This window comes from Pieris rapae, chromosome 12, assembly GCF_905147795.1.
Source record: "Pieris rapae chromosome 12, ilPieRapa1.1, whole genome shotgun sequence".
NCBI classification, from domain to species: Eukaryota; Metazoa; Arthropoda; class Insecta; order Lepidoptera; family Pieridae; genus Pieris; species Pieris rapae.
The window spans coordinates 9,310,016-9,525,402 of NC_059520.1; the positions used below are offsets into that span (position 1 = coordinate 9,310,016).

General features: G+C 33.8%; 2 protein-coding genes across 25 annotated transcripts; one reads left to right on the top strand and one right to left on the bottom strand.

The window, feature by feature from the left end:
• Positions 1 to 19,940: 19,940 nt before the first annotated feature.
• Positions 19,941 to 74,572, top strand: LOC110997842. 2 transcript variants are annotated; one of them, XM_022266189.2, is made up of 5 exons: positions 19,941 to 20,087; positions 41,152 to 41,294; positions 69,793 to 70,049; positions 73,004 to 73,181; positions 73,552 to 74,572. In XM_022266189.2, the coding sequence occupies exons 2-5, from the start codon at positions 41,160 to 41,162 to the stop codon at positions 73,843 to 73,845; spliced, it is 864 nt and encodes a 287-aa protein (XP_022121881.2). In that variant the 5' UTR covers positions 19,941 to 20,087; positions 41,152 to 41,159; the 3' UTR covers positions 73,846 to 74,572. The 2 variants fall into 2 exon arrangements, with proteins under 2 accessions (XP_022121881.2, XP_022121882.2); XM_022266190.2 differs by lacking the exons at positions 19,941 to 20,087; positions 41,152 to 41,294 and adding an exon at positions 67,561 to 67,657.
• A 788-nt stretch (positions 74,573 to 75,360) lies between these two features.
• LOC110997819 (voltage-dependent L-type calcium channel subunit beta-2) lies at positions 75,361 to 197,227 on the bottom strand. 23 transcript variants are annotated; one of them, XM_045630358.1, is made up of 15 exons: positions 197,117 to 197,227; positions 192,258 to 192,360; positions 171,810 to 171,932; positions 88,549 to 88,665; positions 86,443 to 86,562; positions 85,605 to 85,800; positions 84,542 to 84,559; positions 83,471 to 83,696; positions 82,424 to 82,547; positions 81,851 to 81,991; positions 81,186 to 81,353; positions 80,457 to 80,550; positions 78,295 to 78,360; positions 77,707 to 77,781; positions 77,061 to 77,193 (listed from the first exon to the last, which is right to left on the bottom strand). In XM_045630358.1, the coding sequence occupies exons 2-14, from the start codon at positions 192,324 to 192,326 to the stop codon at positions 77,756 to 77,758; spliced, it is 1,488 nt and encodes a 495-aa protein (XP_045486314.1). In that variant the 5' UTR covers positions 192,327 to 192,360; positions 197,117 to 197,227; the 3' UTR covers positions 77,061 to 77,193; positions 77,707 to 77,755. The 23 variants fall into 23 exon arrangements, with proteins under 23 accessions (XP_045486307.1, XP_045486308.1, XP_045486310.1 ...); XM_045630362.1 differs by lacking the exon at positions 78,295 to 78,360 and adding an exon at positions 79,679 to 79,720; XM_045630359.1 differs by lacking the exon at positions 77,061 to 77,193 and adding an exon at positions 77,365 to 77,463.
• Positions 197,228 to 215,387: the final 18,160 nt, after the last annotated feature.

The window sequence follows — 215,387 nt, forward strand, 5'->3', positions numbered from 1 at the left end:
ATTTTGATTGTAATTACTGTATCATTTGATATTGGCGGATCAACTTAATAATATCGGAATATCCTATTATGTCTCGCTGTACTGGATCAGACAGCTCATTTAATGTTTATATGTTCAATGTTAACGACCTATTAAATATGTCTGTACGTATTTATTGCCAAGCGCCATCCGTGAATATTTTAGCTACTCGTTTCGTGAGAAAATATTTTCAAATGTCGCTCTGAGCTGTGCTATTCCTTTTTAGGCGTAAAAACTGTGTACTTTTAAATTTCTAGTCTTTGAAACACACAATGGGGACAACGACATGGGACGTTTCTACATTAATTCAACTTTTAGATTCGATGTCATTTAATTTCTGTCAAGACAAAGTGAAATCATTCATTTTATTTAGGTTTATTAAAAAGGCACTTTTCAAAGTCAAAACTACCAGTAAAAAATAAAATAAATATAAAATAAAGTATTGTCTTTTATTTACATAACTTTTACACATTTAAAGAAAAACACTTTTTTAACGGATTATAGATATGTATTATTATATTTAAACTTATAAATATAATAATACATATCTATAATCCGTTAAAAAAGTGTTTTTCTTTAAATATAAAATAAATACTTTTCGTATGGAGAAAAAAAATTCATATGAAGAAGACGGGATAAGAAACTTCTAAGTGTTTTAAAATAGTATTTGCAATATTTTGTATACATTTATTAACCTAGCTTTTTTGACCTACCTAGAATAAATCTACGATACTAAAACAAACATAACAAACAAAATAGGCGCCTGTAACATTATATATAATACGAAATTATATATGTATTATCGAATATTAGACCATGAGCGTTAACCACTATGCGAATGAAAGCTTTAATACATATATACTAAAGAAAGATTAAAATATTAATCAAAATGCCATAATGAAATAATATTAAAAACATTTTTAAATGTGGCAATAATATTTTTGATATTGGTATAACCAACGACACTGCCAGGAAATGTAATATTTGTTATTGATAACCGTTACACACATATGTGTAAGTATTTCCACGTTGCGTAACACGAGTTATCACGATGCTAAAATGGCAGAAGGAACCGGTTCAGTTGGAATTGATTACATAGGAGTGTAATCACACCGACATTGATAAACGCTTAGTAAATTAGTAATATTATTGAAATTGTATCTTAAGTATGAAATAGCAATAAAATTTGTTCCAAAGTATTTTTCCTTATTAAAACTTCATTGCAGTAACAAAAATTTAGTACAATACAGATAATTAAACAGGCGGACAACTGGCGGCCTTATCGCTTTCAAGAGATATCTTCCAGGGAACTGAAAAGAATATTAAATTAGATAAGGTGAGTGCAAGAAGTGTGAAATATAAAATTACTTAGACAAACTAACAGAACAAAGCAATTAAAACGTAATTTGTAAAAAAGAATAATAAAAAAGGATATATGAAAATAAATAACTCATTATTTCTGAAAATTTTTTACTAGAAAAAACTAGTTAATTTCTTCAGTGTGTTAGCTGGTACAGTACGGTGTAAATGATTCCCTTTCCGACCTCACAAGGCCGTATCCGTCGACCGAAGAAGGCTGCAATTACAATGTCATTGCATTTTTAACCACTTTTTATAAATAACATTCCATAGGGCTTGCGGGACCTTTAATACGGTCAGATTAATAAAGGCTTTTATAGACGCGAGATCAGTGTGAAATTGCTTTTCAAGTAGCAATGAATTGTAGAGTGAATTGAAGGAACTAGTGGGAACATTTATTTCAACGTTTATTTTATTATAACTTCATAGATATTTACTTTTGAATTCTAATTGTATACTAAGTTCATTATCATTGTTCATTGTTTTAAGGTTTTTCTTACTGTTTTCACTCATTCCATTTATTTGTGTATTATTATTAACTGTACATTAGCTCAGGATTCAATCATTCTCTTCGTTCACTGCTGTATTTAATATAACTGCTGTCTAACAATATGATTTATTTTTATTTTTATATAGGTAAACACAAGCTTTAAGCTGGGCGTGAGTTTGTGGATTTAGAGGATTTGTTTTTAAAATGTGGCGCACTCCACATTTCGGAAGTTACCAGACATTACCAGACATTACCAGTGCCTTTACTCGACCGGTGACTTAATATTGCTAAAACCCATTTCTGTATTTACATTGTTAATTTATCATCTAACCTTGTCTCATTACCTCGTCTATCTTGTCTCTAATCACTTGCATTGTGCGTCTGTCCGTTGGGAAGTGCAATGCCACAACGGGAATTCATCTGTATTGAATTTAACCTTCTTGTATATAAATCAAAGTCGTAGCATTGTCGTCGTGTGCATTTGAGATATATTCTTTTATCTCTGCCTTTGAATAAATTTAAGAAATGTATAAAAGAAAAGCTGTGTAAAAAGGCTTTCTATAAAGTTTATCTAGTTGATAAAAGGGCCTGGGACTAGTACTGGGCAGGCTACTTCTAATTAATTTGCTATATTTGTTTAAAATATTTTAGTATTGTTTGATGATTTGCTTTTTTCAAAACAGTACCGCGAGTTTTTTACGCCGGCTTTTTCTCTCGGCCTACACCCTCTTTCTTCTTTGCCGATGAGTAGGGATGCATACAGGCTTGAATTTAATGACGTGGAATAAGTAATACCATGATGATCTTATGTTCCAAAATAAACGTATTTTATTTTTATTTATTCACAGGTTTTATTTTTTAATCATATTATTGTGTCAAGATCTATTGATAACTACGAATTACCAGAGTAAGCGCTGGATTGACTTTACCGACGGCTTCATCAGAATCTTTTAAGACAGTGTTTATTTTTATCAAATAATGTAAATTGTCTCAACCCGTGTTCAAATAAATACCTTCAATAATAATCTTCTTACTTTAGTTTTAACTATTCCTCGAGCAAAGGACAAATGTCAGGACAGACGTTGTGTATCTGGACTTTTGTGAAGCCTTTGACAGAGTTGACAATAACGTTCTTTGTCTAAAATTAGCTAACCTTGTGGTCCTGTTGAAACATACAATATAATATAAATCATTAGTAGTGATATAACATGGTTATCATTAAAAATAAACAGGTTCGCAACAAACGCGGTAGCAGTGTCTTTAACCCACAAATAATAATACTGCCGATTAAGTTTCACATAAAGCAGTCTAGTAGGCGGATAGCAAATGTAGGCGGATACAGACAGCGCGGCGCGCCTAGATCTTAGTTGGTAATATCGTAATAGTATTTATTACATTATGTAATACTATGGCCTAATAATTTTACAACACTCCAACTGGTTCAGCTGTCAACATCCGATGTAAGATAACATTGATTTTACAATAATAAAAATATTGTGAATAATATATGGTTATAATGAAATGAATTAAATGTTTTATTTGACATTCCATACACATTTTATTTCTAAATTACAAAAATTGTGCATGATTTAAATTAAGTCTCTGGACCAAAGAATTTCTTGCAAAACGCACTCGTAAACTTGTCGCACGTTAAAATCACTAGGCCATCACTGTCTAAAAACCAATGTTTGATGTGCTACTTTATGCTGCAGCTGATATCCAAGAAGTTGAAAAAGAAGGAAGAAGCCATGGGTCGCCTTTGCAGGCCATAAATCCATGATTCTTCGATCCTTTTATAAAGTTTTGGTATCATTCCAATAAAATACATAAAATAAGAGCGTACCAATTCTTAAAAGGTCGGCAACGCACTCGCGAGCCCTCTGGCATTGAGAGTGTCCATGGGCGGCGGTATCACTTAACATCAGGTGAGCCTCCTGCCCGTTTGCCCCCGGTTCTATAAAAAAAAAATCATATTTCGTAAAAAAATAATTTGTACCAAATATTTTCCCACATAGCTTTGTGGTGCAAAGGGTTAGTATGTTCGTGGGAGTCGGGAACCGCAGTAACGCTTCAGAGGACCCGTTTTCCAAATACTTCCACTTAGATCAATGTTCCAATACCTATTACAAGTTATTACAATACTGGTTCTTTGATAAGAAAATCTTTCAGCAATTCAGATTTGACTTTTGAAATACCTTTTGCTTCTGTTATTATTACGTAGTACTCGTTTATAAATACAATTTGAAGAGATAAAGTTTGTCAAGTCAAAAGATTTACGTGTACAATCGTGATTAACATAGCAGCATACACATACACAATGGTACTTCGATATACGATTGTCGGAATATACGAGTATATTGATATACGGCCAGCCCATAGCTTGCTTTGATATGAGAGATAAGTTTGAGATACGAGGAGTCGTACAATACAGTAACAGTTTTTTCCACCTCAGACCTGTCTATTTACTTGTTTTCCTCGTTTCGAAGCATTTTTGATAAGTTGGGTTTGCGTTTTTAAGCTATTGTATAGATTTAATCGCGGGCTTTGAGCGCAGCGACTGAATCAAGAAATTCCGTAACGAAAATAATAAACCTAACACACGATGACGTAATATAGCTGAGGCCACATATGCGTTAGAGCGGGACAGAACGCATATTCCGTCTCACATCGGTCTGGCGTTATCGGTGAGGTAGCGCAGGTGCATTAGCGTGGGATAGAACGCAAACTGCGTATTTGCATCTGTCTGACGAAGTCGGTGAAGTAGTGTAAGCGTGGCCGGTACAGCCGGTATGCTTTAGAGTGAGACCAGAATATATAGGCGTTAGTCTGAGTCTGGTAAAACGGTAGATTGAATTAATATCAAAGAAAAAAACAAATGCTTAGATAAAAATAAATAAATAATTATAATTGCATAAGATGATAAAAATCCCACTTTCGGTTTTTACTTGTACAAAACATTATCAAATTTATTTTTATAACCATTTCTCCCAACATGAAGTGTATTAAGCTAAAGCGTGGAATAATTTTTTTATACAAAATCATTTAACAAAAATAACTAAGGTGGTGTTATGGGTTTTGGTATTTTTATTAACGGATTTAAGGCATTTCAATGGGGAAAATAACTTAGACATACGAGAAATTGGACATACCACCTGTAACTTCTGAAAACTTCCAAACAATTCCAAAGAGTCGTAATACTTTGGCCAAAGGGGAAGTCACCGTTAGTGACAGACACCTGTGGGAGGCTATCGGCGCCTGCGCATCGATATCGCGTTAATGGGAGTGTGACGATTGCCGGATATACTCGGAAGTATCGAGTATCGTATCCCTGTTTCACATCGGAAAACTGTTTGATACCTACTCTTTGTGTGTATTGTCTACAGTTTTATTGGTTCCAATTTCAAATCTTGTGTACATTTAACAAGGAACAGGTAGTAATCTACTGAACGTGTGTATGTCACTGAACTCCTCTTAAACGGCCAGACCAATTATTTATTAATTAAATTAAATTATTTTTTTGTATGCGTTTGGTTGGCACCCTGGATAGATTCACAAATCAGCCCAGCATATGGCACTGCAGTCGGTACTTTCACACGTCTGTCAGTAATAATAATAATAATTTAGCCCATTTATTTCCAACAACCTTAAATAGCATTTTTATCATATAACTATTCACCTAAAACTATGTTTTTTTTTTTTTATAGAACAGGGGGCAAACGGGCAGGAGGCTCACCTGATGTTAAGTGATACCGCCGCCCATGGACACTCTCAATGCCAGAGGGCTCGCGAGTGCGTTGCCGGCCTTTTAATGTTTTATGTTATTGGAAGTCCATATAGCGTAAAGGCCTCCTCTAGTTAACCCCATGTTTTTCTATTTTTTGCTTTTCTGCTCCAGTCTTTACCAGCTACTTGAATATCTCGTCGATTCATCTGTTCCTTGGGTGGCCTTTTTTTCTTTTTCTCGCAGGTCCTTCCCATGTTGTGGTTTCTAATGTCCTTATGTTGTCCTTGCATCTCGCTAGGTGTCCTGCCCATCACTTTTTTGTGTACGAGGATGATAAAGTTCGTCTATTAAGTAGGTAGTACTTACATATAAATAACAATCACAATCGTTAGTAGAAGGGCCAAGATGTCCCTGGTTCCTAAAAATCAAACGCGCTAAAAGTTGTGAGATTCAAGTAATACCAAATCGGTTAATTCAGTCCTTACTTAATGTACCTTCTGTCATAGGTTACATAATAAGCTAACCTAACAACATCTTATACTGACCATATCAATATTACAAATAAATGTTTCTAATAAAAACATTGACCAAAATTAAACTTTAAATGGCTTTTAACCACAACGAAAGGGCTCGAAAATGGTTGAACTGTTTCGAGAAAGGGATGGACGTGCCGCTTTTTTGCTCAGCTTGACTTGCGCAATATGAGCAGTGTTGGCCAAGTGGTTTCAGCGTGCGACTCTCATACCCGAAGTCGTAGGTTCGATCCCCAGCTGTGCACCAATGCACTTTCTTTCTATGTGCGCATTTAACACCCAAAAAGTCGACGACGTGTGTCACTGGAGGATGATCACCTACTTGCCTATTAGATTTAAAAATGATCATGAAAATGATTCAGAAATCTGAGGCCAAGACATAAAGCGGTTGTAGCGCCACTCATTTATTTATATGGCTGGCGTTATGCCGTGCCCGCAGTTATTGAATTTTTATTGAAACTTTCAGGGTTTTTCTATGCAAAACTCTTGCGAAGAAGTTAAAGTTACAGTCTATATTTTGCTACATGGCATATAAGCGGTCCGGAGTTTGATTCCTGACGCAATCAATACTGAGTGGATATATATATATACGTTAAAATCTACGTGTATGCCAATGTCCTATTGGATAAATGTTTATTTTAATATAACTGTGGGCGAGCGGGAAGGGGGCTCATCTCAGGACATTGACACTGCCAGAGCGGTCACAAGTGCGTTGCCGGCCTCTTAAGAAGTGGTATGATCTTTTCATGAAAGACCCTCAGTCGAATTTGTTCGGAAATAGTAGGCAGCTGGTTCCATATAAAGGTTGTCAAATAGTCTATTATATAGTAATATTCATTATCTCCACCCCATTCCAGGTGGCTAGGTTTATGAGCGCACGCGCATCTATTTTCAGAGCAATTAATACAGTGGCTCAAGTTTCGTCTGCCGTCTCTCATACGTGTAGAATAACTGACATTTTTATTTACTGAAAAATTACGTTACTAATGAAGGAATGTATCATATATGATATTCAGAAGTAGTCACAAAACCCCGACTAAGGAATGCCGTGATTAACAGGCTTTAATAAATAAATAATCGACAAGCGATACGGATTTTACGACCCTCACATTTTTCCACCTTTTCCTTCCTTCATTGAATACGGTCAAGAGGAAGGAGCTGGTACAAGGGAATCAAAGAATCCAGAGTTCAGAAAGGGAACAGTACTCCATGTGGGCCTGAAGTGAAGCTAGCACATCTAGCTTTATATCAGCGTTTTGTGCTGGAAATCTCTTTATCGACGCGCTCCAAACACAACCTTGTGGTTGACAGGCCCTCGATAACTAGGTTAACACAGCGCGTGTAAAACACTAAATATACTATACTAAGGGCCTGTTTCACAATGTCCGGATAAGTTCCAAATAAGCTATTTATTACTTATTTGTAGGATAAACACTATTTTTGCTTTTCACGACTGTCAGATAGCGCTATTTGTCATGAAATGTTATTCGGAACTTTTATCTTTCGAATAATTTATGTGTTGCATAGCTATTTGGCACTTTATTCACATTGTGAAACAGGCCCTAAATTGCTTACTACTTTAACAAAAAACTGTCTACGGTCATTCTGAATTTTACGTGATTCAAGGTTCCCATTGTTTGCAAAGATGACAATCGCTTCAAACACAAAAGCGATCAGCACACCGAAAGAATTGGTAAGAACCAATTCTTTCAGTGTGCAAAACAATGGAATTGACAAAACATAAAACAAAACAAAACTATAACTTCAGGTCTGAGTAAATGCTTCTGTAATCAATAATATAAAAATGAATAGCGAAATATTAGTAAGCGCAACTTAGCTACGCCTGGACCAATTTTATCTATTATATGTTTTAATGTTCGTTGACAAATAATTTCCAGAGAAACCCTATAAAAACAGACCTTTTCTTTTTCCCATAGAAACGATTTTTAATTAATTCTAATTTTATTATTTTTAAAAATATGTCTCAAAGAATGCGTAACAATAACCTTTATTCAATATAATCAGGATTACTTTAATTCCATCCAGGATCTCCGACGGAGTGAGGGCCTCTTAATTCTTCCACTTGTCTCTCCAAGCCATTTCCAATCCGCTTCTAAGATAACTATACAAATAATTGCTATATTATATAGAAAATTAACCAACTCCAGTCATGAAGCAAGAGCCAAAAACATTAAGGGCTTCCTACGCTACAACATTGATCGCTTTAATGAGTTCTTGTTTACAAAAGCGATTTAGCGGTTTAGGGTCAAACCTAGCAGCAACGGTATCGAATCGGTACTAAGCCTTGGGCTGTTTTGAGACAATACAATTGAATTATTAACAGTGGCTTCAGCTTGCGATTCTCAACCCTGAGGTAGGTTCGATTCCCATGCACCAATGAAAGAAGGAACGGCTTGTCTTACAGGTATTTCTAAACCAATACGAGCCCTCAAGAAAAAAGCGTACCATAGCCTGAAATGTTGGCAACACAGCCGCTAGCCCCCAGGGTTGCAAAAAGAGAAAAAAAAATGTTACTTGATCAATTCAATTGTGATTTCCATTTACCTTCTTATATATATTCATACAAAATATCTATCAAACAAATAAAATTAAAATTTTCTTTTGAAAAATGCAACCATTCCATCAGTATTTTCTTATGACGTTCTCACGTTCAACTATCGTCAGTAAACCGACTTTACAGATAACCGTTTTACAGAAAACATTTTTTTAATTAAACTTTTCAATAGTAATTTTCAATAGTAGTACAGTGTCTCTTATGATCATACATAACGATCGTGTCCGATATTTATTTATTTAATTATATGTAATCTAACAGCTACTTAATACATATTATTATACAAAATACAAATACAATACACAAAGCCAAAACAGATTACACAGATTAAATAAAAAACCGAAAACAAGCATTAAAAGACAAAGTTACATTTAAAAGAAAAACAAAAGAATAAAATTAAAAACAGCAAAATTAAAAAAAAGCAACAAATCATACTAAGAATTTATTAATATTTAGTACTTAAAAAAAACTACTACTTTAAAAAAATCAGAGTCTTCCCGCTTCTCCAAGTACTTCTAGACATCTCTCTTTTTGTGGTAGAAAAGATCAATGTCTTGACAATGGTTGTCATAGTTCGACAAAACCCTAAACATTGGAGAATTACGCAGGTAATTCGACATCTGTCTTGTCAACAAAAGCCTTGTCTCACACAGACTCGCCAGAACTATCATTAATAGGCTGGTTTTAAAAACATTTATTTAGCACCAATTTAAATACATTTCACAATAGGAAGTCATTGATCCGAGATCAAAGTTCTATAACGAAAACAGGAAAATGTTACTAAAACAATGAAACAACGAAATATTGCGAAGTGGAACGCTTAGAGCAAAACTTCCTTATTCCATTTCCTTTGTATTATGCAGGTGTTATTTAAAGCTCTTTCGACAATGATCACGGTATTGCAATGGTTTTATCCTATAGAGATTGACTGTCATGCGTCATCTCTCTCTTATAGGATACAAGATCTTCATCCCCATCTTGTGCATGAATTTATATTTCAAATAAATACGGGAAGGGTTACATTCAAAACAAAACATTTCTTGTGATCAGAAATCGCCGATTTTAAAAGAAATATTAATTATTTTATTTATTTATTAACGATTCCTTGCAGAAACATTATACCTACAATCGACATAATTATATAAAAACTGGCGGCCTTATCGCTTTCGAGCCATCTCTTTCAGCAACCAATCTATACGCTAAATACCACACAAAAAACAGAAATAGTGCATATTTGTTTTTGTTTATAGTGGATTCAACTCAGTGGAGCGCACATTTGATTGGGTGTAAAATCTGCCGGATTTCTTAAGTGTGTGAGTCATCGCAGCCCTGGACACCCATTATATTAGGCGCGTTACCGGATTTTGAGACAGGATTATGCTATTTATTAAATAGTTGGAGGGCGTATCTCCCAGGGAAGTCACCGGAAGTCGATTCTATAGTTCACTAGTTAACAAATAAAATATTACTGAAGCGGACCGAAGAATGAAATCGGATGCTTCGCAATCGCTGATATAAATTTGAGAATTTGAAATACGAGGCCCAAGACCGAACGCGATGGAGACTCACTGTGGACGCCCTCTGCCCCACCTAGGGGCTATAGGACATTAACTAATGCTGATGAAAAGAGGCAGCGGGCATCCCAACCCAAATCAACTCTTAAAAACATTCTCCAATGTACAATTTCTAGTAAACGCAGTCTTTGCGAAGAAGAAGAGAAAGAGAGAAGTCGATCAGTGATACATTGCAGATTGACAATTCGACGAGCTCTTGCTATATTTGGTCAAAAGGAAGAAGCTGGTATATGACAGCACCAGCCTAGAAATCTGAGCAGTATTCCATCAATATTCGAGCCTTGTAGTGTGAAATACTGCTTAGCCCTACGCAAAACAGTTCACGTTGTCCAGGTGAATCCACGTGGAACAATGCCATACTTCTCACCATTAAATCGAGAATAATAAATCTAATTAGGCAATAAAAATTACATAAATAAACACGTTTCTAACCTTCACAATGCAGAATTTAAACAATACATTATAAATAATGCAGTTATTTATAGATATATAAAAGAATGCGATAACCAAACAATTCGATTTAGGGTCCTTCAAGAAGAGAGCGTACCATATTTCTCGAGCGTTTATGGGTGACGGAGCACTTAACCATCAATTAAGCCTCTGGCCCATGGAAGCCCTAATCTATAAAAAAGTGTTTTTTTTTTGTTCAAGCTTAATAACTCGTAAAGATAGTCTAACGAAATTTAAAAAACAGATACCGGCAAACATCTTAATCAAATGTCCTTGCATAAATAATAAGTATTATATGTATAATCGGCCATTGTAGTTTATAATTTAGCGAGTAAGTACACACAAAACATACTGACATTTATACAATATATTTATATATGTTAGATATATGATCGCTATGTTCCATATGGTACTTCTGTTCTAAAGAAGCATATTTATTTATTACTAATCTTACAGCTAAAATATATTACATAGATAAATCATATACTATATAAAAAATAAATAAGTTCATTAATAGACAAAAAGAAAGATATCATTGTAAAAACTTATACAATAGTATACATAAATGCTTCAATAACACAATGTCAGAGAAATGAGAGAAATAGGTGAACGATTTATCGTATACCGTTCATCAAAGAGGTGTTTACAAGAAGACAATGGAACATCAGCTCACGGGCGCAGGGCGTTGTTATGGTATGTGGGTTTATGGTGACTTGCGATAATCAATCTTAATCCAAAGGCATAAGTTTCACAATAGAATGAAGAAGTAATTATATTACGATGGCTTCTGTGAAATATATTACGATTTTAAGTATACAACCTATTGTCAGGATTACGTTTGTCATTAAAAAATATTACATTCTCAATAGCAGCGGTCCACTGTATTCATTACCCAGGAGTTAATAAATACTAATTAACATATCTACACTAATATTATAAAGAGGAAAACTTTGTTTGTTTGATTGTAATGAATAGGCTCATAAACTACTGGACCGATTTTAAAAATTCTTTCACCATTTGAAAGCTATATTATCCACGAGTAATATAGGCACGAATAATATATTTAATTTTGACCAAAAATAGTGTTCCGTAATAATTAGGGTTTTTCGGACACAAGGTGTAAAAAATCAACCAAAAAAGTTACTTATTTTGCGTACCCTGCCTAAACTATTAAAGATAGAACTATAAAATGTTCTAAGTAATTGTAGATCTTATAAATATCTACAAAAAAGTCCCCGACACACTATACCTATCTATGTCGAGTGAGGCACAATAACCATAAATGATATACATGGCAAATCGACGTTAGCTAGTTCAGCTAGTACTATATATTAATCATTACTACTCTCTCAAAAGCTGCCCGAGTGCAGAGCAGGCAAAAGGTAATATACATCTCAGTGTTTCTTTAATATTGTTCCCTGTGGAGTCTCATGGGCCGCGGGGTTCAAAGATTTAAGATGCGGTTAATAGAAGCGGTGAGCCCGAAGCTGGCGATTTCCTCGGTCAACGAATAAGTATCGCAATACAGCGAGTAAATGCTGCGATAAAGCTACACTGCCACTGGGACCAAACTTAGGATAAAAACTAAGGATAGTTGTAAGTACTGTATATTTGTGTGTTATTATATAAGTTTTGTTATTCCACACTTAGTCTACGTTTGTTATTTTTATTGTTACTTGTCTTTATCTGAATTGTCGTTGGAGAGTGGTCCCTGGGCTACCGTTATAAATGATTATTTTTTTGACCTCAGAATTAATGTAAGAACGTTTAACCACTGAGGCATGGAGAGCAAAATATGATACAGATAGTGTAATAAATGTTATAAAATATAACTTACTGTACAAGAAATGAAATTTTGCAGAGTACTTGATTACATGTAATTGTTTATTCCCTAATCCTAGTGAATGTGTATTATTAGAATTTCTATAATATACCACTAAAAATGATGTAGCCAGTTTTTTTGTTTTCAATTTAATTTCGAAGGCCGGCAACTCACCTGCGAGCCTTCAGACCCAGTCGGTATCATTCAACACCAAATAAGCTTCCTGCCCATGGTATCTTTTGCAAACTGTTTTTTTATTTATTTTTGTTATGTGTATGTGTTTGTATAAGGTAATAAAGGATAAATAAATAAATAATAAATATAATATTAAAAAAACTTTATAATACCAGTTGAGATAAAAGAAAATACAAGCTCATTATTCAAAACACATCAACACCGCGTCCTTCAATACAAATAGATAATTTGACCATAAACGGCTCGGCATCCTGTGATGAGGCTCTGCCGAAAGGAAATGGCTCCTTTTGCCACGTGCTTGGATAACAAAACACAAATATGCGGATGTTATGGAAGAAATACTATTTATTTTATAATAGATGGGGGAACGACCTTTCAAGTGACACTTGAAAAGGCCACTTTGAAGCTTACTGTTTCATAGTTACGAAGTAGTTTTTCATTATGTAGAAAAGACAACAATTCGACTTAGCGTCCTTCAAGAAAAGAGCGTACCAATACTTAAAGGCCGGCAACGCACTCGCGAGCCCTCTAGCATTGAGAGTGTCCATGGGCGGCTGTATCACTTAACATCAGGTGAGCCTCCTGTCCGTTTGCCCCCTGTTCTATAAAAAAAAAACAAATATTTAGGGTCAGTTTTTTTTAAGTACTATATCATAATTTATTAACTCGTTGGATAAATTAAGTTAGAATTGAGATTGTGTGAAATTTTACATTCGTATAGTAAAACACATACGCACGCGTCCGGTATTTCATTGAAACTTGAACTTGTGAAACCGAGTGAATTATGTAACGTTACATGATACAAAATTCGATTTCTTTGAAGTTCGATCTTCGAAAATAATTACTTTTTATTTATGCTTCCGGTTCCGGAAAAGTTTTTCATTGCTCGAAACTTTTCCTTTTTGCAAGTCTACACGGGTTAATCAAACTGTTCATAATAAGGTGAAATAAAAATGTATTTAGAAGTGGTGACCATTTGATATTATAGTTTTTAATTTTATTTTACAGGAAGCAAAAGGCTCACCTGATGTTAAGTTAATTCCATGACAATTTTTTGTTTATAACAACTTCTCACAATTATTTTAAGAAAAAGCATCACGCAATGACACGCGTGACTGCGTTAGTGAGTGTGTGGGTGCATGTGAGTGTGTGAGCTAACTAGTGAGTGTGTTAGGCAGTTCTTTTCCATGTTTCAAAGTCATTAAATCACAGAAAACAGGGAAAGACAGGTGAAGATGACGTATCTAATGTACTTATAATTGGAGCACAGAAATTATTTTAGACGGTCTGACGGTCCTGGCAATATATACCTCATCAATAGACTACATCAACTATAATGAAGTAAGCTGAAGCTTACTTCATTATAATTGCTAAGAAAGGAAAAACAGATGATATAAGAGATAGATCTTTGTGGAAAACACTTGGGGAGGCCTATGCTGAAAAGCAAGAAGATCAAGAAACCGATGTCTAATAGGATAAAATAATATTTGCATTCATTTAACTGAATTTCGTTAATTACTAGTTAGAGTTAAAATAAAATGTAACTAATTAATAATAATAATAAAAGCCGCTTCGCTTACCATTTTAACTGACATGCTATTCTTATTAAACAGTAGTATTCTTAATCTAATTTACTTGAAAATAACAATTTATAATCAACCGCTTTGGTCAGGTTGTCTGTCGACATAGGCCTCCCCCAATTGTTTCCACGTCTCTCTATCCTTGGCAGACCTTCTCCATCTGAAAATGTAACTTACGAGATTGTCAATCTTATATATAAAATTCTTGTGTCACGGGAACCGTAAGTAAAAGTAACCGAACTCCTCCGAAACGGCTCGACCGATTCTCATGAAATTTTGTCTGCGTATTGGGTAGATCTGAGAATCAAATAACATCTATTTTTCATCCCCCTAAATGTTAAGAGTGGTCCACCCCTAAATTTTTTTATTTATTTTTTAGACAAAATTTTTCGTTTTTTTTTTTACGATACACCATACAAAAATACATGCAACCCTAAATTTTCACCCCTCTACAATCATCCCTTATGTATTTTTTTGCTAATTATAAACTTTAATTTTTTTGGGACAAAAACATGGCAAAACAACGTTTGCCGGGTCAGCTAGTAAATATATATATATCCCTTTGGACATTCCACTCGTGAGATCGCAGAAATAGAAACGTGGTGATTATGATTTAACAACCTTTCCGATAAAATACAATATTTCACGTGTAGAACAAAGAGTAGTACATGTTCACGGTCAACGTGAGCCTTAGTCACCGGTCACGCTTCGTATCGCACAAGAATTTATACCCGTGACTTACCTCATTAACTTCTGTTTTATATTGTGGAGTTTTGTAACTACTATTGATATGAGAGCGTTTTTTAGACTTATTTTGAAGTGAAACTTCTTTAGGCGCTTGAGGGTGAAAAATTTTACGGAAGGTCACGAAGATGTGCAACGTTTTGTCGAAGAAAAGGGAGAGAGCGAGAAAGTGAGAAAGAGAGATCGAGAGTAAATACACGCTATTGATTTATGTATTTAGTAGTTACGTATAAAATTTAGATAGCGATTCTGTCGCATAACGTCTCGTGCTGTAAACGCAGATATTTTATTTATTTATATTCTGTTGCAGCTATATATTTTGTTTCTATACATCTCTCATACTCATATAAAATTTGATTTCCAAATAATGTTACTATTGATCCAAATTTCCATATAAAATTGTTTTGGAATGCTTCTTGACTTGCAAGTTTTGCCATGCACCAGTAAAAAAAGCGATGTGAATTCGGGAATAAATTTCTAACACTATTTCTTCTTGCCTATAGAATAACCCGTGGATTCATTACCAGTTCCATTGTTGTATAGTTTCGTAAATTCTGTTCCATAAACTAAGACATAACTCATCAGTAAAAGTTACTTAATAATGATCTAATATTAACAGGATATAGTATTGGAAAGTAATTATGTAAAAGGAAGGAATCTAGTTGCATTTCCTCGTCACCGTGGGAGTCACGATATATATGGAACAAATTTATCGGGTATTATTTGTTTTACGCTCTCTTACTATGGCGTACTTATGTAGAACACCTACCTCAGCCAACGAAAAATAACGCACTTTCTTCGCCCAACGCTTTTTCTTCTTCAACCACTTTCGTAAAATAAAATAAGTGAGAAGGTGCTGCATAAGCAAACCATCTACTGGGTTTTATTCTTAGATCCACAAAAGGTTTTAAAAATCCTCGTAGCACCTTGTACTTATACTTCAGCCTCGTAAGAAGTATATTAGAATACGGTAGTCCTATATGGTCGCCGAATTATAAGGTGCACATTGACGATATTGAACGAATTCAGAGGAAATTTCTCAGAATTTTATGTTATCGTATAAAACCTGGCCGGTCTAACTTAAATTATTGCGATAGACTCCTGAAATTTAAAGTTCAACCATTAGAATCCAGACGCATAGTCTTCGACTTAGTTTACCTTTACAAAATCACCCACTCCATTATAGACTCTCCCGAACTACTAGCTCACATTAGCCTTAACATTAGATTTAGTGCCCGTAGAGCTAACGAAGTCAATTTATTTTCCCTTCAAACTTATAAGAATAACATCTCTTTTTACAACCCTTTGACCAGGATGGCTCGTCAATATAACGAGATGGCAAAGAGCAACCACTTACTTGTGGACATATTCTGTCGCAACATCAATAAATTCATTAGTGTCGTTAAAGACATCCTCCATCGTAGGTTAAGTGCTGACCCTTGTGGTCCTGGTTAACGTTACGTTAAATTGGTGTCGAGGAACTTATTATTATTATTGTTTTTTTTTTACTATGTTACCTTTGTTAGTTATGAGCCTTTTATTGATGTAACATTAATTTTGCAGTGTGCACATGGTTTTACATTAGAATCCTGTTCATAACTATTAGTTTTAAGTTTATTTTTGTAAAGATTATAATGTGTTTTGTGCACCAAATAAATAAAAATAAAAATAAAAAAAAAAATAAAATAAAAAAATAAGTAGTGCATGCTTGATCTGTGCTGCAGTTAAAAAGCAAAAAAAATATATGTAAAATGGAAGAACCTAGCTTGCCCACGACACAGGGAATCCTGGGGAGGCTTTCTCTTTTTTATGCAATATATGCAAACGGACAGGAGATGTTAAGTGATACCGCCGCTCATGGACACTCACAATGCCAGAAGGCTCACAAGTACGTTGATTTTTAGAATATAGGCTCTTTTCTTTAAGAACCCTAAGAAGAATTGGTTAGGAAATACTTCAATTACATTACATTAGATTACAATTGCATTTAATTTACATTTCTTAAATCTATTTCTAAGAAAACGACCAAACAAACAGACCATATAACTGTTGTGCAGTTACGGCAATAGGTTAGTGAGGCGTTAAGCCTGGAAAAAATTTGCATTTGGCAACTCACCGTGTTGGAGGGGTTTGGAAAACAGCAAGTTTGTTAATACAATTAAAAAGGGGCTAAATGCGTAATTTAGAACGAATCTTCAAACGCTTTGTATTTCAATGTTCGTTTTATTAAATACTAGCGGCCCGTTTCGGCTTAGAACGGGTGGACATTTTTTTTAGATGTCTTTTATTATTGTGGTTTTTTTTTGTTCTATAATCAATAGTTTTCGCAGTGCATGCGATGAAATCAATTTTATAGGCTTTTTTTACACCTTGGATAACATTATTGTAGTTTTACTAGGGATGCTAATTTTTTTTGGCAATTAAAATATTATTCAGTGGTGATGTATCATGTACCTAGCATTCAAATGGTGAAAGAATTTTTGAAATTTCGATGAATTTCTTAAGAGAAGAATTATTAATTACCCCATTAACTAACTCAGCACAGAGCGTAAACGTTTAAACGACTAATAAATCGGAAAGAATTACATATATTGTTTGGGTTGATCTATTTAAACAAAAGGATTACGTGCTTAATACCTCTTTCGATATTTTACTAGTAATTTTAGTTTATGCTTACATTATAACCATAATTGTAATATATTTTAGAAAAGATAGCTTGTATAAACTGTAGATATGGCATTACTCTAATGTGGTATAATCGAATAAAAAAATAATGTACACGATTTTTGGCTTTTCAATGAATCGTTAAGAAGAATTTTGGGTGCTGTATCGTCTGTATGGGCTGAAATAGGCGATGCTGAATCTGCCTGCAGTATACCCATCCAATTATGTGTTTTTACAATTGTATTGTTACAGTACTTCAGCCACTCCTATCGCGCACGTGATCGCCTGAGTAATGAGCGTAACAAAGCAGTTATTATATTTACATACATATTGTGACTACTTCCTCCATAGTAGTAGACAAAAGAGTTGCTTCAATTTGTGTTATGTATAGACACATATTGTGTCAAATATTGTCACAGGTACTTAGGCCTTTTTTGTATTGAATGTTGATGTTCTGGTATTTGAAGAGCAGTGTTGGCCTAGTGGCTTGTAGCCACTGATTTAATATATTATATTCATTTAATTTTACCCTATTAATAATATTACCCTTTTACTATTATATTGGTTATATTATATTATGTATATATGCCGTCGACTTTTTGTGTCTAAGGTAAACCGATTTCATCATGTTTTCCTTCATCGTTCGAGTGAATGTTAGACGTGCACATAGACAGAAAGTATAGCACAGCCGGGGATCGAAGTTGACGTTTCTGTCCCGCGCTGCGATACGATGCGCAAACTTTCCCCCACTCCCTTGTTTAATGTTCAAGAAGTTTGCCGGTATCTGTAATGGAGATATTATCAACACAAAAACTGAATGTTGATTCATTAAAAAATTGAATGTTGAATAGTTGCTCTACAGTTTTAAAGTGCAGTAAAATAACAGTCAGAGGCTCTATAAGTGATATAACTAATCGAATATAATATAACACCATACTTGCGGTCTGCGTACAGGTTTCACCTGTGAGAACAAGACAAAACCGCATCAAGGAATGCGTATAAAAACAACGAATAAATTAAATCTGATTTCGTATGAGAATTAATTAGTGGTGGATTAATTAAACAGTTGTATTTTAATTTAGTTTTCAGCTACCTTGATAACACTTATAAATACTAATCAGTTGTTTTGTATGCATTTAATTCGTTCCCGGGAGATATGAATTATGTAATTATAAATTATATTTTAATTGTTTGCTTACCAATTTCTTACTTCAAGTGACTTCGCTGACCATGCGAACCTATGATGACTTGGTCTCTTTCTTTTTTATCTTGTTTTACATTATTAATCAACACGCTAGCTTTCGATCAGACAGATAGTTAAATGTTTCGCCGCTGCTTTATTTAAATCAGAATGCTAGCGACTTAATTGAATTTCGATCATTAATTAACTGTCTAGAGATTCAATTAACTCTCTGATTCAACTACTTTACTGCGACATAAGATATAATATTAGTATATAGTGGTTTTATGGGCTTAGAAATAAAAAGTACTAATGAACCGACGAAAATATGTATTGTTATTAGATATTGACTGACGTATGTAAAATCGCTGATGCATTACGTCGATTTGGATTGTAACAATATTTCTTTGATCTCAAGTGGCCCACACACCATAAATACTTAAAATAAAGAGGCTTCCGTTCATAAGTAATCTGATTAGAATTTACGCGCCATTAGTATTGAATTGAAAACAAACTTCATGGAACGCATCAACGCATGCGCGCGGGGTGAGGCGCAAGCGATCTATGTAAATGCATTAAGCGCCGCAGCGCTTCAAGTAAGAGTGTGGTAAAGCTAAAGCTGTATTTGAGAGATTAAACGACATTTCGATTTTATTAAGTTTTACCTTAAATTGTAATAATCATAATTTAAATGTAAATATATCAATACAACCCCATGCTTAATTTGTAATTTGATTTTAAAAACTCTAATATTTAGTTCACACCAATATTTTAGCTTACGTAAATCGTGCGGTTTATTGTTTGATTAATTTAAACTTTATAATTCATATTAATTATACTCACGGCAAATCCCAGATTACCTATGCGTTGATAATATATTAGTAAGTTACGATACATTTTTTTTTCTTTATAAAGCCCTAGATTTTATATTATTTAGTTCAAAATAAAACGTTTGCTTAGCGCATAACGTAAAGCGCCAATGGTTTTTCGAGAGATGTAGAGATTAAGCGAAGCTCAGTCCGCAATCCGCGCCGAACCGTCGTGCGCGATAGTTGTGTCGCGCCGTTTGTCGTATCGTGCGCTTGATTATGTGCGTGTTTCTGTGACATGTGCTCTGTTGATTGAGTGACGCCCTGGAGGGCTGATTTGTGCTTATTGTATTCGGAATTCTTTTATTTGGTAAGTCTGGGCTTTAGCATTGTCGGTTAGCCACATAAAGGGCTTCGCTACTAATTTTAATTGCTGTTTAATTGATAGTTCCTTTACTGACCTTGTAGTGACTACTTAAAGTAAATTAAGGACTTTCTTAAAACCCTTATGCGGAAGACGGGTGTTATAAGTTTGAAGTTAAATATATATAATTATGTTTGTCTGTTTGCTTAATGACTTGAAATAGCGTATTGATTATTTGACTTTGTTGACAAAGTTATATATATTCTAATTATTTTTCATAAGATTACTTTTGGGTCATTTAAAAATGAAATTGTACATTGCAATTTATTAATTGAAACATTTTGGTTTTTTTAAACTTTGTATTGTTCTGGATAGCGACTTTGGGCATAGTTATGATAATATGTATTGCATACTATGACGACACCTAAGAAACTGCAAGCATGAATCACAAAAATCCGCTTCAACATAAGGTATTTTATAAAGGTCTTCTGAGTCATTGAACTACTTTCTTGATCCAATCACTTAGGTTTTTGGACTACTTAATATTAGCTTTATAAAGCGTCTGTAAAGCTCATGAATATGAATACTGAGTATTAAGCGCTGTATTTTTGTTTTAAATTGAGGTATGCGGGGAAGGTTTTTCTTTTTTTCACATAGGTTCGCACATTGAAACTTTAGATTTATATGCCTAAATATTATGATATATGAACTGTACTGTCGTAGTTGGTAACAGCAGAACGCATAGCGTTGTGGACTCGAAGTCCAGCCAAATATTGTGTCTAGTTGTTAGAGGGATAACTTTTCTACACTAATATTATAAAGAGGAAAATTTTGTTTGTTTGTTTTTAATGAATAGGCTCATAAACTACTGGACCGATTTTAAAAATTCTTTCACCATTCAAAAGCTACATTATCCACGAGTAATATAGGCTATATTTAATTTTGAACAAAAATAGGGTTCCGTAAGATATAAGGGTTTTTCGAACACAAGGTGTAAAAAATCAACCAAAAAAGTTACTTATTTTGCGTACCCTGCCTAAACTATTAAAGATAGAACTATAAAATGTTCTAAGTAATTGTAGATCTTATAAATATCTACAAAAAAGTCCGCGACACACTATACCTATATATGTCAAGTGAGGCACAATAACCATAAATGATATACATGGCAAAAGGACGTTTGCCAGGTCAGCTAAGTAGTATGTTATAAAGTAATACATAATAGCAAACTGTTTTATTGTTACATCTGCGATACTCTATGTAGTACGAAATACCTTTCTGTACTTTGAAATAGAAGTTTTGTTGTCTGACGTGTGCTTGGGGTACCCCTTATGTACGCACTACATCCCAAAGAGGCAAGAGCCCCTTCGAGAAGCGTGTGTGGGCTAAAGATCTTTTTATTTTGATCGTAATGATACTAAAGAACAAGTTCCGTTATGTTTATATAATGTGGTATAACAACAATGTTTTGTCCTTGCGTTATTTGCTAGTATTCAACTAGCATGTAAAACAATCATCGCGGTGATTCATGCAATTTGTGTGCTTCGAAACGTGTAATTCTAAAAAGAGTTGCTATACTAAAAATAGTACTTATCTATGGTAGCTTATACACGAATCTGATTTCAATGTTTTACATATTATATGTTTAACATGTAAGACAGTTGATAAAATAGATTTACAAAATAAAACACAGTATGTGATCTCTTATAACTTAATGCTATTCGATGGCTTTAATAATATGTTTAATATTAATGTCTTCTACTTCCATTTACTCACTCCACTGGTTCTCCTACCTATTTTAGCCTATGAAATGAGAAACTATCAGCGCTCCCTGTTCTCCACCACCTCCCGCAAATTGCTGGTTTTCAGCTGAATTACTGTTTCCATTTAAATTCACTAAATGCTAAAATATGAAGGCCTGGACCTAACAATGTATAGCTTCATATTACCATGTTGAAAACAAGGCCAAAGGAGTTTTTAATTCAAGTATTTATAGATCCACGTGACATTGGGGTTTAAAAAGGCCGTGAATAATATTTAACTGTTAGTTACTAGATAACTGAAAGTGTAATAAAATCGAAATGTATCAATCAATAATATTTAGTATTTATTTTGCACGATTTATGACTCTCATGTATCTCAAAAACGCGATATATTTGTTAACACTTCCTAGCATACGGTAATATAATACAATTGATATAATTAAATGGGCCACTGGCGGCCTTATCGCTTTCGAGCGATCTCTTCCAGGCAACCACAGTGAGAAAAAAATTAAATTAGATGGGGTAAGCAAGATGTGCAAAAATACATAAGACATATAGTTGAGAAAAAACTAATGGAACAAAACAAAGCCATTACAAATATGTAAATATTGATCAGGACAATATTAAAAAAGGCCACGATAAATTTCTTTTATTAATATAACTTTTTCAAATTTAAAGAAAACACTTTTTTAACATACTTAATTATAAGTTTATAATAATACATAGCTTCAATCCCGTAAACTCAAAGATTATAAGACTATTAGGCCCTACCGTACCTCCTTGGGCAACCACATTGGTAGTTGAGACGACTCTGAATCTCACTCAAAGTTAATTCATACAATTACTTGAACTTTTGTTTTATCGTAAAATTGGAATTCACTTGTTTCAATTCGACGAAGAATCATTGTTCTTCAACGTCATGCCGCCTTGGTAATTGAAATTATTTTATAGCTACAGTTTAACGTGTTTTTCAATTAGAATTTCATTATGGAACAAGCAGTTGTTAAAAGCCTAGTTTCAACCGACAAAAACGATTTTTTTTTGTAAATGACATATATGGTAGCACATATAGACGCTGGCCTATACTAGGGTCATCTCTGTGTCTCCAGATTCCGCTTTAAATATTTGTCAATGATGATCGAGTCTCTCGAGTAGCACATGGGTTCATAAACGTCTAGAAATTTATCGGAAACTAAATCATATCGAAATATTCCACTAGTCATAGTCCAAAAAATCTGTTGGGTTTTTGAGATATCTAACACGCATTTTTGCACGAAACATGCATAATAATGAGGTGACAAAAATATTAATACAATATGCATTCAACATTATTTTGGAACAACATTATGGTGACGTGAACAGCGTTTCGTGATCGTAATTCGAAATAAACAGATAATCGCATTAAATGCGTGATGAATCATTTTAATTTTAAATTCAGAATAATTAATTATTCTGAAACGATCTGCTATTAATCTCGTGTGTTGGATACTTTGTTACGCGTCATTAAGTCGAAGGAACTCGGAAAACTGCCCGATTTCTAATAAATTTCGAACCAACAATCCGAGGCTTTATACGATGACGTCACACTAAAACGCGCTTATCATCACTAGTACCTCTTCCCGACAAAAAAGGCCCTTAGGAACCCCCGACTCCGACGACACCTTTGACTTGCCAACAGGTAGCAAATGTAAATTAAAAATCAATTTATCATTTATCTGTTGAGTGTTGACGTTTATATGTGTGGATATGGTGTAATGATTGCAGTTCCTTACAAACGTTGTGTAAACTGGCGAAGAGTTTATTGCCAGTACTTCTCTTCCGTTATACGCCCTTGATTTGTGAACTCAAATGATAACGGGTCAAGGAAAAATTAGAAGCATTTTATATATATATATATCTCTTTGACATTCATAAGTGTACATTGTGTTACCTATATGAATAATGGTTTTTTTGAGTTTTGGTCAACATGGAGGTATATACTCAGTACCAATAAACATTAGTGTAAACGCGGCTGCCAGTGTCGGTTTTGCGTCAGATAACATTGTTAATAACTGATTAATACCATAAAAGCAATGAATTAAATACAGGCAGTTATAGCTCTTGTGTAGAATGTCACATGATTGTTGGCGTACATTGCTCTATTTTCTCTTATGGGAAAACAATTGTTTTTCAATACAGTTATTCAGAAAATTGCAGGCTTTGTTCTTACATTTGAAGTCATTACTTACAAGTGAAAATTAATTTACAAATTATCGAATAAAAAGTTCAAGGTTCAACTTACGAAACATCTGTCGTTTGACTGTGATTGGACAGCATCTCTAGTCCAATCACAGACAAGCGATCCGTCTTTCGACCAATCATAAATCGCCACCATTAGATCTTTACATGTTTTTATTATTATCATAATTATATTTTCGTTTGCATTTTAAATTAAAAATATGTTTTTATTACAATATATTGAAAACTTTATGGTTATGATAACGATATGTTTATTTAGGATTAGAACCGACATTCCAGAGTTATCAAACAACCGCCCCTTATTACGTTGATTGGCATTTTGACACCCACTACATTGATAAAAATGCCAGCAGCAGCTTCAACGTGCAACTCTCATTACTGAGGTTGGAACACCAGCTGTGCACCAATGTACTTTCTACTGTCTAAGTGCGCATTTCACATGAACTCTTAGGGTAAAGGAAAATCGTTTGGAGATACAACAATATCTTCAAAGGAGGATTTTAAATATTCAACATATTTTGTATGCATTTTTACTCAGATAGCAGTCTAGCAGTGAGAATTTCATATGAAATTCCTTTGTTATGTATGACTTAGGGTCCTTCAAGAAAAGAGCGTACCAATTCTTAAGAGGCCGGCAACGCACTCGCGAGCCCTCTGGCATTGAGTGTCCATGGGCGGGCGGTATCACTTAACATCAGGTGAGCCTCCTGCCCGTTTGCCCCCTGTTCTATTAAAAAAATACATATTTTTGGTTCGGTTCAATATCGCGTTTTACCGCTCAATATTGTATCGAGAGTTGAAACTTCTAAGTTTGACACAAGGTGTCGAAAGAGCCACACAGGGCGTGTGACTCGGGTGCATTGTGTCAAATTTCTCACAAAAATGCAATGTGTAGCAGAAATGGCGAGTGCTTTTGCACAAGAGGTTCGTTCACATTAATTATAATGAACAATAAAAGTCTGTTTAATTCTCAATTATTACAAAAGTATATTTTTCTCCAAATTCTAATGTTGCTTCCGTCAGTTCATGGGTTTTCTGGACTGTGTTCGTCTCTTGCCTGTACATACACATTATCGCCACAGCTGAGTGCCCGATGGAGTCGAACGTCAAGGTCAAGTAGAAACCTGAACTGACTGGTTGTTGCTAACCAGATTCCCTGTCTTCCCTGAACAACCTCCAATTATACAAATGCGATCCTAAACATGGTTGTCTATGGGCTGCGATGACTGCCCATTCTGGGCGTCCTGCAGTCTCATTTGCCCCCCTATTATATAAAAAAAGTAAATAATTACTGTTGACGTAATGACCAATAAGAAAATCCCCCTCCCCCTGTAATGCTTACGTAAAACTTGAACGGCCGCTTTCAGAAGACATATTTGTGTAACTTGCATAAATAATTCATTACGAAGTCTTAAGTAACGGTGATGATGTTCATTGGCGTCAAAATTCCCGGAAAATCTCTAGTCGTCATTCATGATTCATGCGGTCAAGATCAATATTGGCAGTACTTAATCACACTATTAATTTTCCATTGAACTTAATAATATACGGTTTCATTCATTACAATATAATAGGTAATAGGGGTATTTATAATATTCTTATCCGTCATAGATTAAAAAAGGTAGGCATTGCACCTTTAATGCTGGCAGCATTTGGCAGCACCTTTCCACCATTGGATTGCGATACTTATCCGTTGAGCGATGACAGAACGCCATCACCACTAGTTCTGGGGTCACCGGTACCATCTACCAGTCGCCATCTTCATTCTGTAATTATCACCTGTGCACATGAACCCTACCATTGTTTGTACTTTACCATAGTATTGATATAATTATAGTGTAAATTAGATATTTTTTTATTAGCTTTGCGTATAACTAAAAATGAATCGCAATATATGTTACCGCACAACTCGACAACTGGACCAATTCGAACCTAACTCTTTTTAGGTCTGAGGCTCAGATTTTTGTATTTGTTTCGTGATCATTTGTCAATCTAATAGAATAGATCAGCCTCCTGCTGTTGACAGAAGCCGTCGACTTCCGAGCGAATGTTAAATGCGCACATAGAAAGAAAGTCCATTGGTGCACAGCCGGGAATCGAACCTATGACTTAAGGGATTAGGGTAGCACGATGAAGATAACACGGCTCACGGCATTTATAGGACAAGAAATTTCAATCAACAAAAAGTGTTGCAAACAAAACCAAGGCTTGTCCTATAACGGCCCATTGACCTTCCGAAACCGTTGATTAGCGGGTAATTAAAGGAAATTAACAAAAACAACGTGAAAGTACGATTTAGAAATCGGTTTCACGCCTCACGCGATGTCGCGTGCGCATCTTTTCTTTATTTGGGGTTTACTATTATTTTTTCTCATTACAGTATCCTACAGGGAAAGAAGGATCACTGTCAAGAAAAAAATATTTGAGATAACAAAAAACATATTTTCTCCTTAAATCAATGTATTAAATTACTTATAAAAGAGATAAATGTCACTCGATTCTTTCAACTACCTAATAGTTTTTATCTGTTGTAGACTCTTTTAGGATTTTTTTGATTAGGATTAGGATTCTGACATCGTGAACAATCAGCGGGAAAACACGGTTTTGGCGGTAAAAATCTACAATGTAGCATATAAAGATACACAGATCAGACTACTGTCACCTGTCACACAAATGTCAAAAAATCAGTGATCCATAGTATTGTCATTGTATTTGTCTGTTATTTTTACATATGTATAAAGGTTGTTTAAGTTATATTAATAACTTTGAAAACGTTTCAATAGCAGTTTGATCCAAAACCCGTATTTAACTAAGATAACTAACCAAACATAACTGGGTTAAATTTAACCCGTTCGTATTTGAACTGATATGCTTGATAAGGGCTATTTGCATGGCATTAATATTTAAATCTAAATTCATAACTACAGCTAGGAAATGCTGCCAAAGTTAAAGGTACTCTGCCTCATAGACCAAACTTTTGAAATGTAAAGTCGTGCAACTCGCTCATTCCTGAGGTCGTACGTTCGATCCCCGGCTGTGACTAAAAGACTTTTTTATGTGCAAATTTAAAACCGGCTTGCCTTAGACCCAAAAAGTCGAAATCTGAAGCCAAGATCTAAAGAGGTCGTGTTTGATTAAACTATTTTTTTACATAAAAATTCTGAGCTGTGTTATTGTGTAAGATTTTTGTGTTTCCACAGCCTATTATTATGTCGTAATAACCCATCATATTTTGAAGTCGTTGTCAATTTAAATAATCAAGGCGAAAAACGTGTTTGCAATTTGCACATTTGCAGTCTGTGTTGAAATTTACGCTAACAATCCATAAATTGTAGAAATTCCCGCCAGTATTACCGGTATTTCGACCAAGGCTTTACTTATAAAGAAACTTCAACGACCGTTAAAAAGAAGAATGACCGAAAACCAATCCCTCCTAGTGGCTTCTGTTATGGGGTTACTCTGCACCTTCTACTGAGATGCATCTTGATCATCATGCATCTTCTTCTATCACGGAGAGTGTTCAGCTGAGTTTCATCATCGTCGTTCTACTACTGAGTGTTTGTATGCAGTTTGTGCCGCGCCATCACGTGGAACCAGCTGCCCACTGAAGTATTTCCGAACCAATTTAGTTCCTTAAGGAAAAGTTCATTTGCGGCGGCATAACTTACATCTGATGATCTTATCTGAACTGTTCTGAACACGAGACCCTATAACTTTATTAAGTAACGTTATCAAGACAGCTTGAACACTTTTTTTTAAGTGAGTTGCCGGCTGTGTAGAAGCCTTGAGTATTTTCACTTAAAAATTGATAAATACATAGAAATTTCGTTTGTATTTTTTTAGATGGTAAACTCTGGAGTCACCGGCAATATCTACTTAAATATTTAATTAGCGACTGTCCACTTGAACTACACTGAGTCTCTACTCCAAAGAGAAAAAAATGGGTCTTGAATGAAAGACTTGAATATTTAGGTAGTCTTTTATTTTTCGCCAGCGGTTGATTAAGAAAATTGTAAATACTGTATATGTTTGAAATATAAAATATCTAGGCACATGTCGAGATGTTGAATACAGGCGTGATTGTTGATAGTTTAATTCGTAAGATTGCTTGAAGCCGGTAGCATGGCGCCGACGACTGTTTCAATTGCCAACAGCTGCCGGCATTACTCATCCTTAAGTAATCATCTTTATAGATGTATAAATCTATATAAGACTAGTACATATACTATTAACAATTGTCTTATTTATGCAAGTGTCTAAATCCTTTAAAGTATTCTTCCGCGTTAAATTGTAATCTTCTATCTTTTCAATCACAACACCTGGCGTTCTAAAACTCACCGGTTTTTAAGGCCCCCGCCCCGCTGCTCTTTGTGGAACTATCTGCTGCTGCTCTGAAGGCCTCTTCAAAGAGCAGGCCTTAAAGGTCATTTTGACTCCCCCAAGTCCCGGCGTTGTAGGTGTCCATGGGTTACATGGTGTCCATTACTTTATTCAAAGAGCTGGACTCAGCTACAGAACGGAGGAGGCTCCAAAAGAAATATTTTTTTAGTTTAATAGTACTAATGTCTATTGGATATAATTGTATCATGAAATACATTGATCAAAGTTTAAATATTAAAAAAGAAATCTAAAATGGTTCCAAAATATTTAACGTCCGATATTAAAATTGGGAATGTTTACGAACGTAGTAAATAATCTATGTTTTATCTATTCTCTATGGTTTATCAGCGAACCCACAGGCTATAAATCTTTATCAGCTCGTGGTTTTGTAATTTATGGTTTATCTATGACTTTAAATAGAACTTTAGGCGCGATCATTGACATTTATGAGTTAAATTTTAACTGATGTTAACTTTTATATGAGTTGCTATTTCGATAGGGGGCCGTTCAAATGTTACGTAAACAATATAGGCATAGGGGTCTAGATTTTCTTATTTTTGATGAGATGGGGGTAGAGGGATCTAGATGTCAGGGCAATGCATACTTTTACTGACATGTTGGGATAATTTACTATCGTAAATTCTGCTTTCTATTCAAAAATATATTAGAATCTCTTATTTCGAAAATATCGATTTCCTCAAAAAGATGTAGGTACTTGATAAAAACATTATTTTATTGTTATCCAACACACACATATACAATATTTAGAATATCTTAACCTTCATAGCATAGAATATTAAAAATAATTAAATAGGTACTACACTTTGTATACCACTGGCTCTATAGGTATACTACTGGTACACCTTGTTTATAGAGTTTGGTCTCTGTTGTAGTACTACGCCATTGCCTCGCTGTATTACGATACTTATTAGTAGTTGAGCGATGGAAGTACCAGCTCTGGGGTCACCGGTTCAATGTACCACCAACTTAAATATTTTAATCAGCGCCTATGCACTTGCCCAAGATCTACTCCAAAGAGAACAAAATTAAAGTAGAAATACTCTTATATTTGAGCCGTTTATTATTATTATTATTATATACCTATAACAATTGCAATAATCTTGAGCTAAAAGAATCAGGGTCCAGGCTACGGTTAACTTTATTAATATTAATACATATATAATCTTATTGGATTAGTAAGTAGATTGATAGAGTCGGTAAATCTTACCGTAATAAAGGATTTCTTCAGATTTTATTTCTATCTGCAAACGCAATAACGGATGCAAATCGCTGAACGAAAAACGAGCAGTCATTGTTCATTTATCAAAGATCAAATGTTCCGCTCTGAATAATCATCTTAAACTTGCTCTTAATTCTACAGTTATTATATTAGATTTATTTGTAAATCTTTTAACGTATAATGGAACGTACTTGCAAGCTTTCTGCTATAGTGAGTGTCCATGGGCGTTATCACTTAACAGGTGAGCCTTATGCTTTCTATAAAATTAAAGTATATATGTTCATTGGATTAATTTAGTAGGTAACATAATCTTCGAACTAAAAATATGGAACATTTTGCTACCAAACCTAGAAAGGTGTTTAATAAAACTATTTTTTTTTTCTATTTTTCTCTCCAAAAACTAGTCTCTCTCCTTACTCAGAGTTTAAGGAATATAAAAAAAATACTGGCATTGGCCCACATATTTCGCCATTCATTTATATTTATATAGATATTATTCATTACTATTAAATTTATTTTTTTATGTAACAAGAGCACCTACACTCACACATTGCCTGAAGCTCGCAAGTGCGTAGCCAGCCTTTCAAGAATCGGTACGCTCTTACCTTGAAGGACCCTAAGTCGAATTAGTTACGCTAATTGTTTTTTTAACAAATAGGTAATTTAATAAATTAAAAACCAGTAATCTATTTTTACAGTTACATTTAGGACTAATTAAATAAATAAATAATAAATAAAAATTACTTTATTTATTACTTTATATTGAAGTTTAACTGTGCACACAAGACGAAGCAATGATATAGCATCTATCAAAGACAATAAGACAGAAATAGTGAGGCACTCTATAAAACTCATATAGCAATTAAATAAAAAAGACAGAAACCGTGGGAAGCGTACAAGGACTTGGTTAATTGGCTAATTGAAGCTCGACTAACTCGATCGCCTCGCTGATATGTGCAGTATTTCCACAACAATTTTTATTCTATGAGAAATCTTACGATTCCCATTGATTGTAATGACACTGAAATAGATTTTTGAAAAGAATCAGTAGGTAAAAACTCTGTAGGTCTGAGCCTCATATTTCTGATTCATGATCATAATCTAATAGGCAAGGTCATTAGACTCCAGTGCCTGACTTTTCGACTTTTTCATCAAGATATGTCGGATTCTTGACGATAATTTTCTTCACCATTCGAGCGAATGTTAAATGCGCTCATAGAGAGAAAATCCATTGGTGCCCAGCCGGTCTCAATACCAGAGAGGTCGCGAGTGCGTTTCCCGCCTTTTAGGAACTATTAATATTGTTAAATAATTGTGTTTATGGAATAAAAACTTGGTACGTCACCGGAAAGATGATTGAAGCAATCACAGGCAAAATAAAGTAATTTACTTGGTAATTGACTATTATTATTTGCAACCTGCGTGACATTAACGATAATTTGTCGTGAAACATGTTATAGTACATAATGACCTTATATAATACATAGGTACATAGACTTGACATATCTATCACGCAATATCTCATGGATTACGTAACGAGTGACAATATTAAATATGAAAAGTTCGCTCTAGATTCTAGAACGAAGACGAGTTAGAAGACGCGGAGTAAATAGGAGAATATGTCTATCTTCTCCTTCTTAGAATGCGAGGATGACTTCGGACCCCTCTAACAAGGTCTTGTAACAGGAGTTAATTTTAATGGGCTTTGCTAACCCAGTCTCTGAATAGCAGAGATTCTGGTCGTCTTATCCCTGCAACGCAATATTTAAAAAAAAAGTGCGTGCGTACAAAGAACACAATATGTCAGTGGTGACACTTCTTTGTAAATGAATTATTACTAAGGTAAAAGCCCCAACAGATGATCATGTACCAGTATATATTCACTTAATGTATTTGTATATCTCTTCCCACTGTTTACACCCTATGTACGTACTAATGATAATATAAATTTAACAAATTGCGATTACTGCACAAGCCGTTATGCGACAGAATTGCCATCTAAAGTTTTAACATATATGTAACTACTAAACGAATACATGAACCAATAGCATATATTTTTTCTTGATCTCCCTTTCTCACTCTCTCTCGAATCGCTCCATCCCTTTTCTTCGACAAAAGCGCTGCATATACATATATTCCTGACTTTCCGTAAAATTTTACCCTAATGCGCCTTAAGAAGTTTCACTTCAAAAAGAACTAAATAGTACAAAAATATATTATAGCATATATAAGATTATGGCTAAAATATTACTTACTTAGTTTTGTTACTTAATTATTAGTTTTGGTAAACGGTATTTTTTTAGAAATTCAATTTTTTTAGTCTTAAAGCTGTCAGTGCAATGTCGCGTAATGACAAAAATGAAAGTTGAACAATGACAAGAATTATCTATACATATTTCATATGTGAAAGTAACATTATATTGTATCACGATACTAATAACACATATAAAGAATAACCTTTATATGTTTTTAGAAAAATGTATAACTGTCATCAATAATTATGCCCAACACCTTAAGTAACGAAAAAAAAAATTTGCTTCCAGAGATTACTTAATTGTAAAAACTAGTAAGACGAGAAGGAATAAACCACTCCATTGATTTACTTCTTCAATATAAAACCAGGCCCATACGTTTTTAAAGAATCTCGCTATTGGGGATTGACAGATTAGCTCGGACTGTTTTGATGAGTGTAGCTCGGCTGTAATGGGTCCCCGTGCGCATGTATGTACATTGTCTTCACATATAATTTAACTAAGTAATGTATACAAATATTGAATTCTACATTCCACCAACATCACCTTAATGGTTGGAAATCTATAGTCCGTTTCACAAGACACTTTTGCGAACTGTGAAATCGACTCCCGGTGGGGGTCTTCCATGAGAGATGAGACCTCCAACTGTTCAAAATTCGAGCGTACTCTTACCTCGAAGTCCGGCAACGCACCCACTAAAAATGGGTGTCTATGGGCTGCGATGACTGCCCTTTTTGGGCGTCTATAGTCTCGTTTCCCTATTATATAAAATAAATCCTATTTCAAAAGAGTAAGTGTGCCATTTTAGGTGGTCTAATTTTTTTATATGGCCCTTCAACATCCCACTTCGGATATTCGACGTCAATTCATAAACAACAGAATAGATTAGCAACAAGATTTAAAAATCTGTTTATTTCATTCAATTAGGAAAAAAAAACTATAGGATTTAATTTAAGAATTACATATTGCAATAACAAATAAAATTCTATAAATCGAAAGTGTTCTTATATCTAGCATTGTTACTTTCATTACCTTTTGTGAAATACTAGTTCAATACAATACAGGCTAAACGGGATTCCTAATAAAAACGTCGTGAGAAAAGGACTCGTACAATCAGTGCACGTAAAAACACAACCAAGCAATGTGTTGATTTCTCACCGTAATGAATTCGTATTATTCCTTTTTTGTGTATCTAAGATTTAGAGATAGACAGACCTACAATCCTTTTATGGATGTCAGATTAAGTCTGTTTTATTTATCATTTTTCTTCTTGGGTTGTTGATATGCTTACATTTTCTCTTCAATGCAAGTGTTAATTGTTGTAGCTCCTTACAAACATTGTGTCAAACAAAAAACTTATCTATTAAAGAGTGGTGGAGAGTTTTCCAATTCTCTTCCGTTCTACATGATTTGGGAACTGGCAGTATATGTAAAATTATAAGCATTTAATATGCGTCTTTATTAACGTTTATAAGTGAACGTTGTGTTAACTAAATTAATAAATGATTTTGATTTGATTTGAATTGTAATGAATTTCGGCATTTATACGTCCGAGTGCACTAACTACTCAATTACTATGTTGGATCAGAATATTGTAAATAAACTTAAACTATAATATTATTAAGACAGATTATTATAATTTCCGAAATGAGAAATTTATCACCTCGACGTCCGCCGTTCCGCAACTGCGCGTTTTCCAAGGCATTTTTAGCCGCGCACCACCACATTGTGCAACCAGCTGCCCACGTATTTCCGAACCAATTCGACTTAGGGTCCTTCAAGAAAAGAGCGTACCAATTCTTAAAAGGCCGGCAACGCACTCCCGAGCCCATTAGCATTGAGAGTGTCCATGGGCGGCGGTATCACTTAACATCAGGTGAGCCCTGCCCGTTTGCCCCCTGTTCTATAAAAAAAAACCTTTACCGGAACGTTAAGTTAAATAAATTGTTTAAACATTAAATAAAACTGACACAACCCTTCAAGGCCTTCGAGTTCATTCTCTTCTTGGTATTGCTAATTCATAAATATTTTATCCCTGTACGCGAGGACAATAGCATTTTAAGCAGCAATGACCTTCTGTATATAACCATAAAGCTGATATTCCCCTGGCAAACATTGTTTTACCAATGCGAGATCGTTTAACACGAGATACGAATAATAATCTTTCATAATCTGTGAAACAATGGGCTTATTATCTGTGTTAAATGAAGATGATCGATGTCTACAGAGATCTTACTTCTCTGTACTCTATGGTTTTAATGAGGTAAGGTATTGTGCAGTTTATTTACAAAGAAATATGGCCAAATCTTTGTTGAATTCGTACTCTCTACAGTGAATTTGTATAATGTCTGGAATAATGATCTACTGCACCAAGAATAAAATACATATTTTAAATTTGAATAATGATGTGTTCTACGATATATTTAGACCTCGGTAAACGCTGTTGAGACCATTACATAAAATATATGTACACGTATACGTTAATACTTTAATTTTCTACAAATATGATAATAATATCCTTTTCTTCAGGTAATATTACACTTTAAAAACATTTATATTGCTATCTCATTCCTTTTGTGTGCCCTTATTCGGAAAAAGCGGTCTCCAAATCCCGCCATTCCTGTCTGTACTGTGCCACTCTTTGCTATGTACCTTCTTGCTGTTGGTCTATTCACCTTCTAAATTGTCTTCTTTTTTATTGCACTTTCGGCACCAGTTATGTGCTTTCTAGCTCTTCTTTTCTATTTCTGATTTTCTTATTGATGTAATATTTATTTTATCATAATATATATCTTTAACGCCGCGTTCTCCATTCTCTAGATAATCATTCGAATTTCACTTTTATATGTCAGTGTTTCGAATGATGATTTATAAGTAGAAAATGGAGTATTGGTCGTGCATGACGGTGTTAATATTCAGATAAATACCGCGCAACCAACAGAGCGTGCACCTCTCATTACGTTCAGGAATTTTGTTTTTATTTTTTTTAGAGAATTTTTAATCTATAATCTCTTTTCAAATAGTATCTAATACATCATCCTACAGCCACAGAAAATATACATCAGTTCATCGCTCCCATTGTACCAACTTAGTAATCTGTGTTACTTTGACATCTGTCATTCCATTTTACACATGCAATAATTAGTGATTGTTAAATAACGTTAATAATAGGTTACAAGAAGTATTTCCTATTTTATTCGTAGTTTTATATATATATATATATATTTATATACGATTATATCTAAACAAATATTGTATTCATTTATTAAATACATCAGTATTTAATTTAAACAAAATTGCCCTTAGCTGACAAATAGATTTTGCCATAGATAATGATAGTAGGATGACAACAGTACACGCACGTCCACAGTCTCACAGCACGTGATCAGAATTCAAAAGATAATTTATCTGTGACTGGTCTATGTCCTTTCGATAGTACTTTCTATCCTTTTATGAATGTAACTTTCAGATTAACTTACAGATTTCTGAATGGGTTTCATGATCATTTGTCAATCTGATAGGATTAGCTTCTCGTGCTTGACACTCGTAGTCAACTTTTTGGGTCTAAGGCATGTCGGTTACTTCACGATATTTTCCTTCACAGATCAAACAGATGTTAATAGCGCATATAAAAAGTCCATTGGTGCTGAGCCGGATCGAACCTACGACCTCGAGAGTCGCACTATAAAGCCACTAGACCAACACTACTTCTGTTAAAGAAATACGATTTGACTATTTTATTTTCAAATTATTGGATGTGGGTGGACGATGCTAAAAATATTTTGATTCGAGATAGTTCTACTACAACCACGAAGAGTGTTAAGAGGTGTACCGATAATACCAGTTTCATCATCGGACGTCGAAGCAGAATACGAAATTCCACCCGCATCACATGAACATCCGACGTTCCACAAATAAGCGTTTGTAAGGCACTTTCTGCCGTCCACCATTACTATGTGGAACCAGCTGCCCACTAAAGTATTTCAGAACCAATGCGACATAAGGTTCTTCTAGAAAAGAGTGTACCAATTTTTAAAACCCTCTGGCATTGAGTGCGTCCATTTCTTTATTCCACAATATTTACATATTATTCGTGGATTAAAATTATTATTCAAGTCTCGTTTTGTTAGTAGCAGTTTTTTGCGTACTTTAGACACTTCCGTTGTACCGAGATATACCATTAGTTAAATTTGACCTCATTACTTTCATGTCATTTAGAAAAAGTGACCCGTTAGGCCATCGCATTGAGCTGGTAAAAAACTTAAGATTTTGCCATTATGGCCTAATTTGCCGGAACCTATACATTATCGGTAATGTTTATTTTTCTTGAATAAAGTTGTTTTTTAATTTGCTTAGTTGTTTTTGTGTTTTTACAGCATTTCACAAGATATATTATAAAAAATATTACAATTACTGTGAACATAAATTTTACATCAAAAAAACAATAAGAATTAAGCACTCGCAATTTTAGTTTTTACTATAAAAAACTATATATATATTTAAAACTATATTTAGCCGGTAAGACCGGTAAAGCTGGTATGCGCGCTCTCGCTTGCACTTCAAGCCTTAAATAGAACGCCTCAGAGCCAGGTAACGCCGCATGCGTCAAGAGCGAAATAACGCCACATGCGTCATGTTTTTTTCGTGCTGCACCGTCAAATTATAAGCCGTTGACGTCAAAAAAATCATAAATAGCATAGCATCCTATATTAAGCTGAAATTTAATCACTAGTGAAAGTCTTTTGATTGATACTGACGCTTTCAGTAATATGATATTAAAGATGTATGCGTTATGTGTGACCTAATAAAGGCGATACTTTATAAAGAGATATTTGTATATTACTCAATTACTACAGGCTCGTATTTATGTAAATGATTGCTTGTCAATTTTTTTATGTCTAGGCCGATATCTGAAACTGTTTCATTTGTCAATCAAATAGGCAAGTAGGTGACTCTGTGCTTCACACACCCCGTTTTGGGTCTTTAGGTTTTCCTTCACTGTTCGATGGAATGGTAAATGTGCACAGCCGGGGATCGAACATACGACCTCAGGGATTAGAGTCGCACGCCAACACAACTCTCAAGCAAAATTTTTGTATACTTACATGTTATGAAAGCATCCGTTTGTAAATCCTTGTCTTCCTTCCTAGTAGACTTTATTTAAGCATTGATCACTAATGATTTTCTACCTAAAACCCATAGACTAACTATTTTTAATAATTTAATAATAATAATTAAGCCACATTTGTTGCTTGATCTTTACAAAATATAGGTTTCCAAGAAACTTGAGCATTATCTTACAAACTTCACCAACTTCTTTAAGATCGTCTGCCCACGATGCTCCAAGAGGGCGACCTCTCTTTCTTTTCCCTGGTGGCTCTTCACCCTCTTTGTCCATCTGCAATTGTTCATGCTGGCGGTGTGCCCCATTATTTTTGACTATAAATCATATCCATCTGGTATTGGGAAGTTGATCGTAAGAAAATACCAGGATATTAACATCCTTTCGGATACTAGGAAATCACTATTATACAACAAGCTATGCAGTCGATTAAACAATTTGGGTCGCTTCTTACAATTGATTAATGTCTGCAATTGTGCACTGAATCATGTACCGCTAGTACTTATTGTCCTAGGGCCTGTTATTTCTACGAGTCGTTATTGTTAAATAATGGAAAAAACTGAAAAAATATTTTGACTCTCTAGTGAGAGTCAAAATATTTCTCTCTCATGATATTTATCTACCCTCTCTAATAGTATACCGAAGTTAATATCTATAGCAGAAATAAATATATAAAATTTAAATTTGTATTACAACTTAGTAAAATGCATATATCAAAACAAATATAAAATTTATTCATATAGGTAACATTATGTACACTTATGAACGTCAAAAAAAAAGAAATATACAATAAATGCTTCTAATTTTACATTTACTGCCAGTTCTCAAATCAATGGCGTAGAACGGATGAGAAGAACAGGCAAATGGCAATAAACTCTCTGCCACTCTTTTTAATCGCCAAGTTTTTTCTTGTTTGTTAAAAAGACTAAATCATTGGTACAGCCGATGCTGCAGAAACACACTTTACTAATTACTCTGGTTTAAGATTATTGAGTTGGTAACTACAACATTTCATATTACTTTCCATTAATTTAACATTTTACTGTTTCGTAAACATGTTCGGTCATTTACGATTTCCCGTCCGCAATCTTGATTGAATTAAGCGATTTTTAAATTCTTTAACGTATACAGGGTGTCTGGTGTTGGCCTAGTGGATTCGGCGTGTGACTCTCTTCCCTGAGGTCGTAGGTTCAGTCCCTGGCTGTGCATCTATGGATTTTTTATGAACGAAAACTCAAACTCAAAATTTTTTCATTGATATAGGTAAACAAGTACACTTATGAACGACAACAAAATTAAAGCATTTATCATTCGCTTGCGGTGAAGGAAACTAAAAAAACGACTGTGTCAGACACAGGAGGCTGTTCACCTACTTGTCTATCAAATTGACAAATGATCAAACAGATTCAATTATTGAATATTATAATTATTTATTATATTTTTATACAGAACGTAGAATAGTTAAGTTATATGCTACATTTATTTCAAGATAACTTACTTTGAAAATAGTTTCCTTCGGAAATCGAACCTATCTAAATCAAAGTAATAACTGTTACTATATCAACCGAAATTAAAGATAAATACTAACGGTTTTAAATAAAAACAATGAAATATATGTTTATTTATTTAATAACATTTCAAAGTGCCAAATACTAGCAACACTAAAATTCACTCTGTACGCAAGTTTTAATAATCTGTGGTTAGAATTATCCCACCCATTTCCTGTAAATACAATTGATATACGGTTTATGGTTTATTTGCAATCAATTTGCATTCCATTTCTGTGTTTGGAAACGCGTTGAGATTAATTTGACGTGTTCTGGCTTATGCTTTATATAGCTAAACGTGCAATCGAGGGAATGTTATTATCTATAGATAGAACTATATTTAATTCTATAATATTTCGTTAAAGGTACACCGTCACAGGAACTTTTAAATTGTTTTTTTATCTAGTATTTTCTTTCATTAACATAACTTTTACACATTTAAAGAAAATACTTTTTAACAAGCTGCGCATCTGCCTTTAACACCTTTTGTCTTTAGTCACCGTGACCACGCACGCTGTAAAGAACGTCGGAAAAATTTAGAATTATGTAAAATAATTATAAGTTTATATAGCTTCAATCCGTTAAAAAAGTGTTTCTTTAGTTCATTATAAGATATTATTCTAAATGAACAGTCTACAACATTTGTAGCTTGCAATAAATGTTAACATTTAAGCCAATCCAAATTAGGTCATACAAACAAACTCTTGGTTGTTTATATTACGGCATTTGTCCAAATAAATGTAGTCAAATATGGCACACAGCTGGCATATATGGAAACTAGGTATCTGCCTATTTTCAATGAATTTTTATAAATAATTTGTATCTTAGACTATCGCGTCATCGTTTGATACTCAAGTAAATTATTATTATTATTATTATTATTAAGAATTTCTTAATAAATTTATGCAATTTTAATTACTAATGAAATTACAGTAAAAAATTAATTAAACCAAAGCTCCTTATTCTATTTTTAAGGTCTTATTATTACAATGTACTTTTGGCAACTTCAATAAATCTTTACAGGTAATATGTTTAAAAGCCATAACAAATAAACGGTAAAAAATATATGAATCCGTCGATGTGAATCTTCTAACCTAAGACTATCTTCACAGCATCTTTGCACATGTTAATGACGTAGAACAAAGATACAACCAATTGTTCAGCAGATGCGACCGGATACGCCTTTGTTATTACCAACATTATATTTGTTTCAATTCAATTAACGTGAAATTGAAGGACGTGTGAGATCAGTTTCTAAAAAAATCCTTTATGACTCGCTAGTCGGTTATGAATTTGATTCATAAACAATAATTGTTTTGCTTTACTTAACGCAAAAAATTGCATCAAGCCATGAAGGTTTACGGGTCTTGTACAAACGAAGAAAAAGAATTAATTGATGTATAGTAATATTTAAGTTTTTTTCTTCTTATTATATGTAATATGTATTTTTATACTTCTTGTCTACCTTATGAAATTTAATACATTTTTGTCCCTTTATTCATAGTGGTTGCCTGGAAGAGATCGCTCGATAGCGATTAGGCCGCCAGTTGCCCTCCTTTTCATTTAACTATGTTCAATTTTATATTGTAATGTAACGAAGTGCTGATAAATTAAATAAAATAAATAATGAAAAAAATATTTTTCTTATTTAGCGACATCTATGTTTAAATAAATAATATTTAAACTTCGCGTTGCTATGCAGCGAGATACAATCAAGCCCTTCCTGGAATGGTCAGACCCTAATCAAACAATGGCGGGCGCACGTGCGCTAATATTGACTTTGAATATGAACTTAAAAGATACAAAAAATGCCAGCTACTAAATAAAAGTTCTTCGTACCTACGTAAAATATCCACACAACAATCAACATACAGATATATTTGTCGCCTAAATCATACTTATAAACCTCTTATTTGAAAGAAATATTTAGGGCCTGTTTCACAATGTCCGGATAGGTTCTAACTTATTTAGAACCTATCCGGACTATTTATTACTTATTGGTAGGATAAACAGTATTTTTGCGTTTCACGACTGTCAGATAGCGCTATTTGTCATGAAATGCGAAATATCTTACTAGGAACTTTTATCTTTCGAATAATTTATGTGTTGCATTGCTATTTGGTACTTTATCCATACATTGTGAAACAGGCCCTTAGACTGATTAACTTGTCTATATACATATGTCATCATCATATAAGACGAGTCATATGCGCCCGGCCCATGAAAAATGGAGCAAAATTTTGACGTAATAATTAGGTAACGTACCTTTGACACGTAAAACAAAGAAGAGGCCGAAAACGCCAAAGATGTATTTATTTATTACAGAAATACATACATTATCCTTACAGACTATGCCAATACGATAATATAATATTTAACACATAATATACACATTATCGCTACTGTGAATTCACTCTGCGAACATATAAATATGTTTTTTGTTAGAATATTTATGTTATTTGAAGGATTACGAAATAAATAAATGACGGGTTTTTGTATGCTTATAACGAAAATAATGTCGCCCACAGGTGACGGCATGCTGAAGCACGTAGCGGTGTCACCGCATCGCGCGCGCGCAGACTCCGTCAGCCTCTCGTCTTCCGCGTCCTGCTGCAGCCTCGGCAGCCTTGATCATCGCCACGACTCCGTTGGGGACTTGTCTAATCGCACCGTAAGTACCACCACTAACTGAAAACAGCATCACTTTGTGTTCATTTCCATGTTACATCTAGTATACTCCCGAATGCCGTATTTGATATTACATAACATTTATAAAGAATGACTGACTGTACTCACCGTCGACGATTAAACTTTATAAATGGTTAATTATTAATTAGCATTATTAAGAACGATTTACCAATACAAAGTAAGTAAGTCTAATACTACTCGCGCTACTAAGTATTATTATATGCACGAACACATACAAAACAGTTAAACTGGAAATGGGCCGGTCACATTGCTCGAATTTGTGATGACAGATGTGTCAAAAAGACCCTTTCTTCGAATGGCCCAGTGGGAAGAAGATAGAGAATAAATAGCGGGGTGGGATTGGAAAATTATCGCAAGTAATAGAGACTTGTGAAAGAGTTTTTATATTGGCACAGCGATTAAATCCTTACTAAATAATAAATATTTAGTTATATGGTCACGAGAGTGAAAAGGACAAAACATTCATAGGAACTTTAGTTTGACCTTGGTGAAAGGTTGACCCGCTAATAACAAAGAGAAATAGCACTTATCTATTGCCAAGAACGCATTCAACCAACAAATTACCACCGTAATGGAAATAATCATATATAACGAGAAATACATATTAATTTTCTGTACTTATGGAAATAAGAAACTCGACTGGACCCAGTTAGGAGATTTGGTTGGACATTCTCCAAGTTTTCTTGTCATTTATATCACATACAATACATACACAAAAAAACAACTTAACATTAATCAGTAATTTATAAAAATATTTACAAAAATGTATAAAATTCTATTTTAATAGAGTAAGTATGGAGTTTCTTTCCCATTCTTCTCCACACGAAACTACCTTTGGAATGTCATGTGTGCACTTTTCGAGAAGTAATTTTCGCCTCCTAACGATGTAACAATTTTATAAGATACATGGTTAGCGCAAATTCTCGGCCAACTCTTAGTTTATTAAAAAATATAATCTTGGAACTGATAATTAGTCGTTTAGTAAATAAATAATAATAATATAGCCTTTTATTCAGACCAACTTTTTAGATACACATATAAACATAGATTACATTAAACATAGTATGTATTAGAAAGATAAGAAAAAAAAATAAAAATAGAAAATATACAAATAAAAAAAACTGAAACTAAAAGTATTCTTTTGCTGATCGTATTCGTATTTCTTATTCTTTTGTATTCAAGACAAACAAATATCAATACAAATGTTCTAGTGTCTATGGTCTATGGTTCAGTAAATATTATCTATGGTTGAACTGCGTGTGGTTCTGCAAATACGCTTTCCGCTCTTGCAAAATACTGAGCTATTATGGTTTCCTTGCTTTTAGTACTAATGTTTTTTTAATATACTAGAAATCGTTTCCGTTCAGTAAATTGAAAAGATAATGCTTACGTTTTCAATATCTCGATATTGAAAGGTCTTACTTCTGCTTCCGTTATGAATCCAGGCGAAATTTTGTTTTGGGTCACAAAACTTGATAACAACTGTAATCAATCAAACAGGCAGAAATTTGTCTTTCATGCGGCAACATTGCACAATGTATACACAGATATATATATATATATATAGAAAAGTACTATATATATATATATATATATAGTACTTTTCTATTATATATATATAGAATAAGGATAATCTATTAATTTACAAAACATGGGTGCTATTTATAACTTTAATCATGTATACGACATAAAACCATTTATAACATAAATTTAATTCTCTTTTTCTTGGCAGCATTTTGTTGGCGCACTTAGCCTTAAATTAAAGTTATTTTTTATTGCCCAATTGATCGTCAATTTTTTTAATGAATGCTCGAGTAATATTAGTTATATTTAACAAAATTTCGAATTATTATTGTAACATTAACCTTGCGAACCATTTTAATTACTCACCTTTCTCTGCTCACTTTCGCAGTAATCGCGGGAACTTAATCTTAATGCTTGGGAAATATCTTTGTGAACTTCCTTTTAAAGCTTAAATGTGATATTAATTACATATAACACTCAGTAATAATTATAAATAAATGGGCCAAATGGATAGCCAAAACGGTTTTATTGGTTTAAAATAAATACATAGTAAAAAACAGCGTAATACGAATATAAAATTCCAGACGTGGTAACACGATCGAAAAGATTGAAGTGGAATCGGTCATCCTACACGCATTTGTGATGGCAGATGTGCCAAAAAGGTATTTGGCATATTCCATGGTAAGAAAAAAGGGAAGACGAAGGAAATATAAGACATCGGGGAAAGTTTGGAAAATATTAGCGAAATCAGTGGCGCTTCGACCTCTTTAGGTCTTGGCCTCAGATTTCTGAATCTGTTTCGTGATCATTTTTCATCTAATATGCAAGTAGGTTATCAGGCTCCTGTGTCTGACACAGGTTGTCGACTTTTTGGATCTAAGACATTACGGTTTCCTCACGATATTTTTCCTTCACCGTTCGAGCAAATCTTAAATGCAGACATAACAGAAAGAAATTCCATTAGTGCACAGCCGGGGATCGAACCTACGACCTGAGGTATGAAAGTCGCACGCTGAAGCCACTAGGCTAGAAGCCACTACACTGCTCTGGTTAATTATTAACAGTTAATAATTATTGTTTATTTAATAAACATATAAATACAAAATCTTAAATATATTTACGTTAAATCACTCCATTTTTGTCCCAAAGGTAATGACTACAGGAAGCTGTTGCTATCATTGACAAATATTTGTTCCCGCTATCAGTTATTGAGCGTTAAGCATTTTATGATAAATATTAATCTGGTTATATTCCCACGACTTAGTTATACATTTGTAAAAAAAGCTTGGTCGTTCGTTTTGCGTGCTGCGTTTTTTAGACAAGTTTCAATATCGCTTATTTAAATTCTATACATGTTTTTCAAACTCTTGATACAAGAGTTTACTCACAGCCATCTTCTTTTACATTTACCACGAAGAGTGCTCCGAGAAGTTGTTTGGCTAAATATTATTAGTATAATCTAATCTAATGTATAGATAATAATCAGTAACATCTTAAAATAATTAAGATACCATTTAAAATCTAGAAGTTTAATGTATTAAGTAATAACATTTATTGTTTATTTATAATCATTACAATCAATACAGTATTTATAATTTTCCTGACCTACATAGTAATAATAAAAATTACTAGAAATTAATGATAAGAAATTTTAACAAGTTTAAAAAGTTTGGTATCTGTGACAGTGTACCATTAATGCTGGCAGAATCTCCTCGCTGTATTGTGATAACTATTCATTGCGAAAAGCACCAGCTCTGGGGTCATCGGTACCATGTACCAGTCAACTAAATCTAAAATACATTTTATGGACTTATTTCTCAATATCATCATCATCCCACGCTCTTTCAGAGTCCTTACCGTTCTCTAAAACAATGCTATCTGAACAATTTATCGAAATTAGTAATTCTCATAAATCCATGGATAACTCCAAATTACACGTAATTAATATTTTTTACAATGTGTTACGTCAAACAGTGTTGGCCTAGGTTTCAGCGTGCGACTGTGCTGTGGGACCCCTTTTGTGGTTTGGATTTTTAAACACTTATGTGAAGGAATACATGATAAAACAGGTCTGGCACAGAAGGCTGATAGCCTTTACAATTATTATCTATAAATTTAAATTATCAACTTTTCCAGCTACCCTTTAGATACCCTGCTCCATCGCTCTATTGGTCTGCCCTTGTTTCCAACTGTTCTTTTTAACCATTCGGTTACTATTTTACATTATCTGTACAACGAACTACGTGCCCATACAAAGAAAACTATACTTTATATATTACGGCATGGTAGGAAATTATCTACATTAATTAATAAGGTCATACTGCACATGTGTTGATGAGTATTATGAATTATATCCTCCATAAAGTTTTACTCGTAAAATGTGTAGGCAATTTACATATTAATTGAATTTTTCATGAGTGAGTCTTGGCTTCAACGTATGATTCTCATCCCTGGGGTTGTTTACCAATGGACTCTGCGAATATGACAGTCGCTTGTACGATGAAAGAGTTCCCTGTCCATTGATTTTGTCCAAAAGAAAAAAAATATTTTGGACCTCTCCTCAACCACTGCTATGTTCGAGAATGCACTTGTAAAGATATAGTGTAGTTAATTAAAATTGTATCATGTAGTATATTTACAATATTCTATATAGTAATAATAATCAAAATAAATAATTAAATAGCAATAAATAGAAAATTAAAATAAATTTAAAAAGTTTGGTGCCTATGTATTTTTAACGCTGGCACATGGTTTTCAATTAAGTGTTTTTAAAAGTTCCCTCACGTAAAATATTAACTGTTATTCATTGTTCACATAAACCATAACATTTCCATTCGTAGTAACATTACTAGGCGTTGGCCTAACATGATAACACTGAGGCCGAGCGTTCAAATCACTTGCACTCAGATTTATGTATCTGTAGGTGATTAGCATCCTATGCTTGAGACACGCCGTCGACTTTTTGGTGTAAGACATGTTTTTCTTTATGGTTTGAGCGAATGTGAAATGCGCACATAGAAATACAGTCTATTGGTGCACAGCCGGGGATCGAACCTACGACTTCAAGGATTAGAGTCCCGTTGAAGACCTAGGCCAACACGGCTAGCTGCTACATTATTGGTAATTTGTTTGAATATCTGTGTTATTATTATTAATTTTATCTGAAAATCGATTTATATCATTTTAGTTTATTATGTTATAAGTAGTCTTAATAATAATTTCAAAATTAGAATCAATGAGTTTCAAATGCACAGTAGTTCTCACGATATAATCATTGTTCTAAGATATTTATAATGCTAGGTGAGAGTTTGATTCCCATAACGTGTACGCTTTGACCTTTGCATTTCTCTTATAATATCTAACTACGGCAAAAATTCAGAAGAAAGACTTTGAAAGGAATTTTATTGACTGCATTCGAAGCCCTTGTAAAATCTATTTATTAAATTATAAGTAAGCTTATACTTATACATATTATAAGACAAAACACTAAGACAATACAGAAAGCCAAAACATATTACATAATCAAAAATTCATTACAATAGGCTTTTATTTCAGATACTTTTACATTTAAATACATTTATATTTCTGTCATCTTTTTATGTATCTTGTTCTTTTGGCAAAGGTATTCCATCTTGCAGTACCTGTGCTTCATAATCTTCTTCTTTTGGCACCACTCCAAAGCTGGAGATTGGCCATCAGTCTCTTTAAGTGTATCTTGTCTGTGCCAGATATAGCAACACTTCAGCAGTCTCATTACCCGTCCACTCCCGAAACGAAACCATGACTTATCATACTAACACGCCGTTTCTAGTACCAATTCTAGGCCTAGGTTTTTATGGCACGCCTAACATTTGCAGTAAATTTTCTGTCTGTATTATATTTTTTCTCTTTAAAACGCGCTTTAAGAGATTTGACAAATGTTTTGTATAATAAATATTGTTTACAATTTTGTTATCTTTAACCTAACGTTAAATATTATAGTAATGCCCAAAAATAATAGAGGCAGGTGTGCGTATACAATGACGGAAGTGCTTCCCGCTTTGCGCGTGATTTGAGTGTACAGATGTACTCTACTCGAAAACAGCTGAATCTATGAATACTTCAATTTTTTTAAAGCTAATGGTTCACAAGCTCGAGCAATATAAAACCAAATAGATAAAAATAAATAAATATGTTTATTTTAGAATATAATTCCACGTCATTCAATTTCAATGGGCATCCCTATATACCTATGTACACATCGTACTTATATAGGGATGGCCGAGAGATAAAGCGGGCGTAAAAACTTAGATTAGCTTAAATTATTTTATTTATTCCACTACATTTTTCTATCTTAACAGTTACTACTAATTCGATAGAACTCCAAATTATAAAGAGCGGCTGGTACAAGCACCGATCTCACTTTTAACGGGAAAGATGTCTTAATAAATAAAAATGTATATAAAACATAATTTTAAGCATTACCTGCATAAGATACTAAAATAAAAAAATTCCCATTACAAGACTTGGGCACGCGCAATTGTAATATGTAAAGCACGTATACCTTTGACTCAATGCAAAGGATGAATATTGATTTGAATATCGCGTCATAAATTACAAATTATTAAAACAAAAAATGTTCTTGGTACACAGTTCTATAGGTGATGTGTTTAATTCAAAGGAATCTATTCGTCTATATTACCACCCCTTTAGGAGAGACCACGGATCTTTATTTATTTATTTACCTTTCCTGACATACCTCAAGCTTCATCATGACATTCACCATGTACGCTTCGGTTGTTCAAGTATAACTAAGCAGATTTACTGCAATTTATCCCCCCCCCTTCTTCGTGTCAGTAAATATATAGTATATAATTTTTTTTTTATTGGAATCCTCGAAAATTCGTTTTAACCATAGATAAAAAAGTAAATAATTACTGTTGACGTAATCACCAAAAAATCAAAGACCCCTTCCCCCTCGCCCCTATAGTGCTGGGACTTGACTTGTCCTTTCTTTGAATATGGTCCAGGTATGCACAAAGCCTAATCAATCCAACTTCACCATATTTGAAATTTTATTTATTTATATCATCACGCCCTTTTGGTAGAGACCACGGATATCCACTTGCTATGGTCTTGACATACCTCTCTCGCTTCATCTATTCTTCAAGAGAATTATTGTAGGAAGGAAGAGAATTATTTAGGATTTAGTTTCCGCTCTGAGTTGCTCAGATCCTGCTAATTAAGCCAGCCTAGATCCTTCCAGACGTTCTCTGGGCACTTAGCAAAGCCAACTCACGTGTCAGGTCATTTAAACACGGCCATGGTTGTGTCAGGCAAATATAAGGAAACGCAGTAATATGTATGCCCCATGCCCCATCGGTTACTGTATGTGTGATATATTTATGAAACCGCCACCGTCTAGTATACAAACCTGATTTATGAACTATCTGACAATGATGCGCCGGCGCAACATGACATCACGCAGTGCGTGACGCAATACGTCAACAACAGTTATGTCGATGGACTTATTATGAATGCGACTAGTAGACATAATATGCTACTAGTTAATGCTATGTTATCAATCATGATATACATATGTATAATATATGTAAATGAATACGTAATTTATCTATTTCCAACACATATATTTACAATATTCTTAACTTAAGGGATGAGTATACTCTAACTTTGGATATTGTGAATTCACAGTTAGGTAGTTCGCAAAACAAAGGGAGAAATTGTGAAAGGGAGTGTGAAATAGTTCCAGCCATCAAGATGATATTGGTGAAGTCTTGTATTAATCCGTACTCTCCGAAACGATACAAGCCAAATATTTCATCAGAACACAAACCATAGTACACTTTGTATAAATGTAGAGAGAGAGAATCTTCGAGAAAGCTTTAAGTATATAATTGTATTATTTACAGCAAAACCGTATTATATTAATAAATAAGTGCTATTTACTATGTGTTCTATGTAGGAAGTATTTGTGAAAAAATTAACAAAATTATTAGTATTACTTCTTACATACACTTTAAAATATAATTTGAAAATGGAAACTTCAGACATCCTCTATACGTTTCAAAACAATTGAAACAATAATCAATGGTCTAATTACAGTTCAAGAAACATTTCGTAAGCACAGATAACTTATCTATTAGTATTGTTTTTCTAACGATGCACGATGCAGTGCCACGGGTATAGTGTTTTAAAATTATAATGGAATTGATTCATCGCGTTCAGCGCTGCAAGTTTAAGGTTCGCTGATTAAAGCGCTGAGCAACCAGTGTAATACTCGACAAAGATCTAAGCGTACGGCCAACCAGGCTCCAGAAGATAAACCACTCCTTATATGGAAATTGTATTCGTTTTTACAACAAACTCCCAAGCAAAGGTTCGGATACTTCATGGCGCAGCTGGTTCCACATAGCGGTGCTCAGTTGTGGAACTACGGACGTCCAAATAATAAGGATGGTATTTTGTATTCTGCCTTGACGTCCGATGATGAAACCCAGCTGCATTAGACCGAACGAACGAACGTACGAAATCATATACTTATTATATCCCTGATTGAACTTCAAATAGGGTAGTTCGTGCCAGCCAAACTGATATAATAATTTCTATTGAATTTAATTAAATAAAAAACTAGCAGACTCGGCCAAGCGTTGCTGTGACTAAGGTTTTTGTTGTATTCCATACAGGAGTAAACTATTCAAGGGAAATAAAGGGAATAAACAAATATTTGCAATAAAATAATATTTCAGGTATAAATTGAGATGTTAGCTATCCTATCTTTTAAGTTAGATCAAACTGCACACGGTGTGCAATTTTGATTGACATCGGTTCTGTAGTTTATTATTATTTAGGAGTCCATAGCGGACAAACAACTTGACACGTGATTTATATATATTAAGATATGTATATTTTTTGCCAATCTAATGTTCCTCTATCATTGCTGCAAGTAAACAATATCAGATAACAATATTATGTTACAATTTCTTCTTCAAACAGCTAATAAGTTATTATTACAAAGCCAAAGTTAAATGTAATGTACTGTGACCAAATAGGCCATCAAATGAGCCAATTTTTTAATAAGGAAAAAAATCTTTTAAACAGCTGTTACCCAAATGCTACTTTTGGATATATTGTGAAGAATATTGTAAAAGAGTCTATAAGTAAAACTAATAATCTAATTATATTTATAGGCAATAGAGGGAATTTAAACAAAAAAGAGCTAATTAACTGCTATGAAAAATTATGCTCACTTCATACAAAAAATCTGATTATGTTTACATTCCCTTATAGTAAAAACTTCACTCAACAAGAAAATAATGTAAGACATATTTTAAATCAGACAATGCATACATTTGCTATGTATAATAAAAACTTTACACTAATTGATACCAATAGGTACATAAGTTGTAATAATTACTTTTTGACAAAGGATAGATATAATCTACCTATGTATTTGAAAAGACAGATAGCTGATTCGCTATCATATTTATTGTTTATAACAGCCAAGAATTTGGCTCGACAACCAGCTTCTATTGAGCAGGTTTTAGTTAGTAAGACCTTGGAAGATATTCCAAGACATAGTATTTATAATTTAAATTAGTTACTAAGACAACAGAGAGTCTCTCTGGCAAAGAATTAGTCAGTAAGATAAGTAAATTTAAGAATAATAATAATAAAACTATCAATCTGGTTCACCAAAATATACAAGGCATGAAAAGTAAATTACTAGAAATTGAGTTGTTTTTGAGCAGTGAAAATATTGACATATTGTGTATTTCAGAACACTGGTTAAAGACATGTGAACTTATGTTCAATTTTTGTAATCATCAGATTGGTAGTTCGTTCTGCAGAGGAAATGCAATACGCGGTGGCTCATTAATATTGCTTCATAAAAAATTAAAATTTAAAGAAAGGAAGGACATAGTGAGCCTCTCTGTGGAACGCCTTATTGAAGTATCCTGTGTGGAGCTGGAGCAATTTATCATTGTTAGTTTGTATAGCCCTCCTTCAGCTCAATATGATAGTTTAGAAAAAATATTAGAGCAAGTTCTGTACAAATTGCAAAAATCCAAGAAAAAGTTGGTCGTTAGTGGAGACTTTAATGTAAATTTGCTTGACAACTGTAATTCAAGAAAACGTATGCTTAATCTGTTTAAATCATATAATTTAATTAATAATTTTATTGTACCTACTAGGGTAACAGCCACCACGGCAACATGTATTGACAATATCTATAGTAATATAGTTCCTCTCAACACCTGTATTATCAACAAACTTACATCTGACCACTCTGGTCAATTGTTTGAATTTCAAAATATACTTAAATGTAAAGATCCAAAAAAGACCATATGCACAACACCTGTAACATATGATCGGTTAGACAGATTTAGAAAAAAAATTATATTTAATACGCCATTTTTGCGTAGTAACCAATGCCCTAATAACTTATATAACACATTCTTTGAATCATTTATTGATGAATTCAAAAATGTGTTCACTCCAAAGACTTTTTTGGTCTCGGAGAAACCTACCTTTTGTGACTGGGCACCTCCGGAACTACACAAAAAAAGGCTAAAATTGTATGAATTGTATGATGAAAAACAGTATAATGACAGTGAAGAATTTAAAACTCATGTTAGGACATTTTCAAAAAAATTTAGGCAAGAGTGCAAAATCGCTAAGGCAAAACACTTAAGTAATAAAATAAACAACAGCTCTGATAAGATAAAGGCTACTTGGAAAATTATAAACGAGGAGACTGGAAGAACCTCCAGAAAGGATTCTGAATATAAGATGAACATAAACGGTAAAGTAATTAGTTCTGACCTCGAAGTAGCCTCTGCATTTGAAGAGTTTTTTACTAATATTCCACTAGATACAACCAGCGTTCTGAATTCTTCGCCTTCAGCCGCCCTTTTATTATTGCAACAGAATGTTCCTGTATGCAATCGTGAGTTTATATTTAGCCGCATTAGCTGCAATGATATTATAAAAACATTTAAACAGCTAAAAATTAAAAAAACTAAAGATCTTTGGGGTGTATCTGTTTTCATTGTACAATCAGTAATCGATGCTATCAGTTCAGAGTTGGCTATAATATTTAATGAATGTATAGATTGTGGAGTCTTTCCAGACCAGATGAAGTTTAGTAAAATCACACCGTTATTCAAAACGGGCAGCACTTCTGACCCCACAAATTTTAGACCCATATCTGTGCTGCCTGCATTGAGTAAAATTTTTGAAAAAATTATTCTAGATCAATTACTGATACATTTTAATAATAATAAACTTATGCATAGCCAGCAGTATGGTTTTACAAGAGGTCGCTCTACAGCCGATGCTGGCCTTAAATTAATTTCCGAGATTTTAAATGCTTGGGAAAATTCTCATGATGCCATTGGAGTTTTTTGCGATTTATCAAAGGCTTTTGACTGTGTCCATCACGAAATCCTTATCAAAAAACTTCAACACTATGGCATTGGCAAAAAAGCGCTAAATCTTATGGAATCATACCTGAGCGATAGAATTCAGAAGGTAAATGTAAATGGAGCTATATCACAGGGATCGTCTGTTACGATGGGCGTACCGCAGGGCTCCATACTTGGTCCCTTCTTATTCCTCGTCTATATAAATGACCTACCATTTCTTGTAAAGGAGCTTCACGAGATAGTACTGTTTGCTGATGACACTTCGCTTTTATTTAAAGTGAAACGACGAAATCCATCACTTGAGAATGTAAATAGTGCCATCTCCAGTGTGGTTCACTGGTTTAGTACAAATAATCTTAAGTTAAACGAGAAGAAGACAAAATGTATTAAATTTGAAACTACAAATGTAAAAAGTAGTCCTTCTCAAATAATAATTAAAGACGAGGAAATAGACTTTGTTGATAGTGCGGTGTTCTTGGGAATTACCTTAGATAGTAAACTCCAGTGGGGCCAACACATAGAAGGTCTTTCGAATAGGCTAAGTTCTGCAGCGTTCGCAGTGAAAAAGATACGCGATCTTACGGATGAGAATACAGCAAAGCTCGTTTATTTCAGCTATTTTCATAGTATCATGTCATATGGTGTTATTTTGTGGGGTAATGCCGCTGACATTAGTTCGATATTTGTAGTGCAAAAACGGGCTATAAGAGCGATCTGTGGGTTGTCCCCACGGGAGTCAGTCCGAAATAAGTTTAAGGAATTAAATATTTTAACTTTGGCAAGTCAATACATTTATGAGAATATTTTGTATGTGCGGAAAAATATAGATATCTTTAAAAAGAATAGTAGCTTCCATAATTATAGTACTCGTAATAAAGACAAAATTAGCGCACCAACCACAAGGCTGCATAAAACGAGTAATTCTTTCCAATGCAATTGCATACGTTTTTTCAACAAAATCCCTAGTGAGATACAAATATTGTCAATAAAAAAATTTAAATCGTACACTAAAGTAAAACTGCTTGCTAAGGCCTATTATAATATAAATGAATACTTAAACGATCATAGTGCTTGGATATGAATTGCTTCAGTATAAATAGGTAACGCGACAGAATCTCTCGGCTGCATTTTCAGACTATGGGGCGATCGTCGACATCTACGACTTTTTTTAAATGTAAAGTGGGAACAAACCGTGATTCATGTGGTATCAAATTATTTCAGTATAATTAGTATTATTACTATTTTCTTGTGTAGCCAAGTGCACATTTCAAGGATCGTCATGCTCACTCAAATGTCATTGCTTGTGGCGGCGTCCATGCGTCGGGTTGTCTCTCTCCCTAAAATATGGCGAGGGGGCCAATGGCTGGCCATGCGTCATACTCGTGAACGGGTGCTACTTGTGGTGACTGGTCGTACTTGAATTCGTGTTTGCGGTGATATTAGTTGTTTATACTACGTCTTTGCGTGTTGTTCTCACGAGTACGTAAGTGCGTGCTCCTATTTCACCATGCCTCCTGCTGATAGAGGACAAATCTTTGTTTTTAATCTTTTTTTATTTTTTATTCTTTATTACTCAATATGTCATATGGAACATGGTGTAGTGGTTGCAGCTCCTTACAAGCATTGTGTAAAAAAAACTTGGCGATTAAAAAGAGTGGCGGAGAGTTTATTGCCAGTTCTTCTCTTCCGTTCTACGCCCTTGATTTGAGAACTGGCAGTAAATGTAAAATTAAATTCATTTAATATTTCTTTTTTTGACGTTCATAAGTGTACATTGTTACCTACACGAATAAATAAATTTTGAATTTGAATTTGAATTTGAAGTGTTTGTATTATCATGTAGGCGATAGTTAACCCAGATGAACTTAGGTTCTAAATGCATATATGTACAAGATGACGTGCACTTAATACAATTGACATCAAAATATAAATAACACAGAGTATCTTGGGCCGTGAGGTATTATAATTACACTTGAGTTATTTATTTACTATATACTATCCTTAAAGGATTAAAGTAAAATAAATATTTCATTATGAAATTAAGTATAGGTACCTTACAGTGGCGAAGGGTGAAATTTTGGCAGAGGGAAGCCGGTCCAAAAAAATATATAAATAATAAAAATATAAAATACAACAAACGAAATTATCACGCACCAGTGGTATAGGAACACATGTCACATACTAAAAATAATCTATTTTCAACCAAACGAAATGGAACGCGAAAATATGCCAAAATAAAAAGAATATGACTTGCGAAGGATTTCATTATAACGCTAATTCTTTTTAATTTTGTCGTGTTTTCTTTCTCCCGTGCCGTGGTTCAATAACAATAATTTCTTTGTCTCTTTCTAATAGAGGAGAGGAGAGAACTGCAAGCCGGTCGCGATCAGCCTTATCTTTCTTTAAATTTTACGTACAGTTAGCGAGCATTAGAAAGAGATGGTTTGACACGCTCTGTCTCTTTTCGCCTCATAGTAAAACGTTGGCCGAGATAAGCTGTAATTCGTCGAGTTACCTTTAATGTAATTTAGGTACGAAAAATTGACGCGCTGATTAATTTACGACTATAAAATGAAATGTGATACTTAGGGTATTGCTAAGAATTACTATTGCTATTGTAAATCGCGCAGGCATTTAATTAATAATACTTTGTTAATGAAATAGAATGTAAATACTTTTGTATGAATATGGAACTGATTTTTGAAAGGTAACCCGGTGGGAATCGGCTTGTATGGACTCTTCGCCACTGGTACCTTATAATCTGATTAGACTTAGGTCATATTATTAAAATCATTCTCTCAGTAAATCTTAATGAACGACTCTGAGTACGTCATAGGTTTGCAAATTTAGTTGTTATGCTTCTGCGAATAATTCTATAAATACAATATATCCTTAATTACGACATTTGTGTCACTCATGGTCGCATCTACGCAATATTGATAATCTTCGACCCTCGGCTTCGTTTGAAAGTAAAACTAGGGATGGGTGAGGTCGATAACTTTTACGATAAATATTTTTTTTTAATTTAATTTATTAACACTTCGTTGCATTACATAAAAATAAAAGAATTTTTCATAAAAGAAAAAAATATTAAACATAATTTAATGAAAAGCAACTGGCGACCTTATCGCTTTCGAGCGATTTCTTGCAGGCAACCACTGTGAGTAAGGGAAAAAAAAAACAAGCAAGAAGTGTAAAAATACATATTACAAATACAATAAGAAGTTATTTGATATTTATTAAGTATTTATCTAGATCTCTTTAAAAAGCGTATCTAGGTATACGGATATCGCTGGAACAGCTCCAAGTCTTCGATTGGCAAGTGGTGAACGGCAGCGTTCTCTATTCTGTGGTCTCTTGGTCTGTGCATTCTCTTACTACAATAAAAAATGAACTAAAAGCATTGGTTTTTACTAATGAATGGTATTTGATATCTGTAATATATAATTTGAACATATTGTGATAAATCCAGTTTGATAATCAAATGACTTTAATTTCAAGTGTGTGAAATTATCAATTTAATCATGACATCCGGCGTAAAGAGACAAAAATTAAAAGCTGATTTTGCTGCTTATAATTCTGTTCTCAATATCCTGATCCAGTTAATTTTTCTCATGATGAATACCTTCCTGTATAACTTTCACTGCGATTGAGTCACTTTAATTACACTATATATGATTGTTTGTCCAAGCTATTTTACGTCAATACTGTTTAATTTTACACAATTCAAATTTAGAACGATCGATATTATTAATAAAAATGTTTATCGATAACGCATACACATCCCGCTGGTCACAGTATGCGCCCAACCAAAGGGCTTGGGCCCTATATTCTGTGGTCAATTTAGATCAATGAGTGTTTCCATCTGAACAGGAAGTCACAATGTGGCGCCCGGATATCCACATGTCATTGTTTTCAGTCTCACTATTTATTTTTAAATTTTTTTGTTCCGATTTTGACTATAGCTGTTGTAATTTCTGAGATTATTTAAAACACATATGCCCGTTTTTTAGTAAAACTTAAATCTAGTTTTAAGAGCTGTTTTAATATTAAGTATTATTCGCCTATTTGAATTATGACGTGGAGATTTATTTATTCACAAAAATATAAACAATACTCTTTACCAATACGATTATGAATAATGAAATAAAAATATATATGTATGTATTAAAATACAGAATATTATAAAATACACAATATCGCTGCTGTGAACTCACTGTGTGGACATATAAAGATGTCAATAGTTGTTAAGGGGGATTTTTTTAGTTGTTGTTGTTGTTAGTGGGGGTAATATGTGTATCGCAAAGAAATTTGAAATCGCCTTTGTAAAAAGAAACCGAGGTCTTCAAGAACGCTTGGATTATTGGGTTGCTCACCAGCCCTGCAAGACTTTTAAGGTCCAATTTGCTCCAGGAATGAGATGTTTTTTCCACACTAACCATTGTCTCGTCAATACAATGCTGTTGAATAGGTATTTGCAATAATGTCAGCTATGTAGGAAATATAAAACATAAAGGTTAATAATGTTATTACACATACTTTACGATATATGACGCGAAACAGATCTGTTTAATGACCGTATCCATGTCTTCAGGCGTAAGATGCTGCAGCCATTGTTGTTCTGTCACCAATCATAACATTTGCAAAGTCGAAATTTAATAAAATCGAAATTTCATATTTGTATTCCTTAATCTAGTTTATTGTCTTTTGTTTTTATTATACAGTCTATTTTCTCATTGCATTTTTTTATATGTTGTGCACACTTGTCATTGATGCACATTTTTTGTATGTCGTGTTCTCTGTAGGTGTTTGGTGTGTTTCGTTAGTGTTTCTTTTTAAAATATAATATATTTCTTATAAAAACATTTATGTAGCATCTTGGTACCAGTACGTTATAAATAGGGGTAAGGTTACAAAAATTCCCACTTCACATTTCCTTTATAATAGTGTATTGAGCAATCCTACCAATATTCAGCCAAGTGGGAATTTTCATAACCTTGGATGTCTAAATTGACCGGACTACTGAGAAGGTTCCAATAAACTCATTTGCAGGGTGGTTGCAGCGTTCCATTTTTAAAAGTTACGTTTAATCTATGGCTGACTTTTTACTTCCTGTTCCGGCTTTCTACACGTGAACTCTTTTTTTAAATTAAAAATATTTTCTGTACTCGTAATGTGAATGTTCTTGTGAATGAATTGAAATCGATTATTTTATTAGTTCATACATAATTTTTCAAGTCTATCAATAGAGATTTATGTATATGTATATTTCTGTGTTTTCCACATGCAGGCACAAAAGATAGATAGAAATTAAGACATTACGGATTTCCTTGTGTATTTACCAGAAAATTCACGTCACATGCGACCTTGCCCCACAGCTTTCAAATCCGCCTTCTGCAATGGCGCTAGCATATGAATTCCTTACAAATTGTTTTGATTTTTCAAATAAAACAACTAGAAATTATTTATTTTCTAATGATCAATTTATAATTATGTATTTTAAGAATATTGTAAATACTGTTGTGTGCAGGAAATAAAATTAATAGAAATTAACATTATTATTCAAATTCAAAAATCATTTATACACATAAGGTAACATAATATACACTTATGAACGTCAAAAAAGAAGTATACATTAAATGCTTATAATGTTACATTTACTGCCAGTTCAAAAATCAAGGGCGTAGAACGGAAGAGAAAGGTAACGAAAGAGAACGTAAGAGAAGATTATGAAAAGTCTGTGCATCAGATTTCTGTATTAGTTCCAGATAATTTTTAATAGGCAAGTAGTTGATCTACCTAATGTTTTTTTGGATCTAAGATTTCCTTTTGCCAGTGTTAATGCACATATAAAAAGAAAGTCTATTTGTACACAACTAGGGATCGAACCCCAGTAATTAGAGTCGCACGCTGCCACTGGGAAGCCACTGGGCCAATTATTTATATATTGAAGAAATAAAATTATTGCATTTAAATTGAATATTTATTTTCCTTTAAACAATTTTCCAAGCTTTTTAAAAACGTACTTAGTGAACGTTTTAGTCTTCGTCGCCAATTGTTTGATTTTTGAGGCAAGATCCGAAAAAACATTTTTGCGTCGCTTCGTACGCCGTGTCCAATGTTGACAGTGATATCCATCAGCTATGTAATAAAATTGCGCTGAAAAAAAAAATTAATACCAATTCAACTCAAGTCATTTATTTATTTACAACAGTCTACCAACATTCCGTAACTATGTTTTGCAGGTTCTTAAATCTAAAGTGGTTTAAGTTTTAATTTTGTTTGTTTATTACTGTTCATTTTATCTTGTTTAGTTATTATTTATATTATTAGTTATTATTAATAATTTGTATTTGCTTTATTTTTATTTTTGTTTATTTTGTGGTCGTTTCTTCAGTTTTGTAATTAAATTTGTGAACTCATATTTTCTTGTATTTTTTAGGCATACACGTTGTTTTAGAATATATATATATACTAGCGGATCCGACAGACGTTGTCCTGTCTACACGTCTTTAATTTCAAAATTTCAATTTTTAATAAGCCATTTTGATGAAAATTATTATTCAAATGTTATGACAATATCTAACGATCCAGCACATGGTCACACACGATATAACACAATGATAACAAAACTTTTTTTAAATTTCGGGACAGACTAAAATTAAAATTCGAATATTATTTAAAATTTGACACTGCGATGGTCGGATCCATTGTAAAACATTCCAAAATCAACAACAACTAATAAATTGAAAATTAATTGAAAAAACATTGTCCAGCGGACAAAATTGTGAATCTAAACCATTCCCAGATCCCCTTGAACACACACAAAAAATTTCGTCTAAATCGGTCCAGTCGTTTAGGAGGAGTTCAGTCACATACACACGCACACAAGAAATATATATATTAAGATAAATTTATTTAGGTACAATTTCTACAATTATGCATATCAAAGTTACGCCATGTGTTCATTATTCTACCAGGACGCCTTGTTCTGAGAAGAAAGGACATCCCTACTCATCGGCAAAGAAGACAGAGGGTGTAGGCGGAGAGAAAAGGCTGGGAAAAAAAGTCATTACTCTTTTAAAATAGCAAATCATCAAACAACACTTATTTTAAAACAAATATCACAAATCACTTAGACTATGTCTGTCTGACACCTGTCTAGCACTAGTCTCCTTTTATCAACTAGGTAATTGTTGTTGAAGCTAGTATATATTTATATAATAAAGGGTAAGCAAAGATACAGAAATGTTATATAGAACACGGGGCAAACTAAGCAAGGGCAGAAAGAAAGAAACGTGATAAGCCTTAAGACACTCACACTACCCAGAAGGCACAAGCAGAAGCCGGACAAAGGACCCTTAGTCGAACTGGATTGGAAATACTTGGGAGGTTCCACATTTAATAACTTACTGTGTTCTTTATCCTTCCGCTGGCAGTTATTATACATCATCTCACAAATGCTGTGAAATGCTTCAAAGTAATAATACTCAAGATTGTACGCGCATACTTGATGATGCTGGCTCCTGTGATTATATAAAACTTTAGGCGTACCTATATGTATTAACTTAACTAATGAATTAGACAATTTAACAACAAAAAAAAATTAAATACATAATTATGTAGGAATAAAGAAAATAATAGAGTTGCTAAAAATGTCCAACGAGTTATCGTGACAGTAATATTGTAAATTCGACACAATCTGTTATCAGAACCATTAATCAATGTGCACAGGCTTAACATATCTGTTATATGTTAGTACACACTAAACTTGTGTCGATTAGATTTCCATGACTTAGCACTTACATAGATCTTGAGCATCGTATATAATCAGCATAGCAGTCAGTGTGAATGCTTTTCAAGTGTGGAGGCAGCTCATCATAGTTGACACCCTCGAATATGAACACAGGCTTGTCCACCTCATGAGAACTGTTTGTGAGACGCGGGAAGTTTGCTGACTTTTTGGTTGTTGTCTCTGTCTTTTTACCTTGACCGTGTATGAAGGATACTGGAACATTTAATTATTTATCACCTTCTAGCCAATAAGAGACGCTCGGGAGCTTCTGTGAACAGTGTTAGTTATAAGATTTAGGAATTTAAGTTTAATTTTTTAATGTTTGTATGTAGGTTAGTTGGTGTGGGTAATATAATGGAATTCTATCGCATTAGTTGTAACTGTTAAGATAGGAAAATTTACTGGAAATAAATAAATAACAATAAATAAATAACAAACGTTCAGAGGAAACTATAAAAGAAAAAAATACATAAAATAGTGGCGCTCAATACTTCTGGGCCCCACATTTCTGTGTGTTTCATGATCTTTTGTCACTCTAAGAGGCAAGTAGGTGAGTTTCCCGTGCCTGACACACGCCGTCGACTTTTTGGATTGGCAAGCCGGTTTCCTCAAGTTTTCCTTTACCGTTCGAGCGAATGTTAAATGCGCACGTAGGGTCCATTGTTGCACAGCCGGGCGGGGATTGAACCCACGACCTCAACGATGAGAGTCGCACGCTAAACCCACTATTCCAACACTGCTTTTACTGACTGACTCTATTCATTAGAATAATAAAAATGACTTACAGAAAAAAAGGATCTGTATTGTAATTATCAATACGTTTTCAGCCATCTTAGAGGCGATATTGAATGCGAAGATTTAATGGAAACAAGACAAATGCAATTAACTGATAAGCGTTATCATTAAACGGACAAGTGCTTTAGTATCGTGAAAAGGAAATTTCAAACACAAGTGTCCCCAGTTTTTTGTGTAAAGGTTAAACTAGTAGTAATAGTGTTTGTGGGGGGGAATGTATGAAAGACGAAACGACTACTGACCCATCCTGGCAAAGGTGCTTTCAAGTATTAGTAAAACGGTACGTTACCACCCAGTGCCTCATTAAACCTACAAGTTGCCATTTATGTTGACAAAAGTATGGGAAAGTGGAAAATAATATTAACAATAACGCATAATTCAACCCCCACCCCGCATCTTAACATTTTACCCAAACCCCCTCCCCCAAACTTGGTTACGTAATATTGAACGCTCTCTAAGTATTATTATTAATTAATAAAACGGTGAATATCTTGAGGAACATTACCCACTCCATGGCCTTCGAAACGAGATGCTTCCAGGCTATCCTCCAATTCATTCCACCGGCCCTAGTACCGCTAAAAACGATAACAGTGTTCTGTATTTTTAATTTAACGCATTAATTAAAAACAACTCTAAAATTGTAAAGTCAAGTTCATAGAAAAGATATGTCATAACCGGACTCTTTGATCCCACAATCGATATTCCGGGAATTATCTCCGAGGCGCCTTTAACGTTGTTAATTTTAATAAAGATTCTTTGTCGACCAATTATCAGTAGGAATTCAAAAATGTTGGGATGAAAGGGCTTTGTTTCTATTCATCGTTATGCTTTTAAGAAAATGTTTTGACAACTAAATAACTGAATTGTAATTATTATGACATATCATAATATGAAATCGACATGCCTATTTTTATATCACTGATTGTGCTGATTTGATTTTGAAAATTATGACGTCTATTAAAGGTTCTTCAAACTTCAGAGAATGTTGAACAAATAAGACAATGTCTAAATTTTGTTTGTAAATATAATACTCTGAAATCCAATTAATTAAATTTATAACCACTAAAGCAATTTATTAAAAAAAAGACAGTCAAAAGGGTACAGAAGTCACCGTGTTTCTCTTTAGTTTTCACTCCATTTAACGAACTCAAAGACGCAAAGTTAACAACTACACGTGCGAAATGCAGTTTGCATATGTTTCGCCTTTCAGGTCAAGACAAACCACATGGGATGTTCTGTTAATTGGCGGCCAGTTTTAAATGCAAAAGGAATTTGTACGGTTAATTATAAACACACGTGGAGTTAAGTAAAGGCCGGCAACGCACTTGCAAGATATAAAAAATATAAATATAAATATAAAAAATAAATCGTCTTCAATTATATCCAATTGTTACTCTAGAGTTTTTAAAAGCAAGCGGATTCTATCAGCGTCTCAGTCTGCGCAGATAAAAGCATTCTGTATTAGATAACCGGTATTCCACTACAAACCCGAAGACATCTTTAAAATAACGCTTAAATTTTTGATCCCATCATGATTTCGAGACAAATCTAATCAGTTATTTCATTCACGATCTGTATTCATAAATGTATCTCATTAATTAAGACGCATAACCGACGTTTTTGTATGGGTGATACAGTTATTTGTAGCGTTAACGTCCCAACGCTACAGTGGACAAGTTCAAAAAGTGCTGTATACACAAAAAATAGGCTACATTCAAAGTTTAACGAGAGTCCCGACAATACGATGCCGTGTCAGGTATTTATAGAAATCAAGCGATTTATATCAAATACTTGTTACGACAGTTCATAAATCCAGTTAAAAGGTAATAAATAACCTGACACCGCCTTAGTTAGAGCAGTGGCGTAACCATAATTATATTTATTACTCTTACATAATGTGTTCACAATATAAAAATTGACATGACATGAGTGTGTTTATCACTGAACTTCTATTAAACGGCTGGACCGATTTGAATGATTTTGAATGCGTTTCTGTGTCGCCCTGGATGGTCTGAACGGTCCCGTCTTCAAATGGAATCGAGAATGATTTTTGTATGTAAGACGTGTGTATGTATTTAAGACATTGTAAGAGAGGTAATGTTAAGAAATAATGCAATTCGTTTGATTGTGGTTGGTCAGTCACAGAAAAATTACCCGTCTTTTGACCAAATAAACAGAACGCGCCATAATTTCGTCTTGTTTGTTCTCTCACCCTTTAGGTTTGAATAAAGAACCCGGGCGGTAGTTTTCTAAGAACAAAACGTGACGTAGACCCAAAACCCGTTGTTTATTATTACTAGCAACCCATAACTTTTTACTACTGGCATAAAAGATAATCATAGACAATCTCTTGAAACGTCCCTGTATCCTGTCCACCTGGCAACTTGAGCACGTGCGCGTCTGTTTGAGTTTTTTGCCGCGTTTTTCTGGTTCTATTTTTAAATACTTGTGGATAATCTGTAGTAAATTAAATTGTAAGGTTTAATAAATGTCCTACTAATAATGGATGTCTTTATTTTATATACTTATTTTGATTTGCGTTACCTTGATAACGTAATTACTCTTCTTACACATAAAACTAAGTTCTATAACGCCTCCTTTATGTATGTATATCCTGCTTTGGAACTCCTTACCACTTTATATCAGACGAACTCAGTCTATAAATGTATACTAAAAATCTTCTTTTTGATCATACATCTTCTGCCTTGGATTAGCTTTTACATTTTTGTTTTACTTTACTTTAGTGTGTTTAGTTTAGGTGTAGTAGTTGCAGCTCCTTACAAATTGTGTAAAAAAAACTTGGCAAATAAAAGGGGTGGTGGAGATTTTATTGCCAGTTCTTCTCTTCCGTTCTACGCCCTTGATTTAAGAACTGGCAGTAAATGTAAAATTAGATTCATTTAATATTTCTTTTTTTGACGTTCATACATATGTTCAGTCATTATGTTACCTATATGAATAAATGAATTTTGACTTTGAATGCAATAATAGAAAACTAATTTTATTTTGCGTTTTTATGTTCTCATTATATGCCTAGATGAATCAAGTTACTGCATTTATCATTAAAGATTTTTAAGATCATTAATTTACTGATTTAAAAGCTGTAGTTAGGACGTTTTAGAATTAATAACGTTTACTTTTTTATAGTTTTGAAACATCTGTCATAACAAGTGGGTATGCGTTTGATGTTAAGTGTTAAGCATTTGTTTTTCAAGGACGGGTGGTAATAAAACAAAAATAATTTAAAGATAATTACCAATTGTACTATAACACAGAAATAAAAACCAAACTAGTATAGCAAGATACACATATAAAAGGTGGACTTTAAAGACTTAGTATGGAAAGGATCAAGAGGAAGAAAAAGAGGGCGCCCCAAGAAAAGGTGGATTGAAGAAATAGAAGTGGTTACAGGAAGGAATGGAGAAAGAAAGCCATGGACAGAGTCAGTTGGAAAAAGCTGGAGGAGGCCATACCCGCGAAGGGATTCCGATCGACGGTACCAAATTTAGCTAAGATACAGGATATATAACAGGATAAATAAATTAATATATATATAATATACAAAATATAAGCTGTATATTATCTTTTTTGTCACAATTGGAAATAAAACGGGCTTAATTATTACTACCAATTGTAGTTTATATTAAATCCAGTTATTTTACTGATATAACATTTTTACGCCACTCTTAATTTCAATTTGATTTATTTATTTCATCTTTGCTCTCCAACATCACACATATTACACGGAAGACAATTAGATACATATTTCATCACAGTTTCATTTTAAATTAATAATTCTTCCAGACTAGACAGTGTTTTAAAAGAATATTTGAACTGAACCTTTAAACCTTAACCTTATCTTGTATTTATTTACTTGTCTCTCACTCCCAAGATGGGGCATAGGGCATCCTTTCCGGCTCTCTTTCCCTCATCTGCCGTACGACGCCATTGCTTAGCGCGCTTCCACTTTCCAAATTTCGTAATTAACATAAACTATCAAATAATCCATAATTCATTTCCGATTAAGATGAAAAGATAGGAAATGTATCAAATGATTGGGTACAGATCGCTCTCCCGGATGCACAAATTAACTCTTTTCTATAAAAAGATTACTAAAGGTCGACATAATTTCCCGTTTCCTAACTTCCTCGTCACACCTCATTCGTCCAATTTAGGGCGTCCTGTTATTTAGAAAAATATACGACAACGTATATTTTTATACAGTCGCATTTGGACCTTTGTGCGCAATCAAACTCGAAATATATATATCTGAATCAGTTTCCCTTTTGTGACATGTCCCCTTAGACTACCTAAAATTATATACCCCCCTGCCCACGTAACATATATTATATATGTATAAATTAATTGAACAGATTGAAGAAATTAAAGGATAGGTTTTAGGAAGAAATCATTGAATATTGTCCAAATTGCCACGTTGTGTTAAATCCAGCTGGTTTCAATTTCCGCTCTAAATAATCAAAGGGGGGGCCCTTTGGGACATGGGCTGCCATAACACTATACAATTATAATCTTTATATTAAGAACAATTATAATACTTTCAATACAAAATATTATGCAAATCGGTTTACCTAAAATAATGCTTAACTAATGAATCTGATCTCTGTCCGATTTTCTTAATTATCATTGACCCATAAAAATCGTTATTCGTGCGTCAATTTTATCTTAACTAACAGATTATTTAAGCTGTGATTGTATAATCTATATTCTATAACAATTCTATGATTTATAATAGAAATTAGTTTATAACAGAGTAAAGCGCCATCTATCTGCATTTACGGTAAACTATGATAATCTGTTTTGTTAAACGTAACCCACCTATCTTTTTTAATTATTGAAAATAATTAATTTTTATTAACATATGCAATGAGTTTTTTAAATCAGAAATATTACCTGCAATATTTTTTTAACTGGCGCGTAAAGGAATATCGTACAGTTTCGCTTAGTTAGTTACGTAATAGATCACTAGATGACGCTGTACAGAGAAAAATATTTTTTAGAAATGAAGCTAAGTTAAAACCTTTTTTATAATAATTTTAATATGAATATAAAATGTAATCACATATACATAAACATAACAAACAGAAACTTTACGCAAAAAATGTTTCGCATGGCTTCCACCAAGCATTATTAAGTCGGCTTAGTTATCATAAAACTGTTTGTAAGTCAGTATATTTTCATTAAAATATATTATTATTCAATGTTTATTGTTAGTAGATTAAGAAAAAGATTAAATACCTAGTTATTGTATGGAAATCTCTAAAGACCTTGAAGGGCCGTGTTTTTATCGGCATTCCACCTCCGTCCGGTGTTTTTCAATTTCCTATCGAGTTCACCAATGATGACCACTTTTACCGGCGCTTTCTTCATTACCATACTAAGTTTGATTATGGGAAGCTTTCATTTTTTGCTAGGAAGTTTGGAATTACCCGTCAATGACGCCCTTTCAAATCAAATAAATTCTCTAATGTAATTATTCCTAACTTCTAATAGTTAGTTTTTGGTCATAAAGTTATTTCACAATAACTACTTAAATCTAACTTACCAGTCAAACTTCAAGAGACAGCTTTATTCTCCGTACTTGAGCAAACGTCTATGGTTAGAATACGTTTAAGTATTTATTTAGGTCTACCGGAATGTAATAATACAAAAAACGCTAGGCAACATAAAAAAACAAAATTAATTTGTCGCGCATTTAGGCTGCTATCGTTACATGTTACAAACCAGTGGGTTTATAATACATATATGTAATATGAAATGAAAATGTTGATAAATTAATACATACAAACAAACTATCTTTTGTTAAAAATTCACACTTGGAAATCAATTTTTATTGTTTTTATAATTTATGAATCGTTTTTTTTCTTTATTTTTTTGCTTAAAGACACACTAAATATTTTATTTGTTATTTATTTGTACCAATGTATCAGAGTACGTTGGCAAGCTTTTCTATATAAATAATCGTTTTTATGCTAAATGCAGAAAAACATTATGTTCGATGATCGTAATAATTCATTTGGTGCGAATTTCCCAATAACGCAAAAATAATAAACAAAATCCTTGTATCTTAATCGACCATGACAAATCGAAGCTCCATTTCATGTCGGATATTGGGTAATAACCATCCTTCGAACCTATAAAATATTATTAGATTTGGAACTGTGAGAAATTCTAGTTTATACGCAATTTCCGAAATAGGTATTTTTTTATATTGGCTGATTCATTTGTCAAGTCTAAAATCGTTGTCAAATGAAATAGACTAGGGGGCAAGTGCTCTATTATCTATACATCCTTTTATATTGTATTTTTACAATTTAATATATTTGATTGTCCTGTACAAAATATGGAAAACTGTTTCTTGTGATACTCGTTTATTGGTACATTTTAACATCAGTAAACTCTTTATTACGACTTTAAAAGAAGACCTTCGTTGATTAATTTTGTCATTGAGTTTTCAGATCGTAAATTAAGTCTTAAACTCGATTATCACATCCGCTGAACTTAAAATTACTTTCGCATCTTAAATTTAATCACAAATTTTATTACGCATAATATAATCGTGCGATTATCAAGTGCGTAGGGTTTCCTGTAATAGGAAACGGCAGGTGTTGCCCCTATACCCCAGCCCTTACCATTTCCGTATAGGCCCTTACCAGTTACCGTAAATCCTGCAGTTTCGAAATAGACACCGCGTAGCGCGCACGTACCATGGCCGCGCCCGTGCCAGCGCCTAGAACGCGATTGGCGTTTCATCCCGGCAATATACATGTAAGTTCATATACGACCTCTTCAGTGCATTAAAAATAGTTCAAGCTTTGTTTGTGGTGGTCCTGAATGTCAAATTTTGAATTTGGAATTTAATGTTCTTGCGCCATGAAATCTGTGAAGTTTAAAAAAACTTTTTAACCTGTGGCCTTGGTGTGAATCTTTGCAATTCGGAATGGTTTTGACATATCGAGGACGTAGTATTTACATAAATGCGTAATTTTTAATGTTTTGCGTTACGTGCACTAGCGCAGACCTTCGCGCGTGGGAACCTGATTTTCTGCAATCTTTGCATTCTGTTGCGTTGAGTAATAATTATGTTGTTTCCACTGTTTTTCTTGTCTTATATAAACAATTCTTTATTATTTTTACCGTTTCGCCTAATCAACAATTATCTATTAAAAACAACTACTACTGTTACTGGTAAAACACTTGTTACTTAAATGTATTGAAATATTACATTGTAATGATAATAATTATTTAATTATATAAAATTGTGTCTGTTTACATATTTCCGCGTTTTTTTTAATTTGTTTTTTGTTTTCGTGTTAAAATTTGGATATTTTAATTTTAAAGTAAATGCAGATGATTAAAACGAATTTATACATTATATAAGATTATGTATATAATAGCGATTGCTACACGGATTAAATATTTGCAATTCCAACTTGGAAACAAATCTTAGTTTAGAGACTTATCTGATTTGTTTTGACATGAATCAGTCATGACAAACTAACATTATAAAAATAAACTTAAAGCAAACATAGGCCAACGACCAGAGCTTTTGTTTTCAATAAATTTTAGTGTAGGTGTGCTTAAAGCTGTATTGATATCTTATGGTTAGCGGTTTCTCCGTCCCGTCTATTCAGCCCCCCTAGACAAGTGGCATTCGTTATCAAACGTTTCGCAATCGAATAATACGCACGATCTGTCGTGAACGCAAATCGATGCCTAGCCAAACGGACCTAAGTTCGATTAACGTTGCATCGTTTTCCATTTGCGTTAGATATGCGATAGATATGTGAAAAAACCACAATATTGTATGTGGCATAGCGCGCGCTGTCAGTTCATTTTGATAGCTGTTGACAAGCACAATCTTGGTGTTGCTATTATTACGACAATTGCTACATATATGATAATTTTTAACTAATGACTAATGTGTAGTTTCTGTTGTTATTACCCGACTACGGCAAAGCCAAAAGGAAGAGTAATGATTTTAGCCGTCTATGTTTCTATGTATATTTATATTTGTTATTTAAATTGTATTTGTTGTATTTATTTTTACAAACGAAATAATTTTTTTTAATCGGGTGATTTTACAGTAATTGTTATGGCAACCCATCAGACTTTGGCGCTAAATAGGTTAAAATACATATGAATGATTTGATTTTGAAAAAGAAACGATTTTAGTTATTATTTAGTCTTATGTATTATGTACAAATTCTTTAAAATAATAAAGAGATGATTTGATTTTGGAAAAACATTTTTTTTATTTATTATTTACTCTTGAATTTACCTACCACGAAGGTACCTATAAATTCTTAAAAATAAATATATAGAGATAGTTTGGTTTACCAATAATATATATACAGCTGACTAAATAACCGCCATTTTTGTGGTTATCTACAGGGTCCTAGCGTACGATTTGTCATCGCTTAAACGATACGATTGATGCTTACATTACCTGTCAAATTGTGCCATTTGGCTACGAATTGTATGGCGTAGCGAACGACGCGTTTCGTTTATCGAATGCGATAATCGAATCATGACAGAACTATGCCACTTGGCTGCGAAATAAAACGATCACTGTATTTGCGATAAGGTAGATGACGTGACAAATGTCATTCCCATACATTTTAATTCTATTCTACTTTCGTTTACGATATTAGATGTCCATTTGTCTAGGCCTGCAGGAAGTTAGTTGAGTTGACACAACTGTCGCAAAGCACATAACTAAGCAAAGTTCGGCTTAGTATTTTAGATTATAGAAACATTAATATTAAATATACAAAATAATACTTTTTATTGTAATTAGAATCAATCTTTTTTATTTATAACTTTATAAACAAAATCAATAACCAAAGCTCAAACCCTACCCTATGAAAATTGAATTATTTTTACGATTTTCTCTATTTCAGACCACAATCAAAGTCTACGCGCGGTGTCTTCGCCCAGACATCGAATACAAAACCCTCTCCGTCACCTGGGGTACCACAGCCAAGGAAGTGGTCTCCACGCTACTGGGGAAGTTCCGCATGAGGCACAGAGACCCTCGGCTGTTTTACCTCAGTATGGAAGTCAGAGTACGAGCTGCTGGTCTTCGAACCACCCTGGTGCTGGATGATGATGCAAGACCGGCAGCGCTACAGGCCTGTCATCCTAAAGGATACTCCAAGTAAGTGTAACTTGTTGTTATTACATATTAATAAAACATTCATGACAGAAATATGGTTGTGACAAAATTGATCTAACGCTAGTCCTACACACACACACACACCCTGTTTTGTGGGTAACTAGATTGCAAATATAATTAATATATATATAAATGTACATAGTGCATGTTTAAAACAATTAAGAAAAAATTGTCTTAGGGCCTGTTTTGCAATGTATGGATAAAGTGCCAAATAACTATGCAACACATAAATTATTCGCAAGATAAAAGTTCCAAATAAGATACTTCGAATTTCATGACGTATAGCGCTATCTGACAGTCGTGAAACGCAAAAATACTATTTATCATACCAATAAGTAACAAATAGCTTATTTGGAACTTATCCGGACATTGTGAAACAGGCCCTTAGTGTTACATCTAATCAAACACATCTAAAATGTGACATACGTGTAGTTTAGTTTATTAGTGTGTAGGTTCGATCCCCGACTGTGCACCAATGAATTTTATATGTGCGCATTTAACATTCGCTTGTAGATACAGTATAGGAAGCATCGTAAGAAAAATGGCTTGATTTAGACCCAAAAAGTCGCATCCGTCAAGCTCAAGGCAGATCACATACTTGCCTAATAGACAAATGATCATAAAACCGATACAGAAATCAAGTCCAGACCGAAAAAGGTTGTAGCACGGATTTGCTTGTTTGGAATGATAATTTTGATGAGTATATCTATATCAAATAAATAAATATATGTACAAAATCCCGAATACTATGACTATTTAACATTACATTATTTAACTACATTAACTATCGTAACGATCGATTAAAGAGCGTACCAATTCTTAAAAGGCCGGCAACGCACTTACGAGCCCGTTGGCTTTGAGATTGTCCATGGGCGGTGGTATCACCTTACATCAGTAACCTCCTGCCCGTTTGCCCCTTGTTCTTTTAAAAATACACAAGCATACATATTGGAAAAATTAATGATTTATTAACGAGATATTGTTTGTCTCGTAATATCTAGGTTACAATTAAATCCAATATTGGGACAAATTTAATAATTAGATCGCAACCTTTGTGCTTTATCAGACTATGCACTATTAATTGCAGATATCGGACAATAATTAATCATGCAATAATAATATGATAATAACATTAAGTCTCCGATGATGTATAAGTAAGTATTTTAAACTGATTATTAGGAATAAATTCCCGTAAGCCTATATTTTTCAACGTCTTGTTTATATGTATATAGTATATAAAAATAAATATATAATTTTATCATGTCTCATCTTATCATTTTATCATTTTTCTTTGTCTTTTTGACCCAGGCCATAAAATTTACAAACTATAAAGCTATCTCCAAAACTAATGTTTTGTCGTTATTAAATTTTTTGAACTAAGTACTTAATTACAAGATAACGTAGTTTAGAAACATCGCAAATTAAGAAATAATCTCTATTAACACTGAAATCATTGGGAGGTAAAGAACAAAAATTGACGTCAGAAATAGCTGACATTTGCCGAAATATAAACTATGAATTTAATATCTTTGTCCTATGCCCTATTATAAATATTTCGTTAGCACTGTCCACGTACTAAATTTTATCTATATATATTATTAAAGATTACCCCATATCTAGTGTCTATTTTATTTTTTGTATTCCTTATAATCGAGTATTATTACTTGTTAATTAAGTACAGGAAGCTTCGTGTGACCAGCAGGTATCTCTTTATTATGAACTGAAAGCAAAACGTAACGATAAAACGAATCGACGTTTGTTTTTTCTGTAAAATGTCAAAACACATAAGTCTCGCTTCGAAATAGTAACATAGACCATCGCCCAAAAAAGAAAACTCTTTGTCCCGCTTTCCGGTGCTATTCTTGGCTTAAACACGAGTTTTTAATTCTTCGAGAGCCCTTTGACCATATGGATTGTGTTATGTTGACGTGTTTGATTTCGATTTAATTGCTTAGTCTGAAACGTATTAACGATCAATTTAAGGGTGGGATTTTTCTAGAAATTTTGGATTAGATGAAAGTTTTTTAAGTATGAATTATTGAAAGTTATTTGGACAGAAATAATTCTCTGGCATTTAACAGTTTTAAGGCAATTATAACTCTTATTTTATTTTTGAATAAAATGCAAGCAACAGGCGCCAACTGAAATATTTATTATCATCTTCATTTTTATCAACCTAGATGTACAATGCTGGATAGTTTTTGGGAATAAATAGATAATAAATTGTAAGTCAATGCTTTGTATTGAAAAAATCGTAATTTCATTTAAGATTAAATGCGGGTACTTAGACCGCAGGGTAGTCAGTTTTAAAATAATCTTAACTTTATATATATAGAGTGATAATATACTACAACTATTTATAAATCTTGGTCTAATAAAAAATAATGATGTTAAAAAATCTCATATATCACGGGCACTTTGCTTGTTCTAAATTGGTTTAAGTGGAGCAAGCAATTAGTTCACTATTTATGATTTAACTCAATCTTTGAAACAACGTAGAGAGGTGTATGTTAACGATAAGTCAAACATATAACAGTTAGTTCTATATACGCGGTATTAAATATAATAATATTAACATTTGTGTAGCACAGCTACATACAACATAAGGTATACATTTGTTTCAAATAAGTATTAAGTAAGATTTCTGTCTCCATCGCGTTGAATGCGATGGGACTGAGACTCACTGTGAACGCCTTTTGCCCCACCTAGGGGTTATAGAACATTAACTAAGATTTCTGTCACATAAAAATTGCGGTAACCTTCAAACACCACATTCTAACAAAACTAATAACACCCATTTTTTGCTTTTGTTATTAAAAATACAAATCAAGTTTCAGACTTTTGTGATTTAATGAAAATCTTTTATTTGTATTTAAATCATAATGTAGACATTATAATTCTAAAACTACATACAATTTACTAATTACTGTTTTCAGATTTTCTCTTCAAATGCGTCCTGGGGGTTTGGTGAAGATTTATGACTCCGCTCTCATGTCCTCATCCCAGTATAAGTGCCTGCTTACAAGTGAGAGGACCACTGCTGATGAGCTCCTGGCTATCCTCTTGCATTGCTATGACTCAACGGAGGGCGTTGAGAGATTCTCGTTGTATGAGGTGAGCCTCTTGAATTTTCATAAATATAGATAGATAAAGTTTACTAGTACTCGAATATAAAAAAGATATTTATAATGATGCTGTTACCGCCTTTTCTTTTGTAAGGGTTGCAGCTCCTTACAAACGTAGTGTGAAACAAACAAAAAACTTGGCGATTAAAAAAATTGGCGGAGAGTTTATTTCTCTTCCGTTCTACGACCTTGATATGAGAACTGGCAGTAAATGTTAAATTAGAAGCATTTTATTTATATTTCTTTTTTTGACGTTTATTACATTGTTTTACCTATATGAATAAATGATTTTTGACGACATGTAAAAAACATTTTTACTCAACTACTAAGTTCCTAAAATAATAAACCATAAATTCCAGGTTTGCCCAGCACAAGAATACGAGAGGAAACTACACCCAGACGACCTTCCACTTCTGGTCCAACGCGCGTGGCCCTCAGACAGTGACTGCCACTTCAGGGTTCGAAGGAATCCCCGAGCCCCCCCCTTGCCCCCACGGACGATCCCCCTCCCAGAACCACAAGAAGAACCTTCCAGGGCATTATCAGCTCTATCCCTTGAGTCGGATAGCGATAACCGAAGGTATAGCCCAGTATATAAGTTCCCAAGTATAAGTTATTGCAGGGAAACAAAAAATGATTATTTGTATATATGACCACGCGACGTATATATGTACATATGGAAAGAACCAAAGATGGATGTTGTTTGATATTCATAGTGTTATTTGTAAAAAATAAATCAGTTATTTTAGTTAAAGTACTCTTACTCACAGTAAACAGTTGACAGGAGATGTAAGAGTACTTAATAGCACAATTCAACTGGTTTACTTTTTAAGAGAGTAATGGTTAGGATTGTAACGAAAGATCTGTCTTTTTGAAAGCGAAGGAAGTGCGCAATGGTTTTAATATGTTTCATACGCAAAACAAACCGAAATCAGTTTTTATTTAATTAATATTTTCTTTCAATTGTTATCGTATGGTAATCATTAATATAAATAAAATATTGTAATGTATTTGAAATTATCTGTTATATCCAGTTATTATTAATTAATTTTAATACAAAGTTATTAGGTTGTCTCTAAATTAAATTCATGTTAAGGACCACGTACTATTGCGCATACGCATATGAATAATAGTAATTATGATTATTTCGTATACTTTATAACCTTAAATTAACTTCTGTAAAAACATTTCGTTAGACGGAAATAAATAAAATAGTTTTGTACTGACATTTTAGAATTGGTGTAAATTGTAAATAAAATTAATATAATGTAGCTAGTAGACACCAAAGAGGCGAGAAGTATATTGTTATGTGATGTTTTATTTATTTTTGGACAATGTCCACTGAATTAAACGATGTAATAAATATGAATATGTTTTAAATTGTTTTTTATTATTTTCATCAAACTACGGTCACCAAAGCGAACCCAGATTAAGAACCAAAATTGTATTTTTGGGACACATTTCCTAATACTCTGAAACTAGTGCTTCTTAGTCCTTGCAGCGCCGCATCTTTATTATTTTAGAAATAGCCCATCCTATTACAAAAAGAATAAAATTCTTGACAGAATATTTCAGTCCAATATCATAGCATAGGTTAAATCCTGTGTTCCTGTATACTCCGAATTCAATTATTTGAATATCGAACTCACTGTTAACAGCTCATTGATTGGTCGTACGTCTTCAGGGTATCGTATAGACGTGTGATAAACCGCTAACTTCGTTTCTCTTTAGTAGGATTTTACTTAGCCAACCTGTTTGATACATACCAACATGGAACATTTTGCTGTGCTACCCTACCGACTGCTTGGTTGAAAATTTCACAATGAAAACTTTTAGGTTTTTCTATGAATTATGCTCTATTTAATCCACAGAGTTCTTATCATAAGTTTTGAATTACCAATAAAAAAAGGGTAAATTGTAGGAGAGAGAAAATTAATGTTGTACTTTTGTATGCTGTATCAAAAAAAAATTGTCTAAAAATATTAATTTAGGGGTAGAGCACCCTTATCCCGTAGGGGTTTGGAAAATAGATAGTACCCCTAGTATTCTCACTAACTGAATATGCACAAAAAATCATAGAAATCGATGGATCTATTTCTGAGGATTATGGGAAAATACGTTGTGACACGAAAATTTTATGTATTAGATTTTCGAAAAAAAAAGCCAAATCGATATAAAGTATTTTATTTACAAATGATTGCAACAATGAAGTACAGACGATGCATTATAATTACAAGAGTATGTCCAAAAAATGGGTATTAGATAATATCTAACGGCACTAGAGATAATTCAGTATTTATACAGACGTGATTCGTGCCGTACGGTGCCACCATAGAGTCTATAACATTCGATAATTCCGTATGTGCAAACATACATACAATCGTACTAGCAGAGACGTGTAAGAAAATAATTTATCTGACACTTTGCGTGAGACAAACACACAAATTTTCTTGAACTGCATTCGGATTTTCACAACTATATATTTTTGAGAGTGTTGTAATAAAAAATAAAAATGTACTTTATTTGTCACAAAACAAACATTACATTTCCAAATACAATAGTCACTGTGGTTAACCGTTTACATATTCTTTTATGAGAGATGTAATGAATGACAGTAATCTTAGTACTAAAAATAATAATTTTTTTAAGTTGTTTAAGTTATAAATTATTTTAATTTTGTTCTTGTTTATTCAGAAAACCATTTACATTTAATTATTTAATGTTAAGTACCAAAATCGTAAAGGCATTGTACGTTATACATCAAAAACTTTCATAGAATGTACAGAGTTGGTATTATACCATCATTATTACGTAGTTTTTATGCGCGCCCTCTAGTGTTTTAAGACGAAAACTTTCCTAGACGGCACCTTCCTACACCTCTTCACGACACACAATCATTTACACCAAAAAACTGAAGCCCAGAAAGCCGTCTGTTGGCCTCCTAGCAAAGTCAATTAATTATTTTACAATATTATGAAAACTGAACAAATTATGGAACAGGGAATTGGTCCATATTTTTACAAGGACTTTAACTTGCAATATTTCGAATAAATTACTATTAAACGCAACATATTTTTTTTTACAAATATACTCCAATTCTACTATTCAGAATTATTAATAAATATAAATACTTAAAAATCAACATCTACTTCGCCGAACGAAAATTACCAGCTAGCAATAGCATAAATAATCACAACATATAGATCCAAGAAGCCGGGAATTAAAATCTGCCGAAACCCACGCGTTCCGTTCTCGAATCCACCATCGAAACAGCGTCCTTGCGCGACAACGGATACTCAAAATCTCTGAAAATTACACAAAATGGCAAAACAACCGGTCCTTAAGCACCGCGTGCGTCCTCCGCACCGTATCCCACCGACGCCCCGGGGATTCCCCGAACGTCTATCGCCTCGACAGAAAGCTCGAACGCCCCTCGACCGGCGGGCCTATCTATATTTACAATTAATTAATAATATCATCGATGAAAGTGCATTAGTGTATCGACGTAAAATTTCGTAGCTCGATGAGTTGCAAGGATATCGGTGCTATTAAGGCGGGTACTAAGAGATGAGAGGGGCCAAGCGGTCCAAAACAATAATCCATCGAACGACCGGCGCGACACAAACTCTCGCGAGCCGCAGCTCCACGACGCGGACGACACCTTCCACCGAGAGCTTCTTCGCCGACGTACGGATACGGGGCAGAGACACGAGGCAGGGGCTAGAGGGCGTTGAGCGCGCGTCTCGACGGCCCATAGTCCTCCGGCGGATCGCGTTCGCGCGGCCTGGCGCTTCGCTCTTCGCGGGGATAATCTCTGGCGTAGTCGCGGCCGTACTCCCTCGTGTAATCGTGACCGTAGGCCTCGTCCGCTCGGTAGTCGTGGGAATATCCATCGTGATAGTCGCGATCCCGGGGATATTCCCGCGGATACCGATGGTATTGCTCGCGGGGGTAGTACTCCTCTTCGAGTCGCTCCGGTCGGGCCGCCCGCGATCTGGCACCTGGATTTGAATTCAATATTAGCGATGGAACAGCAGTCATTAGGGGTTAGTGAGAAACACAAGTAAACTGCAATGTTATGAAGCATTCTCGCGCTCGGATATATATTTAGTGAGTCACACGGCACACCAGGGCTGGAAGGGTTCGTGGCAGTCACACTGGCACGCACTTACGAGGCCCTGTTTAAGTCACAGGCGGCTTCACCTCCCCGACATTTCGCACTTTGCCCGGACAAGGAACCACGCCAGCGGCCGGCGTCGACAGTGGCGTCGCTGCAAAATGCAAATCGATACCCAATGTAAACCTTTGACAACACCGACTGCTGTATCTTTACTGGACCGAATCCACTGCGTGCATGTTCCGTGGCTTGGCTGAATAATTTGAAAGTGCAAAGATTTGCTTCAAAAATAGCGTCGAAAATAAAAGACATCGATTTCATGTGCACATCCAAGGTGATTAGTAGAAGCAACACCGCGGTTAGTGAAAGCAATACTTGGGTTCCGAAGTGACTCAACCTGGTTCGCCGGTCTGCTAAATGACAGGACAAAATGGTCTTCCGCGATGCTAATGCGCTTGCCCAGATGCTTGTACTGAAATGAACAGGAACTAGTGAAATGAAACTATAATAATGTATGAGAACTAGTCTAAAAGCGTAACTTCCTAAGCGAAACAACATCTAGCTTGTGATGTGGGAGATGATCAGTGCAGAGTGAAATCAAAAGCTTACGATAGAAATTTATATTCAGCATTCTGAATGGTCTATAAGCAACTGAATTACCTTTTGCAGATACTTTTATGAGAGCCAATCATTGTCTGAATATAAATAATACAATTTTGGGAAGACGTTTTCACAACACCGAGATGAGAAATTTGTTAAAGTCGTCTGCCGTGGTTAATTGACTAATGAATTTACGAATTACATTACATACATACATACATACAGATTGACGAATAATCATTTCTCTGATGTTATCCCTTAAAATTTTAATGAAACAAAATAACTCTAAAGCGAATGAGACAGACATATTTCTTCGTATTCTGCTTTTAAGGTTAAAGAAAGGATTTACATGTTCTACAGTTATTAACATACAATTGTTAGTTACCTCTCTCCCTCTCGTAATTATAGGAGTCGGACCTCTCCCGGTGCCCTCCAGAGTGAGCAGGGGGTTCAATATTAACAAATATTGTTAGTATGAGTTATTGAATGTAGGTGAAAGACGAAACGACGCACTTCGTTTGTTTCTGATTGGTCTAAAATGAATTAGTCTATGGACATTGTCTATGTGGCTTTTGAATAACGAACTATCGTTTTATCTTTCGTTCGGCATTTTTGAATTGAGAATCGTGTCAATGTCAAATGTGTTTTAATCGTATAGGTTGAGGTTTCATTAATTTTAGTACTTTAAAGAAACATAAGGATGTATTTTTTGTTTAAAGCAGTGTTTCCCAAAGTTAGGCCCATCCTTACAGGGGGCAATTTCATAACAAGAGGGGTAATTGAAATCTACTGGATATAACCCAACGTAGAGACTTGAGACTGAAGGTAACCAAATTAGAACCCAACATTTAATCTCTGTGCAACAAGCATAAATCGCAAGGATCTATTTAATTAATTAAGAAAACATTCATTTAAATTATTTGGAATTTGAATTTCAGAGTTTCAATATGTTTTGAAAATTGATTTAGTGTTTTTTTAATAAATCCTAGTGATTTGTTCCTAAAACCGATTATATAATTTCTTATATAAAGAAATAATTATATTAAAAATTCTGTTACATTCGGGGGCATAAGAATTTTAAAAAGGCTAATGTGTGACAAAAAAGATTGGGAAATACTGGTTTATGGTATAAAACAACTTGCAATAAATTAGGTTGCGCAAGATGCATGGAGAATTACACTAATTTAATTACCATTAAATTCTTGACATTTATTAATTTAAACTGAAATATAAATAACTATGTAGAAATTAAATCTATATAACCAGGCTTATAATTAAAATTTAAAATGTATTTTTCATATAATCATCAAGCATACTAATAATAATAATAATATATAACATTTACATTAAATATGTGATAGATATTTTGTTAGTAATTCTTGATAATTTCCATTTATAAATCACCCCCTTTTAAAGCGATTTTATTTTTATAACTATTAGTACGGAATAGATTAACAAGCTTGGAATGCCGATTATATATAGTCTGTGCTGTCGCGGGGGGCCTTAATGCCACTGATAGAAGGAATGTGCACGCAGTGCAAATTCTTTAAAAAAACAAAAAAAAACTTGATATCAATACATAGCTATGCACGAATAATTGAAAAGAGCGGAATCAACAACACATATTACTACTTATTATGTATGCTTTTAAACGAATCATTGGGGGGGAAAGGGGAATGATGGTACAAATTTGGCCTCTTCCAAACTTATTTAAGTATTCCGTGAGTACGACGACTACGAGACGACATCTACAACACTAATCTTAGTACCTGAGTACACTTGATTGTGCCTTTGACCACGGCCGGTGTAACCTGGCCAAATCAGTACGTATATTATCTATTATCACTGAGCTATGTTCTATGGCCTACTTGGCGCATCTTTCGGTATTAAGGTCCAACGTCAATCGTATTTAAACCTAGTGTCAAGACGAGATTCTGGCTTCAGATATTTGGACCGAATGAACATGGCAGCCGAATCAAAGTTTCGCTAGCAAATTCTTATTATGTACGTCGGAGCTATGACGTTACTGTCAGCTGTCAACGTCAAAGCCAAAACAGATTAAAACTGTTAATTTGATTTGACGTTATAATTTATAAGCCACACAGAGTCATACAATGACAATGGCAGTTGACAGTAACGCCAAAGCTCTGATTTATAAGTTATTATTAATTTATTCTTAAAAACTGAATAAGTCTATTTTACACTAAATAAAAATTGTACCGTCACCATTTAATAAAGTGATATTGTCAAAACGACCTAAAAAGTATTAGGCAGTTTTGACATTTGACATTGTGTTCTCACATAATTAAATTTTTATGAACAATCTCATTTATACTAATTAAGAGTAGTCAGAATTTTTTAAAAGATTTATTCAATTTTATTCTTATTACTTCAAACAAAAAACTAAAGCATTCATTTTTTCTTTCAGTACAGCGCAATCGCAATTCGTTACAATGAGACGAACTTATTTGAAATACCGATTTACTTTTTATAATTGAACTGGTATCACAGTTTCAAAGGGCAATCTTTGTTTTGCCTCGTACTCACCAGGCTGGGCGTGTGGGGTTGCGGCGTGCGAGGGGTGAGGTGCGGGGCGAGGGGCGGCGGCCGCTACGGGCGGATGCGTTGCGTTCCAATAATTCTGCAATCAATTTACACATTAATTAAGTTCGTGCCAAATTTAAAAAACAACAATGTGGTGTACACTTGAACTCAAGGATATAAAAATGTATAAAGAAGACGGAAAAAACTCGTGTTTTATACATTTTTGTATTAATTCAAGTTTTTTCTTTGATAATAATTTATTTCGCCTCTATACCAGACTAACATGCTAATATAGTCTGTCTCACTCTTACGCGTACCGGCTGCACTGGCCGTGCTTACACCTCTGTCGCCGATCTCGTCAGAGAGATGTGAAAACGCAGTATTCGTTTTGTCCCGCTCTAACGCATATAGGTCGCACTTATATTACGTCATCGTGCGTTAGGTTTATTTTTGTTACCAAATTTCTTGATCCGGTCGCTGCGCTCAAAGACCGCGATAAAAGCTTTGCAATAGTTTAAAAATACATATACAAAAACTTGTTGACACGCGAAATTACAACGTTCATTTGTCGTATTATAATGTAAGGAACGATTTCGTTTTAAACTCTCCAAGAGAATGTACGTCTTGTCTGATAGCCCAAGAGTAATTAAAAACAAATTATAAAAAAAAAATATTTCTATATACAGTAAATATTGAACAAATCTTTCTAACGAACTTTGCACGTATACGTACTTCCAAATGATCAGCGATGCGTTGGCACGCATCCTCAAGCTGGTTATCGTCCAAGATGAGATCAAACATCTCATTGGGACACTGAGCCAGTTTCTCGGCAGCAACCATTTGCACCGACAGGTTCTTACTTTGCCCCTTCCCGCGGGATTTTATTAATCGTTGTAAAACCTGGAATATTTTAGTATACATTTCAGATGATTAATTAGATTAAATTTCTGCTTAATTTAGGTCAAGAGTATAATAAAAGGAATGTATAATACTAAGTTCCCTAGATAGTCTCCCTGTCTCTTATCTTTCTCACTATCGCTTTCTCCCACCTCTCGCTCCATGGCACTGACTGTGATGCGACGTTCTAGAGCGATCACTCTCTCTCTCTCGCTCTTTCTCACTTGCTTGCCTACTTTCACTCTATAGCTATTTGCTTCATGCTACGATCATCCTCTCTCACTCTCTCAATTCTCTCTCTCTCTTTTCTTCAACAAAAACACTGCACATATTCGTGACGGTATTATTATTATTGCATTTTTTCCGTATTTTTTTTTACCCTCACGAGCCTTTTACTTCCAAAATAATTTATAATTATATTTACTTTTTAAATCGTGCCTGAAACTCAAGTAACAATTTCAGAAAGAATATTTTCTTCCATTTGAATCAAATCCTATTACCTTAGGACTAGATATCTTCAGGTACACAATGGTTGGGGCTAGCGAGGTCTTAGCGAGCTGCGAGGGATGGTTTATCGTATCGCAGTCCAAAACTACCAACTGCAACGTCCGAGCCAGGTCGAATATCCGCTCTATCTCCGTCTGAAAACAGAAGATTACTGAGAATCTGACGGAAGATTTAATATCTCTCCATTAACAAATAAACATTGGTATACCACACCACCAGACACATTTCGGAGATTCTATGGGTCGTGTTACACAAACAAAACACCGCTTACATTTTTGAAAAAGTAACCTATTTTTAAAAAGCCGGCAACGCACTGGCGAGCCCTCTAATTTTGAGTGTCCATGGGCGGCGGATTAATATCAGATGAGGCTCCTACCCGATTGCCCCGTTTTATAAAAAGAAACATAATATAAACATAGCATGCAATATAAATTATACATAATTTCTTTTTCGTCCATAGTATTAGTATAAAATTAGGTTTTATTAGGGGTAGTTATTTATAGGAGGGTAATTAGTGCATCTACACCACGTAATTGGTTAGTGTCAGACAGCGATCATGCCAGAACCTGAACTTCAGCCAAGCAATTCGTTCTCGAATTGGCTCGGTCCATCAGCGGTTTCTTTGGCGGGTTGTTTAGCAACGACCTCTTCGCCAGAGATATGTCAGCTGTCACTCTGGTGATGATAATTCTGTGAAACGTCAAACGATTAATACCTGCACTTCGGCGAGACAAGTGGAGCGTGAGTTCGAGCGCTCCATGATCGCTCGCTTCGACGGGTTGTTCAGTAACGATCGTTTTGCGAGCGAAATGTCCGCCATCACGCGCGTTATTATTATCCTGAAATTGTTAGTGATTCTGTTAGATGAGTTACGGGTTATGTGGTGTAGAGGTTGGATGGATTAGTTTTTGAAGTGAAACATCTTTAGGCGCATGAGGATGAAATTTTTAACGGATGATACGTCACGAAATTGTGCAGCGTTTTTGGCGAAGAAACGGGATAGAGCGATTGGAACCAATCGAGAGAGTGAGAAAGGGAGATCGAGAAGAACTATAAGAAGTTTAGATGGAAATTCTGTCGCATAACGTCTGGTGCAGTTAACGCAGACTTTTTATTTTTATATATTATCATTAGCACGTATACACTGTGAATATAGATATACATCTTCTAATCGGGCTTTTACCTTAGTAATAATTAATTTACAAAGAAGTTTTATTTCTGACTAGTGTACTTTGTATGCACGCACTTTTTTATTTTTTATTAACTATTAATTACTTAAGATGTCATCTGGAACATGGTGTAATGGTTGCAGCTACTTACAAACATTGTGTAAAACAAAAATCATGGCGTAAAAAAAACAATTTAGGGATTAAAAAGAGCGGTGAAGAGTTTATTGCCAGTTCTTCTCGCCCGTTCTACGAACTTGATTTGAGAACTGGCATCCAATGTAAAATTAGTACCTACCTAAATTAATAAATGATTTTGACATTGACTTTGATGTGTTGGTTAACGTTAGGGAAACCATGCAAAAGACAAGTGTCTGTTAGAATTTTAAATTTTAATAATAATAATAATAAACATTGAAAAATATCGAATCCTATTCAATTTTTTACCTTCCCTCAAACCTCCGCTTGAGAAAGTCAAATAGAGCCTTTTGCATCATGTCTGTGACCTCGTAACCCTTCAGCGAAGGACCCACGAGAACTACGGGTCTCATTGAAGGCACTACGTCGTATGGCGTGCAAGCCTCCTGCTTCTTGAAGAAAGGCTTTCGTTTTTCTTTACCCGCAGGTAACGCCCCAGCGCCACGCCCTCGCCCTGCTGTATCAGAGTCCTCTCCTGTGAACAAATTATTAATTTCTCGCTGTTGGCCAAATTATGTATTAAATAAAAAACTGGCTGTTAAATTAGTAGTTCATTAATATCCTTTTTTGAATCTCTCTATTATAAAATACAGTTAAACATATATATGGTTATAGGTAGACAGCTAACAACATACAACATTTATTAATAAGAAAATTTCGGCGCCATCTTTCGTATCTAACTTATGCCGTCACAGACTACATACAGTTATAGTATTGGCACAGACTAAATAGTCCAAACAAAACATTTGGTAACTGCTAGTTTAAACACAAACAGGCAAGTAGGCTTTACGGGATTTGGTATTTAAGTTCTTTTGACATTTATATAAACAAAAATTAATCATGCTTTGAGATATACTGCGGGTCCTATCTACATAATCATATACCTACACATATATCCATTTAAACAGTATAATAACAAATAAGGTTTCTTTTGGATAAGTTTTGTTGCAATAATCTTATTTTAAGAGTATTCGTAAAAAACTCCGAAAATTTTCTTCATTTTTAAACAGCATCAGAAAAACTGTACTAAAACTCATGGTTCATACTCAGTGGCGTAGCTGCCATGGGCATCACCTGGTGCGGAAGTTGGTGGTGTTGGTCAAGTTCAGAGACCGGGTGGGGTGGGTTACCTCAAAAAAAGGTGACACCCTTTGCTACGCCACTGTTCATACCGATATCAAGTACCCAAAAGAAACCAGACATCAATCAGCAAATAAAATCGTAGATAACCTGTGGAAACTTAAACTACAGGAGCAATGGAAGGTGGGATGAAGAAAGTGAAAAGAAGCCTTTTATTTCCTGGTTAACAAATGGTCTTACCTCGGTCGTGTGGCGTATCTGAAAATATGAAACTTCTCAGTGAACCAGGAAAGATTATTGCTGAAATGAGTGACAATGGTGGTACAAAGCAGCTTAATATACTTTGACAAGTGACGTCTTGCCATATCATTAAAAATAAATTAGTTCATTTTTTTATTAATAATAGTTTGAACTTTATGCCAGTTTCATGATAAAAAGTTCAATTCTTTCATTACAGCGTAAACGTAATTTGACAGATTTTTTAGGGAAATAAAGGTCTTTATGCCTCGTATCGTAAAATTTAATATCATTTTTATAAGTATTATCACTTTTTTTTATTTTTTTTGTCGGTTAAACAGATCACAGATCTTTTATTCATTCACTCTTAAAGAACTGTGACGTAAAACTTGAATAACGGGTCATTCACAGCCGACTTCACGTTAGAGTTTGGGTCTGTACGTCAATATCTTTTATTACGTCATCTCGAAAAACGTGCTCGACTAGATAATATATAACAATACACGTCACTTGTTTTAAAAACGTTACCACATTTTGATCATTCAATTTACATAAAAAGCCATTTTCAAAACATCAACTGCGTTGTACAGAAACGTACGAAATGAAACCTTTTTTAGAAGAAAAGTTTCAAGTCGTGAAAAAAGCCTTATTTTAGCCTCCTTGTTCCTATGGACAAGGGCATTTCAAATGTTCAAAGGTTGATTTTATATTATTTATATCCTTACGCAATTGAATTAACATTGTCTATAGGATTTGATTAATCTACAAAATATACTCCTCACGACTCCAGTAAGAAATAATAAATACTAATTTAAAAAAAAACTCTTTATGTACTAGTTAATTAATTGGATAATTAACTTATAATAGAAATAAAAATAATATTGAAATTGATAAATTATTCAAAAAATATATCTTTATATTTCAATTTAAAAAAAAAAAGTTTTTAATCAAAATAATTAAAGATTAATAGTTAAATGAATAAACTGAAATTCCTCAAAGTACCAGGATAGCAGAAGTCGTGAAGAGCAACTACACGATTGCGTGTAATGGTCTGCGCGTGACGTACCGGGCGTGGGGGGAGTGCTACCTCGGCTGGGGAGCGTCTGCGAGGGGTTTGGGGCCAAGCCGGAAGTTGGTCGCGGGTACCGGCCCCTGCCGAGCCCCGAACGGACCGCTTCCAACTTCACCGGGGACGGAATGAAGCCCACGTCTGCGTCCACTTCCACCTTACGACCGATCCACCAGTTGTTGTCGTATTTCTCCTGAAAATGTTTTAAGCTTGTTAAAAGAAGAACGAACGACTGCTTACTGCAAGTTCAGTTTGCATAAAACATCTTCATATTCATATTGAATCTTCTTTTTGAAGAAGCATCAAGCAAGCATCCGCGAATATACATGGTAAATACATAAATATGTATGGAACAAACATAGACATTTCTGTCCAATTAAAATCAATCGCAACTTCTTATATATAAAATTCTTGTGTCATGGGGTTAGTAACCGAACTCCTCCGAAACGGCTCGACCGATTCTCATGAAATTTTGTGTGCGTATTGGGTAGGTCTGAAAATCGAACAACATCTATTTTTCATCCCCCTAAATGTTAAGGGTCGTCCACCCCTAATTTTTTTTATTAATTTTATAGACAAAATTTTTCGTTTTTATTTTTTTACGATACACCATACAAAAATACATGCAACCCTAAATTTTCACCCCTCTACAATCATCCCTTATGTATTTTTTGTTAATTATAAACTTTAATTTTTTGGCACAAAAACATGGCAAAACAACGTTTGCCGGGTCAGCTAGTTTCTCTATATATTGATTACACTGTATACATTGTATCACTTAACATAAATATCTGCTGTCCGTTTACCACCAGTTATATGATAAAGCAAATAGAACCTTAATGTGCAGGAAGTCCCTCTCCTTGAAGGATATGGCGCTGCCGTGCACTGGTGAGTCATCGTCAATGGTTCCATCGTAGGCTACGTTGGTGCGCACTGCGAATGCTACCGGCTTCGACTGAAAGGAATAGAGAATCATAAGTTTGGAGTTTAAATTTTTGGAGTGCTTGGTATTTACTTCTATATATATTATTTACTTCTTTTTTTATAGATAAAGGTATATCCGAAGATGGAATACAGAATATTACAGGATAAATTATTCAACAAATTTAGCTATGTAATACTAAACTGTAGTAAGACTAGTAGAAGTAGACTGACAGGTTAATAGGAGGAAGAGGGAAATAGACTTTCTGCACTTTCGTTCTTTTTACTTATGCAAAGTGTGAAATGAAGGCGCAGAGGTCGATTACTGGTTATTTGTAAATTAATCAATCCATCCACACAAATAGTTAATTCACACTGTATACGTGCAACTGATAATATTGATTAATAAAAAAATTCACTGCACAAGACGTTATGCGACTGAATTTCCATCTAAAGTTCTAATATGTAAATACGCAACGAATACATCAACCAATAGCGTGTTTTTCTCAATCTCCCTTTCTCACTCTCTCTCAATCGGTCTCAATCGCTCTCTTCCATTGCTTCGACAAAAAGCTGCACGTGTTCGTGACGTTCTTTAAAAAATTACCCTCATGACTCATGAGCCTAAAGAAGTTTCACATCAAAATCATCGGTTCCCAAATTTGACCTAGACTCCAGCCTACAAAGCCTCCTGGTAAATCTGCCACTGCATGATTCGAAACACCTAGTTAAAAGACGCGTAGACAATTACCAACGAGATGGATTCAAAATTATACTCCCTTGTAAAAATTGGTGCAGGCCAGATCTATACACCTGACCACGAGATTGCCGACCAGGGAGAAAATGATCGGTAATCCTGCAAGATGATTGAGGCTTACGCATCCTAGAAATAGTGTAATTTGGTCTTGACATTTAATTACGTAGGGGGAGATAAAGAAGGCTTCGCAGCAATGAAACCTTAAAACATAAAGGTCACATCGATACAAAAATAGAATAAAGATTTAATACAATGTTTATTGTATCTTACTGTTAACCTACTAACTAATATAATATAATCGGTTTACTCACGATAGTTGAACGTGACAACATCATTAGACAGTACTGTTGGAATGGTTGCATTTTTCAAAAGAAAATTTTATTTTTGTTTGTTTGATAGATATTTTGTATGGATATAGAGAAGGAGGTAAATGGAAATCACAATTGAATTGATTAAGTTACATTTATTTGTACGCATAAATACCTTGATATCAATTTTTTTACGAACGAACTCTTCTAATTCTTTCACTTCTCTTATTTAGAACTTCGTAATAATAACTTTAAAAAAATCTCTTTCGTTTTATTAAGTTTCACTACAGAGTTGGTATAAAGAGTTTTTTAGACGTACATTATTACCTCTTCCATCAACAATCAAGTCAACGGTGTCCCTAGTGTATGAGAACGAAATTTAGGCATTGTTTTATAATTTTGGTTAGCATTACCGCGTACCCATTCAAACATGGTAACTCAGCATGCGATCAAAAATCAACTGCGTTTTTCCAATAAGGGATTATTGTTTCTCTTTCTCTCCTTCTTCCATATAAGATTATCAAGTTTGATTTAAAAGAGTTCGTAAGTAGTTAAATTTCTTCTCGTATGTTCTACACTTTGAGAAATGACAGTCAAAACAGTATATACATGTATTTAATGTTAATATATTAAAAAAAAATTAGAGCTGTCACGGGACGCCTGGCAGATGTGAAACATCGACATTATTTTGTAAAAGTAATATGCAGAAAATAATAGATTGTGATAGGAACTAAATATGTCATAATGATAAAATAAAATATTACGATTTTTTTCCAGATAACGATGACTGAATAAACATTATTTTCATTAAATATTTTTAATGTGAAATTAAATTAGCGTGGCGATGCGTCGCCACGGCATGCGTCGCCACGCCAGAAATCGGTTTTACGTGCGGCTATAGATGTTTCACATCAAAAATGTATTTATTGAAGTGTCGATTTTTTTAGGAACTTACCCTCGCCTTATCCAGCTGCAGCAGGGCCTGGGCTTCCTTCTCCCGTCTCTGGGCCTCCCGATCCTCGTCCAGCGACAGCTCTGAAGATGGTTGTGAATAGTTTGAATCCGCTGAGCCCTGTAATGATATATTTTATGACCAGGCCAGATTGTCTGAAGGCTAGCAAGTGCGTTGCCGGCTTTTTTAAAATAATTATAAGTTTACAATAATACATAGCTTCAATCCGGTAAAAAAGTGTTGTCTTTAAATGTGTAAAAGCTATGTTAATACTATTTAACAATTATTTCAACATCACTGATAAGTAAAAAACTATTTTCATTGCAAGAAAAAAAAATCTCAGTCAATATTTTAAAAGATTAACCATTTATTCTGTTATCATTTTGTTTATTCAACCCGTACAGAAAAGGAGATTTTGGTAACTACATTATTGTTTAGGTAGTCCACATTTACTATACGTTTATGTCAAAATGTTTAAAAATATCCATGCGAAGCCGGGACGGGCCGCTAGTTCATAATAAAGTTAATGTTAATTTTCTGAATTACTAATATTTTGTTTTCCCCAACGTGGGACCTAAAATCTTTAACGCATGGCAGCTTTTATTACAGCGACATCTAGCAGTCAAAAACCAACTCTCTCAAGACTCATATTTCTGAAGTCAGAGTAAACACTTGAATCGAAGTTATACTCACGGTCGTAACGCGGAAAGTTATTTATATATTTTTTTATGTAGGTAATTTCGAGATATTTAATCGTAAAGAAAACCATACCCATGCCCCACAAGGGACAATTTGATTGTTAAGGGTGTTATTCGAAGATTTATTAAATATACTTGGAATTTGATTTTCAGATTTTCATTGTTTTGAAAATTTGTGTTTCGTTAACCTAGTCTTTCTCAAAATCTATAATTTAAGTAATGTTAACAATTTTTTTATATCAAAAATATGTTAGATAAGAATTTTAGAAAACCTAGGCATGGGAAAAGTATGTTGCAAAACACAGATCTACACAATTCCTCTTACCGCTGTCTGCTTGTTTTTCTCGTTTTCGAAGCATTTTTGATAAGTTGCATTCGCAATTTTGATCACGACCGCTCTGTCAAGAGTACCGGATAAGAAGATGAAGCGGTGGCCCGGTGTGATGGGCCTTGCGTTGGTGAGCACACCAAGCTTTTTGGACACTAATTTAGTATTTCTCTTCAAATGACCGCGACACTGTCGTTCGATGATCGCCAAGTATGCTGATGCTGGCTGTGGCTTTCAAAAGAGTGTCTTCGAAAAGAGGAGTAGCGGCAAAGTTTTCTATTTAGAGGTAAACGTGCCAACTTGTGTCTTCTTGGGGTTAAGTTAGGCAAGATTTAGTCTACCCCAGTCCGAAACTCCACGTAGCAGACTTTCGACTTCAGACACAAGTTTGTTCCGGTACTCATCAACAACTGCCCAAGAAATACCTGCCCAGTGTAAAGAGAATTATGCTGTCGTCTGCATAACAATGTCGCTAGTTGTATAGCCTTGTGGGACCCCAGCATTCACGGGTTTAAGGTCGGAACATGCTCCGTCGATGACGACCTTGAAGCTCCGATCAGCGAGAAGGTCTCTCTGTTCGCGGTGAACTCAAAAAATTTATTACAGTTTTCACATTGGTGATAGCTAGATCATAAATCTAGAATGATTAATGAAGAAGATTTAGGTATATCTTTTGTAGGGTTTACGGGTCCAGGTTGCTCGAGCGAAACCGGATGGTTATCTAGTATTAATAAAATTTTTGAGCCCCGAACACTGTTATTGTTTTGACCATCCAATCGTATATTTTACAAAGACATTCTTAAAGACAACAACTTAACAATTTTAAATACATGAATAATAATTTAATAAAAAATATACAAATAGGAAGTGTGATAAAATTCTGCATTTTTCGTTACGCGCTCTCATACATTATATGAAAGTTTTATTTTGAAAAACTGGACCGATGATACGCAAAACGAAAAACGCATTTACACAAAAAGCAAAGGAAATTCTTACCAGCGGCTTGTAGTTTTTCATTTGACGTGCGCGAGCGCCCACTGCATGCAACGCACAAGAAAAATCAGACACACATGCCCACCATATTTATAATGCACAAATTAATCTGCAAATAGATTCGCATAAAACAATTACATACATGCAAATATTAAAAGGCAATTTAAAGATAATTTTTCGTTGAACAAAGAAATATTCAGGTGAGGATGTCGCGAATCCAAGGCCATGTCTTTGCGCTTGATCTTTTTTAAATTCTGCTCATACACCATACTTTCGGAATATCATACAGTCGACTCTCGATAATTTACAATTCAAGGGGAGTTCAAAATGACATGCATTTAAATTACGAGTGAAAAACACAAGGGGGACTCAAGTAAATAAGAGTTTGATCAAAATTCGTGATTTATTATTTATATGATATATATTAGTAATTAAATACAATTAATTTTTTTTTATTTCGAAAGTCTTTCTTTCTTTTTCTTTGAAACTTCAGTCAAACGAACAACAAATCTGTGCGTAATAAATACATACTTCAACATGATTTTGAATCATGTAATTGGTCATCAGATCAAATTAGGGGACCAATTACACTATTCAATTTATCTAGTATTTTTCAAGGGAAAAAATTATCGAGAGATTCAAATTATAGAGATTCCTCTGTATTTTTACTGGAACAAGTCGCAATTGGTTAATCTTTGAGTAGCAGTAACAATAACCTCTAGAGCTGGGTCCGCGATTGTGACAATGACAATGACATACAAAAACATGCAATAAAACATATAGAGAACCTTCACAGAGCATGGAAATTATGAATTAATGATGTGTCAAAAATGAAGCGACAATAAATAAAATCAACAAAGATATATATACTAGCTTTAATTAGTGTAAGCGTGTGAGAAAAACATATAATACTTGCTATAATACTAAATGACTAAGACTAGAACACTAAGGACGTGTGAATAATGAAGCTCTATATCTAGAAATTAAAAGCATTCTAACATATTTAGCAATATGCTTCGTGTTTTAATATAAAGTAGTAATTAGATTGAGTTCACAAAAAGCTATTCGGCCAGTATTATCGATTATCTCAGAGGTTTGTTGGTCAGGGTTTGGTTGGCGGCAGACAGGCGGCGATATCAATGACGTCATTTAAATGTTCTACCCCCACATTTTCATACACGCATTTTTGTACGCAGCCAAGGAACTTAATTTCCGCGGCATCTTTTATGATCACTACAGATTAAAAATTTGAAACTTATCACACACAAATTGTTGTATTATTAAAACATTACACTATTTATAATATAGATAAAATAAAAAATATAGATAACTATAAATCTTAACAAATAGACGAGTCGTCGAGTCAAAGTAGAGACATTGACAATTGACCAATGCTAATTTTTTAAAAACAATAATAATCTTCCAAAGATAGAACATAGAAGATATACTTATGAAGTGAATCAGTGTTTATACTCTAGAAATAGAATATCTGGATTTGACGTAGTTTGGATTAACAATGTTTTAGCTAAATATTATTGTTGGTGTGTTATTGAAACCCTTACTTTGTAGCACCAGCGGTTAACTTTTATAAATAGAACTGTTCGTGATTAATAAAGTTCTTTATTTTTAAGATGTCAGTTAAATGTTTAGTTTGACGTTCTTGGTTAAACTTCCATCTGGTGGTATTCTAAATGCCCAACAAGAGAAAACAACTTTGAGAAGGAAACTAGTTTAAAGAGTTTATTTTTAAATTAAACCACTGATAGTAAAATTTTGAGGCGAAAGTGATTGAAAAATTGATTTAGATCCTATATTAACATTAATAACGGTTGAACCAAATTGTTTTCTTGGCTTTTTTATTAGAGCACTTGACTGAAGCAACGTCAATCACCAGTGTCATTACAATCTCGTTACTGACACGATAATAGACTGATAAAAACCAGGCTGAATAGCGTCATCGCTTCAATCCACATCGACTGGACAATGAGTTGCTAAATTTATGGGGAATTACTAATTCAAAATTAATCCTATTATGATGATATATATGATATGAATCACACTACATTATGATGTAGTGTTAACAACTAAAAATAAGAAGACTACCGAGGAGTTGATAGACCAAATATGACGAACGATAGATAAACACAAACAAGTCTTATTCAAACAAACTATTCGCCATTTAGCTGGTAAGTATACTCGAAACCACGTCCTGGATCCTAGCATAATCCGACATTACCGAGATTTAACAAGAAACTCCATACACGGCTGAAGCCCATCTTCCAGTCGCTTATAAAACGCACTGCGCACGCACCTGAGCGAACAATTTGTTGTAACCGTGGCCTTGACTGTTGTAACCCATCATGTTACGGCATGGTGGCTGGAGATGGTGGCCACCTTGGACCACCAAAGGGATTCCGTCGTGGTCGGCCGTTGTGGCCACGCATCGGCCGCGCGGTCACCCCGACGGCCGCGCGAACACACGGAAACTAACGGTAACCGCACCCCTCCCCCGCGATTGCTATGTCCCGCACCCCGCGTCCCGGGCGGGTGAATGAGGTGCGCGCGCATCGCTTGCTTTCGCAACAGGGTAAATATTAGGGTTCAATAAACATGTGTTTTTAAATGTAAATAGTTAATGAAAGTCGAACGTGCGTTTGCATAATAAGGTACATAACAATTATAGGGCGGAAAATTCTTGCTTTGTATGTGAAAACTGTAACTTTATCGAGATGGTTTACTTATCACAGTTTAGCCAACAGTATCCAGCCTAAATAGCTTAAGGGTTAATCAGGCCCTGACTGCGGTAAACCCCTACGACATATAGGTGACGACGTAAATGAAAAAATGAGCTTTATAATTTTCAATGGGAAGGAATTCCTAAGTTTCCAGGAATCTACTAGCCGTTTTGAACCCTATATTATTCCCGATAGTAGCCGGACTTTTCCAGCCAGCTATTAATAATAATTTAATCCGTGTTAGTGTTACAAGATATAAGCCAACAGATGAGGGCTACCACTTTTCGTATTATATTAATGTGTTACTGGGGCTCACAACGTGCAGGAGCCTCACCCGATGTTAAATGTTAGACAGAGGACTATAGATACTCAATGCCAGAGCAAATCTCGAGAATGCGTTGCCGGCCGTTTATGTACGCTCTTTTCTTGAAGCTCCCTATGTCGTATTGGGCAACCTTAACGGGAGCTGGTTTCACATAGTGGACTGGAACAACTCCTTTGAACACTCTCCATGCTAAATGTGATAAAAATGCAGAGAGACACAATACCTTCAACGCCACAGTATTCCTATACCAGGTGTGATTTTACGGATAGTGTCGTCAGAGAGAAGAGCGGCAAAGGGTGTTTTTAGCGGAAAATCTTGAAGGCTTAAATTGGACTAGATTTAGACAAACGAGCCACTCCAAGACTCCACGTAGCAGAGCTTCGACTACACACACCAGTTTGTTCCGGTACTGCTGGAAGAGAGGAGTAGCGAGAAAGAGTGTTTTTTTATCGGAAAACATACTTGTGTCTTCTTGAGGTTAAATTGGGCTAGATTTAGTCAACCCGTCCGGATTTCGACAACAGACGCCAGTTTGTTCCGACATGACTGCCCAAGCAAGCATGTAGATTATTTTACTTTTGATGTATAAAGGCTTGTAGGTGCTGCATTTTCAAAACTCTTGGCAAATTTTCGTAGTAGATAGTATTAGGTAAATGTTTATTTTAATGAAGTGAAATTAGTATTTAATAAGAGCACTTTGATGAAATCATAACAAGTATCCACTATGTGGGACCAGCTGCCTACTGGAGTATTTACGAACCAATTAGACTTAAGGTCCTTCAAAAAAGAGCACACCAATTTAATAAGCTCTGCCTTCACTTGCGAGCCTTCTGGCAATGTGAGTGTCCATGGGCGGCGGTATCACTTAACATCAGATGAATCCCCTGCCCGTTTGCCTGCTGTTACATTTTATCCAAAGAAAAATCTACTTGTTCTACATAATAAAAGTAATTCTATCTATCTTTGAAATAAACCTTTATCAGATCATGATTTATTTCTTCGTTATTTTTTTTATTTGTTGTCGTAGAAATAGTTTATTTTCACCGACTTCAAAGTAGAAAAGTGCATGTCAAATTGATTTAATTTTTTATGTGTGTCAAGTATAGCTTATCCATCCACCGTGCCGAGGTATCTGAATGATCAGAATTTGCGAACGGGTCCCATTGAAAGAATTTTGTTATCAGAGTTATAGGTTTTTGAACATCATTTAAAGTAACTTGTTTAGGTTTATCGACATCACTCTTTGGGTCTGTAAGGGTCTTTAATAGATTCTATTTATCATCACTGAGAATGTCATTTAAATGGTATCTAAGGAAGTAAGGACTGATGATATAAATAAATAAGTCCTTTTTACCATTTCAAATCTAGGGTCTGAGATAAAGGTCGTTATATCACGGGAACCGAAACTAGTACCTCTGGGTTTTACGAAAAGCTTTAGATTGTTACTAAATAAATATGATTTAACAGTAAAAATAAACCTAAAATTATTAACTTTCCTTCTGAAGTCCCAAAGTAACCAAAACTGCAGTGGCTTGAGGATAACGCAAATTTGATTCTTATTGTTTAAGAAATAAAATAAATATTCGCTTGAGTTGGGGACGCATGCGCACACCACCGATCGATGGAACGTTGACCTAACACCGGTGCCAACGTAGCGCTTTGACCGCTACAGCGGGAAAACTAGCCGGATCTTGGATCTGTCAGCGCTGAAAAAAATTTGCTCGGAAGCTAGCACTTTTCTTACCACAAATAAAGGTCTCGTTCTGGTTATGTTATCCGCAAAATTATGGAAAAGCGACGAAATGCAGCGCTTTCCTAAAACTTCAGCGCACTTCTGCTGTCGGGAGTTGTCAACTGTGACCTAATTGTGACGACACACTTAGTGTCATGTGTACGCCGTGTCTAGACAGACTATAGGGCATATTGTTCTAGGCGATAAAGCAGATAATGAAATTCATTAATCCCGGAATCCTCAAAACGACCTTGAAACTTGTGAGATTTTATTATGAATGGAGGAATATGAATAATATGAGCGTCTTCACGTCTTCAAATGCTTTTAACCTTATCACAAACTCTATTCTCTATATTATTATTATTATTAATTCTAGCCCCAAGTCGACGGCGTGTCAGAACAGGAGTCTGATCATCTATTAGATTGACAAATGATCATGCAACAAATACAGAAACCTTAGATTAAAAAAAGTTGCAGAGCCACTGATTTAATTTATTTTATAAATATTTCTCACTTTCAACCCCAATCGTTGCAGTCTCATTTCGTCCAGAATAAACTTATTACTGATGAAACATGTATGAGTCACCCATTCATAATCAGAACGATATAAATCCCCGGGAGCTTAGCAATAACAAATGTTTTGTGTTGAAATCTAACTAAAGAGGAATAATCAGGCCCTGTATGTCAATATATGAGGTGGTGCAATGACCTTCATTATTGTTGTAGACAGATTATACTTGACAATTGACACATTGACATTGTTAGTTTCTTAATAATGTCTTGTATTGTATCGTTTGCTATTTAAAACATCCTCCAGAACATTTTGGTCCTTCGAGCCGGATCAAGAAATTAGAAGATTGGAGTGCCAAAAACTGATACGGTTAAAGTTAGCTCAATTGGATTGCCCAATGTGTCATTCTCATATTAGTCTCTTCTTTTAGACTAATTCGATGCCTAGTAGACTTCTAGGAGAAACCTTGATCTTGACATCTAAGTATTTGTATTCAATGGCGAACATCCAAATGCAATATGAATTGCAGAATTTAAATGACAGCAATTTACAACATTGGTTTTAATTCACGCTATTGACAGTTCAGAATACATTTTGACGTAAAGTTTATATTCTTATAGATTCTGGTTTGATTATTCAATCACCTTCGAGGGATTCTCTTGAGGTCTGAGAACAGGAAAACGCAGCTGAGGACCAAATCTGTAGGTTACGGTGGGTGCGGTAGTATTTCGAAGACGAATTAATAGAATTTTGCCATCGTTTTCATTGATTAGTGCCACGGCCTTTATGAAGTGAAGTGCTGTTTCTCTTTCTTCTGCTTCAAATGAAACCGTTTTTCCGCAATCTTGTCCTTCAAACTATTTATGAAAGCCAAATGTGGCCATTTCGAATACAATTTACTTTTGATTTTTTTGCTGAGACTTTAATAAATTTTTATAATATTATATTACTTCATTGAATGCAACTTCATTTGTAACAGAACTTATGAATGCACTAGGTACATACATGTATATGTACAAATATATACATATCTATATATCTACCATTGCATATAATTGAAATACTCTGACAGGTGTAACATATAACTCTTATTTTATCCTCGGGTGTGTCGGAGTTTTTGAGGAGTGTCTCAGAGTTGATTCACACCTAAACACTTATTACTTATAGCATATGACACACTTATGTACTCATATTTTCTTAAGAACTGTCAAAAATGCCCAGCTGATTTTGCTTGACAGATTTGAAACTAGATTAGAGTTTGAATATGAATAATTAATTCGACCTACCCGTCTCTTGCGCAGGCCGTACCGCTGCCGTTTAAAGTGATCCATCCTTAAAGCCTTCGTCATGATGTTAACATATCACTAACACTACACTATCAGAAATCTGTTACACGACCAGCGCGCGCGCAGGTTGGCGGCCACTCGCTAAATCCCGAAATAGATCGGGCGCATCGCTTTCGCGTGAATTTGATAATGTAAGATTACATTGCTCGCTATTTTGACATTTATTTTCATTTTTTGTCCACAATACCCTATATTACGTGATATTTGGCTTATTGTAGGATGCCTGTTCAATTCCCCTTGAATGAACTCATATTAAACTGTCTAGAGAAGATCTGACTGATTCAATCAAGTCAGGCACTGAAGATTGGTCTCCCACCTCACATAGTTCTTTTACGAGACAGATACAGAAATCGGAGGCCTTTAAAGGTTGCAGCGCCATTCGTTATGATAAATCTTTTTCAGACCTAAAAATCAAACACAATTGTATAAAATCCTAAGCTAATTTAATTTAGGTCCTCGCAGAGAGACTTCTTTCTATTTGCTTTTGCTTGAAATTTTGTGGAAGGAATTACTAAAAATGCTTCAATGTATATCCAACATATCTATTGCATCTTTTATAGTCCCAATAACACTCGTTAATATGTTTAAAAATTGTGCTATTTTCACCCATAACGCATACACAATACGGCCTGCTTTTAAACCATACTTGGTTACCCACACTTGCCAAATCACTGGTTTCCGGCTTACATTGATTTTTCTGATCAGTACATTAATTGATCTATTTTTATTTTTATTAAATAGTTTTATAGTAGTAAAATCATGTTCATCACTCTGAATGTTCCGCGCGACTTGATTTCTTGGCGTTACGTAGAGAGGTAAGAGTTCTCTGCATCTTCTACCGCATTTACTGTGGACAGGGGCGTGCGATGCGCGTCTATTGAATTTTCCCTTCATAGCCCAAAGACCAATAAATTCTAGATCCGCCCATGACCATGGATAATTTTCAGATTACGTGCAGCTGAGTTTCATCATCGGAAGTGGAGACAGAGACTCTGCCGCAACGTCGAAATATGACCCCGAGGTCCGTTCGTAAACTGAGCGTTTTTTATAGCAGTTTGTGCATTGCCACCAGCTACCGACTGAAGTATTTCCGAACCCATTAGATTTTGGATCCTTCAAGGAAAGTACAAATTTCTAAAAGGCCGGTAATGCACTTGTGAGCCCTCTGCCACTGTGTCAATGGGCACTTAACATTCTTCTAGTATCAATTTTATTTGATTTTTTTCCTATGTTCGTCGTATGTATGATATATTTCATGGGATTTTCACCCAGACACTTAGCAATTAGCAGGTTTATAAGATATTTTAATAACTTCAAATAAAGACTTTTCTGGATACCGAGTTTCTTTTTAATAAATATTTAATTTTAAGCCACATCTACAATCTACGTCACACCGTAAAACTTTACGAAAATCCTCATTTTTATTAATAATTATTTACTTATTTGCAAGCATACATATAATCACCTGATTAGTACCTACTGAACCTAGTTCCTGGGATTAAGCAAGTGTATTATTTGATTAAGAATATTGTAAATACTGTATATTTGTGTTGGCATAAACTAAATATGGACGGGCCGAATTGCAAGACATCCAGGAAAAAGAAACGTGGAATCACAAAAGATGCTAGAGAGAAATAGATAGAGGAAGCAAAGAACAAATCCAGGTGGAAAATTCAGGAGGAGGCCTTTGTCCAAAAGCGGTCCATACTACAGAACATAAAGTAATGGAAATAACTAACCATAAGAAGTGTATAATAACAAAATTAACACCCATTTCATTATTTGGTAATTTCTTTAACATTTGGCGAAAAAACTACTTCTGAAAATAAATTAAATAAGTGAGACAAACGCTAAGGCTATATTTAATATTGTAGAAGAATAGTCATTTTTGTTTTGGAATTTGACATTTCCAAGACTGACTCACGCCATCTACAAGAGCCGAAGACTATTAACATGTTCTTCAAACATGAATGGTTGAAGCTTTGGTTATTCTAGCTTAATACACACTTACTCCGCTAGATGGCGCCTTAAAACATGTTAGTTACAAAAAAATTATCCTAGATGTCAGTACTAACACATAAAGAAACTAATGTGGACTAAATTACGTATTATTTTTTCGTTGATGTTTTTATTATAAAATTAAGCGCTTTGTGTGAATATGAAGATCATGGATTACAATTATCGTAACTTGTAATTACGTTAAACATAACATAAAATTAAGATTTTAGTAATCAGTTTTATCAAGCGTGTCGTCAATGGGAATTATTGTACCTTCATAAAAATAATATATTGTTTGCATTAAAGGTAAATTAATTGCGGAGGCGTTTAACCTTGTAATGTTTTGATACATTATAATAATAAATTACTTCTTAGACATCTTCTAAAGTAGTTTTTTATACAAATAAGTATTTGTTCACGGAAGTTTGCTTATCTGTTGGATATATTGTGGTTAAACTGTAGATTATGGAAAATATTTTTATTATTAAGAGAAAAGTTTTGTATTTCTATATATTGTAAGGAATAAACTTGGTAGTAAAAAAATTAAAATCATGGAAATTGGTACATATAATTTAATTAGTTAGTTCGTTTAATTCCGGTGGAAAAACAGTTCTTCTTGCCCTACGCCCTTGACTTGCGAACTAGTAGTAAATGTAATTTACAATTAATTTTTTTTGTCGTTCTTAAGTGTACTTGTTTACCATGAATAAAGATATTTTGATTTTGAATTGAACTAATAAACTTCGGATACATTTCAGCCCTCTTAAAGTAATAAAAAATAAAAAAAATCAGTGGTACTACAACTTTTTTAGGTCTGGACCTCAGATTTCTGTATCTGTTTCATGATCATTTTCTATCATAAACACGATGTGCCTCGGGTTATTTATATAAAAAAGCTTGCCAACGCTCGGTACAGATACATTGGTACAAGAAAATTAAAATACAGTTTTTAATGTAACAAACACTTATAGGCAAACAACAAACGCGAAGAGATAAAAAAAAAATTGCATAAATTATTGTCGATTCTGTTCCCTTTGGAGTAGAGACTCTTAATTGGAGGTCGTGGGGTAAAAGTGCACAGGTGCTAATTAAAGATTTAAGTTGGCACCTGGTAGATGGCACCGGTGACCCCAGAGCTGGTGCTTTCCTGGCGCAACTGCCAGCCAGAGTAAAAGGTAGACTGCCACAGGGACCAAACGTTTTAAATTTGTTTTTAATTTTATCTTATTATATCTTTAAACGAGCAATTCTTGGATATATAATTGGAATCTCGGAATCGGCTCCAACGATTTTCACGAAATTTAGTATACAGAGGGTTTCGGGGGCGATAAATCGATTTAGCTAGGAATCATTTCTAGAAAATGTCATTTTATTTGTGTTTTATCAACTTAAACATATAATTGCTCGTTTAAAGATGTCAGTCAAATAAAAACTTAAATATGAATATAATTATCTTTATTTGATAGTTATATTTCATAATTTTATTAGTATGTAATTTGTACTTAAATAAAATTTCCAAAAAACACGATTTATAAAAAAAAAATACCAAGCTAAGCTCGGTCATCCAGGTCCTATTTATTAATTTATGGATACTGTATATATGATTGTGGGTTACGGTTTTATTAAACGATTTCCTCTATAAATATATAATAAGAAATAATAAAAATTGACACAAATAATACAGTGTAAAAATAATGATTTCTACAAATCCGCGCGACAGTAATGAATGAAATATCATTGGTATAACAAGGTATCCGCCTGGCTTGTATCCAATTCCACTATTTACTAATCGGAATTCTTGTTATATACTTTATTGGGGGGATTGAGGTATAACGCCGATATATAGCACATCTATTGTTACAATTTTCGTTTAGTTTCTATAATTTATATTTTTGTATTTATTTCTATAACATAAGTACGGTATTTACAATAATTATATGATTTTATTTTTTGTTTACTCTTATCAATTATTGCCTTAGTAATGTCTCTTGTCTGATGGAAGTGGCTAATAATCTCTTTAACTACTGGTTGAAACTGACAAATTGTTTGTAGTCTATGTATAGGTCACTTAACTGGTATATAATATATCGCTTGCCACAGGGAACAAAGTCGTTAAATATTTTCTCATTTCTGACTTCCTTGATGATGAGATATAGATAGAGAGCAAAAGAGCCGAAGAAATTACCAAAGTAGAAGAACTTATAAATAAAATAAGGCAATTGAAATGGCGCTGGACCGGGCATATGACGAGAGGTAGGAGGTTGAAATTGACAAAAATTATGATATTATTACTATTAAGATATGAGACGGAAATAGGAAAAGAGGAAGACAGACGATATAAAGAGAATAGGCGGCATAACTTGAGCAAGAAGAGCAAACATTAGCAAAGAATGAATGCAGCAGTTCTTTTATCTTCTAAAATAAAAGATATTGCTTATACGACTTGGTAATAATATTTGAAGATAGCTGATAATTTTGTTGCATAGATATATATTATATGATTCTATTTGAACAATTGGTATGGAGGCCGAGAACAAGACCGCGAAACGTTGGAAGGTCTGCCACTAGGTGGGCAGATGGTTTAGGAGACCAGAGTGTTGCGCTTCCACGTTGCAATTATGCAATGCTGAACACGCAGATACTTCAGGAACAAGGGTTCATGCGTTCAAAAGAAGCTTGTACCCGACTTCCCTCAGGGATGAAAATCGCACGCGCAAGCTACTTGCATTATTGAATCTGCGAAAGTTAACTCACACTCTTAGCATGATCAAAACGTAGAAATTCTCAATAAATGTGTTTATTGTACTAACATTAGTTGTCACTGCCTCATGTAAGTGCTTTTACAAAGTTAGACGGGTGAACGACACCGTATCTATTTCAGTAATATGCAATCCGCGACGGAGAGAGAACGACAAAATTGTACATTAAATTTATAAAGCGTACTTATGTCCGGTTTTTCCCATAGTTAACTTCTCTTAGCATGAACATTCTTTCTGGAATCTGAGCGTCCTTAAAAGCTTAAAGAGCTAAGCGAATAGGGACGGGAACAGCAATTTTTCAATTTCAACCAGTGGTTACTGAGATTAGCCGGTTCCCCGCGTTTTGCATCCAGGTCATCTGTCCACCTAGTGGGAGGCCATCCAGCACAGCGCCAACTGATCCTTGGCCTCCACGCTAATTTCTCAAGTCGAATCAGCTGTATGCAACAAAATATTGATTATCCAATCACTTGTCTTAAATAAATTTACTTTAAACTCTTCCCTAACACGGAAGAGACTTTATTTTATGTACTTTATTTGCTGGGACTATTTTCCATGAATTAAAACTCACAAGGTGGTGGCATGTGAGAACCCGGTAGGCCGAGGTTGCGTTGGAGGAATATACCTGTCAAACACCTCGAAACAATAGGGGGTCAGAAGTTGCAAGAAGCACTTAATAGATTGTGATGACGAAATATAATAATAATATTACGAGGGGGCTCGTAAGCCATTACTAATGGTTGTATTCCCTGAGATGCCGGAACCAAATAGTTCATTTATATTTCTTACATAAACTTGCTGAACTATCAGTTCCAATGGGGCAATTAATTTTTTGTTTTCTGCTCTAGTATTTATGCCCATACGAAATAATTTCATTTGTAACGTCTATATTAAACAAGAATTAATAAGTACCCAAAGTACACGCAGAGCGAGCGAAGAGGCAGGACAGCCGTCGCTATTTCCGTTGCAATAACAGTACGACGGTATTTTTATTACTAGCGACCGCTTTATTTCAGTTACAATTTGACAAAATAAAAATAAGGGCCGCGCGTGCCCGTAATGTGACACTATTCTAGTGTTGTGCTGTGGTTTTGTCGAGTTGGAGCGGGTTCTTAAATCGTTGTTTTGTCTGTTCTCGGTTGTGTTTACATTATTGTAATTATTTTTATTACAGTTGTATAAAAACATCTTATCTGTAATTTTTTTTATGATATATTATATGTTGTATGTGTGTGTTATGTTTCGTCATTATAAATCTACGCCCTTGACTTGCGCACTGGTACTGAAAGTCAATTTAGAATCAATTTAACATATTCAGTTGACGTTTATAAATAGACTTGGTTACCTATGTAAGACTAAAGTTATTTTAAGGTTTTTGTTAATTATATATATATATATATATATATAGTTTTATAACACCAGCTCACGATTGTTGTAGAAATATGTTATTATTATTGGGATTATTTGTAGAGCTATTATAGCCCTTGGTTGTAGACTAGAGACCTGTCCTCAAATTTCTGTTTCTGTTGCCATCATTTGCTTTATCATATGCAAGGCAAGGCAAGTAAGTGATTGGCCTTCTGTGCCTGACACGCCGACCTTTTTACATGACATTACGATTTTTTCCTTTCAAGAATCTATTGATGCAGGTACTACTGAGGTTCAAACCCTTCAGCGACGAGCACTCTTGAGCCACTTCATCATAGCCATAAAATACTAAGATTAAACTTTAAGATTGTACGAGATTAGATGTATAAAAAAATTATAATTAATTTTGGTACACTTAGACCAACTTTGTACGGTCCATATTCTAAACGACATAAACAGTTTTTGTTCAAAGAAATGTCAATTTTTCACAGTTTTAGCATTCTTGTTTAATTGTTTATCGATAATTTGTTGGCACATCCCTTCCTCCATAGGCACTTGTAACCTGTCACAACTATCGCTCCTTTAGCGCGCGAGAACTGAATATCTCTCTCACACGAGCATCGATGTACATCAAAAGAAATAGAAGTTAGTTTTGTTTTTAATGAGAGTGCATTCACCTCAGGGAATATTTAAATAAGTACGTTTCGGGAAATAGGGACATGGGACGTTTCCGTGTTCTGAGACACTTCGTAAAAGGGTATTGGGTATTTTGAGATTCGGAAGCTAATTAGTTTACTTTCGAGTGTCACTCAAGGATTATACTAGAGTAGGATTTGAAACCGACTTAGCGCTAACTTTGACTGCCATTAGTCTAAATTATTTGACAAAAAGCATGTTTGGCGTACTGTAAATATTGTCATATCGTACCAGGGCTTCGTGTTGCGCCATGACCGCTACTACCTTCTTCAACTAATGGGTAAAATCAAGGTTAAACGGCGTGTTGGTCGAAGGAAGAAGTCATGGCTTCGCAACGTTAGGGAGGGGTATTGCAAATGCGGAAGAGTTGCAACATCTGGCGCAGGACGAGACGCGTTTCAGGAAACTGACGGCCAGCCTCCAGTAATGGAGAGGTACTTGTAGAAGAAGAAGAATATTGTCTTACCGTTTATACTAAGCTCGTAATACTGTAATTACATGATGTTATTAATTGTAAAATAAATTATTTAAAATTAAATTAATTTTAGATCAAAACAAAATATAACAATTAAATATACAGTATTTATAGTTCTTAACCTATATAGTAATGATAAAAATAATTAAACTTAATTAAAAGAAATTTATGACAAATTTTAAAAGCTTATAGTGGCAGTGGACGCTGGCAGTATTACTTCGATACTCATTCATAGAGCCAGGAAAACACGAGCTCTGGGAACTATTAGTCTTTAATTAGTGCTCGTTCACTTGAACACACGGCCCAAGAGTTCCTACTCCAAAGAGTACTAAATCGAAGTTGGAGCAAAGACCGTTTGAACCATTTATCATTTTCGACGTAAGCGACCGTGTGGTCCGTGACGCGTAAGTACCAAAGACAATGATGACGAAGTTAATTTCTACCAAAGACAATCAAATTTGTCTTTAATAGTAAAAATATGAATGCAATATGAGATTTTGAATGTGTTCTACATTTAAAAAGGCATAAATAGGCTGTTCACGCAATACCCGTAAATATAACACCTGCTGTCAAAACTTTCCCACCCTTTGAAAGGAAGCTCGACTTTGATATATACATTGAACGCGGTAAAATTTGTGAATAACACTTTTCGTACATGATTCAGTGGTCAGAGCTTTTATCCGTATCCTGAATTCTGGAAAAATGTTCTTTTGTGCATGAAAGGGGAGATTTAAATTATATATGCTAGGGGAAACGTTGGAATTTAGTAGCGAATATGAGAAACAAGTGCAAGAGCTTCGAGGAGGCCTTCTCTCCGATATGAACTAGTATTTAATAAAATAATTAGATAATCTTAATTAACCTTGGCTATTAACGGCTTTTTTATCTTTTTTTTAAGTATATACTAGACATTTTAAACTTTTATTTTTATACTAAAGAGCGTTATATATAAGTAATATAATTAATTCTAAGGGCGCTAAATTCAAAACGTAGTACAATTTTATCCCCTTATCAAACTTATCTAATTTACCTCTTTTCTACAGTCTTTTGTCTCTTTCTGACAAATTGTATTTATGCTATGATGATGTAGAGATGTGAATAAGGAGGTTAGTCGTTACTTGAGAAGCTGTTAAAAATACAGATAAAAAACAACGCACAGAACATAGCAGTTCAAAGATAATAGAATGTTTTGCTACTACCAAATGAACTGTATAACATGCAACATTAATGACTTGTTATTTATATTTGAAGAACAATGAATAAATGAGGGGTGTTAAAGCAGTAAAACCGTCGTAGGTGAGACCAGATATCTGTTCCACGCACTTCATGAAGTTGTATAATTCCGACACGCGTGCGGTGTCTTTAGACGTGATAGTAACTGGTGCCAGTAGTTCATTATTTATTATTATTATTAGTAGTTTATTATTATTATTATAGTGTTCTTGCATGTATGTTGCGCATGTTTGGTATGTTCAAATATATATGTTTACATGAGGTCTCCTATAGAAATGATGCATTTAACAAGAAAAAAAATAAATTTTTTTTTCGGAAAATAACAATCAGCTGTAGTCTTTCCTCAACTTTGTTTTTTCCCTTTGGAGTAGAATACGTTAGGGTTGAAGTGCACAGGCGCGAATTAAAATTAAATTAGTACTGGTGAAACGAGATCGTACTTTCCTTGCCAATCCCAATACGTGAGGAAACGCTGCCATCATTAACGGTACACGGGACAAAACTATTTAAATTTGTTTTAATTTTTAATTTATCAATTTATTAATTTGTGTGTTTAAAGCACTATTTGAAAGCTCATGTCGTAAGGGGCTGCCATTTACCACGCGAGGGTCGAAAGGGGGGGGGGGGGGGGGGGGGAGGGGGAACAGTGTATCATTTCATTCGTTTTTTCGTCAAATGCGTGTAGTGTTGGTTGGAGGACGATGTACATTAAATATTTTAAATATACATACTTATTACATATATGTTTTTTGCATGAATACACCATTCCTTTAATATTATTTTATACCAGACAAAAACAACCTGCATCTTTTCTAGACAGATTTTTATCATAGTCCTTAATTTTCTTTAATAGGGTTAGATTATATTTTATACCGGTACTTGAAAATAATATTATAAAATATTTGACATTCTTTGTTGGTACTAAAAATACACGTGATTTTTGGTGGAGGGTAATGGAGGGAGGGCTAATCTTAAACCTCACCAGGTATCACGATAGGGTAGGGAGGGGTAAAAAATTTAAAAAAAAATCACGTGATTATTGGACATTTCCTAATTGATTTTAGTGATTTTTTGAGCCTAGACATTATTATTAGATTAAGTAAGCTAGTTTAAACGAAGCACGGCGAAAAGCGGAAAAGTTGAGCAATTAAAGTGTAACACGCGAGGTGCCGACATCGCGACCCTTGTCTCACGCACTAGTGCCAACTGTTAAGCTATTGATTAGGAGAAATATTATTTGTATTTCCTTATTTTGCGATCGCTTTAAGAACGAGATTCAGGAAACACAGCGCGAATGCCCCTGTATGTGAAAATAGTTTTCTTCGAGACTTAAGTAATCTTATTCTGAAAGAATATATAATCTTGTATATGTTTTAATTGTATTTTTTAATTTTTTTTGTAACACTTATGTTACTTCTGTCATACATTTTAGACGGAAGATTTTGTAAAATATGCCGTAGATTTAGCACTATATATGCTGTGGTAAACTTAACAACATAAATTAAAAAATAAAGCTTAAAACTCGGCTTCAGTGAGGCAAGTGTTTGTCTTGAAGCTACACAAATTGCGTAGCTACTCTTACTTCAAATTAATCGATAACAATGTGTTTGTATGAAGTATCAGTTAACTTTATTTAATGAAACTTTGAAAGCACTTTTAGATTGTTAATTGTTCGTTTAGTAAACTAAACTAATAATAATTCTTCATAAAACAAATAAAGTAATAAACAAAAAACAGAAAATCAGTGGCGCTCCAAACCTTACAGTCTGGGCCTCTATCATCTGTTTCATGATAATTTGTCAAGTAGGTGATGAGCTTCCTTTGCCGCTTTTTTGGGTAGACCAAACCCTTGTCTTAGAAAACAAGGCATCACCAGGGAATTTAAGATGCGCACATAGACAGAAATTCCATTGGTACACACCCTGGGATCGAACCTACAATCTCAAAGACGAGTCACGCTCACTGAGGCAATATAACAGAAATTTCAAATACAGTCGTAATTTTAATAACAGTATTTATTATATGTATTAGTAATTTTGAATTGTTTTTTACATTGTTATATAATTATTTGGAATTTGATAGTTAAAAGTATATACGTACAGTATACAGTAATAGGCTTCAATCCGTTTATTGATCATATTTTCCTTTTTTTATAAAAGAAGGATATTGAACTTAGTAAGTAAGTGACCTAGAATAATATTAATTTATGTTAAAGTCCTTATTAAAGGGAAGACACTAGATTCTCGTGTACGATTTTCGCAACTGTTTAGCACTTACAGTAATTCATTAATTCGAATTGTTTTGTCTTTTACTTCTCTTCTTATTCTCTTATTGGCCCGTTGTTCTGATGACGTCTACATTAAGGTCACAGGTTACAGCGTCCTTGATTTCCTTTCCTTCACAGAAATCTTCTCCAAAACATACTATTAAAATAAATATTACAAGCATACGAAAACGTGATTCATCGTCTGTAAAACAGATTACTGTGATTTATAAAACTGTTCTTCAACGAAATACATTTTACTATTTTTTACCTGATGTTATTTGATACCGCCGACCCTGGATGCCAGAGGGCTCGCGATTGCATTGCCGGCCTTTTAATAATTGGTACATTCCTTAAATGACCCTAAGTCAAATTGGTATATTGTATATAGAATCTTTTCCTAAATCGTATTATTCAGTTTTATTACATTATTTTGATAATCATTTTGTTTATTGTAGTTTAAACGCTAGTGCTCATAGATGTATATTATATATAAGGTTGACCACAACGAATGTTGTAATATGTGTAATTTGGTATTTGTTTTGGGTTAAATAAAGAAACTTTTTATTATTATTATTTTTTATTTTATTTTAACATATTAGAATTTATTTTAAACGTTTTGAAACATCCGTGTGTTGGATATCCATATCATACATATTTAAAACATCACAATTTATTTTTTTACCTTTACTCTACGAAGTTCTTGATGGGGATTATAGAGTAATTCTAGATCTGTATAGAATCAATCAATCATTCAAAATATCCTTATTCATGTAGGTAAACAAGTACACTTATGAGCGTCAAAAAACTAAATTAATTGTAAATATACTTCCAGTTCTCATATCAAGGGCGTAGAACGGAAGAGAAGAACTGGCAATAAACTGGGAATTAGCTTTGAATAAATTTAGGTTAAGCATGCATGGAACAACATGGAAAGCGCAGATGTTCTGTGAGAGACGCAGTAATATATAATAGAGAGAGAGAATGGGACTGTACGTTCTGGACAATTATCACTGCTGCGAGAAACATGACCCTTTTGCTTTCAACTCGCACATACCAGCGTCAACAAGCTCCCACTCCCGCTTCCTCTTGCAGCTTATTAGTTCTTCTCTTCGCCGGAGAGCCTATTTGTTAAGCGTCAGAGGCTTAGTGTTATAAATAATATAATAAGCCATACCTGTAAATGAATAAATGAATACTCACAGCTTAGTATTATAATCTATGATTTCGCTTCACAATTAGATCAATAAAAAAATTTCATACTCGCATGAAATTACGTCTTGCGACATTCCATGGCGCCACGAACGTTACACTAAAAATATATTAAATACGCAATACGTGTTATTCCAGAATAGAGAAATAGAGTAAAAAGTGTTTAAATATATCGTTCAACGGACTCGTGAATAATCTTAGAGATAAACTTCACTGAGACATAAAACTAATCTCGGCGAGTAGGAAGACGTAGGGCGACATTTTATTGGACGAGGTATCTGTTGTGGACCATATTTAAAGAAAAGGAGAAATATATTAACAGCATTCAAACAAACAAACAAAAATCATTTATTCATATCGGTAACATAATGTTCACTTATGAACGTCAAAAAAAAGAAATATTCATTAAATGATTCCAATATTACATTTACTGCCAGTTCTCAAATCAAGGGCGTAGAACGGAGGAGAAGAACTGGCAATAAACTCTCCGCTAATCTTTTTTATCGCCAAGTTTTTTTTTTACACAATGTTTGTAAGGAGCTGCAACCATTGCACCATGTTCCATATGACTTCTTGAGTAATAAAGTATAATAAAATAAATTAAAAACAATGATTTGTCCTCTATCAGCAGGAGGCATGGTGAAGTAGGAGCACGCACTTACATACTCGTGAGAACAACACGCAAATACGTGGTATAAACAACTAATATCACTGCAAACACGAATTTAATTTTTTTTTAAATTTTTCATTATTTCATTATGATATAAGGAATTTAATTGTATAACATTTACTGATAGAGAAGCTAACGTTGACGATGAAGTAACGTCGATGTAAAATAGAACTATAAGAAATAGATAAATAAATATTTTTGGGAATAAATAAATATTTTTTATTACTTTATAACTGCGACGAAAATTTTTGTTGGCAGAGAAAGTAGGGTACCATGGTATGCAGAAGTACAACCAAGTCTTTGGTCAATTAAGGATTACCAGAAGACTGTCTCTTACAAATGAGTGCTGAGTTCGGCCAAATTGCGTGGAGAAAACCAAATAGACTCAACAAACTGTTTATGGTAATGCTAAGGACGGCAGGAGACGGCGGGTTCCGCCTGTCCGAACAAATAAAGACAAAAATGGATGTCAACATCCCTAAAGGCAACCCGAAGTGCAGTGTAGATATTACAGTCGACGTATCGGCTACGTCATTTCAAGACATGCAAGACCTTCAGAAATTAATACTGCAAATAATTCTGGCGGTAGGCAGGCAGGATGCTGCTAAGAATCGCCCACCCATGGATATACTCCAAACCAAATCAAATGATTTTAACCAAATAATCAATGCAAAGTCATAATTAATTAATGGTATTCTATGTTTCTACATATAAAAGAACATTATTTTTTTTTGACATTTACGAGTCATACTTCATACACATGTACAGACCATTCAAAAGCAAAATTAATTATCTAACAAAATAAATTTTTCACCTGCATATTCATATAAATCAAATCATCAATACTTCATATGTTGTTCATCACCGGAATAATCCCAAAACAGGTAGTCGAATCTATCAAATAGACCTACCGAAATACATTTATATCACCCTTAAATAAATTAATACATATTTTTAAGTCGAAGTAAGGAGTAGACATGGGGAGAAATTGGCTGTGCCAAAAATCAATCAGGAACTGTTTAGGAAAAACACCTTTTGTATGACAATAGGATTTACTATAATTTACTGAAAGTCTAAAAGATCTTCCGATTAGATTCTTTAACAATCGGTTTTAGAAGAAAAATATTGAGACGCTATAGTTGATATAAATTTAATAATGTAATGATAAAAACAATTGACAAATTCATAATAAAATAATAGTGTAAAATGCAAAATTCCTTTAGGGACAACTCTGTGGGAGAATATGAGTTAATATAAATAGAGACTAAAAATTGTACACATTTTTGGACCATATACTTGCAATAAATTATTATTATTAAGAAAACAGTTAAATACGGTAATAATAAACCAAAACCCAAATGTTCATTTAGACCCGTATACCAGGATTTATTCATTCAAACCTGAGCCAAGACTAGGAATCAAACATAAAAATATATGAATAGAAAATAAAAACAGCTTTTAAAAGTAGTGTACCTTTTATGCTGGCATTATCTATCTGTTTTACGATACTTATTCATTACAAAATATTTATTTATCTATTTCCCATTTTTACAGTAACTCAATACTAATACAATAGAAAACTTATTAATATAAAAATTTAACTAAATCTTAAAGCTTTTTACAATTGCAATTGTATTACAATTCTTGTGAATTCAAATGTGCAACAAAACTAAATATATCCGTCTCATGCAATTTCAGAGTGCGTATCAAATATATCTGTAGTAATATTATTAGCACACATATTGACCAACGTAAAGTAAGAATTGTAATCTTGTCCGAAGGCGTGATGCCACCTCCATTAATTAAGAATCGTGTCTACAAGTGCATCCCACCCACACTCATTTAGTATTATTTTCGTTGGCGACACGATTGCCACACGGTGAAATATGCCCCGCTATCCACTTACTCGGATATCCACTATTTATTAAGATTACAAACTTGCTTATATTATTTCTTATAGTCATTTAGGATTTATATTCACGATACACGAACGAGTATATTAAACGTCTCCTTAGTTTATGTAAGTTAAAGCAGTGATGGCGTGAAGGGATGATGCCAGTGAATGATGATGAAGGGGTCAAGCATCCTCACAAACCACCAATGGGCGTGAAGAAGCGAACGCAACCGCCGCATCGCGTGTCGGGAAGCGGATTAAGCTCTGCTGTTACCGCATCCCGCATAAGGCGATTGTTGGTGGCACCTTGGGGTTTTAGTGCACAATAGCGAGTCCCACATAACCCTTCTGAACCAAGCACTCGCGCCGCGGAAGGGTATGCGCAATGCATTTCCCCCAAAAAAAAAAAAAGTGATGGCGTAGCGTTTTACGCCCAAACCCAATAATGATTTCACAAATCTGATAAATGGTACACTTTTATCAATATTTTGATTAAGATGTTTGATGATGGTCAAAAATGGATTGAGATAGGTTATTGGGTTTGGACTGAAATCCTCAAATAAGTTAAACTAAAGTAACAACGATACTATTAGACTGTAAGGCGGAACGAAGTTAGCCGGGTTAGCAAGTCTTAGGGCCTGTTTCACAATGTCCGGATAAGTTCCAAATAAGCTATTTGTTACTTATTTGTAGGATAAACAGTATTTTTGCATTTCACGACTGTGAGATAGCGCTATTTGTCATGAAATGCCAAGTATCTTAATCGGAACTTTTATCTTTCGAATAATTTATGTGTTGCATAGCTAATTGGCACTTTATCCATACATTGTGAAACAGGCCCTTATAATACTGAAAATATTGCTTAAATTAAACTATAGAATTTATGTGTATATTGGAGTTTATCAATTGCCAGAGTGCATCCACGTGCCGCGACGGAAGCGTGCAATGCCCTTCCCTCCTCACCCCTCGTCTTAGTGCTTCGGCTATTTCTATATCGGAGACACTACTTTCAATGTGACTTGCTTCAACTAAATATAGACATAAATGGTAATAGACAAGAATATTTAATTATAAAAATATTTTAATGGTAGTGATTATTGTAATACGTGATTCATTTCGCGTTTGCTAAGCAAAATGTTAAAGATAAAATATGCCTGGAAAAGTGAATATTAGAATTTACTTAACCTGCATAGAAATTAATAAAAAACAAAGTATACGTATCAGAAGTGAAACTTCTTTGGAAATTATTACCAAGGTAAAAGCCTCAATATATGATCATGTATAAGTATATGATCACTCCATGTATTTGTATGTCTATAATTACACCATTTACACATTTATATAAGTGTAGGTAACTGCTACTGATAATTTAAATATATAAAAAATATTAAAGTTAATAAAATAAAAATAATAAAACTAATAAAAATTAAAAAAACTTAATTATTTCCCTGTGGCAGTGTACCTTAAACGTTGGCAGAATTTCCTCGCCGTATTGCGATACTTATTCGTTGAGAGAGGCGCTCCATTTACCCGTACTACCAATAATAAAAAAAAACCTACTGTATATATGATTGTTATGCTTGTTTATTTAAATAAATATTATATTATTTAAGTAGACTATTAAGATTCACTACAGAAACGTACAGTCTGAAAGTCTGTTTTGTAATAATAATTGTGTCAAATAAAAAAATATATTCAAGTCTATATCTTCTTAGATCTATAGCATGGCATGCGCGAGAGTCACCGCGCATCCGGCGTAAAGCCGCTTCAGACATCTGAGTCATTATAATTACTCTTTCACAATAATTATATCTAGTACATTCAATGAATAATCCGGAATTCATGTAAGTATGAATCATATAGGTTGTATAATATGATAAAATACAAAAAATGTAATTTTAGAATTAAATTAAACTGGCGACAATTACGACACGACAAAAATTTTGTATATCTTTCTTACACATTAAAGTGTATTTAGAAAATAAAGCACTATTAAACGAGACAAAAAAAGCTTCAAAGCTAGCTTCGAGACGTGGTGTGACCGCAAGCTTCGCATCAACTGAATCAAAATCGCGAATGAAACCGTCCTTTAACGAATGCTGTCGACACGTAAATTTACATATATCGTATTATAGATAATAAAATATATTTTGGTATTAAAGATACAGGTATCACTTATTCCACGTGATTAATTTGAATGGGCATCCTTACTCATCGGCAAATAATACAGATAGGCTGAGAGAAAAATCCGGCGTAAATTACTCTTTTAAAAAAGCAAATCATCAAACAACACTTATTTTAAAACAAATATCGCAAATTAATTAGAATTAGCCTAGCACTAGTCCCAAGCCCATTTATCAACTAGATAATCATTAACGTAAGCCTTTTTACACAGCTTTTCTTTAATACATTTCTTAAATTAATTATAAAAGAACCTCTGGGATTTTATTAATAAAGAGTATCCCTTTTCCCAAAAAAGAATGACTTACTTAACAAGTCTTAAAATTGTGCGTGTGTTCTATTTTAGTAAACTTATCAATATATTTTTGTATACATACATAATATTCTCATAAATATGTTGCTTGGGAAAGTATATCAATTTCCTGGAATTTATCCCTCAGAGATTACTACATACATGTGCCGCATCATCGATACGACATTTTGCAGCTTATAATACAAAATTCAATGCAAGCGTGGTGGCGGAACGTACCTACTGTATTGGAACGGAATCACGTCTGAAGAAGGACTTTTAACAACTCAAGTGTGTTAATTTTATAAATTGGCACTAGAAAAGGAAATCAAACGATGGTTTAACACATTAAGTCACTTTTCTAGGATCCGAGTGCCGTTCATTTTTTAAACCTCGGATCCGAGTTTTCGGCACCCGACGTGTTGTAGGCCGACCACCACTCGGTCCACGTGTCTCTTTGGGACATAAACCCTGAAATACCTGTCTCGTAAAACATGAATTTTAATATTAAGTTTTTTATTATTATTAATTTCAGTTTTCTAGAAATAGAATGTATTCACTCTATTAATACTCACTTACTCTATTAATGTTAAGGACATTTATTTATTTATTTCACTACATTTTATATAGACATATATCTTCTGTTTCATATCAATGTAATCTGTTTTGACTTTGTTTATTGTATAAGTGTTTTCTTGTGGCTGTACTTACAAATCAATAAATTAACGAAAGTTATAAAAAATATTTTCCAATTTGAAATTTATTTTCCACGCTCTAAGCCTTGCAATAAAATATTTTAAGTATACATAATTTAGTTGACATGTGGAATTGTGTAAAAACGCACATAAAACGATAGTAAAGGTTACCCACAGACAATAAATAACAGAATAACGGGACACAGACGACACAGAGAAAATAATACTTCTAATCTCATTGCGGTGGCATCTCATATAACGGCAGAACTATCGGAATTTATACATGTAGACTGTATTAAACAGTTTGGAATTAAAAAAACGCTAAGAAACAAACGCTCGTTTTAAATTGTGGACTGATTGTAATCATTCCTATAAATAAATTAGTCAAATTCATAAAAACCTTTATCATTTGAAACCCTTGGGAGTTTTTAAATATAATTAATAATCTAAGTAGAAGTTATCTCTCTTCCTATTTTATTTATTAACATTTAGTTGCACGTGCAGAAATATACAATTGACATTTTTGAATCTGTTTTATTATAGTTTGAAATAGGCAGTATGTGATCGGCCTTCTGTGGCGTCAAAGCTGTCGACTTTTTTGGGTCTAAGTCACACCGCTTTCCTCGTAAACTTTTCATTCACCGTTCGAGCGAATGTTAAATGCGCACATTTAAATAGAGCCCATTGGTGCACAGCCGAACCTACGACCTCAGTGATAAGACTCGCACATTGAAGCAACTGCTGCAGTTTTAATTTTATTTTTACTAATACTACCAAATACATACGTGTTTACCCATTACATTCCAACTGTTTAAATTAATCTGTCAAAATCTGGGTAAGGTCAAACCGGCGAAGACATTACTCGTCTGCTCATTACCGGTTGTGCGAGTGTCGCAACATACTTTGTTTTTAATTTTATACATTTGACTGATAATGACGCGATCAATAAAACGATAAAATTTTATAAATTAGCTTTTCGGGTTTTTGTTTGCGCAATAAACTATGAAAAAAATACATGATTTTAATAACACATTATAAGGTTAGATATTATACTGCGCATTTACTTCTGTACAACTTTTTTTTTCAATTGCCATGCTAACTGTTCGTAGTTGCACCACAAAAATTGGTGTTCCTAAGTCAAGAGGACTTAGGAACACCAATTTTTTCGTGTGTCAGGCATCGTTCTACCCCAAGCCAACTAATATTCAGATTTCTCATAAAACCGCCTTGCCATGTATTAGGCGAAGAAAAATATAATAAAAGTATCTCCTCCTTTGGAGTAGAGACATTTGGGCTTAAAGTGGACCTGGTGCTCTTCTCGCTCAACGAATAAGTATCGCAATACAGCGAGGAAATTAAAATTCAAAAGCAGACAGCGCGCTTGCGAGCCTTCTGACCTAACATAAAAAAATGCAGCCAGCATTGAACCACGCAGGGACCAAAATTTTTAAATTTGTTTTAATTATATATTTGTAATTTTTTTTATTAGTAGGCTGGCATTTATTGTAAATAATGTATATTGTATTAATCAAAGTATTTGAATGTTTAAAAGATAGTTTTACTTCATTGTCTGTTGTGTCTACAACAAGTCGTCATAACACTCATGTTTTTTAAAACAATTGCAACACGATAATATTTAATTTAAACAGTTAAATCTTCTTTTTATTAAATATAATTATTATTGTTTGTAATATTGAAATCATTATGTAATATATTCAATGGCAGTTGATACATATCTTATGATAAGAGTCATTCGGTAACATTGTGTATGAGTCACATCAAATGTACTGGAAATTTGGGTTTTTAATTTTTTAAACCGAGATCATTTATAGGGATATTTAAACAACATATGTACTTTGTTACACCATAAACCGACTTCAAACTTGTACCACGCAATCCCAGTTGCTGCTGCTGTTGGATGACTAGAGAACTTCATTTTTTTTTAATTGAAAATATGGTTACGGAGTACTTGTACTGGACAGAAGGTTTTTTAATTTTTTTTATAGAACAGGGGGCAAACGGGCAGGAGGCTCACCTGATGTTAAGTAATACCGATTATATTATATTCAAACAGTGCATTACGTATATGTATTTTTAATATGTTGCTAATATTTATTATATTGCTAATATAAATGAATGTAACAAAAACATTCACTAACCTTAAAATATAATAACTATTTAACTTTCGTTAACAGGAAGCAAACCGGGAGGAGGCTGATCTGATGTTATGTGATACCGCCGCACATTACCAGGAGGCTCGCAAGTGCGTAACTGGCCTTACAAGAATTGGTACGCTGTTATCTTGAATGACCCTATGTCGAATTGGTTCGGAAATTCAGTGGGCAGCCGGTTCCACATAGACGTGATGTGTGGCCTTAAAAGTATTAGATGTAGTTTAAGACGCTGTCGAATTTTGGGTAAAAGGCAATGATTTTTAATTCTAATAGCGCACATAGCAGGAAAGTCCATTGGTACACAGCTAGGGATCGAATCTACGACCCCCGGTATGAGAGTCACACGAATCCACTAGGCCAACCCTGCCTACGTGTTCGTAACAGTATTCTAATCGTAAGTGTATACAACCTTTACTAAATGTATTATTGATCACATTAGTAGACATTAAGAAATATATCGGAACTTACGGATTGTCATTAACGCTAATCAACTAGTCGACCCGTTAGAAATAATAAAACAATTATTCTATCTAATTAAATCTCGGTGCAATATATCAGTGTTGCCATAAGACACCACCCACGCGCAGCGGCAGAGCCTTACCGACCTGTTTAATTAAAATTAATTATTCGAACTCGAATTGTCCGTTTGAAATTTGTCGTTACGTCGTTTAGTTTGTCGTAAACCGAATACGACTGTGATATATTCGTAAAGACTACAAACTTTATTTCTTATATAGATCGATAGTTCTATGAAGTACGAAAATGTGGTGTTATATAAGATTCTCATTATAATATATAACATTATATGAATAAAATAGAAATAAATTTGTTATGGAATTTACTATTAAGTTTCTTATGCAACCTGTACTAGGTATTTTTTACTTATTATTTACAATGAAAGAAGTTATATTTAAACTCCTGTTTTGTGTAATAAATCCATTCATATAAAAAAAAATCAAATTCGTTTTATTGATACCAGTGCATTTATTCAGTCTTTGTCTTTCTAAAATGTAAAAAAAATCACTAAGATCGCCTGATAGGTGTCGCGATTATTTATAACAATTAAACAAAAAAAAAATCAATCGAAATCAGCTCAGATTTAAGAAGTTTGTTATTAGGAATTAAAAATATTTGAACACCTTATTACAAGGGTTGTCGTATACAAAATCGTTACGATAAAATATAATCTGTCGTATAAACTAAGCTAAGTTATTAAAGTCTTAGGTCACAAACACATACATAAACAATAATTACGCATACATATGCAAAATCAACTTCTCAAATGCCTCTCCCTAAAATATTTAGAGCCTAATTATTTAAATGAAGTCTTAGAAAGTGGTCACTTTGATATAGTGTTGCCATCAGTTTAATTTGATAAAATTCGCGTCATATCGTCATTCTTGGAATTTGTTTATTTAAATAATTATAAATAAACTACTTTTACGCCCAAACCCAATCTCAAACTATTTTTGACCATCTGAGATAGAAATCTTAATCCAAATAAAAGTAGATAAAAGTGTGCCAATAACCAATCGACGGATTGTAATAGCCATCTATTGATACATATTCTAGCTATCCATGGTAGGTCGTATCGGTGCATGTGGATACCCCTTTGTATGAAAATGACAGTTCAACTGTGCCAATATCTTAAGATTTTAACTTACACCAGTTTTTAAAATAATTAAAAAGCTATTTGATATGTTTTAATCACAGACATGTATATTTTAATATAATTTGTACGGTTTAAAACAATCTGAGATTGTGGATTAATTATTGGGTTCGGGCGTAAATGCTTCTGCCAGAGATAGATGATTACGTACGCATCAAGATTTTTTAGGTTTGGGTCATAGATCAAGTGCCTCGCGGCTAATTAAAAATCTAAGTTGGTACCTAGACGGTATATGTAGTTGCTCTGTGCACAATACAGCTATCTTTATTTTTAGTTGAGTTTAGTCATTATTTTATGTTTTTGGTTTAAATTGTCATGTATAAAATAAATTTCGTGTATCTAGAAAACTAATTCTAATTTCTTAAATACGTCTAACTAAAACGTATCAAATAATTTGTAATTTTAAACACAAAAAGCAGCCTTTGTATCACAGGAGAAGCAATGAATACATGCTTATGAGGGCTTGATGTTTCGTATTACATTGCCAGTTTGAACTAAATGAAATTTATTAAACATTCGACACTATTTGACGTAAATTACTATTATTCATTGGTATCTATCAAAGTCTTTATGTGACAGCTTTAGGCCCTCTACTCTCTCTCTTTCTCTTTTAAATTAAGTAAATGGATGAGTAAGGATTTTTAAACATATAATTTGCTTTAAAGTACAAAATGATATTATTTTCCTCTTTCGTTCTTTTTCTGTCTTGTTTTGGCTAATTGGTGATGGAATAGATCAAATTGGCAATTTTATATAATTTTGAATCGCGACATTTTTTCTTACTTACCTTGGAAGATAAAAGCGTCAATGTGGGCGAGGAGTCCTGTGAAACAAAGACAGAAACACCTGCTTAATTTTTTATATTAGTAATTGCTAGTATTTTGAAATGCCAATTTTAGGTACTTAATAAACAAGACTGTATATTGACGTGCTGTATTTATTGCTCTGGTATCTTTTATTAGATATATATAATGGCTTTGTTATTCCAATTTTATGTAATTCCATACATCTTACAATCATTGAAAATTAAATATAATATTTTATTATTGTATGTATATTATATTATACAGTATTTACAATTTTATTTATTATATTTTTTGTATTTATTTATATTTGAATTGTAGTTCTTAAGTAAGGTTTTACGGTTTTTTTAGTTGGTTAAATAGAGACGAAAGCCTAAAACCCAGTGGATCAAAACGGAGGTGACTAATTAACGCCTCATAAGCATGTATTAATTTCTTCTCCTGTGATACAAAGGCTGCTTTTTGTGTTTAAAATTAGAAATTAAACATGTTAAAGATTATTATAGATATCTTGTCTGAATATAGTCTATTATTATTAGATAACATAAAACACAATATATGTTTATAATTACGATAGTACAAAAACCAAGGATGTGACAAAACAAATTGTGTAAATGAATTATTTTATAAACTGGACTTTTAATTATATAATTTAATGAAACAAGATCATTAAGTTCGTAGTTATATTATTAATGATATAATCTTTATATTAGTAAAAATAAATCATCGGCATAACAACCTTTGTAGGTCTGGGATTTAGATTTCTGTATCTGTGTCATGATCAATTGTCAATCTAGTAGGCAAATAGGTGATCAGCCTCCTGTGACACACACCGTCTGTGTCTAAGGCAAGCCGGATTCATTATTGTTCCCTTATTGATCTAGCGAATATTTAATGATCAGATAGAAAGAAAATCCATTGGTGCACAGGTTGGAATCGAACCTGCGATATCAGGGCCAGTCGCACACTGCATGCAACACTCTTCGATAATTAGTAAGTTAAGTTTATTTTACGCACATACTACAACGTACACGGAATGTTCTTGTATAATGTATGTATGCCATTCCAGATTGTTAATTGAAGGACTGGTTAGGCACCGGAGACCGTGTACATGCTTTCAGTCACATTGCTGGGTGAGTCATGGTCATGTGGAAATTCCAGGTATCTCGCGAAGTAACAGGAAAATACTTGCGTAAAATCTTTATTCCGATATATTTTACAAATAATTTTTACTGTCATACTTTAATTTAGATTAAATAGTAATGTTTGTTTGGCGCACAACTGTATACTTATCTAAAATATAAAAATATTACTCCTTTCAATTCATACAAATCGAAGCTAAGTGAATATGTTAGACAAACTTACTTTTGATATAGTTTCTAAAAATTTCTTTTAATTCATATTTCTTTGGTTACTTTTAAGTTTATTGCATCACGGCTATCGTTTTATTGTGATTATTTTGTATATTATTATATATTATTAAGTATTATTCTCATATAAGAGACATTGCTGTCTTTTTTGAGAAATAAAGTCTTAAACCTAAACCTAGGTTTTAAATGTCTAAAAGAGAACCTTTGGGGTGACATAATATATAAAAACGTTATTATATTATGTACATTTTAGCAGTTAAACTTATATATTTAAACTTATATCCTTTAATGGGAAAATTAATTAAATAAATAAAAAAATAATTTAGATTTTTCTATAACATATCTAAGCTCTTGAAACGTTGAGTAATAAATACGCGTTTAATTCATAGGAGGTATGTCGGAACCGTAGCAAGTAGAGATCTGTGGTCTCTGCTCTCTAAGGGACAAGTTAAAACTGCCCACGACCGAAGATCGTTTGGTAATTGTCACGGTGATGCGAGAGAACGGTACTGACGCCACCACAAGAGAAATTTAATGGTTAGCAATGTGGACAACCTAACCCAAACCTTACCTAAACCTTTTCAGCTGCTAAGCGTTTTGATTTTATAAAAAGTGATTGGTTTTCTTTTTAATTATCACAAATTTAGATTTAGGTTGTCCACGCTATTTCATGACCGTAGCAAGTGGTGACTCGTGGTCTATGCTGTAACAAAGTACCGTACTGTAAAGACATGATGATAATAGGACGATTCAAAGACCAACAACAAAGACAAGCAACCGACGAGGATGCATGATGAAGCGAGACATATCAGACTGAAGCAATTGGAGATAGTGGTATCTCCAATTGCCCATAACTTTGATTACAAATAAATTATTAATTTAATGAAAATATTTTAATGTACACAAACAAAACATGTTCTATCGCGTTACAAACGATGATTACAAAAAAGCGCTCGACAAAAAACGATAAATCGCATGCGCCAAATCTGCCTTTCTTAAATTATGCTGTCATGGTGAACTATAATGCAATTGGATCTTGAAAAATATACTAAAATCAATTTTAATTCCAGTGATTAGGGTTTGGAATTGTATGTAGCCCGTTTGGACTAGACGCATGTACCTGCGCAAGGTGACCGGGAAAGGGCACGAGGCTGCCCTTGCGCACCCTATCCCTATCTGTCTCACTTGCTCGGATTCGCGTGCATTGTTCACTAAAATGACCAGCTTTGGCGCTAGGGTTGTGGCTATGTCGATAAAATATATGTTAAACCGAAATTGTCACTTTCTGATTTAGTTATTATTTGATACGAAATATTGGCGCGTTTGACGCAATGAATAGTAGACTGGGACGGCTAATGGCAACTTGTATCTCGCTGGTATATACGTTTTAAGTTTCTCATGTAAATAAAATACATCTTTAAACATTATGCAAAAAACATCCAAGTGTCAAATTTGAAGAGTCCAGTCCTATTAATAAAATCTTCTGATTTTTACAATCACCTTTGTCGCAAAGTGTTCTTTAAACAAAAAATTTTATTCTACAAAGATTTCTATGTTTACTAAAATTTCAACTAACTCCTCCTTTTGAAGTTAAGTAAACGAATTATCGATATCGAAAAAACTAGCAATCACTATTAGCCTTAAGCCAAAAATCACCTCAGACAACAATGTGTACAAGGACAGGTGCTACATTAGGTAATATTCACACTGAACGATCTCTGTATGATTTCATGTTTAAAATATGAGACAATGCGCTAATCCCCGTTTGTGATAATAGACCTTGTATCGAAATTGCTCAAAACCCAATTATGCTGTACGTTTGATACGATAATGACCGTATGTAAATGAGTAATCGTACAATTACGGCAAAAAAACCGTCTGAATCATACCGCGATTTGCGAAATATTTATTTAAATTCGTTCTCAATGTTCGTCTGCAAGAAATAAGGTTCTTATTCAAACTGTTAAATGTTAACAGATGGAGCAATTGTTTTGATAACTTTAGGTATATTATTCTTTATAAATATTTTATAATTAGATAAAAACATGCAAACGTTGGTTTGCCAGATAAATATCATAACAGTTATATCGCTATTAAAATGGATTACAATTAAAGGGTTCTCATATATATTGTTGCCATAATAAATATAAGTTTTTTTTTATATTCTAAGTTTCTTTGTTTTGGATAAGCTTATAAACTTAACAATTATGTTACACGGATAAAAATACAAGTAAGAAGTCCGTAGCTTCGTCGTTCTTTGGATCTTTGTATCTTGTAACATGGGCGAAAGTACTTAACTTTTAATTACAATACAAGTTTTTTTAATTTGTTATAAATTACACCTGGCTAGTCATATTAATTTAAAAATGTTTGACTTCCAATATAACCTGGAGATTTAAAAAATAGTTAACGACCAGAGAAAAACAATTGCATAACAATCGGCCAAGCCGGGTATATAATATGCAATGCATAGGCAATATACAGATATATAATAATTAATTCATAAAAAAAACATACACTTTCAGATTCTTCATTCAGGGCGATTAAATAATAAGGTTATATATTGAATTTGACATTTTGCTATGCCATCTCATAGAGACTACGCTTTTCCGGAACCTTCGTACTAAATATAAAAAAATCAGTTTCAGGAGTACAATGAATACTAAAAAAATACTCATATTGAATCAGCTATCTTCGAGTTTTGCGCATGGCAACATATTTTGCGATTCAATTTTATTTACATAGATTTATTTTCTACTATTCTTCAACGGACACCAGCTACTTACTGAATACTAATACATAATACCTTCAGGACGTACTAAAGAAGGGACAAGTTAAAAAGTACCCACACGAGAGTATTTCTGGGCTGTAGCATGTGGAAATCCTTCGGAAAATGGCGTGAAATTCAAAATTAAAAATATTTTTTACATAACACAATGTACACTTATGCACGTAAGTTACATTCTTCTAATTTTACGTTTACTGCCAGTTCTCAAATCAAGGGCGTTAAACGATCGAAAAAGCAATAAAAAATAGTGATGATATAAATCAATAGAATGATTTGTATTTTTCTGACTGACATATTAAATATTAATGAATTAAAATAATAGGATAGATTTCAGAAATTCTTGATTAAAGATTGCTTTTATACCTCAGTAACAAAGGCTATATTTATTTCATATAAAATAGTATGTTCATAGTAAATGTTCTGCAAAAATAACTTTAAATAAATGATGAGAAGGCCGCAAGTAGGTCACCTCGTGGTGTCACCAAGTTTAATTAGATCAGGCTTCATTTAGCCCCGATTCACTTCACAATTACAAAACTATTTACGGATTTTTAATTGGAATTCTTTCCAACTGGCAACCCTTTTCAAACTTGCACCAATTAAGAGTTTTATAGTGTTTATATCACACTTTATCTGGCTTAATTCTAAAGGTTAAACCGCTTCTAAAAATTAAATGAAACTGATTACACTGTTTTAACTCTATTTCCCTATAAACAGTGGAATTTTATTACATTTAATTTTAAAAACTAAGCAAACTATCACTTCTTTGACTTGGTATGTAATGATTACATTAGGGTTGCCTGGAAGAAATCGCTTGTAAGCGATAAGGCCGCCCTTTGCCTTATATCTTTTGTAACTGTTATTTTTATTTTTGTTATGTGTGTTTTTGTATAGGCGATAAAGGATAAATAAATAAATAAATATGTATAAGGTCTTTGGATGATTCCCTGGTGAAAAGGATATGAACGCACCCACTTGGGTGTCCTTGTGCTGTGATGACTGCCCTATTGGCCCTTTTATCCATTAAAAAAAGAACATCGTTATCATATTTGGTATATAGGAGGCAGACGTATTTCAGTGCCTGCCAGACTGAAACAAATGACCGGGAATCCAGGTTTTCAAGTGTTTAGCCGCGAAAACGCCAGATGAAAATATAAATTAACGCAATAAAAGCGAATCAAGTTGAATTGCGAATAAAAAAGATGTTTTTTGGCGCAAGCGCATCCACCTGTCGCTCGACATGTGCAGATTTAGCACAATTTTTATATTATTTTTACTTAATTTTCTGAAAGGATCAATTTTGATGAAGTATTGTATTTTTGCCTACTTGATCAACGATATAAGAACGGTTCATTCAGAAACAAATGAAAGATTTAATAGCACATAATATATTCGTTCTTAGTTCCGTCTAATTTAAAGAACAGTTATGTTATGATCTTTACCACTTTTGAGAAAAAAGCTTTTAAATACAGTATTTATTTATTTTTTTATTTTGTACTCCTACAGCTAACATAAATTATATATAATAGCAAACAAATACACTGAGAATATAGCCACAGATGGAATACATGATACATTATATAACAAAAAGATTTATGAAAGGGAACAAACAAACAAAGTATTTAATACCATTAACTAACTGTGATTAAAATTAATTAATTAAGCCTAAATTGGTTGTGTTGTGTAATGGTGTAAAAGTGTTGGTGTGTACGTGATGGTGTGTATGTGGGGCGTGCTTATGATGTAGATGATTTTGCGCTATGTATATTCTTAATACATTTTTAACAATATTCTTAACCTAAATAAAATAAATCAGTGGCACTACAACCTTTTCAGGTCCGAAGCTCAGATTTCTGTCTATTTCATGATCATTTGTTAACCTAAAAGACGAGTAGGTGATGAGCCTGACAAAGGCCAAGTTTTTGAGTCTAAAGCCTTTCGATAGGTTTCCTTACGATGTTTTCCTCCACTGTTCGAGGGAAAGTTAAATGCGGACATGGAAAGAAAGTCCATTGGTGTATAGCCGGGGGATCGAACCTAATAATGAGGATACCTGAAGCCACTAGGCCAACCCTGATTAACTTACATAGTGATCAGTAATTGCAAGAGAGAAAAAAGAAATATCTGCAGATATTTCTACGAATAAGCAGATCTTAAAAATGAAATTATAACGTGTGTACTTTATGTGTACTTTACAAAGTAATTGTTCCTATAATTTGTCCACAAGCAGAATAATCCCAAAAGTTACACCATAATTTGTAATAGACTTCCCGAAAATATTGTAATTTGTTTTATTTTAATTATTAATAACCATTTATTCATTTCAATACATTAAAGCAATAAAAAAATATAATTATTGTAGTTAATTCTAATATACCTAAATAACTAAGTAACCTTAAAATGTAATAATTAAAATATATTATTATTTTATTTATTATATGTGTATGTTTAGATAGCCGGTAACAAGTGATTACATAATTATTATTATTGTATAAGTGCACGACCTTCGACGAAGGGCAGACCTCGAAATTCTTCCATTTGTCTCTCTTCGCCACTATTTTCAAATATTTCCCAGCTATCTCTTTTATTTCATCTGCCCAGGTTACTGGTGGCGACACCTTTTTTATGACTTTATATGCAAAGCCATTTCTAGCATTAATATGACAGAATCAATGTAATTCCTATTTTCCCGTCACTTGAAGTACGAGTGTAAAATTGCTTTGTACACTGAACGAGTAATCGTGGTTAGGCGTGTATGACCGCACCTAATATATTGCGAAAAACTTAAGGTCAGATGTAATTATAAGTTGCTTTTTGTCTAAGGTCAATTGTCTGGTTTAACCTCATCGAAAATATTGAGTTACATGTACCTCCCATAGATGTAAGCAAAAAGTAGTCTGTGTTTATTCCTTCCATATTTGTCTATTATTTTTTTAGTAAAACGTTGTGATGCGCGCAGGGATTGTATTATGCGTTTGTTAATATTATTTTCGACTTTCCGATACTTTACACCATAAATGGCAACTTTAAGGTTTTACGAGTCACTGGGGTAAATAGAAAATTCAAGCAAATATTAAGAGTTTGGTTCGTATGGCATGGCGTTATGCATGCATTACATTGCTGTATTGAGACAGTTATTCGGTGAGCGAGGGAAGTTCTCTGGGGTCACCGGTACTATCTACCAGGTGCCAACTCAAAACCGCTTATGTCTGAATATATTATTATGTATGCAATGTTATAAATTTATTAAAAAATATTGTTATACTTCTTTCCATAATGGTCAAATCACGGTCCAAAAACCTTCACTGGCAAAACTGTTCCTTCATTTTTTGTTTTCATTAGCCGTACATAATAGTGTAGGAGCTCGGCCCTAACATTTTAACTTTAGAGACATTATTTATCTAATTCGAATAAGTATTTCCTATATATTTCAAATTTTACATAAGCTGTGATAAAAAAACAACAGAAGTTTTGTTAAAACTTTTTCTAATTTTTTCTACATATAGGTAATGTGTATTTTTAAATTAAGAATAATTAATTCGTTAAATAAGGTAGAATAATTTAATAATATATTACAATAAATCAACAATTTATATTTCCATGCATTGTGTAAGATAAATAAACAATACAAATTATATAACATTCATAAATAAATCCCAGCACAAAAATTTAGTAACAAAACTCTTGGACTATCTCTGGCTACGTCTGCGCTCAAGGACGCCCGCTTTGAAAGTGACCCAATGCACTACATCCCTGCTCTGGTCTGGATTAGCGCGCCAAATTGCAATTGTTATTCCCAGAAGTGCCGTTAACTTTGTGTTCTTTTTTTAAATTTTCGATATATTGTGGTCAGAGGTAAAAAAGTTTTTATTATTGCGTCTGCATTTCGTTAATAATAGTCTTATACGAATTCCACAGACTAATTTAATGATTTTAAGTAGATAATTTTATTCAGATACTACATGTAACAGACTTGTATATAGAATCATTGTTTGTATTTTTTTCATCAATAATTTTATAATGTCTTAGAAGACCAGGCATACCAGTTTAAAATACCGAATGCTTAAAATCTAGTTAGAAACACTCTTATATGAAAATTAATATTATTAATTATATTTATTGTTATTTGTAAAAAGTTAAATCTAATAGAAGATAGTTCTTTTAAGACATTAAACCAACGATGTTTTTTCTCTTATTAATTAAGTCTATGAATAAAAGCGAAACATCACTAAATGTGATTTCTATCAAAATCCAAATGGTTCTAGAATCTGAATGTTACTATTCTAATATGAATTTCCGCCTATATCAATAATAGGTAGGCAGGACTAAAAAAGATAAGTGATACCGCCAATGGATACTGTCAAAACCAGAGGGCTCGCGAGTGCGTTGCCGGCCTTTTTTCTAAGCCAAAATTTCCTGTATTACATTCCGATATTATCTTCCTGAGCACTGATGAATTACGCACAGAAGGAAAATGTACAGGTTCACGGGAAATTGATTATTAATGCATTTAAACATGACAAATTATACTACAAAAAGTGTGCTTTACATTCTTTAATTTTGTACAAAGATTTATCAAAATTCTACCTACATTCAAAGGATAAGTATCAAATACTTTTTTATTAAAGGGACTGGCACTTCGACCAGTAACAATAAGTTGGGTCGAACTTTTTAGACGCGATTTTGACAGATGACTCTGATCTGTGGTCTTCGGCGCGAATTTTAAATTACGAACGACGATTTAATGGAAAAAGATATACTACACTAAGTTCATTATTTTTTACAGTTGTTTTATTTTGTGTAAAAAAGGCGCCAATTCTGTTGTCAACTGTCAAAATTAACATCTGGAAAATAGTTTTGCGAGGACAGTGATATTTCTCATAAATATCTGCTAGGTCTAGCTGGTTTCTATTTCCAAACAGTGAACCCTAAACTTTAGAAACTTATGTGCGGGCGCATCATATAATTTATCTCGCCGTTCACCTAATGACCACATATTAGCATAAAACGATAATATTGCAATTGCGTCGCTTCAAATCTCCGAACTAGATTGAATTTTCTCATATTTAATCTGTTTAAATGTATTTATTAATACCACAGACGCAATATTCAAGATCAAACCGCGATTTGCTGTCAAGTTATAAGCAATTAATGTACCAAAACAGATCACTAGAATTAATTTGAATTAATTGTTTATTTTAAATTTGTTATTAAAGCTTTTTGTCAAACCACTCCAACGCTAAATACAGTTTATAAGTAAAATATTTTGTTTTACGATTAAGGCCTGTTAAAGGTCAGTTTGAATAATTATGCGTGCAAATTTGATTTAAAAAGCAAACATCTAAATGTGACATTAAAGTACCTGAATGTTCAATAAGGCTGCATCCGCCATCGTGGGAATGAATACATATACTTGTAAATTATATTTTTTATTTCGTTACGTAAATAAATAGAATTGTAGTAGGCCCGATATAGGCGAGCGACTTAAAATTTGATTTAATAAATCTAACGACTTTGTTTTATAAATTTGTTTTATTTATAAATAAATTTATTTCTTCGTTAAACAAAACTAATTTAAATTCCATAGTCTGTGGTAGGTAAAGCCTTTCATCATATTATCATGATTAAGTAAATTTGTTTTTATTGTTATCATTTAGTGTTTTCTTATTGCCGTTTGGTCTCTCTCTTCATTTGGCAGAACATTTCTGACCGTCGTGGTCAGCAAGGAACGCGGCAGACTATTTGCTTTCAAGGGTTTCTGTTCAGAGCCTCTTATGACAGTGTATAGTTTTGAGGACGATGAGGCTTTCCCTTGATCGCTCCATCTGATTTGTGAACAGCCACGTGGTGTTTTGCTTTCTGTGTTACAAATCACGATCAGTTTCTCCAAGTTCTCATCGCCCTAGCAAGACAGGCGAGTCCAAATGTGGAGTTTGATCAGGATCGAAGAATTCGTGCCCGTAGGTGCGCGTGCGCGGTGGTAAATACTAATTATAAAGAGTTTGGTTTAGTAACTTGCGAGTACTGCGGTAAAGGCTGATCACTGCTGATGCTGTCAAGTAAAGCGTCGTAATTGCAGTTCCTTGCAATTTCCTTCTAAAACAAAAACATGACGAGTAAAAAGAGTGGTGGATAGAATATTATCAGTGTTCCTCTTCACGGTCTTGATTTGGGAACTGTTAGTTTATATTAATTTCGATTTTCCTAATTTCATATTGACGTTTATAAGTACCCAATATAAATACATAAATTGATTTTTTTATCAGATCCACCTGACGTAGACACTGACCTATCGATAAATATAACCAGTGTCCAACTTATAAAAATTTTTGTTCACCAAAAGTCGTTAATCGTTCGTGTATATCTGCCTAAATCTAAGAGCATCTTACACATTCTACTTATTTTGAATATTTGGAACAATAATCTTTATGTGTCTGCTTTTAATGTCGTTGTGGCGACATAGCTAATTAGATTTTTTAAATAACATATTTAGCAGGATAAAAATCTCGCGAGGTCTCGACTATGATGTCATGTACACATCTGTAGAAACTGTTAGATTATATGGCTTTATCAACATTTACGCAGAAGACATGGTAACAAAGAGCATCGTTTATAAAATATAGGCACTTATATACTTCAATAGGCATTAACATCAAACATGATCGTGGTCAAACATCTATTTATTTATTTTTTTAAAGTATCTAAGGTATTTTCAACAAAAAATTACAGTATTTACAATATTTTAAATAGTAGTAATAATAATAATTAAAAATTAATATACAAAAAATTAAAACAAAAGTAAATTTGGGTCCCCGTAGCAGCCCACCTAAATAATGCTGGCAGCATATCCTCCCTATATTTTGGAGTTTATTTGTTCAGCGAGGAAAGCGCCAGCCCTGAGGTCAGCAGTACTACCTACCAAACGCTATCTTTAATTAATTAGCTACTGTGCACTTGAACCCCAGTGGCTTTATGTTTTGTTGTGTAAAGTTGATTATAATTGAGCACCTACGTATACATACGCTTCTTCAATAGACATAAAATAATCGTGGTCATTTGCCTCGTTAGTAATTATCACTTACGATAGCCACATCAATAAATAGGTCACATAAAAATTAACAATAAATATTTCCTTGAAACAGTTCAAACAGAGGTCAAATATTAAAGAGATCATTGCAATAAATAATAATTTGATAGCCTCTCAAATATTCCGCAATAAATATGGAGATTCATTAATCTCACGCTTCCGGTGCGATATTACCTATACTACATTGGAGTACATTTACTTGATTTATTTATATTTATTTCACACGAGCAGTGTTAGCGTATGTAATATAATATAGAGGATGGTATATGTTCCTTCAAATTAAAGAGATCCTTTGGCAAGATCCCGCTGTTAGTGAGTCTTAGTGGGACAGTGGGGCTTTTGTACAAATAACCCACTGCCTTAATACATTTTCCTTCTTTAAAATATACAATGGAAAGTTGGTCCTCCTCCAAACTAAAGGAAGTACCTACTGGCCAAAGTACGTAGATAGTATCAATAGCCACTTCTTGTTCGTATCTATAACTCTCTCCTTTGTAACATTTATTATGGTATTTGCTTATCCTTCACACATATGCCTTTTAGTATCAATTTAATAATGGAAAACAAACCGTGAACTGGAAGACACTAGTGGTTAAGGTCGAGAAACTTCTCTGTATACAATTGTTTAGCGGTTGGAATAACTTTTCGGCCATTTTCATACCTTAGGTAATATGTATGATATTTAAAGATATTTTGAAAAACGTATATAAAATCACATGTTGTTTCTCTAATTATTTCAGGTAATTGATTAATAGTTCATGGCTTTGTTTTTTTTATATATTTTGTTGTTGGAGGTATAATTAGTATGATTTTTTTTTGTATAATATTTACAGAAAATTTTAGAAATATGTCTTCAGCTTTCAACATGCGACCCTTATCACTGAGGCCGTAGGTTTGATTTCCGTCTGTGCATAAAGTCCATTTATTCAATATACTATATACTTTCTATATGCGCATTTAACATTTAACCCAAAAAGTCGACTGCGCAGGCACAGGAGGCTGATCACCTACTTGCTTATTAGATTGACAAATCATCATGATATAGATCAACATTATTTGTTTTAAGTTCGTCTCTGATACCATCATTTTCGACACAATCTCGTAGCCATATATTTGACAGTCTGTCAGGATATGTAATACCGTCTCTTGAGATACCGTCTCTGCAATACTCAAGTCTCAGCCATCTCAACATTTTGTCTAACTCTGATTTCACGTAAATTTAGTTATTAATTAGTTTTAAGATTTTTTGTTTAAAAACTTTGGTTGGAATAAATCTATGATTATTTCAGCAACATATTGTAGCTTCATTGATTATTATTAAGATTCGATTCATATTATTAGTATTAACGTCATAGGGCAAACCCGATACTTTTACTTTTCTAAAAAAAACCGTAACATTTAATTATTTTTTTAGTTCCGACGTAATTGGTTAGTTCAAATTGCTTATTCAGGTAACAGGTGCAAACAAAATGGCTTCACAGAACATCTTGTGTACAAGCCAATATTATTATATGATTTATATTAATAAGTAATCCTAGTATAAAAAATATTGTATGTCAGAATTAACATTATCACTAGACATCAAGCGAAAATTTTACCTTTTTCTATTAGGTATTGTTTATTATATTATTAATAAAGACAACACCAAGAAACAACTTAATGTAAAAAAGAATTAATTGTATTATTAGCTCTTTAATTTTGTATAAATCAATTGGATTAGTTTCGTTCAATGGTAGACAACTAAACAGTTTTTGTGTGGCAATACGAGAGGACAATTTCTGAAACAAAACACGATCAAATCTCCATTGTAAGGCAATAATTATTTGTACTATGGCAACATTTTTTTACAGATGCTACCACATGCCGCATAGACAATGACATCCATTATCCCTGACAGTGCGCTCATTACCGCGTTTTTGCGTCTGGTATTGTTCGGGCGCGTCTACCTGTGCCATATCGAGATCGAGTCTGGAATCTCACTTATTGTTATTCCATCCCTTACCGGCTTTGTAAACGAGCGTTTAGTTACCGAACACGCGTTTGGGGTTATAATTGTTTAGAAATATTAAGTATTAATTGTCGTTTGTTCAATGTTAAATGTCACTTTTCTTTTTATTTTTGTCTATTAATGTACTTACTTATGTTTTCTGTTTCATATATGTTGTTTATCTATGTTATTTGTTTGTGTTTGTTTATTGCCTAAAATTTATATTTTACAATATGTACGTTAGCTGTAATATTACTAATAAACAAACAATTTTTCATGTTATTTACATAATTTGACATCTCTATTGCCTATAGGACTTTAGAAGTCCTGTAACAGGTCACCAGCCTTCCATCGCTATCAGAAAATATACAAAATGATTAGATACTATGACAAAACAAAAGTAATATGTTAAATACACTAAGGTGTAACTTGCTATAGTGATAGCAATTATTAATACTACGTTATTTATACGAGTACTGAGACATCGGAATTCAATTTAGTTTTGTCGTACGAAGACGCTATTTGTAATGGTAATAGATGATTGACATTTATCTGACATTACTATGTGTTACAATTTTGAAATAGCCAGTAGATTGTTTTATACTATAGATATAAAAATAGTATCTATAAAGATAGCATCTTACATTACCAGAGCTAACGGTTTTGATAGTGAAAGAAAACATCGAGAGGGAACGGGCTTGCCTTAGACATAAAAAGTCAACAATGTGTGTCAGGCACATGAGGCTGACTTTCTTGCCTATTAGATAGCCAAATCATGAAACAGATACAGAAATCTAAGACCTTAAAAGGTTGATTTATTTTTCACCACAACAAAAACTCCTCGTTTACAAGCACACCCATTTTTACTTACAATTTTGCCGACAATTTCTAATGGATAAAAAATTGTGCAAGTCATTTGACATTTTGAAGTAACTTAAAAGTATGAATAGAAATCGTTTTTAAAGTAATTTTAGGTTTGTTTATATATAGTTTAGTTTATATAGGTGATAGGCAAACTTTATTTCATGTCTGTTTCGATGGTTCACAGAACAATGTCAAAGTGGCTTCATAAATCAACTGCAAACCAAAATTCGCTTCTAAATATATATTTTTTCAACTTGGGGCTGGGCAAACCAAGTAAAAATGGTATGTCGAATTATTTGGCACTTTCCTTTAGTGAGACTCAAAATCTCTTTGGGTGTGGCAACTATAAGTGTGCAAATGAAATTAAAACTATGTATCTTTAAAACAGTTTGAACGTTACTGCTGGGTTAGGACAGGTGTGTGTGTTTTAATGTATTTAAAAAAAATGGTGCTACCTTTTTAGGTCCGTGCCTCAGATTTCTGTATCTCTTTCATGATTTGTCAAAGTCAATTAATGATAAAATGCAATTTTTGGATCATTCAGCATTCTTTACGATGTTTTCCTTCACCGTTCGAGCGAATGCTAAATACGCACATAGACAGAAATTATATTGGTGCACAGCTGGGAATCGAACCTACGACCTAAGGGATGAGAAACACACTGTCGCCACTAGGCCAACATCTACGTGATCACAACATATTTGAAGAATACTTTAACATTCATTTTACATTTTCGTTAAATTATCACTAACATGATTCATGGGAAGATTCCTTTAGCACAAAGTCTCATCTTCCTACATTAAAAGAGGAGGTAATAATTGTGGGAAGAAGTAGAGAATATTACAAATAAATACACTAAAACTATACCCATACAACACTCCTAATAAAATTCCGTATATTCAGTTCGGGTTGTTTTTTTGTCAATTAAAATTTACCGAGGGACCTCAGGTACCCGTAAGTCAAATACGATTAACTCTTTTTTGTCTCATATCTGAGATAACGGATGGAATTTAAATTGTAACATACCGGAATTTGGATTTATACTTGTTACATTATTTGTAAAGAGCTTTGCAGAAAGGTTTGCATTATTCACCGACTTGGGTATGGACGGTAAATTTTTAAAGATATATGCGTAACCCATAAGCATATATCTCATACTCCACACATATATTATGTGCCTACCTATTCCATCGAAATCGAATCGAAATTAGAGAACCTTGCTATTTTTGTCACACGCCATATTTTTAACCCAAGGAATCAACCATGGGCACAAAATCTGTTATTCATTCAAAAAGAACTACTACAGAATGTTACCCATAGAGCCATCTTCAAATACCCCTAAACCCTTAGCTATTATTACGAACTTTCTACGCCCTAAAATACCTCTAAATATATGTATCTCCTAAAAAATATCTTGAAGTGAAGGAAAGCTCAAAGTTGGCTTTTTCGCTAGGGTGTTACATTTACATGTTTCATACAGTATTAACATTTAAATGAGGTCTAAAGTCTAATCGTTATTCTATTGTCTCTGTTAAAATGTGCACATAGAAAGAATGTCAAATGGTGCAAAGCCTGTGACCCTGGGGATTGAACCTGTGACCTCAGGTATGAGAGTCGCACGCTTAAGCCACTGTTCATGGTTTCAGTTAGTATTCCGGTATTTCACAAATATTAGATTTCACAGTATAGTGATTCGCAACTAGAATGTGTTTAAAATATATTAGGTTTTAAATTGACGCAATCATTATCTACCTACTTAGGATCCTTCAAAAGATCGTAACAATTCTTAAGAAGCTGGCTACGCAACAGCGAGCCTTCAGGCAAGTAAGTGTTGGGATGTAATGTGGACTCTGTTTCCACACTTAGACGCTAAATAGGTCCGTTGTACGTAAAAAGTAAGTGTTATAAGAATTGTAAATTTACGTAATCAATATAAACTTAGGGTTCTTTAAAAGAGCGTACCAATTCTTAAAAGACTAGCAAAGCAATGGCGAGCCTTCAAAAAAAAGTTTTTACGTATTATGATCTATGTATATATATTATATATTATATTATATATATATTATATATATATATATAATATAATATATAATATATATATATATCTTAATAATCATATAGAATATATAGAACATAACATAAATTAAAGCCAAAATCATTTTTGAACAATTGCTCTCCCAATTACCGCATCAATATCTTTTATTACAAATAAAAAAAAAATAACCTGTCCACACTTAAGTTCACAGGTAGAAACTTCATAAACATTGAACATACGAGAGCAATTAACTTTTGGTACCTGCGTACGCACACATGCATACGATCATATCACAATACATCACACTGCTATACGATATGTTTTGTGTCCATTGCTGGTTATATTTTTTCATGTTACAGGAGGCAGATAGGCAGGAGGCTCAGTAGATGTTAAGTGATACAGCCGCTGATGGACACTGCCAGAAGGTTCGCAAGCGCGCTGCCGGCCTTTTCAGAATTGGTACTTCTTTCTTCTTGACGGACTCTAAGTCGAATTGGTTGCACGTTTCCAGAAATTGTCTTAAGAATCTTTAATGGTTTTAATAGTGAACTGCCGGGGATCGAACCTACGACCGCGATAAAAGCGCACGCTAAAGCCACTAATCCAACACTGGTTATTATTAAGCTAAAATAAAATTTAAAACATAAAGAACTATCCGCATTTGCTTTTTAGTTATGCGAAATTAGTGAACATTCATAAATGAAGCGCAAACCTTAGGTTAATTTGTTAACCTCCTTTTAAAGTCGGCTAAAATCTCGTTAATGAAACCATCAATGGATATCAAACATCATATTTCTATGGCTTAAATGAACACTTGCGCAAACGCAGGGGTAGTATGGGTCGCGGTGATAAATCGTTTTCTTTTAATGGACTTTAAGAATTTATGCCCAGGATCTAATACATTTTTTACGTGCTAATAACATAATGCCATTTCTTTGATTTTTTACATGTTTAATGCATTTAGAGATTAACGCATGCGTATTAGAATACGTTACGTGGAACCACAACGTGCACAAAGTTGTAGAAATAAAGAAAAACCTTATTATACATAATAAGGTTTTTTTTTTAATTTTTAGTTACAAGATAGTGCACTAGCCTCTACTAGGATTCCCTGTGGCGTGGGCAGCTTGTCTCTTCTCTTCTATTTAGGTAGGTACTTGACGTAATAACTTCTGCATAATCACAGTTTTACAATAAGAATACTTTCCGTTTCAGCATTAGACAGGTTCAGATGTTGTTTAAGATTGTTAGTAAATGTAAACGTATTGAATCGTTAGTGAGTTTCTTTTAGTAAAGTGGTTACAGAAAGGCCGCTGAAGGAGAAAAGCTTGCATGGGTGTGAACGCGACACGTAAATTGCATCGTCATGCACTGATATATGTATTACAATACTTTTAAGTTAATTGTAAAATTATAGTTATTAATTCATTTACAACACCTTGTCATATTTTTTATATCGAATCAAATTTAAATATCATTTATTCGAGATTACCACTTATGTATTTAAATTAAGTGTCACTTTTCTAATCAAGGGGCGTGGATGACGAGAAGAACTGGAAATTGCCAGTTCTCTCAATCTTTTGTATATAACACGGTATATACGAAAAAACTTGGCGATTAAAGAGAGTGGTGGACAGTTTATTGCCAGTTCTTCTCTCCCGTTCTACGCCCTTGATTTCAGAACCGGCAGTCAATGTAAAAATTAGAATCATTTAAATACATTAAATTTCTTTTTTTGACGTTAATAAATGTACATTATTTTACCACCATGAATTTAAAATTGAATTAAGAAAATAACAAAAGTAATTCAAACCATGCATTAGCAATAAATGTATGTAAGTCATATAAAAACATTGTCCTTGATAACATATAATTAATTCAATCTTTTAAGGGCATCACAAAACGTCAGTTAAGATTATGCACCTAGCTCAATTTGAACGTGGGTGACCTACAAGTTAATTTTTATGTAAAAAATATATACACAAGATTTGTAAATAGAAATATCAAATTACGTTGAATTTGGATGGTAAATAATTCGAGTTAAACTTTATATAATTTACAGATATTTTACTTTATACAATTTACATTACAAATATAATTTATAAATATAGATAACACGATGTCCTTATGAACGTCGACGAGAAAATTACTTAGATAATGTAATTACATTTACAAGTCTGAAATTAATAGCGTAAAACGGAAGTAAAAAACTTGCAACAAACTCTCCGACACTCAACAATCGCCAATTTTTAGTTTTACAAAATGTTCGTAGATTTAATTCTCATTACATTGCAAGCAATTATTCATTAAAAAAGTACAATATAATAAAGATATAATTTGAAAGCTTGGTGTAGTTCTATTGGGTAAAATCTAGGGTAAACGGCGTGTTGGTAGAATGAAGAAGTCATGGTTTCGCGTAAAAGGGTAAGACAGGTATTGCGACTGTTGCAATTTTTTCTGCATCTGGCAGTGATGGAGAGGCACTAAAAGAAGCATTATGGGTTCATAACCAGGTATGGTGCGGTGTTAAAATCAACATATCTTAAAGTATGACTTCCGTATGTCAAAAATGTATTGGATTTTCAAAAAATATGTCATAACTCTTGTTTCTGAATTTTATTCATATCCCTTAACTTCTCCAAAGCATATGCTTTGGAGAAGTTATGAGATGCTAAATTTTGTGATTGAAGATTAAATAAATGATTAGAAGAGAGAGTGATGTGTCTGCCGCTTTCCAATCATTTTTTCTCTGCGAAAGTGCAGACAAATATAATCATACATTCAAAACGCATCACAACTACCGTAGCCAAAACCATAGAGTAATTTTAATAGTGTTACCACTTACCACCCGCGGCGATGCTCCAAAATTGCAATTACCAACCCAAAATTTATGCGAACCCGACAATAATAGGCGCCATTGCTGATTTACGATTTCTACGAACAAAACTTAGTTGTTTTAACTTTGCCTTTGAAACGCCGCTTGACTCATGTAATTGAGTAGTGTAGTATCGTTTTTTTACAAATAATCATCAATTCAGCCTTCGTTTTAGTTATATATCAATAAATTGCGATAACACGTCTAAAACAATTTGGCGCAAATACGTAGAAAAATAGTTGAATCGAAATATTCTGCAAATTGTTTTTAAAATGAATGTCGTTTAATACTTAATCGTTTTACTAATCAGGGGCTGGGTCCTAGGATTGCAATCAAAAATTTCACTGTTCTCTCTTTCATTGTATTTTAATTGTAACCATAGCTTTAAAAGTCATCTAGAAATTAAAGAAAAGAGGCCGGTTTGCTTTATCTATAATTCGGCATTATAAACACGCAAAATAAAAATGTACACGCATCTAATATCTCATTACTTGCAACACAGACTAGACGCGAAAAAAATTAAAAGTTTAAATTTCGAAGGCCGCTCGCGGCAATTAAAAATAATTAGGGAACAAGATGGCGTCTTCTCAGAAGGACCATGCATTTACATATGGCGTTGCTTGTCTAAGTATAAACTAAATCGAGCGATTAAGAGCAATAGTGTTTGAAGAGGGTACCGACGGTCATTTTAAAACTAAATAAACCGGGTTTTAACATGATTGTGAACGATCGGTTTTTGTTTTATGTTGTAATTACGTTTTGAGATTTCCGTTAGAGATTCAGGTTCATCGCCAAAGGGTGTGTTTAATGTTCATGCAATTAATATGGATAGTAACGCAGATTTATTTATTACTAATACATGTATATGAAAATTGTGACTTATCCATACCTAAATTCCCTTTCAACTGAAATTTAAAGGGATTTAAAAGAATTTAGAATAGTGATGACAACTTTTTCCCCCAAATATAGGGGGAATTTATATGTTCTTAGGAGGTATATTTATTAAGGGGGTATTATAATCATATATTCGTGATTTCCTCATTCTGTTATATAGAGGCAAAAATCTACACTTATATATGCATATATACCTTTCCAAACATACTATGATACAGTAGAATTATGTAAGATACCAGATTAAGTGGCCTTTACATATTTACGCTTGTAAATGACTCCATTCATTATAGTTACACAATTAAATTTGTTAATATGAAAATATATTGTATTTTCTACCACATATGGTTGGAATTCGTTCAGCCTACACTTCAGTACTTTAAGTAAGGAAAGTTACGTTTCGGTAAAAAAATCGGTGATTCATACATTAGCAATTTTATAAGAAACATTACTCACGGTATAATTGTAGCTTAATCATTTACAAGATTTATCCTTAAAGCTCACGAAATATAAATGACGTGTACGTTCCTCACTTTAGAGATTTAGTTTCTTGCATTTTGTAACGAACAATAGAGAGAAGTTTACTAAATGTAAACCCTTTAGAAATATTTATATTAGAAACACGACAGGGATAGAGGACATTATAGTATTCGAAGGACAAAAGGAGACGGACACACCTTGCTAGGAGATAAGAAGTGGAGTAACCCACCCAGAAAAAGATAAAAAGGAGGAAGTAATCTAAAGATGAAATAACATTGGTCGCAGGCAAGGTTTGATCAAGAGTGGGGCGAGTAAGAGAAAATTGGAAGGGCTGGTTTCCCAGTTTTACCAGTTGTTTGCCATTTTAATTGATTGTGTCAAGGGAAGGGATTGAGACAAGTCAAGGGATTGTGTTGTGAAAAGGGAACTTGTCTATATTTATTTTATATAATTTTATGTTTGTAACGAAAAATTCTGAACAGGCAACGAGATGCTTTTTTCATCAAACATTTCTTAACCTATTCAGAAATAATAATAATAATTAAAACAAACAAATTTAAAAAGTTTGATCCCTTTGTCGGTGTACATAAAACTCTGGCCTCATGGTATTGCGACACTTATTCGTTGAGGAAGGAAAACACCAGCTCTGGGGTCATCGGTACAAGACTTCAAAGGGAAACCGAAGTTGGAGGCAAGACTCTTATAATGGCTATTTACACCTGCTTTTTGCTTGTCAGAGGGAGGTAAGCAAGATGTATTTAAAAGTACTAAAAAAGACTGGCAATGATCAAGTCGATTATATCATCGTTCAACAGTCTTTTAGTGGTATTTTATTTAGTTAATTTTCTTAGACAGTGCATAACCCTGTAGATAATTCTATAAAAACAGCAAACACAGACAGGCGAACCCACTGAACTGTGAAGCAGAGATCGCTGAGCGATTCCACTTCACTGATTATTTGCATTGAGATTGCTCTGGGGTGCAACAGACACTACTTTGATCGTGAAGATTAAACAGGATTGCGGTACAAAGTGACCAAGGATTTTGAGTATAAGTATGTACATCTTTATATATATTCGTTCACAAATGAGCGTGTCTTGAAGCAGTTTTTGCCGCACACCACCGCTATGTGGACCCAGCTGCTCACTGAAGTATTAGCGAACCAATTCGACCTAGGGTCCTTTAAGAGCGAACCAATTCTTAAAAAGCACTAGGGAACCATATCAGATGAGATTCCGTCCCGTTTGCATAAGGGAGCGTTTAAACTTTAAGTACGTCAAGAAATTTTTGGAGATTCTTGACCCCCCCGTGTAATTCAATACAGGCCGCGCCTCGTAATGTTTTATAAGTGGAAACCCCCCCCCCCCCAAAAATAAAAAAATCAAAACATTTGTTACATAATAATTGAACAGTACCTAAGAAACAGAAAAGAGTGTAAACCGGTATTATACTTTTGTATTCTACCAATCACTACGTAAACTATGCCCTAAGCTGAATAGATATGTAACAAAGCGGTTAGACCATAAGGACGACGAGGTGAGGCCCTATGGGAAACAATACGGAAGAAGACCACTCAGATATTATTTAAGTATTCATAGGATTAAGTATACATTGAATTTGCAAGAAAGAAAAGGCTTTTTGTTTATTTAGGGGGCCGTTCAAGCTAGGCCCCCCTTCCTTTTGTCAGCAAAAGCAAAGCTCTTAAAACAAATAGTACATGATACCCTGAAACACTTCTATATGTTGCTTGGACAAACGTGCTATCTTAATACGTTTGGTGTAACTGTGTGCACAGGCTAAAGAGATTTGTAAGAAAAGATCCTCAAACTTACGGTCACACAAACAACCTGAGGCTGAGAAAAAAACAATTTTCAATAGCGGTGCGTAATACTTTGGTACCGTGAAGGCGAAATGTTTAAACCAAAATTGGACGATGCATGCGATAGAAATTTGTCTTTAAATCAATGACGCATACGCAGAAATGTGTGTTACAGAATATAATCATTATACGTACAGGTAAACCTCACCTACAAGTTGGACTGATGAGATTTAGTCAGCCGTAGGAGAATCACCGAATCAGTGCAGAGGGATGACCTCCAATAGGCAGCGGTGGCGGAACGTCGTGAAGCGAATCACATCTGCGCCTTCTATTACTACGTAGCGATCAGGACCGCTCTGTCAAGAGCATACCGAATAAGAAGTACAGGTAAAGGCCTGATATTTAAAAGTAGTGTAAATATTAATATTTGCAAATGAAGTGATTTGATTATGTACGGACGTTTACCTCAGACGATATTTGTGTTTCAAAACAGTCAATTTAAATACTTCTAGAAATTGTTACCAGGTGAAAATATTCAAATTGTTGCCTTCATTATTGTTACTAAATATCGCGTAGAACGTTTGCGTACATAAAATTATCAAAAGCTGGGTTTCAAAACGTGTTTTTTGAGTACTAGAAAGTATATTATCAGACAGAGTGACTATATATAATCTTAAATAAAAAATAAATAAATCAGTGGCGCTACAACCTCTTTAGGTCTTGGCCTCAGATTTCTGAATCTGTTTCATGATCATTTTAAAATTTTATAGGCAAGTAGGTGATCACATAGTATAGTATAGTGTGCATGACACACGGCGTCGACTTTATTGGGTCTAAGACATGTCGGCTTCCTCACGATGTTTTCCTTCACCGTTCGAGCAAATGTTAAATGAGCACATAGAAAGTAACTATATTGGTGCACAGCCAGGAATCGAACCTACGACCTCAGGATTAGAGTCGCACGCTGAAGCCACTAGGCCAACACTGCTCATATATAATCTTACCTGTGGCATTAATTGATAATAAGTATTAAAGTACATAACATATTATATTTAGCATTATGACAATGTCAAGAACAGTGGTGGTCTGATTCAGAATGCCACTCTTACCTGAGGTCATAGGTTCATGTAGGTGGATTTTCTTTAGGTAAAACTAGCTGAAAAATGCTAGACTCAAAAGTCAAAGGAACAAACAAAGGTGAACTCTCAAAACATTGACGTGTCTTAAAATTGTAATACGACTTCAAGAAACTCATAGGCTCTATATAAATAGAAATAAATGAGAACCTAAAAAGCTTGACAAGTAGTGCGACACACAAAGACATGTTCATTTCCATTTGAGCATTGTACAGTGCTCTTCGGAACTAGGTCACTCCACTAGAGGCGTACTGATTCTTTCATATGCCACTTCTATTTACCTTAGGCGTATTTAGTCTCGTGAGAAATCTGGGGATTAGGTACTTTTATGCTTAGCTCTTGGCAAAATAATACTGTCATATTTTACTGTTATATATCAGTGGGCAAACTGGAGGCTCACCAGTTGTTAAGTGATAGCCCATGGACATTCTTAATACCAGAGGGCTCGCGAGTGTGTTGTCGGTCTTTTAAGAATTGGTACGGTCATTTCTTGAAGGATCCTAAGTCGAATTTTAGTCGAAGTTCAGTGGGCAGATAGTTCCACATTGTGGTGGTGCAAATATACACAATAAATAATTAAACAAAGAGAAAACTTTAGTTTAGAATTTCAGACAAAAACACCTGTTGGCCTGAGATTTCTGTATCTTTTAAGTTATTCTTATAAGTAGGTGATCCGCCCTCTGTGCCTAAGACACTGGGATAGTCGGACGATACCCTATAGGCGCTCAGCCGCGTTTCGAAAACATGACCTCACTATTTAGTTTCGTACGCCCAACCACTGCTTCTTATGTCGTCGAAACTAATATGAAAACTTAAAGTTTGTTTGGTTAAGACGAATAGCATCAGCGAATGGGTAAGAAGCCGTGGATATTAAAGTTTTTAATTAACTTGGAGTTTAAATTGCGATTTATTGTTCTTACACTTATTGTAAAAACGCAATGATTCGAGCGTTTGTAATATGCATGCTGTATATGAAGAAATACCATCCGTATCACCAGGGCGTCCGTCGTTCCACAACTGCACGTTTCTTTTGGGTTTTTGTCACGCACCACCACTATGCGGAACCAGCGGCTCACTGAAGAATTTCCGAACCAATTCGAGGGGCTATATCACTTCACATGAGATGAACCTACCCCATATAAAAAAAGCATAAGCGTTTTAGAATTACTTTATTCATAATTTCATTTCTCATTTTTTTTCAGGCTTTCGATCATACCACTGCATATTATTTATTTAGGCTGCATTTATCATTTAGCAGTGTACAATGAACAAAAAGATCGCTGCATGTTTATTTAGGATGGTGCCAATCTCGTATTTACCCTAATTATGTGAACTGCAATATTGGGGTTGGTTTAGGGGTCCTTAGTACGGTGACCCACTAAAACAGACCCTTAACGGGGGCACAGATTAAGAGAAACTGTCAAACTAGTGGGAGTGCCATGCTGTTGCCTTCGGGCTTCAGCCAAATGGGCAGGCACAACCGGGGCAGTACCACCGTCTCTCAGAAAACCGGCGTGAAGTGATGCATGATGAGTGAGTACAGTAAGGTGAAGATGTATTCACCTTAATGTACTCACGCTCCCCCCTTTACAAGTAATATGAAGGTTCAGAAGAAACAGAAACTACCCCAGGGAGCCTCTTGTCCGTTTGCCTTACTTAAAAAAATATTATTGGTTTTCCGAAGGTCAAATATCCTGACTTCCCTAATATATTAAGGAATATAGATTATACTTCTTTATTTACTAGAACGTGATGAGCCTGTGATATTAATTATCATCTCGGGAATCAAAACTAGGAACTTGAATTATACACACAACCTTGATATGCAAAATACATAATGGACACAAATTGCCAGAAGGCTCGCAAGTGCGTTACCGGCATTTCCTAAGTGGCTTTTTCTAAAAGATGTTTTTCCCGGAAATTTTAAATAGAAGAAACTTTAAATAGAAAACACATGCAAAAATGTGATTACTAAAGACAATATATACAGAACGACCACGCTTAATACACTATCTTGGCTATAGTCTAAGTAAAATCGACGCAAGCGCATAGCGAGTGGATGTTACATTTATTACGATCATGGCAGGTAGATGTCGCACTTGTTTTTATTAAACCCAAATAAATATTTCATGTGATATTCGGGCAGATCAGGTATTCAGCGGAAGGTGTTTTATAGTGATAATTGTATGGTTATAAAAAATGTTTAGAATCTATATATATAAAAGAAAGTCGTGTTAGTTACACCACTTATAACTCAAGAACGAAAGAACAGATTTGAGTGAAAATTGGTATGGAGGTAGCTTAGAGCCAGGAGACGGACATAGGATACTTTTTATCCCGTTCGACAGCGTTCCCGTGGGACTTGACATGAAACGTCAGTCACTATAAAAAGTGGTATAACAAATAAGAATCAGACTTGGAATAATAAAACGCAAATGATAGCTATGTAATTGACGTATAATGACAGCTGTGTAATGACGTATATATGACAATTTGATATTTGTAAGAAATCAATATTCAAAATATTTCTATTAAATAAATACGTTTAATTATTTTTACAATTTACAATTTAATTATAATGATAGTGCTATTGCCCATTCGTATAAACAGTGAAGAGAACTATAAAACTCGGTATTGTCGTATGTATACAGTTCATCCAAAGAATGATGAATGTTTCTATTTGTTGTTGTTGTCGAATGACGCATTTAATCGAGTATTGGAACGGGAACGTGAATATGATCACCAGGAATTAGATTTAGTAGTTCAAACGAATGTACCCCTGTTGAAATACCAACAAAAGGAAGTTTATGATACTTTAATGAAGGCAAACGATGATGAAAATGGTGGTTTAAATTTCCTAGATGCCCTTGGTGGAACTGGCAAGACATTCCTCATGTCATTAGTTTTAGCAACTGTTCGGGCGAGATCCAACATAGCGGTTGCAGTTGCTTCTTCTGAAATAGCAGCCACATTGTTAGAAGGATGCCGTACGGCTCATTCAGAATTAAAATTACCGTTAAATCTTCAAACTATTGGAGAACCAACGTGTAATATTGCAAAACACTCAGCAATGGCCAAAGTTTTAGCGGCATCGAAAATCATCATCTGGGACGAATGCACAATGGCGCATAAACGTGCATTGGAAGCACTTAACCGAACATTAAAAGATTTACGCAATGAATCGAGATGTTTTGGAGGAGCAATGATTTTACTGTCTGGCGATTTCCGCCAAATACTGCCAGTAATTCCAAGATCTACGGCTGTCGACGAAATAAACGCTTGCCTCAAATCGTCAAATCTATGGCGCTATGTGACGAAACTGCAGCTGACAACAAACATGAGAGTTACATTGCTTACTGATAAAAAAGAAGAAAAAGAATAAAGATGTAGATGACCTGAACTACATAATGGTATGCGTTTGGTGGTTAGAAAATTGAAGAACAATGTAATTTACGCTACGATAATGATAGGAAAATTCAAAGGTGAGGAAGTTCTTATTCCGAGGATCCCGATGATCCCAACCGATATGCCGTTTGAATTTAAAAGACTTCAATTTCCGATACGTCTTGCATTTGCCATGACCATCAACAAATCACAAGGCCAATCCTTAAAAGTTTGTGGTTTAAATCTAGAACATTCATGTTTTTCCCATGGTCAATTATACGTGGCATGTTCACGGGTCGGAAGACCATCAGCGTTGTTTGTTTTTGCGCCTGATAATAAAACAAAAAATGAAAAAATGTGTATCACAAGGTACTTAAGTGAAGAGCAACATATGTACTAAAATACAGAAATAATAATGAATGATTAATGTAGGTATTTAATTTTTTTGTATTTTTCCCAATAAAAAAACCCAAACTGCTTATTTATTGCCATTAAGGCGGAACAAAGTTCGCCGGGTCAGCTAGTTAATAATAATACGTTCAGTAGTGGGTAGTGATCAGTAGGTTCAAATTTGATTGATGATATAAGCGATAAAAATAATATATATAATAATTTTATGAAACATAATATTAATAGGCTTTAATTTTAGATACTTTTACACATATTCTATCATATTCTTTTTAGGTATCTGGGTGCCATTTTTTGACAAAGGCCTCCTACAAATCCTGCCATTCCTGTCTGCAATTTGGTTCATCAAACTTCGAAATAGTCTTTCTTTTTCTTTTTTGTGCTTTGGGTAACAGTTCAGTGTTCTGTTGTCCAAGAGGAACAGAAAAGTGGACAACACTGGAATTTATAGAATGTGTATATAATGCAGTGTGTCTACATTTTTCCCTTGAGAACTTTTAGAAAGAAAAGTAAAGTAAATTTTTAAAATATAATGACAAACTGAAATTCCAATCCCAAGTTATTTTAGTTAATTTTTGCATAGCCCTGATATTACCATTTAAATTGTCCCCTGTGAGCGTCAATGCATGAATACAGAAATTCTGAAGAAGCAAGATTATGATATATTAGAATTAAAACAAATACAGTTGTTTTATTATGAATATTATTTCCTACTTGCAAACTTCAATGCATATACAGCGTGTGCAAAAAAAGTTAACACGTGTGCACACGACACGTCAAAAGAAAAACGTGATTTATCGCCGCGAGCCGTTTCGATCTAGAGTCATTGCGGACTGCGCATTCGCCTCTAGTGCACTACCGATCTAGTTCAAGGAAAAGTGCAAAGTATTTGTGTCAATTGATGATTAATTATGTACAGTATACAATCTTAAAAATGCATCATCTTCGCCCAGCGATTTTTACAGTCCCTTTAATCACTTTTATGTATGTATAAAAGCTTGCCAACGCTCGGTACACTGATACAATGGGAGCAAGAAATATAAAACACACACACAAATTAAAGGTAACGTGAAGTTATAGGAAAAAATTACACACGAAATTATTAAAAAAAAATATAAATCAAAACAAAAATTCATTTTAAACTATGGGAAGCTATGTGTATCTAGACCTAGTTTATCAGAATGCTCAATTTGACATTGATGAGTTTTGGCCAAAGCGCGTTCTTCTGAAAGGGGCAAATGAAATGATAGGATGCCTGGGGTTATATATCTACTTTCATAAAAACAGAATTATCAATAACGATTAAAAACTTAAGAATCTTCTCAACCTGTTTGAAGCTGCATCGGACAGAACTTTTGTTTGCAACTATAGTTTAAGTGTAGAATTGTTAATGTTAAACTGAATTTATTACGTCAACACAACTATTATTGCTAGGTATAATTATTCTGAAAATTATCTGTACGAAGCAACTTCACTTGAGTGTCTAGAATTCGGATAGTCATGATACATCATCAAACATATTTAGGAGTTAATGAAACTAATATAACTTCGTACAAGTAAAACCAACTTTTATCAAAAAATACCTTATGTATTCAAAACTAATATCAAATGTCAAATCCTTACAACGAATACGTCCTCCACCCGCACGTACGCAATTTTTCTTCTAAAGCAATACAATTGTAATCCATTTTACACGATTGACTTCACGGTTTCCACTTCACGGAACTTTAGACTTTATTACAAAGCGCATAAATCCCCGATTCCCTCAAATAAACGTTGGGTAAAGATTTACGTAGCTTAAGAATATTTAGCGGAACATTTGCACTTTTTTTCTACAATTGTAAAATATATAAAAACATGGAGGTCAGTTCTTCACACGGGAAGTCGTGTGACAGCTGAATTTATTTTAATGTTATTTCAATGTTTGCAAGCTACCTACAAATCAAAATAATATTCATGGTTACAGTATAGTTCATATACAGTAATAATAACGAATTATAGGATCTCCCATTGTAATACATATATAAAAAACTAGGAACACGAATTAACTAAAAGTATATAATTTTATGACAACACAATTGAAATAGGTACGCAAAATATTTATATGGACTTGACAAATCCTTCTAATTTTGACAAAAAACCTATTTGACATAAAAATGTCAAACAACACCTGCTTGTACAGTGAAAACGATTTGTTTTTGTTTGTTTATTAAATTTTTTGTTTTGTTTTCTTTCTTTTTATTATCTCTTCGTGTACGTTTTATTCGTCTGTGAGTGCTTGACATTTAACATTGTATTGTATTTTATTGTACCAATGTATCAGTGAGCCGAGTTTTTTTATAAATAAATCTAATACGGATATTAATTGATATAAAAATAACAATGACCAAATATATATAATTGTGGAGTTCCGTGTGTTTTTGTTGAATTCGTGACTACAAATACATTGCACGTTAAAATTATACAAAATGCATTTAAATCGATTCTTTGAACTCACTTGTGAATTGTAATTTCAAACATTGACGTATGGAGCGTTAAAATGTTAATACTCCAACTTTATGATAACATGATTTTTTCGTTCAAACAATTTTACATATTGTTTGTCGTGACCATTGTTCTCTCAGCAGAATATAACTTGATAAATTATGGATGGATATCGAAACTATAATTTCACCGAGAATCGAACACGTTCAAACAAGGCGGAAACTGCAGAACTGTTAGTTTGGTGGTTAGGCGTGAAAGGCTGTGCTGAGCAAAGATAAAATCGTGAAGAACATAACTTAGACCAAAAATCCGATGATTTTTATATAATAGGAGGCTTATCTGATGGACATACATTGCCAGAATACTCGCAATAGCGTTGCCGGCTTTTTAAGAATTGCCTCACTCTTTTCTTGAAGGTCCCTAACCGCTGAAAGCTCTTGTTATTTTATTATTATTTACCTTTAACGTATTTTAAAATAAGTGTATCGACTTTTTTACGTAAAAAGGATTTATTTGTCTTATTTTATTTAATGTATTTGTTCATAAGTTATAACAGTATTATTATTTTTATTAATCAATTATTTTATGACATTTTAAACCATTAAATACAGTATTGACAACAATTACAAAAAGTTTAAACTTCTTATTTTGACATTATTAAAGTTCGTATTAAGATAATTAATATAACAATTGACGCAATCTCACCTGATGTTAAATTAGATGCGGCCTATTGGAGGGCACGCCTGTCAAGGAGATGCCTATTTACCAACCGAGATGAACCTATATTAGACTGTCTAGAGAATAGATGGATTTTTACTCCTGTTTTTAGAAGAAACAATAATCTAATGCGTGCATTGCAGAGCAGCATGCTTCTATGTTAGCGTTATTTGAAAGTGGCTGATGGAATCAGGATATAATCAACCATATCCATCGCCATAATAATCAACACAGACCAATCAACAAAACATTTACTGTCAAACGAACCTTTAACATAGAAAACATTGGCACAAAATTCAATATCAAAATGCATCCCTTCATTTCTCATAAAAACCCCAAACGATACAGGTATTCGTAATGTGATATTGTACGCACGTCACCATAAAAAACTGTTAGATAATACCTGCCTGTTTTTATAATAACGGTTAAAAGTATTAAAAGGATCTGTTTCAATGTTATATTTAGAATCAAGAATTTATATGTGGAGATGTGATGTAGGTATCGGTTTTATTGTACCGGGCACAAATGGGCAAAAGTTTTAGCAGCTCTGACTACCAGAATCCCTAAGAAAGACAGGGAAGAAAGATAGGGAATGACCCTTAGTCACAATGGTTCAGAAATACTTCAGTGTGTGAAGCTGGTTCCATACTTCCTCGCTGTATTGCGATACAAGTTGAACGAGGAAAGCACCAGATCTGGAGTCAGCAGTACTCTCTACCAGGTGCCAACTTAAATCTTTAATCAGCACCTGTGCTCTGCAATCTGCCCAACAGTATCTACTCCGAGTCCTTTGCTGGCTTTTTAAGAATTGGTACCTTCTTTTCTTGCAAGACCGTAGCTGATTTAATTCGGAATTTATTGTGTTAATTAGTATTAAGATTTCATTGGTATTTTATTTTTTATACAGAAATTATAATTTGTTTTATTAAAATTTATTGCACTTCAACACTCTTTTTAAATAGAAAACATTTACTGCAAGCCACTCGCTGCACCATTTATATTTACTGTAAATATTATAAAAACAAAATAATTTAATGAATTATCAAACCCTAACTTGTAATAACTCATATTTATCTTAAAATTACATTATTTATTTATTTATTTTGTACTCCTACAGCTAACACAAATTACATATAATAGCAAACAAATAAATATAAGCATTTAAAATAAATAAATACCCATTACCTAACATTTAAAATTAAAGTTGTCTATTATCTAGGTAATATTACGCATAGCTTATTACATGTTAGTAAAAAGTTAAAAATTTATTTTTAAACACTCCATCATACAATACTTTAAAACATTACAATAACTCATTACAACGAAGAAATTCCACCTAAAGTCCTGGCTTATTAAGCGAGCGTAGCTGTTTCTAGAAGCTCTAAAGTTTCTTAAGCTCTTCGAAGGCCTTATTTTAGGAAGGTTAGGAAGCCAGAGCTACGCCTTACAGGACTACGTGAGTGATTCTCTGTGCTGAAACAGCGTTTGCACAAGGGACTGTCTGTGGGGCCAAGGGCCAAGTTATATTAAGGAGACAGTGGCCCGTTATTGTTTATATTGTTTTTTATTATTCATAAATTATATATCATTCAATTATTAATAATATCTGATATCTGAAAATACGGCTTTCTATTGCATTATTTATCAGAATCAATAGATTAATCATGAATTCCGATTCGCAGTCCTATTAGTCAAAATGTTAAACTATTCTGAAGTCCATTAAAAAAATGATACAGCCTGTATTTAAGGTGAAAATTAAATTCGACATTGTTCACTTTACCTATGTTTTTTCGACCCATTTGGCCAAGTTAAAAACATTGCTAGTACCTGATCGACAAAAAATATGATTAATGGAGGTTCAAATCAAACCTCGCCCAGGTACTTGGCAAAGTGGCGATTTTTTAAAAACATTTTATTTTGTTACAACGACATCTTTGTTGTCGTGGGAATCTATCCGATAAAAATATTATTCAATTATTTTGATTTCTCGCGGCTCGACCACGGCTATTCTCACATTTTTTTATGTTATAATACCAGGTATTCACAGATATAACTACCCACACAGATCTATAAAACACTTATGCATTACAAGTTACCTGAAAATCTCCTTTAAATTTTGTAATTTTTTATAATTTGAAGAATATAATAAAAGAGTTTGTCATGTCATGTCAGGAGGGTCACCTGATTTTTAGTGTTACCGCCCATGGACACTCTCAATGCTAGAGGGCTCGCGAGTTCGTTGCCGGCCTTTTAAGAAGTAGTACGACCCGCAACGCACTTGTGAGCCTGCTGGCAATGTGATGTCCATGGGCGGCACTCAATTAATTTGTTACGCAATGCTAAAAAATAACAATACGCTGAGCGCAATTAGACACGAATACAATAACAGATATCGACAATTGTCGATACATCTTTAGGCTGGTGATACATGTGCGATTCTTTAAAACATAACGGACATCAATAATATTGTTATTTGTATTTTCCATTAATTGCTAAATAAGCAAAAAAAATAACTTAATCTGTTAACTCTGGTGTCATTTAATAATAGTCTGTAACTGTGGACAGTTTCTTATGTTAAATATCCTTTTTAGTAAATTACACTTAAATTACTAATTAGTGTTAAGTAAGGCTAGTTTTTATTATTCATGTCAGTATTACAAAATCTAAAAAAAATGGCAATGGCGAAGCGTCGTGAAGCGCATCACATCTGCCCCTTCTATTACCAAGCGATCACGGCCGCTCTGTCAAGAGTGTAAAGGATAAGAAGAAGATTACAAAATCTATTTGCCAACACGGTAACTGTTCCCAGTCGCTCACGTAAAACCATCCTAATTACAAAAAAGGTAATAAAACGCGATGTTAAAAAAAGCACTATTAAATATCGAAGTACGTTTATAACGAACACATGTTAATTATAATACTTGACTTTAAATTTTACAATCGAATAGACGAATTGTAAATTTTTACGACACCAGTTGGTAGTATAATTTGTAATAATAATTGATGATGCTTAATTGAAGGATTTTCCTTAAAGGTTTATAACGAGTATCGCCTTTGCCGGCAACGCATCTGCGAGTCTTCTAGCGTCTCCATAGTCATATCACTGAACATTTGGTGAGCCTCCATTGCCTATTTCCGTTCTATAAAAAAGCACCTGGGTCGTCAGAACTTTGGTTTGTAGGGATCAGAGCCTGGTCAAAAAGAATCAAGTCCATTCCCAGTAAACTAAAGATTACAACAAGTCTTTCAAATAGCATCCATCCCGTCATGTTCGACTCTGAGGTTATACATTTGTGAGATTTGGGAGTCAAGCTTAGCGCTAAGTTTCATATTTCATACTTAGCCGTAATCTCAGCTCTGTTGATATGTTAACGTTATTCATATTCTTGATTGATTAAACTTGACTTTATTTCCAAAGAATTTATTAGCGTGCTCTATGACTGATTTAAATTATAGATTTGTGTGTTATTTGTGATTTATATATTTTTATTGTTCTTTTTTTAATTCTTTTGTGTTTTATTTATGTTGTATAACTGTCAATAGTCTGTGTAAAAATCTTTTAAATTAAAAAACTATAACCTACTATCTTAACCTGGAAATTAAATATAGGCCGGTTTTATCGTCAACTGAGGGACAGTGGTATGAAGTGAGAAGTAACCCGATACGCCCAGATGGCACTATCCTACTTCCGAAAAGTGACGCAAAAAATAATGCTCATTATGTTCTTAATTCCTTAACGTATACCACTGCTTAGAGGCATGTTGGTTCCGCATCATATTAACGCTAAATAGCGTAATAATACAAATATATTTCTAATTTAATCAAAATTTAATCAATCCTAAATAGTTTATCGTACATGGAAATATCGCAATATTTGGGTAAAAAATAAATCAGTAGCGCTACAACCTCTTTAGGTCTTGGCCTCAGATTTCTGAATCTGCATATCGGTTTCCTCACGATGTTTTCCTTCACCGTTCGAGCAAATGTTAAAAACGGACATAGAATGAAACTCCATTGGTACAGCCGGGGATCGAACCTACGACCTCAGGTATGAGTGTCCCACGCTGAAGCCACTCGGCCAACACTGCTCTACAATAACTGCACTGCAATATATCGGTAAAGCCTAAAAAATATTGGTCGAAAGACTATTGCTTCCCATTCTCTTATACGGCGTTAAAACTTGGACTGTATGAACATCCGAATTAAGGAGAAGATGCCATTGAATTCTGGCAGATGGCAGATACTCAGGATTCCCTGGATGCCAATCCTATCCAACAATGTATAGTGTTTACCATACCAATGTGGTATTGCGGCCTTTGAGAGAGGAGGGAGGAACCTGTTTTCACTGTTGTACTCTTTCTTCTTCTTCGTTCTTATTTAATGAATATTTCTTTTTTTTGACGTTCATAAGTGTACATTATGTTACCTATATAAATAAATGATTTTTGATTTGATTGATTAATTGATTTCATATATCTTCGATAGTCGATTGGCTGCCAAATTCTCGAATATGACAGAACCCTAAATACTTTATAAATAATAGCAAAGTGCACTTGTGCGCACGTGTTTGACATTTGGCATTGCATCCGGCGCGTACATCTGTTACGGCAAAAAGTTTACTCAAAGTTAAATCAATATAGATCATTTATATCTAACATTATTTGATCTTTAATAACTGGACATATAATGGGGACCAACAAAGAAAAATAGACTAAGGGTATACAGCGAGGAACGGGAAAAGGAGACTCAAATCAAAAGGAGGTCAAATCAAAAGATGAGAGGACGATCTACCAAAAGGATGGTCAAGGTCTGCCAAGGATAGAGAGTAGTGGAAGAAATTGAGGAAAGCCCATGTCGACAGACAACCTAACAACTGGTTGATAGTAAAATTATTTTTGCTATGTAAATTAGATTTAAGAATACTACTGATTTATAAGAACACCATGTAAAAAGGTCAGCAAATAAAGGGTTTTTATTATTATTATTGAATGTGCATTTTATTCAATGAAAATATATGTAAGTTTTTGTTTGGTGAAAAAGTTCGGTAACGTTCGATATGTAGTCACCATAAAAATATTACACAGAAACAGAATAATCGAATGCCATGCTGTTAAAAAAAATATTCTTTAATAGTTACTTAGTTATTGTTATATCTATTACATTACATATAGGCGAGTTGGGCAATATGGGTTTTTATGGAGTGTCCATAGGCGGCGGTAATACCGCGATTATTTTACATCAGGTGAGCCTCTTGCCCGTTTGCCCCTTGTTCTATAAAAAAAAGGGTCCTTCGTTTTGGCGTCGGGAATACAAAAATCTGTTCTTAGATGTGTGTGAATTCATTAGTCCATGGAGTTTGTGACATACCTGAATAGGTTTATGTTTATAAGTAGAGTTTATACGTTTCTGTATATACCTTACATAATCCGAAGAAAAAAGACAGTAAATAGAAAATATATTCTATTTCATCCCCCCATTTCATCATTTTTCTGTTACATTATATTGATGAATATGTAAATGTCGAATTGATTAACGCCAATACATATGCTATCTACTTTTAGCGTGATTGTATTCGTTGCTAATAAAGATACTAGAACACAGTATAAAACAAAATTAAAAACAGTCCCGTTACAAGAGGTCACATGTGATGTTAAATAAGAGTTGCTTAATTAAAATCATTTGATCTGCAATCTGAATACATTATCGAAGCCAATAAACCACGCTCGACAAAACATACGGACTTTAATTTCGTATTTCAACGTAGCTTGTTTTCATTCAACGTTTTTAACATGACTCATGTTTTAGAGATATAATAGCCATTTTAATAAGTTAATTTTGTGTTTGTGCACGTTCGCCACAAGTGCTAATCCGTGGTAAGTGTTCCTGTGTACTTAACACTTACCACGGATTGATTTGATTGATAGAGTGTCTTCTCCAAAAAGAGACTGTAAGTGGTGTTATTGGACACTTTCTTGTGTTAAATATCTTTTTTATAAATTAAGCTTAAGTTCCCTGACGGCTCAGTAAAGACATATGTATTTAAAAAAAAACTTCTTACCGGCTTCATCTCAATATGTAACTTTAAAATGCGTGCGTACACGCATATATATATATATATATATATATATATATATATATCCCTTGTACTATCTATCTATTGTACTATCCCAATTATTTAACACGTGACCTGAGGAAATTTGCGCGTCACAATCTTGTTCTACCTCTTTAAGTTGATTTAGACTTTGTGCAATAAATTCTATAAACGGTTCAGCATTACGCTGTTTATATGTTTTTATAAATGGAGTTACTCGTTGCATACACACATATTTTAATAAAAAATAATTATTTGTCGTTAAAACAGTTTTATTTGGAAATCCGTGTCAAAATTCAACGTTTTCATACCGTTTCAAGGCCCAATAAACAGCCATATATTGTCGAAATTGGACAAATTCTTTACCAATAACAGGGTCATAATCACCAAGTGTTTCCGCTAAGAGAAATGATATCGCCCGAATCAGAATTTTAAAATTAAATGTATACTATTCAACATTATTCCTATTTCGACTTATGTATGCTATTTTCGATCTTATTACGTTTATATAAAGGTTATAATAGTTCAATCAATAGTTATGAATATGTAAGTTTAGGATTAGTAATAAAATTGGAAAGTACAGTATGGCGTCGGTACTACCGAAATACGCGGTACATCAATCGTTTAAGATTCTAAATTAATAAAATTCGTTTTATGGAATGTGAGAACTTCGATTTTAATACCTTTGTAAGCATCTGCGTTCACGTGAAACTATGTACCTACTAATCTGTGCGTAAAGAGAACCGTCTTTCCACAAAACATGTCCACACGTTATGCTATTAATTCTCACTTATGTCTTTACAAGTGGCATATGTAATAATATTTTAAGAGAATTTATTCTCTTTTTTATTGACAACACTGTTTGGGTTCGATATGATACTGAATGTGACAAAATAAAGTATATCTGTGAATAAACGAATAAATTTATTTATTGTATTTTGCATAAGAGCATTTTTAAATAGTCGGAAAGGGAATCTTTCCGACTATTTAAAAATTTGCTTGAAAATGTCAGACATTTCGTATAACGAGACAAGGATAATATAAACACTTTCATCCACTATGTGACACAGAGTGAAAGGTAAGACAGAAAGTGACTACTGACAAATACTTTACGTAGAAGTAATTAACAATGAACTAAAAAGTACGCCTGTACGCCTTTAGATCCTGGCCTCAGATTTCCGAATCTGTTTCATGATCATTTTTAAATCTAATAGGCAAGTAGGCGATCAGCCTCCAGTGCCTGACACACATCGTCGACTTTTTGGGTCTTAGACATGTCGGACTTTTGAGACTACGTAGTAATTTAACATATCATGCGGTTCTTTGCAATTAATCGTTAAGAAATATAATTAAAATTTCGCAATAATATTCACAATGCAATAAACACTTATAACTCGAATTAGGCAAATTCGTGTAATAACTGTTTAATTGGTAGAATATTAAGAACTATTACTTATAATAGACAAATGGAGGATTTGAGAATTGTAATATCGATTCGGATATTTTATTGGCAATTTGCTAATTGGTAAACCATATTGTAATACGTTTAGACACGTCTAATACATGTTACAGTTTTAATATTTAGATAACTTATATTTTAACGATGGCGGCATTTCCTCTCTGTACGATGCTTATTCATTGACCGCGGAAAACACCAGCTCTGGGTCACCTGTACCATCTACCAGATGCCCACTTAAATGTTTGATGAGAGCTTGTGTTCTTGAAGTCAACAGCACAACAATTACTGCTATAGAGAGCATACTTACATTAAAAGTAGCAGGATTTTTTTACCGTTTATTAAACTGTCAGTGTCAAAGAGCAGTGTTGGCCTAGTGGCTTCAGCGTGTGACTTTCATACCTGAGGTCGTAGGTTCGATCCCGGGCTGTGCACCAATGGACTTTCTAGGTGCGCATTTAACATTTGCTCGAACGGTGAAGGAAACCATCGAGAGGAAACCGACATGTCTCAGACCCAAAATTAGTTTAAATTATTAGATTTAAAAATGATCATGAAACAGATTCAGAAATCTGAGGCCAAGACCTAAAGAGGTTGTAGCGCCACTGATTTATTTATATAATTAACTGGAGCACACCTTCACACAACACACACAACCACTTCACTTAACGGTCGAATCAAGGCAGTTCCTGATATTCCATACATAATGTCATGTTTATATATCCACAACGTATGTCAAAAGAAGGCAATCTAATTTGATACATAATAAAAATGTTTCGCAATTAGGTATGACAAAACCTTCACATTAGAATTGTAATATCATCCCACGCTTATTGTGTGTGTATGTGTACTGAATATTTATACTATTTTTAACAAAACAGTGCAGAATACAAAATAGTTTACACTTAATAGAGCTGGTATTGTGTAGTGTGGACTTTCCGCATTTGGACGCCCCTTGGGTCCGTACTTTAACGCCCGAATCCAATAATTATACCACAATCTCAGATTGAAAAGAATTTGACCGTGACAGTAAATAGATCTCCTATCTACATTCCAATAACCAAACTCTACGAAGACAATACCTTTTTGCGACGGATAGAATGCAATCTCTTCGCTCTTTACAAAACTGATGATTAAATGATAAAAAAAGTAAATAAAACCGTAAAAATAATATTAATATACACAATATGTCTATGTTTAAAACATCTAATTAATGTAAGTTTAAATCTTAAGATAGGATATTGGCAGTTGAATTGTCATTTTCATACAAAGGTCTATATCACATACACCAAACCGACTTACTATAGATAGCTTGTATGGACAGATGGCTCTTTCAATCCGTCGATAAGTTATTGGCACATTTTTATCAATATTTGGATTAAGTTGTCTATCTCAGAAGGTCAAAAATGGATTGAGATAGGTTATTAAGGTTGGGTGTAAGCCAGTTTAGCTCACACGCTCAAAAGTTTCTTAGGTACTTCGCGGGTACTATGCGCGGAGATATATCATTGGGAACATTGGGAACCGACAGCCACGCATGTCAGTGCTACGTGAGTGACTGATTCCTCTGCGCTGAAACCTCTGCACATGGGACTCTTTGTAACGCCAAGAACAAAGAGATGTTTATTGAGGAGACTGGCCCGTAACTATCCCTACAATTAATTATTTTGAGATTAATTCGGTTGGGGCTTAGAAGAGTGTCCATGGGCGGCGGTATCACATAACATCAGGTGAGCCTCCTCTGCTCCGTATGCCCCCTGTTCTATAAAAAAGTCGCTTTGTCACTAGCTGTGACTTAAAGCTAGGTATATCGTCTCCTTCGATATGAAAGTCTGGGACCATCAATGTTAATTATTAATTATATATTTTCTTAAATGTGTGCTGCCTTACCTACGAAGCGGTATAACTAGGAAATACGTTAAGCTGATTGATTACAGTAATAAAATACTCTAAAACTTTATCAAACTCGCACCAATAAGTCACGTTAATGTATGTAAACTATATACATCACTTAGCGTTTACGAGCTGTTTCATAATTAAAATAACTTCTAATTAAGAATTTTATAAAGGTATAAATTTGATTCTCCCAAATCATTTAACATATGTAGAACATCCTTCGTTCTATCAGTGGATAAAATAAAAAAAAGCCTGTATTCGAGTGCCAGTAACATGGGCCGGGTGCTGGTGGGATGCCACCTGTTCAGACACACTGGCCCCTTCCCATCTACATGGAAACAACAACAGAGATGTTGCTTGTGATATGGCTGAAAAAGTAAAGCCTGCAATTACAGTGGTCTAGGCTTCGAATATGATTTTGTTCCATTCGGTGTCGAGACCCTTGGTCCGTGGGGTTATAGTGCCATAAGGCTTTCATAGGGATATTTTTATTTATAAGGAGGTTGGCCGGAAGTTTCAGGTAACTTTTTGTTTACAGTTATTGCCTGGAATTGACTGCTTAAAAATGCTGCCATTGCCCTCCTATTATTGAACAAATTAATTTCAAGGTTTTGCAAAGCAATACATAGACTAATAGATAGCTTTAGTTTCAAACGACGTTCGGTCACGTGATCCATTGCTTACAACAGAAATGCATTTGCTAATTGTTTATATTATTCAAAATAGTATATAAATACTCCACCGCCACGCATATGTACTTCAGCCAAACGTCTCGAAGTCGTGCAGTAAAAGACTAGGAGTAAGAGTAACGTATGAGTTCCCTTGAATCTTCTCCAGGATAAAAATACACTTTCAGAGCAGATTTAATTTCTAAAATATCACTTAACATTAAGGGTTGCAGTGCAGTAACTAAAATGTTTTCAGAAAACAATTCAACGATATTAAATTCGCGGAATTGCAAATTATTTTTTTGATGCACCAAAACTATTAATCATAGATGCGGAACAGAATTCAAGGAGATGTACTTATTCACGCAAAACTCAGGGTTAATCGACTTCAAAGTTCAATTTGTTTAAGTGATGTAATCTATAGTGCAACTCTCATTCCTCAGGTCGTAGGTTCGATGCCTGGCTATGCACCAATAGTCTTTCTATTTGTCGCATTTAATATTCGCTGGTACGGTTGAAATCGTGAGGAAACCGGGTTGCCTTAGACCCAAATAGCCGACAGCGTGTGTCAGCCAGAGGTGGCTGATCACCTACTTGCCTATTAGATTGACAAAGATCATGAAACAAATAATTTATTAATATTTATTATTATTTTTATTTTTAATCTAAATAATCCTGTCCTGATAATTTCTTGCTATGTTTTTATTCCCGTATTTTTGTATCTATATATATGTGAATAGAGTATTTGGCGATAATGACAACTGGGCAAGGTGTTTAATTAACTTCTGCGTGTACATAGGGTAGTACTTGTGTGGGTGGCAGAGGAGATAATCTGCCAAAAGGCTTGCAGATGAGTCTTGAAATTCGGTACGCTTTGTACAATAATATAATCCTAGCAATAGATTGGTGGTTGGTGGACTCACTTTCCGCGCTAAGAGTCTTATTAGGTCCGTTGTGTGTTAAGTCCTGGCTAAATAAGCCAGCCTAGCTCCTTCTAGAAGCACAGAAGTCTCCTTTCACTCTGCAGACATCACGAAGCAACCTCACTGCTCCACGAATTTTATACTATTAAATGTTTTAAAAATGGCAACATTTGACAGAATCGTTACAATTCAGACACGAATAAGTATGTTTTTGTCCATCCATGTTGAAGGAAGTAGATGTGTTTAATTTCGCACGATCTAAACCTCGTAATAAATAATTGCTCTCAAGTTGTTTTTGTAACGTGCGGTAACATATTGTAATTAGATTAGTTACAACATTTATTTTTATTTGTATTGCAGTTATAACTGATATAAACTCAATACAATTCCTAGCTAATAACAAGAATATCGTACTAATCAAAAATATATATCAGTGTCGCTAACTGTTCAAGATTTTTAAAATTCAGTATTGTCTTTTATTAACATAGCTTTTACACATTTAAAGAAAACACGCTTTACCGGATTGAAGCTATGTATTATTGTAAACTTATAATTATTTAACATAATTAACAGTCAGTCACCGTGACCTGTACGCTGTAAAGCACGCGAAACGACGGATAAATTTAAAATTATGTAATAATACATAGCTTCAATCGGGAAAAAAGTGTTTTCTTTAAATTTATTTTAAGTAAAATTAAATTTTAAAATTTATTTATTTCACCGAATAATATGATAAAATCATATGATACATTTGAAACACGCTGTCGTTTGTATGAAAGTAACCATAGCAGTATTGTTTCTGCATCAGATTTCTGAATCTGATCATTTGTCAGTTTAATAGGCAAGAAGGTGATCAGACTCCTGTGCCTGACACACGCCGTCGACTTTTTGCGTCTAAGGCAAGCCGGTCCTCAGGATGCTTTCCTTCACAATTCGAGCGAATGTTAAATGCGCATATAGAAAGTCCATTGGTGCACAGAAAATCAATTGTACTCATACTTAAAACTTAGATATAATTACATTAACATTGTAATCAATAGTGTATGCCTGACACGTCTTTCATATAAGAACTTAAAATCGCTTCACGATTCCTTCACGAACAAGTGTTAATTCGAAATTCAATTTTTAAAAATAGAAAATTGGGCCCATACAAATTGATACAACTTCTAATTTCTCAACGTAAGCTGTTAACAACTAATTAACGTGAGAATTATAAACATTAATACCTAGCATATAGTAAACATAATCGTATGTGTAAGCCAACATAATTACAACCGGTCGGCCAAGATATTTGAATAATATAGATATGAACTAATCAAGAAGCATATGCCACCTACTTATCGAATTTAACTCTAATGGCGTCAGAGATTATGTTCACACAGATACGGCTGTGTTTGTTACTTAACCTATTTTTTATTACTTGTGATGTATTATGTATAGAACTATACAATTTGCAAGCATGAAACATTAATTTTTTTGTAAAAGTGGTAAATTTTCTAAAATGCACACGCTATTTAATAAAACGTTACCTATGCACACTTGACAGCTGACCTCAGTTCTAGTGTTGTTAGCAAGCTTAATAACTTATGAAAGTATAATGAAAATATTTTGAAGCTCCGAAGCAACTATGCATTATTAAAATTTCACACCTTATTTAAAGGCTTGAAACGATATTAACGATAAAGACAAGATGACAATATTTTTTGACGTAGGAAACTGTTTAACATTTTCTCACTGTAAAATTCTTTTTGAATTTAATTCGGGTTCCGGGGTAATTCGTAAAATAAATAATTAGTAAAATGTGTTATTAATGCACTCAAACGTGTGTTGTAAGTGCACCAATTAATTTATTTATTTACTCCTTGAGGAAATTGGTATCATTTAACATCAGGTCAGCTTCCTGGCCGTTTGCCCCATTCTTTATGGAGACTTATTTTTAGAAATGCAAGGAAACACTGAAAAACTCCATAAAAGCGAACAGTCTCTATGAGAAAGTATAGAAAAATATTCAATACTAGCTGATCCGGCAAACATCGTTTTGCCATGTATATCATTTATTATTATGCCTCACTCGACATAGATACACACAAAATAAGTAACTTTTTTGGTTGATTTTTTACACCTTGTGTCCGAAAAATCCTAATATCTTACGGAACCCTATTTTTGTTCAAAATTAAATATAGCCTATATTACTCGTGGATAATGTAGCTTTCGAAGGGTGAAAGAATTTTTAAAATCGGTCCAGTAGTTTATGAGCCTATTTATTACAATCAAACAAACAAACAAAGTTTTCCTCTTTATAATATTAGTGTAGATGTTGGAATGTAGCTACTAAAGAAAACATATTAGGATGAGACGAAGTACAAGAGAGCAGCTAGTAAGTTATAAATATAGCTTTAAACACTACAGTTTCGCTAGTTTTTACTACAATCTACAATCATTGCGATGAAGAGATACTAGGCTATCTCTTCTTACGGGATGACAAACATATCCCAAAATCCCACATAAGTGCCTTCGAGTTGGGCACTTAATAGTTAAAATTTACCTTGTCTAGGTATGAGAAGGACCATCAACTTCCTTGTTCATTTCTTAAATACCGCTGGTAAGTCAAATTCAACTAGCACTCTCTATCCCGGAACCAAAATCGTGTAACGCATCTGATTTTTAATCTTTGACAATTTACCGTACAGAGCGTTCGGCAATTGGCTATGTCGCAACATGCCATCTCGGCCATTACATTATGTATTCATACAATAAAACAGAAATAACGAGATTGAGACTAAAACGAGAATCTTCGTATAAGGCACATAGAACACGTTCTAACGAAACTTCACAAAACATTGTCGGGTCATTGATATTGTCGCTTCGTTCTTTTAATAGATTTTTTAGATTATTGTCGCTACTTTGTTGATGTTCACGGAATTCTATAGCGTCTGAGGATATTTCGTTAGTATTTTATTAATGTTGAATAATGATTGGATATTTTGTTAGGAAATTATATTACTCTTAGTATCTCTCTCTTAAATTGGACATGCAATGAAATTTATGAAAAAAAAACAAGTAATTTGTTTAATATTTATTAATTTAAAATAATTATTACTATATAGGTTAAGAATGTTATGAATACTGTATATTTGTGTATTAGAACTAAAAAATTAAAAATATTCGATTTTCATTTACATAATACAACAATAAAAAGGAATAATAGTTACTTTGTTAAAGTTTAAAACTTAAAAAAAACTATGTGTTTTTATTCGGAAAAAGTACTTTAACATTAACATTATAATAGCAAATGATTATTGCAAACAAAATTACATCATTGCACTCACCTATAAACAGGCCAACAATAAAAATAACATTACAGACAATTCAGTTCATAGCGATATAAAAACTATTCCCGATCAAAAGATAAACAGAACACTTAAGGCGAACCTAGACGAAATCACAGCAACTGAAAATCTCAATAGAATCAATAAAGTAGTAAATAAATTATATCGTTTATTAGTAATCACAATAGTAAAATATACAGTATTTTACAAATTTTTTAACCTACATAGTAATTATAAAAATAATAAAACATTAACTGAAACAAATTAAAAAAAAATTTAAAGTACCTACCTACCTTTAACGCTGCCAGCATTTTCTCGCTGTATTGCGATACTTATTATTAATTTCCAACACACAGACATACAATATTCATATATCAATTAATAATAATAAAATAGAAAATTGAAAGAAAGAAGCAAAGTGAAAAACCTTAGATTTTTCATACCTTTTTTTTATGAAACAGGGGGCAAACGGGCAGGAGGCTCACCTCATGTTATGTGATACCGCCGCCCATGGACGCTCACATAGCCAGAAAGCTCGCGCTATATGTCATAGTATATATTATCAAGACTATTTCAACCTCAAAACTAATACAGAATAAGCCACGGAAGCGATTAAATGAAACCTGTATTCAATAAAATACAATTTGCTTAATTAAATGCATTCTAGGATAAAATGTTATTAGTGAATTTTTCTATCGTAAAATTAATTTGTATTTTTTTTATCTGTAAGACCATTAAAAGCTTACAAATTTGTTGGTTTAATAGCTCGTCTGAGGAGGCAAATAACGCACTTCATGTTATTATATAGCAATAAACATCGGCATCTGTTTACGAGATCCCACAAGACAATCAGATAATAGTAACTCTCAAATAAAATTTGTTTACCGAATGCTTCTAATAATGTCAGGGCTGGTCAATCTCTTTCTGAAATAGTTACGCATATACTTTATTTTTCCTAAATTCGTAAATTTAATCTTAGCCTGTAAATAGCGCGATATATACCAATCAAGATTTGGTACGTATTTAATATTTGTTAGATAACTGTCATCTTATATGTGCATAAAATTATTTTTAAATGATGTTAACTTGTTTTGTTCAATATGACTAGCTTGTTTGAATTATGATTAATATTAATACCTTTGTAGATAAGCATTATTTCAAAACAAAAATCATTATAAAAATATATTATACAACACACTAACATGAGTATTTCCGAACCTATTCGACTTAGGGTCCTTCAAGAAAAGATCGTACAATATCTTATAAGGACGGCAACGCACTCGCGAGCCCTCTAGCATCGAGAGTGTCCATGGGCGGCGGTATGACTTAACATGAGGTGAGCCTCCTGCCCGTTTGCCCCCTGTTTCATAAAAAAAAAGGTATGAAAAATCTAAGGTTTTTCACTTTGCTCCTTACAACGCTTGCAAGTATTTTACATACTTTTAAATGAATCAGTGAAGCTACAAATCTTATCATAATCATTATATTTATGAAATTAACATTTAAATTGTATAAAAAAATTATAAGATTTTTTAAATGTTTGGATTAACATTACATTAAAACAAAAACAATTTTTTGTTCGATTTGAAGTTTAATTTTTATAATAATATTTAACACCATTCAGCCCTCGATTACCCAATATCTAAGATTAGTAGATATAGTAGTCTATATTTTAGTGTATGTATTGTTTAATGTACTATTAGGAATTATATAGTTACTACCCTAACTATAAATCTCATTCAAGATATCAAGCCGATAGAAAAGCATTTAATCTACCGACTAATTAACCTACGATATAAACCTTTGATAGTAAAATTCATCGTTAACTGTTCTATAAAACTGGTAAGGAGCAGTAAAATAAATCGGGTACTAAATATTAACGAATCGTTACAAGTCGAGTAAAAACTTTTCTAGTTATGTTTATTTTATTTGGAAAAGTTTTTATGTTACCTGTGTTCGTTATACTTTATGGTACGAAGTATGAAGGCTTTTGTTTTTTTTATTTAAGAACGACCGCGTTCTATTTGACTTATTCATAGACATCGGCACCAGTCCTAAATCGCAAACTTACAGCTGACATATTATATAATAAGTCGTAATAGATGCCTGATTATATAAAACTGTACATACAATTACAAATAAACAAACAAAAATCATTTATTCATATAGGTAAAATAATGTACACTTATAAATGTCAAAAAAAAGAAATATTCATTAAATGATTCTAATTTTACATTTACTGCCAGTTCTCAAATCAAGGGCATAGAACGGAAGAGAAGAACTGGCAATAAACTCGCCGCCACTCTTTTTAATCGCCAAGTTTTTTTTACATAATGTTTGTAAGGAGCTGCAACCATTATGTTCCATATGTAATTTTGTTTTAAAAACACTTAAATTTCTGTTGAATTTCACCCGTCATGGCCGCATGAGGCGTGAATAATTCTTGAAAAAACATATTTATCTTCTAGTCTTATCAATACCAGCAATTGGATTAATATCAAACGCACCATTACGTCTTTCAACTTTGTCTTAAAGGTCGGAAAAGCACTATGTTGTCTCAAAATTACATTACAACTTTTTAAGTCCTATTTTAATGATGAATTGATTTTAAGTAATAATGCCTATAAACACTTTGCCATTGGGTTCGCGAGTGCGTTGCCGGCCTTATACTAGCCCTACTCTAGCCTTTAGCTTATTCGCATCCCAGCAATTGGTCATAATGTTCCAAATACAGAGACAAAGTTAATAATTTTTATTTCCTAATCAATTTTATCAATAAACTGCAAATAACATAGACACCGTTGTGAAAATACTTTGAGAGAAAGTTAAATTAATGAGTTTAATCTGTGTATTGGTAAATTTAAGAAGCAACGCGTGTGGTCTCGCTTAATTTATATGGGTAGTGTTCAGTTTTAATTGATATCTTAGATTTAGAGTTATGTACGGTTAATATAACCTTATAGTTATTATTAGAGTTTAATTGTTAATGAGTTCAATGACACAAGTCATACATGTTTGTTAAAAGTGGGACTTATTTTTGATTTAAGGTATGATGACGAGTACCTATGATTTCAAATTTAAAAAAAAAGGATAATTGGAATAACAATGAGAAAAAGAAGATTTTAGCTTCTGTCAGTAGAATCTTAAATCGTGTTTGTTGCCATGGCAACGTTTTTTGCACTAGCGATTGTCAGTTAATTTTGAAATAATAAATCATCTTTGGAATATCAAATTATGAAAAACCTTATCGAACTTAGGAACTTAAAAAAAAAATTAAACAATCTTCTCGAAGGTTCTACGGAAGTAAAACCCCTTTTCTTTGTAATTCTCCTTCCACTCCTATCTTATCCAAAAACGCCCAGAGGGAGATTCTTTGTGGTACCCCCCTGGGATAGTTTCTGTTTATTCTGCTTCCTCATAATTCTTAGGGAGCGATGAAGATGTCTCGAAATGACTTGGCGCTGCAAGGTTTTCAGGTCTGGGCCTCATATTTCTGTATCTTTATTATCATTTGTCAATCTAAAAGGCAAGTATGGATAAGACTCCTGACACACGCGGTCGCTTTTTTCGTCTAAGGCGGTTTCTTTACGACATTTTCCTTGACCGTTCGTGTGAATGTTAAATGCGCACATATAGGGAAAGTCTTTTGGTGCGCAGCCAGAGATCGAACCTGCGACCTCAGGGATGCAAGTCGCACGCTTAACCCACTAGGCCAACGCCGCTTGTTCAAGCGCTTTCATTATATATTTATTTCCTCAGTTCTCTAAAGGCACTGAACTCAAAATTAACTGGCCGAAATAAATTATTAACAAAGCCCAAATACAGTTTAGTATGTGGACAGCGCCATACAAAAACCAATTTCGGCGAATGGTCGTGTAACAGTATACTTTTCCTAGGAGTAATATAAAATTTAAATAAAGACATATTCGTTTTATTTCCGCAGTTTAGACACGCCTTTGTAACTTAAGGAAAACATGAGGTCATACATTGAAATAATAACTTTTTAAGTGCGAGGATTCGGTTTTAAAAGCTTGATTAAGTATCAAGCTTTTACTTTGAAGGAATCGGAATACGGTTACGCAAGCTTTAAGCTTTGACATTGTCAAGTACGAGATACAATCAGATCTTGCTCTAAGACACACAGGAGAAAAAATTGTAGAGCAGTATTGGCCGTCCATTAGGCCATCCATTTCGTTCTAAGTGCTCATTTAAAATTCAAACGGTGAAGAAAAGCATCATCAGGAAACCGGCCTTGCCAAACTTAAAAAGGCGTGTGTCAGGCACATTATGACGATCACGTAATTGCCTATTAGATTGACAAATGAACATGAAACAGATCCATAAATATGAGGCCAAAAATGGTTGTATCGACAATGGTTTTTCTATAAATCATTTAGATTTTAGATTAATTCAACATCTATATATACACACATAGCAATCAATCAATAATAGGTATTATTATATAATTATTAATCTTAATACTTTTTATCTTACATAATCCAAAATCATAATAATGTATGGCTCACCTAACCATACCACGAAACAACATAAAAACAACTTGGTTATTAGATCCGTTTGTAACAAACGACATTTTATATTTTACGAGAATCTGCGCCCGCGCATCACACACCGAGGCGGCGCACACACACGAGCGCAGGTATAAACAAATGTGCTAAGTAAAAAATATTATAATAGCATAATACGCCATAAAACACGGGTCTTGGAGTGACGCCAGCGCTTCTCAAAGTTAATGTTGTTAATCGTAGCATGGCTAATGAATGGCGTAGCACGCCTACGCGCTTTCGTAGATAGGCCGAATGGTTGCTGTTTTTGATCTTAATTAAATAATGACACGATAGGTAAATAAAGTTAAATATACTTTAAACTGTGAATTTTCATAGAACCAGTCACTTTGACTACGACTGTTATTTGTATAAACTAAATTCAAAATAACTTTATTATATGTTATAAACGTCAACAGAAACTTAGGTAAATTGTTTTTAAATCGTATTAGTTCAGAAAAACTTCAAAGAATAGCTTTACATAGTGGTATGCATGGCAAAGACTGCCTTAAGAAACCCTCAGTCAAGAATATTATAAATACTGTGTATTTGTCTGTTGTTATCTAAAAAAACTTTGAGAATCATCACGAAGACGGTACACTAACATAAACAATGTCAGTGATTTCTATTAAAACCATTCGGCATTTCGATATACGAATATTAGAATATCGTCTGGGAACGTTTTCTACGCAATGTGCAATAAATTACGTCGGGCGGACGGTAATGAGCATTTCGTTCTTATTTTTATAGACGTTAAGGTCATTTTAGCTTAGCATAACTATTTGGTAAGTATCCGTAATAAAAATATTAATTTCGGTAAGCCTTTGTTTAAAGTTTAAGGACGTTTACTAGTTACATGACATTGGCAAGTTATCAACGCATTAAATCTTTGGTAATACACACCTAACTATTGCGATTCTCTACGTAGATAGAGACATTGCGTCTCGTTCTGAGGATTTTTTTTAAGTAAGCTGTATAAATTTAAAGCTTCATCAGCATGATGAGAAGCCTTCCTCAACTCCTTCCACAAGACTTGAACTAGCGAACTGTGGATAGATAGAACTGTGTGCCTAGATAGGACTTCCAATTGTTTATAGAAATTCGACCAATGAAATTTAAAACTGGAAGTGAATAATATTTTTATATTTTTTATAACATTTCTGTTTACCATACCATTGTCATATATAGCTATTGTAAGATAGCTTACTGATACTGCAGATATAGCATGAGCTGAATTAATAAATTAATCGATAAGCTCAACCTTTGAACGTATGAGCGTTCCTCAAATAGCAGAAAAATGCGATGAAAGAGAAAGTCGTCGTCCTAGGCTGCTAACATAACTTTAAGCATGAATGTTAAGTGATAAACATATTTTGCACTAATGTACATTTGTCTCTATTAGACTGATTTTATAATTTTTTTGACCATAAGTAAGCTTACTTTTATTAAGTTTATTTTGCATCTTTCCTTTTCCAATGTTACAGCAAGTTCTTGGGATAGTTCGGCGAAATGATAATTACTTCTAGTAAGCAGTGAAGACGTAAGAATCCAAAATTATTCAGAACGTTCAAAGTAACTTTCCTGTATCATCTACCAAGGGACCCAACACGCCTGTCCTAAAAAACTTGTTAACTTGTATTACTTACGCCATGGCTATCAAATTATTCAATCACCTATCTAGAAGTTATAGTTCACTTGTAAGGGGAAGGTGATTTGATTTTTAAACGCTAAGATAGCTAAGCCTATACACTAGGAGAGTATTTACTATTCTTATTATTATGACATCATTAATATTACATGCATGCCTATTTTAAAACGGGTGATTGTGCGAATCTATAATTAATAAATCTGAATGTACCACTTTTTGCAAATAAACGATTTATTATGAATACCTACTTGCCTTAAAACAGATGCAGACCTGATTATCATCATGGCAATCCTCAAACATAGGTATATTTTAATAATAAAGACTGACAAGCGATGCAAAAAATCTAGTGTTAATTACATATCAAACGGGTCAAGTGAATATATGTTCAATGTTGCTTAAATTGGATGTTATAATTTATATTTATGTTCCAATTTAACATTTGAAGGTTTTCGCGTTTTAATGCAATGATATTTAGAATCATCCTTTTAATTTAAATCCTTGACTTGCTTTTATAAATTTATTGCTCTAGTTAGGTTCCGTATATTATATAGGTGGTCGAAAAAGTTTATATGTATTTTTATCTATAAACTGAAATTGATTTATATTTATTGTATTTTTCTTATAGAACAGGAGGCAAACGGGCAGGAGGCTCACCTGATGTTAAGTGATACCGCCGCCCATGGACACTCTCAATGCCAGAGGGCTCGCGAGTGCGTTGCCGGCCTTTTAAGAATTGGTACGCTCTTTTCTTGAAGGACCCTAAGTCGAATTGGTTCGACTATGTATAGTTTTGTAAGTTTGTGAGTTTATAGTATATTAATATAGTCTAACTACATAAATACTCTAAAAGCCGACAAATCATGACAATGAATATATGTATGCATAAATGCATTCTTAGATATCTGAAAAGTTCAGTTCTATTTATTTGCAATTATGTTTCATCCTAACGCATCAGCAATTGATGTTCTAGACTCTTGACTTGAATGATTAATGTTCTTATAATCAATTAAAGATTTTTTCAACACTTTGAGACAAATCGTTTGATTGTTATTCGTCAAGCGAATTCGTCCCGCCTCTGTGATTGGTTTACATATTGACCAATGACAAACAAACGAATGGTTTCAGTAACTGATTGTGTTCTATATGCATTGCTGATACTTCAGGCTTCAGGTTTTAAAGAAAACCTTATTCAAAGTTGTCGTGATTTTAGGTGATTACTAAAAACCTCACATTTATTTTTGTCTTTGTTGTTGAATTCAAATACACAAATTGAGGCTTTTGGTAAGTCCCTGGTTTAAGGGTATAAGAGTGCTACGAACCCAGAAAGCGGTGAGGTTAGGCTGCAATCTGCTCTGCAAGTCAGGGTCCGAGAGAGCACCACGCCCGAGGGATGACGCCGAGCTACCAGAAGGCCGCTTGCCGCGCCCGCGCCTCTCGCCACCCTGTATATACACTACTGCTAGGGTGAAGAAGTTAGTGGTGTGATAGCAGCCACTTTAGTTACAAACTTGGCTTTACTATGTGCAGTGAAAATTGTGCTTTAAAATTAAATTTATAAAATCAATGTATTAATATCTAATGTTACTTTTTTGGTCTTCAGGTAGGGGAACACTTTTCCAGTCAGGCCAAATTAAGTTGCATATATAAATGTCAAAATTAAGTATCGTAAGTGCTGCATCAACCGCTAACTTCATGCCTAAAGCTTAAGTGTGTAGCACGCCTAATTAGTGTTACACACATTCTAGCTTGCATACAGGCTTGAGCATAGTTCACTACTGTATATTAAAAGCAAGTCAATGTTTAGTATGATTTTATTGAAACTTGCAAAGAACATCCTTATTTAAATTTAGATATGACATATAAATCAAAATAATTAAAATGTTGTATCACTTAGAAATAAATATAATTAAGCGATTTTTAATTCCAAAACTCTTCTCTGGGACATACGACCTCTAAAGTAAGAGTATATTCCCGCAAAAGCCGGTAAAGTCCATAGACCCATAGGCTGCAATGACTGCCTTTAGGCGTCCCGTTGGCTCTCTCCCCTTTTCTATAAAATCTTAAATTCATTTCATAATAAACATATATTTACGTAGGTCGCACCCACATAAAAACTAGACCATTTTTTCAACACGAAAATTGCCAATAAAGATCACAACTGTTTCCGGTTTTAGGTGTGGCAATCAAAGATATAACTGGATTATTACAGTTAGTGATATATTGTATTACCTATAATTAGAATTTTCGAATAAATTATGTTTAAGTACTGCCACGACCTCTACAGTGATTATTAATTAGTATTAAAGCCTCAACGGAGAAGTGAGGTCGATCGAAGCTTGCAAAGTGCCGAAAATCTTCTGAGCTTCTGGAAGGAGGTAGGCTGGTTGACGTAACAAGGTGATCAACCTCCTGTGCCTGACACGATGATCGAGCTTTTCGATCTAAGACAAGCCGGTTTCTTCACGATATTTTCCCTTACCGTTCGGGGGAATGTTAAAAGGGTTCATAGAAAGAAAGTCTATTGGTACACAGCCGGGGATTGAACCTACGACCTCATGAGATTCGCACGCAAAAGACTCTAGGCCACTGATCAGTTTTACTTATATTGTAACGGCACGTCACACTGTGCGCTAAACGCGTCAGTTATCGAGATAATGTTAGCCAATCAGGAATAAACGTCTGCCGCGATAGTTTCTTCGTTTTACATTCACACAGCCCCTTTCATAAGAACCCGTTGTGAAAAATATACCTACAGTATTAAAAAACATTTTCAATAGACAAAAGTGTCAAAATTCTATTGTCATGGGAATGTAACACTCTTCCCGGATATTCAGGATCGAGTGATGTGGTGTAAGCTTTTCCGTCTACAGGCGCTATTATTAATATTATTAATATGTAAGAATTAATAAATTTAAAATATTTACTGTTCTAATAATCAAGCGAAATTTAAATAATGACGACGCATTAAAACAAACGTTTCTCATTAAAATAAATTACCGAATAATTTTGTTTTGGTCATTAATTAACATAATATTCACTTAAGGCAAAAATCTAGACGTGTACTTAATGATGATTACAAAAAGGCTGTTTATAGCTGGATTTAAAAATAAATCAAAATTCCGATTTATCGAACGGTTTAATAGAAATAAAATAATCACATCAAAGGGGTATATATGTAGATTTTAATTCAATTTTTTTTGCTGTTAATATTATTTCATTACATTATCGTTTTTTACCAAAAAAAAAACATTTTTAGGTTTGGGCCTAATATCAGTAATAAACAAACAAAATGAAAACTTAAATCACATTAAGAGCCTGCTTATTTATGTATTAGTTTCATGATCATTTGTCAATCAAATAGGCGAGTAAGTGATATCTGTGCCTGACACACGCCGTCGACTTTTGGGTCTAGTGCACAGCCGGTTTTTACAACTGCATGATTGAGTCTCAGACCTGAATAAAACAATCAAGATTAAATTTATTTTGAAGTTTCTTTCTAGTATTTAAAGGTTTGATTCCCATACACTGCGTAAAATGTTAGACGCGGAAAAAAAAATGTTGACGACGCATTCACGATAGATAAATCTTTAATTAAAATATGCTACTAGGACTTAAATATAAACGATATTGTACAAATTTCCATAAACAAGTATAGATTAGTTGTAACAATCGTATAAGAGTGCGGTGACACGAAACAAAACCGGTAATATAAAATAAAAAGCGGACCATACCCACACTTAGGCAAATTGGTTATCTCATTCCATAGGTACTCACGAGATTCATTACACATTATTGGCTAGATATCCAATAAAACCATATTTGTTTGCCACTAGTGATGTATGCGTGTCGATAAATGCTATGTTAAATTTTTACTTGTAACTTAAGGGCAAGGTTCGAAGGCTTAGTAAGGCGTATGTTAAAGTGATATATATACACTCCCAGTACCAGTACGCAATTAGCTGGCCTTATAAGAATTATTACGCTTTTTTTCTTAGGAATCTAAGTTGAATCCAGTCAAAAGTACTTCTAGCAGCTAGCTAGTAAGCTGGCGAATACTGACTTAAACATCGCTCAGTTGTAGAACGATAGACGTCACTGTGATACGTGATTGTTTTATAGTTATACCTAAAATCCTGGTTTATAAAAATGATTTTGTATTAAAAACTTATAATATAATTTTGGTCTCTACAGCCTAATATTATATTAATATAAAGTTGTTATATCTAACGACTTAATATAATATCTAATTGAAAAGTTATAAAATACGTTGCATTGAATTAGTTATTTTAATTATTAAATGACAACAATTGTAAAAACCATAATTGTAAACAAAGCTTTATCAACATCTCTTTTTGAACTTCTTAAAAGCGTCTCAATAGAAACATTAAAATCTAGTTATCGCAATTATACCTTAAAATTTATCGATATTACATTGGTCATCACTATTCCCAAACCAGTCGTCGTTAATTGCGGTACGGATAGGTATCGAAACGATTTGAATATCTGTAATTTATGGTGCGACATACTGGTATCATCTTTGTACTGTATCTGTGTTAATGTTTGCATACATTAACGTCTGCGTGTGTATTTGAACATTATGAGTTAGATTTTTATAGCTTTAAATTTATTTCGTAAGTTTTTCCGGATTCTTATATCTTATTTGTATCGACTATGTAGCCTGGGAAGTGCCTGCATCACAATGGCGTGTATCATACCACGTATCGTGTGTCATATCTCATTTCCCATTTTGTTAAATGGAATTGTCAGTATAGCTAGTCAGTGTCTTTCCTAAAGGACACGTGACATTTGACTCAATGTTATTTTTTAAGGAATAAAGTGCCTTAAAAATTTTTGACTTTGTCTTTGGTTGTTAATTTTTTTTTTATGTAATAGGAGGCAAACGGCTAGGAGGAGACCCTGATGTTAAATGATATCGCCGCCCATGGCCACTCTCAATGCCAGAGGGTTCGCGAGTGCGTTGCCGGCCTTTAAATAATTAGTACATACGCACTTTTCTTGAAGGACATCGATTTGGTATAAAAATATATGGATATAAGTCGAATTCGAATTCTAATAATATTGGTATATTTATTATTTATATAATTTACTTGTATTGTGTCTAATATTTAATTATTTATAACGAACAAGATCATCACGTCATTTAAAAAGAAAGTGCCTCAACTCAGTTTCACTAATAAACCTTAATAATCTTTTTGGAATTTATTATGCGTAATTTTGCATTTTAATAGGCCTATTTGTCTATTAGTTCTCAATTTGATCTGTTATAGAAATTTTAAAAGGTTAATTAGGATTTTATAGTTGTTGATTTATTACTGCGACGATACCATAGACTAATCATTTCAGATTCCTCAGAGAAAAGAAGGTGGACGTGTTGGGCTTCGATTCCTACCACTTCAACTAAATGTTAAATATTGATGGTCTAACACATACATGATCATGTAAAGAATATTTTATTAAAGTAACAAGTGAACGAAATGTTTTCCCAAAAATCAATTCAAAATAATTTCACTAAAAACTTGGTAGATATACATTCTCCTACTTATATATACTTAAAAAATTGGTTTTTAGAAAATAACCGATGAGCGAATACTGCAGCCGGATCTCGTACAATGATTGTTACGAATCTTATCATTACCTCGGCTATGGAAGCATTTAATTATCTCTTGATTTTTTTATGATCTTAAGTTTTTCCCATGGACTCACATGGCCCAAACGCGCCGGCCTTATAAATATTAGTACGCGTTTCTTGGAGGACCCTAGATCAGAAATGTTCTAAAAAAAATGTTCAAAATTGTTCGGAAATACTTCAGTGGGCAGCTGGTTCCACATAGTTCTCAGTTGTAGAACGATTGATGTCTTAGTAATATGTGTGTTAAATGTGCACATAGTTTTTTCCTACACTCCACTAGACCACTGCTTACCATTAGCATTGTCTTGACACGAAATTCGTCAAAACTGTAAACAGAATTAATATTACATGTACATGAAACATATTTACAATCATAAAATCGTCGTAAAAGGTATCCCAGACGATGCACAATAAAATGATGCATTTGCACCTATCCCTTTTCTGTTTTTGTGCACAATGCCAACATTGACCGCCGGATAAATTGGATAAAAAAGGATCGCTTGGCCGATCTGTGACTCGGGCATAAAACCGAAAGTGCATTGAGGCTATCATGTATGTTTGAAGGTTTGGATGAGGTATATTTGTATGAACTAATATTATTAGATGTGCCGGAAGATTGGAGAAAACTCGTGAAAGGGTCGAGTGGAAACAACATGCATAGGTCGGAGACAAGTTAGTGTCAGTTAGTGAATCAAGGATTTTATTATTAATATGGTTAGTTTAAAAAGTTGGCCAAAATGGGACCTTCTTGAAGCCTTCAAAAAAACTCGCAAAAACAAAAGAGTACGATGTCTTATCGACTTTAATTCAACTTATTTCTAATGTGTGATTGATAGGTGACTTTAATGGATACATTTCAATCACAAATCTGCATTTAAACATTTTATGATCAATAAAACTTATCGGTAAATTTGTCGAATCACGGCTCCATTTTAAAACAGCTCCAAATCTTTTTCTACATATTGTTATCACTCGGAAATATTATACCAATGGGTAAAACAAATGGCAAAAAATATGTAAAATTGTAAAATAATAGAAAAAAGAGTGCGTGCGTACAAAGTTCACGTGTCAGAAGTGAAACTCCTTTGTAAATTAAATACTAAGATAAAAAAATAGATGATGTACCAGTATATGATCACTCAATATATTTGTATATCTATATTCACACTGTATACATGCTAATGATAATATAAATAAATAAAAATTAGCGTTTACTGCACAAGAAGTTATGCGGCACAATTGCCATCTATAGTCCTAATATGTATTAAAAGAATACATCAATAGCGTGTATTTTATATCTCCATTTCTTTTACCCTCATGCGCCTAAAGACGGTTCACCTCAAAAACCTAACCCAACCTAAAGTAATTCACTGGGAACTGAGAGAATATAATTTAGATCATGCATGTAATATTCACTTTTTTTTCATTTTTAAAGCGCTTTCATTGCGCTTCATAATGCAATAGTCCTAAATAACGATAGAAAATAATTTCTAGCTAAATTAAGGAGGAGCTGTGTATCAACAAATTTACCAACTAATCTGTCTTCAAATAAAAATACCTTATCCTACTTTCTGTACACGGGAACCATAACAAAAGATTCACTTGCGAGATATGATATTATTTTTTGTTGCATATAATGCGGGGTCTAGTCAGGTGCACAGGAAATTGTCCTTTAATTCAATTTGACAAATTTCATAATCCCATAAAATGAATACAATTTATCATGTGAACGTGAGAAATTCGCGCATAAAGTCGTTAATATAATATAAATGTTATGTAAAATAATTCCGCAAAAATCCAGTTTGAAGATACTGTTCATAATTGTTAATTAGTTGTGCAAGTGTCATGTTACGTAGACGCGGAACCAGCAAAAAATATGTTCTGGTTTGAAGGTCTATTTGAGGCGTAGTATTACTAGGGGGCCGTTCAAGTATTACGTAGGCAGATTTACTGCAATTTTTCCTCTTACCCCCCACTTCCTCTTGCCAGCAAAAGTAACCAAATCTCTGAAAAAAACAGCACATAAAAATTTCTTTGTATAAAAATACATTCTTATTTGGTGGTTGACATCTCTACTTGTTATACGTAAATTAAAAAAAATAATTCATTATTTGCATTACCAATTCGGAATTATCTAGTATTGGAAATTTAGTTATAATTATTTTTAATGTGTTTCAAAAATTGCCTTAAATAATTCTCAGCTGTTTAACAGACGTTGAGGTAATACTTGTGGAATTTCATATTCTCCCTCAACGTTTGATGAAACTCAGGACTATTAATCCAAACAACTTATCTGTACCCTATCCACGGTAAATGCGGCTTGCATGAAGTATACATACTAAGAAAATTCTTACACACAAAAAATCTTGGTCATAAGCATCTATTTGATATTAAATAGTATTTAAACTAAAATAGATAAACACGATTTTAAAACTACTTGCTACAATGCTCTATATTTGAAAACGTCGATAAATCCGTGTTTCTGATTAGCATAAAAGGTAAACTCAGACACAATATGCTGTAAATGAAAACATTAACTACTCCTGTGGGGTCGGAGCGAGTGCACAGAATTTTAATACCGCGACCCTCGGTTTTTTGCATTAGATTAGGGTTGCCACTTATAAAAAATATGTGGAAATGTTTATTTATTCATTTGTGAGGATAAAATATAGATAAGTGTTGTTAAGTGCCTATCATTGTTAAGGTAATAAGTATTTTTAAATAAAAATACGGAAATTCGAATTTTTATTGTTTTATTTTTGTCAAATACATACATATATATGTTCACCGTAATTGTTATGTATTTAAGAATAGATAAAATTGTAACATATACTGTAGAAAATTGAATATAGCATAAGAAAAAAAGTTTTAATAACGTTAAAAAAAGTTCTATGTGAATAAATTCAAAAAAGAAAAAATTCAAGAATAAAGACTAAAACTTATTAAACGTATATTTACATACATATATAATTAGGCAAGAGATCGACTTGGTGCCAGCTGGTCAGGCGAAAAAGTAGCAGTATTATTTGGAGAAGGCTTTGACCCATTAATATAAAAAACTCGAAAAATAATTGTAGCCTAAGTGTTATTCTGTTGTACAAGCTATATCATTGCAAGGATCCATTAAAATTCATTAAGACTGACTTGATATTGTGTAACAAAATGAACGTAATAATATTATCATTAAAGTTGTATAGACATATTTCCGGCACTTTGTTTGTATCTAGAAATGTTGGCGTATGACTGTACTTTATGCTATAAAATAAGATACTATGTAAGTGTTAAATTAATTATGTAATCAAACAGTCGAGTAGCAGCGACCACACCATGCCGCACTTAAATCTGTTGGTTTCAGCGCATGGTTATTTGCATGTACCCTCATGTATTTTTTTTATCACATGTATTGAATAAATAAAAAAAAATAAAAAAATATAAATAATATAGGTGGTAAATGTGTATTTTCGAATAAATTAAATCTATAATATTATTGTTGACAACCCTAAATATTACTCAAATCTCAGGTACATTTTATCGCGCCATCTTTCTAAACAATAATTCCAAAACCGGCGCTGTCGCTGCGTGATATTTCATTAGAGCTGAATTAACTTATTGAATGAAGCTCATCCATTTTTTGTTTTAATATTAAAATGATTCTCATTAGTTATTTTATATGAAGCATTATAAATACATGAAAGCTGCGAATTCTTATAACATACTTATGGGTCGAGTTAAAGTATCCTTTATGAACTAAAATAATTGCCTTGAGACTAATCTTTAGTCCAAACTTATCACCACGACGTCCGCCGTTCCACAACTGCGCGTTTCTCAGGGCAGCTTTTGCCGCGCAACACCACTTTATGGAACCAGCTGCCCACTGAAGTATTTCCGAGCCAATTCGACTTAGGTTTTTTCAAGAAAAGAGCGTGCCAATTCTTAAAGGCCGGCAACGCACTCGCTATCCCTATAGCATTGAGAGTGTACATGGGCGGCGGTATTACTTAACATCAGGTGAGCCTCCTGCCCGTTTGCCCCCTGCTCTATAAAAAATATATATTTCTATAGTTGTATTGTCTTTTATTAACATAACTTTTACACATTTAAAGAAAAACACTTTTTAACGGATTATAGTTATGTATTATTGTATTTAAACTTATAATTATTTGTACATAATTTTAAATTTAAACCGACGTTTCGCGTGCTTTACAGCGTGCGTGGTCACGGTGACTGAAGACAAAGGTGTTAAATGTCAAAAAGTATTACAGCTGCAGAAAATGTTGTGTTATCTGTATTTATTTCCCCGGAGTTGGTATCGACTAAAAGATGTAGGGTTTTTGCAGAAATTGCTCACGGTGTCCTCCGTCCAATCCGCGAAAATGGAGGACACCGTGAGCAATTTCTGCAAAAACCCTTTTCTGCAAAAAGTTTAAATACAATAATACATAACTATAATCCGTTAAAAAGTGTTTTTCTTTATTTTTATAGTTTTTATATAACCTTTCATTTTTTTTGGATATACCTAATCCAGATTTGTCGATGTTTATTTCCACCATACGCAGTTACTTGTGAGATAATTTAGTTTGATGCTTGCTCACCACAAACACCGCCGATGGGGAGCAGTTGCAAATTAGGCGGCAGATATATTAATATATTTACGTCACACTTTTTAATAAATTGCATCGCTGCACCTGCCTTTGTCGGCATTAATAAAAATAACAATGATTGCCGCCTGCGTAGCCTTTGAAGGTGACCTACGTTAATGTTGCTAGGATTCAACTTCTTTATTTATTTATTTATTAACACTTCGTTGCATTACAACAAAAACATTTATTTATTTTATTTATATATGAAAAGGACGGCAACTGGCGGCCTTATCACTTTTGAGCGATCTCTTCCAGGCAAACAATAATAACAAAAAAAGAAAATGTATTAAATAACATAAAGTAGTCAAGAAGTGCAAAAATACATATTACATATAGTTATTAAGTACAAAAAATAAACTAAACTGATACAGGATAGGTACATGAAAAACAAAAAATATAAAGTGCTCACGAATCATAATAATTTTACTGAGAATTCATTATTTCAGATATTTTAATACATTTGATTTAAATATTACATTATTACGAGCTAGGATAGCCCAAAATATTTTAACTGGTTTAGTTTAAATTTATTTCGGATTTAAATGCACAAAGTTTCTATGTATTAGGAGGCAAACAGGCAGGAGCCTCAATTGATGTTAAGTAATATCGCCCATGGACACTCTCAATGCCAGAAGGTTCCGAAGTGCGTTGCTTATTAAAAATTGGTACGCTCTTTTCTTGAATTGGTTCGGAAATCCTCCAGAGGGCAGCTGGTTCCACAAAGTCTGCGGCAAAAACTGCCTTAAGAACAATAGTGGATTGACGGACAATTCACAAATCATTTAATTAATTATTTATGTAAAGTCTAATGTATAACTAAATACAGTTTATTTATATCCTTCGATATTATGCCTAAAAGATTCGTAATACATAGTTTGTTTCACGTTCCTCACATCAAAACTAACTATGCTAACACTCATTTTTGTATCGCGCAAGGCGAGCTTACAACGACCAATATTTAAGCCTTGACTTGTTTTAGCAATCGCGAAATATGGTAAAATGAGTTTTAACAATTTCCATAGCGCAAAATCACCTGCATCATGAACACATCCTCACCTTTACACCATAACTCATCACAATCGAATTGGGTATTATTTAGATAATGTATTGTGTAATTATTGTTTATTTTTTAATTTTGTTTTGATATATATTCTTTGTTAACTGTAGGATTACGAAATAAATAAAATTTAATTATATGTGTCTTATTGATTAGGAGTCGTTATGGGTTAGTTTCGATTTAGGTAAAGCATTCGATCCGGTGTAGCATAAAGAGCTTCTCTCGAACCTTGCAAAATGGTTGCAAAAGCGTCTTATACGTCCAGACATAGCCCTACTATCCTTGTTTTAGCCCATATATTTTAAATTTTGAATATCCCGAATATCTAAAAAAACAATAAGCCATTACAATGCCAAATAACTAAAGCTCAAAGGGAAAGGGCAAGATAACAAGCTTTGCAACATTCGAGTCCAAGGTTAGCAGACAGTCCCAATGCCAAGGGCATGCGCGGGCGCAGATCTGGGTCACTTCCCGGCGAGCCTTCGACCAGTCAACACGTGCCACGGGCTTCCACTTTCCTTGATGACTAATCAATATGTATAATTTATTACTCGGCGACTTGACAGCATGTTATCAACTAACATGAGCAATTTGTGTAATAATTAATCAAACCTGTGATTAAAGAGACGCTTTCAAAACGTTTTATATATGTATTATAGTTCTTATGTGACAACCTTTTAAAAAAAGTCTGGAAGACTTTAAAAAGACTTTTTTAAAGTCTGGGAGTCAGATTTCTGTCTCTGTTTCATGATCATTTGTCAATCTAATGGGCAAGTAGGTGATCAGAATTCTGTGCCTGCCACACGCCGTCGACTTTTTGGGTCTGAAGAAATCAGGTTTCTTTACAATAAACGAATAAATGATACTCGCTTTCGATAATTGGAAATTAACTTTTCGATTACTTGAAGGTAGTGGTCGACTTGAAACCAAAAATAACATGTATGATACCAATAAAATACCGTTGTAAATTTCAAACGTGTCTAATCCTTAGTGAGAAATATTAGATACCTCTAGATGGAGAATTATCTATTTAACTATAAAATTACATCCGTTCGGAATTCTTTTTGAAACTAGAAACATCGATTTCTCTAATAAGTTCCACTAATTAGATTTCGTGTCATTTAGTATAAAATGGTATCAAGATAGAATAGGTTACTTATTATTAAAGAGGGCTTCACCGTTCGAGTGAATGTTAAATACATAGAAAGTCCATTGATGCACAGCTGGCGATCGAACCTACGATCCCAGAGATGAGATGATTGAAGCCACTAGGCCAACATTGTGTGAATACTATTTACCCAAATAATTCATCAAAGAAACCGACACAATATCCAATGCCCCATTTTATACCCACCCAAAAATAATGCCCCTTTTGACAACGAAACAACCCAAATGTTTGTAAAAACAATTGATTATCGGCGAGCGATTTCAATAGTGTTCATGAATAATTCATTCAACGCAACATGACACCCGCTTGAATTTATTTTTATTTCTGTACGGATTTATCTAACGCCGCTCCTATATTGTAGGTTATGTACATAGAGATGGCCAGATATAAGATTTATCTTCAACACACACATATACATTATTTACAATATTCTTAACCTACATTAAATATATATTTTTTTATAAATAACACTTCATAAATAGAAAATTATTCCAAATTCAAAATGGATACTAAATCCGATGAATGGCTCGCGAGTGTAATTGTGTAGACAAGTGAATAAAAACACATAGTAAAAATGAAATTGGTCACGTGATAAATTGCGAGCCAATGTCTTTTGTAACTTTTATTTAAAGAGCATGTCGCCATCAGGTACCTATAATATATTATTCTGTTTAATTTATTCTATTATTAATGGATTCCTGTACAAGCTCAATCCAGCAAGTATTACCTATTTTTTATAATAGGATTAGGATTAGGATCTTAGGATTTTGATGTACTTCATCTAATTTTATGATAAATCTTAGCATAAAAATGCTGGCATGATTGACTATTTTAAAAAATAAATTATTATTAAACAATTACTAGCAGCAGGCTAACAATGTTGAGGCCATTTCAATTTTGTGTTATTGGTACGTATTCCAATTTTGTGACAGCTGTACAGATGTAAGCAATTGTGAAGCCACTTAGTTCTGCAGGCGGTGAGAGGTAAATTATGTGCTACGAGTATGATCATGTCTATTTCCTTTTGCGTAAAATTAACGAGCGTATAAAACTATTCTAATTCGTTTTTAATGTTTATCTATATATAGTCATGGTAAATTATAGAAAAACATATGCAGTACCACTGGTTAGATTACAAAGAAAACCCAGTCAAATCAAAACTGGAGTTGATAATTATAAAATTCGAATTTGTAATATTTTGCATCTGCTAATATGAAGATATTCAGCCTTCAATGCTTAACACTCTGAGTTTGTCTACTGCAAGTGTTAAATGTACATAGACAGTAGAAATCAGTGGTGGTTGGGGTTCAGTCCTACGGCCTCAAGTATAAGAGCCTCATGCTCAAACCACTACGCCAACAGCCTGCATCAGACTATGTATAAAATAATCAGGAGCCAAGCTCGAGTTTAAAGTCAGATTCCTGTAGCTGTTTTGTGATATGAGCAGTATTGGCCTAGTGGCTTCAGCGTGCGACTCTCATACCTGAGGTCGAAGATTCGATTCCGGGCTGTGCACCAATGGACTTTCTTTCTAAGTGCGCATTTAACATTTGCTCGAACGGTGAAGGAAAACATCGTGAGGAAACCGACATGTCTTAGACTCAAAAAAAAGGCGACGACGTGTGTCAATCACTGGAGGCTGATTAGATTCGATTTTAAAATGATCATGAAACAGATTCAGAAATCTGACGCCAAGACCTAAATAGGTTGTAGCCACTGATTTTTTTGTGATGATTTATATAGCTTTACAAACAAATAGGTTCGCTTATTGCACCTGAGACACACCATAGAATTTGTGGTTTGATGCGTGTCAGTCTCCGATAACTTCAAATTTTCTAACCGCATCACAGGCTAGGAAAACGTATCGTAATTATCTTGAAGCTTCATTTAATAAAACACATTCAGTCCAGACATAATATGTCATGTCGCATATAAAAGGATTGTCTATTTATAAAATCAAATGCTCCCTCACGACACATTAACCCTCGCTTTGATGTTCATTACTAGTGCACTTAAATAAACTTAATGAACAGCAGTTCATCTATAATGTTAGGAAATGTTTTGTTGTTAATAAATGTAACAGGATATGTATATAATTTATTATATACGTGATCATTTTATTAAAAAATATCAACCTATCTCGGTGATACGCGACCCCTTTTTTGGTTGGAATGCAACTGCAACCAAATAATTCACACTTAATTAGTACTATTCAATTGTCTTTAAGATATTAATTAGCGTTTGTGGGAAGCAGGCCAAACACTAAAATGACGATAGTAGATCCTGCCAGGAAGCTCCTATTTGCAACATTTCTAGCATCACAACAAATCTAGAAATGCCGTTGACCGCTATGTATATCGCGGATCGAAAATTTCTACGGCAGCACTGTCCCCGATATAAAAAGGCGAATCGGCGCAGTAATACAATGCGCAGAGGCGAGAAGAACTTGGAGAAACTAATCGTGGTTGGTAACACAGACCACAGAAGAGATATGGACCGATTAAGTCAAAGACTTATTAATTTTAAAACTGTATAGGTAAGATCACTGCAAAGGACCGGTGGAAAAAAATAGTCCACTCCAGATCTTCCTAGCTGACCACGACGCTCAGATAAAGAGGAAGAAAGTACTAAGCTTTAACCTCAGAGTAAGTCATATATTTTGGACATCAAAATAAAAATGTAATTAAATGATTTAGGCATTTTGTGTATAGGTATAAACGTCAGTAAAAGCAATTAATGATTCTATATTTAAATTTAATGCCAGTTCTTAAATAAAGGGCGTAATATATTATACGAGAAGAACTGGCACTCTCGGTCACCCTCTTAATTCGCCAATGCTAAATATAAATTACAATAAACTCATCAATAAAAATTTTATATAATCAAACTTTTGTCAGTATGTCATGTGATCTCTGACACGTATTTTATCCATTACACAATAATATATTCGTTTGTATAAATATAATAGCTTTTAGAACTAATACGGCACGGTATAATGTCATTGACATTTCGTGGAAATTTTGCGACTCACAACTAGTATGTGAATTGATGGAATCTAAGTCGCAAATAAATTGTTTCTACATAATTCTTTTAATATATTCAAAAAGAGAACTTTTATTTCAAACATTTAAGATACCGTCCTTAACAATTGTATTAGTTTCAAATATATTCTCCTCCCGTTGTCGTTAGCCTCCTGCCCGTTTGCCCCCTGTTCTATAAAAAAAATTCAAAATACTCGCGCATCAGCTTATTCAGCTGCTAGCTTGTTTAAATACATAATAATAATAACAATAATACAGTCCTTAACAATTTAATTTGAAAGTTTCAAATATATTTAATTGAAGAAGTTAGATATTCCGTAACACGTAAAGATATATAACAAAATATATATGTACTTTTACCTATGTGGCTCTAATCTGTCCCTTTTAATCATAGTGGAAAAACAATTTGACAGAATCAGACAATAGTGTAATTACAGTGATTTCATTTTTACGATTCATTAAGCATTAATTTAAAACACCATTACAATCCTAGAATCTAGTTTACAAAATAAATTCTTTAAAATGAGTCCCCGTGAACAGAATATAGAACCTTCTTGTATATTTCAATGGTACTCTGTCCAAAATTCGTCATATGTGTTGCCCATCTAATAAGCGACATTTATAGTCAATAAATCTTGTTGCTTCATTAGCTTGTGTGGGCACCTTTATGGTTTACCTACATTTGTTCCCAATCGCTTTCACAAAGACTCCATTCATATCCGTATCTTGAATATTTTATACGGTTTGAGTTTTTAATGAATTTTAGAATTTAATTTGAAAGATAATACAGATTATTATGGAACACATATAAAATTTAAAAAAAATTAATAGTATACAAAATACTTGGCGATTAAAAAGAGTGCCTGAGAGCTTATTGCCAGTTCTTCTCTTCTGCTTCTTTCTTCTACGCCCTCGATTTGAGAACTGGCAATAAATGTAAAATTAGAAGCATATAATGTGATTTTTTTGACGTTCATAAGTGTACCTATGTGAAAAAATGGTTTTTGACTTTGACTGAAATACTTTTAAAATCATACTCTCGGGGCGTAACTCATACGATTTAGGAAATCGCCACGCTTATAAAACTAAGAAAGCCTGTCAGCAATATCTACAGCCTTGGCGTACACCACTTACAAGAGCATATTTATCTGATGAAATCGCAAATTACATTCTTACATCACAAATGTAAATAAGGACAATAATATAGGAAAATATGTAATAGAAAGGATACATACGTGTCAAAATTATATAAAAAGGCGGACACTGTATTAGATATTATTATCTTTATAGTAGTCCTAGAATATAAAAAAAAATACTCCTTAAATATCAAAGCGTCCTTAGTATAAATCAAATTAGATTTTTTCGCGGCCGATAATGACAAATTCCACTCTTTCACAAATTAATGATACCCTCAATTTAAAATCGACAAAAACGCCATATATATCTTTACCCCTTCAATTTTAAAACAATAGCGAAACCAAATGCTTTTTATTCTGTTAAATGTAAGTGGTGGCCACGAAAATTATATCACTGCAGGGTTATTAATAAATTTCTATAGCTTCTTCTTTATCTTCCTGTAAATCTGTACTGTAAAAACATTTGTACACATAGTATTCCAAACTTTCGTATTAACTGATCTGAAATTATCGTAATTTATCTGCACTTTTTCTCCTTTTTTAAGTATTGACTTTATTTGTTTACGATTGCTTATATTTTAATTGCTTTGTTCTGTTCTATTAGATTTGCCTAAATATCTATGTCTTATGAATTTGTATTTCTTGCTTACCTTATCTAATTTAATTTCTTTGTTTTTCTCACAGTGGTTGCCGAAAGAGATCACTTGAAACCGTAAGGCCACCATGTCAATTATTTATGTCAAATGTATTATATATCTGTTTGCAACAAAGTATTAAAAAATAAATGAAGCACGGTAAACATATACAATAAATATTATACACACCCGAAAACTACTATGACTTGACTTGACTTAATGTCTTATAAACTTTTGATGAGGCGGAGTACGACAGATAGATGTTACATCGCGTTCCGTTTCAGCCTCCTATTCCACCTTCTTCTTCTAACGGCTGTCATTGCGTCATCTACAGCTGAACGACGCTTTGGACTGCCGCGCTTAAGTTCTAATCATGCGCCTTTATGAGGATATAATGAGAATCTCATCGGAGTGTAAGGCCTATCCATTTCCACTTCATCTACCAACTAATCGGGGTTTCTCGGCAGCACTCTAAATGTTGTGCTATCTTTAAAACTACCATGAGATTTCCTTAATATGAAACCAATGGTGTGACACACAAATTACACTAATTTATTAACGATGTGTTTTCTTCGATTTGTCGTGACACACGCACAATGTTACACGCTCCCGCTTCAGCAAATCGAATTCACCGCTCATTTCGTATCTCCAAAACGTGGAATGTAGGCTGTATAGCATAATGAGCCTCCAAATTTATTATACACCCGAAATCTTTCTGGGAAACTACTGAATAATCCGCCGACGGTATGCAGGTTCGGTTCCCGTGTGATGCACAGTTATGTTTGCTATTCTTACGTAAGAGACGAACAAAAACCACTTTGTATTGGTAACGGGAGTGATTTTATTTTTGTATTCACAGAAATCCGAATTAAAACATCATTTAGATTTTTAATGTTTGTTTACGGATGTTTGGGCTCAATCGAATCCGACTTTGGTCTTATTTTAATGTGTGTTAGATAAGAGGTATATGCGAAGTAGCGGTTGAACGAAATTGATGAATGGAATTTGAATAATTTTGGTATATTAGAAACTACATATACGTTATCAATAAATTCAGTATTGTGATTTTCTTTTTAAATAAGGGTTTAATATTGATCTCTAATTTTTTGATCTTTAATTAATTCACTGATCGGTGTAGATTGTGTGTGTGTGCGGCTCTCATTCTTGAGGTCTTGGGTTTATCCAGTTGTACACTGTAACTTTCTTTCCATGTGCCCATTTTTTTTTATTTCTGCGCTCGAACGTAAAAAGAGAAGGAAAGAAGGAAGGAAAACATCGTGAGAAATCCGGCTTGCTTTAATCTCAACGTCAAAGGTGTGTCAGTCACAGCTGTCTGATCACCTACTGAAATCTGGGGATTTTTTTTTAATAATGACAAATTTTATTTCTTTTGTTCTCCGTTTCTGGAGGTTGGCCATCTCTCGAAGCGTGTCCTGTCGTGCAACTCTTCCGCAGTCGCTGATCGTTCCGCCCTTATGTTACGAAGTCATTCTCACTTCTAGCAACACGCCCATTATAAGTAATGGCGAAACACGTGGACCAGGTACGTAACTTTACGTTGTTTGATGATCTGCACATGTTTTGACGACATTCCAACTTAATAAAGATCTAGCCTATACATATCAGATCTAGTCCAAGCATTTTGTTTGTGAATCAGTATTACCCCTCCCCTGGCATACTGTAACACACATCAATAGGTACAAAAAAAATATGTTTTCCTCATTTCGTTAAAAAGAAAGTCACTGAGCTGTTGTTTACAGCACTGCGCACGCGCAGGCGACCTTGGCGGCTTCGCGGAAAACCACGCCCACCGGGCGGGACACGTAAACATTCACGCTACGTAGTCATTGAACGTAGTACGTAAATATTAACGTTACACTTTTCACAAAATCTCCGCCCAATGCTATGGCATTCAAATGTAAATTGCAAGTGCTAATGGGATAAACGCGATTGTTTTTTTTCTTTAAGTAATTTGTTGAAATATTTTTTTTTTACACAGACAGACATAACAGACATAACATTTTTATATAATGTGTGTGTGCTGTGGCTTGCTTAAATAAATCCCTATTAAACTGTGTTAAACAGTCGCTTAAATTAACCTATATCATACTGTCTAGGGAAGGACGCAAGAAGGGAATGGTCAAGTAGTATCACGCTTTACTTTGCTATTTTATAAGGAGCGTCGAACCAAATCGTGCAGTATAGCACCTGGAGATGCAATAAAATAAGCCAAGTGTGAAACAATTATATCATGTTGGCTTATCCCGAGTTGGGACTCTAGAACGTCAAATGATTATGCTGTCAAAAAAGTCTACTAATAAATCTCTTCTCTGATATTATAGAATAATGTTCTATCATTTTGAATTTTTGTTTTTTAACGATTTTTAATAATTAACTAGAAATTAATAATTTTTCACTACCTACGGTATTTTTAAATTTCCTAATGTCCGTCATTCTACGTAATTGTTACGAATTTAAAATGTATTTGATATATATTTCTTGTAACGAAATATCTGAAGGTATATTGATTATATTATAAATGTACCTCGGTTTTTATTGAAACAAGTAATTAAAAACTATAAAAACATTAAAACTTTTATGATAACTATATATATATAGTATGTAGTAGACTTTCCACTGACACCATATCGGTCGGTATCTACACGAATGAAAGCGCACGGAATTGTTGGTAAATAAATAAAATTGTATATATTGTTTTCAACGTTTTTATTACCAGCATCATAATAATATTTTTTAATTGTTGTTTTCAGATAAATGACATCATGCATAATATTTGGCGAGTAGTATCGTCTATGGAAGTTGTCTATGGCCAAATATGTAAAGGCCGATTACCTACGTTATAATTTGTGGTAATTGCGCAAAATTCGCAAATGGAGAAGAACATTTTAATTGCTGGCCAAAGTAAGTAACACCACTATTAAGGCGAATATTCTTCTTTATTCATTTCATTTGTGATTGTAATTATCGGACAATTTGTACCAGTATTTTTTTTTTCGTTTTAGGAGTAATGACTTCTTATGGGAGGGTAAACAGCTTCCTTACGTAACGCGTTACGACACCAGTTCCAGCTTCCATATGTTGCAGCGCACCACCGCTATGTAGAACCAGCTGCCGACGTATTGCCAAGGATCATAGGATATCAAAAAATGATATCGCTACTCTCTAGCGAAGAGAATTTCGTGAACACGACCTTCACATGCCCTAATGCCAGGGCACCTAGTTGTTGCGCCAGCGGAGGCAATGTATTGGATTGGATATTTGCTTTTAACTGAGTTTCGTTGTTATTTTAACTGGATACGGTATTTTGTGATCGCTATTATTCGTTAATGTCGCTGGTGTTAAATAATTTGTATACATAACAAGTGCAATTGAAGTAATGATTATATAAAGTTATGGTTACTTAGTTAAACTTCGCCTTAAATACCGAGTGGGTGGCACAAAACGACCATCAAATTTGTGCGATATCTCTAATTGTTGCAAACATAGATTGCTTTATTTTATTTAATTAAACGCAAATTGCATGGTATTTACATAAAACAATAAAACATTCAAGATATTGCAACATATAGATAAATTTTTATTGTGCTTTCTAAACATATCTATTAAAAAGTATAATCAAAACTATTTTACAGAATGTCGAAAATTTCCGACGAAAATATTTAAATTTGTATATATATTCATCATATTTAAATTGATTTTAGTATTTTTACCCAGGTCACTCACTGGCTCCATCAGCACCTGAATGTCGAGGCTGTTCATATTGGAGCTGGCGAAAGGATGGCCAAGTGCGTAGACGACAGAAATGGTTGCGTCGTCAAACGGACAATAAATAACAAATGACAAAGGAAAAGAGGTCAGAATTTCGAAGATAGACACTAATGTAGTAGTAATAGATAGTAATGATACTATAAATTTTACTATTCAACTTCGGTCTTAGTGAAAAGATTAAAAAGGACATTCAAACTTGTGAATTAGTTATCACGTAAGTCTTAAGTACTAAACAGTAAGTGGAAAAAAATAGTACACAAGAACAAAGTGTCTTCCCCTTAAAAGAGTAGTGAGTGAGATTTTATTTAAATAAATAAATCATTCCTAAAACCAACAAAATCAACAACAAACAACAAAAATCAATCATCTGCCTTGAGTACGTATTAACCAGAACTACAAATCTCTTGGCCTCGGCACGTGGCAGAAATGAGAGACTAACGCCCAGACATTATCTCTTTCACCTCTTTGATTGATCGTAATCCATAAATATTTAGTGCAGAGAGTGTAAAATCTTTAAAGTTTTTAATGAAAACGCTTTCTACAAATTTCGCCTCGACTATATCTAATACTTATCTTAAATAACCAAAGTGTTTTAGATAATAACTATTTAGTATATAGTCCTATTAAATATAATATAAATCTATTAGTTACCTGTGGGTGAGGATGCGAGCGGTGTAGGCGCGGCGCGTCGCGAGGTTCGTGCGCGCGCGCACCGCTCATGCTACGCGACGCATGCCCGAGCCGCGATTACGCGCTGAAATTTTATTTCCTCTTTACTATAATAATTAGTATTTTTTAATACAGAACTGGATATATGTTTAGTCACAATCCTGCCTGATGTTAAGTGATATATACTTTTATATACATGATGGCAAAAAAGTCGTGGATCAAACGCAACTAGGAGATAGATGAGATCAGCTGAAAAAAATTAATCTCCGGGAGGTCATTAACCTCAACCCCTACAGAGTTACAATTTATTTTGTGTTTTATAAATTGACTTTTATTACAATTTTTTTTTTAATTGTAAAAATTTACACCTGTATCTTTTTTTATAGTACCCACTAGATTGGTACTGATTATACCTTGCCATAGACATGCTATTTGTTTATGGGTTTTACGGAACAAAAATTTCTCAAATCATTTGTTTACTTCGGACCCCACTGTGAAAAAAAAATACTTTACCGAAAAGTGATCCTGTATAACAAGCTTTGGCGCATTTAATAGAGATTCTGAAATGTCATACATGGCCTTTCTGCTTTTCTACCCGGATCTAAAAGGATGTACTGATCTTTATACGTTTCATACGTCACAATTACAAATTATGATATTGTATTAACATGAAAAACACAGTTCAGTTCGTGATTACAGAAGCATAAAACCACGACCTTTTCCATCACAAAAATTTACAATAAATAAATATTTAACTTTATATATGACAAAAGAGTTGTGACAAGATTCATATATCACAAGTTAAGCCACTTTAGTTCTGTGTTGTGGGTAACTAGAAGACAAGTATTCCGTGGTACACGGTACATGCTTAAAACAGTTTTAAAAATGTGAGCCGTAACGGGACGCCTGGCAGATGTGAAACATCGAAATTATTTTGTAAAAGTAATATGCAGAAAAGAACAGACTGTGATAGGAACCAGGTGAAATAAAGAAAGAAGAAAGAAAGAAAGAACTTTATTAGACACAAAATACATGAATGTTTCTATAAAGTAGAGTGCACTGGCCCCCACACTAGGATTCCCTGTGTTGTGGGCAGCCAGTCTCTTCCTTTTACATCTAAACGTTATTTAAATAATTAATTTTACTTAACAAATTTATATCTATACTATTTTTGTACTATAAGAATGTTTTCTGTATAGGACAGCTTAACAAGATATTGTTTGAGTCTGTGTCTTGTTTGATGTGTATATCATATAGCGTGGCGACGCGTCGCCACGGCATGCGTCGCCACGCCAGAAATCGGTTTTACGTGCGGCTATAGATGTTTCACATCAAAAAGTAGAATACAAAAATAAAAAAATTTAGTGTTAAAAATTAAGAATGTGTAAACAAGTGAATGTTAATGGGTGTGTATGCGCATCTGAGTGTAGCTGAGAGTTGTTATGATCGTGCAGTGGGCAGTTTTTGGGACATCAGAGTAATTCCAAGATTATAGATAGTATAATTACTATGTGTATTGCGAGTATGTATAGGGTAGGGTAGGGGTTGTTTGACTATCTCAGAATCCATTGATTTGGAAATTTCATTATAAAGCAAGGGACTTAAATGCAATGGAGCGTTGGCCAAACACAGTTCTTCGTTTTGGCGTTAGGAATACAAAACGTCTGTTCCGAAGTTAGAAAGTTTGGTCCCTGTGGCAGATTACCCCATTAAGATTACGGATTACCGGTAATATCTACCAAGCGCCAACTCAAATATTTTAATAGCGCCTGTGGACTTGAACCCCACGACGCAAGAATCTACTCCAAAGCAAACAAAATCATAGAAGGAAAGACTCAAAACTCAAAAGCCGTTTATTATTTTCCGCTCAAATTAATTAAAGATGCGTAACTTATTCTCGAGCGAGTATTTTAACATATAATTTAAATATAGCTACTTTCCGATATGACTTCGTTGATCGAAATTTACATATATATGTTGTATAGATAAAGGCAATTAAATGTCACATATCACTTTCACGTTAACCAACGCATATGCCAACTTTCACACAACGATAGCCACTCAGTATGGCATAAAAAATAATGTATAAATAATTCACAAAATCATTAGACACAGAGCAGAGGTTAATTTCAAATTATATGTGAGAAATGGGTATTATTGAAATGTCTAGTTTTCACATTGGTTTTGAAAGCACACAACTCTACCCACAATAGCACTTGTATCATTATTTTCGTAGGGGGTAAATTAGCGTATGGGAAGCCCAAAAAGGGTAGTCATCGCAGCCCATGGACACAGAGTGGATGCATTGCAATTGCATTCTAAACACTTGGAGGCTGTCTCTCAAGGAAGACTTTACGGGGAGTCGATTGCACATTTCGCTAGTTCGCATAAGAAAGTGTCTTGTCAAGTAAAAGTGGAAGACCAGCCATCAATGATGCTGATAAAAGTTTGAATTAATATGGCTGTGTGGTGTTAAAATGATGCAGGGATAAACCCAAGGACTGTCGAAAACTCCCCATAGTACAGTTTGTAGAATAGATCAGATCTATTCTACAAACAGATCAGTTGTATTGTGGAGGTTACGCCGACGAATTTATTAACCTTTAGAATTGATTAAGAACAAACATTTTTTTATGAACATTTATTTATGTCATATGTCGTGTGCGAGAATTTGATTACAGTATATTGAGGTTCTATTTCACAATGTCCGGATAAGTTCCAAATAAGCTATTTATTATTTATTGGAAGGATAAACAAATTTGTTGCGTTTCACGACTCTCAGAGGGCGCTATTCGACATGAAACGCGAAGTTCCTTATTCGGAACTTTTATTTTCCGAATAATTTATGTGTTGCATAGCTAATTGGTACCTTATCCATACATACAGACTAAGTATATCATATTGCCATTATATATTGATATAAATACATCTAAACTAAAAGACATTCCAAGTGTTACCCATAACGTAGCCAGCATCATGTGTTAGGTGTAACACCGAAATAAGCAATTTAGCTGTAACACAGTATGTATTTGAAAGTTTCCCATCGAAGCTCACACGAGCATCGTTGACACCAACGCAACTAACAGGTCAAATTATTTACAAGAGTTTTATTAATACAAACAATTAAATTATTGACAGCTACACAAGTTACCATAACATGAATAACTTTAATAACGAGGTGTTTGGAATATTAATATTCAATATTTATTAATTAGTGATACTTTATAAACGTAGGATTAAATTGTAGGCAATTTTTTACTGTTTAACATACGCGAGCTTCTGAAATTATAAAATAAATCAGTGGCGCTACCGTTTTAGGTCTAGGCATCAGATTTCTATAACTGTTTCATAATCAGTCTCATAGGGAAATAGGTGTTTCTCTTGTGCCAGAAACATGCCGTCGACTTCCTTGGGTCTGAGGCAACTCGTTTCCTCACGATGTTTTCACCGAATGAATATTAAGTGTGCTCGTAAAGTTAAAGCTTTTTGGTGCGCAACGGGGACCGAACCTGAAGCCACTAGGCCAATACTACTTCTGGAATGATTAATATCATAACAGACTAATACAACAACAAAAGACAACTAGTTAATACTAGTTTAAATTCCATAAATAAATACGTGTTTTAATGCATTAGATTGTGTATTTAATTGTAATTGTCTCAGGGTTCACAGCTCTTCCATAATATATATAACAAAGTTAAAAAATCCCTTTTGATTATTATTACTTTCTGTGTGTGTGTTTCGTAAGTAATAAATGATGTCCGTCTGTAACTAGTCTGTTTGGGCTCCACGTGAAATAATAGGAGCGCTGATGGCATCTGTCCCTACCAATCCCTAATTTACGCGATATTATCTTCTGGAAATAAACTATATATAAAAAGAAACAAGACGGGACTAAGAGGCCAAGTGTTCTACAACCTGATTTCTTTGTACCTAGGGGATACATAAGTGCGATAGCAAAGGCCTAGATTGTCTGCGATACCATGCGATTGAATGCGATGTCGTAAACAAAGACGTTCACAGTAGCGTTATTGTATCTTATGCATTTAATATTATGTATTTTATTTTTTCGACATTATCGTACAGTATTTTTTGTTAATAAAAAAAATAAATATGTATCTTTTCTAGTAATTGCTTTAGCAAATTCGAGATCTCCGGACGCATTGGACCATTGTTAAATGAACCCTGCCGGGCCGTTAATTAATTAAAACTGTACAGCATTTTACATGATGCAGGGGTCTTGTAAAAATGGATTGGTTTGCTGCAACTGTGCTTGTATATCGGTCAAGGTTAAGTATTCTCATAAAATATACTAAAGTATTGATTTAAATATTATATATGTATAAATATTAATATTTGAAATTTATATCATTATACACTATGTAATAGACACAACATATCCTTAGAAAGACATTTTTATGCTAAAGGCCGGCAACGCACTAGCGATCCCTCTGGCATTGATTGTGTATAGGCAGCGATTTCGATAAACAAGTTTGCTATTTTCTATACAATTAAAAAAATACGTAATCTTTGAAAATATGTTAAAAATAATTTATAATATAAATAAAACTTGTCAAAAAATTGACATGCGCACTAGATACATAAGTAAATAAAATAATATGATTAATAATTAATATAATCTTGTGTTAAGCGTGCAAAACGTTCTAACATCAAAGGTACTTTCGCATGTTTGACCTAATTATTGGAAGTAAACTCCAGAAAAATGTTGCATTGCACCAAACATCGATTTGTCTCATAATTAAATGAAAACATTTATTCAGCTAATCAAGGTGAACGATTAATTAGGTTTCTGAGTTATACTTTAAACAGAAAATACTCACACAAAACACACAATGTTGTCACAAACAAAAATAACACACGACACCGCAGTACACTGCACTATATGCACTTTTTTTACTAAATTCCATCCGGACCTGCAGTTTCAGGCTCCATTTGACAGTTGTCATGTGCTGCCAATCGGCCGTTTTCGTAAAGCTTCGGGAGCTTCCGTTTCCACTCGCGAATGTATTGATTGCAGAGTTCGGCGCCGGGACGCCGGTCGCCCGTGGCGCCCCCTAGCGGTGTTAATGAGAGTCTACAGTGTCTATTATTTAGCCATGTCTTCGCAAAATTAATGGACGTTTTATTGATTTATAGCGAGGAACTTAATGATTGATTAGAGTTTTTCCTTTTCGTACTTTTTATGTTCTTGCGTTCCGTTTCAGAGATAATTTTTACGAATTATCTTGATGCATATGAATCAGCTCTGCTGGATGAAGATAATACCGTTACGAAGAATTTTCAATATTAAGCAATAAAATCGATCAGTAATGCTACAACATTTTGAGGTCTGCGCCTCAGGATTTTGTAGAGTTTCTTTATTCAGTCTAAAAGGCAAGGCGATCCTCCTACGCCAGACACACGCCAACTTTTTTGGGTCTGAAGAAGGCCGGCTTCCTCACGATGTTTTCATTCACCGTTCCAATGAATCATTTGTACCTACGACCTCAGTCAGGTTTGAGAGTCACACCCTCAAACTACTAGACCCACAATACTCTAATTAATATAATACAATAGAGGGGTTTATATTTATAACAAATGTAATGAAAAGGGTTATTGCATTTTTTTTTATTTAACAGGAGCCTAATCAGATGTTGAGTACTGTCCAAGGACACTCATTGCCAGAAGGCTCCCGAATCGTTGCCGGATTATTAAGAATACTCTCTTTTGTTGAAGGACCCTAAGCCCAATTTCGGAAAAAGTTAAGTGCATAATGTTAAATAGTAAATCGCGTCAAAAAGTCAAATACTGAGGGCAAGGGTTATTACTGTTATGGTGTTAATGAAGTATTTCCGAACCATTACTTTCGAAAGACCATCAAGAAAAGAGCGTACCAATTCTTAGAAGGCCAGCAACGCGCTCGCGAGCCCTCTTGCATTGAGAGTGTCCATGGGCGGCGGTATCACGAAACATCAGGTGAGGTTCCTGCCCGTTTTCCCCCTGTTCTATGAAGAACATAACTTACGGCTATACCATAAAGAACGGTGGCTGTCGATACATAACTTTAACAAAATAATAAGTCCCAAGAATATACCTCGTTTCCATATTATATGCTTACCAAGAAGAAAGGCACACAAGTGCCAATCGTAAGGATATAAAGAAATTATATTAGTTTGGGACCAATTACAGGGGTTTTTGATCCCAAATTGACTAAACTTATTAAACTAAAATGTTGTATTTTAAACGAAACTGTTATAGTAAAATATTTCCGATATTCGAATTTGTTGATAATTGGCCTCAGATTTCTGAATCTGTTTCATGAAATTTTTTTAAATATACACAATAGGCAAGTAGGTGATCAGCCTCTAGTGCCTGACACACGTCGACTTTCTGGGTCTAAGACACGATACGATGTTTTCCTTCATCATTCGAGCAAATGTTAAATGTGCACATAGAAAGAAAGTCCATTGGTGCACAGCCGGGGATCGAACCTACGGTATGAGAGTCGCACACTGGAGCCACTAGGCCAACAGTGCTCATGCATTTATATTTGTTAAGTAACACTAACTAGCTTATTTAACGCATTCTTTTCGTTAAGTTGTAGAATCACATTTATATTATTTTGTATGTATGTTGCTAGATTTAATTATTCAATGCCCATAAATAAATTTATAATAATATAGAACATCTCGATTTTTTACAGTCATCTGTGTTAATCATTCGACGCAAAATTAAATTTTACTAGCCTTACAAATATGTATGAGGCCCTTTTACAATAGTTAGCCTAGCAAGTTGGCTATGTAAACAAATATCACAGATTAAATACGCGTAAATAAACTGTAATTAGAAAAGGCATGATACTATCTGTGGCGTTATTGATGAGTGGCTACGTCACTACGCCAGGGTAGATAGAGTGCACTTGTTTTTCACTGTCTGCGCGGCTAATTGTGCCATTTTTCATTCGGACGAAGGGTCCGACGAGGGCTGAAGTCCGTCTACCTAGTAGGATACTTATTTTAATACCTAATCTGTAGAATAGTTTGATCCGAACGCGAATGTATAAAAAATAAAATAAAAAAGCCTATTTATTTCTTGCAAAGAACAAAGTAAACTTAATACTATTTATTACATATTTATATTTTTAAGAAAAGTACTTTTATTTATTTATGTATACAGTTTGAAAACACCGAGAAAAAATATAGATATACAAATACATGGAGTGATCATATCATCTATTGGAACTAAAAGCCCTTGGTAATAATTAATTTACAAAGAAGTTTCACTTCTGGCATACTTTGTACTCACAAACAGTTCAGTCACAGTAATTGTAACATACTTAAGAACAATAGATAGACCAAACTACAACATTGTGTTTGTATTCTTTAATAAATAAAAAGAATATAATATAATTTTCAGTACTATAGCGATACTAAATAATTAATATATACATATACAATTATAAGTATACATGTCTGTACGACTCCGTAGGGCGGGCGGGCGTCCATCAAATCGGCGTTACGCAAAAATCACAACCGAATCTTCAAAGATATTACGATTGTGTGATTTCCAAAAAATAACACTTAGTAAAAAAAACTAACATTTATTGGCAGTTAAAAACCAGCCTTCTTTCTGTTCTGTTCTGTTCTGTTAATGGCTTGAAGACTTTCCAGTCTTCATTGTATGAAGCACAAAAAAAAATCATATATTTTAATCATAATATAAACAAAACAAGAACAAACTAGTGGCACTCTGTCTCCATTTCTGTATCTGCTTCATAATCATGTCTAATAGGCAAGTAGATGATCCTCCTGTGCTTAAAAAGCCGTCAAAAGTTTGGGTCTAAGGCAAGACGGTTTCCTCAATTTAGTTACCTTCACCGTTCGAGCGAATCTTAATTGCGTATATAAACAGAAAGTCCATTGATGACCAGCCGGGGATCGAACCTATGACCTCAGGGATGTGTTACACTCTGAAGACTGTTTTCTTTTACTTGGGGATTGCATTGCGCATACCCACTAAAACCCCCAAAGAGCCACCAACAGTCGCCTTAGACGAAATGCTAACAGCAGAGCCTTAGCCGCTTCCCGACATGCGATGAGGCGATTGCGTCCTCTTCTCCACGCCCATTGTTGGCTTGTGAGGATACTTAAGCAGCAAGTATCCTTCACAGACCGGGAAATACGCTTTTACACTTAGGGCCTGTTTCACAATGTCCGGATAAGTTCCAAATAAGCTATTTGTTACTTATTTGTAGGATAAACAGTGTTTTTGCGTTTCACGACTGTCAGATAGCGCTATACGTCATGAAATGTGAAGTGTCTTATTTGGAACTTTTATCTTTCGAACAATTTATGTGTTGCATAGCTATTTGGCACTTTATCCATACATTGTGAAACAGGCCCTTAGCCAAATAGCACTCTGAAACCTTGGCCAACCACGAGGTCCAGCATTAAACAAAATATTATTTGTCCCGGAATCGAATTCATGTCAAACAGACGAGACCGGATTACCTAACATGCCATTAAGGTGTCGCAGAAATTCAATATAAAATCGATTCCAATTTAAATGTTATTGTGAGTTAATAACCTGTCTGCCTGTCTGTCTACCTTTCGCGGAAGTCGAGTGATTTTTTCTCATCCCATTAATATTGAAGTTTCGTAACATTTGTGAATGGGCTGCTTAACGTCTTAATGGTCTTTTAAAGGCCGGCAACGGACTCGCGAGCCCTCTGACATTGAGTGTCCATGGGCATATCATCTGATATCAGGTACGCTTCCTGCCCGTTTGCGCAAGGTGGACGTTGACGTGAAACTTAAATGTTTTAAATATGTGCCATTTTTTAAATTCAACTCCCTTGATTTACGACCTAACACCCTATGGACCTCATCCCACATTCAAGGACTCTTCACATAACTATTAACAGTTTTCTGCTTCTGTTCTGTTCTTAAAAGAGAGTTTCAATACATTATAGATTTGTAAAGATTAGAAATAAACGGGCTTCTCTATTATTATTATTAAACCTACAAGTGCCCATTATATCTCATGTAATTAATATTACTTCCATACATTATATTACTGTTATACTTATAACTCGCATTTTTATAGGATTTATAATTTTGGTGTTATTTATTTGAATGTAAGTATAACGTTCAAAAATTGCGTCACATAAAATTCCTATAATCACCATATTTGCAACATTAAAAATGATTTAAGTCTATGTTTAAAAATCGAACATTAGAAAACAAATTTAAAGTGAGCATAACACGAATGTTTAATACATTCGAAACTGGTTCCAGTGATATTTTATGGTACTCTATGGACAATCGTCTATGACCTTTGCGCAGTTTATTAACATCTGTGATTACGTTCTATAATCTTTGGCTATCAAATGCAATAACTTATAGATTTTAATCATGACACCGTGATATTGTATAAATTAAATTATTAAGATTTGGAGTCTTGGGCCGTCGGGTTCAAGTGCACAGGCGCTGATGGCGCGCGAAAAACAGCGAGAAAATGCTGCTAGTGTTAAAAGTAAACTGTCACATGGGCTAAATTTAATATTTCATTTCATTAATAAATGTTTAATTATTGTTATTTTTACTAGGTATATAAGTTAAAATAAAAGATATTTTATAGAGACTCATTGTTATTTATTAAAATCTAATATGAAGATGAACTTCAAATAAACAGTATTTTAAAAAACTTTAAAAACTTTCTACATAACATTATCTGTGAACATAGGCTGTGTTATAAATACATTAATTAATCTAGTTTGACATAATATGCAAAATTGTTTTTGTATTTTTAAGTCAAAAGACGGATATTATTTAATTAAATTCATAAGGTCGACGTTCCGTTAGACTTAATTGAAATATAAATAAATAAGCCATTAATTATGTTTTCGATATTTGTAAGATTATTTAGAGCAGATTTTTTATCGAAAAGTCAACGGCGTGTGTCAGTCACAGGAGGCTGATAACATACTTGCCTATTAGGACAAATGATTATGAGAGGTTTTTTATTAATTTATTTATTTGTTGCACCAACAAAGTAGTTACTGATACATGCATGTAAAACAAACACGAGCCTAGTGCTTCCCCTAATTATAGGCGCATACAACATTCTGATTATATGAAGCTTATACACTAAAAAATAATTAAATTAAGATAAAATAAAGCAAAAATTTAAAACATTAAAAAATTAATTGCAATCCTAATTACTAATTAGTTGAGCCGCTAACTTTTTTTAAATTAATGAGGAGTTTGAATTACGAATAAAATTTACGACACCCCCACTGCGATCCAAACACCAGAGGTTGTATCGCCACTGATTTATTATTATTATTACTGTCAGATTTGTTGATTTCCTGATGCTACTTCGTACTGTTAAATAACAAGCTGGAACAGGGGGCAAACGGGCAGGATGCTCATGCCCATGCCCAATGACACTCTTAATTCGCTCGGCTCGCAAGTGCCGGTCTTTTAAAACGTGGTACGCTCTTCTTGAGTTAAATTGAATTGGTTCGGAAATACTTTAGTGTGCAGCTGGGTCCACATGGTTCAGTTGTGAGGATACGGTACAGATATTTCGTATACTATAAATAGACTAAAGTAAAAGAATAATTGCACGGTTTCTTTGTACAAATATATATAAATAAATAAATAAACATTAAATAAAATGTATATGTACTTACGTTCTTGTAACTTATTAGTATTAAAGCTACAGATACTTATTAGACAATATCTAAACAATTATTTTATACAAAAAAAAAACGGTGCGTACTAAGTACACATAACAGAAGTAAAACTTCTTTGTAAATTAAGGTAAAAGCCTTAAAAAGGTTATTTCAAGTCTTGAATATATTCACACTGTTAAATGTAGTGTAATGATTATATAAATAAATAAAAAATCTACGTCTTCTACACAAGACGTGACATGCGTGTATTTTTTCTCGATCTCCCTATCTCACTCTCTCTCAATCGCTCTCACCCTTTTTATCTACAAAAACGCTGCACATCTTCGTGACGCTAATATTATTGAGTTTCATGCGGAAAAACTTATCCTCATGCCCCTAAAGAAGTTTCACTTCAACATTGTGTATATAATACTATTTATTAAATTGTCAGATGATCATTATAATATATTTCATATAAAAGAGGAATAACAAAGCCATTATGTCTAATAAAGTATACCAGTTTTTTTATTATTAAAGATTTTTAGTTATATTAAATATATCTATTTGCTGGTAATGTGCTTTAATGTTTAATAATTTATTACAATTCGTACTTTCAATAAATCACACAAGGAAAGTTCATTAGAATAATATCGTTCCTCAATTAAGACCGTACCCAACCACTTAGCAAATAAAACAAATCGGAGGGCTGTCACACACAACATTTTATTATAATCTAAAGATTACACACAAATATATATTTACAATTTATCTACATAGTATAATAATTAAAATTAATAAAAAAATATAACAACTTAAATAATTATATATTTATTTCCCTTTACAGTTTATTTACGTAGTAGTAGAATTCTTTAAATAGCCTGAATTTAAAAAATCTGATAGTTTGTATATACGAGCAATGCCATCACTTTCATATTAATATGTGTGTTTTTTGTTTATGTAATATGTTTGTTTAATTTGATTGAGACTCATAAATATGACATTTGAAAATTAATTAAACCGTGGCTTTAATTTTATTATCTAATATACTCCTTTTCACAATGTGAAGACAAAGCAAACACTAATGTATCTTGTATGAATAGAAATGTATTAACTATGGTTTAGCATGCCATCCCACAACACTGCTGTGACTAGCCAAGGTCCCTATTGTAAAAAATTATATCGTGTCATAATAAACCAGCGTTTTAATAGTATATCTTTACACCCTTCACTTCACTTCTGGTGCTGGAGAATCCTACACTTAGGCTGGATTAAATAAAAGTATGCTTCTCAGCGAACGCACCCACTATAATGACTGTCTATGCACTGCAATGACTGACATCCCGTAGGCTTCTCACTATCCAATAAAATAAATGTTATTGTCTTAGTTCATTGAAATGCAAACTTAATATATTACGGAATTCTGGTCATACTAGTGTTAAAATAGATAACGTATATTTTATTTAGCAACTTAAATTAAACATTTGTTTCAACCCTAATTCGCTAGATGTCGTGATACAAACGCATAGCTTGAAGACAACGTAGGTGCGGCAACGGCCTATTGACCGCAACTCGTAAACACTATCTCAGCAACCTTTACGAAAACACATATACACACGATGTTCAATACCGTTTTAGTTCCAATTGAATATTACAACAACCAAATCCCTCCGCAATGTACTTCAAAGTAAAATTTACAATACTCCATTAGTAGAGTTTCCTTTTCATTGCTGGCTGGTTACTGGATATTGCTTTGCTTTATTTAGCAAACCAGCAATGTACTGTAGGCCATAAATAAAACCGATTGTCCAGTAAATAGAGTGCGTACAAATCACGTTTCGCGCGAATCAATACTTGAGAGCCCCCTTTAATGCAGGGGGATGTTAGTTGTGGGGAAGGGGGGTTATCGACCGCGCCCACCTGACCGTCACTAATCATAGCTCATCCCGACACCTAGCTTTGCCATTCGAGTGTACAGTCGAGTACTCAAACATAAATAATAAGGCTTATGATAGCGACTGTACTCTTTGATGCTTATTTGACCGAATTAACTATGTTGATAGGGACTAGGGTTATAATTTTGAAATCATTGGACTTAATATAATCCAAGCCTTTTGCTTAATACCCACTGGCTATTTAACTGTTCATTACATGACCAAAGACATGTCACAGTATGTAAAGAGTTATACAAGCTTGAGCAGAGTGAAAATGCTAAGCAATATTAAGAATATACATAGCGCTAAATGACACACACCCTCACTTTCACACCATCAAACACCTGAATTTCGTATTACTTTGTTAAATATATTTAATATGTTTTAATGTTGCATTTTATTTTTTCCTTTTGTAAATATTATTTATTTTATCTTTGGAATAACAAAAATGAATAAAAAGAAAATTAACTTGCTAGCTTATATATCGTCATGGCTTTAAGAAATGTTTGCTTGCTTTGAAATGTAGTCAATATGTAAAGATATAGGAAGAAGATTATCCAAAACTTGGAGACCAATTTCGTACCAATTCGATTTAGTGTCCTTCAAGAAAAGAGCGTATCAATTCTTAAATGGCCGGCAGCACGCTTGTGACCCTTCTGGCAGTGCGAGTGTCCATGGGCAGTGGTATCATTTAACATCAGGTAAGCCTCCTGCTCGTCTGCCTCCTGTAAGATAAAAAAAGATGGTTAATGTCACTGGGTGTGATAATGAAAGACAAGGAAACACTAGAACGAAAAGAGATAAGTTAACAATACGTATATTTTCATAATATTAATATTTACTACATATATAAATGTAATTTCATGTTTGTTGTTTCATGGCTGTTAGACCTGGAAAATGACAGACTGGGACAGAATAAAAAAACTTTGTCAAAGTACTATGGAAAATACCTCTTGTAAAAAAAATCCTCTCAAATCAAAAGGAAAGATAAAATGAAATTGCGATGTAATAAAAACATAACTTATAGACGCAAACCAAAAGTGGAGGTGGACGGTTCATATAATGAGACTAAAGAACCAAAAATGGAACAGAATCGTAACGGAGTTGAAAACGAAAGAGAGACAAGCAGATAAGATGGGAGGGCGATATAAGAAAGGTAGCTGTTCCAAAGTAGATTCAGAGGAAACGCCAAAATTGAGGCATTTGTCGAAAGACAATTTATAATATCAAAGAAATGACTTTAAAAACACAAAGTCTTGCTGCGCATTATTTCATTTGTTGTTTCTCGTATTTGTTTAGAACGATTGCTAGTTTAATCTTTATTTCTGAAACTTTAACTATATTATTTTAGACACCTTTACTTTAATAAATCAAAAGTTATTAGATAGCTACTTAGATATTATTGTGAATTAGTTTTTAGATTTTTGTTTAAATTATTTTTTTAGATGTTACTTTATTTTGTTATAGTTAGGTTTACATCTTCTTTTATGTTAATTTTGTATGCACTTCATGTACTTTACCTTCTGTAGGTGTTTATTTGTTAATATTTCATAAAGTTATTGTTGCCTGGAAGAAATCGCTTACCTATTTGCGATATAATAACTTATGTAACCCGCTTTTTATATTTTTGTATAAAGTAAATATATAATTTATAAAAATGTTTTCATTATAATCTTGGCACCAATAATTCCCTGACATCCCTTGAACAAACAAAACGCAATCATTTTCTTGTTTAATCAGAACGCCCCAATTTCGTTAGTTCATTTGTGATTAGAGGTAATAGCAGACATCGCCGGGTCACGCACTGTATGTAATTACTTTTACGGCCCAATAATGAGTGGCGTGCGTACTTGCTGGGGGTAGTTTAGGGATCCATGGCAGTCACATGAAGCCCCAAAATTTTAAAAGTGACTTGGAAAATAGTGGTTTAATTTCATAGTGGGAATTTGGTGGAATTTTATTGGTGAAAGTTAGAACTAACGTAAGAACGATTTAACGCAAAACGGACAAGAGGAACTGGCAATTCTGCGCTAATTAATACTTACTTTTATGTTAAATGTCTTTGTGCAGAGACAGTTTATTTTAAGAAGATGAAACCCAGGTCACGGGGGAAACTAGTAGATAATAAAACTAAAAGCTCTATTATGGAAAATTGTCTTTGAATAGAAAAAAATATTAATACGGACCCCACTAGATATTTATGCCCACGTGCCTTCGCGTGTTGCATTAGCCAGCATGACTTCTATTTGCCTCTTTCCGCGGTGAAATTGCTCTTGGAATTGCAGGGAAATATACTTTGTACAAGGGCTTTTCCGGCGCATGTAGATTTGTTTCCTGTAGGGGAAATTGTTATTTCTAACTTACGAGTACTGAAAATAAGAAAATGATAAATCTCCATATTTCAATATATATGTACCTATAATATAACAAGATAATCTTCTTAAACATAAAAATAATAATTATTATTTATCTATAAGTTCTTAAACAACAATTATTACAAGAAAATATGGCATCACAAATTTTATACACAAATAACAGTAGAATTACAGTAACAATTAAAAAAATAAGCACAAAAACTAAATTGAAGCTTAAGCCTCATTAATGATACAGAAAGTTACAGTAAGTTGGAAGATTGTTGTAAAATATATTTGCCGCCCTAGGCTTCAGCCTACTGAGCTGTTAAATCCACCACTGCTAGTGACTCTAGGATTACAAAGGAAGGATTTTTTTAATTACATTATGTAAAGAACTTATTTCCACTAAGTACTCACTGTTTCAGGCAGACCAAGCAGCATGAGGTACGTAAAGTCAATACTATGATAAAGGAGATAGTTAAGCTTAATTTATTAATATTATTTTTGTGATGCCTCTTTAATTACTGAAGGTCAGAAGTCTCTTCTTCTTCTTGTCAATCTAAACAATTGTTCCACTAATTTTTATAAAACTGGGGTCAACAAATGGGCAAGAGGCCCATCCGATGTTACGTGACACTGCCCATGAATACTCCTAATGCCAGAGCTCGCATGTGTGTTGCCGGCATTTTGACAATTACTGGTACGCTCTTTTCTTGAAAGACTTCAGTGGGCATCTGCTTCCACGTATTAGTGCATGGCAAAATTGCTTGCCGGATCGACGGACATGTTATTTCGTATTTTGAGTCGGATGAAATTCAGCTGCAGGTCAAGTCTGCTAAATAAAGGCGCTTTTAACTATTTAATATTAGAGTTTTAAAGATATAGCACAAAATTTTTGGAATAAATTTAAATTTAAGATCAAAAAATTATCTACTTTTAAAAGTTCCTAAGTATTTCTTTACAATGTTTTACGTTTAGCTACTACGTAAAACTTCCCTGAGTACTGTTCGCGCTCCCCCTCGCCACTTAACAACCTTTTCCAGGGGGTGATGTCAACAAAAAATCAAAGGGATTTTGTGACATTACGTGGGAAGTTCCCCCCCGCGACTACGAATATCTGACCCGCCCAGGGCTATTTTTAGTGCCAGAAGGGGTACGCAATGATACGCATTATTACTGTAATGACACAACCGACCACTTTACAGTAATTAAATGAATTTATTAATAATACTTTTGCAGGAAGGCTATGCATAAATGTATTGATATCCGCAAAATGCCTGTAAATACAGTAAATTTAATAACTAGCGACTCGACCCGTAAGCCTTAAAATTAAAATGCTTGTTCTTGAATTATTATAGATATTGGTTAACACGTACAGTCGTTCTTGAGTTTATTGCGAACAGGGGTACTTGTTATATGTACTACTAGAGTTTTTAAAAATCTACTTTATTTATTACTTTTAGAAAAAAATGTATTATTCTATTAATGATAATTTGCATAATAATTATTTATGCAATTAATCATTAATTAGATAATAATGAATATTAATTTGATAACGTAGTTTTAATAATGTGACGATGTAGTGATGAAATGATTTAAGAAATAAGTCATAGTGTAATTTAATATATATAATTTTATAACTTCTAACACTTATTATTATTATATTTAAGTTAGACATAACATAAGTGTACATTATGTTGCCAACATAAAGTAGCATAACATTCTGTAATCGAGCTGGCGAAAGGGTGGCCAAGTGCGTAGAAGGCAGTCGTTACGTCGTCAGAGATTCTTAACTAACAATAAATAACATGTGACAAGGGAAAAGGCAAAAGGGAAGTTTGTAAATATATAGTAATTATAATATAAATTTTATTATTTAACTTCTTTGGCCTAGTAAGAAGATGGAAAAGGACAAAATCATTCGGATTAGTCAATTCACGTTAGTCTTAAGTGTTTCACAGTAAGAGAAAAAATAGAACAAAAAGAGAGTGTAAGTTTCAGTCTCTAATAGAGACTGAAAGTAGTGATTTAGGTTAGGTTTTAATATTAGGTTACATATAAAATTGACCTTCTATCGTACTGGTTACTTTGACCGCAAAAAGCTCCTCTTTGGTTAGGAATTTCAAATTCAATTTTTTACAGCTTTACTATTTTTATTATTACACGTGAATTTGTTTTTCGGTTACTTATAAAATGGAAAACATGAAATTTTGCGTTATTATACTGAGACAATTAAAAAAAACTGATATGTCAATAAATATATTCAATATGGAGGAACATAGCACTTGTTATTTTAACAGTTGCCAAGTATTTTTATACATATTTACTAAGGTTCACCATATCATTAGATGATTTATATACGAAAGAGGTTACAACGTATTTTTACTTTCACAGTTTATAATATGTCCGACCGAAGAACTTAGACCTTTATTAAAACTCTTGCTTCGTCCACATTCATCTTATTTGTGATTAATTGGCTCTGGTCTAGAGCCCTTACATCATTATTCACACTTACCTTATGTATAAGACCTGTGATTCAAGAGTTATAGACATTTATAAAGAGTTGTTGGCGCCATCGCTGGTAAACAAAACAATTAACTAAGAACATAAAAATATCCCACAAATATCCGAAGATGTTAGCAATATCTGTATAATTTTTTTTATAGTTTCGTATTTAAAAATATAATTGCCAACAAAATTTGTTCGTAAAGTCAAAATACCAATGTTTCAATGAAAACAAATTTCAAATAAAAAAAAAATTTTAAAAAAATTCAGCTCCGACGCACGACTGGCGTTTACTCCTTAAGTACGATTGTCTAAACATACGCAAAAAGAGTTTATCCAACTGAAAATAAGACTAATACACTTGAAAACCTGCTCCTTAAGTTTATACTGATGCTAAAATATAGGCAGTCGAATATATACGATCTATTTCACGATAGAACCTTCACGGAAGCCTTCCATTGTTCGGCATTTGATTCCCACAATTGCCCCCCGCGTCACCCACACGGGGGGTAAGTGCGGTGCAAATATTATTGATGTGCATGACTAAAACAGGGGTGGAAATATATCTATAATTGGATAGTGTCTGACATAGTATAAATCCTATATTTACAATATTTAAGGGTTTATTTTATATATTAAATAATGTTGTTTTTGTGGTAGTGCAAGTGAACAAGAATGCTCGTTCAGCCTGATGACGTTGACTGCTGGTATTTTCAATAAATTTCCAGTACGGTTGTTTCCCTCGCATCCAACATCCAACACCTTCCCTTTCCCAGGTCATCTGTCCATCTAGTGGGAGGCCGTCAAAGGCTTTCCCGACTGGTTCTTAGCTTCCATTTCAGGACTATTTTGTCCCATCGGCCATCTCCACAAGAAAGCTAGTCAAGAGCTAATGAATTTTTGGACCTTAAATGGAGGTTGAGGTTCGAACCGGTGCAGTACACTTAAAAGAAGACGTGGCGATTAAAAAGAGTAGCGGAGATTTTATTGCCAGTTCTTATCTTCCGTTCTACGCCCTTGATTCGAGAACTGGCAGTTCATTTAATATTAGAAGTATTCAATGTTTCTTTTTTGACTTTCATAAGCGTACGTTGTATTCTACATGAATAAATGATTTTTTGTTTTGATCTAGACGAAAAGTCGCTCAAGCCAAGTAAACGCTGTTCTTTTCTATACATTTTTGTATGTATATATTATGAAAGCAAAAGTCAATAAATAGAAAATCTAATTTGTTAGGTGTGAAGGGCACGTCAAGACCACGAGGGTAATGAGGGTGCGTCAGGGGTCACGGGGATTTGTGACCTTTAGTAGTACTAAGTAGAGACAAACCAAAGCTTATTAGTGAGAATGTTTCATAAAAATACGCATAGACTTACGTAGCTAAAGAATAACGACAAACGGTCATCGCAAAGGAGTGACAATTTTATTTCAGTGACTTTTTCCAACTGACTCCGTCCATGGCTTCCATTCTCCATTCGCTTCCTGTTACCGCTTCTATTTCTTCTATCCAATTTTTCTTGAGGCGCCTTCTTCTTCTTACCGTTGGTCCTTTCCAAGCAGTTGTCTTTAAAGTCCACCTTTTACACTTTTTTCGCTTACCCCTAATATTGTAATCAAATCATAAAATCATGGGCATATTCGAGAAAGCAGTCAATGATAACCATTTTAACTATAGCATTGGACACACATATCACACAGTAAACACAATTTGGTGGGATGATACTAAAGAGTTGTTATGAGAAAAATTCAAAGTGATTTTATTTTTATTTCATTTAACTTTAGCTCTCAAACATCACACAAGTTACAAGGAATACAAACAAACAAAACAAACTAAAGTCATTAGCATAATGTACACTTATGAACGTCGAAAAAAAGAAATGTTCATTGAATAATCCTAATTTTACATTTACTGCCAGTTCTCAAATCAAGGGCGTAGAACGGAAGAGAAGAACTGGCAATAAACTCTCCGCCACTATACTTTTGAGGGGGTCCAGAACAGATCCATACAACTTCCGCACAATTAAGTAGCCTGCTATTGCAGCAGCAGTACACAACTTACCAGAGGAATCTTTGTATTGAAGTTGCATGTGTCCATCAAGCATCCGCGAATATAGTGTAAACACATAATTGTTAAGAAATATTGAAAGAAATAATTTACGGTTTCTTTTTATATTAAAACGACTCGGTGAAAGGTCTCTATGGAATTGCTAAAACTGTCTTTCATTATTTTTATCATCAGCTTTATCGTAAATCCCACACAATCTGTTAACAGGACTATTAAAGGCGTGTAAAAGGAATATTCATTTCTAGTCAAGTCTTAATGAAAATCGTTTGTTTTTCGCAAACAAAAATAGCCACAGCCGCGCAAGTATCAGCGCATTACGTCCATTACAATACAACTATCATTACACCACTATTGATTCCTAATCCGCACTTCCGGTTACGCAAGCACCCCCCCAACCCCCCACTTCTCGCGCCCCCCAGATTTACGCCCCCCCTTGACGAATGATCGGATGCCTCGCTATTTTGTTACACTCAAGTGTCCGGTCATTTTGATATAAGGGGAATGTTCTGGGCCTTTGCTATTTTTTATTATCTATGTATTCCACAGAAAATAATAATCGTAAACATTTGTAAATGTAATGTAAAAAATGTAATTCTGGATGTAAATGTAAATTTAATTTGTTTTTTTTTTGACGTTCATAAGTGTACATGTTTAGCTATATGAATAAAGATATTTTGAGTTTGAGTTTGAGTTTGTAACAACAGTCTCAGTCAGTAGCGCAACAAATGCAAAAAGAAAAAGGAAGTTAATTTTTATATAAAATCAATTTTTAGTTGTTTTAATTACTCATTCCTCGGGTCATAGGTTCGATGCCTGTGCATGCCTGTGTAATGTGCGCATCTAACACTCGCTCGAACGTCAACCATAAGCGTGTTGAGCAAACTAACATGCCTTCGACCCAAAGTCAAAAAATAATTTATGCTTATACGTAACACAATATACACTTGCTAATGCTTCTAATTTTACAATTACTGCCAGTTCTCAAATCAAGGACGTAAAACGGACCAGAAGAACTGGCAATAAACTCTGCGCTACTCTTTTTAATAGTTTTTTGTTTTATACAATGTTTGTAAGCTGCAACCGTTACACCATGTTCCACATGACATCTTAATGATCACGAATCAAACAGAACTTTAGTACTTTAACTGACCATAAATAGTTTTAGTTCTATTGGTTTTTTAAAACGTCATTTTCTTATATAATAGGGCGTGTAAACATATGGGATATAATATCTAAGCTTATGGGACGATTAAAAAGGGCAGAAATCGCAACGGCGGCCTTATCGCTAACAAGCGATCTCTTCCAGGCAACCTTCGTAAGAGAATTAAACGAAAACAAGAAATATTAATAAAGCTATATTTAATATATTTAATTAAATCATAAATAAAAGCAAAAAAACATTATCATTTCTTAAATAAATAGAAATAATAAATTCAGTTATGCAATACGATTTATGATAATATGCAAAAATACGACATAGTCTATCTAGACTATCTAAATTATGACAAATGTGTTATTCTGACACATTCTAATGCATGCTTTTTACGAATTCGTTTAATTATAATAAATGATATTATAATTAGCATTTTGATGTCTTAAGTGTCGTTTTTGAAACCCTGAGACAGTCGATAAATCATTAAAATTAAAAAAAAAACTTGTCATTAATTTGAATGGGCATCCTTACTCATCGGCAAAGACAGAGGGTGTAGGCCGAGAGAAAAAGCCAGCGTAAGAAACTCATGGTACTCTTTTAAAAATAGAAAATCATCAAACAACATTTATTTTAAAACAAATATCTCAAATTAATTAGAAGTAGCCTGCCTAGCACTAGTCCCAGGCCCTTTCATCAACTAGATAATCGATAATTATAGTAAGCCGTTTTGCACAGGTTTTCTTTAATACATTTCTTAAATTTATTAAAAAGCAGATATAAAAGAGCTGGGATTTTATTAAAGAAGAGTATTAGGTAGTCTACTACGGGGAAATTGCTGCCTGCGTTTGTTCCAAGTATTGACATTGTGCGCATGTTCTATTCTAAAAAACTTATCACTATTTTTGTATACATACATAATATTTTTATAAATATATTGCAAGGGAAAGGTAAGTATATTAATTTCCTTGAATTTATCTCTCAGAGATTCCCTTCAATTTAAATTAAATATTGCACGAATAGCCCTCTTCTTCAGGATGAAAATAGTTTCTATATCAGTTGCATGAACATGAAAACGCGCGGTACAAAAACGCAATATAAAAGTGTTAAGAATTTACTGCAAATCATACAAATTTGCATTTCATTGCATTTCACATAGGTGTTGTCAAAGTTGAACCCATAATAATAAGACAAAAGTCATTGAATGGAGATCTATTAGGTATAATCTCCATGGAACTACGCATTCTCAATCCGTCTTCCTCTTTCAAACAGGACGTTATGCGACAGAATTGCCATCTAAAATTCTAATATGGAAAAACTAAACGAATACATCAACCAATAGTGTGTATTTTTTTCTCAATCTCCCTTTCTTACTTTTTCTCAATCGGTCTGAATCGCTCTCTCCCTTTTCTTCGACAAAAACGCTGCACGTCTTCGTGACGTTCAGTAAAAACTTTACCCTCATGCGCCTAAAGAAGTTTCACTTCAAAAAAGTTACATTGGCCTATTTATCAAAACTGTTGTAAAGTATTAAGGTAGGTGGCGCCACTAGTGGCCAAAATAAGAAATACGCAAATCCAGCGCATTCCAAATAGTTCTCCCAATAACCGTGGCTCGCATATAACCTTGAAAACGCGCCGTACAAAAACTCAATATAAAAATGTTAAGAATTTACTGCAAATTGTATGACAAATTTCAGCATTGCAATTTCAGAAACATGTGTTGTCAAATTTGATTTAAACAAAATTTTTTTTTTTTTCAAAACTGTTAAAACCAACAAGATATTAATTTAACATCGTGAATTATTGGTCATATTCGGTTTGCTGGTCGTCTGTGACAAGACGAGATGGGATCTAAGATACGTTTACAATGCCTTTATAAGCAAGGATAAAAGAGAAATCCATTAACCTCATTAGTGTTTACCTCGAGATATAGTTACCACAGTTATTATTTCGCTTTTATACGTATATAAATTTACCTGTAATGAAAATCGTCCATAAAATTCGATCTAATATTGATAATATAATTACGTCCCAAGTGTATTATTATTTTATTAGTATTAGTATTTAATTATTTTAATTAAACAATGTTTAGAATAAACCTGTATGATTAAAGCATATATAAGTACTACCAAAAACGTATTAGATTTGACATGCTTAAGGGTAAATACTGTCCAAAGAGATCTATGTATAGTTTAGTAAAATTATATTTATAACCAATGCTTTATTTGCCCATTAATTTAAGAAAAACAATATATACTACTCTCTCGTCGACTGTTACAGTATTTAATCTCAACTATACATAAAATTACAATGTACAATTACTAGACAATATTTATTTTTAAAATATGAATATTGTTCAGTGTCCTATTGTATGTATAATAAAATTGGTAATAAATCTAAGACGCGAATGGTGTATGCATTGCATTC

Coding starts and splice junctions, on each gene's coding strand:
- LOC110997842 (XM_022266189.2), top strand. CDS start 41,160: ATGCTGAAGCACGTAGCGGTGTCACCGCATCGCGCGCGCGCAGACTCC. Junction 41,295..69,792: donor GGGACTTGTCTAATCGCACC/GTAAGTACCACC, acceptor TCTCTATTTCAG/ACCACAATCAAAGTCTACGC. Junction 70,050..73,003: donor CATCCTAAAGGATACTCCAA/GTAAGTGTAACT, acceptor TACTGTTTTCAG/ATTTTCTCTTCAAATGCGTC.
- LOC110997819 (XM_045630351.1), bottom strand. CDS start 192,326: ATGAGCGGTGCGCGCGCGCACGAACCTCGCGACGCGCCGCGCCTACAC. Junction 78,361..80,456: donor AACCCCACACGCCCAGCCTG/GTGAGTACGAGG, acceptor TTGTTAATATTG/AACCCCCTGCTCACTCTGGA. Junction 77,194..78,294: donor TAATTACGAGAGGGAGAGAG/GTAACTAACAAT, acceptor ATTCAAATCCAG/GTGCCAGATCGCGGGCGGCC.